The sequence below is a fragment of the Callionymus lyra genome, chromosome 4, assembly GCF_982586985.1.
Source record: "Callionymus lyra chromosome 4, fCalLyr1.hap1.1, whole genome shotgun sequence".
NCBI lineage: Eukaryota > Metazoa > Chordata > Actinopteri > Syngnathiformes > Callionymidae > Callionymus > Callionymus lyra.
Window position 1 is genome coordinate 25,478,543 of NC_141821.1, and position 273,479 is coordinate 25,752,021.

General features: G+C 39.0%; 15 protein-coding genes and 3 pseudogenes across 24 annotated transcripts; 9 read left to right on the top strand and 9 right to left on the bottom strand.

Moving 5' to 3' along the window:
- LOC148082274 (toll-like receptor 13) overlaps positions 1-954 on the top strand; it is a 2,704-nt pseudogene extending 1,750 nt beyond the window's left edge.
- An 8,361-nt stretch (positions 955-9,315) lies between these two features.
- LOC148082275 (uncharacterized) lies at positions 9,316-32,784 on the top strand. The gene is made up of 4 exons (XM_087789415.1): positions 9,316-9,403; positions 27,684-30,231; positions 31,371-31,488; positions 31,690-32,784. The coding sequence occupies exons 1-4, from the start codon at positions 9,359-9,361 to the stop codon at positions 31,937-31,939; spliced, it is 2,961 nt and encodes a 986-aa protein (XP_087645541.1). The 5' UTR covers positions 9,316-9,358; the 3' UTR covers positions 31,940-32,784.
- Positions 10,735-16,307, top strand: LOC148082276 (toll-like receptor 13). Its single transcript, XM_087788327.1, has 5 exons — positions 10,735-10,802; positions 11,189-11,269; positions 13,458-13,666; positions 14,837-14,954; positions 15,155-16,307. The coding sequence occupies exons 1-5, from the start codon at positions 10,735-10,737 to the stop codon at positions 15,402-15,404; spliced, it is 726 nt and encodes a 241-aa protein (XP_087644453.1). The 3' UTR covers positions 15,405-16,307.
- On the bottom strand, positions 17,464-18,509 carry LOC148082277 (C-C motif chemokine 20-like). Its single transcript, XM_087788152.1, has 4 exons — positions 18,425-18,509; positions 18,256-18,358; positions 17,756-17,830; positions 17,464-17,677 (listed from the first exon to the last, which is right to left on the bottom strand). The coding sequence occupies exons 1-4, from the start codon at positions 18,504-18,506 to the stop codon at positions 17,647-17,649; spliced, it is 291 nt and encodes a 96-aa protein (XP_087644278.1). The 5' UTR covers positions 18,507-18,509; the 3' UTR covers positions 17,464-17,646.
- Positions 18,629-21,349, top strand: LOC148082278 (toll-like receptor 13 pseudogene; annotated as a pseudogene).
- Positions 32,785-33,622: 838 nt separating the features above from the next.
- On the bottom strand, positions 33,623-34,696 carry LOC148082279 (C-C motif chemokine 20-like). The gene is made up of 4 exons (XM_087789416.1): positions 34,582-34,696; positions 34,413-34,515; positions 33,913-33,987; positions 33,623-33,834 (listed from the first exon to the last, which is right to left on the bottom strand). The coding sequence occupies exons 1-4, from the start codon at positions 34,661-34,663 to the stop codon at positions 33,804-33,806; spliced, it is 291 nt and encodes a 96-aa protein (XP_087645542.1). The 5' UTR covers positions 34,664-34,696; the 3' UTR covers positions 33,623-33,803.
- Positions 34,697-34,785: 89 nt separating this feature from the next.
- On the top strand, positions 34,786-37,488 carry LOC148082280 (toll-like receptor 13 pseudogene; annotated as a pseudogene).
- Positions 37,489-43,202: 5,714 nt separating this feature from the next.
- LOC148082281 (uncharacterized) lies at positions 43,203-52,009 on the top strand. 2 transcript variants are annotated; one of them, XM_087789418.1, is made up of 4 exons: positions 43,203-43,248; positions 44,045-46,592; positions 47,725-47,842; positions 51,190-52,009. In XM_087789418.1, the coding sequence occupies exons 2-4, from the start codon at positions 44,045-44,047 to the stop codon at positions 51,437-51,439; spliced, it is 2,916 nt and encodes a 971-aa protein (XP_087645544.1). In that variant the 5' UTR covers positions 43,203-43,248; the 3' UTR covers positions 51,440-52,009. The 2 variants fall into 2 exon arrangements, with proteins under 2 accessions (XP_087645544.1, XP_087645543.1); XM_087789417.1 differs by lacking the exon at positions 43,203-43,248 and adding an exon at positions 43,923-43,982.
- A 720-nt stretch (positions 52,010-52,729) lies between these two features.
- Positions 52,730-54,263, bottom strand: LOC148082282 (C-C motif chemokine 20-like). Its single transcript, XM_087789419.1, has 4 exons — positions 54,150-54,263; positions 53,981-54,083; positions 53,096-53,170; positions 52,730-53,017 (listed from the first exon to the last, which is right to left on the bottom strand). The coding sequence occupies exons 1-4, from the start codon at positions 54,229-54,231 to the stop codon at positions 52,987-52,989; spliced, it is 291 nt and encodes a 96-aa protein (XP_087645545.1). The 5' UTR covers positions 54,232-54,263; the 3' UTR covers positions 52,730-52,986.
- Positions 54,264-60,731: 6,468 nt separating this feature from the next.
- map3k15 (mitogen-activated protein kinase kinase kinase 15) lies at positions 60,732-79,775 on the bottom strand. The gene is made up of 29 exons (XM_087789420.1): positions 79,469-79,775; positions 77,301-77,440; positions 77,116-77,139; positions 75,607-75,800; positions 75,372-75,540; positions 74,019-74,125; positions 73,758-73,928; positions 73,582-73,694; positions 73,013-73,172; positions 72,805-72,955; positions 72,472-72,579; positions 72,347-72,396; positions 71,218-71,313; positions 71,016-71,103; positions 70,233-70,366; positions 69,788-69,915; positions 69,214-69,344; positions 69,015-69,120; positions 67,802-67,959; positions 67,221-67,404; positions 66,980-67,151; positions 65,709-65,883; positions 65,450-65,635; positions 64,904-65,009; positions 64,547-64,787; positions 63,736-63,848; positions 62,130-62,236; positions 61,990-62,066; positions 60,732-61,895 (listed from the first exon to the last, which is right to left on the bottom strand). The coding sequence occupies exons 1-29, from the start codon at positions 79,773-79,775 to the stop codon at positions 61,808-61,810; spliced, it is 3,984 nt and encodes a 1,327-aa protein (XP_087645546.1). The 3' UTR covers positions 60,732-61,807.
- Positions 79,776-88,947: 9,172 nt separating this feature from the next.
- Positions 88,948-119,493, bottom strand: sh3kbp1 (SH3-domain kinase binding protein 1). 2 transcript variants are annotated; one of them, XM_087789422.1, is made up of 19 exons: positions 119,278-119,493; positions 110,961-111,118; positions 103,604-103,718; positions 101,748-101,854; positions 101,526-101,670; positions 101,209-101,288; positions 99,920-100,009; positions 96,184-96,283; positions 95,424-95,518; positions 95,180-95,275; positions 94,952-95,003; positions 94,800-94,871; positions 93,460-93,607; positions 93,306-93,376; positions 93,087-93,193; positions 91,773-91,901; positions 91,156-91,370; positions 90,594-90,657; positions 88,948-90,524 (listed from the first exon to the last, which is right to left on the bottom strand). In XM_087789422.1, the coding sequence occupies exons 1-19, from the start codon at positions 119,279-119,281 to the stop codon at positions 90,486-90,488; spliced, it is 1,887 nt and encodes a 628-aa protein (XP_087645548.1). In that variant the 5' UTR covers positions 119,282-119,493; the 3' UTR covers positions 88,948-90,485. The 2 variants fall into 2 exon arrangements, with proteins under 2 accessions (XP_087645548.1, XP_087645549.1); XM_087789423.1 differs by lacking the exon at positions 94,800-94,871.
- Positions 119,494-120,807: 1,314 nt separating this feature from the next.
- On the top strand, positions 120,808-134,945 carry tfr1b (transferrin receptor 1b). Its single transcript, XM_087789424.1, has 19 exons — positions 120,808-120,891; positions 124,962-125,010; positions 125,074-125,260; positions 127,299-127,500; positions 127,590-127,727; positions 129,107-129,191; positions 129,255-129,377; positions 129,451-129,540; positions 129,623-129,762; positions 130,130-130,293; positions 130,371-130,490; positions 130,648-130,733; positions 130,970-131,033; positions 131,093-131,160; positions 131,231-131,298; positions 131,467-131,557; positions 132,235-132,462; positions 132,532-132,681; positions 133,330-134,945. Exons 2-19 carry the CDS (start codon positions 124,978-124,980, stop codon positions 133,540-133,542), a joined length of 2,250 nt encoding a protein of 749 aa, XP_087645550.1. The 5' UTR covers positions 120,808-120,891; positions 124,962-124,977; the 3' UTR covers positions 133,543-134,945.
- A 304-nt stretch (positions 134,946-135,249) lies between these two features.
- tnk2a (tyrosine kinase, non-receptor, 2a) lies at positions 135,250-160,755 on the top strand. 7 transcript variants are annotated; one of them, XM_087789436.1, is made up of 22 exons: positions 135,250-135,423; positions 136,940-137,006; positions 142,100-142,264; positions 143,091-143,253; positions 143,660-143,730; positions 143,808-144,014; positions 144,789-144,938; positions 145,001-145,096; positions 146,308-146,489; positions 146,867-146,993; positions 147,068-147,214; positions 147,319-147,413; positions 147,613-147,807; positions 148,981-149,072; positions 149,139-149,183; positions 149,256-149,491; positions 150,518-150,721; positions 150,783-151,450; positions 152,282-152,402; positions 154,909-155,004; positions 155,776-155,903; positions 159,378-160,755. In XM_087789436.1, the coding sequence occupies exons 3-22, from the start codon at positions 142,154-142,156 to the stop codon at positions 159,382-159,384; spliced, it is 3,141 nt and encodes a 1,046-aa protein (XP_087645562.1). In that variant the 5' UTR covers positions 135,250-135,423; positions 136,940-137,006; positions 142,100-142,153; the 3' UTR covers positions 159,385-160,755. The 7 variants fall into 7 exon arrangements, with proteins under 7 accessions (XP_087645562.1, XP_087645564.1, XP_087645561.1 ...); XM_087789438.1 differs by lacking the exon at positions 142,100-142,264 and having other exon boundaries at positions 135,251-135,423; XM_087789435.1 differs by lacking the exons at positions 135,250-135,423; positions 136,940-137,006 and having other exon boundaries at positions 140,983-142,264.
- Positions 160,756-187,033: 26,278 nt separating this feature from the next.
- tmtopsb (teleost multiple tissue opsin b) lies at positions 187,034-230,409 on the top strand. The gene is made up of 4 exons (XM_087789460.1): positions 187,034-187,563; positions 196,261-196,589; positions 222,399-222,632; positions 228,749-230,409. Exons 1-4 carry the CDS (start codon positions 187,200-187,202, stop codon positions 229,016-229,018), a joined length of 1,197 nt encoding a protein of 398 aa, XP_087645586.1. The 5' UTR covers positions 187,034-187,199; the 3' UTR covers positions 229,019-230,409.
- A 16,787-nt stretch (positions 230,410-247,196) lies between these two features.
- Positions 247,197-254,429, bottom strand: and1 (actinodin1). Of its 2 annotated transcripts, XM_087788153.1 has the most exons (7): positions 254,259-254,429; positions 254,066-254,155; positions 251,156-251,200; positions 249,831-249,976; positions 248,987-249,382; positions 248,653-248,907; positions 247,197-248,545 (listed from the first exon to the last, which is right to left on the bottom strand). In XM_087788153.1, exons 2-7 carry the CDS (start codon positions 254,136-254,138, stop codon positions 247,460-247,462), a joined length of 2,001 nt encoding a protein of 666 aa, XP_087644279.1. In that variant the 5' UTR covers positions 254,139-254,155; positions 254,259-254,429; the 3' UTR covers positions 247,197-247,459. The 2 variants fall into 2 exon arrangements, with proteins under 2 accessions (XP_087644279.1, XP_087644280.1); XM_087788154.1 differs by lacking the exon at positions 254,259-254,429 and having other exon boundaries at positions 254,066-254,171.
- A 3,848-nt stretch (positions 254,430-258,277) lies between these two features.
- Positions 258,278-263,689, bottom strand: cops9 (COP9 signalosome subunit 9). The gene is made up of 3 exons (XM_087789425.1): positions 263,545-263,689; positions 261,795-261,867; positions 258,278-258,462 (listed from the first exon to the last, which is right to left on the bottom strand). Exons 1-3 carry the CDS (start codon positions 263,605-263,607, stop codon positions 258,425-258,427), a joined length of 174 nt encoding a protein of 57 aa, XP_087645551.1. The 5' UTR covers positions 263,608-263,689; the 3' UTR covers positions 258,278-258,424.
- Positions 263,690-264,092: 403 nt separating this feature from the next.
- otos (otospiralin) lies at positions 264,093-265,319 on the bottom strand. Its single transcript, XM_087788155.1, has 4 exons — positions 265,235-265,319; positions 265,085-265,144; positions 264,722-264,748; positions 264,093-264,410 (listed from the first exon to the last, which is right to left on the bottom strand). Exons 2-4 carry the CDS (start codon positions 265,134-265,136, stop codon positions 264,223-264,225), a joined length of 267 nt encoding a protein of 88 aa, XP_087644281.1. The 5' UTR covers positions 265,137-265,144; positions 265,235-265,319; the 3' UTR covers positions 264,093-264,222.
- A 997-nt stretch (positions 265,320-266,316) lies between these two features.
- Positions 266,317-272,157, bottom strand: apodb (apolipoprotein Db). The gene is made up of 5 exons (XM_087789430.1): positions 272,006-272,157; positions 271,294-271,412; positions 267,726-267,847; positions 267,545-267,630; positions 266,317-266,737 (listed from the first exon to the last, which is right to left on the bottom strand). Exons 2-5 carry the CDS (start codon positions 271,405-271,407, stop codon positions 266,505-266,507), a joined length of 555 nt encoding a protein of 184 aa, XP_087645556.1. The 5' UTR covers positions 271,408-271,412; positions 272,006-272,157; the 3' UTR covers positions 266,317-266,504.
- Between the last annotated feature and the right edge of the window lie 1,322 nt (positions 272,158-273,479).

The window sequence follows — 273,479 nt, forward strand, 5'->3', positions numbered from 1 at the left end:
TCATGGGCAGTCTATGGCAGTAGAGGAGCTACAGTAGAATTAGAATAAAAACTCAAAAGAAAGAATTGAGGGGAGTGAAATGTTTGACTCTCTGGCACTGGCAAGTTACTGAATAACTTCTCTCATGAGTGTTTGGGAATTGCACACCGGCACCCGGACCTATAGTGCGAATCTGACCGTGACTGACAGTTGACACAATGACTTCAAGTACTTGTGCATGTGAGGAGGAAACTTAATTGTGGTTATCCTGTTGGTTTCTTACTGCTTGTCATCATAGTTCACATTCATCTGTAATAGATTGTTGTGGATTTTCCTTGCGCTACACTAGGGCGCCCTCTGGTGGACTCTACTTCAATGACTTAAACAAGAAAGATCTTTCCTTCTTGTGGATCCACAGGTCGTCAACTATCATTGACAATATCACAGACGCCATCTACGCGAGCCGGAAGACCATCTGTGTGATCAGCCGGAGATACCTGGAGAGTGAGTGGTGCTCCAGAGAGCTGCAGATTGCCAGGTAAGCCTGTTTTCTTGGGAAGAGACACATTACATTATGTGACTCTCAAGCTGAAGGAAAGAGAAAAGCTCAATTGTAATTATGACATAATAAAGAATCATCACAAATAACATATTGCAATTTATTCCACTTGAAATGTTTGTAAAGTAATTTGACTGTTAAACATTCAAATGTGTCCATATTTGTTTTCCTAGCTTCCGTCTGTTTGACGAGAGGAAGGACGTGCTGATCCTGGTGTTCCTCGAGGAGATCCCCTTCAATCAGCTGTCCCCCTACTATCCCATGAGGAAGCTGCTGAAGAAGAAGACGTACCTGTGCTGGCCAGAGAAGGAGCCGAACTCTTCTGGGAGAAACTTTTCCAGGCTCCCTCCAGGCCTACAGACAACCTCGCTGAGGAGCAGCCTCACAAACAGATCCTGAGCACACAAGACACATAACTATAAACAGTTCAACAGCTCCCTCAGGTGTCGCATCAAGAACCTGTCTTCCTCGCAAACATAAGATATAATAACATTTAAAATATGTCCTTAATAGTAAACTTATATCAATTAGATTTAATCAGATATAATGGTTGAACTTTGAGGTATGTAGTCAGAGCCTGAGGAACCTGGCAGAATAACCCACATTCTACAAGGTTTCCCCAACAAACTGTCACCGTTGTCCAGGAGTATTAGAAAAATGTAACACAACCTCTCCTCAACGCACATGTGCTCTCCCATCTCAAGGTAAAATACTGTTAGATTAAAATTATTATATACTATACATATACGCCATACTTAAATTAATGCTAAAAGATAATCAAAATATAAAGAATAAATTACTCGTTTGATCTAAGAGCAGAAACGTTTGACTACACATTCACAATCAACATTCCACTCAGACTGATTCACACTGGTTCGAGGCAAGCTTGGTTTAGAATTAGAGATACGACACCGGTAATTTAAACATCTGTTTATCTGCAAATCACACCTTAAATCGTAGATCAAAGTGAAGTATTAGACCCGGGACGGAAGTGACAGACCCTGTGTTTTGATCGTTTTATATGGTGCCGTGACCCGGATTCGTAGTGGAGAGTTTTGGACAAGGATCAGCGACTGATTTAAGTTTTCTCAGCCAAACGAACGGCCCAAATTACCTAAGCAGAAAACCTCTTCTATAAATTTCTGCATTTAGTTTCGTCTGGCTGAGTTAATCGATGTCTGGTGCTGTTTGAGTTGAATGGGTTGGGGATGGTTCCACTTCTAAGACAAAGAAAAATATAGCTAGTTTCGGTGTGGTGGGGTGTTCCATTACGACTCTCGGTCTATATAGTAACTAAAGATTGAATAAAATTGGCTTGGGGATTCTTCCGAGTTGCAAAATGTGCTCTTTTGGCAGGTTATAGAGGCATCTATTTCACCCCTTTAGAGATCGGTTGAACCCCGAGAGTACGGATGAAATGTTTTCTTTAAAAAAGCTTTTCTTGGTTAAATAATCAAGTTTTTTATAAGGTTACACTGCCTTATCAATACTTATATTATGATAAAAAACAAAAACAAACTTTCTTGATTAATGCAACGTGTGTTTTTCAAGTTTTGTGTGGAGAAATTTATAGATAACATTCTTGAATTTCTATTGGGTTAAAAAAGAGAGTTTTTTTCTTGTAAGTTTTGTGCTGCAAATTTTTTTTTTTAGAGAAAGGGTAAAAACAGCTTACTTGGTCTTTACCAAGTTATATGTAAAAGTAGTTTTACGGTTAACTACCGTAAACTTCTATTGGTTGAAAAAGGCGTTTTTTTCTTGTGAATTTCATATAACAAGTTTTTTTCATAAAGAATTTTGGTCAATGTAATATAAGTATTCAAGCGTGTTATTTTGTTATTTATATTTTTTGGGGGGAAAAAAGTATTTCTTGCGACTTTGGTGCGTCAAGTTTTCTGAAACAAGTTGAATTACTCTGGTCGTTTCTTATGTTTACGTTGGTTGCAAAGTGAGTACCTATATTGTGATTAAAAAAACAGGCTTCTTGACTAATGAGACGTTAATGCTAATGCGTGTTTTTTCAAGTTTCGTGTGAAGAAATTCTTAAATTTCTATTGGGTTAAGAAAGAGTTTTTTCTTGTAAGTTCTATAAGATTTTTTTTTAAACGGGTAATAACAGCTTTCTTAGTTAATTATTTTTAATCAAGTTATAGGTAAAAGTAGTTTCCTGAACAATTATCTTAGAAACTTCCATTGGGTTAAAAAGGAGTTTTTTGCTTTTGATTTTCAGTTTTCAAGTTTTTTAATAAATGTTGGGTAATATAATATAGGTATTCAAGCATGACAGGTCTCTGTTTCTAGAGAGGGAGACGAACAGTTGGTGTAAAAAATAAATAAAATATAAATAAATAAGGAAAAAAATAAAATATATAAAAAACAAGAAATGGATTTGTCTGAACTACGGGTAAAATCTTCTTGTGGAATAGGATCATGTGGTGCTGTATTGTTTCGCTCTGTAAGTTCATATGTGGAAAGAATGAGTCCGTTGGATTGGAAAAATGTTGTGGAAATGAATGGGCTAAAAAGCAGAGAAAGGTTGGAAATCTGTCTGATTGGGGCCTGCAGATGCCTGAAGAAGATATTCTTGGAGAAACTGTGAAAAACATTACTCTAAGAACTTGAAGTCATTATAAGAGGAGGAGAACAAGCATGTTGTTTAGTGATAAGACTAGCTTTTTTAGAAAAAACAAAAAACTGATAAAGACTGATTTTCTATGCTAATTAAAATGGTAAAACTGAAGTGATGCCGCCAGTGAAAGCTGCTAAAAAGGAAGTTGTTGATGAAAATAATGTAACTGAAAAGCAGATCTAGCACCACCTTACCTAGAAGGTGGAAACCAAAGACTAAATCTACAACTGTAATGTAGCAATAATAACACACAGGCAAGAAATGCTAACAAGAGATCTGGTTGACACTCATAAAAGACACTTAGCAGATCAGTTGAGATAGCAATAAGACAAGTACATTAAAAAAGAAAAAATACAGTGAGAAAGGAAGCGGCAGTGAGAATGAGGAACAAGAAAACATTGTAATTATAGACTTGACCCAGGCACACCACTAAAACCCTCTAAACATAAAGTTAAAACTAGAAAAGGTGAGAAAGGGACACTAAAAGGGAGATCAGATGGATTGGGAACAGGCCTTTATGGACAGTTTCATCTAGTGGTGAAGAGTGGAAGAAAGAGGGATTATACTGATTTCATCTCAGCAACTGTGATGGATGTGCATTACTAACTGAATGTGTTAAGTTGTGTTATTACAGGAAAGGAGATGTTTTAAATCCGACTTGCTGCAGTGCTGTAAGGAGGCTTGAGCAAGTTGTGTTGTGAGGACAGCATGGAACGGAGGACACAGACCCCCTGCTGACATTCCACAGGTTGTAAACAGTTCCACATGAGCCGTGGTGCAGTGGGGGAGATGATGTCAGGCTCATGGGGAGGAGTGACTCCTGTCTCCATCAGTTGTAAGTTGTAAGTAAGGGGAAGAATTTTGAGTAGAAGTGGATGTGTGAATCAGATTGCTGAAATGGTCAGTTAAAAAAGTTCTGTGGATAAGTAATGATAAAAATAATTGTTCAGAAGGAAAGATGTTTTTAAGGGCAATATGCACAGATAGTTCTAGTTGACTTTGAAAAATAGGTACATTGCATTACATAGCACATGAGATATATATACGTTTTTTTCATCAGGAATTGGTTAATTACAGAAGTTGAATTTATCAAAATAGAGTGAAAATGGTTACTCTTGTATCCTTTCTGTTCAATGCTTGAACAATCTCATTTAGAAGGCATGGTTCTGACAGAGAAGTCTAAGTAACATAAATAAATTGTGGCGACATTGATTTGAAAAAGAAACCTAAAAAGATTTAATATAAAATAGATGTAGTTTTTAATTGAATGGTAAAGGAATGATTTCCAAGGTTCAGCACAGGTGAGGTCAGACTGCATAACACCCCAGTTTCAATTCTGCTGAAATATAAGTTTTATGTTTTGCTTTTATTTAACGAATATGTGTAGTCCTCCTTTGCAGGATATTGTTGAAGGAGACAAAGGAAGCCTAAAGACTGACCTAACAAAGGTCATGGAGGATCCAGGTTTGAATTTGCATTCAGGTGGAGATACCTGGAATGGGACACAGCAGGTGGTGGCACTAACAACAGTGCAGAACAGTCACACCACCATAAGAAGAGAACCTGGTTAAATAACATCTTAAGACTCTCACAGGGTTCCACAAGGAGGACTACAGCGGAGACGATGTAGTTAAACAGGGGGAGTTGGATCAAGGTGATCTATGAGATGATCAGATAACAATAGCCCAAAGGACAGGTAACGTAAAAATATGTTATGTGTCCTGTAGGGGAGGTTGATGAATGAATGGAATGAGCAATGAATGAACAGTGGATTCCTGGTTCTATGTCCTAATGGGGGACACATGATAAGAAAAGCAAACAAAAACTAAGAATGAACCTAAAACGTAAACTACACTAACAATAAGAATGAACAACAAAACAAATGGGGTAAAAGAAGATGTATTGTGGTCAGGCTCATACTGCCACATAACAGGCAGAGGGCAGTGGATGTGTGTTTTACTCTCTCCAACCAGGGTCAAAATGTATGGAGGATATAAAAAATCAAGTCAAGGGAACGCAGGATTTTCTGACCTGGATGAGTATCATCAACAACATTCCCCTATCCGAAGAAACACGCGGATAAGTACATGGGGAAAATACCCAATTTTATTACATAAATAAAAAAAATTCATGGTCAGAGCTACTTCTGAATGAAGCTTATTTGTGTGTAGGTTGAAGAAGATGGATTCGGAGGAGATTGACGAAGACAGATTTCTGGGATCGATTTTTCCTCTGCACGCCTGGAATCGGGACATGGACGAAGAGGACCAGCTAGACTACGAGGAGGAACAGTCGGACCGACTGGTGACGAAGGAGAACAGTCATACCGACTATGGAAGAGGAAGAACAGTCAGACCGACTGAAGATGATGATGATGATAATGCTGGTGGACTGGACTACTGAGGAACATGATGGAAGAAATATGAAAGACCACTTCTGAATAGGGGCAGAGCCTTGTGTCACCGATAAAAAAATATTAATATTGCAGACAGATGGTTATACTTTCGGTTATACATATAGCGTGTGCAGGTACATGATGATGTTGTTGGGAAGATGATGAATATTAGATAATTTAGGGGTAATTGATAAAATGTTGCTGCGGAACAACCATTTATTTAGAAATTTGGACTTTTTGTTTTATGACCTATAAAGGCCTCGTCAACAGGGGGAGTTGTTAAATTAAAATGATTATTTACTATATGAATACGCCATACTAAAGTTAATGCTAAAAGATAATAAAAATATAAAGTATAAATTACTGATCTAAGAGCGGAACAGTTTGACTACACATTCACAATCAACATTCCACTCAGACTGATTCACACTGGTTCGAGGTAAATTGGATCAGATTCAGAGATACAACACCGGTAATTTAAAACATCTGTTTATCTGCAAATCACACCTTAAATTGCGATCGTAAAGCTTGTATATTTGTTTGACTTGAAGCGGCGAAAAAACATAACCCGTTACACACTCTGGATTGTTCATATTTCTCCAGCAAGTGCAGTATAAGACCCGGGACGGAAGTGACGTCGCGTTGGAGCGACGGAACGGACTCCGTGTTTTGATGTTTTAATACCTTCGATCTGCTGCAGTTTTTCATTTTTAGAAAGTTCACAGAATCATTATGAACATCAAGTTAATTGAAAGGTGACACTGAAGTCTGTTTGATTTTTTTTAACTTTGGGGAGTAAATTGTCCTGAGTAAACCCACGCAGGCATGGTAAAGCCACAGGTGCATCAATCTGGAAGCGAACCAGTTGATGTGTGGGAACAATGTCTTCAACATATTATATTCATATCAATAATCATTTATATTTATATCTAAATATTGAATGTGTATTCCTGTGTGACTTTTTAGTGTTTAGTGCGAGAGGGATACCGTGGACATGTCACCAGTCCACACAGGAAAACCACAACTATAACATCGTGGAGCACCAAAGACAGAAGATGACACGAAATCCTTTTAATTTACAAAAAAACAAATCATCATTAACATCATAAAAAGACATATACGTGCAGCAGGTCACTGCATGATCTTGTACTTAAGATACTAACTTGGCCTGTTTATGAAACAGAATACAGGATTATAATATACATTGAAATGACTAAAGTGTGTGGATGCAGTTCATCAGTGTGGACTCCAGGACCAAACAGTAACAGAAAACTTGGTTTTGGTCCTCACAAGAAGAAACAGAGTGGAGATTACTGAGTTTGAAACGTGTCTTTTTTTTTCTCTGCCTGCAATAAAACAAGCACAACATGAATTATTATTGCATCTCAACAACCAGACACTGAGTTGAAAAAGTAAATACTCACTCCAGACACCTCACCAGTCTTTGGGTCAACTTCAATAATGGGTCAGCGCACACAAACCTTCCAGGAATGTGGAAGCTAGAAGGAGAAAAAAACCACATTAGATGATCATACAAACTAATGTAAAAAAAACAAAAACAGCAAAAATGTTTAATTAATCAAGTTTTGTATTTGTTTTAACATTTATTTTTCCAATTTATAGTGTCACTGAAATACTTTGAGCAACTTATTAACATGCGGAAAACTTATAAAATAGTTTTACTACAGGTGGTAGAAGTAGTATTAGTTTTAGAAGAAGATACAGTTGAAGTAGTAGAAGTGGAAGAGAGTTTTCAGTAAGTGTTTTTGATTGATCAAAGAAGTTGAGGTAGTAACAGTAAAAGTAAAAATAGTAGTAGTGAAAATATTACGAATAGTAATAATGGATTATTATGGATTATTGGGCTATCTAAAAATATAGCCCATTATTAGGTCATATAGACTCTGCTCTCGTAACCTCTCGTTCGCCAAGATTTCAGAAGGGGTAGAACTTTATAAAATAATAACTTCAAAAACAGGTAATGAAGAGGGACTAAATGCATCTTGGAGAGTTGGTCTGAAGAGTTGGGTTTTCACATAAGTAAACAGCAAAGTAGATAAGATTTGAAAATGAGGAAAATACTTTATGTAACATTTCATCACTAATTGTCTACTGAAATAAAATAAACACAGTTTTCAATTTATATACTGTACAATATATGTTGTATAAATCAAAATTAAATAGAGAAATTATGAAAAAACTATGTATATTGTGATTTTCTTTTAGTAATACAGTTTCTAGTTAGCAGTAAGCTAATATAATAATAACTGCAGTAATACAGAAAAGAAACAGGAACCAATAATTCCGCTTGTGTCCAAAAAATCAGTGTTGGTCAACTTCGGTTCCTATAGTGGTATAAGAGACTTGTGTCATCAAATTTGGTTGTAACCAAGTGAAGATAAAGCAAGATTTGCAGATTCTTATGATAACTTTATGATAGTTTACAATAGATATTGACAATAACGGTTATGAGTAGGATCACTTTTTTCTAGGTCAATTACAATTTAACAATAATGTAACCAATGTCACCAAGAGATTTTTCACAACATGAAATCACCATATTTTCACTTTTACTATGATGCTTTTCAACCAGCAGGCTTAAAAGAGAGAGCTACTTTGCCATAACCGTGGACTTCAGATGCCGTTCCGACATCTATGACATGTCCGTAAGCACGTAGATGTAGATAAGCCGAGCCTGGTCAGGGAAGAGAGGGTTGCCACAGACTGCTATCCATGACAACGACCTGTGGTCGACACTTTCCACCCTCAACGGCTGCCATCTTAGTGACGTAGATGGCGCGAAAATGAAGCTATGTCGCTGACGATACGTCTTCACGGAGCAGATACCGGCGTAAATGTCTCGAGAAAACACTACTTTTACCACGAGAAGACACAGCAACAATAATAACACAATGAAACACAACTTAATAACTTGTTTCAATTGGAGAAATGTGCAGTCAAGTGTAATCAGCGTCAACAAGTAGTAGAAGAAGAAGCTGTCGAGTAAGTGTGTAGCGACAGTATTTGATTTTAAACAGTATTGCGCTGTCGAAATTTGAGCACTGCGCAAGTAAGTGCACTGTCTTACCGTATACTGTAAAGCAGTGAACTTAGATAAGTGCGCAACCTTAGACAAAGCATGCTTCAGATGACTGCTTTAAATCCAAAGGCCTCTGTCCTTGCCAAAGGTCAGCGAAGTGTCCGTGAACACGGTGATGTAGAGGATCTCACAGCAGATGTTTCAAAAATATATGTTGTGTAGATCATTCTTATACTGAGTTTGTGAGAAATGTTTTTTACCATCCATCAGCAATTATCTGACTTACTGGTTTGACTGGATGAGCAGGAGTCAAAAATAATCCGTGCCATGAAAGAGAAATTGTGTGCCAAGAACGAGAGCTGATGAGCAAGGCACTAGCCAGAAAGTACGGAACAAGAGAGTCTTTAAACCAGGACAGAGAAGAAATGAGGTGAGTTTTCTTCAAAAATAATTCTGAATTCAACTCCTCGTCAACAGAGACATGAGCTGTGATTGAAATGTTGAAAGGTTAAGTAGACATTTTATTTTAATACCGGCAGACATACAGTAAGTAACACCTCTCAAGTGTGGACTGATGCCTAATTCAGAAGTCTTCAAGCCTGCTGGTGATTCTGCTTGTGTTTTAGAGTGTGCATCATGCTGTGTTCTAATGTCGCTACGTTAATAAAGTTAAATATTAGTTTTGACGACACCCTTTCTCACTTCCTCGCAGATAAGAGGAAACATCACAAAGCAAAAACTTTCCATTGACTCGTCATGTCATTTCTTATGAAAGATAAAAGGAAAGACGTTGGTGAAGATGTGGGTAAATACAGTTGAAGTTTGCCTTTTACTTGATTTATAAGCTTCTTTTTTTTTCACAGATGGAATTATGGACTAAATCACCAACACAAGGCTATTGTCTAAAACCTAATGTGAGAGGAACTTGGACTTTGATCAGACTGAGTACCAAAAACCAAGTTTTTTGTTCCTGTTTGTTCCTGGAGTCCACACAGATGCACTGCATCCACACACTTTAGTCATTTAATTGTATCTTATAATCCTGTATTCTGTTTCATAAACAGGCCAAGTTACTATCTTAAGTACTGTCGCCAAATTTGGTTGAAACCAAGTGAATATAAAGCAAGATTTGCAGATTCTTATGATAACTTTATGATAGTTTACAATAGATATTGACAATAACGGTTATGAGTAGGGTCACTTTTTTCTAGGTCAATTAAGATTAAACAATAATGTAACCAATGTCACCAAGAGATTTTTCACAACATGAAATCACCATATTTTCACTTTTACTATAATGCTTTTCAACCAGCAGGCTTAAAAGAGAGAGCTACTTTGCCATAACCGTGGACTTGTCCTGGCCTCAGATGCCATTCCGACATCTAAGACATGTCCGTAAACACGTAGATGTAGATAAGCCGAGCCTGGTCAGGGAAGAGAGGGTTGCCACAGACTGCTATCCATGACAACGACCTGTGGTCGACACTTTCCACCCTCAACGGCTGCCATCTTAGTGACGTAGATGGCGCGAAAAGGAAGCTATGTCGCTGACGATACGTCTTCACGGAGCAGATACCGGCGTAAAAGTCTCGAGAAAACACTCCTTTTACCAAGAGAAGACACAACAACAATAATAACACAATGAAACACAACTTAATAACTTGTTTCAATTGGAGAAATGTGCAGTCAAGTGTAATCAGCGTTAACAAGTAGTAGAAGAAGAAGCTGTCGAGTAAGTGTGTAGCGACAGTATTTGATTTTAAACAGTATTGCGCTGTCGAAATTTGAGCACTGCGCAAGTAAGTGCACTGTCTTATCGTATACTGTAAAGCAGTGAACTTAGATAAGTGCGCAACCTTAGACAAAGCATGTTTCAGATGACTGCTTTAAATCCAAAGGCCTCTGTCCTTGCCAAAGGTCAGCGAAGTGTCCGTGAACACGGTGATGTAGAGGATCTCACAGCAGATGTTTTAAAAAATATACGTCGTGTAGATCATTCTTATACTGAGTTTGTGAGAAATGTTTTTTACCATCCATCAGCAATTATCTGACTTACTGGTTTGACTGGATGAGCAGGAGTCAAAAATAATCCGTGCCATGAAAGAGAAATTGTGTGCCAAGAACGAGAGCTGATGAGCAAGGCACTAGCCAGAAAGTACGGAACAAGAGAGTCTTTAAACCAGGACAGAGAAGAAATGAGGTGAGTTTTCTTCAAAAATAATTCTGAATTCAACTGCTCGTCAACAGAGACATGAGCTGTGATTGAAATGTTGAAAGGTTAAGTAGACATTTTATTTTAATACTGGCAGACATACAGTAAGTAACACCTCTCAAGTGTGGACTGATGCCTAATTCAGAAGTCTTCAAGCCTGCTGGTGATTCTGCTTGTGTTTTAGAGTGTGCATCATGCTGTGTTCTACGTTAATAAAGTTAAATATTAGTTTTGACGACACCCTTTCTCACTTCCTCGCAGATACGAGGAAACATCACATCATTACTTGATTTATAAGCTTCTTTTTTTTTTACAGATGGAATTATGGACTAAATCACCAACACAAGGCTCTTGTCTAAAACCTAATGTGAGAGGAACTTGGACTTTGATCAGACTGAGTTTCCTTCTGCTTCTTTTTACTCGTCCCGTCGTTGGATTTACCCTGAAAAGGTGTCGTATCAGTAGAAACGATGTTATTTGTAAAGCCTTAAGACTGACGGAGGTGCCACGAGACATCCCCCCCACCGTGACAGGTTATGACATTTCTTCAAACAAACTGTCAAAGATACAAGTCATGGACTTTAAAAATCTCACTGCGCTGATACAGTTAGACATGAATCGAAACTCAATATCACAGATAGAAAGTGGCTCGTTCGCTGACTTGACCTCGCTGGAGAAGTTGAACCTCAACAATAACAAGCTCAGACGGCTTGGAGACATATTTAATGGGCTACACAACCTTAAAGAGCTGCGACTCACTAGCAACAGCATCACAACCGTTTCAAATTTGTCATTCAAGCCGCTGACCAGCCTGACAATTTTAGACCTGTCGTATAACCAGCTACAGCAGGTCGACAAAGTTCATCTGATTATTCAGCACCTGCCACATCTGCAGAATCTGGTGATGAAGAAGAATAATCTAATCATTTTTACAACGGAGAAGCTGACAAACAGGTCTTTAAATATCCAGTATCTTGATTTGTCTCAGAATTCTTTGAAAGTCTTCAGAGTCGCCGCAGACGTGTTTCCAAATCTCAGCTGGTTAAATCTTGGCGGGCCTCCGAAGAAGCACAAAATGGAGTGGGACGTGCGGAATGAGACATTTCTTGGCCGCGTCACAACTCTCGACATCGGTGGGCTTTTCTTGTCGGTCAAAGATATGCAAGTAATGCTTGAGAGTTTTAAGTCGTCACTCGTTACCATCCGACTGAACGCGATGAAAGGCAACCTGACGGCGTTTATTAACATTTCCTGCTCGATCCCGACCTTGTCCAAACTGCAAATCCGACGTAACCAGCTGACCTATATATCGTCTAGTCTTTTCAAATCTTGTACGAACATCACAGAGTTAGATCTGGCGGAAAACAGAATTCGAAATATTCTTGAAAACTCGTTTGAGTCCATTAAGAACAGCCTCAGGATACTGACCCTCAGCCAGAACAGGATTCCATCCGTTCCACTGGCTGTACAGAACCTACCAAATCTTTCAGAATTGGATCTGAGCAATAACAACATTTCTTCACTTGGTTGCCATGAATTTGTTAATCTGACAAAACTCAGAATTCTCAGCATGTATCTGAATTCAGTCCCTGATTTATCAACCTGTGCCTTCAGAGGGTTAGACTCACTGCAGGTGTTGAAGCTGCAGTCGAACAAAATTGGAAGACTAAACGGAGCATTCCAAAAAAAATTCCCAAGATTAAGACAGTTGCGTTTGGATTCCAATAAGCTACTGTGCATTAAACCAAGAGCGTTTGTAGGATTGAGGACACTGCAAAATTTATCATTACATCAAAACCAGATAAAGGACATCAAAAATGGCTCATTTTTTGGACTCACTAATCTCACAGATATTCAACTCCAAGGTAACGTCATTGACCAAAACCATCTTAACAGTGGAGCCTTCAATGACCTGATCAATTTAAGAAGATTAGATCTGAGAGAAAACCATGTCAAGTACAAAAATGATTCTAGAATCAGCATTCCGCCGTTTTGGAGGCTTTCCCACCTTGAGACACTGGCCATCCCAGCACAAAACGGCCACGGGAGAGGAACCTTGCCCCGTAACTTTCTGGAAGGGTTAACAAACCTGTTGGCCTTGTACATAAAAAACAGTCTGATCAACTCTCTTCACCTTGACACATTCAAATACACACCAAGGCTGCAGTTGCTCGACATCAGTTCCAGCGAGCTCTACAACATCACGTCGAGACTCTTTTCCCCAATCAGCAATCTACAGAGTCTTTACATTACGAGAATAAAACTTTCCTCACTTGACTTTCTCACACAAGCCAACCTCACCAAGCTGGAATTTCTTCAAGGAAAGGATAACCAGTATTCTGTTGTTCCTCAAGAAGTGATTCAATCTCTGCCTTCTCTGGTATACCTGGATTTGCAAGGTAACAGCTTCATGTGTGTCTGCGACAATGCATGGTTTCTCCAATGGGTGAAAGAGAATCCTCAAACACAAGTCACTAACGCATACACTTTTCTTTGCAACTACCCGAAAAACCTAAAGGGCATGAAACTGTTAGACCTCGATGTGCAATCTTGCACCGTAGATATAGAATTTATCTACTATGCCATATCTACATCCATCGTCCTTTCATTTCTGCTGGTATCCTTCACCTACCACTTCCTGAGATGGCAACTGTCCTACACCTACCACATCTTCTTGGCGTTCCTCTATGACAAGAAGAACAAACAAAAGCAAAAAAAGGCACCAGAGGAGTATGATGCCTTCATCTCCTACAATGTCCATGATGAGGAGTGGGTTTTCCAGGAGGTGCTGCCCAATCTGGAGGGAGAACAAGGCTGGAAATTGTGTCTGCACCATCGAGACTTTCAGCCAGGTAGGAACTTTTTCATAAAGTCTGCAAGAAAGGTAAAGTTCGATAGTTGGTCTGGATAACAGTGATGGGTTGATGAAGCTTCATCATTTCTAGAGCCCACTTGATGCCACTCTTATAAAAACAACTATAATAATTAAAGCTTGAATCAGTTTGCTAGAAAACAACGTGAGGTAATTGAAAACAATGTAGAGCAGTATCAACCCATCACTACTGGAGAAGGTTAAGTAGTGATGACCTAATGGACCGTTTGTTACAAAGTCCACCAGATGACACTATGTTCTCAAAAACCATTGGGTTTAAACAGAAATGGTAATAAAACCTAACATAATATTTAAACACAGCACATGTTTATTCTTATTCACTCTGAAGGGTCAGCAGTCAAACAAATAACTTCAGAAACCACAACAATCTGATATGAAACTGCCAGCATATGTGATATTTGTCCTGTTTTGGTTTTCCTGGAACTATGTCTTTACACTTTGCAAGAACCTTTTGAGATACTTCCTCTGCCCTGTGATGACTGCGTCCAGCGACTGAACCATGTTTTAATCTCATGTATTTTGGATTAAGGATTAGTGTTTACTCACTAGTGATGGAGTCACTTTATATTTGAGCTCACTTTGAGACTTCATTACAACAATGAATATAATTATGACTGATTAAATTAAAACTATGAAAATTGATATGTTTTTTGGGTAAATTTGAGAGAAGATACGTTCATCCTTGGATCTTATGGAAGTTTACGGATAAAAACTTTCATCTCGACAGATTGTATTATCATTGAACTTGCATCCGTTGCTGGTCAAAATTAAATAAATACAATTTTCATCACACCGAACAAATTCACAAAAACAAAAATGTGTTTTTACTTTTTGTCCCCACATTTTATTGCAAGTAAATATGCAATAAAACACTCCAGTTCTGATAGAAGTTTTTCAAACTGTGCCGAAGCAGGTTGTTGGACTCACGTTGGACTCACACAGACGTGGGAGATAAGATGACACCTTAAGTCTTAAACCCTGGAATCTTATACTTACTACTTCATCATAGTTCACATTCATCTGAAATAGAGTGTTGTGGATTTTCCTTGCGCTACACTAGGGCGTCCTCTGGTGGACTCTACTTCAATGACTTAAACAAGAAAGATCTTTCCTTCTTGTGGATCCACAGGTCGACCTATCATTGACAACATCACAGACGCCATCTACGCGAGCCGGAAGACCATCTGTGTGATCAGCCAGAGATACCTGGAGAGTGAGTGGTGCTCCAGAGAGCTGCAGATTGCCAGGTAAGCCTGTTTTCTTGGGAAGGGACACATTACATTATGTGACTCTCAGCAGCCCTCAATCTGAAGGAAAGATAAAAGCTCAATTGTAATTATGACATAAAAAGAATAAAGCTAAAAGGCGTATGGCATATTGAAATTGATTCCACTTGAAATGTTTGTAAAGTAATTTGACATTCAAAGGTGTCCATATGTTTTCCTAGCTTCCGTCTGTTCGACGAGAGGAAGGACGTGCTGATCCTGGTGTTCCTCGAGGAGATCCCCTTCGCTCAGCTGTCCCCCTACTATCGCATGAGGAAGCTGCTGAAGAAGAAGACGTACCTGAGCTGGCCTTACGCCGGAGAAGGAGCCGAACTCTTCTGGGAGAAACTTCGTCAGGCTCTCTCCAGGCCTACAGACAACCTCACTGAGGAGCAGCTGCACCTCACTGTGAGGGAGTTGCCAACGGTGTGACTTGGGAGATCACTTGATGATGAAGATATATCCTCAGATTGATCCATATATATATGTACTCATAGCTGGGTTAAATTATATATCCTCATTTTATGTACTCAATTGTTTACATTGATAATGTTATCTTTTATTCAGAGTTCAAACATTCTTGTATTTGATCTTTTAACAACTTGTTTCTGATAGCATTGACAGAGACCTCTGTGCGACAATAGTTCCAAACTGTGAAAGATATATGTGTTGGAAGTAGGATGGCATCCTCTCCATGTTGAGATAGGAAGCATGAACGATCTTAAAATGTCATGACCCAGAATTGATGGTCTACAGACCTGGTTTGAGATAAGAAGTGTGAAGGAAGACTGAAGATTCATTGTTTAGGTCAGTGTTTAGGTCAAGGTATGAATACAACATCTGTTGTTCATAATGGAGTCAGATTTTGAAAAACATCCCGTACGTTGTAATTGTAAGTAAGTAAGTAAGTAATATTTATTTATATAGCGCTTTTCGAGACCAGGGTCACAAAGCGCTTAAACAATCAAAACAATACTCAAAAAAGTACATACTTTAAAGATCAAGATAATACTGAGAACAACACAGGAGTTCGAGAAATTCAAGGAAAAGCCTGAACAAATAGAAACGTCTTAAGATGTTTCTTAAAGGAGTCAGTAGACCTTTCAAGCGCAAAGAGAGAGGAAGATCGTTGTATACTCAACTTACTTCACGTGTCCTGAGGTCTTTAAAAGAAGGGACATACTAAGAGGTTTTCAGCCACTCTCTGGAAGGATCTGGTGTTCTGGTATTTCTGAATAATTTGCATTCTTTGTTAACTGTTGTATTTAAGGTCTTGTATGGCCTACTTTTGTAATCATTCTTTGTTATTAATAAATCCACTGTTTTAGTTCTAAATGTTACTCTTCCTTGGATCAAACGAATGTGCAGAACTGACAGGAAGGAGTTTTTGAGTTCTCTTTAATGAAAAACAGATCCTGAGCACACAAAACACAAAGCATCTGTGTTCTGTATGTCCTTAAATAATAAACTTATATCAATTGGATTTAATTGGATTTAACGCTTCAACTTTGAGGTATGTAGTCACAGCCTGAAGTACCTGGCAGAATAACCCACAGTCTACAAGGTTTCCCCAACGAACTGTCACCGTTGTCCAGGAGTATTATAAAAATGTAACACAACATCTGCTCAAAGCACATGTGCTCTCCCATCTCAAGGTAAAATACCTTCAATCTGCTGCAGTTTTTCACTTTTTGAAAGTTCACAGAATCATTATGAACATCAAGATAATTGAAAGGTGACACTCAGGTCTGTAAGGGAGAAGAGAAGTTGAACTTTGTTTGATTTTTTTTTAACTTTGTTGAGTAAATTATCCTGAGTAAACCCACGCAGTTATAGTGAGAAAAAATAACTCCACACAGAAAGGCCACAGGTGCATCAAGTTGGAAGCGAACCAGTTGATGTGTGGGAACAATGTATTCAACATATCATATTAATATCAATAATAGTTTATATTTATATCTTAATATTGAAAGTGTATTCCTGTGTTTTTAGTGTTTAGTGCGAGAGGGATACCGGGGACATGTCACCAGTAAGGTAAGGTAAAACTTTATTGATCCCTCAGGAGGTCTCCTTTGGGAAATTGTTTTTTACCAATAGCCAGCAATTTTTCATAAACAATAAAAAATAATACATAAAAAATAAAATAAGAAGAACATAAAGAGGAAGAACAAGATGACACAATCTAAGTCTAAAGACAAAGACAAAGGACATAGGTCAAGGAAAGAAAAACAACAAAGACAAAGATACAAAGACTAACATGGAACAGAACATCCAGATACTTTCACTCCACTCCTGCCCCCGAACTCAGAATTGTACAATTTAGTAGCCCGAGGGATGAATGACCACACAGTCCACACAGGAAAACCACGACTATAACATCGTGGAGCACCAAAGACAGAAGATGACACGAATGATAAAAGCTTTGAAATACTTTAATTTACAAAAAACAAATTGTCAATAACATTATAAAAAGACATATACATGCAGCAGGTCACTGCTTGATCTTGTACTTAAGATACTAACTTGGCCTGTTTATGAAACAGAATACAGGATTATAATATACATTAAAATGAGTAAAGTGTGTGGATGCAGTTCATCAGTGTGGACTCCAGGAACAAACAGTAACAGAAAACTTGGTATTGGTCCTCACAAGAAGAAACAGAGTGGAGATTACTCAGTTTGAAACGTGTCTTTTTTTTCTCTGCCTGCAATAAAACAAGCACAACATGAATTATTATTGCATCTCAACAACCAGACACTGAGTTGAAAAAGTAAATACTCACTCCAGACACCTCACCAGTCTTTGGGTCAACTTCAATAATGGGTCAGCGCACACAAACCTTCCAGGAATGTGGAAGCTAGAAGGAGAAAAAAAAACACATTAGATGATCGTACAGTATAGTTTTACTACAGGTGGTAGAAGTAGTATTAGTTTTAGAAGAAGATACAGTCAAAGTAGTAGAAGTGGAAGAGAGACATCAGTAAGTGTTTGTTGATTAATTAAAGAAGTTGAGGTAGTAACAGTAAAAGTAGTAATAGTAGTAGCAGTAGTATTACTAATAGTAATAATGGATTATTATGGATAATCGTGCTATCTAAAAATAAAACATTGAGTTTTATTGAAGTTATTATTAAGTTTTTATGTCTTATTGTATACTGTAGTATACAGTAGTAGTTGTAGTACCAGCAGTAATAGTAGAGGCAGTAGTAGTGATAGTAGTAAGAGCATCAGTAGTAGTTGTAGTAGCAGCAGTAATAGTATAGTTTTAAAGACAGAACTTACATGACAGCGTCGATGTCGCAGGACTTGTTGATGGTCTGGATAGAGTATCCTAGCAACCGATTGCAGGACCACAAGCGCCTCACGTAGCTCAAACAACAGCTGGCTGCAACATATTCAACAAATCATCATTGGATGAGATCTTCATAGTTGACGTAAAGGAGCAACAAACCTGCATCAGTGCTCTGGACGAGAGAGCTGAGGATGAGGAGGCAGCAGACGGCCGAGAAGACTCTCACTTTGTCACCGGCCATACTTCTCAGAGGAATGATGTTGCTGAGCTTCAGGTGTGTTGGAAGAGTGATGCGGACGACAGCGCGCAGGCTGTTTAAATAGGAAGGTGTGGGGAATTCCCTCAATGTGATTGTGAAATGACATGTGCAGGTGAGGCTGGGAGCAGTCATGAGGGAGAGTGTTCTGAAAAAGAACATGTAACTTCCCAACTTCACTGTCTCTCTCTCAACACAGGCGGACATGCTTTTAAAAATGAGCTCAAACGTGTTTTTGTTCCTGCTACAAGACAATGAGAAACACATAACATAAATATTAGGGAGAAGTCGGAGAATACTTCAGCTGCGATCACTCTATTAGAACTCTATTGATACATATTTGTGCTAATGCTAACTGTAGTTATTGAAGGTTTTATATATAACTACAAAAAGTACTGCAAGGATTGAGAAGAGGTAGAATTGGATATAGTAAATAAAAAATAGGAGTGGAACCTGGAAGAAAAGAAAAAGTTTTAGTAACTATTGATATTATTAGTACTTGGTAAGAGTAGTAGTAACAGCAACACAGTGACAGTAGTAGTTGTAACAGTTGCAGTAATATGTAAGTTGTCACGGTTTGTATGGAGCAAAACAAAAGTGCAAGTGAAGAAATCTCAAAGGTGCTGTACAATAGAAATACAATTTAATACAAACAAGTCTCACGCAATAACATTCAATGTCCACAATCTCATCATCTTGACAATGAACGAAGATGCCAATATCTCATGAATGTCTATATTTCCAAAAGCCAAATCTTTCGCCAACCAGGGAATGAAAGAGGAAAGAAGGGAAAAAAACAGGGAACCATACACATGAAATACTTTGATCTGGTACTCTGCTCTGGAAGTTGAGGGTAGATATACTGCAGTTGCTGATCAGCTTCTGTGCCTTTAGTCAGGTGCATATGGAGAGAAGATCAATTTCAGGAAAGAAACTATACAAAACTAATGAAAAGAAAACACGACAGTAGTAAGAATAAAAGTAGTAACATACAACAGTATTAGTTGCAGTACCATTAACAATAGTAGTGGTTCCAGTAACATTAGTAGTTAGTTAGTTACAGTTTAACGGTAGTAGAATCAAACAGTTGCAGTAGTAGTAATAATACAAGTAGAAACATTACAATAGTAACAGTAACAATAGTATTAGTATTAGCAGCAAACGTAACAGCAGTAACAATAAAAGTAGCAACAATAAAAATAGTAACAAAAGAAAATAGCCACAGTAACAGTATTAAAAACACTAGGAACAATATGTGTAGTAATAATAACAACTGTAATAAAAGTATCAGTTCTGACATTAACAATAGTAACAGCAGCAACAGTATCACTAGTAAAAGTCACAACATTAACAGTAGTAACACTTGCAATAGTAAAAATAGTTACAGTGTCAATGAAAACAATTGTAACAGTGACAGTAGAAACACTCACACTAGAGAGTGAGAGTAGCAACAGTAAAAGAAGTAACAATAAAACATTAACAGTAATAACAGTGACAATAGTAGCACAAACAGAAGTAACAGTAGTAACAGTAATTGTATCATTAAAAATGGTAACAATGTAAACGGTAACAAAAACAAAACATAAGTAGAAACAATAACAGAAAGAGGAACAATAGTAACAATAACTGTAGTAACACTGAGGTAATATTAGCAAAAGTAGCAAAAATAGAAAATAGTAACAGCAGTAACAGTGACAACAGTAACACTAATAGTAACAATAGTAATAATTGAAGTAGAAACAGTAAACATAGTAACAATAAGAGCAGTATCAGTAACAGAAGTAACAGAAGTAACAGAAGTAACAGAAGTAACAGAAAAGGCAGTTACTATAGCAACAGACATGTTAGTAACAGTAGTACTCATGGGCAGTCTATGGCAGTAGAGGAGCTACAGTAGAATTAGAATAAAAACTCAAAAGAAAGAATTGAGGGGAGTGAAATATTTGACTCTCTGGCACTGGCAAGTTACTGAATAACTTCTCTCATGAGTGTTTGGGAATTGCACACCGGCACCCGGACCTATAGTGCGAATCTGACCGTGACTGACAGTTGACACAATGACTTCAAGTACTTGTGCATGTGAGGAGGAAACTTAATTGTGGTTATCCTGTTGGTTACTTACTGCTTGTCATCATAGTTCACATTCATCTGTAATAGATTGTTGTGTATTTTCTTTGCGCTACACTAGGGCGCCCTCTGGTGGACTCTACTTCAATGACTTAAACAAGAAAGATCTTTCCTTCTTGTGGATACACAGGTCGTCAACTATCATTGACAACATCACAGACGCCATCTACGCGAGCCGGAAGACCATCTGTGTGATCAGCCGGAGATACCTGGAGAGTGAGTGGTGCTCCAGAGAGCTGCAGATTGCCAGGTAAGCCTGTTTTCTTGGGAAGATACACATTACATTATGTGACTCTCAAGCTGAAGGAAAGAGAAAAGCTCAATTGTAATTATGACATAATAAAGAATCATCACAAATAACATATTGCAATTTATTCCACTTGAAATGTTTGTAAAGTAATTTGACTGTTGTGACATTCAAATGTGTCCATATTTGTTTTCCTAGCTTCCGTCTGTTTGACGAGAGGAAGGTCGTGCTGATCCTGATCCTGGTGTTCCTCGAGGAGATCCCCTTCGCTCAGCTGTCCCCCTACTATCGCATGAGGAAGCTGCTGAAGAAGAAGACGTACCTGAGCTGGCCTTACGCCGGAGAAGGAGCCGAACTCTTCTGGGAGAAACTTCGTCAGGCTCTCTCCAGGCCTACAGACAACCTCGCTGAGGAGCAGCCTCACAAACAGATCCTGAGCACACAAGACACATAACTATAAACAGTTCAACAGCTCCCTCAGGTGTCGAATCAAGAACCTGTCTTCCTCGCAAACATAAGATATAATAACATAAAATATGTCCTTAATAGTAAACTTATATCAATTGGATTTAATCAGCTATAATGGTTGAACTTTGAGGTATGTAGTCAGAGCCTGAGGAACCTGGCAGAATAACCCACAGTCTACAAGGTTTCCCCAATGAACTGTCACCATTATCCAGGAGTATTAGAAAAATGTAACACAACATCTCCTCAACGCACATGTGCTATCCCATCTCAAGGTAAAATACTGTTAGATTAAAATTATTATATACTATACATATACGCCATACTTAAATTAATACTAAAAGATAATCAAAATATAAAGAATAAATTTCTCGTTTGATCTAAGAGCAGAAACGTTTGACTACACATTCACAATCAACATTCCACTCAGACTGATTCACACTGGTTCGAGGCAAGCTTGCTTTAGAATTAGAGATACGACACCGGTAATTTAAACATCTGTTTATCTGCAAATCACACCTTAAATCGTAGATCAAAGTGAAGTATAAGACCCGGGACGGAAGTGACGGACCCTGTGTTTTGATCGTTTTATATGGTGCCGTGACCCGGATTCGTAGTGGAGAGTTTTGGACAAGGATCAGCGACTGATTTAATTTTTCTCAGCCAAACAAACGGGCCCAAATTAACGTAAGCAGAAAACCTCTCCTATAAATTTCTGCATTTAGTTTCGTCTGGCTGAGTTAATCGATGTCTGGTGCTGTTTGAGTTGAATGGGTTGGGGATGGTTCCACTTCTAAGACAAAGAAAAAGATAGCTAGTTTCGGTGTGGTAGGGTGTTCCATTACGACTCTCGGTCTATATAGTAACTAAAGATTGAATAAAATTGGCTTGGGGATTCTTCCGAGTTGCAAAATGTGCTCTTTTGGCAGGTTATAGAGGCATCTATTTCACCCCTTTAGAGATCGGTTGAACCCCGAGAGTACGGATGAAATGTTTTCTTTAAAAAAGCTTTTCTTGGTTAAATAATCAAGTTTTTTATAAGGTTACACTGCCTTATCAATACTTATATTATGATAAAAAACAAAAACAAACGTTCTTGATTAATGCAACGTGTGTTTTTCAAGTTTTGTGTGGAGAAATTTATAGATAACATTCTTGAATTTCTATTGGGTTAAAAAAGAGAGTTTTTTTCTTGTAAGTTTTGTGCTGCAAATTTTTTTTTTTAAAGAAAGGGTAAAAACAGCTTACTTGGTCTTTACCAAGTTATATGTAAAAGTAGTTTTACGGTTAACTACCGTAAACTGCTATTGGTTGAAAAAGGCGTTTTTTCTTGTGAATTTCATATCACAAGTTTTTTTTATAGAATTTTGGTCATTGTAATATAAATATTCAAGCATGTTATTTTGTTATTTATATTTTTTTGGGGGAAAAAAGTGTTTCTTTCGACTTTGGTGCCTCAAGTTTTCTGAAACAAGTTGAAATACTCTGGTCGTTTCTTATGTTTACGTTGGTTGCATAGTGAGTACCTATATTGTGATTAAAAAAACAGGCTTCTTGACTAATGAGACGTTAATGCTAATGCGTGTTTTTTCAAGTTTCGTGTGAAGAAATTCTTAAATTTCTATTGGGTTAAGAAAGAGTTTTTTCTTGTAAGTTCTACAAGATTTTTTTAAAAAAGGGTAATAACAGCTTTCTTAGGTAATTATTTTTAATCAAGTTATAGGTAAAAGTAGTTTCCTGGACAATTATCTTAGAAACTTCCATTGGGTTAAAAAGGTGTTTTTTGCTTTTGATTTTCAGTTTTCAAGTTTTTTAATAAATGTTGGGTAATATACTCAAGCATGACAGGTCTCTGTTTCTAGAGAGGGAGACAAACAGTTGGTGTAAAAAATAAATAAAATAAAAATAAATAAGGAAAAAAATAAAATATATAAAAAACAAGAAATGGATTTGTCTGAACTAAGGGTAAAATGGCAGTCTTGTGGAATAGGATCATGTGGTGCTGTATTGTTTCGCTCTGTAAGTTCATATGTGGAAAGAATGAGTCCGTTGGATTGGAAAAATGTTGTGAAAATGAATGGGCTAAAAAGCAGAGAAAGGTTGGAAATCTGCCTGATTGGGGTCTGCAGATGCCTGAAGAAGATATTCTTGGAGAAACTGTGAAAACCATTACTCAAATCATTAGGAGAAGGAGAACAAGCATGTTGTTTAGTGATAAGACAAGCTTTTTTAGAAAAAACAAAAAACTGATAAAGACTGATTTTCTATGCTAATTAAAATGGTAAAACTGAAGTGATGCCGCCAGTGAAAGCTGCTAAAAAGGAAGTTGTTGATGAAAATAATGTAACTGAAATACAGATCTAGCTCCACCTTACCTAGAAGGTGGAAACCAAAGACTAAATCTACAACTGTAATGTAGCAATAATAACACACAGGCAAGAAATTCTAGTAGACACTCATAAAAGACACTTAGCAGATCAGTTGAGATAGCAATAAGACAAGTACATTAAAAAAGAAAAAATACAGTGAGAAAGGAAGCAGCAGTGAGAATGAGGAACAAGAAAAACATTGTTTTTTTTAAAAATACGAATACGCCATACTAAAGTTAATGCTAAAAGATAATAAAAATATAAAGTATAAATTACTCCCTTGATCTAAGAGCGGAACAGTTTGACTACACATTCACAATCAACATTCCACTCAGACTGATTCACACTGGTTCGAGGTAAATTGGATCAGATTCAGAGATACAACACCGGTAATTTAAAACATCTGTTTATCTGCAAATGGCACCTTAATTTGCAATCGTAAAGCTTTTATATATGTTTGACTTGAAGCGGCGAAAAAACATAACCCGTTACACACTCTGGATTGTTCATATTTCTCCAGCAAGTGCAGTATAAGACCCGGGACGGAAGTGACGTCGCGTTGGAGCGACGGAACGGACTCCGTGTTTTGATGTTTTAATACCTTCGATCTGCTGCAGTTTTTCACTTTTTGAAAGTTCACAGAATCATTATGAACATCAAGTTAATTGAAAGGTGACACTGAAGTCTGTTTGATTTTTTTTAACTTTGGGGAGTAAATTGTCCTGAGTAAACCCACGCAGGCATGGTAAAGCCACAGGTGCATCAATCTGGAAGCGAACCAGTTGATGTGTGGGAACAATGTCTTCAACATATTATATTCATATCAATAATCATTTATATATATATCTAAATATTGAACGTGTATTCCTGTGTGACTTTTTAGTGTTTAGTGCGAGAGGGATACCGTGGACATGTCACCAGTCCACACAGGAAAACCACAACTATAACATTGTGGAGCACCAAAGACAGAAGATGACACGAAATCCTTTTAATTTACAAAAAAACAAATCATCATTAACATCATAAAAAGACATATACGTGCAGCAGGTCACTGCATGATCTTGTACTTAAGATACTAACTTGGCCTGTTTATGAAACAGAATACAGGATTATAATATACATTAAAATGACTAAAGTGTGTGGATGCAGTTCATCAGTGTGGACTCCAGGACCAAACAGTAATAGAAAACTTGGTTTTGGTCCTCACAAGAAGAAACAGAGTGGAGATTACTGAGTTTGAAACGTGTTTTTTTTTTTCTCTGCCTGCAATAAAACAAGCACAACATGAATTATTATTGCATCTCAACAACCAGACACTGAGTTGAAAAAGTAAATACTCACTCCAGACACCTCACCAGTCTTTGGGTCAACTTCAATAATGGGTCAGCGCACACAAACCTGTCACTGAAATCATTTGAGCAATTTATTAACACGCGGAAAACTTATAAAATAGTTTTACTACAGGTGGTAGAAGTAGTATTAGTTTTAGAAGAAGATACAGTTGAAGTAGTAGAAGTGGAAGAGAGTTTTCAGTAAGTGTTTTTGATTGATCAAAGAAGTTGAGGTAGTAACAGTAAAAGTAAAAATAGTAGTAGTGGAAATATTACGAATAGTAATAATGGATTATTATGGATTATTGGGCTATCTAAAAATATAGCCCATTATTAGGTCATATAGACTCTGCTCTCGTAACCTCTCATTCGCCAAGATTTCAGAAGGGGTAGAACTTTATAAAATAATAACTTCAAAAACAGGTAATGAAGAGGGACTAAATGCATCTTGGAGAGTTGGTCTGAAGAGTTGGGTTTTCACATAAGTAAACAGCAAAGTAGATAAGATTTGAAAATGAGGAAAATACTTTATGTAACATTTCATCACTAATTGTCTACTGAAATAAAATAAACACAGTTTTCAATTTATATACTGTACAATATATGTTGTATAAATCAAAATTAAATAGAGAAATTATGAAAAAACTATGTATATTGTGATTTTCTTTTAGTAATACAGTTTCTAGTTAGCAGTAAGCTAATATAATAATAACTGCAGTAATACAGAAAAGAAACAGGAACCAATAATTCCGCTTGTGTACAAAAAATCAGTGTTGGTCAACTTCGGTTCCTATAGTGGTATAAGAGACTTGTGTCATCAAATTTGGTTGTAACCAAGTGAAGATAAAGCAAGATTTGCAGATTCTTATGATAACTTTATGATAGTTTACAATAGATATTGACAAAAACGGTTATGAGTAGGATCACTTTTTTCTAGGTCAATTACAATTTAACAATAATGTAACCAATGTCACCAAGAGATTTTTCACAACATGAAATCACCATATTTTCACTTTTACTATGATGCTTTTCAACCAGCAGGCTTAAAAGAGAGAGCTACTTTGCCATAACCGTGGACTTCAGATGCCGTTCCGACATCTATGAAATGTCCGTAAGCACGTAGATGTAGATAAGCCGAGCCTGGTCAGGGAAGAGAGGGTTGCCACAGACTGCTATCCATGACAACGACCTGTGGTACTTTCCACCCTCAACGGCTGCCATCTTAGTGACGTAGATGGCGCGAAAATGAAGCTATGTCGCTGACGATACGTCTTCACGGAGCAGATACTGGCGTAAATGTCTCGAGAAAACACTACTTTTACCACGAGAAGACACAGCAACAATAATAACACAATGAAACACAACTTAATAACTTGTTTCAATTGGAGAAATGTGCAGTCAAGTGTAATCAGCGTTAAAAAGTAGTAGAAGAAGAAGCTGTCGAGTAAGTGTGTAGCGACAGTATTTGATTTTAGACAGTATTGCGCGGTCGAAATTTGAGCACTGCGCAAGTAAGTGCACTGTCTTACCGTATACTTTAAAGCAGTGAACTTAGATAAGTGCGAAACCTTAGACAAAGCATGTTTCAGATGACTGCTTTAAATCCAAAGGCCTCTGTCCTTGCCAAAGGTCAGCGAAGTGTCCGTGAACACGGTGATGTAGAGGATCTCACAGCAGATGTTTCAAAAATATATGTCGTGTAGATCATTCTTATACTGAGTTTGTGAGAAATGTTTTTTACCATCCATCAGCAATTATCTGACTTACTGGTTTGACTGGATGAGCAGGAGTCAAAAAGAATCCGTGCCATGAAAGAGAAATTGTGTGCCAAGACCGAGAGCTGATGAGCAAGGCACTAGCCAGAAAGTACGGAACAAGAGAGTCTTTAAACCAGGACAGAGAAGAAATGAGGTGAGTTTTCTTCAAAAATAAATCTGAATTCAACTGCCCCTCAACAGAGACATGAGCTGTGATTGAAATGGGTTGCATTGTGTTGCAGTTGACTTTAAAGAATTGAAAGGAAATTACATCAAAGCTTCATATTACTTGTGCAATTGTGTGGACATAACAGTGGGTGGAATCATTCTAAAATGTGTCTTCACTTCTGATAAAGCAAGTTTTTTTTTCTGTGAATATCTGAAAGTATTTAACCATTTTTTTTGGTCTGATTGGTCACCGATGACAAGCGACATGAGGTTGAAATAGACATTTTATTTGAATTACTGGCAGACATACAGTAAGTAACACCTCTCTTAAGTGTGGACTGATGCCTAATTCAGACGTCTTCCAGCCTGCTGGTGATTCTGCTTGTGTTTTAGAGTGTGCATCATGCTGTTGTTCTACTGTTCTTTACTGTACTTTGAATTTTTAAAAGGTTTTGCGTTCTTTTATGCCAATGCCAAGAAGAGTATTGAGAGAGAAACAAGACTTACATTTGATAGTTATGACGAAACCCTTTCTCACTTCCTCGCAGATAAGAGGAAACATCACCAAAAAAAACTTTCCATTGGCTCGTCATGTCATTTCTTCTGAAAGATAAAAGAAAAGACGTTGGTGAAGATGTGGATAAATACAGTTGAAGTTTGCCTTTTAAATGATTTATAAGCTCCTTTTTTTTTCTCAGATGGAATTATGGACTAAACCACCAACACAATGCTCTTGTCGTAGGATGATCCCAGGACTAAAACTTAATGTGAGAGGAACTCGGACTTTGATCGGACTGAGTTTCCTTCTGCTTCTTTTTACTCGTCCCGTTGTTGGATTTACCCTGAAAAGGTGTCGTATCAGTAGAAACAATGTTATTTGTAAAGCCTTAAGACTGACGGAGGTGCCACGAGACATCCCCCCCACCGTGACAGGTTATGACATTTCTTTAAACAAACTGTCAAAGATACAAGTCATGGACTTTAAAAATCTCACTGCGCTGATACAGTTAGACATGAATCGAAACTCAATATCACAGATAGAAAGTGGCTCGTTCGCTGACTTGACCTCGCTGGAGAAGTTGAACCTGAACAATAACAAGCTCAGACGGCTTGGAGACATATTTAATGGGCTACACAACCTTAAAGAGCTGCGACTCACTAGCAACAGCATCACAACCGTTTCAAATTTGTCATTCAAGCCGCTGACCAGCCTGACAATTTTAGACCTGTCGTATAACCAGCTACAGCAGGTCGACAAAGTTCATCTGATTATTCAGCACCTGCCACATCTGCAGAATCTGGTGATGAAGAAGAATAATCTAATCATTTTTACCACGGAGAAGCTGACGAACAGGTCTTTAAATATCCAGTATCTTGATTTGTCTCAGAATTCTTTGAAAGTCTTCAGAGTCGCCGCAGACGTGTTTCCAAATCTCAGCTGGTTAAATCTTGGCGGGCCTCCGAAGAAGCACAAAATGGAGTGGGACGTGCGGAATGAGACATTTCTTGGCCGCGTCACAACTCTCGACATCGGTGGGCTTTTCTTGTCGGTCAAAGATATGCAAGTAATGCTTGAGAGTTTTAAGTCGTCACTCGTTACCATCCGACTGAACGCGATGAAAGGCAACGTGACGGCGTTTATTAACATTTCCTGCTCGATCCCGACCTTGTCCAAACTGCAAATCCGACGTAACCAGCTGACCTATATATCGTCTAGTCTTTTCAAATCTTGTACGAACATCACAGAGTTAGATCTGGCGGAAAACAGAATTCGAAATATTCTTGAAAACTCGTTTGAGTCCATCAAGAACAGCCTCAGGATACTGACGCTCAGCCAGAACAGGATTCCATCCGTTCCACTGGCTGTACAGAACCTACCAAATCTTTCAGAATTGGATCTGAGCAATAACAACATTTCTTCACTTGGTTGCCATGAATTTGTTAATCTGACAAAACTCAGAATTCTCAGCATGTATCTGAATTCAGTCCCTGATTTATCAACCTGTGCCTTCAAAGGGTTAGACTCACTGCAGGTGTTGAAGCTGCAGTCGAACAAAATTGGAAGACTAAACGGAGCATTCCAAAAAAAATTCCCAAGATTAAGACAGTTGCGTTTGGATTCCAATAAGCTACTGTGCATTAAACCAAGAGCGTTTGTAGGATTGAGGACACTGCAAAATTTATCATTACATCAAAACCAGATAAAGGACATCAAAAATGGCTCATTTTTTGGACTCACTAATCTCACAGATATTCAACTCCAAGGTAACGTCATTGACCAAAACCATCTTAACAGTGGAGCCTTCAATGACCTGATCAATTTAAGAAGATTAGATCTGAGAGAAAACCATGTCAAGTACAAAAATGATTCTAGAATCAGCATTCCGCCGTTTTGGAGGCTTTCCCACCTTGAGACACTGGCCATCCCAGCACAAAGCGGCCACGGGAGAGGAACCTTGCCCCGTAACTTTCTGGAAGGGTTAACAAACCTGTTGGCCTTGTACATAAAAGACAGTCTGATCAACTCTCTTCACCTTGACACATTCAAATACACACCAAGGCTGCAGTTGCTCGACATCAGTTCCAGCGAGCTCTACAACATCACGTCGAGACTCTTTTCCCCAATCAGCAATCTACAGAGTCTTTACATTACGAGAATAAAACTTTCCTCACTTGACTTTCTCACACAAGCCAACCTCACCAAGCTGGAATTTCTTCAAGGAAAGGATAACCAGTATTCTGTTGTTCCTCAAGAAGTGATTCAATCTCTGCCTTCTCTGGTATACCTGGATTTGCAAGGTAACAGCTTCATGTGTGTCTGCGACAATGCATGGTTTCTCCAATGGGTGAAAGAGAATCCTCAAACACAAGTCACTAACGCATACACTTTTCTGTGCAACTACCCGGACGACCTAAAGGGCAAGAAACTGTTAGACCTCGATGTGCAATCTTGCACTGTAGATATAGAATTTATCTACTATGCCATATCTACATCCATCGTCCTTTCATTTCTGCTGGTATCCTTCACCTACCACTTCCTGAGATGGCAACTGTCCTACACCTACCACATCTTCTTGGCGTTCCTCTATGACAAGAAGAACAAACAAAAAAAGGCACCAGAGGAGTATGATGCCTTCATCTCCTACAATGTCCATGATGAGGAGTGGGTTTTCCAGGAGGTGCTGCCCAAACTGGAGGGAGAACAAGGCTGGAAATTGTGTCTGCACCATCGAGACTTTCAGCCAGGTAGGAACTTTTTCATAAAGTCTGCAAGAAAGGTAAAGTTCGATAGTTGGTCTGGATAACAGTGATGGGTTGATGAAGCTTCATCATTTCTAGAGCCCACTTGATGCCACTCTTATAAAAACAACTATAATAATTAAAGCTTGAATCAGTTTGCTAGAAAACAACGTGAGGTAATTGAAAACAATGTAGAGCAGTATCAACCCATCACTACTGGAGAAGGTTAAGTAGTGATGACCTAATGGACCGTTTGTTACAAAGTCCACCAGATGACACTATGTTCTCAAAAACCATTGGGTTTAAACAGAAATGGTAATAAAACCTAACATAATATTTAAACACAGCACATGTTTATTCTTATTCACTCTGAAGGGTCAGCAGTCAAACAAATAACTTCAGAAACCACAACAATCTGATATGAAACTGCCAGCATATGTGATATTTGTCCTGTTTTGGTTTTCCTGGAACTATGTCTTTACACTTTTGAGATACTTCCTCTGCCCTGTGATGACTGCGTCCAGTGACTCAACCATGTTTTAATCTCATGTATTTTGGATTAAGGATTAGTGTTTACTCACTAGTGATGGAGTCACTTTATATTTGAGCTCACTTTGAGACTTCATTACAAATTACAAATTAAAACTATAAAAATTGATATGTTTTTTGGGTAAATTTGAGAGAAGATATGTTCATCCTTGGATCTTATGGAAGTTTACGGATAAAAACTTTCATCTCGACAGATTGTATTATGATTGAACTTGCATCCGTTGCTGGTCAAAATTAAATAAATACAATTTTCATCACACCGAACAAATTCACAAAAACAAAAATGTGTTTTTACTTTTTGTCCCCACATTTTATTGCAAGTAAATATGCAATAAAACACTCCAGTTCTGATAGAAGTTTTTCAAACTGTGCCGAAGCAGGTTGTTGGACTCAAGTTGGACTCACACAGATGTGGGAGATAAGATGACACCTTGAGTCTTAAACCCTGGAATCTTATACTTACTACTTCATCATAGTTCACATTCATCTGAAATAGAGTGTTGTGGATTTTCCTTGCGCTACACTAGGGCGTCCTCTGGTGGACTCTACTTCAATGACTTAAACAAGAAAGATCTTTCCTTCTTGTGGATCCACAGGTCGACCTATCATTGACAACATCACAGACGCCATCTACGCGAGCCGGAAGACCATCTGTGTGATCAGCCGGAGATACCTGGAGAGTGAGTGGTGCTCCAGAGAGCTGCAGATTGCCAGGTAAGCCTGTTTTCTTGGGAAGAGACACATTACATTATGTGACTCTCAGCAGCCCTCAATCTGAAGGAAAGATAAAAGCTCAATTGTAATTATGACATAATAAAGAATAAAGCTAAAAGGCGTATGGCATATTGAAATTGATTCCACTTGAAATGTTTGTAAAGTAATTTGACATTCAAAGGTGTCCATATGTTTTCCTAGCTTCCGTCTGTTCGACGAGAGGAAGGACGTGCTGATCCTGGTGTTCCTCGAGGAGATCCCCTTCGCTCAGCTGTCCCCCTACTATCGCATGAGGAAGCTGCTGAAGAAGAAGACGTACCTGAGCTGGCCTTACGCCGGAGAAGGAGCCGAACTCTTCTGGGAGAAACTTCGTCAGGCTCTCTCCAGGCCTACAGACAACCTCACTGAGGAGCAGCTGCACCTCACTGTGAGGGAGTTGCCAACGGTGTGACTTGGGAGATCACTTGATGATGAAGATATATCCTCAGATTGATCCATATATATATGTACTCATTGCTGGGTTAAATTATATATCCTCATTTTATGTACTCAATTGTTTACATTGATAATGTTATCTTTTATTCAGAGTTCAAACATTCTTGTATTTTATCTTTTAACAACTTGTTTCTGATAGCATTGACAGAGACCTCTGTGCGACAATAGTTCCAAACTGTGAAAGATATATGTGTTGTGTGTGAAGGAAGACTGAAGATTCATTGTTTAGGTCAGTGTTTAGGTCAAGGTATGAATACAACATCTGTTGTTCATAATGGAGTCAGATTTTGAAAAACATCCCGTACGTTGTAATTGTAAGTAAGTAAGTAAGTAATATTTATTTATATAGCGCTTTTCGAGACCAGGGTCACAAAGCGCTTAAACAATCAAAACAATACTCAAAAAAGTACATACTTTAAAGATCAAGATAATACTGAGAACAACACAGGAGTTCGAGAAATTCAAGGAAAAGCCTGAACAAATAGAAACGTCTTAAGATGTTTCTTAAAGGAGTCAGTAGACCTTTCAAGCGCAAAGAGAGAGGAAGATCGTTGTATACTCAACTTACTTCACGTGTCCTGAGGTCTTTAAAAGAAGGGACATACTAAGAGGTTTTCAGCCACTCTCTGGAAGGATCTGGTGGGTGAACCAGGATTTCGGACAGAGACTGGACCGAGCGCTCGAACTTCTGGTATTTCTGAATAATTTGCATTCTTTGTTAACCGTTGTATTTAAGGTCTTGTATGGCCTACTTTTGTAATCATTCTTTGTTATTAATAAATCCACTGTTTTAGTTCTAAATGTTACTCTTCCTTGGATCAAACGAATGTGCAGAACTGACAGGAAGGAGTTTTTGAGTTCTCTTTAATGAAAAACAGATCCTGAGCACACAAAACACAAAGCACCTGTGTTCTGTATGTCCTTAAATAATAAACTCATATCAATTGGATTTAATTGGATTTAACGCTTCAACTTTGAGGTATGTAGTCACAGCCTGAAGTACCTGGCAGAATAACCCACAGTCTACAAGGTTTCCCCAACGAACTGTCACCGTTGTCCAGGAGTATTATAAAAATGTAACACAACATCTGCTCAAAGCACATGTGCTCTCCCATCTCAAGGTAAAATACCTTCAATCTGCTGCAGTTTTTCACTTTTTGAAAGTTCACAGAATCATTATGAACATCAAGATAATTGAAAGGTGACACTCAGGTCTGTAAGGGAGAAGAGAAGTTGAACTTTGTTTGATTTTTTTTTAACTTTGTTGAGTAAATTATCCTGAGTAAACCCACGCAGTTATAGTGAGAAAAAATAACTCCACACAGAAAGGCCACAGGTGCATCAAGTTGGAAGCGAACCAGTTGATGTGTGGGAACAATGTATTCAACATATCATATTAATATCAATAATAGTTTATATTTATATCTTAATATTGAATGTGTATTCCTGTGTTTTTAGTGTTTAGTGCGAGAGGGATACCGGGGACATGTCACCAGTCCACACAGGAAAACCACGACTATAACATCGTGGAGCACCAAAGACAGAAGATGACACGAATGATAAAAGCTTTGAAATACTTTAATTTACAAAAAACAAATCGTCAATAACATTATAAAAAGACATATACATGCAGCAGGTCAGTGCTTGATCTTGTACTTAAGATACTAACTTGGCCTGTTTATGAAACAGAATACAGGATTATAATATACATTAAAATGAGTAAAGTGTGTGGATGCAGTTCATCAGTGTGGACTCCAGGAACAAACAGTAACAGAAAACTTGGTATTGGTCCTCACAAGAAGAAACAGAGTGGAGATTACTCAGTTTGAAACGTGTCTTTTTTTTCTCTGCCTGCAATAAAACAAGCACAACATGAATTATTATTGCATCTCAACAACCAGACACTGAGTTGAAAAAGTAAATACTCACTCCAGACACCTCACCAGTCTTTGGGTCAACTTCAATAATGGGTCAGCGCACACAAACCTTCCAGGAATGTGGAAGCTAGAAGGAGAAAAAAAAACACATTAGATGATCATACAGTATAGTTTTACTACAGGTGGTAGAAGTAGTATTAGTTTTAGAAGAAGATACAGTCAAAGTAGTAGAAGTGGAATAGAGACATCAGTAAGTGTTTGTTGATTAATTAAAGAAGTTGAGGTAGTAACAGTAAAAGTAGTAATAGTAGTAGCAGTAGTATTACTAATAGTAATAATGGATTATTATGGATAATCGTGCTATCTAAAAATAAAACATTGAGTTTTATTGAAGTTATTATTAAGTTTTTATGTCTTATTGTATACTGTAGTATACAGTAGTAGTTGTAGTACCAGCAGTAATAGTAGAGGCAGTAGTAGTGATAGTAGTAAGAGCATCAGTAGTAGTTGTAGTAGCAGCAGTAATAGTATAGTTTTAAAGACAGAACTTACATGACGGCGTCGATGTCGCAGGACTTGTTGATGGTCTGGATAGAGTATCCTAGCAACCGATTGCAGGACCACAAGCGCCTCACGTAGCTCAAACAACAGCTGGCTGCAACATATTCAACAAATCATCATTGGATGAGATCTTCATAGTTGACGTAAAGGAGCAACAAACCTGCATCAGTGCTCTGGACGAGAGAGCTGAGGATGAGGAGGCAGCAGACGGCCGAGAAGACTCTCACTTTGTCACCGGCCATACTTCTCAGAGGAGTGATGTTGCTGAGCTTCAGGTGTGTTGGAAGAGTGATGCGGACGACAGCGCGCAGGCTGATTAAATAGGAAGGTGTGGGGAATTCCCTCAATGTGATTGTGAAATGACATGTGCAGGTAAGGCTGGGAGCAGTCATGAGGGAGAGTGTTCTGAAAAAGAACATGTAACTTCCCAACTTCACTGTCACTCTCTCAACACAGGCGGACATGCTTTTAAAAATGAGCTCAAACATGTTTTTGTTCCTGCTACAAGACAATGAGAAACACATAACATAAATATTAGGGAGAAGTCGGAGAATACTTCAGCTGCGATCACTCTATTAGAACTCTATTGATACATATTTGTGCTAATGCTAACTGTAGTTATTGAAGGTTTTATATATAACTACAAAAAGTACTGCAAGGATTGAGAAGAGGTAGAATTGGATATAGTAAATAAAAAATAGGAGTGGAACCTGGAAGAAAAGAAAAAGTTTTAGTAACTATTGATATTATTAGTACTTGGTAAGAGTAGTAGTAACAGCAACACAGTGACAGTAGTAGTTGTAACAGTTGCAGTAATATGTAAGTTGTCACGGTTTGTATGGAGCAAAACAAAAGTGCAAGTGAAGAAATCTCAAAGGTGCTGTACAATAGAAATACAATTTAATACAAACAAGTCTCACGCAATAACATTCAATGCCCACAATCTCATCATCTTGACAATGAACGAAGATGCCAATATCTCATGAATGTCTATATTTCCAAAAGCCAAATCTTCCGCCAACCAGGGAATGAAAGAGGAAAGAAGGGAAAAAAACAGGGAACCATACACATGAAATACTTTGATCTGGTACTCTGCTCTGGAAGTTGAGGGTAGATATACTGCAGTTGCTGATCAGCTTCTGTGCCTTTAGTCAGGTGCATATGGAGAGAAGATCAATTTCAGGAAAGAAACTATACAAAACTAATGAAAAGAAAACACGACAGTAGTAAGAATAAAAGTAGTAACATACAACAGTATTAGTTGCAGTACCATTAACAATAGTAGTGGTTCCAGTAACATTAGTAGTTAGTTAGTTACAGTTTAACGGTAGTAGAATCAAACAGTAGCAGTAGTAGTAATAATACAAGTAGAAACATTACAATAGTAACAGTAACAATAGTATTAGTATTAGCAGCAAACGTAACAGCAGTAACAATAAAAGTAGCAACAATAAAAATAATAACAAAAGAAAATAGCCACAGTAACAGTATTAAAAACACTAGGAACAATATGTGTAGTAATAATAACAACTGTAATAAAAGTATCAGTTCTGACATTAACAATAGTAACAGCAGCAACAGTATCACTAGTAAAAGTCACAACATTAACAGTAGTAACACTTGCAATAGTAAAAATAGTTACAGTGTCAATGAAAACAATTGTAACAGTGACAGTAGAAACACTCACACTAGAGAGTGAGAGTAGCAACAGTAAAAGAAGTAACAATAACACATTAACAGTAATAACAGTGACAATAGTAGCACAAACAGAAGTAACAGTAGTAACAGTAATTGTATCATTAAAAATGGTAACAATGTAAACGGTAACAAAAACAAAACATAAGTAGAAACAATAACAGAAAGAGGAACAATAGTAACAATAACTGTAGTAACACTAGTAACAGCAGTAACAGTGACAACAGTAACACTAATAGTAACAATAGTAATAATTGAAGTAGAAACAGTAAACATAGTAACAACAAGAGCAGTATCAGTAACAGAAGTAACAGAAGTAACAGAAGTAACAGAAGTAACAGAAGTAACAGAAGCAACAGAAAAGGCAGTTACTATAGCAACAGACATGTTAGTAACAGTAGTACTCATGGGCAGTCTATGGCAGTAGAGGAGCTACAGTAGAATTAGAATAAAAACTCAAAAGAAAGAATTGAGGGGAGTGAAATATTTGACTCTCTGGCACTGGCAAGTTACTGAATAACTTCTCTCATGAGTGTTTGGGAATTGCACACCGGCACCCGGACCTATAGTGCGAATCTGACCGTGACTGACAGTTGACACAATGACTTCAAGTACTTGTGCATGTGAGGAGGAAACTTAATTGTGGTTATCCTGTTGGTTACTTACTGCTTGTCATCATAGTTCACATTCATCTGTAATAGATTGTTGTGGATTTTCCTTGCGCTACACTAGGGCGCCCTCTGGTGGACTCTACTTCAATGAATTAAACAAGAAAGATCTTTCCTTCTTGTGGATCCACAGGTCGTCAACTATCATTGACAACATCACAGACGCCATCTACGCGAGCCGGAAGACCATCTGTGTGATCAGCCGGAGATACCTGGAGAGTGAGTGGTGCTCCAGAGAGCTGCAGATTGCCAGGTAAGCCTGTTTTCTTGGGAAGATACACATTACATTATGTGACTCTCAAGCTGAAGGAAAGAGAAAAGCTCAATTGTAATTATGACATAATAAAGAATCATCACAAATAACATATTGCAATTTATTCCACTTGAAATGTTTGTAAAGTAATTTGACTGTTGTGACATTCAAATGTGTCCATATTTGTTTTCCTAGCTTCCGTCTGTTTGACGAGAGGAAGGACGTGCTGATCCTGATCCTGGTGTTCCTCTAGGAGATCCCCTTCGCTCAGCTGTCCCCCTACTATCGCATGAGGAAGCTGCTGAAGAAGAAGACGTACCTGAGCTGGCCTTACGCCGGAGAAGGAGCCGAACTCTTCTGGGAGAAACTTCGTCAGGCTCTCTCCAGGCCTACAGACAACCTCGCTGAGGAGCAGCCTCACAAACAGATCCTGAGCACACAAGACACATAACTATAAACAGTTCAACAGCTCCCTCAGGTGTCGCATCAAGAACCTGTCTTCCTCGCAAACATAAGATATAATAACATAAAATATGTCCTTAATAGTAAACTTATATCAATTGGATTTAATCAGCTATAATGGTTGAACTTTGAGGTATGTAGTCAGAGCCTGAGGAACCTGGCAGAATAACCCACAGTCTACAAGGTTTCCCCAATGAACTGTCACCATTATCCAGGAGTATTATAAAAATGTAACACAACCTCTCCTCAATGCACATGTGCTCTCCCATCTCAAGGTAAAATACTGTTAGATTAAAATTATTATATACTATACATATACGCCATACTTAAATTAATACTAAAAGATAATCAAAATATAAAGAATAAATTTCTCGTTTGATCTAAGAGCAGAAACGTTTGACTACACATTCACAATCAACATTCCACTCAGACTGATTCACACTGGTTCGAGGCAAGCTTGGTTTAGAATTAGAGATACGACACCGGTAATTTAAACATCTGTTTATCTGCAAATCACACCTTAAATCGTAGATCAAAGTGAAGTATAAGACCCGGGACGGAAGTGACGGACCCTGTGTTTTGATCGTTTTATATGGTGCCGTGACCCGGATTCGTAGTGGAGAGTTTTGGACAAGGATCAGCGACTGATTTAAGTTTTCTCAGCCAAACGAACGGGCCCAAATTAACGTAAGCAGAAAACCTCTTCTATAAATTTCTGCATTTAGTTTCGTCTGGCTGAGTTAATCGATGTCTGGTGCTGTTTGAGTTGAATGGGTTGGGGATGGTTCCACTTCTAAGACAAAGAAAAAGATAGCTAGTTTCGGTGTGGTGGGGTGTTCCATTACGACTCTCGGTCTATATAGTAACTAAAGATTGAATAAAATTGGCTTGGGGATTCTTCCGAGTTGCAAAATGTGCTCTTTTGGCAGGTTATAGAGGCATCTATTTCACCCCTTTAGAGATCGGTTGAACCCCGAGAGTACGGATGAAATGTTTTCTTTAAAAAAGCTTTTCTTGGTTAAATAATCAAGTTTTTTATAAGGTTACACTGCCTTATCAATACTTATATTATGATAAAAAACAAAAACAAACGTTCTTGATTAATGCAACGTGTGTTTTTCAAGTTTTGTGTGGAGAAATTTATAGATAACATTCTTGAATTTCTATTGGGTTAAAAAAGAGAGTTTTTTTCTTGTAAGTTTTGTGCTGCAAATTTTTTTTTTTAAAGAAAGGGTAAAAACAGCTTACTTGGTCTTTACCAAGTTATATGTAAAAGTAGTTTTACGGTTAACTACCGTAAACTTCTATTGGTTGAAAAAGGCGTTTTTTTCTTGTGAATTTCATATCACAAGTTTTTTTTATAGAATTTTGGTCATTGTAATATAAGTATTCAAGCGTGTTATTTTGTTATTTATATTTTTTTGGGGGAAAAAAGTGTTTCTTGCGACTTTGGTGCCTCAAGTTTTCTGAAACAAGTTGAAATACTCTGGTCGTTTCTTATGTTTACGTTGGTTGCATAGTGAGTACCTATATTGTGATTAAAAAAACAGGCTTCTTGACTAATGAGACGTTAATGCTAATGCGTGTTTTTCAAGTCTGTGTGAAGAAATTCTTAAATTTCTATTGGGTTAAGAAAGAGTTTTTTCTTGTAAGTTCTACAAGATTTTTAAAAAAAGGGTAATAACAGCTTTCTTAGGTAATTATTTTTAATCAAGTTATAGGTAAAAGTAGTTTCCTGGACAATTATCTTAGAAACTTCCATTGGGTTAAAAAGGTGTTTTTTGCTTTTGATTTTCAGTTTTCAAGTTTTTTAATAAATGTTGGGTAATATAATATAGGTATTCAAGCATGACAGGTCTCTGTTTCTAGAGAGGGAGACAAACAGTTGGTGTAAAAAATAAATAAAATAAAAATAAATAAGGAAAAAAATAAAATATATAAAAAACAAGAAATGGATTTGTCTGAACTAAGGGTAAAATGGCAGTCTTGTGGAATAGGATCATGTGGTGCTGTATTGTTTCGCTCTGTAAGTTCATATGTGGAAAGAATGAGTCCGTTGGATTGGAAAAATGTTGTGAAAATGAATGGGCTAAAAAGCAGAGAAAGGTTGGAAATCTGCCTGATTGGGGCCTGCAGATGCCTGAAGAAGATATTCTTGGAGAAACTGTGAAAACCATTACTTAAATCATTAGGAGAAGGAGAACAAGCATGTTGTTTAGTGATAAGACAAGCTTTTTTAGAAAAAACAAAAAACTGATAAAGACTGATTTTCTATGCTAATTAAAATGGTAAAACTGAAGTGATGCGGCCAGTGAAAGCTGCTAAAAAGGAAGTTGTTGATGAAAATAATGTAACTGAAATACAGATCTAGCACCACCTTACCTAGAAGGTGGAAACCAAAGACTAAATCTACAACTGTAATGTAGAAATAATAACACACAGGCAAGAAATTCTAGTAGACACTCATAAAAGACACTTAGCAGATCAGTTGAGATAGCAATAAGACAAGTACATTAAAAAAGAAAAAATACAGTGAGAAAGGAAGCAGCAGTGAGAATGAGGAACAAGAAAAACATTGTTTTTTTTTTAAATACGAATACGCCATACTAAAGTTAATGCTAAAAGATAATAAAAATATAAAGTATAAATTACTCCCTTGATCTAAGAGCGGAACAGTTTGACTACACATTCACAATCAACATTCCACTCAGACTGATTCACACTAGTTCGAGGTAAATTGGATCAGATTCAGAGATACAACACCGGTAATTTAAAACATCTGTTTATCTGCAAATCGCACCTTAATTTGCAATCGTAAAGCTTTTATATATGTTTGACTTGAAGCGGCGAAAAAACATAACCCGTTACACACTCTGGATTGTTCATATTTCTCCAGCAAGTGCAGTATAAGACCCGGGACGGAAGTGACGTCGCGTTGGAGCGACGGAACGGACTCCGTGTTTTGATGTTTTAATACCTTCGATCTGCTGCAGTTTTTCACTTTTTGAAAGTTCACAGAATCATTATGAACATCAAGTTAATTGAAAGGTGACACTGAAGTCTGTTTGATTTTTTTTAACTTTGGGGAGTAAATTGTCCTGAGTAAACCCACGCAGGCATGGTAAAGCCACAGGTGCATCAATCTGGAAGCGAACCAGTTGATGTGTGGGAACAATGTCTTCAACATATTATATTCATATCAATAATCATTTATATGTATATCTAAATATTGAACGTGTATTCCTGTGTGACTTTTTAGTGTTTAGTGCGAGAGGGATACATTGGACATGTCACCAGTCCATACAGGAAAACCACAACTATAACATTGTGGAGCACCAAAGACAGAAGATGACACGAAATCCTTTTAATTTACAAAAAAACAAATCATCATTAACATCATAAAAAGACATATACGTGCAGCAGGTCACTGCATGATCTTGTACTTAAGATACTAACTTGGCCTGTTTATGAAACAGAATACAGGATTATAATATACATTAAAATGACTAAAGTGTGTGGATGCAGTTCATCAGTGTGGACTCCAGGACCAAACAGTAACAGAAAACTTGGTTTTGGTCCTCACAAGAAGAAACAGAGTGGAGATTACTGAGTTTGAAACGTGTCTTTTTTTTTCTCTGCCTGCAATAAAACAAGCACAACATGAATTATTATTGCATCTCAACAACCAGACACTGAGTTGAAAAAGTAAATACTCACTCCAGACACCTCACCAGTCTTTGGGTCAACTTCAATAATGGGTCAGCGCACACAAACCTTCCAGGAATGTGGAAGCTAGAAGGAGAAAAAAACCACATTAGATGATCATACAAACTAATGTAAAAAAAACAAAAACAGCAAAAATGTTTAATTAATCAAGTTTTGTATTTGTTTTAACATTTATTTTTCCAATTTATAGTGTCACTGAAATCATTTGAGCAATTTATTAACATGCGGAAAAATTATAAAATAGTTTTACTACAGGTGGTAGAAGTAGTATTAGTACAAGTATAAGATACAGTTGAAGTAGTAGAAGTGGAAGAGAGTTTTCAGTAAGTGTTTTTGATTGATCAAAGAAGTTGAGGTAGTAAAAGTAAAAGTAAAAATAGTAGTAGTGGAAATATTACGAATAGTAATAATGGATTATTATGGATTATTGGGCTATCTAAAAATATAGTCCATTATTAGGTCATATAGACTCTGCTCTCGTAACCTCTCGTTCGCCAAGATTTCAGAAGGGGTAGAACTTTATAAAATAATAACTTCAAAAACAGGTAATGAAGAGGGACTAAATGCATCTTGGAGAGTTGGTCTGAAGAGTTGGGTTTTCACATAAGTAAACAGCAAAGTAGATACGATTTGAAAATGAGGAAAATACTTTATGTAACATTTCATCATTAATTGTCGACTGAAATAAAATAAACACAGTTTTCAATTTATATACTGTACAATATATGTTGTATAAATCAAAATTAAATAGAGAAATTATGAAAAAACTATGTATATTGTGATTTTCTTTTAGTAATACAGTTTCTAGTTAGCAGTAAGCTAATATAATAATAACTGCAGTAATACAGAAAAGAAACAGGAACCAATAATTCCGCTTGTGTACAAAAAATCAGTGTTGGTCAACTTCGGTTCCTATAGTGGTATAAGAGACTTGTGTCATCAAATTTGGTTGTAACCAAGTAAAGATAAAGCAAGATTTGCAGATTCTTATGATAACTTTATGATAGTTTACAATAGATATTGACAATAACGGTTATGAGTAGGATCACTTTTTTCTAGGTCAATTACAATTTAACAATAATGTAACCAATGTCACCAAGAGATTTTTCAGTAGGATCACTTTTTTCTAGGTCAATTACAATTTAACAATAATGTAACCAATGTCACCAAGAGATTTTTCACAACATGAAATCACCATATTTTCACTTTTACTATGATGCTTTTCAACCAGCAGGCTTAAAAGAGAGAGCTACTTTGCCATAACCGTGGACTTCAGATGCCGTTCCGACATCTATGAAATGTATGACACTTTCCACCCTCAACGGCTGCCATCTTAGTGACGTAGATGGCGCGAAAATGAAGCTATGTCGCTGACGATACGTCTTCACGGAGCAGATACCGGCGTAAATGTCTCGAGAAAACACTACTTTTACCACGAGAAGACACAGCAACAATAATAACACAATGAAACACAACTTAATAACTTGTTTCAATTGGAGAAATGTGCAGTCAAGTGTAATCAGCGTTAAAAAGTAGTAGAAGAAGAAGCTGTCGAGTAAGTGTGTAGCGACAGTATTTGATTTTAGACAGTATTGCACTGTCGAAATTTGAGCACTGCGCAAGTAAGTGCACTGTCTTACCGTATACTTTAAAGCAGTGAACTTAGATAAGTGCGAAAACCTTAGACAAAGCATGTTTCAGATGACTGCTTTAAATCCAAAGGCCTCTGTCCTAGCCAAAGGTCAGCGAAGTGTCCGTGAACACGGTGATGTAGAGGATCTCACAGCAGATGTTTCAAAAATATATGTCGTGTAGATCATTCTTATACTGAGTTTGTGAGAAATGTTTTTTACCATCCATCAGCAATTATCTGACTTACTGGTTTGACTGGATGAGCAGGAGTCAAAAAGAATCCGTGCCATGAAAGAGAAATTGTGTGCCAAGACCGAGAGCTGATGAGCAAGGCACTAGCCAGAAAGTACGGAACAAGAGAGTCTTTAAACCAACCCAGAGAAGAAATGAGGTGAGTTTTCTTCAAAAATAAATCTGAATTCAACTGCCCCTCAACAGAGACATGAGCTGTGATTGAAATGGGTTGCATTGTGATGCAGTTGACTTTAAAGAATTGAAAGGAAATTACATCAAAGCTTCATATTACTTGTGCAATTGTGTGGACATAACAGTGGGTGGAATCATTCTAAAATGTGTCTTCACTTCTGATAAAGCAAGTTTTTTTTTCTGTGAATATCTGAAAGTATTTAACCATTTTTTTTGGTCTGATTGGTCACCGATGACAAGCGACATGAGGTTGAAATAGACATTTTATTTTAATTACTGGCAGACATACAGTAAGTAACACCTCTCTTAAGTGTGGACTGATGCCTAATTCAGACGTCTTCCAGCCTGCTGGTGATTCTGCTTGTGTTTTAGAGTGTGCATCATGCTGTTGTTCTACTGTTGCTACGTTAATAAAGCCTCATCCTGTTGGTTATTTGTCAAGTTTGCATTTTTTGCTCATAATCGTCAAACAAAAGTTTTATATTTTGATATGTACTTTGAATTTTTAAAAGGTTTTGCGTTCTTTTATGCCAATGCCAAGAAGAGTATTGAGAGAGAAACAAGACTTACATTTGATAGTTATGACGAAACCCTTTCTCACTTCCTCGCAGATAAGAGGAAACATCACCAAAAAAAACTTTCCATTGACTCGTCATGTCATTTCTTCTGAAAGATAAAAGAAAAGACGTTGGTGAAGATGTGGGTAAATACAGTTGAAGTTTGCTTTTTAAATGATTTATAAGCTCCTTTTTTTTTCTCAGATGGAATTATGGACTAAACCACCAACACAATGCTCTTGTCGTAGGATGATCCCAGGACTAAAACCTAATGTGAGAGGAACTCGGACTTTGATCAGACTGAGTTTCCTTCTGCTTCTTTTTACTCGTCCCGTTGTTGGATTTACCCTGAAAAGGTGTCGTATCAGTAGAAACGATGTTATTTGTAAAGCCTTAAGACTGACGGAGGTGCCACGAGACATCCCCCCCACCGTGACAGGTTATGACATTTCTTTAAACAAACTGTCAAAGATACAAGTCATGGACTTTAAAAATCTCACTGCGCTGATACAGTTAGACATGAATCGAAACTCAATATCACAGATAGAAAGTGGCTCGTTCGCTGACTTGACCTCGCTGGAGAAGTTGAACCTGAACAATAACAAGCTCAGACGGCTTGGAGACATATTTAATGGGCTACACAACCTTAAAGAGCTGCGACTCACTAGCAACAGCATCACAACCGTTTCAAATTTGTCATTCAAGCCGCTGACCAACCTTAGAATTTTAGACCTGTCGTATAACCAGCTACAGCAGGTCGACAAAGTTCATCTGATTATTCAGCACCTGCCACATCTGCAGAATCTGGTGATGAAGAAGAATAATCTAATCATTTTTACCACGGAGAAGCTGACGAACAGGTCTTTAAATATCCAGTATCTTGATTTGTCTCAGAATCCTTTGAAAGTCTTCAGAGTCGCCGCAGACGTGTTTCCAAATCTCAGCTGGTTAAATCTTGGCGGGCCTCCGAAGAAGCACAAAATGGAGTGGGACGTGCGGAATGAGACATTTCTTGGCCGCGTCACAACTCTCGACATCGGTGGGCTTTTCTTGTCGGTCAAAGATATGCAAGTAATGCTTGAGAGTTTTAAGTCGTCACTCGTTACCATCCGACTGAACGCGATGAAAGGCAACGTGACGGCGTTTATTAACATTTCCTGCTCGATCCCGACCTTGTCCAAACTGCAAATCCGACGTAACCAGCTGACCTATATATCGTCTAGTCTTTTCAAATCTTGTACGAACATCACAGAGTTAGATCTGGCGGAAAACAGACTTCGAAATATTCTTGAAAACTCGTTTGAGTCCATCAAGAACAGCCTCAGGATACTGACCCTCAGCCAGAACAGGATTCCATCCGTTCCACTGGCTGTACAGAACCTACCAAATCTTTCAGAATTGGATCTGAGCAATAACAACATTTCTTCACTTGGTTGCCATGAATTTGTTAATCTGACAAAACTCAGAATTCTCAGCATGTATCTGAATTCAGTCCCTGATTTATCAACCTGTGCCTTCAGAGGGTTAGACTCACTGCAGGTGTTGAAGCTGCAGTCAAACAAAATTGGAAGACTAAACGGAGCATTCCAAAAAAAATTCCCAAGATTAAGACAGTTGCGTTTGGATTCCAATAAGCTACTGTGCATTAAACCAAGAGCGTTTGTAGGATTGAGGACACTGCAAAATTTATCATTACATCATAACCAGATAAAGGACATCAAAAATGCCTCATTTTTTGGACTCACTAATCTCACAGATATTCAACTCCAAGGTAACGTCATTGACCAAAACCATCTTAACAGTGGAGCCTTCAATGACCTGATCAATTTAAGAAGATTAGATCTGAGAGAAAACCATGTCAAGTACAAAAATGATTCTAGAATCAGCATTCCGCCGTTTTGGAGGCTTTCCCACCTTGAGACACTGGCCATCCCAGCACAAAACGGCCACGGGAGAGGAACCTTGCCCCGTAACTTTCTGGAAGGGTTAACAAACCTGTTGGCCTTGTACATAAAAAACAGTCTGATCAACTCTCTTCACCTTGACACATTCAAATACACACCAAGGCTGCAGTTGCTCGACATCAGTTCCAGCGAGCTCTACAACATCACGTCGAGACTCTTTTCCCCAATCAGCAATCTACAGAGTCTTTACATTACGAGAATAAAACTTTCCTCACTTGACTTTCTCACACAAGCAAACCTCACCAAGCTGGAATTTCTTCAAGGAAAGGATAACCAGTATTCTGTTGTTCCTCAAGAAGTGATTCAATCTCTGCCTTCTCTGGTATACCTGGATTTGCAAGGTAACAGCTTCATGTGTGTCTGCGACAATGCATGGTTTCTCCAATGGGTGAAAGAGAATCCTCAAACACAAGTCACTAACGCATACACTTTTCTGTGCAACTACCCGGACGACCTAAAGGGCATGAAACTGTTAGACCTCGATGTGCAATCTTGCACCGTAGATATAGAATTTATCTACTATGCCATCTCTACATCCATCGTCCTTTCATTTCTGCTGGTATCCTTCACCTACCACTTCCTGAGATGGCAACTGTCCTACACCTACCACATCTTCTTGGCGTTCCTCTATGACAAGAAGAACAAACAAAAAAAGGCACCAGAGGAGTATGATGCCTTCATCTCCTACAATGTCCATGATGAGGAGTGGGTTTTCCAGGAGGTGCTGCCCAAACTGGAGGGAGAACAAGGCTGGAAATTGTGTCTGCACCATCGAGACTTTCAGCCAGGTAGGAACTTTTTCATAAAATCTGCAAAAAAGGAAAAGTTTGATAGTTGTTCTGGAAAATAGTAATGCCACTCTTATAAAACAACTATAATAATAAAAGCTTGAATCAGTTTGCTAGAAAACAACGTGAGGTCAATGAAAACAATGTAGAGCAGTATCAACCCATCACTACTGGAGAAGGTTAAGTAGTGATGACCTAATGGACCGTTTGTTACAAAGTCCACTAGATTGCACTCTGTTCTCAAAAACCATTGGGTTTGAACAGAAATGGTAATAAAACCTAGCATAATATTTAAAACACAGCACATGTTTATTCTTATTCACTCTGAAGGGTCAGCAGTCGAACAAATAACTTCAGAGACCACTAAAATCTGATATGGAACTGCCAGCATATGTGATATTTGTCCTCTTTTGGTTTTCCTGGAACTATGTCTTTACACTTTGCAAGAACCTTTTGAGATACTTCCTCTGCCCTGTGATGACTGCGTCCAGTGACTCAACCATGTTTTGAATGCCATGTTTTTTGGGTAATAATGAATCATTATACAAGGATTAGTGTTTACTCACCAGTGATGGAGTCACTTTATATTTGAGCTCACTTTGAGACTTTATTACAACAATGAATATAATTATGACTGATTAAATTAAAACTATGAAAATTGATATTTTTTTCAGGTAAATTTGAAAGATGATATGTTCATCCTTGGAGCTTGAAGTTTACGGATGAAAAATTTCATCTCGACAGATTGTATTATCATTGAACTTGCATCCATTCCTGGTCAAAATTAAATAAATGCAATTTTCATCACACCGAACAAATTCACAAAAATAAAAATGTGTTTGTACTTTTCGTCCCCACATTTTATTGCAAGTAAATATGCAATATAACACTCCCGTTCTGATAGAAGTTTTTCAAACTGTGCCGAAGCAGGTTGTTGGACTCACGTTGGACTCAAGATGTGGGAGATAAGATGACACCTTGAGTCTTAAACCCTGGAATCTTATACTTACTACTTGTCATCATAGTTCACGTTCATCATTCTTCATTCCTTGCGCTACACTAGGGCGTCCTCTGGTGGACTCTACTTCAATGACTTAAACAAGAAATATCTTTACTTCTTGTGGATCCACAGGTCGACCTATCATAGACAACATCACAGACGCCATCTACGCGAGCCGGAAGACCATCTGTGTGATCAGCCGGAGATACCTGGAGAGTGAGTGGTGCTCCAGAGAACTGCAGATTGCCAGGTAAGCCTGTTTTCTTGGGAAGAGACACATTAGAGACACAAGAGACACGGAATTTATTCTGGCGCCGACACGAGTGGCAGCCTTTCTAGTAGCTCCGTGTGTTTCACCCTTAATTTTCCTTATTCTACCTGGAAGGAATTTTTTCTAGGTTTCTACTGAAACTATTATTAGTATATCCCATGGATACGGATTGTTTTACGCCGAGACTCGTGTATTCGAGCAACTTTTTGCACACTCTGAGCAAAGTCCAGCATCGGTGTGGCTCCGTGTTTACCTGTGGACGTGAGGAAGCCGTGCAGAGCCGGCGCTAAGCTTAAAGGTAAGCGGCTAGCTAAGAAGTGGAGATTCAAGCCTCCGGTACCTTCTATGATCATGGGGAATGTGAACTCACTACCAAACAAGATCGACGAACTGGCTGCGCTGACAAAGAACATCAAGATCTACAGGGAGTGCAGTTTACTGTGCATAACTGAAACGTGGCTAACGGATAGCATCCCAGATGCTAACGTGGAGCTACCTGAGTTCAGCATAGTCAGAGCGGGCAGAGACACAAGAGCCTGTGGAAAGCGCAAAGGAGGCGGACTCGCGCTTTTGGTAAACAGACAATGGTGTAACCCTGGACATGTGAGGATTAAAATCTCCACCTGCTGCAGAGACGTTGAACTCCTGGCGGTAAGTTTAAGACCGTATTACCTGCCCAGGGAGTTAAGCCACGCCATTGTTGTCATTGTTTACATTCCTCCGCGGGCTGACGCGGAGGCTCCGTGTGACGTCATCCACAGCGCTGTGGCTAAACTACAAACACAGCATCCAGAGGCTCTTGTGTTTATCTCTGGGGACTTTAATCATATCACTCTGCACAAAACACGGACTGCTTTTCACCAGTACATGGAATGTAACACCAGGGGGAATAGGACTTTAGATCTGATGTATGCAAACGTGAAGGATGCATACACAGCCACCCCCCTGCCTGCACTGGGAAAAGCTGATCACAATCTGGTCCTGTTAAAACCTCACTATATCCAAAGAGTGAGGAGGCTGCCTACAGTCACACGCTCATTCAGGAAGTGGTCTCCTGAGGCTGAACTGGCCCTACAGGACTGCTTTGAGACCACTGACTGGGATGCTTTGCATGGATCCCACGATGAGAATATTGAGGAGGTGGTTGACTGCACAACTGAGTATATCAACTTCTGTATGGACGTTGTTGTTTCAGTAAGAACTGTACGCTGCTTTACTAACAACGAGCCCTGGATTACAAGCAACATCAAGGGTCTTCTGAACCAGAAAAAGAGGGCCTTCAAGGATGGCGACACCCAGGAGCTCAAGCGGATACAGAAGGAACTCCGAGTCCAGCTCAGAGAGGCCAAGGAGCAGTATAGAAGGGAGATGGAACAGAAGATGCAGGAAAACAACATGAGGGAGGTGTGGGAGGGCATGAAGACAATCACTGGCTGCAGCTCCAAGAGGAAACCCCCCATGGAGAGCGATGTGGGAAGGGCAAACCAGTTAAACCAGTTCTTTAACAGGTTTGATCACCCCATCCCACTCATACCTCTGAATGCAGATGCCCTCACCCCTCACGTCACCCCCCAACTCACACAAGCCTACACAAACTCAGATGAGGACAACTCCCAACCCCCCACCACACCACCCACGATCACAGCAGCTCAGGTCCATGGAGAGCTGAGGAGGCTGCGCCCTAACAAAGCTGCAGGTCCAGATGCAGTGTCGCCTCGACTACTGAAGGCCTGCGCGCGGGAACTGGGTCATCCCCTTCAGCACATCTTCAACCTGAGCCTTGGACTGGGGAAGGTTCCCCAGCAGTGGAAGACATCGTGCATCATCCCAGTCCCAAAGAAACCCCATCCTGGAGAGATGAACGACTTCAGACCTGTGGCCCTGACGTCGCACGTGATGAAGACCATGGAACGACTTGTGCTGCATCACCTCAGGCCACAGACCTGCCACGCCCTTGACCCCCTACAGTTTGCTTACCGGGAAAAGGTGGGAGTGGAAGATGCCATCATCTTCCTGCAACACCGATCTCTCTCTCACCTGGACAGAGGCAACGGTGCTGTGAGAATTACATTTTTGGACTTCTCCAGCGCCTTCAACACCATCCAGCCTCTGCTCCTGAGGGACAAGCTGTTGGGGATGGGAGTGGATTCACACCTAGTTGCCTGGATAAGTGACTACCTGACCGGCCGACCCCAGTATGTGAGACTAGGGGAATGCAGGTCTGACACGGTGGTCTGCAACATGGGAGAGATTTGCGGACGACACAGCCGTTGTTGGCTGTATCAGGAGCGGAAAGGAGGACGAGTACAGGGAGCTCATCCAGGACTTTGTCAAATGGTGTGACAACAATCATCTGCTCCTAAACACCACCAAGACCAGGGAGATGGTTGTGGATTTCCGGAGATCCAGGGTGCACCCAGAACCAGTTCTCATCAAGGGGGACTGTGTGGAGGTAGTGCACACCTACAAATACCTGGGAGTACAGCTGGATGACAGGCTGGACTGGACCACCAACACAGATGCTCTGTGCAAGAAAGGACAGAGTCGTTTGTACTTCCTTAGAAGGCTGGCATCCTTCAACGTCTGCAGGAAGCTGCTACAGACCTTATACCAGTCTGTGGTAGCGCGTGCCCTCCTGTACTCAGTGGTGTGCTGGGGGGGCAGTCTAAAGAAGAAGGATGCTTCACGCCTGGACAAACTAATAAGGAAGGCAGGCTTTGTTGTAGGCACAGAACTTGACAGTCTGACATCCATAGCTGAGCGACGCACCCTCAACAGGCTCCTGTCCATCATAGACAATCCACACCATCCACTTCACAGCACAATACAAAACACAAAAAAACACACCTTCAGTGTCAATGTCATGCTCCACTGAAAGGCTGAGGAGATGATTCCTCCCCCATGCCATCAGTCTCTTCAACCTGCATCACACATGACGCAGACTCACCCCATTCTTTTTAACGTTTTTATATATATATATTATTTATTTATTTTTATTTTCTTATTTTATTTTATTTTCCTTTTTAGACATATGTTTCAGTATATTTTAAACTGTTCATAACTTGCATGCCTCTGTGTTCTATTTCTTTGTAACATATTCTGGAGCTGCTGAACCGTGAATTTCTCTAACGAGATGAATAAAGCATCCATTATACTGTATTATGTGACTCTCAGCAGCCCTCAAGCTGAAGGACAGCGCAAAGCTCAATTGTAATTAGGACATAATAAAGAATAAAGCTAAAAGGCTTATAACATATTGCAATTGATTCCACTTGAAATGTTTGTAAAGTAATTTGACATTCAAAGGTGTCCATATGTTTTCCTAGCTTCCGTCTGTTCGACGAGAGGAAGGACGTGCTGATCCTGGTGTTCCTCGAGGAGATCCCCTTCGCTCAGCTGTCCCCCTACTATCGCATGAGGAAGCTGCTGAAGAAGAAGACGTACCTGAGCTGGCCTTACGCCGGAGAAGGAGCCGAACTTTTCTGGGTGAAACTTCGTCAGGCTCTCTCCAGGCCTACAGACAACCTTGGTGAGGAGCAGCTGCGCCTCACTGTGAGGGAGTTGCCAACGGTGTGACTTGGGAGATCACTTGATGATGAAGATATGTATTTTATCTTTTAACAACTTGTTTCTGATACCATTGACAGAGACCTCTGTGCGACAATAGTTCCAAACTGTTAAAGATATATGTGTTGGAAGGAGGATGGCATCCTCTCCATGTTGAGATAGGAAGCATGAACGATCTTAAAATGTCATGACCCAGAATTGATGGTCTACAGACCTGGTTTGAGATAAGAAGTGTGAAGGAAGACTGAAGATTCATTGTTTAGGTCAGTGTTTAGGTCAAGGTATGAATACAACATCTGTTGTTCATAATGGAGTCAGATTTTGAAAAACATCCCGTACCCCGATTTTGTAATTGTATACTCAACTTACTTCACGTGTAGAGGGAGTGTCTCGAGGTCTTTAAAAGAAGGGACATACTAAGAGGTTTTCAGCCACTCTCTGGAAGGATCTGGTGGGTGAACCAGGATTTCGGAGACTGGACCGAGCGCTCGAACTTCTGGTATTTCTGAATAATTTGCATTCTTTGTTAACTGTTGTATTTAAGGTCTTGTATGGCCTACTTTTGTAATCATTCTTTATTGTTAATAAATCCACTGTTTTAATTCTAAATGTTACTCTTCCTTGGATCAAACGAATGCGCAGAACTCATTAGACAGGAAGGAGTTTTTGAGTTCTCTTTAATGAAAAACAGATCCTGAGCACTCAAAACACAAAGCATCTGTGTTCTGTATGTGCTTAAATAATAAACTTATATCAGTTGGATTTAATTGGATTTAATGGTTGAACTTTGAGGTATGTAGTCACAGCCTGAGCGTTGTCCAGGAGTATTTGAAAAATGTAAGACAACATCTCCTCAAAGCACATGTGCTCTCCCATCTCAAGGTAAAATACCTTCGATCTGCTGACAGAATCATTATAAACATCAAGATAATAGAAGGGTGACACTCAGGTCTATAAGGGACAAGAGAAGTTGAACTTTGTTTGAATTTTTTTTAACTTTGTTGAGTAAATTGTCCTGAGTAAACCCACGCAGGTATGGTGAGAAAAAATAACTCCACACAGAAAAGCCACAGGTGCATCAAGTTGGAAGCGAACCAGTTGATGTGTGGGAACAATGTATTCAACATATCATATTAATATCAATAATAGTTTATATTTATATCTTAATATTGAATGTGTATTCCTGTGTTTTTAGTGTTTAGTGCGAGAGGGATACCGGGGACATGTCACCAGTCCACACAGGAAAACCACGACTATAACATCGTGGAGCACCAAAGACAGAAGATGACACGAATGATAAAAGCTGTGAAATACTTTAATTTACAAAAAACAAATCGTCAATAACATTATAAAAAGACATATACATGCAGCAGGTCACTGCTTAATCTTGTACTTAAGATACTAACTTGGCCTGTTTATGAAACAGAATACAGGATTATAATATACAATAAAATGAGTAAAGTGTGTGGATGCAGTTCATCAGTGTGGACTCCAGGAACAAACAGTAACAGAAAACGTGGTTTTGTCCTCACAAGAAGAAACAGAGTGGAGATTACTCAGTTTGAAACGTGTCTTTTTTTTCTCTGCCTGCAATAAAACAAGCACAACATGAATTATTATTGCATCTCAACAACCAGACACTGAGTTGAAAAAGTAAATACTCACTCCAGACACCTCACCAGTCTTTGGGTCAACTTCAATAATGGGTCAGCGCACACAAACCTTCCAGGAATGTGGAAGCTAGAAGGAGAAAAAAAGCACATTAGATGATTATACAAACTAATGTAAAAAAAACAAAAACAGCAAAAATGTTTAATTAATCAAGTTTTGTATTTGTTTTAACATTTATTTTTCCAATTTATAGTGTCACTGAAATCCTTTGAGCAACTTATTAACATCTAAAAATAAAGCATTGAGTTTTATTGAAGTTATTATTACGTTTTTATGTCTTATTGTATACTGTAGTTGGTTGTAAAAATACAAAAATGTTCAAAAAAACCCAATACAATTAGGTAAACAATTCCCAACATAATACATTGAATTTAACTAAAGAGTAATAATAGTATCAGCAAACAATAGTTATATTAGCAAAAGTAGTAGTAATAGTAGTAAGAGCATCAGTAGTAGTTGTAGTAGCAGCAGTAATAGTAGAGGCAGTAGTAGTAATAGTAGTAAGAGCATCAGTAGTAGTTGTAGTAGCAGCAGTAATAGTAGAGGCAGTAGTAGTAATAGTAGTAAGAGCATCAGTAGTAGTTGTAGTAGCAGCAGTAATAGTAGAGGCAGTAGTAGTAATAGTAGTAAGAGCATCAGTAGTAGTTGTAGTAGTAGCAGTAATAGTAGAGGCAGTAGTAGTAATAGTAGTAAGAGCATCAGTAGTAGTTGTAGTAGCAGCAGTAATAGTAGAGGCAGTAGTAGTATTAGTCGTAAGAGCATCAGTAGTAGTTGTAGTAGTAGCAGTAATAGTAGAGGCAGTAGTAGTAATAGTAGTAAGAGCATCAGTAGTAGTTGTAGTAGCAGCAGTAATAGTATAGTTTTAAAGACAGAACTTACATGACAGCGTCGATGTCGCAGGACTTGTTGATGGTCTGGATAGAGTATCCTAGCAACCGATTGCAGGACCACAAGCGCCTCACGTAGCTCAAACAACAGCTGGCTGCAACATATTCAACAAATCATCATTGGATGAGATCTTCATAGTTGACGTCCAGGAGCAACAAACCTGCATCAGTGCTCTGGACGAGAGAGCTGAGGATGAGGAGGCAGCAGACGGCCGAGAAGACTCTCACTTTGTCACCGGCCATACTTCTCAGAGGAGTGATGTTGCTGAGCTTCAGGTGTGTTGGAAGAGTGATGCGGACGACAGCGCGCAGGCTGTTTAAATAGGAAGGTGTGGGGAATTCCCTCAATGTGATTGTGAAATGACATGTGCAGGTGAGGCTGGGAGCAGTCATGAGGGAGAGTGTTCTGAAAAAGAACATGTAACTTCCCAACTTCACTGTCACTCTCTCAACACAGGCGGACATGCTTTTAAAAATGAGCTCAAACATGTTTTTGTTCCTGCTACAAGACAATGAGAAATACATAACATAAATATTAGGGAGAAGTCGGAGAATACTTCAGCTGCGATCACTCTATTAGAACTCTATTGATACATATTTGTGCTAATGCTAACTGTAGTTATTGAAGGTTTTATATATAACTACAAAAAGTACTGCAAGGATTGAGAAGAGGTAGAATTGGATATAGTAAATAAAAAATAGGAGTGGAACCTGGAAGAAAAGAAAAAGTTTTAGTAACTATTGATATTATTAGTACTTGGTAAGAGTAGTAGTAACAGCAACACAGTGACAGTAGTAGTTGTAGCAGTTGCAGTAATATGTAAGTTGTCACGGTTTGTATGGAGCAAAACATAAGTGCAAGTGAAGAAATCTCAAAGGTGCTGTACAATAGAAATACAATTTAATACAAACAAGTCTCATGCAATAACAATAAATGTCCACAATCTCATTGACAATAAACAAGGAGTCCAATTTTTCATGAATGTCTATATTTCCAAAAGCCAAACCTGCGCCAACCAGGGAATGAAAGAGGAAAGAAGGGAAAAAAACAGGGAACCATACACATGAAATACTTTGATCTGGTACTCTGCTCTGGAAGCTGAGGGTAGATATACTGCAGTTGCTGATCAGCTTCTGTGCCTTTAGTCAGGTGCATATGGAGAGAAGATCAATTTCAGGAAAGAAACTATACAAAACTAATAAAAAGAAAACACGACAGTAGTGAGAATAACAGTAGTAACAGAAACAGCAGTATTAGCTGTGACAGTAGTAACAATAGTAGTGGTTGCAGTAAAATTAGTATTGTTAGTACTATTAGTTAAAATTTAACAGTAGTAGAATTAAACAGTAGCAGTAGTAGTAATAATACAAGTAGAAACATTACAATAATATTAGTATTAGCAGCATACGTAACAGCAGTGACAATAACATTAGCAACAACAGCAATAACAATAATAGTAGCAACAATAAACATAGTAACAAAAGAAAAAGTAGCCACAGTAACAGTATTAAAAACACTAGTAACAATATCTGTAGTAATAATAGCAACTGTAATAAAAGTATCAGTTCTGACATTAACAATGGTAACAGCAGCAACAATACCAATAGTAAAAGTCACAACATTAACAGTAGTAACACTTACAATAGTAAAAGTGTCAATGGAAACAATAGTAACAGTAACAGTAGAAACACTCACACTAGAGAGTGAGAGTAGCAACAGTAAAAGAAGTAACAATAAAACATTAACAGTAATAACAGTGACAATAGTAGAATAAACAGAAGTAACAGTAGTAACAGTAATTGTATCAATACAAATGGTAACAATGTAAATGGTAAAAAAAACATTAATAATAGTAGCTACAGTAAGTAGAAACAATAACAGAAAGAGGAACAATAGTAACAATCACTGTAACACTGAGGTAATAGTAGCAAAAGTATCAAAAATAGAAAATAGTAACAGCAGTAACAGTGACAGAAGTAACACTAATAGTAACAAAAGTAATAATTGAAGTAGAAACAGTAAACATAGTAACAATAAGAGCAGTATCAGTAACAGAAGTAATAGTAGTAACAGAAAAGGCAACAACAGTTACTGTAGCAACAGACAGGTTAGTAACAGTAGTACTCATGGGCAGTCTATGGCAGTAGGGGAGCTACAGTAGAATTAGAATAAAAACTCATAAGAAAGAGTTGAGGGGAGTGAAATATTTGACTCTCACACTCTGGCACTGGCACTTGAAGGTTACTGAATAACTTCTCTCACAAGTGTTTGGGCATCGCACACCGGCACCATGACCTATAGTGCGGATCTGACCATGACTGATAGTTGACACAATGACTTCAAGTACTTGTGCACGTGAGGAGGAAACTTAATTGTGGTTATCCTGTTGGTTTTATGGTCAAGGAGGCAAACACACTAGCAACAGCCAAATGTCACATGGACAGTCCACTGGAGTGGGTGTGTATTTGAAAGTTGTGGTATCAAGTTTTGAAGTAGCAAGAGTGTCTAGTCAATGAGTTGAGTCAAAGCCTACAGGAAGTAAAAGATCAAACTCTGTACCAGGACAATAGATGACATACATGGAGAAACTTTAGGCTTCAGAAAAAAAACAATCTTTAATGGGTTCTTGGAGAAGGTCACAAGTTTTATACCATAGCAACAGAGTCAAAAACAGTAGTATTAGTAGTAACAGTACCAGCAGTTGTAGCAGTGCCATAAACAATAGTGGTAGTTACAGTAGTAGTTGCAGTAACAGAAGTAGTATTAGTACAAACAGTAACAGTTTAATAGTAAAAGACGTAAAAATAAAGGAAGCAGTAGTTGTAGTAATAAAAGTAGTAAAGTAGTAACAATTACAGTAGTAACAGTATTAACAGCAGTGACAATAACATTAGTAACAACAGCAGTAACAATAATAGCAGCAACAATAAAAAAGTAACAATAGTAATAGTAGCCACAATACTACTGTTAACCACAAATGATTTTGTATTCTTCAACATTTGTTTCATCTTGAAAATAAATAAAGTTTTGTCGTTGACGCTTTAATTTAAATAAATTTAAATAAAATAAAGTATTTTTATATTACAGACGATATTTACACTAAAAGTATATTTTTATACATTTTTGTCCGTACCTGATACTTGAAAATTTGACTTTAAACTTTTGTTTGACATAAATCAGGCTTTTTAGATATTTTTTTTATCATTCAAATAGAGAACAACAGAGAGCTGAAACAAAGGTGGAGGACAGTGAGCTTCCATCATTTAACTCCCCCAAGATGAAACTGATATTTATAAAGATTTAACAGGAAGTCAAATGATATTCACTTTATTACCGAGTTTAGCATACGTATGTCTGAGGTTTGTGTCGCTGCATGTACATGCACACGTCTTCCTTGCACACAGACTCCAGCTGCACAGCAACTCCAGTGTTTGGAACAACTTGAGCTGAATTTGCTTCGATCTCTTTTGGGCCGCATACAATAAGCTGATGGGCAAGATGTGGCCCCCGAGCCTGGGGTTTCTGATATGTCATATATGTGACACCTCTGCATACAACATAACAGGTTGGACAAAAAAATGACTTCAACAGTTAGACCTCCGGCTATGAAAAAAGTGACCTGGGAAAGCACGAGCCGCCACTCCTGTCGTGCTTTTGTTACAACGAGGAAACAACTTTGTTCGGAGTGATGTCAGACCCAGAGAGGCGGGATGGTGACACACCTGATAAAAAAGTGCAGTGCCAAGCAATTCATAGAGAAGGTACCAAAAAAAAACTGTGGGTTTTTTAAGATCTTTGACCTGCTAAATCAACTATGCATGATTGTGTTTTCATTATGTTGTGTAAAATCCCAAGATTCCACAACGATAACACACATATAATTCATGAAACAATATTTAAAAAAAATAATCATCAAAGCTTAAACAAGTAATTTAAATAACTTCATATAAACACATATTTTATGTAATTTAAAAAAAAAACATTTTTTACAAAATAGCCTTAACAACTGTTCATTTCAATTGAAATCATAACTACATTAATGTAGAAGAATGAGTGTAGCTTTTTCAATTTGATGAATAAAAACAAGTTATTTGCCAGATATACTTTGAGCTAACCAGCTATAAAACACTGTTTACCGCTAACTGTAAAATCAGTTACTAAGACTATCACTTAAATACAATACAATTCAATGTTTCAAGATCATTTTTTATACTTTAAAGTGACAGATTTTATCATTTATTGCAAAAAAAAAAGAATTGCTTGGTATGGTTTTAATAAACTTGATAGATATAGAATAGAATGATATTAAATCATTCATTTTAAAAGCACAAACTCTTCTTCTTCATCTTTTCTTTTTTCCTTTTGCCACGTTCTCTAGACCATACAGCATCACCTCATCTGGCAGGCTGTCCATCACCATGCACAAAAAAAAATGACACAATATTTGGTGCTTAAGTTCATCATCTTTATGATTGTGACCTGATCAGATTATTGTTCTACAAATGACACATTTCCACACGACACTCCCATCTGGACATGTTTCCTCACTCTTCTTTCAGGCAGTTTATAATACCCTTTGTATTTCTGCACAAAGGAACTGGTGTGGCTGGTCTTCACTCCTCAGAGACACCAGAGTCTGAACCATATTAAGAGGAAGTCATCATCTTTCTGCTTCGTCATCTATCAGCCTGACATTATCCTCGAGTCAAATCGTCAATGCTAATGACATCACACTGTTTGCTTATCATTGAAGGAAATGTACATTCTAAAAGCTTTTTCACAACACATTTAAATTAACAAAAGATAAGACTGTAATGTATTATGATCCCTGGACTGTGCAATATTTATTTTAAAAAATCATTGTAATATCATTACTCACTTCTAAATAAGTGTTTGTTCAAGAAATAATACTCTAATAAAACAAATTCACTTCCTTTTTTCTTTTTCAAAGGATGGCTCACGCAATAATTACAAATCTGGAGAAAATAGTAAATACACAAGCAAATAAAACATTTTTTTCTCCCACTAGTCTGTCTCCTCAGGATCAATAGATGATTGTTCTTCATTTTCAAGACAACGTCTGTGACCAGAGTAACTGTGACGTGGATTCGACTTTGTTGGTTTTTTAATCAAAGGTCTAAATCAGAATTTTGACTTTTTTGAGATGTGTTGAATTAAAAGTACATTATAAATGCGATACTGAAGAGAGATGCACCACATATGCTGGGACTGTTCTGAGCGGGACTTAATCCAAAAAAAGAAAACAGAAAACCATCATATTTGATGGTAAAAATTGTTTTATAAATGTTTTTAAACAAGTTGGAATCATTAGCAAAAGGTGTATTTTAATTGTATATTATTTCCTTCTATAGAAATATCCATTTGAATTAGTTATTCTCCTTATAAAACATATCCTAGTGTTGCTATAAGCTGCTTGCTTGCTTGCTATAAACTACAGTCAAAGGTCTGCACGGTTTTAATGAAGAATCTGCCCAACCATCACGTCCATTCACACAACTTTATTGACACAAGCATTTTAACAAAATAGACTACGATGGGGCTTCACTGCTGGTGAGTCGCGGCTTCACTGTTGCTATTTATGCTTAATTTTTTTTAACCATAAGTGAGGATAGAACGAAGCAGATCCCGTTAAAAAGAGAGCAGAAGGTCAGACAACAGAGAAGGAAAGAAGAAATGAGCAGTTTACGTGGGAGAAAGATCACAAAATCAACTGAATACAACCTGTTTTTTTTCAGCTTTTCTATTGGATTGATTTTAATACAAAGGGTGTTGTTTACTGAGTGATTATGTTTAAGTCTGTGACAGATCAAAGTCCATTTAACAACCAAAGAATGAACTATCATTCAATATTCATTTTTGAAACGCAAATCAAAAAACGAATTTCGGGACATTTTTTTTATATTCATTTTTTAAACATAAATTCAAATTTAATGGCATCTTTTTTCAAAAAATCAATTCATTTTCGGAAAAGGCCTCGAATTTCTTTATTTTAATTTTTAATATTTAAATCTTCAGTGTCGGCCGATTTATTTGTGTAACAGGAAGTGCAATGCGCAAGTGAATAGTTTGCAGATTATAAAAAGTCTCCCGTTTTTTAATTTCGGATTTACACACATTTGATTGCTCAAATTTTTCTGTGAGTACAAAAATCCAAAATCCAAAATCAATGCAAAATCCAATTTTATTGATGTATTTTAATGAAAAACGCTTCATTCTTGGTTTTTCAAAACCTACTGCACATATTGAAAAAATAAAAATGCCCCGGTTTTCGTTTTCCAATTTTCGTTTCAAATATGAATATTGAATGAACCCTCGACAAGAATCTTAACAGCAACGCGATCAGGGTGATCGTTTAAAATGATTTTATCAGGTTAACATTCAAGCAGTTGCGTCACCATGTAGGCATAAACAAGATGGAAATAAACAAACGCTGAAGCAGACCTGCTCAACCAGACGGTCGCCACTGTCAGGTAACACCTCAGTTTCAATTCCTGCAGGTAGAAATTCCAACTGGTAATTAGTAATAAAAAGTATGACTGCACCTTCTTTGAGAGAAGACACATGAACGTTTCAGAGACAGAGAGAGAGAGAGAAAGTGGAAGTTCCTGGTTGTTTTTAATGACTTAATAGTCAATAGCTTAATTCATATGAAAGAACTTCCAACAAACTTTTGAATTTGTGTTGACGCTTGTGTTTATTGAAACCTGAGCTGGCTCAGTTAAAATGTTGCTGCCGAGAGTCTGTCGAAGCCGACATATTTCCTGACGACACACAAAGTACATTTTCATTCAGGAAAAAAGTGCAGAGGTGTGGCCTGAAGCCAAGCATTTCTGGGTCAGAGATCACGAGCTGAGCCACGCACACACACTCAAACACACACCTCTGCACAGAAATCACAGAGCAATTAGATGGATTCATGTTGAAGAACATAAAGAACAATAAAATAATGGCACAGAAACTTATTTTATTTATATATTGTGAGAAAATCTAACTTCACAAACAGACAAATCTGCAGTTTCTTTCTGAAGCTTAAAGTTAGAGTTAGAGTGTTATAGCTATTCTCTGGAGAACGTTTTAATGTATTGCTGTGAATCCCCTTCGAACCCTGATTTCTGTCAAATATTGAAATATAAATTGATTCTACATGTTGGTCATTCACAACCTTGTAGAGGGACTTTAAAGACTAAATAAAAAATCGGACATCAAGCACCTATTTTGAAATATTATCATTGTTATTATTATCGAAAATTCATATTTTATTCCTATAATTGATGGACTTTAGTAGAAATGTTTAAGAACAATTGTATCAAACACTATCGATCACTGACCAAACTAAACTAACATTCATGAAAAATAATTTGATGTAATTAATGAGTTAACTGGATGTTTTCAGACATGTAGAGAATGGTAGTAACTAGTGATGGGTTGATGAGGCCTCATGAGGCAGCTGACGCTGTATCATGATACAGTTTAAAGACCACTAGATGGCACCCTCAGTGAAAATGATGCCAGGTTTCATTGAATTAGTAGATCAGAGGCAAAGATTACGAAGCAGAGAGCGCCATCTAGAGGCCTTTTAAAATGAAGACACTCTATCATGAAACAACAGATGCAGTATCCCGAGGCCTCATCAACACATCACTAGTACTTACTGTAAGGACAGACTGTCACTGACGCTCACACACTTGAGGAAGGCACAGAAGTACATAGTGTTGTCGGCACTGAAGCCCTTTGGTCTGATAGTGAGAAGCTGGTGTCAGAGTGTGTGTGTGTGTGAGTGTGTGTGTGTGTGTCACATCAAGCATCGTCTTCAGAGCACTCGTCGACCCTCAGTCGCTCTCTGTGTCGCTGAATAGCTCGCCAGATCCGACAGAGAACTCCGCCCCTGGAAGAGTAGAAAAACCCCGGTGAGCGTGAAGACCCGGAGTCTGAAGGTTAAACGTGACCCAGAAGAACCGGTGGAGATGGAGAGTCCGTACCTGAGACGAAGGCAGCGAAGATCGTCTTTGGTAACATCATTAAGGACGTCCGTCAGCGTGAATTCCTCGAGAACGAACTAGAGAGAAGGCGGACGACCGTGAGGTTGATGGGCAGCATGTTTCGTGGTCCCTGGCAGTACCTTATCCACCGTGTCTGGGTCTGCTCCCTGATCCTTCAGCCAGTCCGTGAGCTGCTTGTCCGACTGATGATCCGCTGGAATGTGGAAGATGGATGGAGGAGGCATTTCTAGTGGGGAGAAGACAATGAACTTATAAACCCTGAATATAGACGTAGATGACGCTACACAGAAGCTACGTCACTGACGACGCGCCTTCAGATACGATACCGGCGTAAATGTCTCAATAAAACACTCAGTAATAACAAAATGAAACACAACTTAATAAATTGTATTAATTGGAGAAAAGTCGCTGTCAAGTGTTGGAGATAGCGTTCCAACGACTGGTTCCAATCAGTGTTAAAAAGTAGTAGAAGAAGAAGCTGTCGAGTGATTTCAGGCAAGTGTGTAGCGACGTATTCGCTGCTTTATGGTCGGGTTACTACAGTGTGTGTGTCAGAACCGGTGTGTTTATTGGTACTTTTACACGTCACAGACAATCAGAAAGTCAGATAAATATAATGAGACAATAAGGTCACGCCGGTCTTATCTGACCTCCCACACAAGACATGACATAATGTAATAAACGAGTAGCAGCGTAATTAAAAACGCTCTTTCTGTTCTCTTGTCTCACTTGTCTCGTGATAGTTCACAGAATTCTCCCGTCACACCTTATTTAGTTTAGTGGGTTAAAGCCTTTCTGATGAGTTTTTACGACGTCTGGCAAGTCCAGTAAATAAAAGCCTGAAACAGGGAGATATGAAGTTGAAGGGAGAAGAGTGTAAGGAAATGACAACTTTACTGTAATCAATCATCTAGATTTAACACACATTTCAAATAGTCACTTGATTAACTGATAATCTTTCATATTTAATTCATATTAAATAATCCTATTCTTGCATTGCATTCACTGACTGCAACACAAGGCCGAGGTCAGAAACCCTCACACACACAGAAAGATTAAACAATCACAGATTCCAGGAAGTCTGGACACCTGTTTGAGAATTCACACTGAAAGACACAACAGTCCAGCAATTCGCTGGGAACAAACTCTCTCAAGAAAACAACAACCTTCAGTAAGTTTCCACTACGATAACGTGCGACGGCCATCTTAGAATCAAGTTTTTACAGTTACTGACCAATCCTACATTCACATTTGACTAGAGGCGTTATCCTGAATATTCTACTATAAAGATCCACCATTTTGTCTGATCTTTGCGTTCTGGCATGCGAAGACGTCTGCGATAGATCTCAGCTTGCTAGCGCCCGTGTTCACGTAAGTTTGTCTCTGACTTTTGCATAATTCACTAAACGAGCATTTTTCTTAAACTCATCCATGTGTCTGTCCTTCATTCCACCACCACGTACGAGGCTGGGGAGGGGTCGGTTCATCGGAACACAAAACCCCTAACAAGAGGTTATCCTTTTTTTTTTTTTCTATATTTGATTTAATTTTCCTTGTGGTTTTCTCCGCATGTTAGTAAAAATGCTTCAATAGATCCACTTTTAATTTAGATTTAATTGGAGATGAAATAGGGGAGATTAAAAATGACATATAAACTGTGGCATTGAGAATATAGGAAAATAAAAATAGGAATATTACCACATGAGCCGGCACTATTGTGAATACCTTGTGGTTTGTTCCGGATGTGGACCAGCTCCAGGTCGTGTGTCCTCTGCTGCAGTGTGGCCTTCAGGACCTGCTGGTATTCTTTCTCTTTCTGCAGCAACTCTTCCAGCAGCCTGGTGTCAGCCAAGAAAACTGCTTGTTGTAAATAATCAACGCACAGTTATTTTTCAACAAAACATTTTCATCTTCAGTAGCTTGGGTCCGTCGGAGAGCGTCTCTTCACACACTTCACAGATGAAGGATTTCGTCCACCAAGAAGCTTATGTTTTTGAAACAAAGACTTTTAAAAATGATCTAAAGTGTCAAGTTAAGTGAGGTTGATTGAATAATGTGAGGAAAAATGACCTAAAAAGTACATTATTATTACAATGTCCTTAATGTTTAATATTCTAATATAGTAAAACTTCAAATGATGTTTCACATACCTTGAATATTACATATTTTGGCCATTACACATGTTTTCTTTCATCAGTGAAGTTTCAAGCGCCCAAAATGTGAATGACACATTTCTTTCAGTGTAATCTAGTTTGTATTATTGAAGTGCAGTCGGACTGATAAAGATAAAAGTCATTTGAGATGTGTTGTGACGCCGTTAATGAAGTGGCATCCCATAATTCAGTATTAAAGTGTCACTTCAAAAGCAAAGCTATTCACACAAAAAAAACGTGCTTTTACACTATCTGTGTTTTCCAACGCCGAGGCGTGTCGCCTGCACTTCCCTCACTCACTCACTCAACTTCCTCCTGTGTCACAATAACACACTTGACGCAACCTCGCTTGGGTGGAACTGTGAAAACAACACGTGCTTAACCTGCTGGTTTCCTGTTTGAGGCGTCCCAGCTGAGCCCCCAGATGGTGGTGGGGGCGCTGCTGGTCCTGCACGTGGGTTGAGGTCAACGTGCCCACGGTGGAGTGGGCGTGGTCAGGTGTGGTGCCAGGGTCGTCTGCTGCCGTGACCAGGACTGGGATGAACTCGGTTTCCTCTTCATCCACTTCGTCCTCTTTCTCAGCGCCCTCACACTCTGACGCCGGGCCGAAGTGCGTCTGCAGCTCTACACGGTCAGAGATCAGAACATTCTTGGATTGGGTGCTTTTTTAAAAATTCTGTTTATCAAAGTTGAGAGGCAGAGATCTGTCCGACAGCCACTAGAGGGCGGCAAAAGCTCACCAGGTATGAGGATGGTGATGGCGGCCTGCACTGCTCTCCTGATGATGTTATCCATTGCAAACATCCAGTGGGGTTTGATGTGATGATTCCGAAGAACCTTGTTTACCTGAACATACAAAAGCAGATTTCTTTGCCTCCTCTCATTTAAGTTTTTTTTCTATTATCTTGGTGTCACTGATATTTGGATATGTTCTTAACACATTTAAAGCAGACAAATCTCAATAATGTGAATCACAAAGACATGTAACTGCTAGAAACAGAGATTATAAACATTCACAATCAAACAAACAAACTGAAAGTGAAGTGAAAAAACAAAGTGTATATTCTGTTGAAGTAAAATGATGAAGGTAAACAGTGGAGATGCTTAAGATTAAAAATAATTATTAAGGTACTTTTTAACTTGTGATATAAGGTTTATTTGAGTAAGTTGGAACTCCTTTAAGAAACGTCATGTGAAATAAACAAAGCTTTCACACAACACAGTATCCGTGCACGTGTATTCGTGTGGATTCATTGCATTCCGAACTTGTGTCTACAGGATCTTACCGAGTCCTGAAATCCAAAAAGAACCAGCTGGATCTGGTTGATGGAGGTTGAGTCGAAGTCCAGGTCCAGCTTGAGCTTGGAGATGGTGGCCGCCATCACACGCCTCTCTGGGGAATGTATGAAGTCTCGCAGGATGCAAATGATCTGCTTGATGTGTTCCACTGACAGCAGGAGCTCCTCGCTGCCCTGCAGGGTCACAGACAAGGCAATACTTAAATAAATATGAGTGCACATATTAGCCTTGATGTCTCACACACACCTGGATGTAGTTCTCCTTTAGGTTCGACATGACTTTGTCCTGGTCATCGTTGAGGACTTTGAACAGAATAGCACGTCTCTCACTGTCCTTCTTCAACAGGAACAAACCGCCATCCCTGTCGTCAGGTGAGGGGGGTACGCTGCGGTCCTCCGACACGGACACCTCATCCGGAACACTGGAACACACATCAGTATTTACAACTGCATGTCTGGCGTGTTTACGGACACATGGTTCTCCTGGCTACTCTGTGTGTCCAGGCCAGGCCAGAGTCAGCGCGGCACAGGTCAGTGCAGTCATGCGTGACTGACGTGTGTGTGGACTCAGGATCGTAAAATGATCAGTGCTTATTAGATCAGTGTTTTTACAGGCGGTGGTCCAGACGCTGAGTGCAATAAGGCCACCTGTTGCTGAATGATTATATATCTGAAGCAAGCAGGAAAATCTTGATAGTTCATACTGTGAATCTCAGATTTATTGATCCTTGTGTGTCAGTAGAGACGGTGGCTGACTAACCATTTTGACATACAGGATCTCAAAATGTAAGTTTAAAAGTTAAGGGAGGTAAAAGCAGAAACACAAAACCTATATTTGATCACGCATGCACACCCGGTTCTGCCGCAACACGAGGCCATATTACTCAGCAAGTCTGTGTAGTATTACTACGCTTTAAAATATCTGAATTGGAAATAACGGGTACGGTTTTCCAATGGTATTGGACAAAGATAATTATAATTTTAAAAGCCTCTTTTAAGGTTTTTTTATGATGCTTTTTTAATCTGATGACAGAAAATAAATGCATGTGTGTTTTACAGCTTCTGTTGGTAAATTTAAATCAAACATGTTTTTATTGAAATGGTGACTTTATTAAGAAAAAAGTATAATTAATTTGTATCCTGTTTTAAACAACTAATATGTTACAGTTAAATGTTTATAGTCTCCCTAGCGTCTGAATAGTGTAACTCTATTGTCCTGGCTCTTTTTGATTTCTAATATATCTACTTTTTTCTTTTTTCATTTACAAAACAAGATAAAGTTTTTTGTTGTATCAGATTCTCGTTTTGTCTTCCGGGTGACTTCAAGAGGTCACAAACTACTACTTTAATATATACATTTATAGATTATTTGTTTCACTAAACAACATCTAGTTATTTGTATTATGCTATTGCTAATATTCACCTAATTCCAAACAAAATGTACCGGCAATCAATTTATTTCACAATTTTCTTTCCCTTTTAATGTTACTGAACGCGAAGGTTACAGAAACAACATACCTTAGATAGTTTGATGGTTTGAGCAGGTTTTCAGAGCCAGGACTCTTCCTTTTCTGGAAGAAAACATCGTGTTTAGAGTCGCAGTCGGGACTCACAGAGCCGTGGTCGCTGCTGCTGCTCCCGGTGGCCTCACACTGTAACTGCACTGGCAGGTTCAAACTGTGGATATAGTCTGAATGGCACCAAAAGAGAGGATTGGTTACTTTAACAAGACATATGCTTGCACACAAATGTTCGCAACCTGGAGGTTTGAAGGCGATCTTGCTCTTCTTTCCTTTAGTGACATATCTCACGAACAAGTCTCGCAGCAGGTCAGAGGCGATGGCACGTTTGTTGGGATCCGGCTCAAAACAACGCAGTATGAAGGACTTGGCCTCTAGTGACAAGGATTCTGGGATCTCTGGATGGATCTTAAACATTCCAACCTAGAAAAAAAACACATCCAATTACCAAGTTACCCACTATATATGTTTTTAAGTTCAATAGTTTTATCTGAAATATGTGAGAAAAAGACAAAATAAAACAACACAGACAAGCAAGTGTTTTATACAACATGTCAAAAGAAGACAGAAGATATTTTTTCTATTGTATTTTAACTAATTTGAAGGAGTGTATGTGTATTTCTGCACACATGGCTGCAGAGATTCCTCAGAAGGGCTGTAGTATATACGTTTGTCAGTGGAATTATATATGTAAACCAAACATTTATAACAGAAAGTTTTATACAAAGAAAAAGTGGCGGAATTTCAAGTGGAAATAAGAGATTCAAGAGACATCAGACAACAATTGTGTTAATGAACACATGACAAGACAGAGTCTGACCTTAAACATGGCTGCCTGTGGTTCTCCGAGCTCGTGGAACGGTGGTTTCCCAGTGGCCATTTCTATGATGGTGCATCCCAGAGACCAGATGTCAGCAGGAGCTCCGTAACCCCGAGGACCTTTGTCAATGATTTCAGGAGCCATGTACTGCAGTGTTCCTGTTCAAAGTAACAGAAATTATAAATGTACTATATTATTTAAACAAACTTAATCATTTTCAAGATAATTAAGAACTTAATTGATGCATTCATTTTTCATTGTCAAATTGTAATTTGTATTTAATAAAGATAAGAGCTGTGTTTCAAAATATTAATATATTCGTTTTCTACCGCTTGTTCCCACAACCAATGTAAAATTCTAAATAATAATGGAAGGAAGCAAAAAAATATTTCTGTCAATTTGATAACTGCATCATGATACAGCACCCGCTGCTTCATGAGGCCTTAACAACCCATCAGTACTATCAGGGGTGATATGAGAGGAGTGTTTGCAATCATTACATGAAGAGAAATGGTGCAATAATGTGGGGTTTAGCAAGTCAAAAAGCAGAGTATGAAGATTCACAGATGCAGATTCTAAGTTGTAGTTGTCTGGAGATAACGTTAGGGAGGTCAGATGTATTGGATACGCACAATGTAGACATTCTAGGTCTAAGAATAGTGCACAACCTTTACCCTGAAGGTAATGAAGGTGATTTCAGGATGTTTTCGCTGCTCAGGTGAAGCCAATAACTGTTTGGGTAACTTGGAGCAGATTTGGAATCCCTTGTTTGAATAGTAGAATTTACAGAGGAGGCAAGAGAGCATGAAGGAGATTAGAACACACAAACACACACACCCACACACACACACACGGACACACACACACACACAAACAAACACACACACACACACACACCTGCTAATGATAGACAAACACATCTCTGCCTCTGCTTGATTAGTAAATTGCACTCGTCCGTGAACAAGCAGAGGCCAGATGGCAGACAGAGTGAGAGTGTGTCTCAATTTCCAGTGTTTCCAGCCGAGCTAATCGTGGCTCTTGACATTTTATTGGACACTCGATAGTGTGACTCAGCAGCATTTAAGAAGCCAGTGTTTCTGTGGGAAACCACATGAGAAATATACTTGGAATATTAAAAGGTGTTGATTTTTTGGAATTGTCACTAAATATTGATGCTATTAATCGATACACATCACGCAAGAGGGTGGTTTACCAGTGAAGGTTTCCGTGCAGGGGTTGACTCCAGCCAGACGCTTCGAGGTGCCGAAGTCTGAAATCTTCAAGACGCCACTGTAGGTGTTGACCAACACGTTGTCGCCCTTGTGGAGAAACAAGCAGGTGAGAATGAAATACGATTGATTAGGTCAATGACATGTCAATCTCTCCTAATATCTGTAATATTGATCACATACCTTGATGTCCCTGTGGACTATCTGGTTCTCATGGAGATACCGAAGTCCCTCTAGAATCTGTCTTGTGTAGAAGATGATTGTCGCTTCTTTCAGTGGACCCCATTTAGAACGCAGGAGCGCCGACAAGCTTCCTGAGAAAGAATTGAAATCATTGAAGAAGCGCCAAGACAGAAGGCTCTAACATGATCTCTTTCTTGAGCAGCAAGTGTAAACAGTATTGAATATCTCTCTCCTTTTTAATTATAGAACTCCTGTTTATAACCCAGCTTCGTGGTTTGTCACACATCTTTCATTACATTTACTTCCATATGCATCAATATTTTAGTTGAAAGTTGAACATTTGGACATTTAGGAGTATGTAAACAATTTCCCAAAGGAGACCTCCTGAGGGATCAATAAAGTTTTACCTTACCTTACCTTACCTTACCTTATGTCTTATGTTTTACAAAGCTTCTGAGGTGAACAGTTTTTTTATGCAGTTCAAAGTTCAAAGTTCAAAAGTCATACTGTATCAAGTAACATTGAGCTCGGTGATCCCACTCGGACTGTAGTTGTGTCTCTGGTTCACACTCACCTCCAGGCACTTGTTCCATGAAGATCTTGATGTATCCGTTCTCAGAAACCGAACCCAAATACTGCACAATGTTCCGATGCTTTAGGTACTTGTGAAGAGCGATTTCTTCATGAAGGGGCTGCGAGTACCTAATTTACAAAAGAAGATTTATTGAGATATTTGGAACCGTTTTGAATTCCCAAATTTAAATTTTAACCTAGTACTAGTAGATAAAGATTAATTTATTTGACAAACGTATGTAATTATATCTTCAGAAACCATAATGTTTGAAGTGAATACATTTGATATAGATGTTGATTTGCGTTAAACATATCCCTTCAGTAGTGAAAAGGGTTCGTAGACAGTTTCTAGGACACTCTGTGAGTTAAATAAATATTATTTTTGTCGTTACTGTTTCTATTTACATCATCTGGTCAAAATCTTGACAGAAAAACCTGTTTGTTACCTGCTGTCTCTCTCGGGAATCTCTTTAATGGCAATGCGGACCTGGTTGCTGAGGTCTCTCCCTGCATACACCACTCCATAGGTGCCACGACCCAACACCACCCGGTCTCCGGTCTCGTTGGTGTCATACTCGTACTATGACACGCACACAATAATGCAACACGCTTTACTTGGAAGTAACAAACGATCCTAAAATGTGTTCTGAAACTTTCCCACTAGAATCGGGAATGACTTTGAGAACGACATGTTCGTTCAGATCCTGTCGCCGCTAACATGGATGAACATTTTAAAATGAGTGTCAAATAAGGTTTGTTCTATCCGGAAAACACCCTCCGAAACATATAACTGGGTGATTTCAGCAGCCAGAAATATGGCAGTGGAACCACCTGAAGACAGATGTACTTGTGTCAAGAGTTACAAAGGCTCTCTGTTATAATAACTGACTGATTACAAATAAAACTAAGCACAAAGTGATGCCATCGAGACCCTCTTTTTGAGTTTTGTTTTTTGGCTAGAAAAGTAATTGGGCAGTGTAGTTTCACATTTTGATGATGGTTCTCACTCCAACCATACATACAGACACATTAGTTAGTTGTAAGTTCAGTTCAGGAACTGTTTCAAGTCCTAACACACCAGATAATTGTCACATTATTATTTTTATTAACAGTCCCACGAGACCGACCAAGTGAGAATGATAATGACATTTTACGGAGTTATAACACATCAATTAAAGTCATTAGACATCTGAGGTTTATAAACATTTCTGTTTCAAAGACCCACTGACCTCCAGCGTGTCTCCATCGCCCTCCCCCTCCAGCTCCACAGCGTTGCCCGTCCCATCTGTGATCATTTCCTTGACCATGGAGCAGAATCTTGAAGGCATCACAACACGTAAAGTTTCACATACATAAGTGAGGTCATGACAGTGGCACATCGAAACACACACACACACCTAGACAGACACATCTAGACGGGTGTGTCCTCACCGACCACACTGTTCCTCAGTGGAGAAGTAGATCTGGAAGTCGTCCGAGTTGTCGTGCACGTAGAGGAAGCAGCAGCGCTCGTCGAACTTACTGATGCTGTCGGTGAAGAAACCATGGTGAACTTCAATAACAGTTAGAAAGAAAGACCTTTTCACTGTTTCTACCGATTTTAAGACTTTAAAATACCATTTAAAATATATTTAAGAGCAACACAGCGATCAACCAAAATTGATTGAACATCTTGTGTTATCTCAGGGTCAAGGTGACCCGAAGGCCCGAAAACATCTTGAACCCAAGATAACACAAGGGAAAATAAATTTAATTTAATATATACTATATATTGATGCAAGCATAATTCAGATATTAATTGCATGAAATACAGATTTCCAAAAAAAATCAATAATAGTGAAGTAGAAGTGCAATGTGCATCTGCTGTTAGTTCCACACAAACCAAAAAAATGGAAAATCCAACTTATTATTATAATGGGTTGATATCTTTGAGAATTTTAGAAAAATTACGTTTTTATGCCAATTAAAGCCTTATATTTGTATTGGTGAATTGAAGGCCTTTTAAGACTTTTTAAAGAGCAACTAATGTGTCGATTTAAGTGTGTCTTAAATTAATATTGGACCTTTATTGTATCATCAGTATGTTTCTATTTTTACAAAAAAAAATCATTTAAATTAACGCTCATTAACCATATACACACCTACTTTGTCTAATTAGTTAAGTCTCCACCTCCAGGGGACTCGTTGAATAAACAAAGCTGGGCATGTTTACAGCTGGCTGGAGGAGGAGTGAAGACCCTTATTACATCATAATGGACTCTGCTCTTGTAACCTCTTGTTTGGTGAGATTTCAGACGGGGGACTTTATAAAGTTTTAACTTGAAAACATGGTCCTGATGAGGTACTTCCTGCATCTTGGAGAGAAAGACTTCAACATTAAAAAGATATGAGTGAGTCAGGAGAGTTAGGTTTTATTGTTAGTTGCCCATAAGTATCTGGGGATCCCTGCTTGTAGTTGCTTGCCACTTTTAAGTCATACAGTTAAAAAATATATATATATTCTCCCTTTTAAAAATTCAAGATCTATTTCCACCTCCTCCTTCTCCAGGTACATCCTTACCTGATTCCTTTGATGGACATGGCGGTGAAGTTCCACTCGTGGATTCCTTTCTGTCAAACAGATAAAAGTCAGAAAGCTGTGTAATCTCAAACATCTGTGTGTTATGTGTCATAACATCATCTTACTGTTTCAGGGGGAGAAACATGCCAGATGGACACATTCTTCTCTTCAGCTTCATTGTTAATGGACACATAAGACGGTTGGTAGAGCTTCGTTGGCTCTAGGATCAGCACCTAGATGAGGAAGTAGAATCTGCTCATTGCATGAGTTATACATGTTGTTTTTTACCCATTTCTCTCCTAGCATACACTTAAAATGGGACAACATTATTTGCCGGTAAAATATACATCAACTTAAAACTTGTAGAAACAGAATCAGTTTAATAGTTTCACATTGTCCAGATAAAAACTCTCTGCACGTGTCTAACGTGATATTTATATTTTGACAAGAATACATACAGGGAAGCGTAGTCGATTGGTGGTTCCCTGGGTGGCCTCCACGATGATGTCCATCCAGAAGTTGAGTCTGTCCCGCTGAGGAGAATGCTCCACCGCCTGCTTCTTGAACCTCTGGATCAGCTGCAGGTTCTGAACCACGGACCTCAGATACCTGCAAAGTCATTTTAGCACTTTGTTCGGGGGGTCGCCTTCGAGAGAATAATTATACCAGAGAGGAGGTTTGAGTTTAAAGAGCTTCTCGGCAGCTTGAGTTCCTTTGGGAATGTCGTGGGCCAACATGCTAACTGTGAAGAACTGACCAACGTCCCAGTAGTTGTTCATCTTTTCAAGGGAACCTTTACGGCCCAAGAGACTGTTCAAACGCACACCTGCAAAAATATATAAGCAAGTATACAACATGTAAAAATGTGTATTTTCTGTAATGATTGGTCGAACAATCATGACTCTCTAGCTTTTATTTTAACCATGTTTTTCAATCCATATCTGTGAGTGTCATGTGACCACCAAAATAATTCACAGCAGTGGGTCAGACACAGAATTTTAAGTTAAGTGCTGAAAAACTTTAAGAGTTACCAGGAAGATACAACAACACAACATCATTTCTTAAACAAATCGTAAAATAAAAACATGTGTGTATGTAAAATCGAACATAAAATAATGATGTTGCAACATTAGACTACTTTAGAACTTATGTTCTCATTATTTTAATACCATAAATATAACATCATAGCATCTCATCGTACAGCATGTTTATATTATTATAAAATAATGTGTTACCAATCTTCCTCAATTCAATGGAGCTCTCAAACTGTTGACCAGCAACGATGAGGAGCACGGCCAGGTTGATCCCAGAGTAGAGGGTCGGCTGCAGCTCAAATCCTTTTCTGTACCTGTAGTGAGTGGATAAGCAGTGTTTATGCATCTTGTGTAGCAAAGGTCCAAACCGCTCTTACCACTGAATAGCATTGTCTCTGTTCTTGGTGTCTTTGCAGTCGGAGTCGAGGAATATATCTTTGTAGATCCGACCGCAGAGGCAGAACATGTCGGGAGCAGGATGTTCACAGGACTGCAACACTTGCAGCATCACACCGAGGGCCTGCTCCCGGTCCCCTGGACTGTTCCTCCTGGAGTCCACAGTTTTAATCCGGTCAGTTGAGGGATTTAGTTTGTCAACTTTTTTTTCTGGGAAGTCGGGTTCAAATGATTCATTGTACCTGTTGAGGGCGAAGGCGTAATGGAACTGGATCATGGGTTGGGTAGCCAGGTCACATGTTGGCAGCATCTCCAGAGTCTGGACCAGCTTCACCATCGCATCATAATCCTTAAAGGAACATTAGAACAATTACACACAAATGCAGACATATATTAGTAAGTAAGAAAGTAAGTAAGTCATTTTTGTTTGTATAGTGCTTTTCTAGACCAGGGTCACAAAGCGCTTAAACAATAAAAACAATATTCAATAAAATATATACTTTAAAGGGCAAGATAAAACTGATAACACAATAGGAGTTCCAGAAAATCCAAAGCTTAGGAGCAACAGCCTGGAAGGATTTCTCTCCTCTGATTCTGATCCACAGACCTCAGAGCCCGAGCTGGGGTGTAAGGCTGGATCAGATCACTGATGTAAGGAGGAGCCTGACCATGAATAGTTCTGAAAGGAAGAACCAGAATTTTAAAGTTGATCCTGAAAGAAACTGGAAGCCAGTGAAGAGTTTTAAGGACCGGAGAAATGTGAGTTCTTCTACTTGAGCGGGTTAGAATTCTCGCTGCAGAGTTCTGAATCAACTGCAGGCGAGACAGCTCCTTCTTGTTAAGACATGAAAACAAACTGTTACAATAGTCCAGGCGAGAAGAAACAAACGCATGGATTACAAGCTCCAGATCATGTTCCGACAACATTTTCAAGTTTAGAGATTTTTCTCAGTTGAAGGAAACAGTTTCTGGTCAGTTTTCTGCAGTGTTGAACTAGAGACATGTCTTTATCAAATACAACACCCAGGTTTCTCAGGCTCAGTTTGACAGACTGACCTAAGTCACCCAAGTACTGACTCAACCCTGGAACCTTATCATCAGGAGCAATCACCAGAGTTTCAGTTTTGTCCACATTTGGCTGCAGAGTGTTTTCACTCATATTAGGTGCACAAACATGTCACTGTTGTTTTAAACCTTTATTGACAACCATGTCACCAGGAGGGTTTACACGTGAATTTGACATGTAAACAACAAACAAAAGAAGTTTGAAGCAAGTTGAATTATGTTTGTTGAGTGATTCAGAAAAGTGATTTAACTGAGTGTGCACGTTAGGAAGTGTTCATGCTGCCTCGGTAGGCAAGGGTGCTGAAATCAGTCCCACCACACCAGGTAAACCTAAACATTGCACTCATCAACTGAAAGCTTGTATTTTTTCAACGTTTAAACTGTTATAAGACCAGTCAGGACTGTTGGATTACTGACAGATGTAACTTCAGGGAGAAAAGCGAACACTCACTGCACATGTTAACGTCGTTCTACAGACTGAAAATAAAAGAGAAATGTGTGTATAAATGTAGTCATAAATAAATAATCACCTGAATGTCTCTGTAAGAAAACAGCAGGTTCATGACGATGTCCTGCGTGAGCACTTCAGTGTTGTCGATGCGCAGCTTGATCCGAGAAAGCTCCTTGGCCAGCTCCTCGCCCTGGTACTTCTCCCTCGCCTTCCTGATGTCGTTCAGCAGAGTATCTTTAAAGGAGGCGCTGAGGAGAGCGAGAGGTGAACGACCGCACGACTGATCCGATCACATCCGTCGCTCGATGGCTCACCATGAGGTGACGTGGATGTCCTTCAGCAGGCTGGTGAAGCGGTCCATCAGCGGGACACACAGAGGTCCCAACAGGTTGTCCCAGCTGGGCTGCATGTACTCGCTGGCTCTTCGCTGGGCGTCGCTCTCGCAGCACATGTACTCGTGATTCGGGGTGACGATGTATGGGATGAAGTAGTAGTTGCCACTGGATGCCTAAAGATAGTTAAAAAAAAAATAACACTGTATGCCAGGTTGCCTTACGTTCATTCTGGATTCAAAACACACACACACAAGCTGGGGGTTAAAGGTCAGCATATGTGACGACAAACAGCAAAACACAAGATGCAACAAAATCTGTGTGACTTTAGCAAATATTTTGGCAACTTCTCAAGCAATTGAATCAAATGTTATTGACACATTTTTCCATTAGAAATCATGTCACACATGTATCCATATAAGCATGCATTAAAATAGACACTTCCATCGAAAATCCATTCAAACCAGTGATCAGTTGTTTTAAACTTGATCAGTGGAAAATTCAATCTTAAAACAGTCTCTTAGGTAGGGTAGGGTTGGGCAGTTATGTTTCTTAAGGGGCTACATTATATACAGTGGCTGTACAACTAAAACAAAGTGCATGGGGAAGTTGCCTGAATATGATGTTAAACTGAGTGACAAGTATTTTTTAAAGAAGGTATATTACAAGTATAATTATGTAATATAGAGATACAGATGTTATATACTTTTGTACTCTATAGTACTTGTATTGTGCATTCATTTTATTTAAATATGATTCAGATAAAAGGGTATTGGGGATGAACTTACAATTGTGACTATCTACTGTATATGTAGAGGACAGCGATATATGTATATATGTGTGTGTGTAAGATGTATCACCTTATTGAGACGATCTAAGTGTTTCATGTCACTTTGGTGTGAAAGAACCACCCTAGGTCTCAATTCACATTGATTCACTCTGGCAACTCCATTTTATGAGGCAGATTAAATTTAAAAACCCTTTTAAATTTCTGACTGTCACCAGACTGTTAAGAAACATCTTTTTGCAAGGTTTCCTGACTCTTATCTGCAAACGAATGATCATTTTGTTCTCAAGAATTGAGACGCACACCTTCACTGTAACACACAAACGTAAATAAGGGAGTGAAGGGGTCAACATAACCGACTCAACAATGGTCCATGCTAGCATATGTCCAACTCTTGTTAGCAACACACGAGCAGATGGGACATACTTTATTACGCAAACCAGAACCTCTGTATTCAGGAGGCAACTGAACCCAGGGGAACCTGACTGCTGGAGCACGGCCCGCCTACTCCACAGACACACACAGATAACTTACATTTAGATTTGTAGTGAACACCATTTGTTTCCTTTATTGTGCATATAAAAGGTGACAGCGTTCATCTCAGGTTTACAACGGCGCCCACTAAAAAAAGCCCTGTGTGTGTAAATAAATCTAACGGACATGAACGCACCCACACAGATAAGAACAAAACACTTTAGACTTACTGTGTTTTTCTGTGCAACCATGTCCTGCATGGGGATAGAAACACACAGGAATTATTAGCATTTGTGTTACATAGAACAATATGTTTATTTTCTGACTGAAAAGCTCGTGACCCGGACACGCTGCTCTTAAAATACCACTTTGTTCTGCCAGAGAATTTAGTAGCTCAGGTTTCACGAGTGCGCACCTTCAGTGACTGGGCAGTGTCAGGGTCGGTGTCGTGGTAGAGAATGACATTGTTGGCCATGTCGAAGCTCTCCCGGACTCCCAGGTGGTAAAACAAAGACGGCTGCCGAAACACATCACTCATGTCCACCACTGCGATGTCTGTAAGGAGACAACATCGACATGGATTCAGTTACAAAACAGAGTTTTAGCACATTAGCTTCCTTTTTGGACACGTTCCACTGGTTTGGAAAAAGGATTTTACGACAGTCAAGATCAACTTTCAATCACGAAGCATCAATTCTGTGACTTGTGGAGTGACAAGCTTTGATTAATGGCATCTGGCAGCACCTGTATCAAAATAAAATGTATTCAGAATGTAGCCATTAACACTAGTGTCAATACAGACAGGAAAACAATCTGTTATCTACTCTACAGATATTTTAGTTATGTGAGGAGAATTTGTGTTTTTTTAGTGATTTTACTGAATAAATTGCAAGACAAAATAGACAAAATATAATGGTCAATAGATTTTTAAAAATTCAATCAAACCATAATAATTATTAAATCCACAAATGTGATCATCAACGCTATAAATGGATTTCAGTTTAAAAAAACAACAAATGTTAATAATCAAACCAAGTAAAGATCATAAAATATTGGTGGCACCATCTGAAGGCTCAAATATTTTGAAGGATTTATCACTCTGTGTAGAGAGAACTGCAAAACTAATCAAGTTCCAGACCAACAGTCGCCTGCTGTCCAATTGAGCTAATAATGACCATACAGGTAAACTACTGTACAAGTGTCACTAGAAATACATGTTTTTTAATGTGTTGCATAAACTGCTTCAATATTGTGGCCACAAGTTATAGTCCTTTGCTAAGCGTGAATCACTTGAAGGTTAAAAGAACCTTCATTTCTCAAACGAATGTTGACATAAATATCATTAGCTCCACTTACAGTGAAAATCTTTAGCAGAGGTGTGGACATACTCATCCGGTGTTATAAATAGAAGTCATCTTTGAGAGGATGAGATCTGATTTCATATTGCTGCGAGTGTGAGAAAGTGTTTACAGAAATAACATTCTCGTAACACTTGCGAAGCTTATGATAAAATCTAGCATAACTCGTCAGAACAACTTGTTTTGCGACAGGAAAGTTAACAAGAAAAGATAAGAAGGTTCTAGCAATGATTTATATAACACTGCAACAGACATGAACATTTATTACTGAAAGAAAGTATTGTTCAGAGAAATGAGGAGATTAACCGACATTAACTACTTATCCATATGGATGAACATTGTTTAGAATCATATTTAAAAACTTGTACGAACAATTTGAAGTTTCTAGGAAATTTAAAGATACCTATAGATGCTGAAATTAAAGTATATTTTGATGTCTTTTCAATGTATTATTGTAATAAACTCGCCTTCCGTCTCAGGGGACCAAGTGCAGCTTTTTCTGTGTGCAACTGTAGGTTGGCCTCTACCTTTCAGTCATATCTATGATAGAAGTATATACTATACAAGAAGTGCGGTAGCTAATAACAATAATAGAATATAGAAAACAAAGTTTGTTAAAGGTAAACTAATGTGTTGATTTAAGTGTCTCTTAAATAGATCTTGGACTCTATTGTACTCATCACTATGTGTCTGTTTGTACAAAACTCTCTTTTAACCGAAATATTTACATTAGAAAATGTACTTATGCCCCGCCCACTAAATACACTTTATTTTTCTGGAAATCAAATCTTGTTTACCATACCCACACCCACTCTGCTGTGATAGGTCAAAACTTAAATGTTTTATCAACGCACGTCATCGATCCTGAAAGTCTCCACCTCCAAGGTACTCGTTTTTTAAACAAAGCGGGGCGCAATTACTCTTGTAACCTTTTTTTTTCACTGAGTTCCCTGAGAGGGAGCGAGACGAAAAGCAGGCGATTCGGAAAAACAAGTCTGGAGTTTAGCAAGTTGAAAGAGATCAATAAAGTCATTTTATTTCAGCTAGATTTTAGTTAGGCTGTGTCGTTTCACATTTGTACACATTAAATCCATTTAATTTAAGACGAATACATTCAGATAAAACATTTTTTCTTATCTTAACTTTGTGTTGGCTGCTTCTGCCTTTTTTGATGTTCGTTGTATAAAAGTTATTACATAAATGAATTGAATCAAGGACGACCCACCTGCGTCGTAAAAACTATCCAGCACCGACGTCTCCCCGAAGTCCAGGCGGCCGAAGGTGACGGTGGTGAGCAGCGCGCTCTCCGCGTCGCACGCCCGCTGCAGACACTGCAGGGCTCCGGACTCCGGGCTGCTCGCCATCACCGCCTTCAGCCCGTCGTTCAGCACGTAGACCACCCGCAGCGAGCGCTGCTTGGCGGGCGGACACGGGCTGGACACGTCGCCCCGGTCCCGGTCCGACACGCACACCCCGGCGGAGTGCTGCTCGCCCGTCATGTCCGTGACCTGCGCGCTCTGGCTGCTCTCCATGGTGCGTCTCGGTGTCGCCTCCTCCTCGATCCCTGGGTTCTGCTGACGTCCAGTCCTGGTCTCGGTCGCCGAACCTTGTCGTCCGTGGCGTGGAGCGCGTCTGAGTTTGTCTCCTCGCATCACCGCCTCATTACCTCCATCATCCCTGGTCTTCAGCATGACTGCGTCCTGTGGCTGCTCCCCTGTGTTGCCAGCGTCTGAAACGTTATCTCCATTTTCTTCTGGAGCTCTAAATTTAAACCTGTGCCCTTGTCCGCTTCACTGTTACTGCTCCCGGGTTATTCTGAGCAGCAAATAAAAGCGTTTTAGACACGTGTATTGTCCGGTTGTCAATCATTATGTGGATGAATTATGAAAAAGTTACACCTCATTTAAGGACATTCAAGAAATTATATAAGACACACTTTATTCAATTTTATTTAAAGTGTCTTATCGTAACAAAGTTATCTCAAGACACTTGACAGTTGAAGTAAGACTATTGTGGACAAAGTCAAAACAGATCCCAGCAATTCAACAATGAGTAAATCACATTGTGGTCTTTTGAGTTAGTGGTGCATTTAAGTCAAGCGTCTGTGAAACTGCCCACAAAGTTATCAATGTCAAGGTGACTATGGGTAGAGTTTCCTGACACACTGAGGCTAGACATTTTACTGAGCACTGAGGGAATTGAGTCCTTAAATTTGGTTATGGCACTTTCAGACAGACATATTTTGGGAGTGCTCCTGCTCTGTAGACTTGGGTCATTTAAAATAAAATAAAAGGTTATAAATTGATGGTCAGAAAGAACTGAATTCTGTCTTCTCGCCTGGACTACTGCAAGAGCTGTCTTGCCTGCAATTGATACAGAACTCTGCAGCGAGAATTCTGACCTGCTCTAGTAGAAGAACTCACATTTCTCCGATCCTTAAAACTCTTCACTGGCTTCCAGTTTCTTTCAGGATCAACTTTAAAATTCTGGTTCTTACTTTCAGAGCTATTCATGGTCAGGTTCCTCCTTACATCAGTGATCTGATCCAGCCTTACACCCCAGCTCGGGCTCTGAGGTCTGTGGATCGTGGATCAGAATCTAATGATGGTTCCTCGCACACGGTTCAGGACCAGAAGAGAGAAATCCTTCCAGACTGTTGCTCCTAAGCTTTGGAATGATCTTCCTCTCTCTCTGTGTTTGATGGATCTACTGACTCCTTCAAGAAACATCTTAAGACCTTTTTATTTGTTCAGGCTTTTCCTTTATTTTCTGTAACTCCTGTTGTGTTATCAGTTTTATCTTGACCTTTAAAGTATATACTTTATTGAATATTGTTTTGATTGTTTAAGTGCTTTGTGACCCTGGTCTGGAAAAGCGCTATACAAATAAAAATTACTTACTTACTTACTTACACTTTACAGTTAAAGTAAGACTATTGTGGACAAAGTCAAAACAGATTCCAGCAATTCAACAATGAGTAAATCACATAGTGGTTAACAGTCTTTTGAGTTAGTGGTGCATTTAAGTCAAGCATCTGTGAAACTGCCCACAAAGTTATCAATGTCAAGGTGACTATGGGTAGAGTTTCCTGACACACTGAGGCTAGACATTTTACTGAGCACTGAGGGAATTGAGTCCTTAAACTTGGTTATGGCACTTTCAGACAGACATATTTTGGGAGTGTTCCTGCTCTGTAGACTTGGGTCATTTAAAATCAAATCAAAGGTTATAAATTGATGGTCAGAAAGAACTGAATTCTGAAGAGAGATAATAACATTTTTAATTTCAAGTCCGTACGCTAGGACAAGATGTAATGTGTGCTTAAAACAGTGAGTTGGTTCATGTACATACTGAGAGAAACCAAATGACTCCAGGATAGAGTGAAACCTGTTAGCTAAGCTATCATGGACCATATCAACATGGATGTTAAAGTCACCAACAGGAACTCGGGGAACTCAGACAAGAATTCCAAATAAGGACCAGGGGGACGATAGAGTCCCAAAAAGAGAAGTGACTGACCTGATCTCAAGGTTGTATTAGATATGCTAAGTATAATACTTTCAAAAGACTTGAAATCACATTGTGGTCTAGTAAAGGTTGACAGACATGAGTTGATGATGGCTGCGACTCCACCTCCTCGACCAGAGCGTCGAGGGGCGTTAAAGTTAGTGTGGCTGGGTGGTGTTGATTCATTTAAGGATACGGAATCATCTATAGGCAGCCAGGTTTCGTTTAAGCAGAATAAGTCAATGGTTTTATCTGATATAAGTTCATTAATTAGTGCAGCTTTTGAGGACAGGGATCGGATATTCAACAATCCACACTTAATTCTCCTGTCCTCTACAATAGTAGTGCAAGTATTTATTTGATTTAGATTTATTTCAATTAGATTTTCTTTAACAACTCTTCTATTGCAGACATTTTTTCTTCGGTTTTATTAAGCGGGGCAGATTCACCCTCTCTATGTGGTTAAAGGCAGGTGGCTGTTGTAGGGGAAAGGCTGAAGAGTGTGTAAGACTGCAGTTCTGTGTCCTGGTCTGTGCTCTGAGTTGTCACCTTAGACCAGTGATTCTTAACCTTGTTGGAGGTACTGAACCCCACCAGTTTCATATGCGCATTCACCGAACCCCTCTTTAGTGAAAAATAAAATATGATTTTTTTTAAATTCAAGACATAGATATGTATATGATATGATTCTGTATTCCCCGTCTCCTTGCAGCTTCAAGAAGTGTTCCTTTAGTTTTGCCGGTGCGAGACAAGAGTTGCTCAACTTGGCGTTGCAAATCATGCAGATAGTACGCTCACTCCCATCACATTGCGTATACATGTGAATCCATGTTGTACATATTCGTCCACTTAGTTAGACTAAAGCTGTCAACACTGCTGGACAAGAGAAACTCTCTCTCTCATAATCAGAACATGTTTTCCCAGAAAGTCCTCCAGTTGTTAACAAAGCCAACACCATTTGCGGGGCGCCACGTTGACAGCAAGCGATTAAATGATGAATAGCCACTAAACATGCCATCATTGGCCATGTTGGGCAGGGGTCCAGAGAACACTACGGAGTCCAACATTGTTTGAGCGTATACGCACACTGACTGAACATTAATCTTGGTCACCTCTGACCGCCGTAATCGGATGTCATTGCTGAAATAATTATCTTATTAATATGAATGTAACCAGGTACAACTTTTCTTAAAAATAAAATAAGAAGAATACATTGCAGAAAGTTCCATTCAAAGACGACAACTACAACAGCTATATGATCTTTATCATATTTAACCCTTGTGTTATCTCAGGGTTAATGTCCTCGCCACTGCATACCACTCACCACACATTAAGTGTGACTAGCAGTTATTGAAACTTATTAAATATATATTGAACCTGAGCTGTTATACTTAAACTGATCATATAAATTCATTTTATGACTAGCTTACAGATTATATATGGGGATCGCCGTGTAAAACCACCTATAAACTTTGAGTCACTGCTGACTCAACACTTTCACTTCTTATTTCCCTCTCAGAATCCATGATGCATGATATATTTTGCTGAATGTTGAGGTGAAATGTGCCTTCAGTGTAGCAGCCTTATAAGGGGAGAGGAGAGTAATACAAACTCAGATGCTGCTTTCTCTGTTCGTCATGTGCCACGATTCTTATTTTAATCAACAGTATTCACAAATCACTTTCAAAGAGAAAAAGCGTATATATTTTGTACACAAACAAAAATAACATTTCGATTAACATAAATTCATGCAAAGACAAAGTTCACTTTTATCACGAAACATTCAAATTATAACATATGCAACTTCACCTAGAAACACAAATAAAAAGGATTATTTCACAGAAACCAAAAACTCTCCATCTGAAAATGAGCGACCAGTGGAACAAATGTCCATTCAACATATGGCTCATTTTACAAATATCATCACGTAACTGCATCAAAACCCACACAAATCCCAAATAAAAACATATATTATAATTATCTAACAATCTAAACAATTCGGGGAAAATTTCACTCATTCATTTTACCTTATAAGGGGAGAGTAGAGTAATAAAAACTCAGATGCAGCTGCTCGCTGTGTGCTTTGAATGAAGCATGCATCTGCGCTCATCACTCATGCACGCACGTACGTGTTGTCACATGACCTTAAACTTTATTTAAAATGAACAATGACACACAGTTACTATAAATCGCTAGTGTGACGTTGTCAGGTTGCAAGAGAATGCAAAAACGTTCTTAATGAGCCGCTTTGTTTATTAGCCACCTGGTCAGGAGAAGATAGTCGCTGGTCCACTAGCTGGATGTGGCGTCGGTTCCTCCTCTTAGTGTCGCCACACCGTAGTTGTCCAGGTTTTCTCTCCGTCGACCTTCAGTCTCACTTCAACGAGGATATTAAGAGGTGACAGAGGTCTGGTTGAGTGTCTGTTTCATATTTTTCTTCTCCTCTCGCATAATTTATTTTTACCGTTTTGAAGTCGGGTCACTCTGGAAACAGGCTTTCTTTCAAGTCATGGAGTGTTTCATGACCCATCAGCAGTGCAGCAGGGCTCATTTTTGTTGGTCCTGTGGCTGTAGATTGGTAAGACAATAAAGCCAGATGGGGGTCGTCCTGCTTCAAGATCCATTTAGCTCTTTTTAAAGCTCGTTCTGCCATGCCATTTGATTGTGGAAAATATGGACTTCAAATCAAATGGGTGCACACCACTCGGTTGGATCGGTTACTTTTTCATTAACTTACTACTACTACTACTTACTGTTGATTCCATTCTTTTCAGCTCTACTTCTACTTTAGCAAGTAGGTGAATGGGTACACTATATAGCTGTGCTCCCTCTTTTAATGTGATCTTCACAGGTTCACCTTTTAGCTACCAACAGTGAAAACTGTGTTGACTTGGTCAATACGCTTGATCAGACCCAGTTTGGTTGACACTGATTTGCCCAGAACGTTCTCGCCACCCGTCTTGACAACCACCACATGGAAACAACAGGTTCGAAGTTTACCAGCAACTGTAGCTTTAACCTTGGCGAGGAACTGCCCTAGTTTAGGCTTTTTCCTTAGAGTTTCATATGTTGCTTCTAAGATGACGGAAGAGTCTGCACCAGAGTCGATTTTAAATGAAAACTGCAGTGTTCTCTATAACAAAAGTTGTGCGCCATGGAGGTTCATCCTCGTTAAACACTACATCTTTTCTTTTATTCTCCACCGATCTTAAGAACACACAATCATCTTCGTCCTCTCCACCTCTGTTATCTCCCTTACAGCAGCTCTTGTGCAACATACAGCACACTTCAAACATGTCTTTCCTATTGCAGGGCAATTTTCACTGTCATGATTTCTACCACATGTTGTACACGTGAACTGTCGTGTTTTTGTCTGCACTTTTCTGTAGTTTCCACTCTTTTGTTGTTCTCTCTTTTTCATTGTTTTGATATAACCAACATTCTCTGAGCTGCCACTTCCTGTTCTGGGATTTCACTAATTCACTATGTCTTACCATATCAATTGCAGTGCGCAGCGTCAGCTCACTTTTCATTTGTAGTTTTTGTGACACTTGTTTGTCTCGAATACCTATGACAATTCTGTCCCGCATCTTCTCATCCATGCGTTCTCCAAAAATGCTTTTGAAAAGTCGTCCTGCTCCGGCGGATTAAACTTTGCCATGGCGATGCATACTTCTCTGTCACTTTCGTTCCACTAGTCGATCACTTGTAGGTTTTATTTATCCACCTGGTTAACATTACAGACCTGGCATCTGAGCGCAGTATTGTCCTTTAAAGTCCTTCACATGACAGCTAGAAAGACAATTTAAAGAAACCTTTTTTTTTTTTTTTTTGTATTAATTCTCACCATCACACAATCCCCTACAAAATTAGGTGTCGTCCCGACATCCTGTCATTTGACAAACACAAGCATCCAACAAACTCCAGCAAAACAACAAATTGATATACACTTAAATGTAATGAGACACACAAAATGTACATAAAAAGGAAAATTGAACTTTAAATTTTGTCAAAGAATGGAGCTGTTATATGTATAAATACACATTTTAACATTTATTTATATATTTATTTATACATTTTGTCATTTTATTGTCCATATGTAAATTTAGTGGGTTGTTCGAACATCAGTCTAAGGCAGTGATTGGTTAAACATGCGAAACAAACTAGAGCAATTGATATCGATCTCAAAACTATCGCTGCTGCAGAAACTGGTCTAAAGAGTCGACGCTGCACGAAGAGCGGAAGAATCTTTTCTGAAATCTTAGCAAACAAACTTTGCTGATCAGGCTGCTGTGAACAGTGAACACACACTCCCTCGTCTCGAACGACAACAAGTGTACGACATCTTCTTCTTCAAGAACAGAGACTTGCGATGCCTTCACGGACCTCCGTAAATTCTCAACTTAAAACTTAACACTTCAAACCACCGTTGCAATTGTTTATACTCTCACATAGTTGACACCTTGAGTATTATACGAGTTGTTAGACTTGAGATATTACATTGTGGTTTGCTCACCCAGCTGTGCAGGAAATTAATAACTCAGGTTCTCTGATCACAAGAACGATGCAGTTAACTGGACAAAAAACTTACACACATACGTAAACGCAGCACAACTTAACACATTACACACTGGACTGTGATCTTATCTGATTCACATCTTTATCAGATCATAAATTATTAGCAATAGCATGGACACGGTACATCTTTCCAGGATTATCCAAAGTTAACCGTGAAGCTAAGATGAACGTGAGATGAACGTGTGACGCTCTCAAGGCAGTGGTAGTTGATCCAAGGCTCTAACCAATCACTGCCTTAGTCTGATGCTCGACCCGCCCACCTAATTTAATAAATGTATAAATAAATGTCAACATGTATAATGACAAAATGTGTATTTATGTAAACAGCTCCATTCTTTGACAAAAATTAAATCAGAAGTCATTTATTTATTTTGACATAATGATATTTATCCAAACATCTATTCATACATTTTTTTACGTATTTATACATTTTTTTTTACATATCTATACATTTATTTATACATTTATACGTTTATAATATCAATTTTATTTACGCCTTTGCTAATGCCTTGCTCAATTTGAGGCCATAACCTCCGTAAGGGAAGGGGAGACGTCTCATAAGACCAGCAGAATGGCAAAGCACCTTCCCTTCTATCCTACAACGTGGTTTAGACTCAGAGATGCCCGTGGATTTGAAGAGGAAGCTCGTCTTTCCACAGGACGTGGCAGAAACCTCTGTGCGACCAGACATGGTCTTGCTGTCCAGGAGCACAAAAACTCCTGGCTGGGAAGAAAGAATAGACTTGGCTCATAAATCAAAGCAAACCATGTACCAAGACCAGATTGATGAAGCTGTCTTTAAACGCAACAAGCCTCCCCATTTAAGTCGGCTGCTGCGGTTTTCCTGAAAAATCAGTGTGTGTTTTTTCTCCACAGGATGGGGCTGGAGCACAAACAACTGAATAAGGCCCACCAGGGATATAGCCGTAGTAGCCGAATCCAGCTCAAGATGGCTGTGGATAAAGAGAGCTCACGGCTGGAACCCTTCTGCAGGCGAAGCCTAGTCTGTTCGCTGCCCCACTCAGACAAGGTGAACAGGTTAAAGGGTGAAACATCGGTGAACTGGAGATGCCCGCTTACGATGTGTAGGGGTTTAATATGTTTGAAGAAAAAAACCATACCAGAAGGACGACCTGCACAATTTTGTTCCGTGGTAACAGCTTGTGGCAAAGCAAGTAGCTCAATATTTTGAAACAAGCTCAATTAGAGCAGACCAACTTTTACCAGACACATCTGTTGACACAAACGTATATCAGTGCAGAAATCACATATTTCAGGCAGTTCAACTCTTTTCAATCGGTAAAGTGTGCCAATGACCTGAATCTCAGGTCCTCAAGCTCCAGCGACTCCATCACAGTGACCAGTGCAGGTGTGTTGTTCAACCTTGTAGAAGAGGTGTACATCGCTAGGGACCCCAAGTTGACTTAAGCTCGTTTTACAGTTCTTCTTCGTTTCTAGACGACACCCTCTCTGGCCCATCTACCAATTTTTTCTTAGAAGTATATTGTCAATGGCTTTATCGTGAAGTTGCTGCATCTTCAGTTTCTCCTCCTGATGTTTGGCCTCTAGAACCTTCACCTTCATCTCCATCTTTCTGGTCAGTTTTAGATGTGTGTCAGCGTCATCCACGTGGACATTCCTTTTCCCGAGTCAGTCTTGACATCAATCGAAAAGGAGACAGTGTTGTCTCGCAAATATGGGGGATTTTCAAACCCCAAATTCCTGCTGTTGACTCGTGCCCTCCATCATATGGTGTCACTGAGGGCTTTAAAGGACTGGAGGTTGTTGGTTGTGGTGGTGTCTTTGCACGCAGCATATTCCTGTAGGTTCTGCTTGAAGGGCATTGTGGACTCAGCAGGCCATGAGTCAAAGTGTTATTTTGGTCGCGCTAGAAACTCAGATTAAAAGAAACAAACATTTTAGACGAGAGTGCCATCTAGTGGACACTAAAGGTTATATCATTATTAGCTGACATCTCCTGTACTAGTTAAGAAAAACCTACATTGTTAAGTGGTTCTTAAAAAATAAAGGTGTTCAATCATTGTGTTTTGTTTGTTTCTTTGCCACAACAACATCCCACCATAGCAATGACATCACATCAAACTATGTGGGAGTCTGCTGGAGAGCAGGGCTTCTGGTTTGAGTGTTTTTTGAGTCTGTGCTCGAATAAAAAAATGTATTTGTTGTAGCCATAACATGTTGGCATTACGGTGCTGTATCTAAAAACTGAATGACGAGCGTAAACAGTCATTTTATATAAAGAAAAAAAAAATTATACTTATACTTACTCATTTATTTAAGCAAACATTTTTTTTCGCAATAAAAATAGTAAAAGTTAATTAAAAAAAATTGATGAAGGACAACATTTGTTGGGTGCATATCTGGGACTTTTTTGACATCTGGAAATTGTCCATGTTATTTGTAGAAATAAGTAGAATGAAGTCACATTTACAATGACCCTATTTTTTTTTTCCAATTTTGCATTAATTAGAAAAAAAAGGTTCTGGTTTGGGAGAATGACCCAATATTTTAAAGAGAAGTAAGAAAACAGTAATTGATTAATTTGAAAACTTGCAGTATATCAACATTATCAGAAAAATACAACACAAAAAGACATAGTACATAATAGCATCTTTATTACACTGAATCATAAAAGAATATATATTTTTTTTATCACTACTCTGGAGAGAAAGGATCAAGTCAAGTAAAACAAATTGTAGCCTCAGTTGTTTTCTTGTGTCTTCGGAACCGAAAGAGAAAGAGTCAAAAACAGGAAGGCCACAGTGATGGGTTGCAATAGATTCTGTGCACGTACTGTATAAGGGAGGAGGCAAACATGCAACCACACAAGTTTGTAATGGAGCTCTCAACACAGACTACACCCCCCCCCCCCCCCCTCTAATGTAGCTCCCATCAATAGCACCACAAACAGCCGGATAGTTTGTGACATGGAATTTTGACCTTCATTATCCGGAGGGGGACAAAAGTGCATAAGTAACAAAAATGGAGTTTCCCAAAAAAGGCAATTCTACACCTTACATATCTCTTTTTTTGAAATACAAAAGGACTTTTGTGCAACTTAAAGACATTTGGTGAGAAAGACGTGGAAGCTTTAAACCAAAAAGTGTATAAAGGGGAAGAAAAAAAAAGAATCGTTTCACTGAGCTATGATTCTTGTGCGTCGCTAACATGGTGCCTTCCATTCGTGATCCGTCGGACATGTGAAGCCAATTTGAGTGTGTACCATTTAGCTCAAGCCGTTTTTTTTCGAGGTGACCGATTGAACATCACTCAGGAATTGAGACGCCATGTTGCTGCCGTAAAAAATGAGCTAACTTCATGCACATGTTACAAAGCTGTGAAGATGTGAAGAACTGAGAGCGAAGGAAATATAAAATCACTTTTCAATCTTTATCCAACTCCCAAACTTTATGATAACCTATTTCATATCACCTGATGGTTGAGGTTAAAGGTCCCAATATACTGCTAGTTAAGCTATCTTTCAGTTAACTGACCAAACTTTTCTAAATTATTGAACAACCCTTTCATTGCAACCAAAATGAGTTTGCCATTTGTCACATAAAGGAGAATGGAATTTGCTCAGTTTTCAATAAAATGTTAAAATAAAACTGACCAAAGCGCTGGAATCTTAGTTTTCTTTTGAAGTAGTCACTCAGTTGTACCAAACACACTCGTCTATGCTTCATCCTGAGTGATGTACGATGTCGTCGATCACAGCTTTACACCCTCATAGCGGATCCGACACGCCGACGCCACCTCGCACGCACACATACGAAATGGAAGGTGAAGGCCACAGAGTGGACACAGAATGGCACAGAGTTTGTCAGATAGCGAGCCAAGTTTCCTTCAAAAAGTACCAGGTCGCCGCGACAGCTCTCTGTGGTCGCTCTATTGCCACGGCGACGCACGGGGAACAGGGCCGACATCAGCCGGTACCAGCGGCACCACCGCGGGCGGTAACGAAAGACAACGGTTTGAAACGTCAGAACTAAAGGAGGATAAGGCGACATCAGAGGGGTGGAGGAGGACGAGGGAGGCCCGGACCGTGATTTCCGTTCATCACCCGCAACATTTTGGCACAAACTTTTTTTTTTTTTTGGATTTTGGCTGAAGTGACTCAAAACACTGAGGTGCTTCTACTTTGACAGGTTCTTCTTGATGTGCTCCACTTCCATCTGAAGGAGAAACACACGTTTTAGATCGGATGAAAGCAAAAGTTTCTCGTCTAAATTTGAGGTTGTGACCTGTATGCTGAGGCGGATCCTCTTCTCCTCGTCGAGCTCGCTGGCCAGCTGCTTCATCTCCTGTCTATCACACACACAAACACACACACACACACACACACCGTCGGTTAAACCTCCATCGAACATCATGTGGACTCGAATCTACTCAACTATTCTACTGCCACTAAATTAATTAAGACTCAAGGGACTGAAACTATAACACACCGGTCGGGTTGTTGATTATTTATAAGTAAGTTGTGATTTCCACACATAAATGCGAAGGAAACTTTAAAGAGACATGACTGACACAGCCTCAGGAAACCACTCACTGTCAATTACTCGTAAAAAGGTAATTTTATTAAAAGCAAATGTGGATCATTTTCTCTTTTCTTCTCTTCGCGCAGCAGCTACAAGTTACAGTCTTTATTCTAAATGAAGTGGACTTTGCACACGCACTCTCGAGGCCTATTAACACTGACATTTGAAGTGTTTTATTAAATATGTGAATGTCTCTTTTACAGTTGGTTAATGACCATTCATCTGATTTCACAACCATATTTTTGTGTCTGAGTCTTACACACACCTGTGTTGGCTCTTGAGCAGGTCTACGGAGGTCTTCAGGTCGCGCAGCTGGTTCCTGAGCTCCTCCAGTGTGGGCGGAGTCACAGGGGAATGTCGAAGTTCTGGAGAGGGAGTGAGACCCGCGGAGGAAGACGGCGACGAGGGACGGTAGTTGGAATTGTTGGGCGGGGACAGGACGGAAGGTTTCAACGGGATCGGGGATTTACTCTCCACTCCCTGTGAAAGACAACTATTTCAATGATGGACACTTCAAATACTGAAACCTTTGTGGATCTCGTTTAATGTAAGCGTCGAACGACACCATTGTCATTAATATTTTAGTGGTTATTTTTGCACTTCATTTCAAACTATACTACACCTATTTTTAACGTGTGTTACAAAAATAAGAAGTGAATGTTTGATGAACACATTATGTATAATTATGTATATTATGACATAAAAAGCTGTATAAACATCTGACATTAACATTATAAAACATATATACCTGCCCACAGATAAGAGATCATCTTGATTTACTTATTGGAGTTTTGATTCTTTTGTGTATGAAAAGGCTGCGTGAACATTGAATGAAAGTATGTGGCGCCCTCTGCTGCCAGACTAAAACAAACGCATTCTCACGTGAAGTCCTTTTCTCAGCGCGACATCGAGAGGTTTGGTGCCTGAGGAGTCCTGCTCTTCCTTCCCTCTGTCCTTGTCCTTCCTGTCCTCCACTGTCACAGGGTTCAGGTCCAGGATGGACACTGTAGACTGCAAAACACCAGTAAAGTTAGTTTGAATGTATAGAAACAGACTCAACGGTTCCAGAATCAGTTATTTAAAGCTTTTTTCTGTTTTTAGGTCTAAAATTGAAACAAGTGTTAAAGGGTTGTAAATGTCACCTCAGTTCAAGGGTTGGGATTATCTCTAGAGTAATCTGTTCCTTTTTAGAGTTATAGACAAAAAATGTTTGTTCATTTTAATGCTCAGTGGTGTTTGTCTTTATCTTCGTCCAAAAAGACGAAGATGTTAAAAACATCCAAATACCTTGGTGGTGCCTGTGTGTGACGTCCATCTTGTTTTAAAGCTTCAACATTAGGAACTGCTCCAAAAAAAAAGTCTATACTGTATTTTAAGCTTAGTTTTTAGCAGAAGGTCTAGGCTTGCACATGTGAACTGACACTTTAAATGTGTTTTTAAATGCAGAAATACTTCAGGCAGCAGTTGAGAGACTGATAACTTCCGCTGCAAACAATCTTAAAATACAGACTTGTTTAATTTTTATCAGGAAGAACTTCTCATGTTGAGGCTTCAATACAAGATGGACATTACAGAAGAGGATGTTGGTTGTTTTAAGTGTCATTGAAGTGGATGAAGATGAATACGAAGACCACTAAGATCCACTTGCTTCATTTAAATGAACATACATTTTCGTCTATAACGCTAATAAAGAACAGATTACTAAGACATTAAACGACATGAGTGAAGTTTTAATTTTGGATGAACTATCACTTCAAGCCAGTGGGTATAACATGGAGTTAAAATGTCCTATAACCGTACATTAACGACAAATGAAAACAAAAATAAAAACATATATTTAAATATAAAAAAAGAGTAATACCAAATGTTTGTTGAGACCTGTTTGAGTAATTTCATTTTATTTCGGCTAAAGAAACAGTGTCTTTGTAATAAGACATGCAGGTTCAACAGGGTTTTCGGTAAATAGGAAAAAGTTAAAAAAAAAAAAGTCTTCCTTGTAGTGCATAATCAAGGCCATTTTTTTTTAATGAATTTTGAATTCATATGTAAGCTCCTAAAGCTGTGTGCGACTTTCCATAGAATACAACTGCAACATGCATTCTGTCCCTTAAATGTACAGTTTTGAACCTTTAAAAAATATTCTGATGCTTGATTTCTGTGACGTCATATTGTTCTGGCCGACCAGAGGATACGTACCGGTGTGAGTATCTGCGATCGTGGTCGGCGGTCCGTCACTCGAGGTCTCAACACCGTCGGATGGCTCAGCTTCTCAGTCGTGGGCACGACGGCGTCCAGGTCCAAGTCTGCGCACAGACCAAACCAGCTTTTACAAGTTCATCAGGTGGATTTTAAATCCGTTTTCTGCAGCACGGATCCCGTACGTCGCAGGCTGATGGCGGCGCAGTCTAAACTCACCAGTGTCATGTGACCTATCAGGGACAGAATCGGGTGTCGAAGCCCCGGCTTCTGACTTGGGGCTTTCACACCTGAGCAGGTGAACCATACGACAGAGTTATGGCAGGAATATGATGTTGAGTCAGTGTGTGTGTGTGTGTGTGTGTGTACTGACGCGAGAGTGGGCGGTCTCTCGGGACGACGTGGAGGCTGTGAAGCAGACAAGGAGGAAGAGGAGGAGCTTGTCTTTGAGGGGGTGGGTTTCTTAGGGAGGGTGGACGGGACGGAAGGCTTGGGGATGTCGTTGAGCTTCAGCTCTTCTCCTACACACACAAACAAACACACAACAGAGGTGATGAAGAGGATCCGAACACGAAGGGTGAAGGGTTCAGTTGATCCAGTTGTTGTCAAATGCTCTAGAGAAAATGTCTGTTTACAACGAAGCCTTTCAGCTTTAGTTTTGCAAACATGAAAAGTGAGTGAAAATCAACCCATTTAATGACGATTCTTAAGTCGTGTTATTTTTTGGACCTTAAAATTAGCATGTGTGTAGAATGTGAAAAAACATTTTCAGGATGTAGTAAGTTATAGTTATAGTCTCTAACACTAACCACATTTGAAATACATTAGATTAGGGATTAACACAGTTTTATTTTATCCAATTTATTTCAAGTTTGGTAAGTGTAAGAGGTTGACTTTAATTTCCTGTTTTAAAAAAGTAGAAAGGCAACACTGTACACAGACCAGAGAAATCATTAGTTTAGTCTTAGTTGTGGTTAAAAGGTTATAAGACAAATCAGAAGTAAAAACAAGACAATGTCAAAGGTTTTTCATTAGTTACTGTACATGCTGACACGAACAACCCAGTCGATCTCATCTCTTGAATGAAACAGTTCAAAATGTCTGTGGATCATGTTCAAAATAAACAGACATGGTCTTAAGTAAAAATAGTTGTACCTTACCTTACCTTACAATTCTAATTTAATGACATGACCAATCGTTTGATTTAGAAATTAATTTAAAGAAATAGCATAGACAAAAATATAAATTATTTAAAATTTCCATATATAGATAATTTCAAAAATAAATGTTTAGTTATTCAAATATGTATTATTTTAATAAGTAAATACATGTGAGTGACTTTGGAAATAAATATACATATTTCACAAAAATAACACATTAATAAAATAATAAAATAAATAAAATATTTTATTGGCAAGTGAAAAAAGATACTCCTTAAATAATAAATTAACATACTCTTAATATGTAAATAATCAAAATTGTTGTTGATTATTTCAATAAATTACTTTGTTTGTAGTTTTGCTTTATTGGCATTCATTGATGAATAATCTAAAAATAAAAATATAAACAGCTTCAGTGAAGGTCCATGTGTAGACAGAATAAATAAACTGAACGTGCAAACCTACAGAAAGCATATTTATAAACATAAACAGCAAGAGTGTTAGTTGCAGAGCATTGAGACTCTGAGGGAGCCTGAACCAGACCGGAGGGTACCTCGATCTTGTTCTCTCTGTGGCAGATGCTCAGGTCGCTCCGGGGGAACTTTCTTGACCTCAACCTTTTTCTCTATACAGGCCAAAGTTTCGTTTCAGCAGCACATTTCTCCTAAGATACTTGATTACACCAAAGCAGGAATAGGAGTTTACCTGGGGTGTGTTTGGCTGACGGTGCGGTGGGAGGAGGCGGTTTCTTTGGTCTCTGTGAGGAAGAAAAGTGGAGGAATCATCAGACGTGCATTACTGAAATATCCCCTGCAGCTGTGGCAGGATGACTATAAACAACATTTAGGCAGAGTTTCAAAAGCGTCACTCCTGAGTCAGTCTTCTGAGATCACTGGATCGTTTTTAGCACCTGGTAAAAGTGGAATTTCTTACCTCTTTTTCAGCTTCTAGCAGCTTGACAAAATTATCTGGGAAGACTCCATGCCTTCCACCGATCTCCCCCATCCACCAACCGGCATCAGGACACTCCTGAACACCACATGCACAAAACACACACACACGTCCTGTAATCTGATCTCCAGGAAACAAACAAATCAAATGTGACCACTTGATGCAAACATCAGACCCGCCTGCATCTGAGTGAAATTGAAACAAACAAACAGCAACACTCACACACCTTAGTTAGAATGGCGACGATCTCGCCCTCTTTGATAGAAAGCTCGTCTTCATTTTGGGCTTCGTATGGAAAAAGCACTTTACAGAGTTCCCGCCCTGAAACACAGAAATATTCTCCTGTTTTTAAATCTTTTGCAGTTGGATTTGTGAGCCATGTGGGGGGGATTCACTCATCTTTCAAGGGCTCTTTAGCAGCGGAAACAACTTTAATTTATTCAACTTTAATTAAACTATAGTTTAATGCGGCGTTCTGGCCTATAGGCGGGGACTTAATTTCTCCACCACAGCAGCAGATTGAACTCAACTTCTGCTCATTTTTAAATGAGCATTTAGTTTCTAACTCTAGATATGATGCACAGCATGTTCTATTGAGAGCCAGTTAATCCCAGATGTTTCAGATATACAGATATCTGCTTCGGCATGTTTGACTTATTCTCAGACGATTCACCACTTAAGATAGACATTAGTAAAATGGCAGAAAGAAAAAGTTAATCAAGAGGTTTTCCCTCAGTGAGGGCTTGACTTTATAACACATGTAATGATAATAATAATAAACCTTCAATCTTATTTTCCAGATACTACAATTATATATTGAGAATCCTAAAACGAAACAACATCACTGCTAGTACGTCAAATTTTAAAAATTGAACTAAACTAGAAAATGATCTTTATCTGGGAACTCATCAGCTCTGGTTGCTATGAAACATCATCACATTAGTCATCATTCCCTTGTCTTGCTGTATAGACAAAACTAAACAAACCTGAACTTTTGAAATGTGAAGATCCGACACCTCCTTTGGCTTTGCTGTCCGGATCCGTCTTCATTGTGTCTGTGGCACTGACTGCTTTCCCTTCAGGGAACTGAGACACGGGTAAAGAAAATGGATGATAAAAGCAAAAAAAACATGATGCTTTCTCAACAACTTAATCTCTATTTTAGTGTGTGTGTCTGTGTGTCTTGGGACGGTGAAAAGAAGCAGTTGTTTAGCAGCTGGAGTGGATCCAGGGACAGTGTTTGTGGAAGCAGGGTGGCTCTTCCACAGGAAAACACACACTCACAGTGCGGCTCTGTCCACGGACACACACACGCTGCTCTGTTTGGCCGACAGAAGACCACTCTTAGCCTTCCTATGCTCTGACCCCCCTCTCCCTCCATAATCTGACCCATGTGGTGCCACAAGTAGCGAGACATCGCTTCAGTTTCAACTGCTGGGTCACCTCTTGTAGCTGCTCTCTGAACGGCTGAGCTCCCACTGTTCTCTGACTTCAATTGTGTTCTCACCTGCTGGTTTTTACATCCATGTCTCCACAGGTTAAAGTACTTTTTTTTTTCTAGAAGCAGTTTATGCAGGATTCTAGATGAGAAAATATTTCTTAACAGTCTCGCTTAAATCTAAAGATTAACACCTATCCCCATGGCGATGAGCTGCCTGGAATGTCTAAATATTGGCCTGAAAAAACTGAATGAAATATACTCACTTTAAAGGTCAACTAACTAGGTGTTGATTTAAGTGTGTCTTAAACTGATCTTTGACCTCTATTGTACTCATCAGTGTGTGTCTGTTTGCACAAAACTCTCTTTTAATAAAGATATTTACATAAGAAAATAAGCTTAAGCCCCGCCCACTGAAAACACTATTTTGTCAAGCTCAAGTCCGGTTTCCCATAACCACACCCACTGTGCTGTGATTGGTCAAACATCAAGGTTTTTGTCAGCGCAGCATCATCAATCCAGGAAGTCCCCACGTTCTTGGCTACTGCAGGAGAAGCGAAGCCCATTTTTATCTAGAAATGGACTTTTCTCGTAATTTCTCGTTCTGCGAGAATTTACACATGCGAGAACTTTATAAAGTAATGACTTTAAAATGGAGCATCGTCATGATGAGGGACTTACTGTATCTTGGAGAAGAAGTCTTCTTCATGTCAAACATGTGAGTGAGTCAGGTTCTAACATTAGTTGCCCTTTAAAATTTATTATAAACTTAAATGCCTAAATCCTGGCGAATGAGAGGTTAAGAGAGCGCTGCCCATTGTAAGCACGCCCGCTACGTTTATACAAAGATTCCCTTGGAGGTGGAGACTTTTCGTATTGATGACACTTGGTGACAAACCTCAAAGTTTGACCAACCGCAGCAAAGTGGACGTGGTTAACAATATTCCATCTCCCAAAATAGTAACATTTTCTAATGTGAATATTTTGATGAAAAGATAGTTTTGTACAAACAAACACATACTGATGACACAATAGAGGTCAAAGACCTATTTAATACACACTTAAAGCAACACATTAGTTGCCATTTCAAGGTCTTAACGCGTCTTCAACCATCTTCATGTTTGACACGAGTCACATGATTCACTCGGACAAAATGACTATGAAATCCGTTTTTAACTCTCTGACTCACCGTGGTAAATGACTCATAAGTTGTGATGATCACTTTCCCTGATTTATTAATGAAAAAAATCCAACTTGTAATCTTGACTTTTCAATGAATCAAATCGACTGTGTTAAAGAGCAATGGATGGAGAGAGAAGTTTACGAGATTGGATAAAGAATACTTAAGAACCTACTCTCATGAAAGATACAAGGAAAGGTGCTGGACTTAAAGTATCTATGTTACGAATACAGTCGAGATGAAGAAGTGATTTCATGCACGATGGAGAAACGACAAGGGTAAAGGTCTGTAGGACTGTGTGGTTTAGAGGTTTAGAGGCAGTAGGTTTTTTAGATCTAGTAGAAAAAATCATGAATCATCAAGTCTTTTTTACGCTGGTAAACGACTAAAAAAAAAAGACACGACCACAACCTGCCACCTGGACAGCAGTGTTGCTATAAACGCTGAAACAGAAAACAATAGCAGGGAGGAGATGAATCAGCAACACTGGCTTTGCAGAATTTAAACAACAGTCATAGTTCACGTGTCTTGACTCAAGTCTGGAAGTAGGAGGAGCTTCTTCATCGAAAAGATTGAGAAGTTGCTTCAGGTGTTCGTGAATGATCAATATTCGCCAGATAAACTAGGAGAAGAACTAAATGCATGTAACACGAGTTAAATATTCCTCATAGCAAATCCAAAACTGCATTCAGCCACTCCTGCCTCATCATGACTCAGCAACCTGAGCCGACTCTCTGACTTCTGGAAGGTGACGCTTCTCCGCCACCTCCTCTAGAGCCTCATTAGAGAGACGAGACTGGCAGTAAAGCAAGATAACAGCCTGTGGCTCGGCAGGACAGCAACGATAAAAATCCTTCTGATCTGCCACAGCACTCTTGCAGCACTGCAGGAAACGGTATTGATCCAATGCTTCGTCAATACACTGATTACGGTAGATTCACGTCAAGGTTTTTTACTTTTGCTAACAAATGGGAATTATTTGTCTTTTCCTTTCCATTTATTTGAATATCAGCATGAGAGATGTGATAGCATGTGGCAAACTATACTTGTTGCATTAAGACTCATACTTAGATCCTGATAACAATCAAATTGTGGTTCAACATTCAAGTCTACCGTGGACTGATTTTCAACAAACGCATAGAAGACACAGTCGTACATACATACAAACTTGTTGAGAAACAGACACACACGTGGACTAATAAGAGCATGCATAGACACACAAACACATGTCCAGACACTCCTATTAACGGACATAGTAGACCAGACATGGCGACCTGTGGGGCCATGTGGCTCCATGACTGTATTTATTTGGCCAGAGTAGAAGTACCATCAGATTTTTTTCCATCTTTTTTTGTCCCAATTCCGAATATTTCTTGCCCCTCAAGATAGTTTGACTAAATATTGAGTTTATATTTATCGAAATAAGTTTTATTTCGTCCCTTACTCATAACTTCTCTGATAAATCACACTGAAACTCAAAACAATCCTATTTCTTTTAAGCTTCAAACTCAAGTTTCACATCCTCCTCTCGACATCTGTAACTTGGTTTCAAGAACTAGACGATCATGCACTTTTCTGTGAACTCTCCTCCTTTCAAGCAGACATTTCCACATGGATCAACAGCAAAAAAGAAAGCCTCTCGGATGTTACTAACCCTCATTATTAATATATCGAGAGCCAAAGAGACATGAACTCAACGTACCTTCTGTTACTCTGCTCCCAGACAGACTAGGTGTTGCTACATCAGCAGGAGCAGCAGGAGACTGTGTGTGTGTGTGTGCGTGCGTGTGTGTGTGTGTGTGTGTGTGTGTGTGTGTGTGTGTGTGTGTGTCAGTATGTCTTTCACCTCCCTCGTCTGCCTCCTCTCTACGCTCTGTGGAGCTCTCACTTCTGCTTTGCTTGTCAAAATCCAGAGGCAGAGTGTGCGTGGTGAGGATGTGTGTGCCTCTGTAGGAGTGTGTGTCACCATTAAACCACTTCCCGTGCTGTTAAACTAAAGCAGGGGGAAGAGGAGGAACTAAGGCAGGGCTTCCTTCCCTCCTTGAACAATGATTTAAGAACTAAGAAACGTCTGAAGGGGGCTCAAGTCTGGAGAGGGTCTCACCTTGTCCCCCTCTGCGTCCAGGTCTATGGACCGAGGTCTCAGTTTGATGGGCTTGTCTTTAAAGATGTCGCCAAAGCCAAAACCTCGAACCTGTGAGTGGAATACAATGAATTTTATATTTTACTTTATTTTTATTTCATCCAGAATCAACCATGATTTATTTCATTAAATTTAAATAATTATTTATGATGTTGTTCAGTTAATGAAATTAAAAGGAAATAAAGCTACTTCATAGCTAATTTTGATGACTCGGCTAATTTATGATACATTTCATAAAGTATATGTAAACATTAATGATATGTAAACAAATTACAAATGTTATATTAAGTAAATAAAGGTTATTTGTAAAGCGCCTTTCTAGACCAGGGTCACGAAGCCTTTTAACAAACAAAAACAATATACAGCTAAATTACATACTTTAAAATGCCATGACAACATAGAGAGAAAAAACAGTCCCAGAAATTCAAGGAAAAGCCTGCACAAATAATAATGTCTTAAGTTGAGTATATTGCTTATATTTTAGCTTTCCCTAAAAACATTAGCTTCCATGTTAAAGGTTCAAAAGCACTCAATATAGGAAATATTCTCACTTTTCAGTCATAAAATTTAAATAAAACATGAACACTCCAGATAATTGTAGCTACGAAAGTATTACATTGCAAAAACTGATGGTTATTTTAACAAACTTCTTTCGGAAAGTACAAATAAATGCTGCCGGGAAGTAGTTTCTAATGCATGATGGGAAACGGGTGCAAAAGTTATAAAAATGGAGACATTACATATAACTTTAAACGATGTTAAGAAGAGAGCCTCTCAACACTTAAACATAACTTATTGACTTGTATTCTAAGTAAACAATTTTTCATCTTGTTAAGTGAAAACATATTTAACGTATTATGACTTAAGTGTTGTTATAGAGCACTCCTTCCGCCTCAGGGTTTACTTCAAAAAGCACAACAGTCTCTAGGATAAATTAAATACTAAGAGAAACAGCGCCATCTTCCTGTGAGCTACAGTAGTGCGGTTTGTAAAACGCTGCATTTGAAATTGAAAAGCTTGACTGAACCCATTCCATTTGTCGGTCAATAAGGCCCTGTCAATCAAATATATAATGGCATTGTTAAAAGAGGGTTTTAAAAGAATGTTTAATGTCCTTTAAAAAAAATATATATATATAATCCCACCCCACTATAAAGAGCCAGCAACAAAAATAACAGGAAGATATGTCTCAACATATTCAAACTACATATCACTGACAGTACTTAAACTGACTTTAAATTAATAATCACCTTCTTGGGCTGGATTTCAGAAGAACCGCCATCTGACCGACTCTCTGCTCCATCACTTTCACTACCTGGACTGTCCTTGCCTGCACAAAAACACACACGTTAAACACAATAGCCAACATTTAATTTCCAACATTATTCTGAAAAAATGAAGCTGCGCTGCTCCTCTGGCGTGGGAGGACGTGGGCGACTCACAATGAGAAGCAGTGGTGGTGAATTTGATCTTCGACCCCACGAGAAACTCATTTGTAAGTATAAGGATTGTTCATCATTGTTTCAGTGTGGGAGGGAAGTATTATAAAGTTTCATAAACACTTTACTGCTGCGACCGCTGCAGGCCTCATCCTGTGAGGAGGGGGAGTCCGCCGAGGGGGGGTCCGAGTCCAGAATGATCTCCTTGGTGAAATTGGAGGGAAACATTCCGCTTTTGCCATTGAGTTGTCCTTCCCACCAGCCCTCCTCCACCTGACAAACAAATGTACAAGAACATACATAATATAAAATATTGAAACACTTCACAATCACATGGTCTTGAGACTCACCTCAGCTACAATCTCTATGATGTCTCCTATTTTCAGCTCCAGCTCGTCTTCATGCTGAGGCACATAGCTGAACGCTGCTTTACATCTCCTCTTACGAATCTGCTCCACTGAAACACACATTTTTCATTCATTATTTCCAGTTCAGAGCTTAATTACCTTCTTTTTCACCTCGCCCGCTTATCCTTCTGTATATTTGTATTATCAGGCAACAAATATTTACTTGAAGAAACACAAACATGAGGCAGTTGTCTCTCTTTTATGAGAACAAATTAAATCAACTTTTCTTAATTTTGACAGGAGATAGCAAAGGTCGATTCAGAACTTGTTGAGCTACAATAACCAAAATCCACATAACAGTATAGACCGGTATATCGTCTTACAGTCTTAATCATTTGTTTAAAACCCTAACTACTTAAAATAGTATGATCGTATTGAATTATATTTATATATTATAACCCAGAAAGTTTGTTAACAATTTTATAAACACAAAAAAAAAAACATTGTTAGTAACTTAGCATTAAAGTGTCTATCATTACCCATCTGTTCATTAATGGTAATCTTATGCAGCATCTCTATTTCCTTTCTCTAACAGCTAGAATCTGGCTTTAACAGAAAAGCTTTTACAAGCCACAGGTTTCAAAGCAAGTAGAAACAGTAGCATCTCATAGTTTGGAAAGTACAGTAATTGTATTTATCTTGATACAAAAACACTAATCAAACCACTTGTGAATAATCATAGTAATACAAGTGTTCTATCTTACATCATGGCATTATTACTGTATGTCAAGATAAAGTGATTGAAGTTGTGACGACTCACTGAATTCTGTTATACATTAATAAAACTAACACATAATCAACAACTCTGGCTCTGTGATCACAGGCACACGGAAAACTGGGTCAAACATGTCAGATGCAACAACACAAACATTGTGATGCATTAAGCCTGCACGATACACAATCTAGAACTTAATAACAGTGACATTGACCTTTTAAGTATATATTTTATTGGGTATTGTTTTGATTGTTTAAGCGCTTTGTGACCCTGGTCTGGAAAAGCGCTCTACAAATATAAATTACTTACTTACTTACATGTGTGGAGCACCCAGAACCGACATCCTGACCTTTCAACTCTGAGTTAGTGGATCTAAATGACCAGCTGCCCTCAAGGTATTTTTCATTCAGCTGATCATCACAATGACGCCATGGAATAAAATGGCAGTACTTAGTCATGCCTTGTCAATTATTAAACAACATAGATGTGTTAAAAACACAAGTTGAACTTCAGAAATATTGTCAGACTTAAAAGTGTAAACATAAAGAGTGCAACTCGCGCAGAGCTGGAAAAAGTCACTAAGGGTTACAGTCTCACAACTTCCCTGTCAGTACGTACAACTTCAATAATGATGCTGCAGACACAATACGTCCTTGAGTCAAACCTCCCTAAATAAAGTAAGCAGAAGATAAAGAGAAGGAAAATCATGAATCACAGTTACTGTGAGATCACTCAGTGAGAACTGCTGACAGCTGTGGATGGTGATACATGTTCATACATGCTCTTACACCTCACAACCATTTAGGTCAGGCTTGGACCAACCGTTGACTCAATTTATGTGTATGTATTTATTTTATGAAATACATTTAAAGTATATTTATGTACAGTATAATATTCATATTCAAATTGAAACAATTTCAATCAATAAAGTTCTACCTAACCTAACCTATATCAACTGATAGACACCAGCACTGGTCAATGTGTATTCATCAAGAGAACTTCCCAAAGTGACCAGGTGGTGGCGGTAATTCTCGTCACAAGACCCCAAAAATTGAACCCAAAGTTGCTTGAAGTCAGAACATACCCTTCTTGCAGGGCCGCACACCCGAATCCGACACAGGACTGGCCCGACCGTTGGCGAGGTCTGACTTGATCATGTTCGTCTGTCCTCCGTCTCTCTTGGGTTCCTTCTTGATCTCCTGTCAAGAAAATGACAAATGTATTTGTTACTACAACAACAAAAATCTATTTTGTAATCGACAATTAAAATGTCAAAATATTATATTTAGCAGCAGCTTGAGTCACAAGATAGTTACGTCAGCAGTTTATTTATATGGTTTCAGGGAATTGTTCAGAGAACAAGACAGTTTTTGATGCTGTTTTTTCTTCAATCTAACAATGTTTACATTCATGTCCTGGAGTTTCTCAAATCCCTGGACTGCACGGGCAAAACATGAGGTGGAAAAAATGAAGATCCTACATCTGCTTCGACAGATGACACAATGAATTATATATGAATCAAGTTATTTTTACACAGAAGTGGCAAACAGGGTTTAAATTCAGGTGAAGTTTCAAAGAAAATGTGTTTCCCTGATTCTACTCAAACCAGTGGTGGGTGTAAAAAGTTTTGTTTGTGTCTCGCGCCATCAAACTTTCATTATAAGAAAGTGGATCTATTTTTCAATTTAATCCAATGCTTCACCATAGTCTTATTTCACCAGCAACCAAAATGATAATGACATTTTTTTCATCAACAAGACTTCATTACATGAGAAAAATTTGACAAAAATAATAATGAAAATGGTGATGGAAAATCATTGATGAGACGAGATATTGTTTAAAAACATCACAAATAGGCACCGAAAAATGTCAGTAGAAATTGCTGTGGTGCGGTGGTTCAAGGCGAGTGGGAAAAATGAAAGACAAATGTATACTCAATTCAAATCTACGTAATAAGTAAGTGTTGTCGATCTTTAGATTTGGGCTCCGGTCATCGGAACACAGTTCATAATTTGGTCATTAGTTCACACAAGCAAGAATATGGACGCGATTACAGGAAGTGACATCATCATCACAGGCTCATAGGCGACAGTGTAAGCAAACTAGCAAACACATACATTTAATCATTTAAAAAAATTAAAAATAGCTAGACAAAAATGACTATATTATTTCGTTCCTCCTGAAACAACAAACGTAATAAATAATCTTCACAACATAACATTTTTACAGCTAAAACACTTACTGGCCTCAATAGAAACAACAACATAAGATAGTGTTGTAGCTTCTGCCACAGCTGACTATTCCGTGCAACATTCACCCACTTCGGTAAATAATGCGAGTGGACGGTGCTTCTATTCCAGTTCACTTCGAGGGCGCACCACTGTACGGAACATGGCTGTTATTTTCATTTCATTTGCATCTGTGAGGTGGCATTGAAAATAACCTTGTGTGCACCAACAGAACAAACGTCTCTCTGACGCTTCAGAAGCATCCCTTCGCCAGATCCCTCCTCACCCACAGACAAATCAGCTCTCAAACACCGCGGAGGAAGAAAGTCGGACACGTCACAGAGGCGGCTCGAAAACCAGGATCTGCAGACGTTTACATGCAGAGAATCGCAGGGTAACGTTCATCATGGCAGCGTTTCGTAAGCGCTGGCCCGTGGCGAGCGGCGCTCACTCAAGCAGACAGATCCACTGACTCACTGCATCTGAAGCTCAACACAGTCGACTTGTGAGTCCTGGTGCGGCGAGAACGTCTTAACGAGCATCCCAGCTCCAAAAATACACCAGACGTTTCCTAGACAACAACTGCAGCTGATTGAGAGTCAGAGACGTTATGGAGGCGGAAACCTGGAGTTACAGTAATGATGGGATGGTTATAGCGGCTGCCACTCAACCGGCAACTATGTTTGGACGTCAAGTTCTGAAGAAGACGTCGATCCCTTTCTTATCCTCTGTATCCTTTTCGATTGAATCATTTCAATGTTTGTTACCGACTCGTTTCTTTCAAATATGTTTTCGTTACTTTATTCATCATCTAAAATGAAACAACACTGAAAAAATTAAAAACTATTCATTCCTATCTATAACAATAGCTTCTGATATGCATTTCTTAGTGAACAAAAACTATTGACTTGACCCAAAAAAAAATGTTTGTATACGTCAGACATTTTTACGTTGTTAATATTTGCAAATTTACTTATCATCTTCATTAAAACAAATTTCTGTTGAATATGTTGCTTTGATTGACAACCACAATTAAACAAACATTCATGCAATAATCTAATCCAAAATTAACATAAATCAAAAACATGGATTAACTCAGTCACCAAAAGTATGATTTATTCATGAGCTGAAGCTAAACAATTAACTGAACAACTTATTCATTATTTTATCACCTACGATGAAAACAATAATAGCACGATATATTTATTTCATCAGTCAACAAACAACAGCTATCGACCGTATTATTTTATTTTCTAACTGAACATCCATAACAATAGCTTATTATTTACTCAATGACATAACAGAAAAAAAAAAAAAAAATCATCATCTAAAGCAAAAACATTGATGTTGATAAGCACAATTATTCATCGTGAACAATTTAAGAAGGTGAGTTCCGCCGTGAAACTAGAATAATTAGTATCTTGATCAATTGATCAAACCAAGGTAACAGCAACAACAGCTTTAACCGTGTCTCTACCACAGAAGATATTTATTTAATTTTTTATTCAACATTTCACAAGGAATGTATCAAAAGGTGTGTTTATCCATAACCCATCTCCAGCAATAAAACGTATTTTTTCAGATTCATCAACTGCCAAAAACAATAGCAAAAACATATGCAAGACTCTTTGTTCAAGCATCTGTTACAATATTAATAATCAGAACAATTCCTTCAACAACAGGAAAGACTTATCATTCATTTGTCATTTACAACATGAACTCTAAAAATAAATTGATATGATTTTTTCTTCCGAAAGTTGGGTAATTTAAGGCTATTGATCACATTCATGACAGTGACAGTAATCATTGCTGGAGTCACAGCATCCTCCTCCGACCCTGGACTTACTTATAATCCAAAATAAACCACGAGCAAACCAGAGAACATCGAACAGCCTTGAATTATTATTCTGCGACTGTGCAAACTCCACAGAGAATAGTCAGAGTTGGACTAAACTATGTTCAAGCTCATCATTACTTCAACAATTGTAGTTACATTGATTAATTTAAGGACGATAATCATGGTTACGCACCATAAAAAAGGGCAGCAATTTTCATTTTATTCATTTGTATAGTCAACAAGTGCTTGTTGAGTTTGTTTTTATTCTCCATTACTGGATGAGTATATTAAAGGGTCAAAGTTCAAATTAGTAATTAAGAAAATAACTGTTTATCGTAAAGCTTTGCTAAATCTTTGCCGTCAGCTCATCTTCAGTGACAAACAAAGCAGCTCAGTGAAAATTATGCAGATGTTTCCTGTGCAGATATGATGAATCATGTTGTCTTCCTCCCTTTTTCTGCGTTTCCTCTTCGTCCATGAACCCACTATGGTATGGATGGACGGATTCCTGTGAGACCATTAGAAATAAGACGTCAATACCATTTGAAAGCTCGATTGTTGACTCATTAGTCGCGGCTTCATCCATTTCCTCTATTCATTGATACCATTAGAAAGACAGAGTGCTCTTACACACACACACACACACTTCATCCACACAATCTCTGAACTTGAGGTGCATCAAGGGACACTTCCCACACCATCTTGTGGTGACATCAAGTCATTACAACGGTATCTGCCCAAACACAATGGTAGGGATAAGCACCTTTGAAAGCTCAGGGTCACTAAAGAGATATTAAGGAGTGTTATCGGACGACTTCTGCAGTAGTTACTAACATTTGATCCAAATGTTTATACATATTTCCAAATGACGGCAATTCAATTATTCCATAACGTTCCTCTCTGCCTTCAGCATCAGAAAAACAGAAGCAAAGGTTCTGGAGAAGTACGTTTCATTTCCTTCTTCTTCTTTTTGTCCAGATTTACTGATCCGTGCAAAAATGCCCATTATACACTTCAAAAAAAGAACGTAGAATTCTGTAACCTTAAATGGTATGTCTGGGTGTTTGATTCTGATTTTCTATTTTTTATTTTGTGTGTTGTCTTATTTAATTTTTACTATCGCACTATCACCACAAAAGAAACCCTGTTGTGTTAACAACAGTTAGCAATAATGTGTGTATTGAGTACATATTCAGAATATAGCAGCTATTGGACTGTATATATTTATTTTTCCTACACAAACAACTGATTATGATAATTATAAATAGCAATAGATTTTATTTAAAGCATGAAGTCTCCATATAGTGATGTCAAATAAACAATGAAAGCAATTCATATCCCAAAAAAAAACTAAAAAATCACATGATAATGTGGATCAATGATAGTTATTCATCATCAAGCCTAATATTATGAATCTAGCTTTGTTATTTGGATTATACTACCAGATATAACTACACACCACACAGCCTATTAAATTAAAAGTTTCTTATTTCTTTGTGAACGTTAGCTGACTATGGTTACGTTTTTTGATGATGAACATAGCAGTGTGAGGAGCTGCTTAATGTTTCACAACAACTGATGTCGTGCTGCGAGTCATTTTGGTCGAATCAATGTTGTTTTCACGGCTGCTGCATTAACACTGCATTAACCTGCTTTATATCACCAGCTGAGCTGACCTCAGAGAGCTCAGAAATACTGGTTGATGCTGCAGATGTTTCCCCCAGAAATGAAGTTTCATTAAAAACTCATTCTGATTTAATGATTTTCCAAATCGGATTATCAAAATAGATTATTAAACCTGCAAAACCCATTTGCATTAACACAGGCCACACAAAACAAGGTCCTCAAGGTGTTTAATGAGGTATTGGTTTGATTCCTCTTGAAGCCCAGCCCTTTATATATTTGTTTAAACAATGTTGAATGAATAATATAATACTTAGTCACTAGTGTTATGTGACAGTAGATGCAAGTTTGGATTCTTTTCTTTTTCTGAACATGCCCAGGTCTGAGCAGCAGCGTTGAGAAGCCAAACGGGTCAAAGTGAATCAAGAAACCATTAACCCTTGTGTTATCTCAAGGGTCAGGTTGACCCGATGGCCCGAAAACAAATGTCATTATTTTATCCATTGTGTTGTCTCTGGGTCAAGGTGAACGACCTCCACCATTACACTTGTATTTCTGGAAGCCAGCGAGGACCTTTGTTTTCGGGCCTCCAGTTCACCCTTGACCCTGGAATAACACGAGGGTTAAAAACGTTGAACTCAGACTGAAACAATACAGTTCGTGAAAATGTTCTCGTCACTGAAATAGTTCCTACAGTGTGAGGGCAACCTACACCAGCCCGTTGAGGGCACACTCTTGGGTCATCTTTATATACATAGATACACTGAGCTTTGGTCAATGTATGCAGAACGTGCGTCACAAAGATTTTGATGCAATAAAGGACTTCCCTCAAGAGAGAGAGGAAAACAAACCTGACACTGTCCAAAGACTGTAACTGGTAAACCTTCTTGATTCAATCATCTCTTGTCCACTATAAGGAAAACAATAGCAGTCTTTATCTGGTTGTAAATCCTGTCCCTGTGGTCAGCTGAATTCACGCATGAGTGCTGCATGCCATCACTTCCTGTAGTCTTTCTCGGCGTGTCTGTCAGCACACAACCCCCACTTCCTAAACAAACACATATTCAACAGCCAGCTTAATGTCACCGATTCCTGTAACTGCAGTCTTGTGACAGACCGCTCGGGTATTACTGCTCACTGACTCACTGACTCCCCGCACACACACCAATACATGCATGGTGAATCACCTGATGACAGCGAGACCTTCATAACCACATTATCAAGCTGCTTCTGAGAATTAGCAGCTCCTAAGCACTCATAACAAGACTCCCTGCGTGCAAGACGTCAGGATTCCTCTTCCATGGAATATATGGCCATAATTCTCAACGACATGACTTGTCAAGTGATGGATAACGAAACACAATAATCTCATAATATGAACTTAAAATATGTATACAATTTGTTCAGCTCACGATACAGTTTGATATGATATAATCAGCTCTAGATACGGTTCAATATATTTCAACAGACTTGTATGGTTTCAAAATAACACATTTAAAAAACATGCCCAAAAATCAGCTTTGAAAGCATCTCTCGTCCTCAGTCAATGCGGGGATCTTGCAGGATTTCATCGCTTCTTTAGCTGCTGAGAACTAATGACTGCTGCCATCTAGTGGCCAGAAGCTAATTTGCAACACAAAAATTAACAAATGTCGTAAAATATGATTTGAAAGCAAAAAAACAACAACATGAAAACAAGATATAAATGAAAAATAAATAAATAAATATAAATTATTATTACATTGGTAGAAAGGAGTGAAAAGATTTAAAGTTGTTCAGTCAAACAATTTTCTCAAAGTAAATTCAATGGTTAAACAACACATTAAGGAAGGATCACAGTTTGCTTTGCCCTTTGAGGTCAACAAGTGTGTGCTATTTGAAATGATCTCTTATTCAACAACACACTTCCCTGTTCTCACCATCGCTATCAGTCTTACCACACACAAAAAAAACCCAACCTTTACGCCAATAGTTCCCATTTCTACTACACTTCATGACAGGGCGTTTTTAACACAATGATGGAATGAAAACTGAACCACTTTGACTAATTATCATATCCGTAGAAAGGTTCTGTGTACACATATTGAAAAAAGTAAAAGTTCGGAGGTTTCTTTTCATCAGCTTGTGTAACAAACTGATGATAATAATAATTTTGTATTGCATACAGAACATGACACCAACAAGTACATTATTAGAGTAACCTCGACAACATTGGTGCATACAATAATCTTAATAAGATATATTCAACTTATTTTGAAATGTTAATAGAATTTTTATAATAGAGGATATATTAAGTAACAGTTTGTTGTGATGACTATAAGTGTAACTGTATTCTAAACTTGCTAGCTTAGCTAGTGGCTAACAGTGCTAGCTAGCTGTTTCATTCTGAGGTAGAATATACTACCAACATAATATTTTGTATCTCTCTTTACTAGGTTGAAACTACCCATGTTCTGTGAAAAAAATCTGGGAATAATACTGAGGGGGTTTTGGTGTTTGACATAATGTGAATGCTTTTAAAAAGTGGAATTTTCCCCATGGTTTCCTCGGGTAAGACTCATTGGTGTGAATGGCTGTCAAAGCGCTTTGTGACCCTGGTCTAGAAAGGCGCTATATAAATAGACATTATTATTATTATTATTATCATTATTGTTTAACTTCTACTCAGGTTACATTACATCAAAGGTTGCGATCGGTCAAGTTCATCCACCCGTAACTCGGAATGAAAGAGTCTATATAGACTTCATACTCACCCTGACAAAGTTGTCGGGGAACAGCCCCCGCCGCCCGCCCAGCTCGCCCTCCCACCACCCGCCGTCATCTCGTCGAATGTTCACGATGATGTCGCCCACCGTCAGGCTCAACTCGTCGTCCTGCTGAGCCTCATAGTCGAACTCCACCACGGCCTCCACTGCACGAAAGAAAAGAAATCCAATTCATTTACATAAAAGGACTACATCTGCGCCACATGGTCCCACATTTACTTTAATTTGATTGAATTATATTCATTGGAAGGACACGAGAAACCACAAAACACACAAAGATAATTCTGCAGGAATGTACTCAGCTGCTCTCCAGAATCTGTTTGACGCACTCACTTGCCAAGACTTAAACACTGATCTCTTTCAAGTTCAGAAAACACACCAAGTGTAGAATGAATTACGGCTCCAATGTATGATTTGTGAATATAGCGGTTAGGATGATGGGAAACCAGGAAGCATATGATGTACAATATGCTGTTTTGAAAACTCAATTAGATTATAATCAGATAAACATTAATGCAAATAAACAAATATCTTAGTGTAACCAAGCTGATTCAGCACTTAAATGGTAGTTTTGTGTCATAGGTCATGCCATTGTATTTTAACTTTTTTCTAAACGTTGGTCAGTGAATATAATCCTGTCATTAACCGGTCAGCGGTACATAAAAAAGTTTCAAAATCCATGATCATACAAAAGAAGGTTTTGTATTTAGCGATAATAAATAAAAACATTTTGACTGGAATTCCTTAAATCTCAATGAGTGGCAGTACGGTATATAAACAGGGTGTCCATGTCTACATGTTCACGTTGGACACAAGGTATTTTATTCTATTTAATTTTCATGAAAACATGTTTGTGTTGATTCAATTTTAACAACATGTTTTTCCGTAGTTATTCAATACACAGAACCCTCTGTTTCAGCTTGTTTATTCCTGAAAGCAGAACACTAAAATGATTAAACCTATTTGGTCAAAAAAAGCAAAGGAATCTCAAATATCCTGCAGTCTGCACTTGTAGGTCACAGGATTATACTGACACGCAAAGATGGATACAAAGTATAGATACTAATATTTGCTATTATTTGTTAATATTTTGATGAGTATCTGATCAACATTTCAGTTCCAGTTTACTTTCCACAAACGGTCCCTTGGCAGCATTTCTGACATGCAATTTATATTCCAATCCCCATTCTAAAATATTACCAATTTGTTTTTGTGAATTGATGAAAATTAAAAAAGAAATGTGTATATATAGATTTATACACAGCCAAGTCGCACGACTATTTCATTTATTTCAAATATTTTTGGGAGAAAAATGAATAATGCTATAAGAAATAAGTATAAGTTGCAATGTAACAATTTAACTTCTGATACTTAATTTACAAAGTTATATTTAAAAATAGCATGGCTGTTTTTAGTATTTAACATATTAAAAAAAAACGTTATTAAATACAGGATACTAAAATCCAATCCAAGTAAAATCTAACTTGAAAAAGTAAAAACCTAAACTAAAACTAAAATCGTTACTGACAGGAAACAAAAGTATATGTTCTTACCACCCATCACAGTGGTGGTCTGTGGTCTAAACTGTGTGGGCAGTCTAAAGGGGACGACCGAGGAAGTTCTGGGGGAAGGGGGGGGGGGTTACCATGGAAACAAACCAGCTAATCGGACTCAGATGCATCAGTACTTAACCCTGTATTGGGGATCCATGAGATGCTTCTGCAACTAAGAGGTCGCCTTTCAAAGATTTCTTAGAGACATGTGTCCACGGGACATCAATAATCTGAAAGTCAAAGACGTGGTTCAACTCTGCCTGGTGCTCAGATGGAGAGGATGTGATCCTGGCTTCAGATAAGTCACAAGATTAGCTGCAGTCCAGACAGCGACGTGGCACAGATTCCATGGTCTCTAATGTGACATTGGTTTGGGAGGCAGCAGCTTCTTCAGAGCCTGGTCAATGTGTACAAAGAGATGGCGGGTCGCCGACAACAACGAAGAGTAGATGTGAGTGTCGGTGTAGGACCGAGCCGAAGTCCGCCCACTCCTGTCAGATAAATACCAGCACGGCAGAGGAGAGGACGACAGCTTGCAGCTCAGAGTGCAGTGAACACACATCACTGGTTGTTAAGTAGTAAACGTGAAGTTCAGACAAGAACCGAGTGGTGTGACTGACACAGGAAGGACATCGAATGAACCCTGTGCACACCTCGAATTAAACATTTCCGATGGAAACATCACAAGCTCTGTGAGCACAGTGTGAACACAAGTGTTATCTTCTAGTGACAAAGGTCGGGGGCTAGATATATATGGTCGACTGGAACTTGGAAATTTAAAGCACAAATGTAACTTTCCCATCTTTTATAAAGGTTATTATTAAATATATAATAACAATACTTAATTTCAATTCATCATTTTAATTTCTAAACATTTCTTTCAATATATTGTGATACGACTCAATTCCGTGCCTCAAGTTCCACATTCAGACTCTTTTATAAAAGTTTAAAAAAGTCTAAAGGAACATTTTATGAGCTAAAAAAAGCTGACATAATCAGTTGTGCTACTTTGAATTCTTCTCCAAATAAAAACAAATATTGCTTTCTTTGGATTTCAGACAACCTGTGTCCATCATGTCAGTTAATTTCCCCAAATAATGCCACAAACATTTTTTGATTCAATTTCAAAAGGCAACTAATGTGTTGATTTAAGTTTCTCTTAAATAGATCTTGGACCTCTATTATACTCATCCGTATGTTTGTTTGTACAAAACAACTATCACTCTCTTTTTATTTAAATTTTTAAATTAGAAAATGTGCTTAAGCTGAAACATTGCATCTTCCTGGAGATTTTTTTTTTTTTAGCATAACCACACCCCCTCTGCTGTGATTGGTCAAGCAATGAGGATCGTCACTGCGGGTCTTCAATCCGGGAAGTTTCCACAACCAAGAGACTCGATGTATAAACCAATTTGAGGCATGATTACAGCTGGCTGGAGAAGGAGTGAAGGCTTTATAATAAAATAATGAATGGGCTCTGCTCTCGTAACCTTTCTTTCGCCAAGATTTTAGACAGGAAAGAACTTTATAAAGTAGCAACTTTATAACATGGTCATGAGAGACTCACTCTATCTTGGGGAGGAAGACATTTGAAACATGTGACTTAGTGACAGAAGTTTTTACATTAGTGGCACTTAATGAATTAAACATATGTGACGTAAAGGTTTTTATGGATTGCCGTTTAATTATTATTTTTGAAAATAGAGGCAACATATAGAAAAATAACTATATTTACGTTTATTAGGCAACATTGTATGAGACTCTTAAAGGATCTATTAAGGCGTGTTTTCATAATATCTTATTAATGTTGGCACTTAACAACAAACATCAATGTTGGCATATTTTGGCTGGTAACATAACCTAGATGTTAAGCCAGCCTGACAATCTTCACTGGGAGGACTTGCGTCTCTGAAAAGGCCTTGAGAAAAAAAAAGATTGCAGGTTGCAGTCGAAACAAAATTCCAGCCAGATATGTCAAACTCTCATGTGGATGTAAATATGTACAGTAGTGGCTGCTGGGCCGCTCACAGCTGCAGACCGTTTAGAAAAAGAGGAAACAGGGACAAAGCAATGATGACATTTCACAGGTTTATGGGCAGACTTGTGTTTGGCTACAGTAATTATTCAGCTTCGGCGCTGATGATGTTGCGAGCAGCTGTGTTTCTGTCTGAGAAACATTCACACTGGAGCTCAGCCCGCTGGGAGTCCAACCCACCCACGTTCACCCTCAGATCACAGTCTTCAGCAGATTCCCTCACATTAAAGCGATCTTACCGCCATTGTCTGCTCATCATCTCTGCATCATCTGGGGATTTGGACCTTCTCCATCTGCATATTAATCTGCCTATTTCCATTTCGTCAAATCCCTTTTGACAGCCCCAAACTTTTTTCATTTGGCTCTTGGTAGTGTAGGTGGCTCCAGAGGCAGCAGGAGGAGAGGAAAAGTTTCTCTTGGCAAAAGTTTTAATTCCCCTTCTCCGGAAATATATAGCCTGCTGCATTTGGGGATTTTCGGAATAACTACATTTCCACGTATCGGCTTAGAGGTAGAAGGTAATGCTCACAGATCAGGGTCCTGGACTTTCACTACTTCCAATTAGAGAAACTTCCTACCAGACGTGAAAAACCACACCTGCAATTATTTTTTCTTTCACAGTTGGACATGACTTGAACTCCAACAACACATTGAGTCAAAAAATGGCAACACTGAATATGTTATTCTTCCCACACTACATCTGCTACAGCTCTTACATTGATGTTGTCAGACCTGCTAACATAACACAAGTGGCTTACTGAGCAGCTTAAACATTAAAAGCTCCCCGTGATAATAGATAATCTTTCGCGTCTGTGATTAGTCTGGCGGATTTAAAGACATCTTCAGCTAAGCTATAGATAGCATTGTGTTTTTGTTAAAGGAAATGGGAAACACTGATAGTTATTGTTATTATGTTCAGAAGAAATATTAACCATTTGTCCTTGTTCGAATAGCCACATCTCCTTAAAGTGTCCTTGAAACAAGTGTATACATTTGAAATGTACACTACTTAAATTTAAATTGGAAGATCTAAACAAACTTTCTTAAATTGGAAGACTACGCTTATTTGGACAGATGCACCACAATCTAAACCTTATTGATTTTGCGAGTCACTAACTCGCAAAATCAATAAGGTTTTTTTTAATTGAAAACACATTTTAAAACTATCAAAATGAACCAAAGTGCCTCAGAATCAAGCTCTAGCTTTGGTGTCAGCTTCCCACTGTAGTCAGTAGACTTCAAATGTGCATATTTATCTAAGATACCGCTTTTCTTATCTATAATACAATGTATTCTTCGAACAAAAAAAAAAGAAGAAGTGACATGTAAATAAGCAGTCTTGAGTGGAAAGAGACTCTCGATGACGGTGATCTGCAGTAAGAGCACAGAGAGGTTTGTTGGGTTTGTAGTGGAATGGAGAGCGAGAGAGGGCACGTGTGGGGGCGAGATATTTGGTGTTAGCTGGCATCGTAATGTAGAAATTCGGATTAGTGATTCCAGACTAGGGTGAGTGGGTGAACGGACAGCGAAAAAGAGTAAAATTATCGACAAGTTCCTGCAGATTGAAAAGGACTGAAGACAGCCACAACTGTTACACTTCCATTAAACTGTTGAGTCAACAACAACCCAAATCAAGAAACAATCCATCCAATACCTGTTACTAATGTAAGACGACTTTTGTCTAACATACTCTGAACCATTCGTCTGTGGTTTCACATCCAAGTGTGTTCTGTCGACTCTGACCTGATCAGAATATTGATTGAAATCATCACCAGCTTCTCTCTGCTTCATGAGAATGAATCATTTTTAGCAGTTATTTATATAACTTCAGTATAAACACTGCAGTAACACATTAGAGGAAGATAATGGTCGTACATTTTTTCAACTGAACTTGATAAACGATTTTAATAAGTTTGTTGTGTTGTGGCCTCTTTTGCAACGTGCAGTTGTACAACTTGAGACTCTACCATTAACTCGACCAGCCTTTGGATAAACGTCAAAAGTAGCGTAGATGGAAAACATGGCGTATAAAGTCGCGTGTCCGGGTCACAATGAGAAAACTTTGAATACATGTGGGCAGACGAAGAGACCAAATAATTCTTAGCATCGTATTTGAGAGAGATATTACTTCCACTTTCAGGACAAAGCCACGTCCAGTGTCCATCAGAGGTGACGAGGTGGAGATAGTTGACAACTATAAGTACCTTGGGTATAAGTGCAGGACACTAACCTGGTCCTGCAACACAGACCATGTATATAAGAAGGTTCAGAGTAGACTGCACTTTCTGAGGAGGCTGCGATCATTTAACATCTGCAGGAAGCTTCTCTGCATGTTCTACCAGTCTGTGGTGGCCAGTGTTTTATGCTGTGGTGTGTTGGGGTGGGAATGTGTCCAAGAGGAGTGTCAACAGGTTGGACAGATTGATCAGGGGGGCTGGCTGGTGACAGTTGCTGAGAGATGTTCACTGGAGAAACTACTGTCCATCATGGATGATGACAGTCATCCTCTGAGCACTGTCATCAGTGAGCAGAGAAGCAGATGGAGTGAATGAATGCTCCTTCCATGATGCAACACTAATAGACTCAGGGACTCATTCATTCCTCGTGTTATTAGATTGTTTAATTCCGAGTTTTGGGGCAGGAGTGGAGTGAAAATATGATGTTATTCCATGTTAATCTTTGTATCCCTTTTCTTTGTTATTTGTCTTTGATCTAGGTTGTTTATCTTTAGATTTAAATTGTGTCATCTTGCACTTTCTTTTTATTGCTCTTTGTTCTTGTTCTTGTTTCATGAATCCATCGTCTGTGTTGCCGTGTTGCTAGAAAAACAATTTCCCCAAAGGAGAACTCCGGAGGGATCAATAAAGTTCATCTATTCTATTCTACTTCCATACCAGACCGTATGAAACATGGTTTGAAACATCCATCTTCCTGTAGTCGTTTCATACATATATCACATAACAATAGTCATAAGACTTCTGCCCAGAACAACTTCCCTCTGCTTAATTTTGAGCTTGAACAGAAAGTTACAAAGCACTTTAGTTAAAACTGCAAACCAAGCTGATTATCTCCAGAGGATTATTGCGGTTGAGTAAGTGGACACTTCAGTGTTTATTTCACTAACCACTCTTTCGTTTAGTTTAATGGCTCCGTTGTAACAATCATGAGGACATTGAGCTGCTTTCTTTGTGCGAGTTCCCCTGCAGTGGAGTCATGTAGTAAGAGGTAGTTACAGCTTCACCGGTGACCAACTTCCCCCTTTTGTAACCAAAATGTGGGTTGTAAAAGAGGGAAAAACGCTACTATGACACGACTGAAAAAGCGATAGTCTAGAAGCTCATAGGCAGCCTTAGCAAACTGATACAGCTCAGACCACTGCGATAAGTATCAGACAATATTCTTATTGAGCAATAGAGGAAAAGCGATGCAATGCTCTTCTGTTAACTAGTAAGCAACTTTGAAGCCTTTTAAACATCTTGAGCTGGTCTATTTGGATATTTTACCACCAGGGTTTACCACATATTCATTTAATTTATTTGCTTCCTCTTTATGTCCTACATTGCCATAAATGTAATTTCACCACTGTGGGATGAATAGAGAATCTCGATTTCAAGTTATCATTGATCTGTTAGCTACATTAAACACCTAAATAACTCCTTCTTCCTTTTTTTGTCCTTTTCTTGAGCAACTATTTTCATGCGTTTTGTAAACAAGTACGTCTGATATAGACATGAAAAAGCAGGAAGAATGTAAAGTACGCTCTTGAAAAGGGAAATTTGTTAGTTGGTAATTAAGGAGTTTTTAAATGTCACTTTATTCATTAGATATACATCTTTGTCTATGAATCTAAAAGGAACGTATTACTCTGAAAATAATCCCAACCCTCGGTCAACGCGAGTGCGAGTAGAATGGAGTGAAGTTATAAATTTTGGGTGACCTATCGCTTCAATAAGAAACAGACCGGCATCCTCTCCAGGGTGTCCCCTGCCTCTCGATATCTGGGATAGGCTCCAGTCTCCCCCGCGACTCTGACCCCCGGGATAAAACGGATGTCAATGAATGAATGTCACGAAAAATCAGTTACTATTCTGATTTAAAACAAAAAAAAAACTTTCTTCTTACACTACAGTTGTTTGCAGTGTGATTAAATAAAGTATAATCTTCCATCTCCCATTATTTTCGTTAGTTATTTAACGCCAAGGCACAGTTGGAACGACATAGACCAGAGACCTCTACTATGGTTTAAACCTCCATGAGGATTAGTTTAGGTAGACATTCTCCTGCACTGCTTCACTGAAGTGGGACTACATGGAGGTTGGATTTGCTTGTTTTTAGCTGTTTTTTTTGTTTTTTTTTCAAAAATTGCTAGATGACCCACCAACTGCTAGATCCTTGTAGCAAACCCTCCTGGAGCCACACTCGGGCCTGTCTTTCATTGAGAACAACACACAGCCATTGCAAACGTGTCAACATCTGCAACTCATCACGGTGACCCCACTGCCTCCTTAGAACCCCCCGGGCGTCCCTTTCCCTGGCGAGGCTACGGTCGGGGTTAGCTACAAAACCAAATGCATGGGTGAGATGAGGAGAGGGGGAGGAAAGGGGAGAGGCTGAACCCTGAGCGCATCTGGGAGTCGATGCCGCTCCAGATGCGCAGTCACAAGAGCCTATTTTTAGGAGAGCCGACGAATAATTCACAAGGAGAGCAAGGTCTTACCCATTTATATGGCCCGGTGCGTTCAGGGTGGCTGGTGACTGAGAAGGTGGGTAGTATTTCAAAAAAAGTGTTGAAACGGAATCGGGACCGAAGTGTGTTCCCTCGTCCTAGAAGAGCCGCTAGAGCCGCGCTGGAGCGGGAGGAGCGTCAGATGAAACCATATTCCTTCCTCTTTTCTCTCTCCAGCGAGAAGCAGGAGGCGACGGTGAGCGACTCCCTCTCCTGGTGCGTTCACGGACGGCACGGAAAATCTGAATTCAGAACGAATGCACTCAACACTTCGATTTTATGTCATTACAATCTTCTTTTTTTTCTCCCTAAATGTAATTGAACGTGTTGGGAAGTACAACGTCATCGTAAATATGAATTTACTTTTTCGTAACCAAGAAAAGGGACTATTTAAGTTATAGAAGTAGTAGTTTTTTTTAACCATCATTTAATTAATTATATTTAAAAATATATATTCTTTATACTCTAATGTAGTCGTTTCTTTGTATTATTAAATAAATAAATACATTTTTTTTTAATAAATAAACTCTTTCGTACCACCACGTGACACATACTTGTGTTCGCTCGTACAACGTCACCACTTCGTAAATATGAATATACTTTTTGGTAACTAAGAAAAGGAACTATTTATTTATATGGAAAATAAGTTAGTAATAGAAGTAGCACCTCAAATTTGTTTTTTAACCATAATGTAATTAATTATATTTTAAAAACGATCCTCTTTATAATATAATATAGTCGTTTCTTTGTTGGTTTTTAAGTATCATTAAAGAAAAATGATATTAATAAATAACCACGTGACACATATTTGTTCTTGCTCGTACAAAGACGCCACTTCTCTTGAATGACATTAAACCATTGCAGGGGCCAATGTGTCAAGCAAGTAGGTAAGATCCCACACAATTTGATATTCTTATGATATTAATATGACAACCTTACCATTAACATACGGTAGTTTATTATTTCGATTTTTTTCAGCTGTATTGCAATTGAACACATGGTATGACTGGCCCCTTGGGGCCCAAGTAGATGAATCATCAAGGAGTAGCCTGGTCCTGATCAAAAATATATCTTACTTACAATTACCATCTTGGAATATATTTTCTAATCCATAACTAAATAAATTCAGTAAATATAGATAGGAACAGAACCGACTCATACTTTCCTTGACGGTATCCTATAATACATTTTTTATTCCCATTTCTATAATTTGAGGAAGCAACAGTTTGATCGTTATATTGGCACAAGTCTGACATCACCTGGTATAATGTTGCTATTACACACTGATAGATAAACTCTAGATAACGTGCACAATGTGACCCTCTCTCTCTCTCTCTCTCTCTCTCTCTCTCTCTCTCTCTCTCTCTCTTATTAAAGTATATAAAGAATGATTTAAATCAATATATAAATTCATAAAGTAGAAAGGGGGTTCGACGCCCGCGACGTTTGTCGATTCGTCCGCTCCTGCTGATCGACGTAAGCGTACGTGACGACGTGAAATGAAGTGACATTGTGACGTAGCAGGAAGCGCTCTCTTCACAGTGACCGGTGTAAGTAGGACACACGTTCTTTGACAGGGCGACACAAAAGATTAGCAGCGGAAAGGTTTGTTATTTCCCCTTCAATTATTTATTTTAATAATGTTGTAATAAACTGCATTGTCGTGTTTACCGCTGGAGAAAAAGACGAACGTAAACGTCACACTAGTTAGTGGTACATGCATGTCATTTAATTTACTGTCTATTTGCCAATTTTATATTTTATCATGACACGTTTTATAACAATATTATTGTTACTGTGAAGATGAGTATCGCTAACTAGAATCTGATGTATATTTTAATTTGCTTCTAGGAGAAAAGAAAAACGTGTTTTCTTTAAGTAACTTCATTAAAATGGATTCCCTTTGCCCACAAGAAACATATTAATGGTGTTTATGCAATTATTAAAGAAATGATACAAGTATAGGATAAAATATGATGGACTATAAAACACGTTATATTTGGAGAACAAGCAGCAGGAAGTGAGGTTCAGGTGCAAAGAACAATCAATCTCTTTGAACATGACATGATTCACATGATCGTGTTTATAGTATTTGCTTTAAAATTGTTTTTTGATAGAAATAATCTTAACCTTTTAAAATAGTATTAATAAACTGCTAGTTGATTCAAATTATTATACAAAATCATGAACTTGCATGATGCTACAGTGGAGTTGTGTAACTAAAAGAATATTTCTGTAAGTTTTCTTTCTTTGATGAAATGTTTTATTTGGTTTGACACAAAGTGAGAGTCCTTTCTCCCGTTAATTTGATCGTATCTACTTTTATTGAAAGCCTCAGCTCATGTTGCATCATCCGAACACTTGAAAGTGGCACTACTTCCTGAACAGAAGCATGTGCACCTGACACGCTTCGAACAAGGAACCTGCATGTTTAGGAAACAAAAGCGACCATCAAGATTGTCAGGAGCCGTCAGGCTGTCGTGTATATAAGCTAAACATAGTGTGTCAACTTGAGGTGTGACATAACCTTCTTTGACTTTCCGTTGACTTTTTTCAGGGAAAATACCGGTTAATCAAGATTTGATTGTTGTCTCTAGAGCTCAAGTTGTTTTCTTAGTATCTGAATATGGTAACCAATGATATAATCTGTTCCGAAATAATTCACTTGATTTTCTGGAACTCCTGTTGTGTTATCAGTTTTATCTTGCCCTTTAAAGTACATACTTTATTGAATATTGTTTTGATTGTTTAAGCGCTTTGTGACCCTGGTCTGGAAAAGCGCTATACAAATAAAAAATACTTACTTACTTACTATAGATAGATAGATAGATAGATAGATATAACTTTATTGATCCCTCTGGAGGTATCCTTCGGGAAATTGTGCACACAGCAACACTGACGATAGATTCGTAAAAATCAAAATAAGAACAAGAACAACATTTCTATGAAAAGAAAGTGCAAGATAACATCAATCTAAGTCTAAAGGTAAAGAATATAGATCAAAGACAAAGGATGCAAAGATTAAAATAGAAGAGTCATACTTTCACTCCACTCCAAACTCGGAACTAATAGCACGAGGAATGAATGAGTCCTTGAGTCTATTAGTGTTGCATCTGGGAAGGAGCATTTGTTCACTCCATCTGCTTCTCTGTTCACTGATGAAAGTGTTCAGAGGATGACTGTCATCCTCCATGATGGACAGTAGCTTCTCCAGTGATCTCCTCTCAGCAAATGTCACCAGTGAGTCCAGCTTCATGCCAACCACAGAGCCAGTCCTTCTGTCAATCTCAAGATATCTCAAGTGCAACTCTTTGTAAAGATGATGATAAAGTTAATATGCATGTATGTACTGTATATATATATATATATATATATATATTCCTTTCCCCAAAATTCGTAAGTTCATATTTATCTGGATAACATTCGGATTGACAAACAAATTTATTCTTTAAAGCTTATTATTATACTTTCCATTTCCCAATTGACATTACATCAACATGTATCAAAAGGCGACTTTCAGATATGCATCAAAGTATGTTGTCTTTTTGTATCGACTGATAACTTGAAGATGTTGTTGATTAGATTTAGCTGAGTTATTTGTGTTTCCTGTGGCTTTGACATTTAAAGCTTCACTGCTTCAGGAAGAGAACGAAATGATATCTCACCTTCATACGTAGAAGTCAATCGTATTCAAAGCCTTCACTCCCCTTTTAATTTGTTCCGACGGGTACATGAAACAACATCTGTGTACTTTGCGCAACTTTGAATGGATATTCTTGTTCCAGCACGTTGTAACAATGGTGTATTGCACCAAAGGGCTTTCTTAGCATACTTAAAATGGCTTAAATTAATAAATACAAAAAATAAATCAAATTCTAAGTGACAAAGTGGGATTCCGAAGTAGACCTCTAGAGGGATTAATAAAGTGTATCTATTCATTTTTGGGATTTCACACGAAATTCCATTTCCTCCTGAAATTGTTGGTTTTCTTATATTGGCTTGTTGCTTAATACATTCGAATGAAAATACATTTAACATGTGAAGGACTTCACTATCATAGTTCGGGGGCAGGAGTGGAATAAAAGTATCATGATGTTCTATTCTATGTTAGTCTTTGTATCCTTTGTCTTTGTTATTTTTCTTTGATCTATGTTCTTTATCTTTAGACTTAGATTGTATCATCTTTTCTTTATTTCTCTTTGTTTTTGTTCTTATTTTATTTTGATTTATATTTTTTATGAGAAATTGCTGTATTTTCTGTGGCTATATTTCCCAAAGGAGACCTTCTGAGGGATCAATAAAGTTTTACCTTACCTTACCTTATATTGTCAACTATAGTTTGGCCATTGCCTCCGTTGAAGATACCAGGATTATATTTGTGATTATATTCTGCCTTGCATTAAAATGGGCTTTCGCCTAACTTTGTGTTGTGCAGGCATTTGTTCTGTCTGTCACCACAAACCCACACCAGTTCTGCTCTGATGATGACTTCCTTTTATTCTGACTTTTTCTATGCAGCAGGCAGTAGCTGTTGTCATTGGGTGTGCATCTCTATAAAGGGGGGGAAGGGGAAATCTATTGCTCTTTATGACAAGGAGTAAAAACTTAATAAAGAAAAATTCTTATTTCCCTCATCATGATGATGTTCTGAATTTGTCACTTTATAAAGTTCTCCCCTGCCTGAAATCTTGGCGAACAAGAGCTTATGAGATTAATTCATTATATTATGTTGTAATAATAGTCTTCACTCTGCTTCCACCCAGCTGTGATTATGCCCCACTTTGTTTATACAATCATAGTGGGTGTGGTTGGGATAAAAAAGATTTCATCTCCAAATAAACTAAATGTTTTAAGTGGGCGGGGCTTCAGCACATTTTGTGATGTAAATATGAAAAGAGAGTTTTGTACAAACACACACACTGATGAGTACAATAGAGGTCGAAGATCATTTTAGTCTCTTGGTTGAAACCATTAGTTGCCCTTGAAATGATTTATTTTTTATTTTTGAGTATAGATATTTCTTGTAATCTATACTGTATATCCATTCTGTTTGCTTTGTGATAGATAGATAGATAGATAGATAGATAGATAGATAGATAGATGAACTTAATTGATCACTCTGGAGGTCTCCTTTGGGAAATTGTTTTTCCAGCCAGCACACAGCAACACAGATGATAGATTCATAAAACAAGAAAGAAGTACAATAAAAAGAAGGTGCGAGATGACACAATCTAAATGGAAAGATAAAGAACACTGCTCAAAGAAAAATAAGTTTTTTCAACAACTCTAAAGCAGCGTTAAAAGCCCCTTTCAGTTATCCATGGTACAAATAAACTGCTTTTATTTTGTTCTAACTATATTTAAACTATTACATAAGGGTCATGGGTCTCATAGCCAGACCATGCTGTAACCCCAGTTCTACAAGATTGGGGAACATTACTGTAACAAGACCATTTTCCATTCAGAAAGCAGGGTTACTACTCAAATGCTACTTTGTATAAATCGTGTAAAAAAAAAAACCTCTCTAGATGACTCTCACACCTACATGTTTGTGAGCACACTGTGGTCCCGTTCAGTCTGAGGTACTGAATAGTAGCTCTGTTTGAAAATATGACGCCCTTACAATCACTCCTCAATCCTTCTAGTCATTCACTTTCTTCTCCGCTGTCCCACAGGTTCATAGCACCGCAGATGGATCGCATCAGGACTCGGTTTGACGACATGGTGAGTCGGTCTCATTGTTGCCTTTCATCAAGTGCTTCGATAAACTTGTGTCTTTCTTTCAAGATGAAAGCTCGTCAATACATGAGGTTCTTTCGTAAGCCCGAGGAGGAGGAGAATGGAGACCGACACGTTGAAGTCAAACTGGAGGAATCTGAGGATATTGATAACTCCCCCATCCACCAGCCACAACCTCAGAACCGACGGTCCATTCTCTATTTCGGTTTGGCCATGATGACCATCTTTTTTCTTGGTAGGTCATCTTTTTTTACAAGAACAATACAACTATAGCACGGCTCCAGAGTGCACCCGGATCAGGTGGACATGCGCCCAGAACAGTTTACCTTTCATTTAACAAAACCTTTCCTGTATTATAGTATTTTGCTATAGTATTTTACTTTAGTTTGTTAAAAAATGTAATTTCAAATGTATGCAGACCTATGATAATAATGGTGATGGTGATGCAATTATTATGTCTATTAATGTATATAGCCTTTCAGAGTCACATAGTGCTTTACATAAAAAAGAGTTCAAAACAAACATGAGTCGGTTCATCAGGACAAACTGTAGTACATCTATATACAAAACATTTTTATGATAATTATCTATGCTTAAAGTTACATTTCACTTAAGATTCAAACTTCACTCATTTTCTACTCACCCTTATGTCGACTAAGGGTTGAAATTGTTTTCAGAGTAATCTGTTCTTTTTGGAGACAAACATGTCGGTTCATTTTAATGTAGCGACTGGAGCTCAGTTGTCTTGGCCTTCATCTTCGTCCAAAAAGACACTTAAAAACATCCATATACCTCCATACTGCTCGTATGTAATGTCTATTAAAGCCTCGACACGAGAGCTTTAGGCTGCGGGCCTGGTCATCCACTAACAACATAGATTTATTTAATTTTCTTGGAAACAATTCCTCATATTTGGAGGTTTTTAAGTGTTTTATTGGAGGGAAATGGATTACTCCAAATAATCTCAACTCACATGAGGGTGAGTAGGTTTGGGTGAAATATCACTAACTAACATTTTATTTTAATTTATAGTTTATTTAAGATATAGCACAAAGGCAAACAAATAAAGTGAACATTATATGGAGTATTATTTATATTTAAAATCAAAAGAGGTTTTGGGGTTCCCAGTGTTTTCTTTCCTGTGGGAAACGGGTCCAAATAGATCTTTGAGTTGTAAAAGTTGCTGACCCCCTTTTTGACCTAGGGCAGTGCTCCTAGGTCAAAAAGTTAGTCTGGAGACCTGTATAGCTCCACATAGGGCTGGGTAAATGTTCAGAAATGGAATATGACCTCCTAAAAATATAAAATAATTTGATTATTTTACCGTATGTCTTTCTCCACCAAGACTATTTCTTCATTGAGAACACTTTCACCACGTCACATTAGCACACCCTTGAGGGTGGTGCATTCAAATCACACTTTCCTTTCCCCAGAAATATCCTCCAGCTCTTCTCGGTGAACACAGTAGAGCAATTGTGAGCAATTCCAATGCTTATGAAATTACTTAAAATATGGTAGGATGGTCATTTATATTCCTGGAAATGATTTTTCAACAGTTACCAATAGGGCAACAAGAAAGGAAGCACAAAATTAAAGATATAAAGATGGTTATTGTATGAACAGGCTCATGAGCTCCATGTTGGTGACACCTGTATTAGAGAGACCACTTGATCTTGGATCTGCTAAAAAGCCCTATTGTACATGTGAGGAACATCCTCAGAAAGTGGCGCCCAGTCTAAGGGAGAGTCCAGACACCCTTTGAATCTTGTTCATTAACCAAAGTTCGGACCCATAGACTAGAGTCCGAACATGGTGAAGAAAAGCTAAAGGACAAAGGTCTAGAATAACCAGTCGATCCATGACGGATCGATGCAGAGATCTCATGACAGAGCAGAACCAATCGTTAGAACCCGACCTCATGGAGTTGAATTACCGTAACAAAAATAGACATTTAACTGAAAAACCTGACTTGCATCAGTTCTTGTTGAGTCAAACTATATCTAAAATGGTAATTGTTAAATAACCACTTCTGAGGATGTACGTCTAGTTTTAGTGACACTAATAACGACTACAATAAAAACGGTTCTTGTAATTCACTCTTACGCTGGATTTAATGAAGAGTAAAATAATTACATTATAGTTATTTATTTTTTCTATGTCTTTCTTTTTCTTGTTTATGAAGTATGCTGTTTATGTAATGTTCAATAAAAATATAATTTTGAATAATCGTGACGTCTTTCTTAATCTTGCACTTTGTTAACTCCGTCTTCCAGGATACCTGATGGCCTACCTCATCCACAGGAAACCAAAAATCTCACTGGTCCCCTGCGACTCAGTGCCCGAGCTGATGAAGGCCACAGACATTCCAGAGTCTCCAAAACCCGCACTTCCTGAACCATTCCAGCTGAGCTGGTCCAACATCGCTGATCTTTTTACCAAGAAACTCAAAGACGAGAACTTTGACAAAACCTTGAAGTAAATCATTATTTCATGTTTTATCTGTTAATAATTGGGTGTCTGTCATCAAATCAATTACTATAAAACCAAATGTTTTTATTTTGCAGGGACTACGATGTTCCCAGGCGAGTCGCCGGCACCAATGATGACAAGGTTCTGGCCCAACGCATCTTTGAAGAGTTCAAGAGACTGGACATGAAACCGTGGACAGACCTTCACAATGTTCAGCTGCAGGAACCAGACAGGTACATGTGCTGTTACCTTCAGATCTTCTTAGACGTGATAGTAATGTCATCCTATTTTACACAAATATTCTATGTCAGTATATTACAGTGAGTAGTTTATGTTCTTTTTAAAAATTATCCAATTTTAGTTAATAGTCTAGTTGGGCTTAAATTGAAATTGTATTCAATGGTTTTAATTTAACCCGCCTTGATCTGTAGGAATAAGGCTTGCTTCCTCTACTGGTAGTTAATCTCACCACATAAAAACACTTTTGTTACAAATTGTTTCTCCTAAATCCAATACATTCATCAAGAGTGAATCATGAATTCTATTCTTTTGTTGAATGTTTAACTGACTGAATGTCAAGCACAAAAAGACTCAGACTTTCTAGGTCCAAGGTCAAATTTCTTGTCCCTTTCATTTTAAGTTGGCATATTGTTATAAAGTTGAAAAAAAAAAAAGTTTACGTTACACAGTCAAAATGTGTAATGTGGGAAATGACTAGATTTAAAAAATGTGGCAAAAATATGAGTCAGACATTTTAACAATCTACAGCCACAATATCAACCATTTGTTTAGTACAAAAGTGTTATTCTGCTTAAGAAAAGACTTGAATATTTAACGTTAGTATAGATATTTATATACTTTCTCTGAACTTAAGTCATAATAACCCATATATTTTAAGAGATAACGAGTGTAAAAAAACAAAAAAAACTTTAGTAATTTGTTGACTTTCAAGTCCTATCTTGTCGAATGAGGGTGAAGCAGGAGTCTTCTCTTAGGTGCACTTTAGAGCCCCCTGATGGACACAAACTGAACGCGTATACTCTTTAAGATAAAATGACAGATTTAATGAGTGGAGCCTAAATGTACATCTATATATATTAAAAGAATACATTTAATGCCGTCATTACAATGATTTAATAGAATCATTTGAGCCAATGAAATTCTTTGGGCTGATATACAAACAAGAGAATGATTCTTAACTGAGAAAAACGGTCAATAAAACTAAATTGACAAAACTAAGAATGCTGTGATGTTTGGTCCTTTCTTCTCATAGTTCATTGAGTAAGTCATGTGTTTTTGGTGTGGCAGTCTAAACAGTGCAAGGCATTATCAGGTTTTCCTTGAGAAAATAGAAGATTAAAAGTTTTCAAATGGCATTTAGAAAACATTAACATTATTTTTATATAAAACTCTTTAAATTGTCGGCATTATTTTTAAATTTTTCATGAAACGGTTGGCAGGAGTGTTGCAATGCTAATGTTTCTTTATCGTTTTATATTCACCTGGTTAAAGATGCTCATTGATCATTTATAATTTTTCAAAATCTTCAATCAGGCCAGTTTTAACTTGAAGTCGGTCTAAAGTGAGTTTAATGAAACTTTTTTTTCTCCAGAAATCGTCCCAATTTGATCACTTTTGGTGAAGAAGTGTTCAAACCAAATGGTTATTTTGCCTACAGTGCCACCGGAAAAGTCGAGGTGAGTAAATTGACATTTAAAACGATAAAATAAATGGACCTAATGACACCTACCATTGTTCAGGGGAGGCTGGTGTACGGCAGCTATGGTTTTCAAGAGGACCTGGATGTTCTCATGAAGAGCAATGTGGAGCTGAAGGATGCCGTCCTGCTGCTGAGAGCTGGAAAAATCACGTTTGCTGAGCAAGTGAGTTTCACTGATGTTCTCCCATGTCTCCTTCTATTGATGTTTAATTCCAACTGTTTCCTTCGGCATTCAGGTGAAGAACGCTGAATCCAGAGGAGTCGCCGCCGTTCTGATCTTTCCAGACCCTCAGGAGTTCACAACTGACACAGAACTTTTCGGACATGTAACGTCACACTCTGCTGTTATTGGCGTATCTCCTTTTTTTCAGCAGACCTCTGATCTCTTCGTGATCTCTACCTTTTTAGGTCCACCTGGGCTCTGGTGATCCCTTCACTCCTGGCTTCCCGTCCTTCAACAACACTCAATTCCTGCCAATTAACTCTTCTGGGCTTCCGAAGATCCCAGCTCAGACTGTGACGGCAGTAATCGCTAAAACTTTGCTTCAGTAAGTCGGTAAAGTCCTCAATCGATGATGAGTGGAAAACCCTGTAAGATTTGGGATGCGATGGGGAAACCTTCAGGCAGTTTGCTTCCACACATTTCACTTCATAGATCCCAGTAATGCTCGCAAACCTATAATTAATCCAATGATTAATCCACATATTTGGAACAAATTCAAATAACCTTTTACAAAACCTTGAGATCAGATGACTGCAAAAAATAATGGCGCTAACCTGGATAAAGGTTCTTCACAGCCATGTCTGAGATGTCTGAACTCAATTTGAAAAAGACGATGCACAAAGCTTGTATTCCAGTAAAAAAAAAAAAAAACTGTAGTTGTCCATCTAATTCAAATCTTTCTTCTGCCTCAGGAAAATCGGTGGTCCTGCTTCTACCTCTAACTTCAAAGGTGGCATCGGAGACGTGAGCTACAGTCTGGGCGGCACAAAGAACATCACGGTCGAGGTCAACAACGTGTTGATCAATCGAGGCGTTAACAACGTGTTCGGGGTCATCGAGGGGAGCGTCGATCCTGGTCAGACTCTTCTCGCACGCCTGGAATTTTTGTTTTGCCATCCTGGAAATAACTTGTTCTGTACACATGACCTGCAGATCGGTACATTGTTCTGGGAGCACAAAGAGATGCATGGGGGTGCGGTTACGCCCAGGCCACGGTGGGAACGTCGGTGCTGCTGGAGCTGGCCAGGGCTTTGCAGGAGATGGTGACGAAGGGTAACTACCACTTCTTCGAAAAACTTGTGTTTCCCAGAATTTTATTTTGGTTCAGTTTCAAATGTTACTGCAGTAATTTAGATTGACTCAAAATGTGGAATGTATGAGATGGGGGGGAACCTCCTTAACTTTGTTTTCTTGTCTATTGCTTCATCAGACGGAGTCAAACTCAGGCGTAGTCTGGTGTTTGCGAGCTGGAGCGCTGGAGAATACGGAAGCGTTGGTGCCACTGAATGGTTGGAGGTGAGTCGGCAATTGCCTATTTCAGTTGTAATTGGAAATCGCTGCTTAAATCTTTCAACTACTGTCCTTGAGTAAATGACCTCTACTGAACCTCTCATCGTTAGGCCTGGGTAACAAAAAACTTCATATAGTGTTGTATTTCCTTTTTTTTATACGCACTTCAATGCCTGAACATTTTGCAAGAGTACATTAGATTATTTTCAATGTGCTCACTTGAATATTGCGCATGTGTTCAGGCCTACATGTCCTCTCTGGACAAAAGAGTGGTCAGCTACATCAGCCTGGACGGTGTGGTCATGGGTACGTACATCACTGATGTTCCTCTCATCAGAAGGGTGATGATATTCTATCCCTTAAAGGTCGTGGGAGTTTCATCGCCTCTGCCAGTCCACTGCTTCACAGTCTCATGGAGAAGACCATGATGAAGGTAATGTCCATCCTGCTGACTCATCAACTTTTCAGATTGTGTTTAATTTTTCTACTGCCTGAACCCACAGGTGGACAGTCCCACTGGCTCTGGAACTCTGTACAAGCTGATGGGAGAAACTGACTGGGAGTCCAAAGTGTAAGTAAAAAGATGAGTTGCAGAGAGAGGTCACATGTCTTAAAATTCACAATAGTTAATTCACTATTTAACAATAGTATGATTAATCTGTTATGTTTAAATACAGAAAAGTGAATGTTGCATTATGTTGTCTCTCTTTGTAGTAATGACTCTCTCTCCATGAAACAGAATCCGACCAATGTCACTGGACGACCCCTCCTACCCATTTGTGGCTTTCTCTGGCATTCCATCCATCTCTTTCCACTTCATCTCTCCCAATGTGAGTCATGACATCCAATTCTTGATTTTAATATATATCCAAGTATCACTCTTGATTACCTTTTCTAATCATGTTTCTATCTTAACGATATGTGGAATTAATTGTATCATAAAAATGTGTCACTTTGAGCTGCAGTTTTTTAAATGTTGTAAATTCTATTATAGTTATTTACACAAAGAGATGGTACAAAGAAACATTATTTAATTTTTAATTAAATGTATGCATGTTTCAAACTGCTTGTAACAGGGCAGGAAATTAGCTAGATTAAAGAATCAGCCAGCCTACAGAACAAGAACAGACATAGCCAAGTTATTTATTTATTGCTAGAGCGCCACCTAGGTTTAAAGCATGTGCAAAAGAGTGTGTTTACTCTCATTTATAGCCAGATTTAATGAACATAACTATCTTTAATGTTATTCTAGAATTTTTGATCATTTAAGAGACCTAATGACCAGAGCAACAATTTCGATTTTTCTTTTTCTTAATTATCAATCTTATTGTTAACACTTTCTTTCTGCCACTTTTTTTCACTTAATTCTAGCCTTAAGCCTTAATAGCAGTACTTATAATCACCTTAAAAAAATAAAAATAAATGTTTGTATATATATATATATACACATCTTAAACCGTTGAGAAGCAAAAGTGTCTTCACAAAAGCACTTTTATAATCCTTGTAGACTGAGGTGTATTCGTATTATGGAACCAACCTGGACAACAAAGATCACCTCAACTATCAGACCAACCAGCGCACCAGCCAGCTGTCCATCCTGGCGGCCCAGTTTGCCGGACGGATTGCTCTTCGTCTGGCCCATGACCATGTGATCGATCTAAACGTGACCAAATACGGCAGGATTTTGGGCAAAGCAGTGTTCGACGTTTACAAACGTGTCAACGAGCTCTCAAGGGTTTGTACATTCACTTTCAAGTGTGGTATTTCAGCTCTTGACTCTTGTATCTTCCTCTATGTTCTCCAGTCAGGAGAGCTGAAGAGTGTGAATTCCAAATGGCTGACTTCCGCACGAGGATCTTTCATGCGAGCTGCCTCCGACCTCAACCTTGCCATCCTCAACACTGACGTCAACGAAGCAGAGGCTTGTCGCATCCTCAACGACAGGCTCATGCGTGTAAGTTGGTGTTGAAGACTCGGTCGGATCTGTTCTGCCGGAGCTAGAAGCCTAGATCTGGATTCTTGTATGGCTTTTGAACACAAGAAAAACACACAGACACAAGAAAAACTTTTCAATTTCAAATCAATTGTTTTAAAACTAATGTTTCACTTAAAATAAAAATAAAAAAAGGAAAATATTGCTTTTTAGATATATAACTTAAAATAAATCAACCAATGATATGTGGATGAGTTATACTAGAAGAAACATGATGTCAGTAAACCTTATCTGCACAGCTTCTTACACGCAAATGATGCATTCAGTGACATGGTGCGTGTTTAAGAGCATAGGATTATTTCTATAACTAAACACAAGACACTTTTTAACAATTGCAATAGTGAACAATCATGCCCTTATCTCAGTCTTGAGTAAGGTTTATATTATGGGTTTGATTAGTACACTGTTGTCTGTACTTATTTTATTATATTTCACACTTGTTTTTTATTGTTTATTTGTGGTTGTAATGTATTTTATACCTGTGTTCCTACTATGTTTAAATTGAAACCATCTTTTGCCTCCATACATATTAGTGATTTATATTGAAGATATTTTATATAAAGTATAACAATGTGTAAACTGATTTTTGTCTCATGTCCTTTCATATAGGTTGAACATGGCCTGCTGTCTCCCTATGTGTCCCCAATAACCACACCATTCCGCCACATCCTGCAGGGTCGTGGCTCTCACACTTTGTCTTCCATCACTACAACCAACGACGTGGAAGAGCTCCGTGTCCAGCTCGCTCTCGCCACCTGGACTCTGCAAGGCTGCGCCAACGCCATGGTGGGAGACATCTGGGACATCAACAGTGCAGCCTAGGCTTCAAGCTCTGGCTCTGTGTGTGTGTGTGTGTGTGTGTGTGCGGGCATGTGTGTGTTAGTTCAATAGATGTAGATGTGAAGGAGCTTCAATGTCAGCACTTGATCTGCAGAGGGAACTACTGATGCTAATGTTCACTATGAAAAACCTGAGCCATGACCCACCCACCCTTGTTTCCCCTTTTGTGTCTGTCAGCGGCCTCAGCTACTTTTGATTTTGTCTTTTCCTTTTTTTTATTATCGGAAGCAGTGTCTTCCATAATTATGACGGTTATACTGTCTGATCCTTCGGCAGCATCTGCTACACAAATGACTCCCTCAACTGTTACTTACTGATGGAGACCTGGTTATTTGAAATTTCCTGCATTACGCGACTCCTCGTACAAAGCGACAGAAATGAATCGAGTTCGATCCCAGGAAGCATTGTCAGTCAAGTGTGCACTAGAGTTGATGATTTGCATTATCGGGAGCAGTGTCTTCCATAACTAATACATTATCGAGAACAGTGTTTCTCATAATGATGAATAATGAAGGTAGTTTTTATCTACCGAGTGCGTGTGTGTGTGTGTGTGTGCTTGGATCTGCCTCTGACCACTTTCATGTGTTGCACGACCGGTGTGTCGAGGCCTTTGTTTCAGGATTCATGTCTGCTTAGGTGTGTAAAACTGGGTGAGAGTGTATTTGTGGAAGTGATTACCAACCAAAGTGGATTCTTTCCTTTTATACACTCAAGCACGTGTGTTTTGTTTGTTGTTGTGGTGTGCTATCTCTTTTTGAGAGTTTTTTTTTTACATGTGTATTTATCGGGAGCAGTGTCTCTCATATTTCACTTGGAAGAGTGGAACAACTTATCGGGGACAGTGTTTCCCAGAGTTTTATACTTGAAATATTTATTTGTTACACTTGCTCTCTACCCAAGTGGGTCCGGTTTAGTCGTTACACTGCATCTTTAGCCGTTTCCTCCTGCATCGCTCTTTAAATTAGGGATTGTGTGAAGCTGTACTTGTGACGGAATACTTTTCTTTGTCAAGGTTCCCATAGAAACCATGTGTTTTGTGTAAATGACCAACAAATATGGTGCAAAAATGATAAAATTCTATCAACAATGCGTTTGCGTGGTACAGACCACCAAAAAGAATTCACGGTTGCTAACTTTCAAAGTGCTCACATCTGTTACCAGATAGAGCTCAACCGGCTTATCAAGATGGTGAAAAACAAATTTTGGTGTGTATATTTGAGAATCAAAGTTACAAATGTCTCAAAATCTATGATTGTTTTTGGAAGTATGTTGGAGTCTTAAAACTGTAATCTCTGAATTATTGACTCGTGGTTGTTGAGTTTGTTGGTTCTAAACGCAATAGTCTTCTCGTCATAACCACAAAATAAAAACATTTCTGCACTTGTCTTGGTGAACTGTTTTTATTTATTTACTTATACCATTTTTATTGCCACAGCTTTACAGAATGGCTGTTGAAGGTTGAGTAATTACATTTTAAGAGTAAGCCAACGGGTGATTTGATGTAATATTGACTAGCGATTGTAAATATTCTGTAAAAAAAAATAAGAAATGGTCACGTTGAAGAAAGAGCTTTTATTTTGAAACGTGCTTTAATTTACGCGGTCGCGTTCCACCGTCTCGAGTCGACGCTCTGTGACGTCATTAATTGCCGTCAGGCGCACGGAGGACAGTCCCGGAATCAGCGGCGAAGAAGAAGAAGCGTCTGAACGGATGACGGATCCGCTACATTCTTCTGAGCCGATGAAGGATCCGCTACATTCCGTCAAGTCTCCCGCGACGTAGCTGCACCGGAGCCGGACTGCTGCAGCCCAGAGAGCCGGGAGGAGAGCGTCTCTCCCCGGGGACCGCTGCTGCTGCTCTCAGGTCAGTGATGGTCTTCGTGTTCGGCTCGTGAATCCACTTCGTGTTGCGCGTATTTATTACTAGTTTATTACTCGTTTATTACCAACAAGCATCGGTCTTAGTCTGCGAGTTAAAGTTATTTATACTTATTATCAGTCTTCATAATTGGCTCTCCGTGAATGTATTAATCTCAGGAGGGATAGTTTATAAATGAGCTAACGGTACAATGTTGCTATTGTAAACATTCATCGTTGACTTCTCATCCTGGTGTCTGTCCCATCTAGCCGGGGAGACAGGGAGCGAGTGAACAGTGCATCACATGTCTTCACTCAAGAGACATGATGTTGTTCATAAATGTTGAAACGTGACTTCCACTATAATACTCCTGCACTCAAGGAATTATTATTATAAGATTCTGACATGTTTTTATTTACCTAAATGTATTTATTATTATTTGTGAAGTTTGGTTGATTTTTTTATTTTAAGCATTTGAAATGTTTGTATCAATGACGTCAGTAGAACTGCAGGTGGCAGCAGAGTTCTATAAATGACACACTACATTATGCTGTTTATTTCTCCCATCAAAGAGTGATGAATCCTTCACAGCACCACCAGTTAGATTACATTGTTGTCCCATTGTCAACAGTTCCCTGAAAATCTATTATATATCTTTTTATTTTTATTTTTTTAGTAATTATGTAATAGGCAAGACGGATCAAATCACCAACGCATCACCTATCTGACGCTATTCATAAACACTTTATACTCTTTGCGATGCTAACAAGCTAGCTACTTTATATTTGAAGCTAGGTCTTAAATCCATAAATCAATCCATATTATTGCGTCAAATCAAGAGTTATCTCTAGACTGGTTGCAGTTTAAATTAAACTATATGAGAGAAACATTGTTGCAGCTGTTGACAATAAGTGACAGTGGAGGGTAAAACGTTTAGTTTTTTTAACAGGCAGAAACCTCAAGCAGAACCAGACCCAGTGTGAACAGTTTTCCGCCGGGAAGAGAGACAGGGGGATGAAGAGAGAATTAGAGTTATGAGAAGAGACAGAGAGAGCCAATTGTTTGATTATTATCTGTCATCATTTAAAACCTTCAAAAGAAGCAGTTGATCTATGTGAGTATTATCTATGTGATCATAAAAGGCTTGAGTCTATTCCGCCTACTTGAGTTCACCCTAGACAGGTCGCCAGTGTGAAGGTCGCCAGGTCAAACAAGGCATCCACGGTCACAGGACAATTTAGATCAAGCCCTGGATATTTCTCTTCCGTGGGAGTAAACCGGAGTTCCCAGTAGGAACCCACATTCAAAAATCATATCGCTCAGAAGAAAAAATGCAGTTTGCTTGCTTTGTTATTAACAATTTTATACTTATAATATGCAATAGTAATATATAAAGTCATACCATTAAATCGGAAAATAAAAATGTATTAAAACTTATTCAAATCTTTTTACATTGTAACATATATTACGTTGCTCCATTAAATGTATCTTCTGTGACTGAGTCAGTAAATCTTTCTTCCAGATGTCGTCATCCAGACTCAGGTGATCCCCGTGACCTCAGCTCTGACCCCTCTGGACACTCAAGCAGGGTGAGTCGCTATTTAAAGAAAAATGGCTCCTTATTTGCTGGGTTTGAACCCGTTTAATGCCTCAATTACTTGCATCTGTTTAGTGGAATTCCGCAATTCTTCAAGCTAAAATGGTTATTTCAAAAACTTTTATTTTAAAACCGCAAATAACCGCTTAAACATTTGAGAGACATTGTCACGCCAAACTTGACATTTATCACACTTATATTTACCCATTTAACACTCTTTATTATTATTTTTTTTAATGATAATAAATATTGATCCTTTTTGTGTATATCCGGCCAATCATGGAAGTCAGCACACAATATCAACCAATCAGAAGCGACGTAAGGCGGGTCTGTCTTTTATTCAGTGACGTGCGGTGAGGGTCATGGTTGGTGAAGCACTGACTCCTTTAGTGTCATATTTACAAGTAAATAAACACGAAAGAGTAGCTTATTCAATTGACTTCTGGTTATTTAATTTCTCTACAGCATTCTTCAAACACATATGAAGTTTGAAAAATATACGATTTAATTAATAAGTTGTTGAGGAATTTACCGTAAAGTTTAGCGAGAACTCTCCAGATTTAAAGTTTGGCTCAAGAGTGAAGAATCCTGCCTCGACGGCGTTAGACAAGTGTTGCTATAATTACAGATAGAACCGCCTTTTGTTGCTTATGATTGGTTAATATGGCATCAGGCCTTCCGTGATTGGCTAGATTTACGCAAACCGGAACAAATTTTTTATATGGTGAAAATATAAATATTTAGTATTAAATAGGTCAATATAACCGTGACAAAAATAAATAATGTTTTATTTAAGGCCAAAATATAGTTTTTAAATATTCAATTGTATTTTTCTTATCTCTTTTTTAATAAGAGATTAAAACCGTTTCTGGTCTTAATTGTATCTGTAGTTAAACCACATGCGCCTTTCCTTCGTCACACAATCCTTCTTTACTTTGTTGTTAAAGTCCACGTTATTTCCCTTAGTTTTAAAAGTCTCTCCGCCTCAATGGAGATGTGACGTAGTTTGATGAGGCACAGTAATGTGTGCCTCCAATTTTGTCTTTCCACTGAGGTTGTATTTCCGATCAGCGAAACAAAATAAGACCCTTACAAACTTTAAACTTTAATGGTTAAAGACATCAGCCAGACTGTGGAAAATCAAGGCAAATAAATGTAACTGCATCATTATATTGACGACATTCAGAGATACGGCAACCGGCGCGCGTCATTTGCATGTATCAACTCGGTTTGTGATGGAGTTCGCATTGAGAGGTGAGGCACTGCCTTCCCTGACCACACGTCCCTGCTTTTATTAAAGCAGCACTACTCGTACGGAGTCAACAACGCGTGATCGAGTTTAATTTTGGAAAGTTATCGATAATCCTTACGGTTAATACTCAAAATGACGTTCAGAAGGAAGAAATAAACTTCTGGCTTGCAAATTAAAGGCGTGGAATCAGTAAAACGTTCCATTTGTCTTGTAATTCTTTGTTATCTCAGTCATACTCTTTAATGTTTAAAATCCATATTTTAATCTTTTTTACCTTTAAAATTATTTATTACATCATTTCCCATATCTATTGGTTGTTTAAAACAAATTAAGTTTCAGTTTGTCACCCAAAAAAACAGAATTTCAGGTTTAAGATTTTAAATAATACAATTTCACAACATTTGAATGAATACATTAAATTTACAGTCCATAATTCAGCTATGACTCATACCTATCATTTTCAAAGATTTGATGTTGGTTTATGATGCTATAAATCAATAATTATCCCAAGTTACGATCAACAACACTCATCGATCTCATCCAAAGATGTTGATTATTAACCCAAAAATATCATAACATGCATCAAGTATTTTCAAATGTGAGTCCAAGTACCATGTGTACGATATTTTACCTAGTTGTCAATGACAAAGGTATTATTACTTCCACTGTGTAAGCAACACTTAGCTGATAAAATGAATGTGTTCAGGCCAAATTTGTCCGCTAACAACTCCTCTAATTGAATATTACCTACTAACTGAGAACTGAAAGCACTCAGGTGAGAAGTCAGAAATAACGTGAACAGAAGATGCAGTTAACTCCGTCTGCTTCCAAACAAGCTTAAAGGATTACCCTACAGTGGAGACGAGGCGTCGCTTGTGATTGGTCAGCAGGTTTACTCACAGGTCAGGAGGGATTTTTGACCACTCCTCGTCACAGAATCCCAAATCTCTGAGGTTTATTGTCTGAAGTCCATCAACAGGTCTTCTATTGAGTTCATGCCAGGGGAGGAACTCCTGCAAGTGTTGGTCCCGTTAGTCAAGTAATGATTCAGGACGATTTCTATAGATCAATTAATGTAATTCATAAGGTCTAGCTCCTCCTTTTTAATGCCATCCTTAAAAGTAATATTCTAAATATTTATTTATTTACTTTATATTGAACTTTTCTTCCGCTGATCTACACGCTTGGCCCTCTGTTGTGATCGCCTTCTCTGGTTAAAAGAGATTCCTACTGTTATTTTTGTTGCAACATAAATGTTACAAAGGTATATATCTATAGATTTTTTTTAAACACCAACTGGAAATAATCCCTCCATCATCATGTATGCATTAACTACTGCAACATGTAATTCTTTTTTAAGAATTCATTCCTTTATATCCAAAAATAATTATAAATTCCATACAATAGCTTGTAGTTCATTCATACATTGATGTTTATTTTACACTGCAACACACAAGAATTTATGCACAAAAACAACAGCAAAAAAGACAACAGTAGGATTTCTAAGTTTAAAAAGTTTTCTGAAGGTAACGACAAAACGTGGAAGCTATGAGACGAGAGTTACAGTGAACAAGCCGGTTAAAAAAGGTGTGTTTTAGCTGAGTATTGGCAAGAGTCTGGCGATACTTAACACGATACATGTGTGACGATACGATATATTGCGATTTAATGCGATAATTTTGAAACCACAATATATTCTTTCTTTTTAAGGAACAACACTTTTTCTGGCCTATACAACCAAAAAAAACAAACACATACCTTTTCTGATCAAACGTGAAAGCGTTTGTAGGAAAGTGTTTGTCAAAATATAAACATAAATGTAAACTTATTTTAACAATAAACAATGAAGTGCATTAACAGTCTCAAACAACCTTGTGCAACATGCAATATCCAATATCTGTCAGTGTTTAATTCTTTTAACTTTTAACTTTGTTTTAAAGCCAAAATGAGTTCAAACATCAGCTTTAAAATCTGCTGGACTCTGGTGTATCATTTCTTTTTCACTCATTGCTGCCATTTTGCCAGTTTTTGTTACTTTAGCACGCAAGAAATTATGAACATTGCCAGCTAGTGGCCAGAGGTTTAATTGCACCACACAAATAATGAAACGCCGTGAATATTCAAGTGTTAATTGTAAAATAAAACATTGAATTATTGTCGTTTTTACACACACTATTTAAATATAAACCATAAACAACCTTTGAATTTAAATAAAATGTTATTTCAATGGTAAAGTTTCTTACATCCCTAGAATATATATACACGTGTGTAAGTGAATGAATTTGCGTGTCTCTGGTATAGACAAATTATTGCGATAAAGAAAATACATTTTTTTCTCTATGTTTGAGGTTGAGGGCAGATTCGGCGCCATGTGGTGCAGCCTACTCCCATCAGTATGTGTGAATGGCTGTCAAAGCGCTTTGTGACCCTGGTCTAGAAAGGTGCTATATAAATAGAGATTATTATTACTATTATTATTATTATTATTTTAAGACCATTCCGAGGGTAAAATGGCTGAAGCATCAGATCGGGAGATGAAAGACACATGGAGGTGATCAGATGCTTAGATGCATCACCAGAGAGAGGCTGTTATTGAGTCTTCATCTCAGAGCGAGCGTATGAGCAAGGAAACACAACACGCCTCCAGATGTGAGCTAAATTTATCGCTCCTGTATAGGAAGTGTGGCGCTCTCAATCTTACATATGCTCATGTAGGTCACACATATTCACCACACTGTAGCAATAATGTCCAAACCATTGTACATAGTTAAAGTGTCATTTACACCCAAGTTGTAATATCATTTTTTCAACATTTAATCCAGTTTGAAGCATTTTAATTATGGTTGGCTGTCAGCATAATAGACAGTAGGTTGCAGTACACTACAGTTGGCCAAAGAGTTGATTATTTATAAAACTTGGTTGCAGAAATATAATTTCCTGAAACAGCTTTTTTTTAATTATATATTTGTAATCATTATCTGCTTAGTATAATACGTTTCCCTCTTTGTGCCTTTTGTTCTCCTGAGAAGTTTCTATTTTTTTTAATTCAATTCAGAAAGAACCAAAAACGTTTTCCCAAAATGGATTAAAATTCAGTGGTGATACTTTTTTTCCAGACGTTATGTATTGTATTTAAAACACCAGATCCCCTGTTGATGTCAAACAAGTGAGAATGGAGTAAGTGCTCAGCAATTATTTAAAAATGAAGTTGGTCGGTCAAAAGATTGCGGCTGGAACGTCTCCATTTGTTGTGGTTTAAATCTCTCAGTGGCTTCTTCGCTCAACCGGGCTCTAGTTTCACTGACAGTGCAGTAAAGCTGGTGCGAAACATGGCATCCATTGGACAGTAAACGATGAGAGTGATATTCTGACTCACATTCAGACAAAATCACTTTGATCACCTTAATGAAGATGTCACCGTCAGATGCATGCTGGGAGCTGGCGTGGTGTCCCTGGTTTCTCCTCCATCTGCTAGCCTATTTGTCTCCACATTTTCCTCCTGGTAGATCCCCCCCCCTCCCTTTCATCCTCCCTTTTCCCAGCCAGCCAAGAGCTCCTGCATTATTTAACATCAGCCGACGAGCTCTGTGACGCTGCCAGAGGGGGGAGGTAAAGAAACGGAGGAGGGATGCGGAGAAGAGGTGAGGGATGTGCCGTGAGTCAGCAGAAGGAATGTTGAGGACCCGAAACAAAAGCTCACTGACAGCTGGAAGAGGAGAAGAAAGAGCAAGCAGATCGGTGGTGATTGGCCGTGGAGCTGGAGAGATTAGCGGAGAGAGGATCGCAAGCCAGGATACCATGACGGCAGCGCTAACGCCTCCTCTAAATAGCAGCTAGACAGAAGGAGCCAAAAAAAAAAGAAGAGGACGAGAGGAGCGGCTGCAAGGATGAGCGAGAGCTACATGTACCAGAGACTGTCCTTCGTGAGGGGAGAGGATGATGAGGAGGCGGGAGATGAAGATGGAAGGAAGATGAGTGCAAGTGTCGGGGGGCAAATGGTAAAGTCTGCCTTTTCTTTTGTGGGGTTTTTTCACACGGTAGTTTTTATGAATGATTCATCTAAATCAGAGCTGAAGATGTTGTGGCTCAGATGTTTGGGCCCCTATGAGTGTCCAAGCTTCAGCTAATGTCCAAGCTGATCCAAAAAAAGACCAGCTTTCATTTTGTTGCAACATAATCATTTCTTAATCTAGTATTTTTTTATTAAAATGTTACAACAACATAACATTTGACAAGAGTTATTAAATAATATTCTCTGTTATGATTTTTACAATTTGAACCATTATTAATCATGTAGTACAACTCTCTAAGCTATTATTTTTCAAGATGTTTTTCGCTACATTACGCTTTTTCTGGATGCTCACCTGGGAAGTCCATGAGTGTCATGTGACCACCAAACTGATAAACATTAGTGAGTCAAAGACGGTGTTTTTCTATGAAGTACCGACAGACTTTTAAAAAGATAATTGCAAAAACTGATGCAACAAATACTTTCTAATCTTCTTTATGTTAACAATTATAATTGTTTCTCTCCAAATTATTCCTTTTTTTATCACAATTAATAGTGTATATATTGAAAAAAAGTGTTTCTAAATACTTTTGTAATCAGCGTGTACCTAAATATAACCATTCTAAAGTGTCACAATATTGTCTTTTCAGACAACTTTTATTATATTATTTGTCAATACATTTGTCATTTTTGCATCATTGTTATGTTTCTCCTTCTCTGGAGAAACATTGTCGAGGTGTATTGAGGCGTACGTTTAGAGACGTGGACCCAATGTATTGTTGCTTTAAAAAAAACTATTATTATGTGTGTTTCAGATGCAGAGCGAGGAGGGGACCGAGTGGCTGCTGGAGCTGCTGACGGACGTCCAGCTGCAGCAGTACTTCCTGCGAATACGAGACGAACTCAATGTCACTCGACTTTCCCACTTTGACTATGTGAAGAATGAAGACCTGGAGAAGATCGGCATGGGGCGCCCAGGTGTGAACAATCCAGCCGACAGATTCAAACTAAACACTGCCTGAAACTGTTTCTTTTTACTCTAATGTATTTTAAATGATTTACACTTTATTGGGTCAATAATCTCATGTTACTTTATTAATCCTTTTATTTGACCTTATTTTTATTTATTTGCACATCAAAATTGAATTGAAAGATTAACTTTTTTATATTTTTGATAATCATATCATTTATTTCCCCAATAAACCACATTAGGAACAAACTGAAAAAGTGAAATAAGTATTTATATTTCATCATATTTTTGCAGATCAAAGGTTATCTATAGGCTTAACCTTATTAAAACATGTTCTGGGACATAGTAAGCATGACATTTATGATGTCATTACATTTCAAAAGTATAATCCTGGTGAATTATTTGTGTGTTCAGGCCAGAGGAGGCTGTGGGAAGCAGTGAAAAGGCGACGAGCGCTTTACAAACGCAAGTCCTGGATGAGCAAGGTGAAGCTACCCAACATTAACTTTTAACTGTCTGTCGAATGTCCGCTTGACTATTCTGGACCTCTCTGTGGCTGTAGGTGTTCCCCGTCAAGCGCCCCGACTCCGACCCTCAGCAGCCCCTCCCTCCGGGGGGTCCAGCCGGCGCAGAAGCACAGAGCGCCGAGTCCAGCCCCTCCCTCACGTGCCTGATCCGAGAGACGGAGCTGCAGCTGTTTGAGCGTCTTGGCGACGGAACGTTTGGAGTGGTTCGGAGGGGAGAGTGGACCGGGCCAAATGGCAGAGTGGTGAGAGCGAGTGCAGAGTGCAGAAACGTTACCTGCTTCCTTTGCTATGTTAGCTGTTCAAATAAATTGTAAAGTTGTGTTGAAAAGAAACCATTTTCGGACATTTGCAAATTCAAATTATTTAAATTAAAGGACAATTAATGTGTTTATTTTAGTGTCTCTTAAATTGATCTTGGACCTCTATTGTACTCTTCAGTATGTTTCTGTTAGTACAAAACTCTCTTTTGATATTAAGATATTAACAAATGTGCTTAAGCCCCGCCCACTGAAAACATCTGGTTTATTTGGAGATGAAATCTTATTTAACAATACCACACCGACTCTGCTGTAATTTTGTTAAACATCGAGGTTCATCTTGGCACGTTTTCAATCCAGGAAGTCGCCACTTCCAAGGGACTCGTTGTATGACGTAGGTATTTTCCTTCGTCTGAAATCCTGGCGAACGAGAGGTTACGAGAGCGGAGTCCCTAAATGGTCTTTGACTCATTTCATTAGCACTCTTGTCGAACGAGAGGTTACGAGAGTGAAGCTGAATGTGACATAATAATGGTCTTCACTCCTCCTCCAGCCAGCTCTAATCACGCCCCGCTTTGTTTATACAACGTGTCACTTGGAGGTGGAGACTTCAGGGATTGATGACGCTATGTGACAAACCTTGATGCATGACTAATATAAGACATTAGTTGCCCTTTAACAATTTTCCAGCCATTGAATCAAAATGAAACCTGGTTTTCAAAAGGAAAGTTCAACGATTTATTTTTGTCTGAACTCCAGTTGTCGGTGGCCGTGAAGTGCCTGAAGGCCGGCGTGCTGGACTCGGAGGGCCTGGACGACTTCATCAGGGAGGTGAACGCCATGCACTCGCTCAGCCACCAGAACCTGATCCGACTCTACGGCATCGTTCTGACGCAGCCCATGAAGATGGTGAGCGGCTCCACCGTGTGATCGTCGCAAACACCAGCTCACGCGCCGTCGTGTCCTTCCAGGTGACCGAGCTCGCCCCTCTGGGGTCTCTGCTGGACCGTCTGAGGAAGAGACAGGGTCACATCCTCATCTTCTCGCTCTGCAACTACGCCGTTCAGGTCAGAGTCGCCAAAGTCATGGAGCAAATCACAACAAACAGCTATACACAATAACATCAAATCACAACAGGGAAGTTAACAACAACACATGAGCACAGCGTCAAACACAAGAAATAAAGAAACTAATAAGAAATTGATCAATAAATAAATGAATGAAAAAAATGTATCATTGCACAGAAAAGCTCTTAAAGTGTGTTTTTATTTTCGGAGGGATCACTTTTCAGCTTAGTTCTTTGACTTGCATAGTAGATAAATACTGAGAAATAAGATCTGATGAAGTGTTTATTTTTTACTTGTATAGGTTAAGGATGACGAACCGGTGAATATTAGAGTGATTTGCATCGTTGCTGTTATGACCCTTATATAGATAATAATCTTGCAGAGAATCTGACTGACTCTGAAGCAGCAATGTCTGACTTCGTCTTCAATACTACTATTGTAACGTCGTACATGGTGGTTAAGGAACACTTGCATACACTCAAAAGGCAAGACTATATTTACATCTGTTTCAGTCAAGTTGAATAGTATTTTCAAGTGCCGCGCAGAATTTTTATTTGCTCTGACTCTCATTATTTTTATACTCTATTATTATGATCTATGCTGAAAACTAATGAATGATATTCTCTGTAAAAAAAATGTTTAATGAATTGAGAGGGAACCGGATCTCTGCAGTACACTTTAGGTACTGTTTAAAGACACATTAAATATGAAATTAAAAAGAAATATAAAAAGTCATGATCAGATTTTCGTCTCATTAGAGTTAATGAACACACATCTGTTACGTAATCAAATCAAATACATAATATAACAGCCAATAAATAGACAAAATAAACATCTGCTCCACTGAAAACCAATCAGAAACACCTATATATATATATATGTATATATATATATATATATATATAAAACTAATGAAAACTTAGTGAACAGAGAAGGATTCTCTGAACTTCAGGTGATTATCAAAGCTGAGATTATTATTGTATAATTGTGTAAACAAGCAGTATAAGACCAAGGTGTCTGCTCACCCTGTATTCTTAGTTTTTTCTTAATCTGTCTCATCATGTTTGCCCTCATCAAAGAGATTACTTTAGATTGATGAATTTGATGTTTTAACACTGAATAAGGCAATACGACCTTCAAAAATGTAAAAAAAAAACCTCGGCTGCATTTTTTGTTTCATTCAAAAGCGTTTCCTGTGTATGTGTGAGCAGGTGGCGTGCGGCATGGCCTACCTGGAGCAGCGGCGCTTCCTCCACAGAGACCTGGCTGCCCGGAATGTTCTGCTGTCCACCAATGAGACTGTGAAGATCGGAGACTTTGGCCTGATGAGGGCGCTGCCGACACACACCGATCAGTACATTATGGAGGAAGGACACAAGATCCCCTTTCCTTGGTGAGTGAAAGATGACGTGAAGTGTTTATTAAAGATTTTAACTTACACATTTTTTAATGGGTCTTTGGGTTTTTGCAGTTGTAATCACGCCACGCTTTGTTTATACAATAAGTCCCTTAGAGGTGTTGACTTGACTTTTGAGATTGATGATCTTTAAGATAATAATCTAGTTTCAGACAATCTTGTCTATGACAGGAAAACAAGTTGAGGAATAAATAACCTTTTATGGCGGTGAAAGTAAATTGATCCACTTTTTTAAAAATGTAATCTGATGTGAGTAAGTGTGTATTTTGTGTAGATGTCTTTCAATCCTGGAGGATTTAAAAAAAAAAAAAACGGTCCAGTTTGAAGCTTCTGTGTCCCTCTTCCCCCTGCAGGTGTGCGCCCGAGTCCCTCAAGTCCAGAAGCTTCTCTCACGCCTCAGACACCTGGATGTTCGGGGTCACCCTGTGGGAGATGTTCACCCACGGACAGGAGCCATGGCCGGGCATGAACGGCAGCCAGGTGACCCCGAAAACTCCTGTTTGTTTGACCGTACTTGCAGCGATGAGCAATTGTGTGTTTGATGGACATTTCAGATCCTCCACAAGGTGGACGTGGAGGCCGAGAGGCTGGTCAAACCTGACGACTGTCCTCAGGACATCTACAATGTAATGCTGCAGTGCTGGAGCCCCAAACCTGACGACCGACCCACTTTTGTGGCCCTCAGGGACTTTCTGCTGGAGGTAGAGAACCGGTTACAACTTGATAACAAAGCAAAGAGACAAGAAAATGAGAAAAACACAGTTTAAAAAACCAAGAATTCCAATACAAAACAAATGTGTTGCAGATGATGCCGACAGACATGAGAGCTCTGCAGGACTTCGAAGACGAGGACAAACTTCCAATCCAGATGAACGATGTCATCACTATTATTGATGGAAGGTCAGTTTTCACTTCTTCTTTCAGTTCTGCTTATTTACTTGAGGGAGTTATACGCTTGATCATGAACATTTAACCTGCATTTTGGTCCAAATGATGTCAATATAAGGTATATTGTAGAATATATCTTATATTTAAATAATAATAATGTAGAATAAATAATATATTTTAATATTGTCTCTCTTGTCGTGTGCCTCCTCAGGGCGGAGCACTACTGGTGGCGAGGCCAAAACAGACGGACGCTTCGAGTCGGTCAGTTTCCTCGACATGTGGTCACGTCCGTCGCAGGTCTGTCCGCGCAAGACATCAGCCGGCCGCTCAAGCACTCGTTCATACACACCGGACACGGCGACACGGATCCCCATCAGAGCTGGGGACACGCCGATCGCATCGACAGGTGTGTTTGAAGTTGCACTCCCAAGCTGTTCCCATTTCAGTCCAGTAGAGGGCAGCAGACAGCTGGTGTAAGGTAAGGTAAGGTAAGGTAAAACTTTATTGATCTAACTAAATTGTTTTTTTCCAATAGTCACAGAAAATACAGCAATTTTTCATGAAAAATAAAAAAATAAATCAAAATAAAATAAGAACAAGAACATAAAGAGAAAGAACAAGATGATACAATCTAAGTCTAAAGATAAAGAACATAGATGAAAGAAAAATAACAAAGACAAAGGATACAAAGACTAACATAGAACAGAACATCCTGATACTTTCACTCCACTCCTGTCCCCGAACTCAGAATTGTCTGCCATGTTTAATCGTTGGGAAGATGAATAAATAGTATTTCTGCCAAAATACTCTCCGTTTACTGGAAGCCAAGTTGAGACCGGTCGCCTACTAAAAAATAAACACTAAAGTTGCGTGAAATCTTCATGCAACTTTCTGAGAAGAGCTCAATTATAAACTCGTCTATAAATATAAATTACTTCAAGGACTCATTCATTCCTCGGGCTATTAAATTGTACAATTCTGAGTTCGGGGGCAGGAGTGGAGTGAAGGTATCATGATGTTCTGTTCTATGTTAGTCTTTGTATCCTTTGTCTTTGTTATTTTTCTTTGATCTATGTTATTTATCTTTATCTTTAGACTTAGATTGTATCATCTTCTCTTTATTTCTCTTTGTTCTTGTTCTTATTTTATTTTGATTTATTTTTTATGAAAAATTGCTGTATTTGCTGTTGCTATTGGAAAGACACAATTTCCCCAAGGAGACCTTCTGAGGGATCAATAAAGTTTTACCTAACCTTACCTTACCTTACTTACTTACTTACTTACTTAAAAGGCCATTTATATTTTCTCAAAGATGAACAAATAACTGGTTTTCGATCTATATAACTTGTCTGTACACTTTATATGTAGTGTTACTACTGTTTCCCCTGTCTTCTTTGATTTGAATAGTATTATCGCGTTGAGGACATTCTTTTTTTCACCACAATGCTCTTCTATATTTGTCAGTTCCGCCACTCTCCACATGAGGGCAGCAGTAAACCACAGTCGCTTCCTGCAAAGTCAAAAAAAAACTGCCTTCTGTAAAAACATCATTCAATATTTATTTGTTCTCACACTTCAGTCTGTATTTGGGGAATCCCATGGATCCACCAGACCTTCTTGGATCGACTCCTTACACGGCGAGGCCGAGCAAACTTCCCAATCGTGCCAAAAGTGAGTGTCTCACATGCAGTGAAGTTTCTTTGGTGGGATGACTTATCAGCACGCTTCACCCCTCAGAGCAACCTCCTCCTCGACCGCCACAGCCTGCTGTCCTCCTTAAGAGTGAGTCCTTCCTCCATCTTGAATCTAGACCTTGAGATATGCAACTTATTGCTTCATCTCTCTTTACGCCAGAGCCCTTTTACGACTCTGTGATGACCGACTACGACGACGAGGACGACAGTGGAGCTTCGTCGGGCAGGAAGAGACTCGGAGTGAACCTGGGCCTGAAGCTGCGACCGTGGGAGGGCTCCAGTGTGCGGCCGGCCAGAAGTGAAGTGTCGCTCATCGACTTCACAGACGACAGCTTCAGCTCCACCACACCGTCACCTCTGACCGAGACCAAGCAGTCGGACGAGGACACGCTGAAGGTGAGTTTACAAAGTTACTCAACTATGTAGGCAACTGCATTTTCTCTAGTCAATCTATCTTCAGCTGCTCATCCAAGGCTTTACTCTGCCAAGAAACCTCCAGCTTTTTTTCTGTTGTGTTCCCACAAAACAGTCCTGGGTCTGCCCCGGGGCCTCCTCACAGGTGGAATGCTTGCAGTTCTTCATAATGTGGAGCAGCAGCAGCTCAACTGTGAAAATAAATGAACAAGCTCCTTGTTTTATCTGCGGCGTCATCAACCTTCATTTTAATGGGTTGTAAAGGTCATTATTCGTCTCACCAGGCACAAAACGAATTTTTTAGACAGAAGAAGAAGAAGAAGAAAATCTCATTAAAATGGAATGATTGCATATTTTGACATCGAGCACACAAACCTAACAACCTTCACAAGATTAGATAACCATTTGTTCATTATGTGTTCCTTATCTGTGTTATTGACAGGTGTACAGAAATATGTTTTTAATTGCAGTTTTCCCGTGGAAGGTGCATATATGGTTGCCTAAGCAACTGTTGTTCAGGGTTTTCGAGGGCCTGTGGAAAGGCGGCCTTTTCAGGACGTCACATGTCGGTCCACGTGACAAATGCCGTGCACAGATATTGTTAAGCTTCTTGAACCAAATGCAAATAGTTTTTTAAAAGTCCCAATTGCTATTTTAATTTGAAAATCCATCCAATTACTTCCACCATTAAATTATGTTTCAGTTTTCTTGTCTTCAATTGTGTTGATAACAATGACTGTATATTGAGCTGTTGTTGAGTCAAAACTGTAGGAAACCGTCAACACACTTCTGAAACAGGCATCTCTGCAATGAGCAAGAATCCTTTGTGAAACAGTTCAATATACCTGGGATATAAAAATAAAATACACAATACAGCTCTGATTTCATTCTCTTTACCGAACATGTGTGTTTTGCTATCAGGCGGATACATTCTGGGAATTGATTTCTTGAACTTCTGAGATGCCTTTCAATTATTTTAAATAACTTCTTTCATCCTCTTCCCTACAGGACACGCCTTCCATCCTGGACTGGCCTCTTCCACAACCGTCCTACGATGCAGTTGCCGCCGAGCACGAGGACCAGTCCGAGGACCAGGAGGTGCGATCCATCAACAAGGCTGTAAATGAGGAGCCGCTGGTCACGACTGCAGCCCCTCTGTCTGGAAGAAGCGAGTCACAGTCTGCCGATCTCTTCCAGGAGCTACAGCGGGAGGTGAGATGAGTCACAGACGCCACCGCATGGAACTCTTGTGGTGATTGTGTTGTTTACGCAGGTGATGGTGAAGCTGCAGGTTCCGATGGCGACGGGACGCTCGCTCCCCTCCTCGCCGCTCCCTCTGTCCCTGGCTCCGGTGGCTCCTCACCGGCAGATCTATTTGCCTCCGCCCTCGCCGTCCACCTCCTCCATCTCCTTCAGCTCGCTGTTCGACGACCGACCCGTCCTCCCCCCTCGCAGTCCCGTTCCGCCGATGAGACCCTCGAAGTTCGCCCTGACCTCCCGACCCCCACAACCGACCGGGCGTAAGAGCTCCATCTCCCTCGACCTCGAGGACACGCCTCCTCAGATCCCGCCGAGAGACCACGCTCTCTCCCAGCCGGGCTCCAGGTCCTCCTCGCCCCTTCCTCTGGTCCCGCCGCTGTCCTCCTCGCCCGCCGCCTTGCCTCCCCCCCCAATCTCCGTGTCTCCACGGCGAGCCTCGGGGCTGCTGGGACCTCTACTGTCCACCGCCTCCTCACATTCCACCTCCTCGCTCAAGGTCACGTCTTACCCTTCCAATCTCACAGCTCCCGGCTCCTCATACTCCTCCGGTGCCAATTACTCCTCCGCTTCATTACTGGGACCCCTTCCTTACCGGGAGGGGTGTGGACTGTCATCGATGATTGACAGCCCTCAGAGCTCAGCGCCGACGCCGCTGCCAGAGAGACCAGCTTTTCTTGAAAGGTGTGAGTGTTAAAAATTGTCTGAGGGAAAATGTATGTTTTGCTTTGATTTAATGGGTTGAAAATGTTACTTTAACTAAATCTCTCCATGGCCACGTTCCATTCCATTGCTTCTGTGAGTGGCGGGAACCCAGAAAAAGAGAGCAACCTTATTATCATTGACAAGAATAACTAAAATATTATTCATAAAAATAAGACATTATTTAAAAGATCCAGTATAATTATACCATGGCTTTATATCAATTATTACTTATTGAATAGCATCTCATTTTATATATACTTTTTCAATAAATGTTTTCTAATAAACTGTTAAGGAAGTGGAGAATTTACATTTTCCTGCACTAAAAAGTAACATATAAATCTCTCCCCAGCATGACCAAATGCTCAAAACATACACAGTATATTGGTTTACAGATTGAGGAAAAGGAAACCAAAACATAGAAAAACTATTCAGTTGAGTAACCACCCAATTGTTTTATCTATCTAATGTGTACTCACATTTGTAGTAAACTTTCAGGTAGATAAAGTCCCGTAGACGGGGATTCATCGGAACTGTCTGCAGCGAAATGATAAATGTACGGTTGAGAATAGTCCTTGTTCTCACATCCAGCTGTCACATGACGTGCAGGAATTCCTTCATTGTTCTGAAAGCTGGATCATAGTTTAAAGTCGCTTTTTGTTAAGATCAAAATCTCAATATAGGTGCGAGTCTTTATGGTAGCCATTAACTCAACGAAGAAACAGTGTAACGCTAACTGGTTTATGGAGTCAATCTGCTTTTATCATGATCTCAATGATTGTAAATCATGTTTTTGTTGACATCCTCCCGCAGATATGGGACAGCCAACATGGCGACGGTCAAGCCCATGATTCACAAACCAAACTCCTCCAGCAACAACAACAACAGTCGAGGGGCGTCTTACAGTATGCAACAGGAGCAGAGCGTCACACAGGTACGACAAATGGTTACAATTATTGATGGATTTATTTATAACTTCAACTGGAAAATGGTACTTTTACCTCAATATCAGTTTACTCTTTGAATGTCCTGAATGATTAATGTGTGAAGCAGCGTGATACTGTAGGACTGAGTCCATATTTGGTAAATTCCCATTATCTCAATTCCCAACATTCTTATTCCAATATCGCTATGGTGAGAACCATCACTCCTTCGAGGCTGTTGCTCCTAAGCTTTGTATTTATCTTCCTCTCTCTTTGCGCCTGATGGAGTCTACTGGCTCCAAAACATCTTAAGACTTTTTTATTTGTTCAGGCTTTTCCTTGATTTTCTGAGACTCCTGTGTTGTTTCTTGATGTTATCTTGACCTTTTAAGTAAATATTTTATTGAGTATTGTTTTAATTGTTTAAGCGCTTTGTGACCCTGGTCTGGAAAAGCAATATATAAATACAAATGACTTACTTACTTACTCACCATGAAGCACATCAACATGACATAACGCTCCGATCAAAGGTGGATGTTCCTGAGAACGTAGTTGGAAAGCTGCATTTTGAGTTCAGTCGTTCAAAACCCCTCTGCTCAGAAGGTTCCCTGAACTATCCAGTGATTTTGATCGTGCAACTTGAAATAATAGGCCAGCGTTTTAGCAGTAGTCTACTTTCCGCTGGTGAATAAAATGTTTCTTTTTTGTTTAACTGCATTGAATCATAAGTTGAACTTGAGGCGTGGCGGAGATTTTAAGTGATACATTAAGTGTTGGCACTGCCATTAATCACAGAGGACATGTCTAATGAAACCTTTTTAATATTCAATCCTGTGACTTCTCTATACCCAGGGAGACATGAAATATTAAATGTATCACATGACGCTAAATCATTGATAATGTCACTGTCCATGAGGTTCAAACTGAGTACATGTGAATGTTTCATGACAATCTTTCAATGACCATTTCTAGACATATTCTAGAACTGATCTGATTATTGCATTAACTTGATTTTATTTAGCATTGTTTTACATTAATAAGTATGTTGGACCGATAATGAAATAGTAAGTAAACCCCCTTTCTAACCAGGGTCACAAAGCGCTTTAACAATCAAAAACAATACACAGTTAAAAATGCCAACAAATTTCTCCATCAAACACAGAGAGAGAGGAAGATCGTTCCAAAGCTTAGGAGCAACAGTCTGGAAGGATTTCTCTCCTCTGGTCCTGAACCGTGTGCGAGGAACCATCAGAAGATTCTGATCCACAGACCTCAGAGCCCGAACTGGGGTGAAAGGCTGGATCACTGATTTTAACCATGAATACATGGTCAGCTTCCTGATGGTTAAAATCAGCCAATGCAGAGTTTTAAGGATCGGGGAAATGTGACTACTAGAGCGACTCAGAATACTAGCTGCAGAGTTTTGTATTAACTTCAGACGAGACAGCTCCTTCTTGTTTAGACACCAAAATAAACTGTTACAATAGTCTAAACGAGAAGACAGGAACGCATGGATTATAAGCTCCAGATCATATTGTGACAGCATTTTCCTAAATTTAGAGATTTTTCTCAGTTGAAAGAAACAGTTTCTGGTCAGTTTTCTGCAGTGTTGAACTAGAGACATGTCTTTATTAAATACAACACCCAGGTTTCTCAGGCTCAGTTTAACAAACAGACTTAAGTCACCAGGAGCAATCACCAGAGTTTCAGTTTTGTCCACATTTAGCTGCAAAGTGTTTTCACTCAGCCATTGTTTGATTTCTAGCAAACAATTGACTAAGCTGTTCAGCCTCTGGGGCTCAGTTGGATCAAAAGAGCAGTAGAGCTGGATGTCATCAGCAAAAATGTGGTAAGAAACATCACAACACCTTGAGGGAGCAGACACAACAGATCAGCTGATTCAGACCTTATTTGATTGGCAGATACACTGAAACTGCGCCAAGAAAGTTATTGGGAGAACCACTGTCACACAGACCCAGACAGTCCCTAGAAAGATGTGTGTATGTCCTTCAGCCTTGTGTTAGCTCTGGGTCAATGTGACCCGAAGTTCACCTGGACCCAGAAAAAACACAAGGGATGCCTCAAACACATTTGTTTTGGGGCCTTTGTGTCACCTTGACCCTGAGATAACACAAGGGTTACGTTAACTTGAAAGGATTGATTTCAGGGAATATTCGGAACAAAGCATTGTGGACTTTTGAATTAAAATACCTGCTCATGTGTGGAAGGAGGGAGGTGGACTAGTAGGCAAATGTCTAAACAGGTATTAGGACAAAATATTGGTTGAAGCATATTTTTAAGGTGTGTGGCCAGATTTGTGGGGAATGTTTTTAGAAGGGGCAAAGGATATTGAAAGGTCAGAATACTTTTGAGGTCTTGTTATCTGCACACCTCGGATCATGTTGATGGATTTGTTCTTCACAGACGAGATTATCTTGTGTCCTTTATCTAGTCACTCATTTAGTTTATTTTCAGTAACACAACGATGAATGTATCCTTAGAAAATCTTGCTAACAGGTCCAGGGAGCTGTGCAAGGGGTCACACTGGAGGAGTGTCGAGCTGCTCTGCAGAATCACAACTGGAGCGTCACTCCGGCCATTAATCATTTAAAGGTAGAGACATCTTTAGTCATATCACAGAATAGTGTCTGACAGTGGGACAGGTACCTGCTGGGGGTTTCTTTTGCAACAAAAAGTTTGTGTAGGACACCAACATCATTCCCAATATACCATCTTTACAACAGACATCAACTAAATCATCCCCATCCTCTGAGTCCAGAGGCAGAGCTCTGGTTCTTAGAAGATATCAAGCCAGACATGTTAGCTGCTCACCACTGGCTTAAGGTTTTGTACCCAAGTACAATTTATACAACAATTTAAAACTCCTCAGCACCGCCGTGTTTACAGCTTTCTAACCTGCCAGCAAAATATAGACAATGAGTCGGAACATTTTTTTCAGACTCTGCGTAGTTTGAAGCCTGAAATAAGTGTCTAAAACACTCGAGATAAGATAGATTTTCTCTGGAGGTGAAACATCTCTGCTCTGTGTCTCTGGAAGATCATTCAACAGTGAATTGTCTGTTTTAATCATCAAATCCTGAACCCAAAAGCCACGAAATGCTGGCCTTAAATACAAAGAACCTGTGTTCTCAGCGAACAACCGTCAGGTCGACTAAAGCTTAAACTCCAGGTGACCACCTGCTGTTTACTTATGTTGTCTTGCTCACATCTTCCCAGAAAAGTAGCTTTCCAAATTGTAATCACATTCCCGACTTAAGTGATTTCATCTGACTCGTTACAGTCGAGATAGAGAGAGTTCCTTCCCATCCGGCTTTGACTCCAAGATTTAACTGGCGATATCTCCCTCGACCTCCTGTGCCGCAGGTGGAGCAGTTGTTCCGTCTGGGTCTACGATCCAGGTCAGAGTGCGAGGAGATTCTTCAACGCTGCAGAGGGAACCTGGAGCAGGCGAGCGCGCTAATGCTGGACACCTACGGGCCGCACTGCAACAGGTGAGTTCAGCTGTGAAGAGGACGCAGCTGCTCCGCGAGTTCAAAACATATCCGTTTCCAGTTGAGGCTTCTACTCATGTTGTTCCAGATGAGGTGACACAAAAAAAGTTTTGAAACTGAGAAAAGAGGAATCTCTGTTGGTTTTGGGGATTTGACTTACTGATATATCATTTAAATTTTTCATCCTATCTAGACATTTTTAAGCAGAGAAAGTTGCCCTCATATAACTGCCATTACGGTACCATTGTGCGGTTAAAATAAAACTTTATTTACAGCAGTGAAATCTAGTTACTGTTGTTATTCTTTGTCTCATTTTAGCTAACATTGTTTTAGGAAGAAGAAAAATCCAGTTGTTTTTTTTTAAAAGCTTTTTTCTTTTTCAATGAACCTATTTTCACAATTTATAAAAAAAGTTAGAGTTTTGTTAATCATATTAACTTTTTGAATTAGTAGTTGATTGTTTATACGTTCAGTTAGCTCCTTCGTCAAATTAACTGATTTATTTATTTTGAGGGACGTATCTATTTTCTTTTTACGTGAAATGTGTCGGATTAAAGACAAAAAACTTATCATAATTATTTGGGGAACATTTAAGCAGACCTTCCCTAAATATCATAATCAGAATATTGGCCGTTTGGTAGACAACAGATGATAAAACAGAATAAAATAATTAAACAGGGTAACACACAAAATAAGCAACAGAAAAAACAGAATCAAGCACCAAAGCTGCCTATATTGTTTTGATTTGTATAAATAAAACACTTTTTGTATAGTAGATTTTAAGAGAAAAACACGTGTTTCTGATAAGTAACCTAAGCTGTGTTACCCTCCATTTATCCTTCAATCAAAGTTTGATGCTCTGAGATTATAATTCTAAATGGCTCTCAAAGGTTGGCGACCTCTGGTCTAGAGCATTGGTGTCAATAGTGTCAATAGTGTCAATAGTGTCAATAGTGATGGGTTGATGAGGCCTCATGATACTGCATCAGCTGATACAGTGTCTTAGTTTTAAAAGTTTGTAAGATGTCACCATCTACTTTATAATCTTTGGCTCTGATCTACTAATTTAACGAAAACCTAGCATCATTTTCACTGAGGGTAAACTGTATCATGATCAAACACCAGCTGCCTCATCAACCATCACTACATGTCAACCTGCAACCTTTGCTTGACGTAAAAATGTGATGTTATTGTGGCTTTTCTTTCATGGCACGAAGCCACGTCTGCCCATATGTGCTCCAACTTCAGCCAATGCAAATGATCAATCCAAGACACGTTTGGTGTCAAGTAAGCTCAGCTGGAGAAATGTCTTGAGGAGGGTATGGTGAATGAAGAACCTTGGAGACTTCTTCGCTCTAACACATTTGTAAACTCAAGTTTGCTAAACAGATTTTCGGATTCATCTGAACCAAGGCTTTTTTCATAGGTTCATATTTATTCACGTGTGTTTGTGGCCACGGATAACTTGGACTCCGAGTTCTCCACCTCCACAGACGTCTGACTTTTTCAAAATGGGAATCAATCAGAGAAGAGCTTGAAACTAGAAGATTGCAATCAATTTAATCACAGACATTGAAAAGCCCCTGTATGAATCATGAAAGGATGACTCAGCTTTTTAGAGAAGTATGTGGGGACAAAACCGATGATTTCACTTATAGTAAGTAAGTAAGTAAGTAATATTTATTTACCGTAAATTCCGGACTACAAGCCGCTACTTTTTTCCTACACTTTAAACACTGCGGTTTATACTACGGTGCGGCTTATTCATTTTTTTTTCGTGGTGGGAAAAACATTTTGCTCAGCAACAGTAGACCAATAGAATGAATGAGTAACTTTGTGTCAGCAGCTCCCTCCCGACTACGAGGAGAAACTTACTTCATTCCGCACATTCACTCAAACAAAGATAGCGGAGAATTCCATCGGGCCAGATGAAATCATAAATATAGATGAAGTACCTCTGACGTTTTGTAACGGACCTTCTCACATAACTCCTCGAGAGATCGTCACACACACATTCTTCATGGGGCGGAGCTCTGGTGCGGACTTGGTGACGCTCCAGAGTGACAGCATTAATTATAACAACTCTGACCACACATGAAGCCGTTATAGAAGTTAATCAAAATATATTTACTTAATAACATTTAACAAAAAGCGCTCCTTAAAGGAGGATCAATCAAACATGAACAAAACAACGAACACCCACGACACCCCACAGTCAAATCCCCGCGATCAGTGTCCAATGTTGAAGTCCATTATTGTCCAGAAAAAAGGCTGCGTTAAGTGAGGACGCAGAGACGCAGGACGGCCCGCCGTGAAGTCGCGTTTATCCACGCAATCACTGCGTTATCAGGTGGAAAAAAGCAAACTACTCATCCGTGTTGCCGGCGTGATGAAGAAATAATTTGTCCACCTGCCTCGTGCTTTTGTCGCTGGTTCCTCTGACTGTAAATATCTGAACAATGCTTAAGAAGAATAACACAGTGCTTTATTTATTTAAGTGTAAGAAATGGACGTGAATTACCGGTAGTTCATTTTTTTGGCTGTTTAAACCTGCGGCTTAAAATCCGGTGCGGCTTGTATAATTACAAAATTGATTTTCTTTCTAAAATTTGAGCATGCGGCTTTTAATCGGGTGCGCTCTGTAGTCCGGAATTTACGGTATATAGCGCTTTTCCAGACCAGGTTCACAAAGCGCTTTAACAATCAAAACAATACTCAAAAAAGTATATACTTTAAAGATCAAGATAATACTGAAAACAGCACAGGAGTTCCAGAAAATCAAGGAAAAGCCTGAACAAATAGAAACGTCTTAAGATGTTTCTTAAAGCAGCGGGTGGTGGTTGTCAAAGAGTGGGAGGTGGTGAGGGACGTGGTGAACACAGTTGGAGAGGAAGTAGATGGTCTTCGTGAGACATGAGGGATCATCAGAAGTGAGTCAGGGTCTTCCAATGGTGTCTGGCCTTTTGATTTTCTCTGGAAAAACATGATCAAAGCTCAGACAAAAGGAAACTCCAGCTGAGAGCCAAGTACACACAGAAGTGACGTAACAGTGTTTTGATAAGTGTGTCGGCTGGGGATGAGTTGTTGTCTGGGAAATGGGAATAATGAGCTCAGGGTAGGTTGTGGGTTCCTAGAGAAAATAAGTCATTTTAAAGCAGTTACTTGATTAAGAGCTGCATGTGGCGGAGAGTAATGGAGCCAACAGATAATAAAGCTCATAATATTGCTCATGTGGAGACCAAGTTAGGGAGATTTTGACACATTGAGTTAGCCAAGAATGACAACAATGAGGTTCTTAGATGCATAAGAACATGTGTCAGTATTCCAAATACTTGATAAATATGAGCTTGATTAGATTACTTTTTCTTTAATATTTTAAAGTAGCTTAATGTGCGAAGATGCTTCGAAAAATATAATCAATTATATGCAAATGGTATATATTAATATATATATATAATTTGTTTTTTGTTGCAGGAACTGAGTATGTTGAGATGCTGGCGAGCTGATGAAGTCTAACATCAATTCACCGAGTGAGTCATCGCAGAACATAGGAGACGACACAAGAGCCACTGAATCCATTTCTGTTATTATCCTACGGTCCACTGGCTGATCCTCCAATGATTGGAAAGATTATCTTCGTCATTAACCTTGTTCCCCAGAGCAGTTCTTGCACTCTTCTTTTGTCCGTGAAGTTGAAAAGCTAAATACAAACGGAATCTTTCATGTTTAATCTAAATTCAGTTGATCTGATAACTGAAGAGAGCACGGTGTCACACGGAACCAGTAGAACTAGACTCTTTGCTGTCATTGAACAGCCTTAGTGGATTAAATCTGCTTTAGTTTCATTTTTTTACTGATTGACTACAAAGATAATTAAGTAATATAAATATGTGTGTTTGCTTTAAGTTTAAGAACCTAATCAAAATACATTTTAAATAAAAAAAAACGATTATTTGGGCTCCCTGGCTCAGGGGTGACAAAACCACATTATCTCTTTGCTCTAGAAACAGAGAGTGTTTCTACTCCTGGGTCAGCAGTAGATGTGTTCAGAGTCTGGTGCACTTTATTTGTTTATTATGATTAACTGTATATTTAAGGCTCTGGCGGACAACATGAAGTGGCGCCTAAAGGCTCAGTACAGTCTGGTTCAACACTTGAAACATGTTCGTACCTACATGTCACATCTGCAGATGTGCTGCTGCTGAACATAAGTAATTGGCTCGGATTAAAACAAAGAAGGATTTGTTTTGTTCCTCGGTGTTACTGAGATGTTTTTCATGTTATTTATTCATCAGGGATGAGTTTTTTTATATTTGTGTTGTGTTTTACATGCACGCTGCTGGTCAGATGCTCACGTGCGCGTGTGCAGTAAACTCAAGCACTAAATGTTGTGTAAACTGTGAATGCTCTTCGCTGCTCAGCTAACTTGACAAGACCCCACAGTGTTTTTTTAAAACCCTTATTTTGCTTTTAACGTTTGACTATTTAAATGTATTACAAAGTATTAGCAAACAGCAAACGCCTACTTATTGCAGCACATGTGTTAATATTTTCAATCGATGACGTCCTTTTGTAGATCTTGCGCTCAATGTAACGTAAAAGGCAATTTTAGCATCGCTAGTTGAAGCGCTACAACGCTGCTGTAGCTAAAGCTATACGACACTGGAGACGATACAGCTTGAAAAGAGAACCATCAACCTCCAAACCTGACAGATCCAAAGCAGAGTCCAACCTTGAAGACGTAAATGTATTCGCTCTGCAGGTGCATAGTTATTATGCTAGTGTTGCTGAGCAAGTCGATTATTTCTAATGAAAGCTTTTTCATGTTTCGCCTGCTGTTTTGTAATAAAAGTCGTCACACGCCGTCTTTTACTCTTTATCTCATTTTTGATCCACACACAATACATGACTGTGGTGTTTGTTGTATGTTAAAGTTAATTACATTTACTTATCAATGGATTCATTGTTGCTGCTTATTCCTGTGTGACAATACACATAATAATAATAAATGAACAAAAAAAAAGATTCTTACCTTATTGTCTTGTAATAACAAACTAATATTGGTATTGTATAAATAACCCACATTGATATCTGAGAATATAGTTTTAGTGTTTTCTTAAAGAGATTTAAATTCTCATTTTCAAACAATACAAAGTGTTACAAAGTACTCAATATCACATAAATATTTTCTCCTGCAGAGGTGTCTATGATATGGTCAGAACATGCCTCAAAGAAAAGTATGTCAAACTGGACATAAATCATCATCTATATATATGAGTGGGTAGGAACCGGAGGCTACTATCTAGCGTTTCACTCAAAAATGAGTTAAGTGCATGGAGTAATTTATATCTGAAATGCCAAAGGCTGCTGTAATATAGAACCGCCAGACGCTAACAGATGGCAGCACTTCACCTTCGTTTCCATGGAAAACTCAACAGTTGTAGAGTCAGCCTCCAGTGACCGTGTTGATCATCTTATAGGAACAACAACGAAGCTTCGGGAGGTTGTCAACCTGCTTGATGAAGAATCTGAAGCTAACATAAGGTAAGGATAATTAGATGGGGGGGTTAAAGGAGCCTCTTTCTAAGCCTATCGCACCTGTTATCTACAGCAACCTATTTTGGAAGTTAATGTGTTTTTTAGTCTGATAAAAGACAGATTAAACTTTTTTTTTAGTTTTTTTTTTAAGATTACATTAATTGTTGTTTTGTTATTACCTTATGCAGTTTTCATTTAATTAAGAAAAAAACACATTCTTCTGGAAAATATTTTGGCTTTTTTTCAGGTTTAGGTTTAGGTTTAGGCATAACTTTATTGATCCCTCCGGAGTTCTCCTTCGGGAAATTATTTTTTTCCAATAGCCACAGCAAATACAGCAATTTTTCATAAAAAATAAATCAAAATAAAATAAGAACAAGAACAAAGAGAAATAAAGAGAACTAACAGGATGATACAATCTAAGTCTAAAGATAAAGAACAAAGACAAAGGATACAAAGACTAACATAACAGAACATCATGATACTTTTACTCCACTCTTGCCCCCGAACTCAGAATTGTACAATTTAATAGCCCGAGGAATGAATGAGTCCTTGAGTCTATTCGTGCACTCATTCTGCTTATTATTTTGTATTATTATTATTATTATTATTATCATATTATAGTATTATTTTATTATGGATAAATAATATGAGATATCAAGAAATATATCTAAAAATCAGACAATGCTTTAAATTTAAAACTGTAGACTTTGAAAGTGAATTTTTTGTTTTAGCAGGTTCTGGTTCTGGCACACTCATATATTGTACATCACATTTATACAATATAACATTTGGAATATTTGGAATCTTCAAAAATACATGAACTTGGCTGGAGACATAAACCACCTCTTGTGTACAATGAATGACCTAGTTGTGGTGATGTAGCGTCATGCATCCTATACAGCTCAGTAGGTGGCGCCCTCAGATGACTCACTAGAATAACTGTTCAAAGCAGTAGATTATAGAGCAGAGAGTGACATGGATTGGAAACTGAAAATAAGCTTCATCAGCCCATCAATGCGGTGAGGGACTCCCCCGGTCGCATAGAGGCTGACAACTCCTCAACCGACACCTGCAGATGACTCAGAGTCGTCAGTTGAACTGTTACCAGGAAGCAAGTTTAGACACAGTGGACCTGATTGAGAAACACTTTGTGGACTCAAAAGAGGAATATTGAACCATCGTCGGGTCATCAGACGGCGGTCTAAAAGGTTAAAACAGTGGCAGCAGTGCAGCTAATGGATGTCCTGCCTCCACTTCCCCTGGGATCAAACCCGTGACCTTTCAATGATGGGCCCGCCAACCCGAACCCTCTCTTCACTTCCAGCTAAATTGATGGCGGGGGGGAAACGTGGCGGGATCCCTGAACGCTCAGGCGGCACAACAGCAGTAAGCACTCTGTCACTTGTCAGTGTGAGTCGTTTAGAAGGAGGGCGCCGTGACCACCGGCCGTCGCCCGTGTTCTTAACCACCGGCATGTGACAGGTACACCGGTGTTGTTGACGACGAGCATCGCGACGAGCGGCTCCATGTCGGGGCCCCGAATGGTTTAATGCCCACATCGTGATGAGTCGCACGAGGACGCTCGGGTCACTGTGTGATGAGGCAAAATAACATTTGGATTAAAACCAATCACACAATCAAAGAGGGTTTGTGATCTGTTTGTTTTTCCTGCGCGCTCATGGGGTTTGAATTAAGCGCTGGGAAAGCGGAGCCGATCAAGAGGTGACCTGGGAAGAGAAACTGGATCAGAAATGTTATTTTTTCATTAATGTTACATATTACAGCCTCTAGAGAGCTACAATTACAACCTCTTACGCTTCTGGGAAATTTTCTATGAAATACAAGCAGAGCCATCATTTGTCTGAGAAAAAATAAGGAAAAAGAAAAAGTTAATGTATGTTAATTGAAATAAACAGTGTATACGTATTTAATTTTTAGTGTATATATGCGGAATCAATCAAAAGAAGAAGAAAAACACGTTTTTTGTTTCAATATTTTCCACAATTTAAAGCCTGTTCTTGTTCTTGTTTCAGCTGTTCATGTACCAACCTAGAATTTGGAGAATAGTTTCAACAAAGTTGTAAACACTTCATCAGACATCGAGTCATGAGGATCAAAACTTTGTTGCTTTGGTCAGTTCTCACTCTGTGTGATTCAGTTACAAGGCATGCTTACAGAAAATGGAATCACATATCTGAGCTTTTTCCATGAACGCGCGCTCATAGAGTCGACAACAACGCTTCCATACCGCCGCATCTCTCTCTTTCCTAGAATCTATTGAGTGAATATTTATTAGTGATGTGTTGATGAGGCCTCATGATACTGCATCAGTTGCATAATTATGATTGTTGCATAATGATGATCATGAAGACCACTCAATGTCACTCGCTCCGATCTACTAATTAAATAAAACCTGGCATCATTTTCACTGAGGGTGCCATCTAGTGGTCTTTAAAACTGTATCATGATACAGCATCAGCTGATTCATGGGACGTCATCAACCCATCACTACTGTTTGTTGTGAATGTACCTTTTGAAAGAAAATGTACATATTATATTTTTTTTGTGGTTTTGGTTTTGATTTAGATCAGGTTTATGCTATATTTTCATTCAACTACTATCAGCCTGTTGCCTGTCGGCAATGTTGAAACGGTGAATTTGTGCATCTTACCATTGAAATGGGTTTGAGATTATCTCATTTTTGGTGATTTTTTAATAATTATTTAATGGAATTTAAGTAAGTAAGTAATTTATATTTACAGAGTGTTTTTCCAGACCAGGGTCACAAAGTGCTTAATCAATCAAAACAGTACAAGTCAAAATATCTACTTAAAAGGTCAAGATAACACCAAGACAAACACAGGAGTTCCAGAAAATCAAGGAAAAGCCTGCACAAATAAAAATGTCTTGAGATAGTGGAATCCAGTGAAGAGTTTTAAGGATCGGAGAAATGTGAGTTCTTCTACTAGAGCGACTCAGAATTCTCGCTGCAGAGTTCTGTATCAACTGCAGGCGAGACAGCTCCTTCTTGTTAAGACATGAAAATCAGACTGTTTAACAGAAGTTTAGAGATGTTTCTGGTCAGTTTTCTGCAGTGTTGAACTAGAGACATGTCTTTGTCAAATACAATACCCAGGTTTCTCAGGCTCAGTTTGACAGACTGACCTAAGTCACCCAAGTATTGAATCAACCCTGGAACCGTATCATCAGGAGCAATAACCAGAGTTTCAGTTTCATCCACATTTAGCTTCAAAGTGTTTTCACTCATTCATTGTTTGATTTCTAGCAAACAATTGACTAAGCTGTTCAGCCTCTGGGGCTCAGTTGGATCAAAAGAGCAGTAGAGCTGGATGTCATCAGCAAAATGTGTTAAGAAACATCAGGAAATCTCTGAATGATTTTATCCAGGTACTGGTTGCTCAAGTACAGCAAAAACAATAAAGGACCTAGAACAGAACATTGAGGGACTCCACACAACAGATCCGCTGATTCAGACCTCATTTGATTGGCAGATACACTGAAACTGTGCTCAGAAAGGTATGACGAGAACCACTGTAACACAGACCCAGACAGTCCCACTTCATCCCTCAGTCTTCTCAGCAGGATCTGGTGATCAACTGTGTCAAAGGCTGAGGACAGATCCTAGAGAACCAGAACAGTGATTTTTTACAAGAGTCAGCTGACATCATGATGTCACTGGACACTTTCAGCAATTTCACTTTCATGATTTAATTACATGCTAAAGGATTAAAAGGGCCAGATGTAGCTCCTGGGCCTCGAGCACCTATTTCGCAATAAAAGACAAAACTGCAACAACATGTGATAAAACACGTTGCTGGTTCTCCACAGATCCTCCCGAAAACATAACAGGCCGCCTCTGTAGTTTTGCTGACTATAATGTTCAAATGATTGTAGGACCTCAGTCGAGGTTGAACATGTTGTTAAAACGCTCCATGATTTACGTTGCCCTGCAGCTTGTGAAGCTTCTGCCTCCAATTGTGGTGGACCGTGCAGTGAATCTGGTGATTCTGATCAGACAAAGTGACTTGTTTGAAGCGATGAGGTAGAGCCGGTGAACCACAGACAGACTGAACCTCCAACAAACACCTTTGATCAAAGACGAGTCCTGTGACTGTCATCAGTTTAAAGAAAACATGAACCAACTGTCTCTGTGGGACAACTATGGTCATCTCACTGGCCGTAGTTGTTGATAATTAAACTTGATCTTTGATGTACGTATTGAAATATTAAACTTCTCTTGTGATTTTTTTTTCTTTTTCATTTGGGATCAAAGGCTTATTTATTGTTTGGGTTCAGATTCATAACTGATTCATGTAAACATTTTTTTTTTTTAAGGAATACATTCTTTAAAACTCAATTATTTTACTCAAGATAACAAAACATTTTTTGTTATTTTAAATTATTTGAGATTTCAATAATGTTTTTGATGGCATTTAAAATATATATATATATATATACTGTATATATATATGTTTCTCCCCTTCAGATTCAGTGCTAAAAGTTTGACAAGAATGGTATAATTGCCATCTGTGATCCCGGCTCAATTGTCACCTCCATGTGAAGGAGTTTCCTCTAAATCCACTCAACATGTACCCTGTGGTCACTTTCTTCAAAAATGATTTTGACTTTGGTTTGGCTGCTGCCCCCATGAACGGACCTCATATCCCCGCTTCACCCTGTTGTGGCCTCCAGGGACGATTGTGCGTCACCAAATCCATTTCGATGAAAATCAAATGATTGTTTCTGAATATAGGTCAATTCTTGTCCTCCCTTCTTCACCATTCCCTTTTTTTTTTTTTGGCGGCTGACATTCCTCCCTCTGTTGACTGCACATTCATCACAGTTAGAGAGAGAGAGACAAACAGAGCCTGGCGGATATTGTTCTGGATTCTAAGGCTTCACTGACACGGCTCTGAACTCTCGTCGTTGTTCTCTTATAGCTTTTTGGCTCTTTATCATCAAGGCTGTCAATTGTGATTTCCAGGCCAGACTTTTTGTCGTCCTGTCAGCGGCGACCCGCCGGAGCCTGGCAGACACGCCCTGGCAGAGCGCTAACGAGACGCTGGCGAGCAGAAAATAAACAAATGAAGGGATATTCTCGGACGGGGGACTTGTTGTCGCCTCCGTTGCTCTACTTTATGACAGAGATTAAAATCCAGCCACTTTTATGTCCTGTTTGTTTGGTCTTTCTTGTGTGGGCTTACTCTGGTTTCCTCCCACCGTCAAAGAACACACAAAGTTAATTATTTTTTCTGTATCACCTGTTTAATTATTTGAACTCAAAAGTCCTTTCTGGGACTTTTTCACTGGTCATAATGACGGCAGGACAACATCAGCTGTTGATGAATTAAGATTAAAATGTGATTCTCCCAGAGAAGAGGAGGACGACTGGGATTTTGCTGGGATTTCCATTTCCAGACCATCAGCTGGTTAAGCGAAGAATATTCGTATAAATGTGGACAATTATGCAGCTTTGAGCTTCAGAATCTTTGCGACGAGAGATGCACTACTTGGACTTCATATTGTTTCTTCAATCTCTCTCATATTTTTTATTCTTTTAATGAACACAGCTATCCATCTGCCATAGTCAAAGGTTTGGAGCAGGTATATATGGAGCAAACTCAAACGTCAGTGATGTTTTCCTGTTGGAGATGTTCAAAAATAAGAGTGCATACGAATGTGATCTGCTGCTGCGGTGTAGAAATCAAGCTACTTTCGGAGAAAAAGTGAGCGAGTAAGTGAGTGTCATTTGTAATCCGCCTTTCTAGACCGGGGTCACAAAGCGCTTTAACGATCAAAAACATTACACAGTTAAAATATATACTGTAAAAGGCCAAGACACATAAGACAAACACAGGAGTCCCAGAAAATCAGGGAAAAGCCTGTACAAATAAAAATGTCTTAAGATGTTTCTTGAAGGAGTCAGTAGATCCATCAAACACAGAGGGAGAGGAAGATCGTTCCAAACTTACAGTGTTGTAATTATGATGATTATGATTATGATGTAATTTATCCATAAAGTTTATTTATTTCCTCTCTTGGGAAGCTACACGGGCCATTTGTATGATCCTCATCATAGGAGGAAGGCGAAGAGACGCTGAAATGCTCGGTGTCACATATAATTGCAACCTCGGCAGAATAATGACACCAAAGTGGACCGTGGTGTTTCATCAGAAGAGAGTAATTTGTTCGTCTGTCGTAGCCGTGAGCTAAGAAAAGAAGAATTGAAATGAGGGCCAGAGAGACGTAGACCCTCAGAGTGACTGTGATCAAGGTACCATTAGAGGTCAAGAGGCGCTGATGGGAAAAAATCATACGGATGATGAGTCAAACTGTTGGACACTCTCATTGTGGTTCTCACCTACCCTTCAATACGAACTTAGTGCTGAGATCTCAATGTGGCCCCTGCTGGTCCATAGGTTTGACATGGGTGATGAGGTTTTAACCTGTGTGTGTTTATTAGGCAACAAAGGTTGGTCTCAGACAATGTGTCGCCTTCCACTGCTGTAAACTGAAATGTTTTCTGAGACAAAACCTATAAACCTTAATTCAAGCTTTATTTAAGTTGAAAAAAAAGAATGCAAAAATCCCGAGTAGTACCTTTAATTAAGACTTTGACCTCAGTATTCAGTTTCTGCAGCAGCAGAATCAATAGATTCATAACCGGAACAAGTAGTGAATATTGAACATTTGTTTACCTCTACGACGTACAGAGGAAATCGATTGTGTATGTCTTAATATTAATACAAGTTATTATTGATACACGAGAACGAATGTGCGCTTTTCATTTGGCTTTGCGTATCAATATTATACTAGTATGAGATAAGATAGTGCAGACATTATGTATCGAGCCAAGAGATAATGATTCAACATGTTCAATGATAAGCAAAGTCGGGTGAATTTTTGTAAACAACATTTTAAATAAATATATATCCTTTTCATCTAAGTAAAAATAACTTGTTTTTTTTTGTTCCATTAAAAGTCAGGATCAACACTTAACTGTGAATAAATTCAGACGTGGTTCAAACTGAATTTCGGTGAGTGACACATCATTCTGTGTTGCTGAAATGTTTGTGTTGATAATACGAGTTGTTGCGCAGTAGTGTCGTTTTGGCAATTCATGTGTAAATTAAATCCTCCAGGATCGGCTCAGAGGCGGCTGCCTTCCTTCACATTCCTACAACTTGATCTTTGCCATGTGCCTGTTGTGATAACGTCTTCGTCGTTTCTGACAATTCCCTGACCTTCTGTTCCTTATCAGAACATATTCCTTTATCGCACTTCCTGTTTCCACATCAAACATAAATAAATATGTTAGCTAGCATCTGGTTCTCCCGCACACATAGACCTTATCTCTGTTCCGCCACATTCAAAACTTCAACTTTTGGAGCTAAAGTTATTTTCAGGCCTGATTTATAATGTACAACTTTTAGTTTGACTTTTTGCTCTTCTGCTGCCGCAATGTTTCGATTCCTCCAACTTTCATATCTCTGCGCTCCACACGAAACCAATTAGTCAGTGTGTTGAGGGTGAAGGTAAAACTGTTTATGACACCTTTACTCAACAGAGTCCTTGAGATGAGTCGTGGTCCAAATATATGAGCTCCCAGTGTGTTGGTCTTCAACGTAAACAGGAGGATCATTAAGATGGTTAAACCTGGTGAGTAGACTGAGCAACTGTCATCCATGTAAATATAAAACTGCAGAAAACGTGGCTTCTCCTCCTGATCGGTGCTTTATCTATTCTCCATCCCTTCATCCTGAGCTTCTCTTGCTCCCAACAAAACTTGTGGACAAACTATTCTATCAATCTATCTATCTATCTATCTATCTATCTATCTATCTATCTATCTATCTATCTATCTATCTATCTATCTATCTATCTATCTATCTATCTATCTATCTATCTATCTATCTATCTATCTATCTATCTATCTATCTATCTATCTATCTATCTATCTATCTATCTATCTATCTATCTATCTATCTATCTATCTATCTATCTATCTATCTATCTATCTATCTATCTATCTATCTATCTATCTATCTATCTGTCCGTCCGTCCGTCCGTCCGTCCGTCCGTCCGTCCGTCCGTCCGTCCGTCCGTCCGTCCGTCCGTCCTTCCGTCTGTCTGTATTATATGTAGAGATTAACACTTTAATCTAATCACTTTAAACTACTTATGAATAATAATGTTTGTCCTGTTTTAGATACAAATGAAAAGACATTTAAAAAACACAACAACCTATCCTCTGCACCAGGACACCAGAGATGCGATCGACCAAATTATCACAAACACACACAAATATACTGCACAATAATTTAAAAAAAAAGTTTGGTTTAAAAACCTCAAGCAACATTTTAAACGACGCTTCTCTGCTGCCTTTGCACTGGTATCAGCTACAGAAACGTGACGTCACTGACGTGCTCTTCATTCTTCCACTCTCAGATGGACCGGATATGATGAATGACGACACAAACCAAGATTATAATCAGAACGTTAATCAATGAAAACATAGTTTATCTATGTGGCTTCTGAAACATACACAACTCAATATTGAAGATTATTTTTAAAATAAAAAAGACTAATAAATAATAATAAATAAAATGAAGAAAGATAAATCAATAAAAAAAAAACGCCAAATTGGTTGGAGGGCAGCACCCCAGCGCCCTCTGTGGGCCTGCCGCCACTGTGGTGCAGCACTAGAGAACCTAGAAGCAGAAACAGTTGCAAAGACGAGCATCCACAAGTCTTTAATAAATCAATTGCCGTAAAGGTAAATCCAAAACGGGCTCCAACTAGTACTCAAATAAAAACAGAATCCAAGAGAACACAGGAGGCTGGAATGGAACTCAGACCAGGAAACTAGGAAAACACAAGAAAACTTACTTAAACAGAAAACAAGGTCAGGAACAGTCTCAGGAATATCCAACAGTCAAGTTCTCAGTGCGAACAGTATAGAGCCAAACCTGGTCAGGAGATGCAATAAACTGTTCATCTCTTCCTGCTTTGGAGCTACTTTAGTAGAGAAGAGACCACCACGAGTCAGCTCAGGAGTGCAAACCCCTTCCTGGGAACAAGGTAGGACAAAAAAAACAACAGAAAAGGACGAAAACCAAGACATTTAGACAAAATGAACAAGGATAATGTTGTCACAAATCGAAATCAGTGCTAGTTATAGAATCTAATTTTAAAACCTGCTTCTCTCCATCCTGCAGCACTATTCCCAATCACGCTCACTGAAGCCTTACTTAAACTGTATCCCTCCGTTCCATGATGAGCTGTGAGTTTGATTGACAGGCCAACATGTTGCTTGCTTGAGTGGCTGCGAGCTATAATGATTTTTCTATATGCAGCGGTGAAGTGTTTCCTCCCTGAGTCGATGTTAAAGAACATTCTTAGGAGCGAGCTGCTCCTGTCACAATCCTCTAAAGATTAAGTGTTGTCGTAACATCTTGGTCCAGACCACCGTCTACCAAAGCTCCCCCGGCTCGTCAATGGGAATACAGACCCGTCACTTACCAACCCATAAACATTGTTACCCCAGAGGGTTCGGGTCTTCCCCAAAGTTGGACGTATCGGGAATCAATGAATCAATGACACAGTGGTGTCACAGTTTATTAGACCCAGTTTATCTTGACTTTCATGATACACATTATGTAACGTCCTGCTACGTACAAATCGTCTCGGGTTTCTCGGGCTCAACTCATTGTTACAGAATGTTCTTTTGTTATCCTCCCATGCCATCTCAACGTCACGTCGGATTAGCTTCTTTATCAGCCATCAAGTATCATTCTCTGCCGGTCAATAGTTGATTTTTTTTACTTTTTCTTGAAGACATTAAGTGTTGCTGAATTTTTGACATCCTTTTCTAGCACATTCCATTGTTTAACACCTGTGACCGATATGGAAGAGGATTTTAAAATAGTCTGTATCCTCTTTTGTCTGAAATTAATATTTACTCTAGAATTCTGTTTATTTTCTTCGTCATGAAAGATCTTTGGCACGTTACGAGGCTTTTGTTTGTGGCCTTGTACATCATTAGTACAGTGCGATAATTCATGTAGTTTAAGGATGTTGGATATATAATTGATTTGTGTGTAGCTGGCGTAATGTTTCTCAAAGCTCTTTTTTGAAGTATTAGCAAGGAGTTTATGGAACACTTGAATGTATTACCTCAGATCTCAGTATTGAAGATGTGGAGAGATTAGTGCAAAGTACAAAATATGGAGTGCTTTTTGATTTACTATTTTCTGTGCCTTTCATAATATAGAGATGCCTCTGGCCAACTTACTTTTTAAATGTCTGATGTGTGGCTTCCAACTTATTATTCATCAATAATAACTGCCAGTACTTTATTCTCACTGACCCTTTCAATATTCAATCCATATAAAGTGTCAACATTCAATTATTGAATGTTGACACTTTATATGGATACTTTTGTTGCATCCCTTTTTCCCGTATATAGCATGTATTTATTTTTTTGTACGATTTTGTGATAATTTTTTTTATATTAAAACACACATGAAGCTTAGCCATTTCTTGATTTACGGTTTCCACAAGTTGTTTCAAGGTACTCCCAGAACAGAAAATATTTGTATCATCCGCAAATAGTATTAATTTCAGAATATTTGAGACTTTGCATATATCATTTATGTATAGTATAAACAGTTTTGGCCCCAGAACAGAACCCTGGGGGACACCACAGACTATGTCCAAGCAGGTTGATTCCTACAGTATTTTAACAATTTGGGATCTCTTGTGTAAGTAGCACTTGACCCAATCAAGTACTAGTCCTCTAAAGCCATATCTGTATAGTCTAGCTATTAAAATATCATGGTTAATGGTGTCAAATGCTTTTTTCAAGTCTCTGAAAATTCCTGTTGAATGAGTTTTTGGCCGATAGGCAGTCGAGTGATTCCTTCCAAATCAATACTTCTCTAGTATTCCTGACAGTTGTGGCAGTATTGAGATTGGTCTGTAGTTGGTAAACTGAAGTGTATCCCCATTCTTGAACAGTGGAATAACTTTGTCCACTTTCATTTTAGTGTGAAATGTCCCAGTTTGGAATGAGAGATTGAAAATGCAAGTTAGTGCCACAGTGATTCCAGGTAAGACATTTTTAATCAATTTCATATCTAGGTCATTAACATCAGTGGATGTTTTTGCTACACATTTGTTGACAAGGTGTCTACTCTCTGTGTCCTTCACTGGACTGAGAAACATAGAGCTTGGATTCATGTCTGTGTTCTTATCAAAGTGGTCCCAGTATAAGAGTTGTCCTTGGCTAGCTCACGCCTGATTCATTGATTCTGTTGGTTATGATTTCTGGGTTCTCTTCCTGCTTTACAATATCCCATCATTTTTTAGTATGATTAGTAGATTATGATTTGTTTCTGTAACTTTTGTATCTAATCTCTGACTGGATCATCCTAGATTTTATGAACTGTCTGTATGTGTGTTTTTTTCCCTGCAGGCATTTATCAATGTTTTTGTAAGCCATGGTTTCAGGTCCTTTTTCTGATTTTTTTTTTTTTTTTTCACAGGACAGTGTATGTCATACAGTTTTTTAAAAGTTTGCGAAAAAGAATCATATGCATCGTTCACATCCGTTTCATTGTAGACATTGTTCCAGTTCTGCCTCGGTAGTTAATTATTGAGTGAATTCAACCCTCCTTCAGTCCTGATCCTTATGTATGTGTTTTTGTTCTGAGCCTGTCTCACCAACACGTCCTCGCACTGCATTTCCAGTCATAGATAGCAAGGATTAGTAGGTGGTCACTTATATCATTTATAAGGAGACCTCTTGCTGTGTCATTAACATTGGTAAAATTGTTATATATTAAAAAAGCACTCTGTATCGTGACCCTTCTAGGGCGTGTGATGATAGGTTGTAAGCCCATTGTAAACATTATATTGATGATCTCATCGCTTCTTGTTAATGATTGAACAGGTCAATATTTACATCACAGATAAAAACTCTCTGTTAGTTTACTTCAGAGAATATTTCATCCATCTATTCATTAAAATCTTTTATTTTTAAGTTAGGTGCTCTGTAAACACAGCTTAGAATTATATTTTTACCTTTCGGCAAACAGATTTCTATCGTTTCACGTTCTAATAGGTTATCAACAGCTTTGGAAAGTCTCATACTTGATGGTATTGTAGATGAATAGAGCCACTCCTCCTCCACCTTGGTTTTTTCCTGTTAACACATACAAGATAATATCTATGCTGGTAAAAATCTTTCCCTTTGTCTTCTTTAATCCATGTTTGTGACACCACAATTATACTGAAGGGTCTTTTGAAGTTATTTAGGTAATTCTTGATGTGGTCAAAGTTGGTGTATAGAATGCTGCAATTAAAGTGAATTAAAGACAGTTTTCCATCCAAGGCAAGGCTGGCGTTGAATTGTTCTTCAGTTTATTTGTGGCGTTTCTCAGACTTGTTATAATAGAAGTGATTATCCGGGTCAATTCCTTCATTCGTGTCAGAACATTTTGATTTATAATAAGCCCCACACTATTCTGCTCAGCAATCCTTTCAGATAGACCCATCATATTTTCAGTTTTAAAACTATTGTACTTTGCTTTGCTGTAGTTCTTGAGGTTTCGTATGCCATAGCTTAGTCGTTGTATTTGTCCAATTCTTCCTCATCCTGATCTGGACTATTTTGACTTCTTCTGCTGATGCTCCATTTGTTTTGATGTAGATCCTGCAGTTTGCCATCCAGGTGGGTTGAATCTTGCCTCTTTTCTTCAGTTGGCAAGCTTTTTCTGGCGATGTCTGCGTTTTCGTTGGTCAGGTTCTCATAGATATAAACATCAGATCCTTTGAGCTTTCTGCCCTGTTTAACGGGTGGAGACTTGTATTTTCTGTCTGTGAATCAAAGCACAACAGCTCAGGTACCCGAATCTCTCTTTCTGGGTAAGAGGAAACATACTTGTCATACTAATTCAAGATCGATGCCTCTGCCATTCAGGAACTCGGACACCTGCATCTCCACAGATTTGATCTAAGAGTCATCAGGCTCTGTGGCTGCGGCTTCGGCTGCAGCTCTCGCGTAACATGGAGGCCGGATTTTTAGTCCAGTCACAATGACTTTGTTGAGTTTTCCCTGCTGGTCCAACTCGTCGACTCTGTTCCCCAAAGTTTTTATAAGCAGATGTTTCTTTGAGTTGTCCTCACGGAGCTGTTTGCCATCGCCTTTTGATTATGCTCTTTCAGTTCCTTGACTTGGTTTTTCTTTGCCTTCATCTCTCCTTTCATCCCCATCAGGGTTTCGTTCAATAATTCCCATTTTCACTCACTGTCGGAGCTCTCTTGTTTTTGGTTGGATTTTGGTTTAACCTTTTTTTCTCACACGCTATCACTCTTGTCTCAGATTAGCTGCAGCAGAGAGCAGGCAGCGACCTTCACAGACGAGCTCCACACCCTTGACACGACTGTCGTGTCTCCTGTCATTGGTGTCTTAGAAACATGAACCTGAACCACCTCGACTCTCGAGTCTAACCATCCACAGGTGGTTTCAGAGACCATGTGATCGTTGAACGTGTCAGATGTTTGATCCATGTGAAGGTGCTGTTACTGTTGCGCTTCAATATGGGAGTGAGAGATCTGACACGTTCAAGGCATTGTCTGTGGTCAAAAATCAGAGGGATGTAGACATTTCTTGATTAAAAAAGGTTTTGGACATCAAGTTTAAGTTTAAAAGAAATACATTTTTATTGTATCTTGATTTGATTCATTTGTTTAAGCAACTTTTGAGGTAATTTTCTTATTTGACTTATTCACTCATCTCTAAATCAAGATCACAATAATATTGACAAACCAATACAATATAAACAGTTTTAACGACAACAATATCGATTCTATCCAATAAGCATTCCGTCACCAGCAGCATATTCCAGCAACAGACAGTACAATTCAGTGGCAGGAGACACAATTCCAGAAAATAATTGCGATGTAGTCGTTAATGTATGGAAAGCTGGACCTGGTGGGCATTATTATGGGGTACGGGTTCTTGGCAGTGAGAACCCTGGGGTCCTTTTTCCATGTCTGACCTTGTCGAAACCCAAACTCAGATTTAATTGGCTTCAGGCAGCTTGTCTTGATGGACAAAAGACGTGGTTACCTGCATGGAATGACGAATGGCTGAATCAATGGTGCTCTGACATCCTGAGGCCATTGCCTTTGCGTGTCTGTGTTTTCAGAGCTTTTGTGTGAACATGCATGTTTGTGTGCTTGATATGGGCATGTTTGTATTCATGTTTTTGTTTGAGGATTTGTGCATACATGCATGCTTGTTCGCATGTGTGTTTGTGTGTGTGTGTATGTCTGTGTTTATGTGTTGTGAGTGTGTTTGTGACACACTGAGTGGGATGTGTGTGGGGGCGGGGGGAGGTGGGGGGGCTTGTTGTGTGAGCGCCTAATACCAAACTTTGTATTAGTGTTTCCAGTCCCTGCCCTTTCTCTCTCTCTCTTGACAGTTCCCAGGGCTGCGCTCCGCTAGATCCACAGCTGCTGACAATCAACCACAAGGGATAAAGCCCACCTTTCATGCCCACCTGAGCATCTTATGATCAACAGCCGACTATCAGACAAGCTGAAGAATCTGTGAGACACATTCGACAAATGACTCAATGAGATACTTCTATCTTTGAAGTATTAGACTCACACAATTAAGCCCCAAAATCAAGCTGACAGAAGAAAACACGGACACATAAAAGTATCATTTTGGCACCGGTGTTGACAAAATCCAATCCAAACACCCGGACAACATGCATAAGATTGTTCCTCCTAGAGGTCCACATGTGTCGGCTTCTACATGGTGAAGCCATAAAGGTGTGCAGTCATGCATAGCTCAGATGGTAGAGCGGTTGCCTGCAGTCCAAAAGGTTGCAGGTTCAATCCCAGCTCCAGACAAGCTTGTGTCATTGTGTCCCTGAGCAAGACACTTTACCCTGATTGCTCCTGATGGTGAACTTGGCGCAAGTGTGCAGCCTACTCCTGTCAGTATGTGTGAATGGCTGAATTTCGCCTCCCGGGACTAATAAGGGATTCTAAAAAAAAAAAAAAAAGATCCCGTCATGGTACTTTTACTCTTAGCATGCGTGAAGTCGAGAGCAGACAATGATGGAACCAATTAGTGTGTCTGTCAATTCCCTCCTCACTGATGAAAGGCACGTTTCGGCCTCCAGCCACAAGTTTGTTCACAGCTACTTGTCACTCAACGTGACGTTCCCCGCATGACAGCCTGCCAGGGGCCGGACCATCACCGTGATGATGAAGAGCAGCCGTGAAGATGAAGCTGGGAGGAGGAGGAGGAGATGCCGGATCAAACATGCACATGTGAAATGGAGAGTTTGACAGAACCTGCTTCGTACTGAAGTCCTCTGAATTTGACGCATTTGTGCCTGAGAGTCGATCAAAGACTTCTCCATGTCGGACCTCAGAAAAACAACCGTTAGTATTTATATTAAATTTATAGCGACGGTTGCATTGTCATAAATTGTGTTGCACTGCAAACACACCAGTGCTGTGTCTCAAATCGCATACTAATCTTAGTATGCTAGAAGTTAGTATGCATCAGTTTAGTATGCATACTAACTAGTACGCAAATTCTCCGCAGATAGTATGTCTCAAATCAAACCCTGAAGCTACACACTAACCGGCAATCACATGACAGCTTCTTCTTCTACTTCTATTTAACGATGTTTCAAGCAGCTGTTTGAACGCTATCGCCGACACCTGCTGGCAGCACGTATTGCAACTTTGGAAAAAGAAATAAAGAAAAAATATGAGAATCTAAATAATCGCGAGATATTTAAGCTGGTATCAGCAGCGAATGATGCTGTTTGATGTGTTTATCCTCCTACTGCTGCTGAAAATACACATTTAAGTATATGCATATATATGCATTTATATATGACGTAACTTCCGTTTAAAACGTCACTAAAATGGCGGCTGTTTAGTATGGTTAGTGTCCATCGAACCATGCTAGTTTTGTGGGCGTGTTAGTATGCCAATTTAGTATGCATGGCGCACTAAATTTCGCATACTAAGAATTGAGACACACTAACGTACTAAAAATACTAACTTTTAGTACGCTAGTATGCGATTTGAGACACAGCACTGGACATTGTCCTGCCAGAAATCTATCATTCAGTAATGACTTGGTTAGTGCTCTGTCATCAATGACCGCCTTCAATAATTCTCTATACTCTTCACTTACTAAAGTATTTTAAGAAGACTATTTTTGTCAAAGTAGGAAAAAAGATTCGGCAAGGTTTCAAGCAATTACCACGTATGATTGATTTGTTCTTTTGTATACTAACAACAGATTTTCATCAACCTTTGCAACAAATGAAGTTAACACCATTTGTCCTTCAACTTTATACTTAAAATGTAGCTTTATTTCCTATATTTTTTCCTATATTGGTTCTTTTATTAATTTTAAAATCTCAATTCATAACCTTCTACTGTTCAGTCCTTTATTTATTATTATTTTTATTATGATTTTATCCAGGACCACAGTAAAAAAACACCTTTAAACAGGCACAGAAAGAAGGGAGAAACAGGAGTGCAGAGAATGGATGGAGGGACAGAACAGCGTAGAGCAGTATAGAACAGGGAGGGTCATGGAAAAAAATAAGTATCTGTTGAAATGTCATAACAAGGTGAAGGAGATCCTGGACCCAGCAACAAGCTCCGCAGGTGTGGAGCTCTGAGGCGGGGGAGATGCAGAGGAAGAGGGTGAGTTAGAAATGAACAGCTGTGCTTCCCAAATCGTGAACCTACACTTAATTTTACACAAGTGTGTCAACATTAAGCAGTGTGCAAAAATGCGGACCTAATTGGCACACTCAAATGGCTATGGATATTTTAAGTGTGGACACTTTCCTCCCTCAATGAGGAAACCGTCTTCAGACGCATTGGTCTTCCTGAGCTCCCTCCACACCTGGTCTGATGTTATGATGAGGGTGGAGGAGGGACCAGGGGTTGGCTCCTGATGGATGTAGGAGAGGAGGGGGGAGACTTGGAGACTTGAGGGTGGTGCAGATGTTTGAGTAACAGGTGGATGGTGAGGTGGGGCACAGCAGGACATCCGTTGAAGAGGAGGGATGGAAGGGGAGGAGGAGGATAGAGATGTGTCACCATTGAATCTGTTGAAGAACTGGTTCAGCTTGTTTGCCATGATAAGGTCACCAGATTGCTGCTCCTCCAGCTTCCTCTTGTAGCAGTCTTTGCCTCTCCTGATCCCCCTTTTTTTTAGCTACTTCTGCACTCTCCTCAAATCTTCTTTGTCCCCAGATTTAATGACCCTCCTTTTCTCCTTGAGCAGGAACTTCAGATCTGGGGTCGCCCAGGGTTTGATATTGGAGAAACATCGTACCTTCCTAGAAGGTACGACGTTCTCCACGCAGAAATGTAGTCCGTGATGCAGGTTGTCAGGCTGTCAATGTCCGCCCTGTGTGGTTCACACAACACATGATGTCAAAACAGTCCCTCAATGTTGTACTGGTCTCCTCAGACCAGCACTTCACATATTTAATGGTTGGTGGATGTTTTTTCACCATAGGAGTATATGCAGTGGACAGATAGACCAGGTTGTGATCCAGTGGGGGGAGAGGTGAGGAGCTGTATGCATCTTTAGCGTTCATGTGCATCAGGTCTAATGTTTTATTGTCTCTGGTGTGACATTTCACGTACTTAGTGAAGGCGGAGAGAGTGGAAGACAAGGAAGCATGATTGAAATCATCATCATCATCATTCTGCTATAATGCCAGCACTTTGGAAAATAATCCGCTCCAAAGTGATGTTTTGTTTTTGTGAATGCTGAAGAAAGAATCTGGAACCTGCTGTGAAAAAGATCTCCCCTCAGTTTCAGAATATCAGGTTTTAAGTACACGGTAGTTTCACTGAATACAAAGAGACTCAGCCGAGGAGAATAAACACTGAGCTTCCTCATTGTCACACAATGTTTTTAAAAGTTACCAGGATCAAGAGAGTGGAGCGACGGGTCAGAAACCAGCTTGATATAAAAAGCCTCAAACGCCAACAACATCATTGAACAGAACTTATGTACATGTTAAACAATCTTACACAACATTTATTAAAGGTTAAATCGTAGAAATTCTATTGTAATCAAACCAGTTTCTGCTTATAGATTCTCAGATATTTACTAAGATTAAAAAAGAGGAGAGAAGAAGAGTTTTTATTATGCCACAAATACATAATTTGTATTTCACTAAACCAAATATTTACTTAATACTTAATTCATGTTATTTTGAATTTATCCATCAATGTTGCAATCAATGCTTCACAAGTCAATTCAGCAACATAACAGCATAAACAAGTAAGAGAGGAGACAGAATCAATACTTTTGGACAGTGTTGGCCAAAAAACTAAAAAATGTATTTCTATGTAGGATTAGGAAATAATTTGTACTATTTTTATCTTGGAAGAAATATGTTTTTGAGAGGTAGCTGTTCATGTTTTTCTCATATGCTCCAGATTATGAATTTTTAAAAAGTAGAAAGGGTCATAAGAGTTTTACAGGCAGTATTTGTTGAACAAAGATATTTTAAAAGTGGCTGAATCTTGGGAAATATATTTCAAACATAATACTTCTTCCTTCCATTGTTGTTCCGTGAAGATATCATTAGTTCATTTTTACTATTTGATTTGCTCTGTTGTATCTTTGTACTTCTCCTCGATACATAATCCCTCCCTTGACGAGAGAGAGAGAGAGAGAGAGAGAGAGAGAGAGAGAGAGAGAGAGAGAGAGAGAGAGATTTATTTCGGGGATGTCAGTTTAAATCATCAACATCACATTTGATCATAGTTCACATATTACATGCATATCCCGAAAAGGGAATGCGGCAGAAGCCAAAGTTTATCTAGTCCTAGTCCCGCCCTCATTACCCTCAAAATAGTAGTAGTAGTAGTAGTTGTAGTAAAGAAAGGAAATCATAGATATATTCATATACTATATCAGCGCTTGTTTCACTTTGGCTTAACAGATTATTGCTATGTATGATAAATTTCGACATATCATGTCACAACAGTGGATCACAATTGGTTCGGTCGACAGAAAGTTAATTGTCCAGTCCATTTTGTATATATTGGATGGAGTGAGATCCATTTTGTATTTATTGGTCTCTTTCTTCTGCAATGTTCTCAGTGCTGATTTATGTCAAATCCTCACGAATTTAGGCTACGCCAGCTCGCAACCATGCCACGATCTCGCAAAGTTTGGAGATGCCAGAGCACATCCCGACCACAGCACTCTCTAACTTTGTACGGCCGCGATCTTTCTTTGTTTTCAGAAACAGGTTGAAGATCCCAAATCCCAGGACGATCATTGCAATTGTCATGAATGAGAATATGGCATCCAGTGTCCGGTTAAGTAACTCGTTCGGCAGTAGATTGTCGTGTGGATTTACAGGCCTTTGAGACTCTCACTTCTAACACAGTGGTGTCACAGTCTAATAAAGCCCAGTTTATCACGACTCTCATGAAACAAATTATGCCACATCCTGATTAGTACAACTGTCACGAGTTTTCTCGTGCTCAGCTCATTGTTTAGTTACATAGTGTTCTTGTGTTCTAATCTCACGTCGTGACAATAACATGTCCGACCTACGTTCATGAAGCTTCTGGAATATTTCTCAACCTTTCAATGGTTACATTTATAAACTTTTTCTTGGAGACCTTTAGTGTAGCTGAGTGAGTCTAGTGCATTCCATTGTTTAACACCTGTAAACAAAATAGAAAAGCATTAAAGTAGTCCATATCACTTTTTGTCTGAAATTCATGTTTATTCTAAGATTGTGTTTATATTCTTTGTCATGAAATATCTTTTGCACGTTACGAGGGAGGCTTTTGTTTGTGGCCTTGTACATCATTAGTACAATTGATCAAGTCATGTAGTTTAAGGATTATTTATAATTGATTTGTGTGTGCCCTGTATCTGGCATAATGTAAGATTCTCAAAGTTGTTTTTTGAAGTAATGTATGTATTCCCTTAGATCTCAGCGCAGTAAAAAAATATGGAGTACTTTTTGATTTACCATTTTCTGAGCCTTCCATAATATTGAGATACTTCTGGCCAACTTACTTTTTAATTGTCTGATGTGTGACTTCCAATTTATCATGTCATCCATTAAAACTCCTATTACTTTGTTGTCTTGACCTTTTAAGCATATATTTTATTGGGTATTGTTTTGATTGTTTAAGCACTTACTTACTTGCTTTATTTTCACTGACTCTTTTAATGTTTACTCGTTTAACTTGAATGTTGAAAATTTCGTTGCATCCTTTTTTCCCGTATAGCATATATTAAGTTTTCGCTAGATTTAGTTATAATTTATTTATATTTAACCAAATGTGAAGGTTAGCCATTTCCAGATAACTGTTTCCTCTAGTTGGTTCAAGTTACTCCAAGAACAGAAAATATTTGTATCATCCGCAAATAGTATTCATTTCAGAATATTTGAGTCTTTGAAAATATATATTATGTAGTAAATAGTATAAAGTATAAATAGTTTTGGTCCCAGAACAGAACCCTGTGGGACCCCACAGACTATGTCCAAGCAGGTTGATGTGTTGTAACCTACAGTATTTTAACATATCGGGATCTCTTGTGTAAGTAGCACTTGACCAATCCAGTACTATTCCTCTAATGCCATATCTGTATAATTTAGCTATTAAAATATCATGATTAATGGTATCAAATGCTTTTTTCAAGTCTATGAAAATTCCTATTGAGTGAAGTTTTTGGTTGATTAGATTAATTATAATTTCCACAGATTCAGTTAGAGCTCAGGCAGTCGAGTGATTCATTCTGAATCCATAATTTAATAAAGTAATTTGTATTCATTGATTAAATCATCTACCTATTGTCAAATAGCTTCTCCAGTTTTTTTGACGTTTGTGGCAGTATTGAGATTGGTCTGTAATTTGTAAATTCATGTACATCTTAATTTCTGAACAGTGGAATTACTTTGGCCACTTTTATTTTGGTGGGGAATGTCCCAGTTTGGAATGAAAGATTGAAAATGTAAATGATAGCAGGTAAGACCTTTTTAATATTATATCCAGGTCATTAACATCAGTGGAGGTTTTAGTGTGATTCATGTTTTTGTTTGTTTTTGTACCTTTGTATCTAATCTCTGACTGGAACGTCCTAGATTTAATGAACTGTCTGTACAGAGTGTTTTTTTTCCTACAGGCATTTATTGATGTTATTGTAAGCCATGGTTTCAGTTCCTTTTTTCTGATTTGTGTGTTTTATTTACATGGGGCAGTGTTTGTCATACAGTGTTGTAAAAGTTTGCAGAAAATAATCATATGCATCGTTCAAATCCGTATCATTGTAGATATTATTCCCGTTCTGCCTCAGCAGTTCATTATTCAGTGAATTCAATCCATCTTCTAACTCTAACGTAATTATTTTTATAGTGAGCCTTTCACACAGTGCATTTCCAGTCATAGATAGCAAAGCTTGGTAGGTAGTCACTTATATCATTTATAAGGAGACCTCTTGTTGCGTCAATAACATTAGTAAAGATATTATTTATTAAGGTAGCACTGTGTGCCGGGACCCTGATGTGATAACAGGGTTGTAGGCCCATTATAAACATCATATCGATGAACTCGTTTCCATTTTTACCTCAATCGAGATCATTCTTTGCCAGATTTTTGATAAATTATCTCTTATATTAGATCACGTTTCCTATCGTGATTATGCTCGACCCGTGAGGAATAGCTAGAGATAAACCATCTTCTGGAATTTGGTTCCTGACATACTTGGCAAGCGACCGTTTGGCCACGAGAACTCCACAGAGACGCTTCACCATGTGCTGCTGCAGGAAAAATAGCTTCGCACCAAGTGCAAGATAAGAAGAGAAGCTGGGAACCAGGTGGTGCCATTGATCGTGATGCCGTTGCTAGTTAATTCTGCTCCCTGAACACCGGTGTCAAGCTAGGAGCTAATCATTGACCCACTCTGTCCATCTTCATCATCGCGCTTGGAACCAATGATCACAAAATGAAACGCTTATTTGGATTTTAAAGAAAGAGCAGAATGACTCGAATCGATTTTATAATCTCATGTCTTGTCTGGAATCTTTCTGCAGGGCTGATCATGACATTTCACGTCTATAAACCTCACAACAGGCTATGTTTTGTCATGTTGTTTATCTCTTCTTACACTTTCAGATCCCCATTCTAGCACGTTAGCATTACTAGCTTCTGGCTAAGGACTCGTTTCAGGAGAAATTATTAATCCACACGACACAACAGTTGTGGAAGAAAATTTCTAGAAAAATCTGGACGAAAGAAGTGAAGAAAGTTTACACATTACTTTTTTAATGAAATGTTTGAATACCACGCATCAAATATTTCTCTTTTTTGCAAAACAAAATGTTTCAGTGACATTTTCAAAAAGAAAGAGATTCACCTTCGTAATGTTGAATAATCTACTTAATGTTATTTGATTTGAGAAACAAGGTTGAACATGAGTAACTGTTTAAATGAGTGATGATTATATTATATTAGTTTTCACAGTTTCTACTTGGTTCATACAGATACTCAAATTTAAAGGTAGAAGAATTGTGGCACCATTTAACCTCTCACAAACCCAACCAAAAACTCGTCGATCAATCTCATGCTTCATCCTCCCCTCACTTATGAACAAGATCCACAGATACCCCCTCATCTGTCCATCTCTCCTGGACATGGTCAGAAAACCATTTTCATCTGGATTGAAAGTAAAAATATATTCAGGTTTTCCTCATTCACTTGTATGGCTTCTAGCTGCTGCTGCGTACACATGACTTCTGTGTCACTCAATGAATATTTAAATGTGACTCATTCATTTTGAAAACTCTGAAAATAAAACTAATTAAATAGTAAATTGTGTCTCACTCAAAGCGCATGACATAAAGTCACTCATTCACACACACATTCACACACTGATGGGAGTAGGCTGTGATGCAGCGAGCCGGCTCACCATCAGGGTGGCTCTGGGTTTTATTTAGGGGCACGATCGAATCCTGAACTGGAATTGGACCGGCAAGTTTTTAGTTTTTAGTTTATCAACCACCACTACAGCTGAGTGTTGACTTCAAGGACTCACTATTTCTAAGTTTTAAGAAGATAGTGAGCAAAACATCTTGATGTTGACCAAATATTTAAATGTCGGAAAAAGGATAAAATACAAAAAGATGCATCTCTAAAAACAGAGAAATGGAAAGAAAGATGTCTGTCTACTGTTTGGCGTCGAACAAACTATTAAATATGTCATTACTGGAAAAAAATGGTCATTGCGTCATTCTGTTGATGATCAGAATATATTTGCTATTACTTAGTATGTGAAAGGCGCTTTACAACTGCTTTGCTGTCTTACTTACTTAGTTAACCACATTTTTATCTGAAGAAGTAACAGATGAACATATTTGGACACATTTAGATCTTGAATTCTGCAATTTATCATCGTGTGACCTGGTTTTGTATATCAAATAATCTATTAAAGAGCAGATATTAACTATAATTCACAACTATTTGAGTTAAAATATATTTTGTCTTCAATAATGTCTACTTTGTCATTTTGACTGAGATTCTACACAAATTAAGATAACTTGGCTTTTAAATAGCACAATTATTTTTAATTATAATCTTTATAAGTAGTAATCATTGTTGACTTCAAAAGTGTGAAGTGTTAAAAATATAGCGCATTTATAATATATTTAAAAAGAAGTTGTAAAGTTGAATTAGTTTCTAACTGTAGTAGTTGCAGTTCAAGGTCATATTTATTACATTCTTACTTACTTTCTTACTTACTTACTTACGTACTTAATTACCTACTTACATTCTTAATTACTTTCTTACTTAATTACTTACTTACATTCTTACTTACTTACATTCTTACTTACTTTCTTACTTACTTACTTACCTACTTACATTCTTAATTACTTTCTTACTTACTTACTTACTTACATTCTTACTTACTTACTTACATTCTTACTTACTTACTTTCTTACTTACTTACTTACTTACATTCTTACTTACTTACATTCTTACTTACTTACATTCTTACTTACTTACATTCTTACTTACTTACTTACTTACATTCTTACTTACTTACTACCTTACATTCTTACTTACTTACTTTCTTATTTACTTACTTACTTACATTCTTACTTACTTACTTTCTTACTTACTTACTTACTTACATTCTTTCTTACTTACTTTCTTACTTACTTACTTACTTACATTCTTACTTACATTCTTACTTACTTACATTCTTACTTACTTACATTCTTACTTACTTACTTTCTTACTTACTTACTTACTTACATTCTTACTTACTTACATTCTTACTTACTTACATTCTTACTTACTTACATTCTTACTTACTTACTTTCTTACTTACTTACTTACTTACATTCTTACTTACTTACATTCTTACTTACTTACATTCTTACTTACTTACTTTCTTACTTACTTACTTACTTACATTCTTACTTACTTACATTCTTACTTACTTACTTTCTTACTTACTTACTTACTTACATTCTTACTTACTTACATTCTTACTTACTTACATTCTTACTTACTTACATTCTTACTTACTTACTTTCTTACTTACTTACTTACTTACATTCTTACTTACTTACATTCTTACTTACTTACATTCTTACTTACTTACTTTCTTACTTACTTACTTACTTACATTCTTACTTACTTACTTTCTTACTTACCTACTTACATTCTTAATTACTTTCTTACTTAATTACTTACTTACATTCTTACTTACTTACATTCTTACTTACTTTCTTACTTACTTACTTACCTACTTACATTCTTAATTACTTTCTTACTTACTTACTTACTTACATTCTTACTTACTTACTTACATTCTTACTTACTTACTTTCTTACTTACTTACTTACTTACATTCTTACTTACTTACATTCTTACTTACTTACATTCTTACTTACTTACATTCTTACTTACTTACTTGCGAAAAACTAACATTTTATTAACTTTATTGAACATTATGAGGGATTTTGCTGAAGCTTGGAAATGTTTTTTGCAGGTCAGATGTAAACGTTACTAAACCATACAAATAATACGTTTTTATTTGTTCAGGCTTTTCCTTGATTTTTCTGGAACTCCTGTTGTGTTATGAGTTTTATCTTGACCTTTAAAGTATATACTTTATTGAATATTGTTTTGATTGTTTAAGCGCCTTGTGACCCTGGTCTGGAAAAGCACTATATAAATAAAAATGACTTACTTACTTACTTACTAATGTTTTATATAGATTTTCTTTGGCTCTCACTTGGTGGGACGGGGGTGAGGGTGACGACAGAGAGCGGGGGTCCCGGGTCAGCCAACAGGTCAGGGTGGGCTCTCTGGAGGATCATCTTCACGTCTGTTACGCAAGCGCGGCTGGAGAGAGAGGATGCGCGCACCGGGAGCCGCTGCTCCTCCGGGGGCTGCTGGCTGGAGCTGCGGGTGATAAAAGCTCAGACCCAACATGCGTGTGAAGAGTTCACCTCTCCGGACCTGAGCGCAGGAGGGGCGGATCCACGAGTCCGAGGAGTCCACGCTCGGAGGCGAGTCTTCCTCCATCCATCCCCGGGCGGAGGCGCTGGAAAGCCGGATGGTTCCGTCCCGCGGTGCAAACTTCGGGCTGGTCCAAACTTCCCGGCTCGACCCGGAATGATCGTTCCGACCTTCAACCTCAGCTGCGGGTTCTGTACGGAGGCAGACGGCGGCGGAGTTTCGGGTTCCGAACCTCCTCCTCCACCGCCGACGCTGAGCCCGACCGGGCACCTGGTGGTCTCCGTGTGTCTGGGCTTCATCGGAACCATTGGGCTACTCAGTAATTTCCTGGTGGTCACTCTTTTCTGCCGGTACCGGGCTCTGAGGACTCCCATGAACCTGCTCCTGGTCAGTATTTCGGCCAGCGACCTCCTGGTCAGCGTGTGTGGAACCCCCTTCAGCTTCGCGGCCAGTACGCAGGGACGATGGCTGTTTGGACGGACCGGGTGTGTGTGGTACGGTTTCATCAACGCCTTCTTGGGTCAGTACTTTGCTCTGGAACTCTTCTTTTTTTTTTGTGATGAAAGACGCAGACAAAAAAAAGAAAGTCAAGAAAGACAAGACACATTTGAAACCAGTAAAAGATAAATCATGGGAATTGAATGAAGTTGTCAAACACCTTCTCGGGATTTAAAGTCGTTAACAATTTTCCTTCTAGACATTAAATGAACCAATTATTCAAACATAACATTGTTATGTTGTAATGATGCAAACTTTTATTATAGAGAGTTATCCACAATGTTTTAATATTGTTATGATACCTTATATACCAGTAGTTTATTTACATTTATGTTATTTATATTTAAAACTCTGTACATTAGGTTCGTTATACTTTCATATAAATTGGTCTTTATTATGTATATCCTTTATCATCCTTCTTAAAAACGGAGTAAGCTGCATTTTGAATTCAAAAGTCAACTAATCTCTGTTCAGAATGTTCCCTGAAAGCCACCAGTCATGATAAGATGATGTGTATTCATTGCTCCACAGGTGACTATAAATGTTCAGAAAACGAATTGAATCGACTGGAATCAACATGTCAGGAGAATTTTCTGCAATCTAGTAAAAAGTAGGTATAGGGTTTTTTTTCCTCCTTCAAATTAAATAAAAAGTTTCTCACAAAAACAAACAAACAAAAAGGTACTTGTGAAAATGTTAACTTATTTGTATTGAGTTAATTCACAGCTGCAATAATAATTTAGTGATTTAATAATTCACAAAAGTCTGAAATAAACGTGAAACTACATCGCCTGAAAGTCAACGGTTCGTCCTCAACTTTCGTGACCCAAATGCAACACAAAAGGATAGAACAGTTACATTTGTTTTCGAGCCTTTGGGTCACCTTGACCCTGAGATAAAACAAGGGTTAAGACTCACCAGCTCTCTTCTATTATAATGTCAGTTTTCCTCTGCTGAAATGTTTCAGTGCGCCTGCTCTACCTGCTGATCTTATGACAATGATAGCAGCCCATAGGTTAATTTTCTAACGAGAAGATGGATGGTTTAATCAAAACAGGAACTGTATTAAACATACATTTAAGTTTTTAATATACTTTTGTTAACCGATATTAAAATAAATTAAATACCAGAGTCAAAGCAAACATGGTGAAAAATACCAGCAACATCTTGTTTATATCCTTCCTGTGTGAGGTCATTGGGAATCACTAAAGAGGTTTTACTGTTAAAGAAAAACTCAGAGTTACAGGATTGTTCATGTTCAGTGCCCAAAATGATACTCAAAAGAATTTAATTTGGACAAAAAAGGTTCATTTTATTAATTACAAGAGAAAGCAAACTTCACGTCACACCAAAATAGACACATTGTAGGTAAAAATGATGTCAATTTGTTTGCGTGGGTTTATCCAGGCGAATCACTGATATTCACCATTTTAAATACATGTTGAAAGTCTGTATTCTTCAGAATCTCAAATACAGTTTAATGAAATAAAAATGTAATCCTAATTAAGTGTCTTAATCTGTATCGCTTTTTGGTTCATGCATCATTGCATTTTAGTTTTGTAACAAAATGAAAAGAAAAAGCTCGACAGAGTGTCTTGAAGATGTAGACTACTCACCTCATAATTATTAATTATTAATAATTAATGAATGCAAATTGTCCAATTTAATTTAGATCATATCTCCAATGAGTGTATTGGGTGAGGCTCTCTTTGAAGTGTTCAGTCCAGCGATCTTCCTGGGTGTCAGTCCTGACAGTTTCTTTTCAACTTGAATTTGATGTCAGCTGTTACAAGCTGGTTGTCGCTGGAGACATCCGATCTTGACATCTCTCAATGAGCTTCTCCTTTTACTATAGATCATTACGTGCCTCCAATAATGTTTCTAATAAACATGGTCACAAAATTGACTTTCATTGTTTTTCATTACTCCATATCCACATTTTCCCGCAGCTCTCTCATGAGCAGATCCTTGGAAAGTTGACCTCAGATTCGAGTCTGTTATTGAAGAGGTATTTTACTTCATTTAGCATTATTGGTAGGATACAAGCATCGGATGACTGAAAGCTTGTTGTGCTCTCCTTGGAATCTGATGGGTTTCCATTCAATATAGGATAGTAAGGTCATTGCATCTCATTTCATTGTTGATTTGTGCAAACCTCCCATCTACAAATCCAGAAGCCAAACTTTAGTTTTGGTGTTTAGTGCCCTCGTCTTCAGGCCACCAACTTCCCTAGGGCTTTCATTGGAGGTGGTTATACAATTTTGATAGAGTTTGATTTAATGCTGTTTCTGTTGCACATCTAGGTTTTTAAGAACTAGGGTTGCTATCCATGTGTCCAACCATTATTGTCTATTTGAGAAGGGTGGAGTTGACTTTTTAGCCCTCTCCCTCAAACCAATTGTCTTCCAGGTTGCAGATTAAAGACAGGTTTAAAGTCGTCTGGCACGTAAAACCCAATCCATCCCTTTACCATGAAGTTAATGCAGCTAATTAACTGTGGGTTATCTGAAGCTTTCTTTAAACTTAATTAGTGTCCACAGCTCTAGTTTTGAACTTTGAAGTACTTCAAAAGTAACTTGGAAGTACTCTTTGGTTGATAATATCAAGAATTACTATGCTGTGACCGAGACATAGAAATCAAAGAATCACGATTAATCAAGTCATAATATATATAACAAATTTGTGTTTAATTTCAGAGGTTTTTATCATCAGGTTTTTGTTTTTCCAAATTTAAAGTATCATTTAAGCAGGACCCACCCCATCACACCCTTCTTGGTACATTTGTAAGAACCTACGTTGTTACTAGGGCTGTGTATAGGCAAGAATCTGGCGATACGATATGTATCACAATACATGTGTGACGCTACAATATATTGCGTTATAAAGCGATACTGTAGAAACAACTATATATTGTTTCTTTTAAAGAATTTAATTTTACAAAAACTATGATAGCATAGAACGTCAGCCATATTAGATACACATGAGTCGCAGTCAGATGTAAAGAAAAATCATTAATTCGAGATTTCTGTGGAGGACGACAAGCTGGTCCACTATGAAGGACGATAAATAACTTATGTATAAATAAATGTATAAATACATATCAAAATGTATAAATATGTAACAAAATGTATTAATGTATAAATAAATGTGTGGATAAATATCAAAATGTCAAAATAAATAAATGATTCTGATTTAATTTTTCTCAAAGAATGGAGCTGTTTTAAATGAATACACATTTTGTCATTTATACATGTTGACATTTATTTATACATCTATTAAATTAGGTCGGCGGGTCTAGCATCAGTCTAAGGCCACTGTGGGGCCACTCTCTCTCTCTCTGCGAAAGCTACACAATGTCTAAATAAAAAAGAGAGTTAGCCTTGTATTTGCCTATTAATTGTTAAATTATTACTCATAACAATGTCTCTAATTATTGCTCATTTCGATATAAATAAATATCTGCATCACGTTAAGCCACATTAACTGGTACTATCACTGTGAGATTCATGGACTCAATATATATCAGGGTCTTGGTTGTTGAAAAAAAAAAAACAGTCTCATGCACATGAACAACACCAGTTGCTGCAAGAGTAAGTAAGTAATTTATATTTATAGAGCACTTTTCCAGACCAGGGTCACAAAGCGATAGTTTTGAGATCGATATCAATTGCTTTCGTTTGTTCCGCATGTTTAATCAATCACTGCCTTAGACTGATGACCTGCCACTTAATTTACATACGGACAACAAAATGTCAAAATGTATAAATAAATGTCAAAATGTATAAATGACAAAATGTGTATTTATACGTAAAACAGCTTCATTCGTTGACAAAAATTAAATCAGAAGTCATTTATTTATTTTGACATTTTGATATTAATCCACACATTTATTTATACATTTATACATTTATTTATACATTTTGACATGTATTTAGAGCTGATGGAGCCTGGTGTATCCTTTCTTTATTGGTCATCGCTGCCATTTTACTGGTTTTGTTAAATGTTGCCAACTAGTGGTGAGAGGTTTAATTGCAACACACAGATGAATAAACGCTGTAAATATAGTTTGTGTTAATTGTAAATTTAAAAAATCGAATGATTAACTCTTATACACAAACTTAATTAAATTTAAACCATGCAATAACTATGAATTAAAATTTCAAAGGAAAAAAATCCAATTGTCTTTTTTTATATCAATACAGTGCTATTGAATATAAATATTATTATATTAAAAAAAAAATATTATTATTATTTATTATTATTTAAAAAAAATATAGATATTATTGTTTCACACAATCCTAACTGGGCCGTCGTGTGTCTACACACTTTTTTACACATTTTTTTAGTACCACATCTTGTGTTGTTGTGTATGGTAATTTCCCTGGAAATCAGTCTAGACAGCTGGTTTACAAACACAAGGAAGATATCTTTTGGACACTGTAGTTAATCTCGCTGAAAACCATACTTTTTTTTCCCAGTAAACTTTACTTCAAATCACACAGCCAAGGATTGTCTAGTGTAGGCAAAGCGACTCTCCTTCATCATGTGACTCGACTTCCCCCATCAACCCCTGTGGTAGGAAGTAGATTTCCATAGAGAGCTTTGAAGAAATCTTTAAAATCTGCAAACAAGGAAAATGCATTTGCGATGACATAACAAACCGGTTGTTGTTTGAAGGTTCCTCAGGGGCAGGAGTGGGAGGGAGGCGGGTTCGGGTTGGGAGGAACGACTAATAACCACTTTTCTACTGAGCCGACCTTATCTTTTAAAGAATCCGTTTATTATTGAAGACATTCTTTTTTTCAAAACCTGACAAGTCTAATTGAACCTCTTTTAGTTCTTTAATGTTGCGGGTGACAGATGTACCTGCAACTCCTTGACGTTCACAATACATCTAGACTGACTTCACAGCGCCACCAGATCCAGGATCCTCTCCTTGACCCTGTCTGGACTTTAACTGCTCTACACTCTTGTGTATCTTGTCCCCTCATTTCCTTCTCCGTCCTCTCCCCACCAGGCCCTTCACAACGAGTCTGGTTCTGCTCAAGGTTTCTGCCTGTTAAAAGTACACAACACAATGAAATTTATACAGACATGTTAAGACAAGCACACAATATGCATTGGCACTGTATCTGTTTATCATCGTTTTTCTTTTCATGTGTACTGATTGAAATGTTCACACATTTATAGGAAGCAGATGAAAAAAGAGCAGATTTCGTTGGAGTCCCTAAGTGCTAATGGAGGACTCTCAGCATTGATTGAAGTGGAGGAGACTGACCTGCTGCTGCAGGACAAAGTCAGCAATTAGTCTTTATCCACTTGTAGAACACTCTCCAGTTATGGACCGATTCAAACCGCTTTGAATCTAAAGCCCTAGTTGTGGTCATGACAGGTTGAGTTAATTTGACGAGACAACAGAAACAGAGAAAGCCCTCGAGAGACTCCGGCAATTGGTCTCACTGCAGTGTTCTGTGCGTAACAGTTGTGTAAGATACAAAACAGTGATAGGAGCGTGAAATCCACACTAGCCTCACTAATGGGACTCAGTTCACGCTGCGGAGAACAGAACTGCTGTAGTTTGAGATGCGGTAATCGAGGACACTTTCTCATGAATGAGCTCTTTTTTGCTGAAGTCACTAAGGAGAATTCCATTTCCCCCGCCATTGCTTCCACTCAGTGAAGCTTCCCTCTGAGGGTTTGAGGATAAAACCTAAGAGAACCCAGCAGAGAGGCCGTTTGATGTGCCTGCCTGATATTTAGATCAGGAGGATTAGCTGACATAAGGCCAGGATATATACATCTGTTCAGCATAGCAATTTGAAAAAATCGTCACAGAAATGTCCCTTTACAGTTCCAGGGTTATGAGACATGTTTGCTCCAGGCTGTTATCGTAGGATGGAGAACATGAAGATGGTCTTTGTGATCATCTGTGGATGTATTAGAAACCATTACTGGCCTTAACTGGTGAGAATCAAGTCACCATTTTGTCACAAAAGACACTTTGTTTGCACCTCAAGTGCCACTAATGGACACGTTGAAGTCTCCTAGAGAACATTCAACATGACCTACATTTATGAAGTCAATTTAAAAATTAATAATAATTAATATTCACTCCTCACACCGAGAAGACTGTAGGTTTGAATCCAGCCTTAGGATCATAATTCATAATTGTCGAGGTGCTCTGTTGAAGCAACTCCGCCCGGGCGTTCCCTCTAAGGTATGTTCACCAGATATTCCCGCCAATACACCCGAAGCACTACATGATGAACGACGTGGTCGCCGAGGCGTTTTATTAACTCCTGACACGAACACAGGCTGGTGAGTTTTTGCCTTCACAGATGCCTTCATTTCATTTTAATCCCGTATTGAATGCAGAGCCCTCTGGACCTCCTCAGGCATCCTCTGGCTTCCCCGAAAAGGTGTCTCCAGCACCTGAGCCCCTTTAAGAGATTCCATTCAAATAGCACCAGAGTGTGATTGAGCGAGGACCCTTTAATGAAAACCAGGCAATACTCCTTTTTCAAAAGAAAATTATTTTCTCAGGAAGTGGACAACAAGTTGCTCCCTGAGGGTTTTCCTTTTGTGATCACGTCAATGGATTATTGGATAAGCAGCTGGTTCGAGGCATCTGTGCGGCGCTGGCAGGAGGTCAAGCCGGTCGTTCTGAGGAAATGAAGCGATCCTTATCAGACTCGTGGACGTGCCGGACGACTTATAGGATTGATGTTGTAATGTTGAGGCCCCTTAACACACCTCAGACGGCGGTCGCTCGCTGATGGAGAGGGAGGTGAAGGTGTTCAGCATGTCCAGTCGACCTCCTTCAATCTCCTCCAGTTGTACGGGAACACAAAGTACAAGTTTGAAAAAAGAAAAAACGTACAACTTTACAACAGGCGGAACTCTTGAATATGAATTTCTCTTCTCATTTTCATAACTGAGCTGACAGCAGAAAACATGGTTTGTTTTTGTTTCCCGCCGATCAACTTGTGTTTCAGACTAATTAAAAAAGGAGTCGACGACATACCTCAGCTCACAGCATCTGTATTAAACAAACAGACTAATTAAGTCTGTCGGTTTTCCCTCAGGCGTCAATATCTTCTACTAGAACGCCATTATTAATATCTGAATTGATCCAATTAAATTTTCAAGATTTTTTTTCTATTACTTGAAGGATGGAACGACGGTAAATATGTTATTAAATCAAAACAAATATTTCGTTTCCATTAAACACTGTGTAAATAAAAAGTCTATACAGTTGATCAATGCATCAATTCATTTTATTCAGCTTAATCCCCAATGGCGTGGCAGGATTAATTCATTATTTATTCTTGGTTTAATTGAGGAACAGCTCACTAAAGGCTGTATATTAAATAATATGTACTTTGATAAATAATAGAAAAGAATGTTACCAAGAAAAGAGATTGAAAAAATCTGCTACATACAAAGGCTTAAATGTTTCATTTAAATTTGACATTTAAAAAAAAACAAAAAAACTTTTAATTACTAAGCATTTAAAACAATCAGTGTTCCACACAGCAGACCATCATCAGTGTCTACTGTAATCAACGTGATGTCCATCTGAGTCACCGCCATTTAAATAACACATCTATGATTGCCTTCTAAATGTCGGTAGAAATTAAGGTTTTACGCAGGATCTCAGCGCCGCTGTTATGCAACAGAATGATTGGACGAGAGAGGTCGGGTCACTCTGACCTTTTGTCTTTATCAACCTATAATCTTAAATCTCGACGGGGTGTGAAGCAGAGAAGAAGACTTTAAGTCAAAACCCATTTTAGTGCAGAAACGTCTAAAGAAAAGGGAGACTCTGTGGCGGAAGTTGAAATTCTGCAGGGTCAGGAGCCAGAGACAGCCACTGATTGCCACTGATGGCCACATACTGCCACGACCAAGGACATGATCACAACATGATCTGGAGCTTATAATCCACGCGTTTGTGTCTTCTCGTCTGGACTATTGTAACAGTTTGTTTTCGTGTCTAAACAAGAAGGAGCTGTCTCACCTGCAGTTAATACAGAACTCTGCAGCAAGAATTCTGACCCGCTCTAGTAAATTAACTCACATTTCTCCGATCCTTTAAACTCTCACTGGCTTCCAGTTTCTTTCAGGATCAACTTTAAAATTCTGGTCCTTACTTTCAGATCTATTCATAGTCAGGCTCCTCCTTACATCACTGATCTGATCCAGCCTTACACCCCAGCTCGGGCTCTGAGGTCTGTGGATCAGAATCTACTGATGGTTCCTCACACACGGTTCAGGACCAGAGGAGAGAAATCCTTCCTGGCTGTTGCTCCTAAGCTTTGGAACAATCTTCCTCTCCCTCTGTGTTTGATGGATCTACTGACTCCTTCAAGAAACATCTTAAGACCTTTTTATTTGTGCAAGCTTTTTCTTAATTTTATGAGACTCCTGCGTTGGTCTTGGTGTTATCTTGATCTTTTAAGTATATATTTTATTGAGTTTTGTTTTGATTGTTTAAGCGCTTCGTGACCCTGGTCTGGAAAAGCGCTCTACAAATATAATTTACTTACTTAATTACCTACACTGCCTTCCAGGGGGCTTAAGCATCCCTCAAAAGATCTGTGGGTCCAGATGTTAATCAGTAACAATAAGAAATTTCCTATTCGTTTTGAAATGTATTTTATGATCAGACAATCGGCTCCTTATCAGAGGTAATAATGAAACATGTTTTGTTCCTCAGGAATCGTCTCGCTTATCTCCCTGGCTGTCTTGTCCTATGAACGCTACTGCACCATGATGGTGCCCACTCTGGCCGACAACAGAAACTTTCGTCCGGCTCTTGGAGGGATCTGTTTCGCCTGGCTCTACTCTATCGTCTGGACGGTTCCGCCTCTGCTGGGATGGAGCAAATACGGGCCAGAGGGTCCGGGGACCACCTGCTCTGTGGACTGGAGCACGCAGACGCCCAACAACATCTCTTACATCGTTTGCTTGTTCGTCTTCTGCCTCGTGCTGCCCTTCATCGTCATCCTCATCTCCTACGGGAGGCTGCTGCTCGCCATCAGACAGGTCAGACAACGGTTCAGATGCCTCACAAGAAAAACTTTTCCTAAATACACTTGTTGAAAGTTTGTAAGATAAACTATTTTTGACACTCGACGTGGAGAGCTTTAGAGAAGTCGTGGAGGACAGATGTTTGGACGGAGTTGGAGATGGAAGAGGAAGATACAGCGCCTATAATAAGTACTCAACGCGTCACCATTTCTCTTTGTCTGAGATTTTTGAGATTATGTTTTGCAACAATAAAGTTGCGAAGTTCTTGTGAGAGCCTTCTTGTGTAACACCTTGGTATTGAGACACCTTTTATAGGCCCTCAATTGTGACTGAATCAGCTGAGATAAGTGGCAGGTTTGCTTTATAACTGCAAATAGATTTCAGCTTGTTTCCTTCCCATTTAGAAACTCTTTTTTTGTCACATGTTCAATACTTTTCTTTTCTACATTATTTCAGATTATTACAAAAACCATATTTAATGGGCATTTTTTTTATTGATTCCTTTGCTTTAATGGGTTGCATGGGTTGTTACCGACAATGTCATGTCTGTAGCACCTTTAATATTATTTTAGTGAGAAAAATGGTGATGCTTTCTATACCTATTATAGGCGCTGTAACTGATGTGGTTCAAGGATATGTTAAAGGAGAACTTGAAAATGGGACCGACAAGGTACAGTGAACTTATTCATCAGATGATTCTATCATAAACCTTTCATAGGATATGGTCCTGAGAGTTTCATTTAATAAAAGACGGTTCAGGCCATTCCGCTCTTTTCTTGGCATAGAGAGCCGAACACCTTCTTCAAAAGATTTGAGAAACACACACGTTTACGATTAGCGGACAGATTGCTGATGTCAGCATTGCTGATTAGACCAGACGTCTCATAAGGGTGATCTATCACACCTGCCAACACTGTGCTCTAAACTCATGTTGTCGGGAAAACACAGGCTGTTCTGTCTCTTTAAAAGCCTGGCCTTTGAGGAAGAAAAAGTCTCAGCTTGTGTGCGTTTGTCACGCTCCGTTGACCCTCAGATTGTTTTGTGACAAGCTTTTTCATCCGGAGCTCTCACGTTCTCCCAGAAGGGAACTCTGACGCAAAACAGCTTTTGCAAAGGTTAAACGAAAGTGAAGGAATCAAGGGAAGAGTTTTAAGAAGAATAATAAGACTTATTGAGTTGTGGTGTTTCATGTAGATCAAGCAGCGCTCACGGTGATCCGTGCTGACGGGAAACATGCGAGTGCCAGACTGCCAGAAGGAAGCCTGATGAAAGTCTTTTGCTTCTAGTCGGCCGTAAATAACATAGTAGGGTTGACACGATACCAACATTTCAGTAGTCGATTCTAATACCAGTACATTTTTTCGATAGTTCGAAACTTTTCAAATCAAACAATGGTTAAGTTAACACACTTTGCATCTACATTTTGACAAAACTGAAACTTTGGTTATTGCTCCTGATGATAAGGTCCCAGGGTTGAGTCAATACTTGGGTGACTGAGGTCAGTCTGTTAAACTGAGCCTGAGAAACCTGGGTGTTGTATTGGACAAAGACATGTCTCTAGTTCAACACAGCAAAACACTGACAAGAAACTGTTTCCTTCAACTGAGGTAAAAACACTCAACTTAGGAAAATGGTGTCACAACATGATCTGGAGCTTATGATCCATGCGTTTATGTCTTCTCGTTTAGACTATTGTTTATTTTCGTGTCTAAACAAGAAGGAGCTGTTTCGCCTGCAGTTAATACACAATTCTGCAGCGAGAATTCTGAGTCGCTCGATCGAATCCAAATTTTCGTGGACTCCTGTTTTTGTCATATGTGTCTTGGCCTTACAGAGTTTTAAGCTTTTATGTATTTTTAACTGAGTAATGCTTTTGATTGTTCAAGTGCTTTGTGACACTGGTCTAGAAAGTCACTTTACAAATAACTGTTACCTACTTAACAATACTTTTTGGATAACATTGTTTTAAAAAAAGAAGCCTATCACATAACAAACAACAAGTTTTCACATTTATTTTTGTCTTTCAAAGACTTCTGTGACTCTCTTACTGCTGGTCAGTGTCATTCGACTCACACTGTGAAGAAAAAGGTTATCGTTACATTAATTTAATGTCAAGTATTCTAAACGTGGACGTGAGTGTAGCTGTAGTGAAGTGTCTCTCACTTAAATAATAGACCATGTGTTCGTCGTTACTTTAACGTGAGATAATATATCGTGAACTGAAACATGGTACACTCACCTTGATTTATTTTAATGGGATGTTTATCAAGCGTTTGTTGGAAGTGTTTTCCTCCTTTAGTTTCCAAACTTCCAAAACACATTTATAGGTTTTATCGCTTTATAATTAATCTAAATTTTCTTCTTCGGCAGTAACTTGTACTCTTGTGACAACCCTATAACATGAAAATTCCGATGTGCCCATTCACTTCCTTGAACAAGAGAAAAAGTACATGTTTTTGATTTTAGTTGAGGAGTGTTATCTTGCATCTTTCGTGTTTGAGACTCACTCAGAATCTTCATCAAGCATTTTATTAGTTTCAGTCCTGTCACACCACATAGAAAACACTGCATTGTTTCCTTTTATAGCAATCGGCTTTTCTAACACAATAACAATAGAAAAGTCCAACTACTAAAATAATATATTGGTATTATATTATAACAAGCTACTGTCCATCATGGATGATGACAGTCATCTTCTGAACACTGCCATCAGTGAGCAGAGAAGCATATGAAGTGCACGAATGCTCCTTTCCAGATGCAACACTAATAGGCTCAGGGACTCCTTCATTCCTCGTGCTATTAGATTGTTTGATTCTAAATTTGGGATAGAAGTGGGGTGAAAAGATGATGTTCCATTTTAATCTTTGTATCCTTTTTGTTTCTTATTTTTCTTTGATCTATGTTTTTCTTTTTCTTCTTCATCTTAAGATTGTGTCATTTTGCACTTTATGGCACTTTGTTTTTGAGTTTGTTTTACGAATCTATCGTCTGTGTTGCTGTGTGCTGGAAAAACAATTTCCCGAAGGAGACCTCCAGAGGGATCAATAAAGTTTATCTAATCTAATCTAATTTGGGGAGTTTGAGTGCAATATTCTCAATCAGTTAAGAATAAAACTGGGGGAATCACAAAATCAAGAGTCAGGGAAAAAAAAACACTAATGTAACACACAAAAATACAAAAGGGAAGAATGAGGATCAAACTAGAGGCCACACTTTCGGATTAAAAACAAAATTCTTGGCCAAAAAATCAGGGGATAAAGTCAGCACTTCAGGCACATTTAGAGAAATTGGGTGCAGGTAACCCAGGCTGACAGGAAACAGGAAGTTGCACAACAACAAAATGAAGCTAAAAAAGAGCAGAGCAGGACAGCCCAACCTTTACAGAGCGGCTGAACCATCTGGTAAAGAACACTCACCATAAGGAGCATCAGGACTCAACCTCCACAACATCTTCATGATGAATTGAGTCAGAAGGACCATCTGTCAAACTCATAACCCCCAAATCAGGATTTCTACTTTGTGCCCACAGCCATAAAACTCTTGGTAACCTTCATGATGATGATAAAAATCGCAGAGCATGAAGCTCCAAAGTGGTCGACATCAGGGTTCTGGCGGCACTCTCTCTACAGTGGGACAGAACATTTCCTAAAAAACACTTCATATGCCTTGAATGAATGTTAGAAACAGATTATGTTGTTTTCCTTTACTCGCGACAATTTCTGCTGTATATTTTTTAATGAGGATTAGTACTTAAAGCTTCTGGACGCTTTATCAAGACAGTTTCCCTCCCAACTGTGATCAGCAGCCAGTGCTTCATCAAACCACCACAAAACAACTGCAGTACATCACACAAATTACACACTGCTCACACATTACACACTGCTGCCTCAGCACTGGATACATTTGTGAACAGACCAAGAATCCATTTTCATATCAACAGTGTGCGTTTTAATAACACAATCAGGGATTACTCTGATTTAATGAATAATTTATTGGAATGTTTCAGGGGTGGCGAAGAAAGAAAAGTTGAGTTTACACAATGACACATCTTTTCGTAGCAATTTCCCTTGCAAAAATATGGAAAGTGTGTCACCCAGTTTCTCACCAAATTGTGCCCATGGATATGTTCTCACAGATACTGGTTCCCTGAGATCTCGCTCAAGTATTTATGAAGGCCCCCAATTCAACAGAGGGTTTATCAATTGTTTACATTGCTCCAGGATATGGCAGCCATGTTTGATTTGAAAAGCGTATTTTGAGCTCTGCTCTTTTATGACTACAGCTAATCTTAAATTGAAGAATAATCTTTCCGTCAGCTCTCGATGTCCTTGTCAGATACACAAAAGACATTTACCAGAGTCAGACTGCTCCCGGGTGTTTGAACTCTGCAATTTTCTTGAAAATGGCATTTTATGTGACCTACAAGAGGTTGAGTGGCATTTGTTCAAGGCCTTGGCTGCACTCTTAGTCCTGTTTGCACGTATTTTTTGTTGAATTACTGCGAATAAATGAGAGTACTCACACTGAGTCAGTGTAGAGCGATATAGAAATACATTTTACACTCTTGTATTCTTTATAAAATGGCTATGAATCAAGGAGCATAAAGCAGGGGTTCCCAATCTTTTTTGCACTGTGGACCGACCATCATAAAATAAAACATTTTTCCACTAGTTCAAAGGTTAAATAATTTAATAATATTTCTTTATGTAAAATAGAATGAAACAAGTGTGTAAAGAGTCTCAGGCAAATGATACTTCAGAGAAAATATATATATATTTTTTAATCCAAACACCATTGGGACAGTAATAATCAATAGAACAGATGTAACAAATTCTAACGGACCATTATCGGTCCCCAGCCCAGGTAATGTCCTAGTTATTGATGAAGTTAGTAATGTCTCAATGACTGCTCTCCATAGATAACTCTGTGATAAATGATACGGTTTGAAAGACCAGTAGATGGCACTATCAGTGAAACTAATGCCAGGTTTTATTGAATTAATAGCTCAGAGCCAAGGATTAAAGAGAGTGACATCTAAATGCATTTTACAAACAAGACACTGTATCATTAAACAATCACGGAGTATCATGAGACCTCATACACTTTTTAGTTGTCACCATAATGAAGAGCTTCAATATTAGAGTCTCCATTTTTGTAATGTATTTGAAATTCTTGTTATATTGTTCTTTTTTTCACTAGAGTTTCCCTCATCTCTCTGTGAGTCTGAGTTCCTGTGGCTCTTTGAGCAAAGATTAAAACAAAATCAATCACCAGTGAAAAAAACAGGCAACAAAGGAAGAGATTTATTAGAGATTGAAGGACAAAATAAAATAATAAAGCTGTGTTTTTCACGTTGTGTCTATAGGAAATGAGACAATTTTCATGTTTTGTAACAGAACAGAGTAAAGAAGAGTCGATCAGATGTTCACGGACGACAGACTAAATCAACAACAATTAATCAAAGCCGGGACAAATCCTTGTGTGCCAGATCCTGATGGTAATCTGGAACACAACTGTCCTATTGACACAAAACCATAAAATGATATTCCGCAGGGGAAATGATTACCATCCATGTTTCTTTAAACCCTGCATCTCTCTAGTAACTTATAACTTCAATGTTTTCTTCTTGTTGTTATTTTTCTTAGTATGTTAATTGTTTTGATGCAGTTGGACTCCGACTGATTCAAAAGAAGTAAACAAGTGAAGCTTCCAGCTCTCCTGTTGCGTCCCTGGCTGTTTTTCTACAGCAATTATTGCACACAATTTTAATTTATTTATCCTTTATTTATCCAGGTTAGTCTCATTGAGACAAAAATCTCTTTTACAAGAGAGACCTGGCCAGGATGGACAGAAAAACACAGTTACACATAAAGAACAATTTCATACAGTATTAAGTGCGTTGGTACAATATAAGAAAAAGATAAAAGATTACCAACTAAAAACATTCACACTTGCCGATAGAGTCCTGCGTCAAATTCCTGACAACACCCTAAAATTTGTTATAAGTCACTAGATTCTCAAACTTGTCAAGCACTGTATCCTTAGACCTTAACCCATGAGGGACACAATTTTGAGACAAATATATTGACAGATAACACAGGAGTTTATCTATAATCGCCTTATAGATAAAAACATGCCAATAACTAAGTCGTCGCATAGAGAGTGAAGGCCAGTATGATGAACCTCAAGGCTTGATGGTATACAGTGTCCAACATCTTTAGACAGTGAGCTGATGAATTTATGTTCAACACATCTCCATAGCCTCCAGCGAAAACCGGATTGGTTCCTAAAATAAAAACCTAACTTTAGTTTCAGTTTATTTACAAGGTTTTTTATGTGAATTATAAAAGAAATGTGGTCATCAATCATAAAAAACAAGTATTTCTAAAAAGACAGCACCTCAAATGCATGACGTTGGGAAGTTAAAATATTGTGATTTATCTTAATCTTTTTGTTATTTGAAAATACCATAAGTTTGGTCTTATCGGCATTGAGAACAAGCTTCAGTTGACAAAGATGAGCCTGCACTTGATCCGAAGCACTTTGCATGTACTCAAAAGTCTTATTAAGTGAGGACATACAACAATAAATTACGATGTCATCCGCATAAAAATGGAAAGATGCATTCTGGACATTTTGTCCAAGGCTATTAATGTACAGGGTAAATAACAGTGGTCCTAAAACTGAACCTTGGGGAACCTCCTTACTCACTGTTTGTATTTCGGAAGTAGATCCATCAAAATGAGTAGCCTGTGTTCTATCAGTGAGGTAGTTGGCAAACCAGCCCATAGTGTGATCAGCGAAATTCCTAAGTTGTTGTATTAAAAGGTGATGGTGCACAGTATCAAATGCTTTTTATAAATCAATGTAGAGAGATACACAAATCCGTTTGCTATCAAGAGCTTCTATTATGTCATTTAAAACCTTCATATCAGCAGTGGTAGTACTTTGATTTTTTCAGAACCCTGATTGATAGTAATTGATGAGTATGGACATCATCTTTAACTTGCTCACTAACCAGGGATTCTAGGACTTTTGCTAACACTGATAAGTTTGAGAGTGGTCTTTAATTATTTAAAATGGTTGGATATGTTGACAGGTTTGTGAAGTCATGTTATGGTTGAGAATGGGTATATAGAGTATTACAAAATATGTTGAGCTTCCTTCAAAGTCTCTTTGGTTAAATGAGCAAACGTAAATGAGCACTGTTCGCCGAATGCGTCACACACACGAAAGGGCCCCATAATGTGTTTGCAGCCATTAAACTGGTTGTGTTTCTATAAACCAACAGCAGGGACATTGTTTGTACAAGAGCATCATTTTCCAGTTGATTTGTTTCATTCGGCATCTCTGTGCGTGTCTGAGCAGGGTTCCTCTTCTCTTGTTGGCCGTGTGTCACAGCAGCTTTTGGTTGTACAGTAAGTGACGCAAGTGACAGTTCACTTGTGTGTTTAAGAAGAGAGGCGGGGACAAGAAGAGACGCTATTCAAGAAGTTTGAAGGTTCAGATTCTTTTTGAAGATATTACTGTGGCTTTGCATAAAACCACCTTTGCAGTCCCTCAGGGACCAAGCCTTGAAATTCTCAGTTAAATGTTATGTTTTACTTCAATAAAAGGTTATTGAAAGCATCAAATCAATCAGCAAATGGGACGAGTAAACATTTAATTTTTAGGACTCAAAGAGAACCACATTCTCTGAGGACAGCCTTCAATTGAGTCTTAGCATAACTATAGGCTTTATCAAAGACTCTTAAACATAGAGAGTGTGTCTGCCCACGGGACTGAAGCCATTAGTGCCACACCAGAGGAGCTTGATAACTGAAGGCTCAGTGTCTTCATTTAGAGATTTGTGGTATAACTAGTAGATTTGCATTGAAGGACCTTAACATTAGTGATGGGTGGATGAGGCCTCTAGGGGAGCTGACGTGTATCTCTCGATCAGCAGGTCATTGCTAACTTTGACCAGCGCTGTGGTGTTTCCTGTAACCATTCTGGAAGGTTTAATAAACTGCAATCATGGAGATACTCACAAAGCCAACGAGCAACAACTTTCTCCAGAATCTTTGAAATCAATCCAAGATCAGAGATAGACCTAAAGTTTGCTGAATCCCCTGAATCGAAAGTGGGCTACTTTCATCCTTTTAACACACACAACTCCATTTGGTGTGTGTCAGTCCGTGCTAAAATGTGGATATTACCGACACACAACTCGTTCTAAACAACAGGAGGCAGAGGTGTCCCCAGAGAACAGGCATACTCGATCAAACAGTATAGAGAGATAGACTTGACACTTTTTAGACTTTAGACTTTATTTTATTGTCATTGAACAGAAATCACAGCAGTGAAACTGGCAACGAAATTTCGTTGCTTGACAACCGTTAAAAAACACAGCAAAGAGATGTATATAAAAAGTATAAATATAAATATTAATAAGTGAAAAAATAGTGCAATATAATATAAACAGAATATATATATATGTTATAATAAATAACATAAATATTGCGTATAATAATTAATGTAATTAATATAAAGTATAAATACAAATAAGTTAAACATAGTGCTAATATGTTATAAATAGAATAAATACATATATTTTAAATACATAATATTTTAAATAGCTCAAGTAATATACTGTCAAGATAGACTCTGCTGGCCGGATTTAAATGGAAAGAATCCCATTAAGAATTGAAATCTCTGATCAAGCAAAGAAGCAATTCTACAAGCCGTGGTAGCAAACATATATTTTATAGGAGATAATGTTCTATAAATGTCATCCATAAACAGTAGACCTGGTCACAGTGACCCTTTGCCTGTATGTGTGAGGCCCTCATACAGCCAGTACCTCGACCATCTGGTCGGCGTACAGTTCTTTCATGAGCAGTAGGGTCCAAGCCCGGCCCTCGGCCCTCCTACAGTGCAGAGGAAGAGAGCCTGAATCCATACTCTTGTTGATAAAGTCCATCAAGTCGAGAGCACTTATATCCCAGAATGCTCCACTCCACTCTGAGGCCGCCAATTCTCGGCGTCTTTCCGCCTGGAATGTGCTGCTGAAAATGTAATTAAAAAGTACATTTTGCCCCAGGTTAAAACTTTTATAAAGTTCTTTACTAAAGTCCCCAGCTCTCTCTCGCTGATCTGCCAGGTTCAGTCAGTTCACTTCCAGAGTACAGGGAGTGGATGACTTTAATTTGTCCCCTTTTTTCTTCGCCAGATCCTGCCTTATACCTTTGAAAGTATAAATCCATATACCCTTGATTTGCTGTGGCCTGAGATTAAGTCAGGGCGGCCGCGACGCAAACCTCTGACCAGTTGTTCCTCCTTCACCACAACCAAAACACTCCATGGTTGCGGAGGAAGAGAAGAAAACATATTAGATTTGTTGACTTTGACGCAGACCTGGTGTTCAGCTACTCGGCCTTGTTATTTCGAAATCATGAATAGTTTTCACCTGTGCGACGCAACATGTTTAAAAAGTGGAGACTTAGAACCAGATGAGATCTTTTCCCATCCTGCTTTCCCATGTCTGGAAAGATTTTTATTTAGAAACTCTATATATATATATATATTCCTCTATATTTAGACTGCGGCCCAAATTATTACGCAAATTATATTTTTCTCAGATTTTCCTAAATAGTCGATCCATGACTGTCAGCATAATTTTCAAGTCATCGATGCTATTTAATGAATTTTAATGTTATTGAACAAACATCCAAAAGATAACTGCTTTCTTTTAAGAATATAAAACTTAAAATGCACTGTTCCAAATTATTACGCACGACAGAGATTTATAACATTTTATATGATGAAAATAACTGAAAATGCTCATTTTTTTTAATTTTCAGGTCATAGTTACTGAAATCAAAAGCTATTTCAATCAAAAGCATCTTAACAGGTCAAGTTACATTTGAACATAGGACCATTATGTGAAAGCAGCTTCATGATTCCTGCATCCATTGACCTTGTGAGTTTTAGGACAGTGTCTGCTTGAATTACTTGGCAAGATGTCAGAATAGCCTCCCAGAGCTGCTGTTTGGATGTTAACTGCCTCCTGCCCTCGTAGATCTTTCGATTGAAGATGCTCCAAAGGTTCTCAATAGGGTTGAGGTCAGGGGAGGATGGGGGCCACCCCATGAGGTTCTCTCTTTTTATGCACATAGCAGCCAATGATGCAGAGGTACTCCATGCAGCATTCAGATGGTGCATCGTCATGCATGAAGATGATTCTGGAAAGCACGGTTCTTCCTTTTGTACCATGGAAGAAAGTGGTCGGTCAGAAACTCCGACCAGCTCTCTCCCCAAGATTCTGCCAAGAAACATGACTCCTCCACCTACTTGCTGACGTTGTCCTTGTTGTGACATGGTGGTCGTCCACCAACCATCCAATACTCCATCCATCTGGACTATCCATGGTGTCATCAGTGAACAAGACTTTTTGAAATGAGTCTTTATGTATTTCTGGGACCACTGGAGAAGTTTCTGCTTGTGAGGACTGTTTATGGTTGGCTGAATAGAAGGTTTACACACAACGGTAAACCTCTGGAAGATCCTACACCTTGATGTTTGTGGGACTCGAGAGGCACCAGCAGCTTCAAATATCTGTTTGATACTTTGTAATGGCATTTTAGCTGCTGATCTCTTAATCCAATGTTTTTTTCTGGAAGAAACCTTCCTCGTTGTGCCTTTATCTACACTAACCCGTGTCTGCTCTGAATTAGCCACAAAACAAAAGTTTTCATGAAATATCTAAGGTTTCTATATCTTTGCCCAAGGCACTATTTCATGCTTTTCGGCAGCAGAGAGATCTTTTCTTTCCCATATTGCTTGGAAATGGTCATCTGCTTAATAATGTGGAACACCCTTCATAAGTGGTTTTTGCTTCATTGGGATCAACCGGAAAACTAATTGGTCACATCCAAAGAGATCCTGGGACACAATACCGTCCATGAGTTTAATTGAAAAACAAAACATGTTATCTTTATAACACTTAAATACAATTTGCGTAATCATTTGGAACACGGTGTATATATATTTGCACAGATATAAATGTTCTGATATCCTTATTTAGATCATTTTATTTTACGTGATTTACTTAGTTATTTAGGCTTATTCTTATCCCTTTTTATTGACATTCCCAGGATGTCAATTTAATTGCCAAATCAGATTACATCGACCCATCTAGAGTCAATTTAAATCTCTCTGTATTGTAATCGATGCGTAATGCATAAGCTCATTACGGCTGAAAATCAAGAGTTTCATTATTATTTTTTTTAACCAACAAAAGAAGTGTTAAAATGAACTGCAGTTAACTTCGTGACCACCGTCTTGATGGATCAGAGCGACTGAGCGACATCATGTCAGGAAGGGAAGGTCGCGGATGAAGGAGTGACGCTCACCGAGAGAAAGCAGCCCTCCCTCACCCAGCAGTGAACTCCACCCGACCCTCCGAGGTGTTGTGGAATCTTGTGCCGAAATGTGAGCTGCAGATTTGATCAGAGAGTCTGGAGTCCTGAGTCATGTTATCATCAGTGTGTGACTGTATGTTCTGAACGTTGATTCAAAAGGAATATAGGAATGTTTTAGTTTTCTCATGGTGAAAAGATGGGTCGGTAGATCTTCTCCACTCATGACCTGTGTGGGTCTGTCGTGGTGAGCTGAGCTGAAAGACCACCAGTGTCTTGCTAGGATTATGTTGAAATTGTGTCTCTCAATCGATCTACAAACACTTCAATTGATCACTATTTTAATTTATAGTGATGAAGAAAATGTGTCTTATTTTGTGGTTCTCGCTCTCAAAAGTTATTCTGTTACTTAAACCACACATTATAAATCAAACTGCAAATGCTGACACTGCCTAAAAGCGAATTACACTCATTGCAAGCTTTATATTTTGCCAAAAAAACATTAAAATTAAGACATTCCAAATGATTTATTGAGATTACAAACTGAATGTAAAATGTATTTTAATTATTTAAAATGCTTTTCAAGATTCACATGTGTTGATCTAATATTTGTAATCAGCGTGTGATTCACTTCTGACGGTAAGATCTGCCTTTATTCTTTTCATTCTTCACACACTTAGTCAATCAATACGAGTTTCATAGTGTCCTGTCTGGCACCAGTTTACACACATATGAAGTAATCCTCACTTTACAAAACATGTTTTTCTCTGACTGCATTTGCACTCGCAGACAGTCAGCAGCAGGTCAAGACAGTGATAGCATCTTGTATGGCTGAGGTTGTAACACAAACACACACACACACACAAAACGATAAGTAGATCGTTTTTGTTAACTGTTTTAAATTCAAGTAAATAGAATTAATCGGTTTCCAGATCAAGTTGTTTGCCTCAATTCAATTGTATTCACAGTAGCCAATAAAAACAAAGTTATCTACATTTTTTTTTCTATTGAAATAAATAACAGATAAACACACTCCACTAACTAATAGGATCAGTTTTTCTTTTAATTGTTGGTATTGAATAACCACATGGTTTTTCTAAAGCCCATTTATTAAATTTGCTGTATAACTGAATCTGATATAAAGTTGTAAATCAAATGTTTATGTTTACCAAAATGACATTGTTAAATTGGTTATAAAGAAATAATTTAATGTAAATAAAAGAAAACTGAATATTTATATTTTCTTTTTAAGTAGGAAATATCTAGGACATTGACTAAAGATTTTCATTAAAACAAGTCCTGAACAGAAAAATAAATACCCAATAATGAACGGCTGTAGAGAATAGAATATAGTTTTGGATTTCTAAAAAGGTGTGCACGTAATGAAAAAAATGAAAAAGTTCTTAAGTCTTCTCAACAAATGTTCTTTAGAGAACTTTAATATCAAGCTCACGTCACACAAACATACAACTAAACTACCAGTGATGTTAGCGTGCAACACTCAGAGTCAGCTGGAAGTTGATTTATTTAGGAATGTATTTCAATTCTTTATTTTAGTGAGAAGCCAATAAATGAATAATCCTACACAACCTTCTATTCTTTTTTTTGTATTATTTTATTTTTGATTTTTCAGAGAACGAGACAAAACATACAAACAACAAAAAAAAACAAAAAAAAAACAAACAAACAAAACAGAAACCCAATCACCCCACCCCCCTCAAACAAAAAAAAAAAAAAAAAAAAAAAAAAAAAAAAAAAAGGAAACAGCACCTACAAAACAATATTTGGCAATCCAGTCAAACACTTACACATTGTACACAAAAGAAAAATAGAACATTTCAGGAGTCCATTCTTTGTGCCGAGATATAGTCCAAGAAAGGCTTCCATATCCGTCGAAACTTGTCCGCTTTTCCTGTCCGTTCATAGCGGATTGCCTCCATACAAAGAGTCTTTGTAAGTTCCATGAGCCACATATGAAAATTAGGAGGCACTTCTTTGTTCCAACACTGAAGAACTAATTTTTTTGCTAAAACCATTCCAAACAAAATTGCCTTTGTCTCAGAATCTTTTAAACGCTCCAGTTGCTGTGAGCAACCCAAAATGGCAGTCCCGGAGTCGGGAGCCAAGTTTCTCCCCAAAACTGCAGAATAAATATGAAATATTTCTTCCCAAAACTTTGCTAGTCTACAACAGGAGAAAACCATGTGAGCCAAAGTTCCCACTGATTGTTTGCATTTGACGCATATTGGTGATGTGGATGGATAAAAGGAGTGTAGTTTTTCTCTGGAGTAATGAAGTCTGTGTATGACCTTGAATTGTATCAATTGGTGCCTGGAATTTATTGAACAAGTGTTGATTTTATTAAGAGATTTGGACCACATTTCTTCAGTCAATTCTGTTCCCAAGTCATTTTCCCACAAGACCCTCTGACGGTCAGTAGGTGGAGCCATGTAAGTATCAAAAAACTTCACAAACAGAGAAACTAATCGCTTGCTTCCAGGTTTAGTTGATACGAGTGATTCAAGCTGATCAAGGGAGGAGTAAACCTCATAATTTGGGATGTTAATTTTAACAAAGTTCCTTACTTGTAGATAGCGAAAGAAATGTGACGTAGGAAGAGAAAATTTCTGCTGTAGTTGGGCAAATGATGCAAAAACATTGTCAATATATAAGTCTGCAACAGAAATAAGTCCCTTTTTCATCCAGGCTATGAAAACCGAATCGAGTTTTGAGGGGGTGAATAAATGATTATAACAAATTGGGGCCAAACTAGAAGTTTCTGGTACATTAAATACTTTTTTTATTTGTTTCCAGATCTTCACAGAGTTTTTTACTATAAAACTAAGATTTCTCTCAATTTTCGGTTTGCCTTCTTTAGTGTGTAGTAGTGCTGGGAGAGAGGTACCATTAATATCCTGTTCGATGGCAACCCAAGATGGTGTTGTGTCCTTAGGTTCCCCAGGGAATGCATTATTCCAATAGATGAGAGCGTGAGCGTTAGCTGCCCAGTAGTAATGTTGAAACCAAGGGAGAGCCAAACCTCCTAATTCTTTTGACTTACAAATATGTTTCTTACTAATCCGATGTGCTTTATAACCCCAAATAAAAGGCATTATGATTGAATCTAAAGTTTTGAAAAAGGTCTTTGTCAGAAATATTGGAATATTTTGAAAAATATATAAAAATCTGGGCAGTGTAATCATCTTAATGGCATTTACTCTACCGACCATTGACATTGGAAGTGTTCGCCAATACTCAATATTTCTTTGGAGTTGATGGATTAATTTAAGGTAATTTAAATTATACAAAGAATCTGGTTGTTTATCAACTATGGTTCCCATATATTTTATTTGATCAGTTATCTTTACGGGGAGATGACTCAAAAACAGCGGATCTATCCCATTTCCCAAAGGCATTAATTCACTTTTTTGCCAGTTTACAGTGTATCCGGACAAATTACCAGCTCTTTCAATTATATTAAGTAAGACAGGGATAGAGTCTTCACTTTGCTCCAGAAATAAGATAATGTCGTCCGCATACAGAGCGATGTGGTGGTCAACTTTACCGAGGTGTATAGGAATAATATTTTGGCTGTTTCTGATGGCAATCGCAAGCGGCTCTATACACAAAGCAAAGAGTAGAGGGCTAAGTGGGCATCCCTGGCGAACCCCACGCTGAAGGTTGAAAGAAGAAGATCGGTCAGAGTTAGTAATAATTGTAGCAGTTGGTGACAAATAAAGCATCTCCACCCAGGAAACAAAACTATTACCAAGGCCAAATTTTTTCAGGGTTAATAGCATGTATTTCCATTCTACTTGGTCAAAAGCTTTTTGTGCATCAAGTGCAAGAATGGCAGCCTTGGAATCTTTGCTCCATTTATTATATACAATATTTAACAATCTGCGCACGTTAAAAAAAGAATGTCTTCGGGGAATAAAACCAGTCTGATCAGGGTGTATTATCATTGATATGTGTTCATTTAATCTAGTAGCTAAAACTTTTGTCAATATTTTAAGGTCACAGTTTAAAAGAGCTATAGGTCTATATGATGATGGGTCAGTTTCTGGTTTCTCTTTTTTTAACAACAATGAAATATTTGCATCATATAATGAACCTGGCAGTCTTTTATTCCTGATGGACTCTCTAAACATTCTAAGCAATAAAGGAGCCACCTGATCAGCATATGCTTTATAAAACTCTATGCAGTATCCATCTGGTCCACTTGACTTCCCATTTGGGAATTCTTTGATGGCATTCAAGACCTCTTGTAGTGATATATCAGCATTTAGTTTTTCTTGGGCTTTGTCATCTAATTGCGGAAATGGAATTGAACTGAGAAAGCCATTAATTTCGGTCTCAGTTGTTTCAGTATGAGACGTGTACAATTCTGAGTAAAAATTTTTGAAACAATCATTTATTTTTTGATGATCGGTCAAAATCTCTCCTTCTGGAGACAGAATTTGATGTATGGCTCTGCTGGCTTGGATTCCTCTCAGTTGTCGAGCAAGTAACGATGTAGGTTTATCCCCGAGTTCAAAGTGTTTATGTTTTATCTTGAGAAGAAGTCTGTTAACTTGGTTGGTAATAATTGTATTATATTCATGCCTCAACCTAACAATATTTTTAAGTGTAGTTTCAGATAGATTTTCCCTATACTGTGTTTCAGCTTCAGAAATCTCTTTGTCAATTTCAACTAGTCTGACAGTTCTTTTCTTTTTCTGCATAGATTCATAAGATATCACTGTACCTCGGATTACTACCTTAAAAGTTTCCCATAATATCGAATCAGAAACGTCTCCCCTATCGTTCAATTTAATAAATTCCTTGATCTCTTCAGAACATCTATTTGAGAATTCTTCATTATTAAGTAAGCTTGGATTCAGTCGCCAATTATAATACCCTCTCTTCCTTCCAAAATCAATGTTTATAATGACTGGGCTGTGGTCAGAAATTAAAATGTTGCAATATTTTGATGAGGAGATCGCAGATGTTAATTTGCCGTCAATGAGAAAATAGTCAATCCGTGTGTAGGTTTTGTGAACTGGAGAAAAAAAAGAATACTCTCTCCGAGTCGGATGTTGGATCCTCCAAATATCAATTAGATTCAAAGACTTCATCAAATTATTTAAAACAGTTGTGGAGTCAAGTGGATTTGTTAGACGCAATGAAGATCTATCCATTATTGTATCTAAGACACAGTTGAAATCACCCCCTGCAATTAAAGTAGTTGTGGACAGGTCAGGAATACAGTTGAAAATACCACGGAAGAAGCTCGGGTTATCAAAATTTGGCGCGTAGATATTCAAAAAAGTGACATGTAGCGTCAACATCATACCAGTCACAATTATAAAGCGACCATTCGGATCAATCTGGGTGGATATGTGCTTGAAGGGCACATTTTTTCGAATCAATATTGCCACACCACGTGCTTTACTAGAAAATGTTGACTGATAAGTTTGTGCTATCCATCCACACCGCAACTTCAAAGTATCTGAATGTTTAATATGCGTCTCCTGCAGGAATATAACGTCACTGTGCAAACTTTTCAGATGGGAAAACACTTTTGCTCTCTTAACCGGGTTATTCAAACCTCTTACATTCCAAGAGCATATATTGACGTTATTTTCAATGTTAGTTCCCCCTATCATTGCATGTAATGTTTAAAATGTTGGATCTTGATGTACACAAATTTGAGTAAGTGCTGAAAAACAAAACTAAAACAAGAAAAACAAAAAAAAAGTGAACAACCCTTGTATCCCTCTACCCCTACAAAAAGGAGAAGAAAAGAAAAACCCATGATAACGGGACTGTGTGTCCTAAGGCTATTCAACAGAATAGAGCAAATACAACATAAACATGGCAACCCCCACCCTCTTTTTTCAACTTTACTTTAAAATTAACTTGAAAAAAAAAAAAATCAATAACCCAGTTTTTAACATTGGAAATTAAACAGAACAACTAATGAATATATTAACACTATATTCTTGTTAATAACAAATAACGATTTAGTCAGTTAACTATGACAAACAAAGCAAAAAAATATATAACAGGAAGATTATTTTAAGGAACAGCAATTTAAACAAGTCTTTAAGATGTTCATCTTTACCAAGTTTAGTCTGCAGCAGCTGCAGCAGCTTTCATGTGATCGTCAACATACTTGTCAGCATCCTTTGGCGAGTTGAAAACTTTTGTGACACCTCCGAGAGTAAAGATGAGACGAGCAGGGAAGAGAAATCCACTCCGGGCGTTAGCTTCACGTAACTTTTGCCTGACGTTGTCAAATTCTTTCCGTTCCTTAATGACGTCAGCAGCGAGGTCCTGGAAGATGCTGATCCGATTTCCCTCGTAGTTAAGTGGACCCTTCGTCCGCGCCGTGTGGATGATCCTCTCCTTCACAGGGTCGTGGTGTATTTTGGCGATCATCGTGCGTGGTTTGTTGGATGATGCGCCGGATGGCGCGCCGATGCGGTGAGCCCGGTCCACCTTAACGCCGCCCGGAAAGTTGTCAGCTCCCAGTAGTTTCGCCAACATATCGGCGACAAATGAAGTGGGGTTGCCCTTCTCGATGTTTTCCGGAAGCCCCACAATCTTGATGTTCTGTCGCCGTGAACGACCCTCCAAGTCACAAAGTTTAGCGCTCAACACCCGGTTCTGTTTCAGCAGCGCAGTACACGTTCTCTCCAGCTCCGACAAGCGTCCTCCATTTTCCTCCTGCGCTGCTTCGAGACTAACAATGCGAGAAGTGTTAGCAGCTACCTCCGACTTAACACTTTTAAGCGAAGTCTCCAAACTATCAAACCTTGCGTTCATAGAATGTTCCATTTGTTTAATAGCGTCCATTAAGAGCGAGTAGGAGCCCGGAGCCTCAGTCTTTTCAGGTGTTTCTCCTCGGCTCAGTGAGCTAGGTGAGCTAGCGTCCGTTAGCTCCGGAGGTTGGCACTCGTCTTCGCTACCAGAGCGAATTTCCTGGACTTTTTGACTCTTCTTCTTGCTTTTAGGCATAGTCCCAATCTTTGTCGACTGTTTCGTAGAATATAAGTGCGGATAAAAGTTAATTTAAGTAGTTTAAATAACGTAGGGTGGGGAGCCAAAGAAAACGCGACCTACTCCATGCCTAAGCCAACCACGCCCCCCCAACCTTCTATTCTTAATCACAACATTTACACATGTTTAGGTTATTCTTCTAACAGACAGACACAAACATAACCTTGCTGGTAAAGGGTTAAAAAAATGTTTTTCAATCCCCCTCAAGGCTCTACTTGTGTCTCTTCATCTGCCCGACGTCAAGGCTGGATCTTTAGACCACACAGAAAACAGTGTGTTTAGAAATGAGTCAAATTCTTTGGCTTCGGTCACGGAACTAAGTGTATCTCACTAATAAGTGTCACACGCTGCTGCTCTTAATCTTTCTACAAACATAGGAAAGTGATCATCAGGACAATCTGTTTCGTGCGAATGGACAATCTCAACAATCCAGGATTCAATCCGCACCATGAGGTCTCCTTAGTGTTTACCTCAAAGTGTCAGTTCACCTTGATTGTCTTCATCTTTGTCCATAAAGACAACATCCAAATACCTCCATGGTGCTCGTCCGTAATGTACATCCTGTATTGAATTCTGTAACATAAGCAGTCCATCAGCGTAAATGACACTCACTGTTGTGCAATATGTTTGAATGAGGAAAGACTTTCAGCTGAGAGAATGAAAACTTCCGCTACATACCGACTTAAAATATAAAATATAGACTTATTTTTGTTTTTCTATTAACAATTCCTCATGTCGAGGCTTGAACACAACAGGGTTGTTACAGACGAGCACCATGGAGGTATTTGGATTTTTTTAAGCGTCTTTTTGGAGAAAGATAAAGACAACTGAGTTTTATTTTCTCCATTCAAGTGATTTCCATTTTTGTGTATAACTCTAAAAATGAACAGATTACTATTAAAATAATCCCAACACATGGTAGACATGTGAGTAGGAAATGAGTGAAGTTTGAATTTTTGGGTGAACTATCACTTTAACATAACAATTAACTTTTGTAGAACATTTTCTATAGGATCTTCTCCTCTACATGTTGTATTCATCTTCGCTGGCAAACACATATAGAATCAGATTTCAAGTACTCACTCTGGATCTTTCAATTATGTATGATGTTTATTACATCCGATCATTTCATGTATAGAGCTGCCTTGCCGTGTTCCAGATTCATATTTCATCAAAATGTCTTACTCTGTTTCTACGTTTTACCGACAGCTCTCGAACCTGACAAACATCACGTCAGAAGACTCTGATTTTAAGGCGGAACGTCAGATCAGAGCGCTCTAGTTTGAAAAGTTTCGTCTGACTTCTCCATTTGCTGTCTTGACTCAGAGTGTAACTTTTAAAGCAGTAAAAAAGCCTTTCAACTTCATGCAGACTTGGAGAAACAAGGATGAGAAGAACAGACTTAAATCTTAAATCAGACTTGGTAAACTGGGGTATTCTTTGAAAGTATTACTTTGCTTGATAAGTCGTTTGAATGGAAAACCTCTTTTCTCTGATCGCCAACATGTTGATGATCTAGCTGTGAAATATCAGAATAATCATGTGAGAAGGAGAAAAAAAGACATATTTTCAATCTGCATGAAGAAAGAAAATATATTTGAATGACTTATGTGAGTGTGTTGATTCACAGAAGATCAATCAGGCCAAATCATACGAATCAAATCCAAATCATAATTATTATTATAATTATAATTATTAATTATAATATTGTTTAAGAGTTGACCTTGTCAGTCTGATGCATCGCTCTGGACAGCAGCCGATGGGTTTTATTATTCTTGATTGTGTTGCAGAGAGAGATCATTAACTTCCCTTCAAACTTTCTTTAGATAGAAAATAACATCTGTCTGAGAAATGTCGATTTGCCTTTACAGAATATATTTAACAGTTACTGACCAGTCTTTCAAAATGCAAAAATACAAAATATTAGCGCATGGAAATACATCTGACCTTAGCGCTGAATCAGCAAGAGCAGCAAGATGTTTGTGTACTTGCATCTATGTACTGTATATTTGATTGTATGCCGATGATTATGTTCTGTACGTGTGTGTGTCCAAACTTTTAGAGACTCTGTGCCAATGTGTAAGCTTGTGTTTTACTATTATTTATATGGAACGAGGATTCTGAAACAAAAGTTTTCTTTCGTTTATTTTACTTATTTTCACTCGTCACTCACTGATGTTATTTCAAACAAAATGTGTTTTCCATTTCTAAATGAAACGCTTTTTAAAGCCAGTCCACGGTCGTTCCTTCTTGGAATTGCAGTTGAGCCAGACTCAGGTCAAAAGGCTGTGGGCTGAACTACGATTGCGTGATAGGACCATGCATATTTAGTTTGAACCCGAAGCTACAGCAACTAATACACGCTCACTAGAGATGCAGCGAAGTAGCAGTTTGCATCGATGCACTTACAAAATTGCACAAAGCAGCTGAATCTGGATTTTTATGGCAGGTCAACTCGGGATGCATCAGGTCGAGTCCTTTTTGCATCGTCAAATACAATGGTTACTTTGATTCCTGAGTTTTTCCAAGGAAACCTAATTGAACCACCCCAGGGACGGACGCGAGCAGAAGTTCTACAAAACAGAGAAGGAGGAAAACACGGAGCTGTTGAATGTCACAAAAAAGACAATTCAATGTTGTGGCAGTATTTCATTTTTCTCAGGCTTGAAGTTAGACCTAACAAGACTCACTCAATCTGCCAACCAATGTCGGACCTAGGTGAGAAGATCCCTTCGTCCCCACCCACATGAGATAGTTAGTTGATGTTTTTGATATTATTGGCAGAAGTTATCATTTTCCTTCTTTGTAAGATGAAATTAAAGCCGGTATCAGGTCAGTAACTCCATGAATAATCAGTCCAGAACATCAGTCTGGCATGTTCTGCATATCATTTGCACATCGTAATAACGGTAATAACTAAAATCTAATAGATTTAACATAATTATAAATACAGAGACTATAATTTAATTAAATACAGTTGAATGCTCTGTCTGAACATATTGAATTATGAATGCTTTTCATTTATTTGTTTTCCTCCACTGAAAAGATAAGAAAGATGACTGAACTCATTCATTCTAAAAATACAACCAACGATATAAAATGATCACTTGAAAAGCAATCCTCTTATAATTACGTATCATGAGCAAATCATTTTGAATCACATTGTGAAAAGGAGTGATTTCTATGGCAGCCTTTTGACCGACAGTTTCCATGTGTCGCGATCATATCGTATCAGTGTATCGAGATTGAAACAACCTCAGTGTTGCGGATACTTTCTTCACGGTTCAAGTCAACCAGAGCTCTTATTATACAAATTTATGTACAACACTGTTCGTGCTGACAGGACCCAAGACCTTTTTGAGGAAGGCCGGAAGTTTATTGGTTTTGTTCTGCTCCATAAATTCATGTATTCTTAAATAAATAGATGTAGTCATCTAAAGCTCAGTGGCATCTTGAAAACCAACCAGCACCGACGGCTCACACCCGAAACTAAACTGTGACCCGGCACGTCTCGTTCTGGATTTATGTCAAAGGTAGGATTTGCATTCTATCCACAACAACAAGCACGGGGCGGATTAGTTTCTGGGTCACCGCTTTAGAAAAGGGCACAACACTGATACGGCCTCAGGTGAGTTGGCATCCTCCACAACCCTCCTATACTTGTGCATCATTTAGTTCATGTACCGCTTAAAAGACGTCTGCTGTAGGTGTTTTTATTACAGTTTTATTACAGTTCATCTTATTTACTTTGGCACAGATGTGTCAGAATTGGAGGACTACCAGAGTTGTTTACCAGTTACTGTTAAATACTTTTTATTTGGATCCTGTTTTGCAAGAGAGTTGAAGTAAAGGTCACATTAACGCCTGAAGGTTGGAGAGTTTGAAGGCAGCTAGCTGTCTAACAAACCTACTTACAATCGCCAACCCACTTTAAACCTTAGTAATGCCGTCAAAAACAGCTTCACACTCGTCCTGCTTTTATGATTGTGTTATTTTATATTTCTAGAGTACAAAAAAAAGGGACTTAAATCTCTTCTCAGGGCATTCGTTCACCATCCAGGTGGATAAATGAATCACTATTCACTGTATACATGTTTTCCTCCATTCAAGGATCGTTCTTACATCAACATCATTTTAACCCCCGTGTTATCTCAGGGTCAAGGTAACCCAGAGACAACACAAGGTATACCACAAACATTTGTTTTCGGGCCTACGGGTCACCTTGACCCTGAGATAAAGCAAAGGTTAATCAGTGTTCCTTTAATTGCTGCACCATGCTTGACACGCAAGTCAAGCATGGTCTTTGCACTTCACCCCCTCAGTGAGTCACACAGATCACCGCCTCTATTCAAGTGTATCACATCTGTCGCCATCACAACTCCTCCACTCGTTCATCTTCTAATCTGTGCATCCTCTTTTCATGGATCTAACCAGTTTTATTTATATGTTCTTCATTTACCCATCCGTCCATTCGTTTATTCAACCAATTGCCTGCTTCTCCCTCCTTCTAATCCAGTGTCTTCCTTCCATACAACTCTCTCCCTCCATTCATCCATCATTTTTTTTATATGTTTATCCATCTTCCATCCTCCATCCAGCAACCTAAATCTCTTCTTCTCTCCACTCAGTTCACCACATGTTCCTCAGTGATTTATTGATCCTCTGTCACTCTCTCAATCATTTGTTCTTCTTTCCTTTACCGCCGTCAGAAACAAGAAGCAATGACGTTGATGTTATCCCGGGTGACTCAACAGTGAGTTAAGTGTCTATTAATCTACAAATCAAAATTGAGCCGGTTCCATCTCCGGGCCTTGAAATAGTCCTGCTGTGTCTGTCCACAAAAACATTGTGTGTCTGCTTCAGATCATAATTTTGATAGAGTTCGGTCACGGCTTTTGTGGGGGAAAGAGGTTAAAGACTTCAGATGCTGAAGATACATTTGATTTGACTCTACAATGATTGATTAGTGTCAGGCCTGTGACAGCCGGACGTGAGGCGGCTCATTCCTCAAAAACCCTCATTCCCTTTCGGAAAACAATAAAGCGATTCATTTCAGAATTGACCAGAGGAAATGGGCGTTAAACGGCATTAAAAGGGTTAATAAAACATTTTATAAGTTGTTTGACAATATCATAAAGCTCAGTTGTGTGTGTGAGACAACTGACTCCACGGCCATCGATGATGAATAAGTCTAGTCTATTCATCTCGACTTTATACACGACATGCATGACACACGTTCAGTTTAGGTCGTAACAATATTAAACGCTTTACTAAATGAATCTTGTGGATCATGGATCAGATGATGATCCAGGTTTAAGGACCGCAACACGAAAAATCATTAGCCTTTCTCTAATAAATCCTGCACGGCTCAGTCTCAGTCACCACTTATGTAACGACATTACATGTAATAAAAATGTGTTTAAAACCACGATTATGAACGAAAGTCATCCAGACTTCTGCCGTATGATTATATCTTTTTTTAATCTGTAATTTACATTTATTTACAAAGCCTTTTTATTTTATTTTGAAGCAGAGAAGACTGTAAGTGTGCTTTTCTTTGAATTGTTTACAAAAAGTACGCTATTCTTAACACCCGCATTTTGGGTTTTTCTTCTCATTAAAACAATAATGTACTTTTTGAAAACCTTAAGCTGCAAATAATTATAACTGTGATCATTTTGGTCACAAGCCATATGAAATCTTTCTAGCCATTTCTTTGTTCTACCAAAATATATTTTTTTATTTTGTTCTGAAATGTGTTCATTTGATGAGCTTGACATCTGCAGGGTTGTTTTCAATATTTTCCTCAAAATATTTGTCAAGTGTATATATTGATGTTACAGTAATTCGTCTCGATCAGGCGTGTTCCTCTTTTTGCATGTTATGGATTAAACTTTTATTTTTTTAATTTAATAAGGTAAGGTAAAACTTTATTGATCCTCATGAGGTCTCCTTCGGGAAATGTTTTTTTTCCAGTAGCCAATACATACAGCATTTTTTTATAAAAAATAAAAAAATAAATCAAAATAAAATAAGAACAAGAGAAATAAAGAGAAATAATTACACAATCTAAGTCTTAAGATAAAGACAAAGAACATAGATCAAAGAAAAACAACAAAGACAAAGATACAAAGACTAACATGGAACAGAACATCCAGATACTCTCACTCCACTCCTGCCCCCAAACTCAGAATTGTACAATTTAATAGCCCAAGGAATGAATGAGTCCCTGAGTCTATTTGTTTTGCACCTGGGTAGGAGCATTGGTGCTCCATCTGCTTCTCTGCTCACTGATGACAGTCTTCAGAGGATGACTGTCATCATCCATGATGGACAGTAGTTTGTTCAGTGATCTCCTCTCAGCAACTGTCACCAGTGAGTCCAGCTTCAAACCAACCACAGAGCCAGCCCTCCTGATCAACCTGTCCAACCTGTTGACACTCCTCTTGGACACATTTCCACCCCAACACACAACAGCATAGAACAGGACACTGGCCACCACAGACTGGTAGAACATGCAGAGAAGCTTCTTGCAGATATTAAATGATTGAAGCCTCCTCAGAAAGTACAGTCTACTCTGAACCTTCTTATATACATGGTCTGTGTTGCAATAAATACCAACTTTGGAGTTGCATATGTAGTCAATGTTGCTTTTTATTCAAAGAATGACCAGTGTTACCTCTCTGTAGACCTTGTAAGTTAATATTCTAACACTGGAATCAGAATCATTAACATTGAATCGGTGCATCCCTAGTCTAAACAAAAACATTTTAAGTTTGGAAAGCTACTTTCACCAGAAATTCAATACAGTTTCATAATTTTTTTAAACAAATAACTTCCATGTTAGGTCTGCTTTTTGAAATGACCAGATTCTTTAATAATACTTTCATCCCTGTATGTCATTGGATCTAGTTTTTGGTGCAGTTTAAGCAGAAGTTTGATTTTAGTTATTGGCCTTTAAGCTTAATAAAATGACTCCTAGGTCTCAAGTTTGACAAACGTACTATTGAGTTGAATATAATTTTTTTGTCACTATACAAATGTATAATTGTCAGAAATATAACTGTCAATGAAAACAATCCATGTATCCATGTATTTACACTCTTATATCAGGATGGAGTGAAAAGAATAACATCATCTCTCCTAATGTCCTGAAGGGGAAACTGAATGTAAAGTTCAGTTATGTGTTCGGTGTCCCTGTGTTTGGTCCTGAATAATTACTTTCACGCTGCATTAGTACGATACAACTGGACAGGCTTCTCTCCCGCCTGTGGGATGTACTCGCCAGTGTCCGGTCGGGCAGGTCACTTGTCGCCTCAGGGGCTCTCAAAATCCCTCTTGCTCATTAGCCTCCCTAAAACAAGTCTTTACTGTCTTCCAGGTTCGCAGCGTGAGCACGGTGGTGACCCGGCGGCGAGAACAGCGGGTTCTGCTGATGGTGATGACGATGGTGTTGTGCTATCTGATCTGCTGGCTGCCGTACGGGGTCGTGGCTCTGCTGTCCACCTTCGGACCCAGAGACCTTCTGACTCCAGAGGCGATGATCACACCGTCGCTCCTTGCCAAGTTTTCTACCGTCATCAACCCTTTCATCTACGTCTTCATGAATAAACAGGTGACCTGACCACACTTGAAAGCCAGAGTGCACATCGCCATCACATGCAGAGTGACTATCATGTGACTGATGCTCGAACCTCAAAACCATAACTCAGCAATGTTTCTCAATCAATATTTAATCATGAAAGATGAATGAGAGACTGAAAGGACTGACGAAGACTGGATGGATGGATGAACACATGACTGATGAATGGATGTTTTGAGGAAAGGATGGACTGATGAAGGGATGAATCGATGGACTAGATGAAGCGATGTTAGAATGTACTCATAAGCGACAGATGGATGAATGGCTGGATTGATCAATAGAAGGGATTAAAGGGTATCAATCATCAATCCATTCACTTGGACTGGTAGTAAATAGGCCTTGTGTTGGCAGCTATATAACTGTATTATAACAAAGTACAATACAATTATAGTGTAATACAAATCATAAGAAAAAAAAAACGACAATAAAGCAAGAATACTTGGTAACACTGGAAGGACATAACAACATAGTACATAAAATAGTGATAAATGACTTGACTACAGATGGTTGAAAGTTTATAGATGGCTAATTAGTGGAATGGTTGATAGGAGATTAATTGTGAGACAGATGTCTTGTTTAATTTATGGTTTTATTCATGAATGGATTAGTGAATCGTAGATCGACAAAGTTGCAACTATAAAATTGTTAAGAAATTCCCTCAAAATCATTCCCTTCTTAATTAAACATTTTATTTTAAGACCAGTTTGTAATCTACAATGTGTGCCAGAAAACTGAAAGACTGTCCAATGGCAACGCTAGGGTGTCATCTTTGTGAATCACAAAAACAGAATTGAATTTTAAATTATCCATCTATTACTACACAGCAGGCAACATTCAGTTGTGTTCGATTGATGCTCGAATGAGGATTAGAAGCGGTGTGAATGGATGGATGGATGGATGGATGGATGGATGGATGGATGGATGGATGGACGGACGGACGGACGGACGGACGGACGGATGGATGGATGGATGGATGGATGGATGGATGGATGGATGGATGGATGGATGGATGGATGGATGGATGGATGGATGGATGGATGGATGGATGGATGGATGGATGGATGCAAGGCAGGATAATGGATGGATGCAGTAAGGGATAATGGATGAATGCAGTGAGGGATAATGGATGGATGCAGGGAGGGATATTGAATGGATGCAGGGAGGGATAATGGATGGATGCAGGGAGGGATAATGAATGGATGCAGGGAGGGATAATGAATGGATGCAGGGAGGGATAATGGATGGATGCAGGGAGGGATAATGAATGGATGCAGGGAGGGATAATGGATGGATGCAGGGAGGGATAATGGATGGATTGAGGGAGGGATAATTGATGGATGCAGGGAGGGATAATGGATGGATGCAGGGAGGGATAATGGATGGATTGAGGGAGGGATAATTGATGGATTGAGGGAGGGATAATGGATGGATGGATGGATGGATGGATGGATGGATGGATGGATGGATGGATGGATGGATGGATGGATGGATGGATGGATGGATGGATGGATGGATGGATGGATGGATGGATGGATGGATGGATGGATGGATGGATGGATGGATGGATGGATGGATAAAAGAAGGGATACTTGTTGAATAGATGCATGAAAGGATAATGGATGGATGCAGGGAGGGATAATGAATAGATTTAAGGAGGGATAATAGATGAATAGAGGTAGGAACAAGGAATGGATGCAGGGAAGGATGTTGAATGGATGCAAGAAGGGATAATGGATGGATGCAGGGAGGGATAATGGATGGATGCAAGGAGGGATAATGAATGGATGCAGGGAGGAATAATGGATGGATGCAGGGAGGGATAATGGATAGATGCAAGGAGGGATAATGGATGGATTGAGGGAGGGATAATGAATGGATGCAGGGAGGGATAATGGATGGATTGAGGGAGGGATAATGAATGGATGCAGGGAGGGATAATGGATGGATTGAGGGAGGGATAATGGATGGATGCAGAAATATATAATGGATGGATGCAGGGAGGGATAATGGATGGATGCAGTTAGGAATTATGGATGGATGCAGGGAGGGATAATGGATGGATGCAGGGAGGGATAATGGATGGATGCAGTGAGGAATTATGAATGGATGCAGGGAGGGATAATGGATGGATGCAGGGAGGGATAATGGATGGATGCAGGGAGGGATAATGGATGGATGCAGGGAGGGATAATGGATGGATTGAGGGAGGGATAATGAATGGATGCAGGGAGGGATAATGGATGGATTGAGGGAGGAATTATGAATGGATGCAGGGAGGGATAATGGATGGATGCAGGGAGGGATAATGGATGGATGCAGGGAGGGATAATGGATGGATGCAGGGAGGGATAATGGATGGATTGAGGGAGGGATAATGAATGGATGCAGGGAGGGATAATGGATGGATTGAGGGAGGGATAATGAATGGATGCAGGGAGGGATAATGGATGGATTGAGGGAGGGATAATGGATGGATGCAGAAATATATAATGGATGGATGCAGGGAGGGATAATGGATGGATGCAGGGAGGGATAATGGATGGATGCAGGGAGGGATAATGGATGGATGCAGTGAGGAATTATGAATGGATGCAGGGAGGGATAATGAATGGATGCAGGGAGGGATAATGGATGGATGCAGTGAGGAATTATGAATGGATGCAGGGAGGGATAATGGATGGATGCAGGGAGGGATAATGGATGGATGCAGGGAGGAATTATGGATGAATGGAAGGATAACTTTGATGCAAAATACGTAATAACGGGGAAGGGGTTCAGAGTATAGCGCCCTCTATATCTACACTGATGCTTCAAGAGAAGAACCGCCGTCACTGTGTGTCGCTGTCAGTCTTCAGTTCCTCCCAGCCCATGAGTTGCTGAGCAGTGTGTTGAGGCGAGTTGAAGACTTCAAGCGCCGCACGGACCCTCGACTCAACGGCCCGAGACCTTTCCTTGCCTCGTCTCCGAGTGTAACCCACTCCTCGAAAGTGTTTACACATGAAACATGCATGTGAGAAGAAGCTCCGGTGGGACCTGTCGCTCCGAAAAACAGATTTGTCGATCCGTAAATTATTCATGTTAAATTAAACTTACATGATTCTTGTGATGGTGTTCATTGAGGCTCATTTCACCAGATGAAGAAGTTGTTTCTGTCGCTGAGATAAACATTGGATTATTAGGGATTGTAGGGATGCACCAGAATAAAACTTCTGGTAACCAGAAGTTTTACTCCAGTGACAACCACGAATCTAAAGGCTCTTTAAAGCCTTCAGATTCATGGTTGTCACTGAAATGAAGGTGAATATTAATGGATCAAAGACCTGACCTGCTGAAAAATATAACCGTATTTTGTCGACAAGATAATACACAGTCTATGTTTTCTCAAGTGTGATCCTTTATTCAAATAATGATCTTTATCATGCAGATGTGCAGACGAGCAGCACCTTCTGAATAGACCTCAGTGACACGTGTGTCCACAGACCATTGTCTCGTCGTCTCCTCATCTTCGCTCAGAAGATGGTTCGCACAATTACAGGAATAACGTTGTACCAGATGTATCAAAGGATCTCTTTCTCGTCTGCTCAAAGGAGACAAAACTAGAGAAAAAAAACATTTCTATCAAAACCTTTTGTGAAGTGAAATGTTCCGTTACGCAGCCACGACTCGCTTTTGTGCAGCGAGGGTTTTCGGTAATTACGTTTCCGCCACTTACTCGGGTCAGCAATAATCTCTAGCGTTTCGCAGGAAATATTGGACCATTTCCAAACTGCAGACACGTTGTGTTTCTGAAACCATAATGCATGTGTGTGTGTGTGTGTGTGTGTGTATAAAACACCAAAAACACGTTAACATCAAACTGGACATAACATCAGTTTAAAAATCTCATATTTTACACTAGTTTTCATGTTTTAACAAGAATGAGGAGTCTGGCCCGCAGTTAATACAAAACTCTGCAGCGAGAATTCTGACCCGCTCTAGTAGAAGAACTCACATTTCTCCGATCCTCAAAACTCCTCACTGGCTTCCAGTTTCTTTCAAGATCAACTTTAAAATTCTGGTTCTTACTTTCAGATCTATTCATGGTCAGACTCCTCCTTACATCAGTGATCTGATCCAGCCTTATACCCCAGCTCGGGCTCTGAGGTCTGTGGATCAGAATCTAATGATGGTTCAATTCAATTCAATTTTATTTAAAGTGTTTATCATAACAAAGTTATCTCAAAACATTTTAAAGTTTAAGTAAGACTATAGTGGAGAAGGAAAAACAGATCAGGGAAGTTGTTCACCTTGACCCAGAGACAACACAAGGGATACCACAAACACATTTGTTTTTTAGGTCACCTTGACCCTGAGATAATAACCTGAGACATAAAAGCGGTCAACGTAAATGCATTTCGAAGACAGAAAACCTGCCCTGCTGAGGTGAAAAGTAACAAGAAAGTAGACAAACACAACTAGCTGATACATACAAAATAGGACACACACATACAGACACACAAAAATATATAATAAAAACACACACTTGAGTCAAACTCAATCGCACAAGGGGCCAAAATGTTATAGCCATCTAAACACAACAAAGGGTGTATTTATTTTTTATTCTTGGAGGATCACAAAATAAATACTACATTAAAAAGATTGCAAACTGACTGCAAGAACACTTTCACACAATTCTGACATAAACAGTCAAAATATGTGACCACACATTACAAAAATTGCTGGAAGTCTGACTCACAACTGTTGGGTGTCGCGCTGCTTCAGTGACTTCGCGCTCGAGAGAGGGGCTTCAGGATTTCAATATGTGGTGTGATCACAGCCACAGAGGGCCCTGGTGACAGCCATTCATCCTCCTCTCACCTCAGGATTCACACCTCATGACCACTTCACACCCTCTCCCAGGCTTTTTAACCGGCAACTCTTCTTTTTATAAACCGTCCGTCATGAATGATGTGAAACGAGAATCGTGACCATCCGCCGTCCCGGGGAAATGTAGTTGACTTAACGTATACGTGAGGAAATGGAGAGTATACTAAGTACACTACGTTTATCCAGGCGCGTGCAAGTCACTTACTACTTTATAATACATCCATTGTGGTTTCAAACAGATGATTCAAACTTAGCAGTTTCAAACCTTTTGCCGCCATCTAGTGGTTATGATGTAGAATGACGTGAGTTGATTTAAGCACAAGTGTTGGCTTAAATAGTGTTTAGTAACTGTCAAACTATGACATTTCAAATACATATAAAAAAGGATTCATGTCAATTAGAATAGTGTTCTTTATATGGATTTATAGTGATTTAGCATTTTATTATAATACAACAAAACGACAATTAAAAATGTAGTATAAATATATTTAAATAAGTACCCTTCGTCAAATCATCACTTCATAATACCAACTTTTAATTTAAAATATGCAATGTGTGTAATGATTTTATACATCAGCAATGAGTTTTACTTTTAGTTTTGAAGAAACCGGATAAAATCTTCATTTGCTTACTGTAGAAAAACACATTTTGTCATAAGAATATATCAAATACCATAACGTCTGAACCTTTAACCTCAAAATGTAAAAAGAAGCTGAAAATGAAAAACAGTGAATCAAAACAAAACAATAAAAACAGGACAATATATCAGTGTATAAATATAATGTGACAATTGAAAATATTCACTACTATGATCTCGTCATAAATTAAAAAAATGTAAAAAGGTTAGGTTAAGAATTATTAACATTTATATAAACTTTAATTTACACTGAATATAAACTGTACATGTATTGTATGTCTTAGTGATGGGTTGATGAGGCCTCATGATACTGCATAGGTTGTATCATGATACAGTGTCTTAGTTTTAAAAGGCCACTAGATGTCACTCTCTCCTTTATAATCTTTGGCTCTGATCTACTAATTCAATAAAACCTGGCATCATTTTCACTGACGGTGCCATCTAGTGGTCTTTAAACTGTATCATGATACAGCATCAGCTGCTTCATGAGGCTTCATCAACCCATCACTATTAATACTTAATGTAAATGTATCCTAACATGTGCGTTTGTGTGTATTTGAATGTGTGTGTGTGTCTGTGTGTGTAGTTCTACAGGTGTTTCAGGGCCTTCTTCAGCTGCTCCAAGCTGGCGTTAGGCGGCAGCTCAAAGACAGTCTCCCGTCTCACCAAAACTCTTCGCACCCTCCGGCAGGAGAAGGAGCGCAACATGTCCGCGGCGCTCCCGTCCTCAGCGTGTCCGACGCCCGAGTCCTTGCTGGGACAGAATGACATGAACTCACATCCGGGAACACCTGTCCCCCGCGACCAGGACAGCGTCAAACCCAAACTGACTTTGGTGGCTCACTACAGGGAATGAAAAGGGCAGAGGAGCAAACATCGGGGGTGTTTCTGAACACTCGCTCATCCACTTACGGCAGGAACCATGAGGCTCACAGCGGAGCGCGGCAGGGGTCCGGATAACAAGATGGGACTTTTTTTTATTCCCTCAACAGGTTATGCTCCGCAGCTGGAGAACAGGGATTAACAGCACTGTTGTCCTTCTTACCACGAGTGAGAGCAGCGGGCGTCGCCCACACCAAGAGCACAAGACCTCGGGACGCATCCACACTTCTTCAACACTTTTAATGGCAAGATTTGAACGCATTGACCCAATAGAATTCAAGCGGCCACCATATGAAGGGTGGGTTTGTTCAGAATCTTCTGTTAAGGGTGGGACTGGAGGTTATCAAGATGCATTGACATGGAGTGTATCTTGGTGATTTCACAGTGCTGGACGTTCCACAAGTGACTGACAGCATTTCAATGTCTGGGCTGCTATTGAGATATGAGGACGTGACGTTTTTTTTTGTTTTTTTTTAAACCTGTGAAATGAGCAGCACACCTTTGGACCCGGAGAACAACAGTTCTGAACAGAGGACGTGGGTTTTATTACTGGAGAATCACCGATTGGTCAAAGAACTGAAAGAGAAAAGTGAAAAATGAAGAATATTCGGAACTTAGAAGCTATATAACATGAGAAGAAAGTTAATAATGTTAATATTGTGAAGAATTTCCACAAAAAACCCTAAGAAACCTTAATTATACATTGATTAATTACTATTTAAAGTAATTATATGACATGAATGTGCAGGAATTATTTATAAAATGATGCTAAATCCTGGTGTGGATGCAGTCAAGGTTGATGATGATTGATGAAGGTCAAACTCTGGGGCTAACAGAAAACACTTTCTAAACCCTTTATTTATCTATCCAGATTGTATTTTTGTCAAGCGTGTCGTGTGTTTCAGCGACGAGCCGAGACCGAGCAAAGCCCCGTCGGACCACTACACTCCACTAGCACGTTAGCGTCGACCTGGAAAAAAACGAGCACTACTGCACAGAAAGTGGGCGAAGACCATCTCGTGTTGACGGCACCTCATTAATTCAACTAGCCAAACTAATCCGTGTAAATAGGTCAGGAAACGACGAGTCGTCGGGAGGAAGGCGAGGAGCAATGAGGGGGTGAAAATATTTCAGAAACGATTATGCGCGGGTGACTTATGAATCGTTCTGGAAAATTTTCTCGTAGCAAAGTTCCGTTTTGAGTTGAAATTAATTTCATTTCTCAGACAAGTCGATCCTCTCATCTATTCCGAAATGTAAAGGGACTTTTTTTTTCGGGGGGCCGTCTTCATCGATTTAAGTTGATGCGTTCTTGTGTTTTGTGTGGTCCAGTACTGTGTGTTTCTTTGCAACATAAAGAGATTCATGTCACCAAACAGTGTCTTTAATTTTCTGATAATCTCCAGTGATTTCTCCGGCAATTAAGGCATGAATTATTTATAGGAAGAGAATCAGATTAACTCTCTCAATTAAGTCTGTGGCAGCGAGAAACAAGTGCAGTTTGCGCAGAATATTCACTGACTGCCATGAATGAATAATGAGTTGAGGGAGACAAACACGCTGGTGGGTAAAAAGTCAATAATGACTCTCTGTGCACATCTTGGCAAATACTCAAAGTAAACTTTTAATCTGAAGCTGATGCTCTTCCTAAATCTTGCGAGGAGTCGCCTCTGGAGCGATGACAATCGCATGCAAAAGAATAAAGTGGCGTTCAAATACAACCCAATGCGCTTAACAAGATGATGGAGACGGGAAAGAACACCATCTGAGAAGCACTCTGTGGACTCGGAGGGGGGTCCTGTTGTCTCCGGGGCGGAGGTGGTTAAAAAGGCTCCTCTGAGAGCTTGACTTTCTTGACACACTTGATCAACATCACGCGGCACCATGGCAGCAGCTTCAGTAGAACTCATAGTGTTGGTCCACCTGTGTGAGTTGTGTACCATTCCTGAGGCTTCCCCAGATGGACGGACCTCCTGACCAGAACCACTGATTCAACCCTGGTTTGGCTGTCGTCCAGGTAAAGACAGGTAATACAATTGCCTAGGGATCGTTTTCGACGCTGATTTTCTACTATTCCAATGTCGGGGTGATTCAGTTCCTACTGTATGTAAGAATAGTAGACCTGCTCTTCATCCACACCAGGACAGAAGGACTTCAAGGCATATTACTTACTTACTTACTTACAAAACTTGACTATGAAGGTGAAGTAAAAGCCTGACGGTGAGGTTTTCAAATAGACCTTTGGCCTCCTTCTCATAATAATGAGCTGCAAACACATTACTGAGACTTACAAACACAAGTTTGGTACTTAGATAAATGTTTAATAGTCTCTACAAATAAAATAAGTAAGTAAGTCAAGGTTGTTTGTAAAGTGACTTTCTAGACCAGCCTCACAAAGCCCTTGAGCAATCAAAAACAATATACAGTTGTTTTTTTTCGTTTGTTTTTTTTGTTTTAGAATCCCTTATTAGTCCCGCGAGGGGAAATTCGGTAGTGCTTTTTACAGCCATTCACACATACTGATGGGAGTATAAAATACATACAAATTTAAAAACTATAAAAGGCCAAGACAACATAAGACAAACACAGTCCTAGAAAATTAGGAAAACTGCCTGCACAAATAAAAAAAATACTCATTTATACAAATGACTGTCTTGTTGTTATCAATGGAACTTATAGTGTTCACTAGTTTAATGAGGCCTCGTAATAAAGTATCATGATACAGTTTAAAGACCACTAGATGGCACCCTCAGTAAAAAATGATGACAGGTTTCATTGAATTAGTTGATCAGAGCCAAAGATTATAAAGTAGAGAGTGACATCTAGTGGCCTTTTAAAATGAAGACATGGTATCATTTAACAATCAATGCAGTATCATGAGGCCTCATCAACACGTTACTAATGTTCTCTCTCATCCAGATCTACTCAAAAACATTACTGTCCCTCTCATATCTATTCCTGTGTATTGTCAACATCATCCTACCAACGCCTTTGATGTAGTTTTCATTAATCCAGTTTGTCACACAGAGCAGGTGGTTTGGAAAAAATACATTCAAAAGTGAAAATTTCATTTTTCCATGAGTTGAAAAGGTGACCAAATATACTGATACTGATACCTTGGATACTGAAGTCATGGAAGTGACGAGAGAGGAAATGAAATTTAGACGGACCTGTGTAGAAGTTTGGAGATAAAGTGATGGTCAGGTGACACGTCTCGCTCAGAAGGAAGTGAGCTGGACTTCTTTTCAAACCTTCAATCCATCAAACATCTCTCTGAGGGACTTCAAAACAGCAACAAACACCAGGCAGACTGTCAGCAGTGAGAGGAAGCTGTTTTAAGGGGGTCACTGTTTTATTCTCATGTGGGTTTTTAGGGGGTTCAGTCCCAGGTTTTCGATGGAATTTCTATTTAATTCCTTCTATAGTTCCTGAATCTCTGGTCAATAGTTCAGGCTGTTATTTTGTTGTATTTATTTGTGAATTATGATGTATGTTTGTTTTGTTTTTGTTGTTTTTCCTGAAGTTTTTTCATGATTGTTGTTATTTTTGTATCTGTGTTTTCAACTGGAAAAAATAATCCGGAGGATGTGGTCGGCCCACACGAGGACCCAGTCAAAAACATCCGATGTACAGAATTTCTTAAAAATTCAGGAGGTTAAAGTCGATACGCTCTGTTCACAACTCCGCGAATAGTAGTAGCGCGAAGGTAGTTCTGGAGACAAAAAAAAAAGTAAGAAAATAAAACTATGGCTGTGGTTTGATTTAAAATGTTTCCATTGTATAACAATAAAATTGAGAAAAAAAAACAGCTCAAGGCAAATCCTGGAATTGTATCTTTTTTTTTCTTTATGTCGGGTTCTTCCTTTCAGTGGTTATTTTTATTTCCTGACCTTGTGCTTGTTCATTTGTTTATATGCAAGCCTCATTTTTAATGAGTTTACCTTAACGGTCCTTGGTTAGCAGGTCATCGATCCACGACCTACAACCAGGTGTGCACTTTTGTCGTAACCTACCATTTTGTAGCAAAGCTAGTTTGTGTTGTTCACATGACACATGACAAATAGAAGTCAGTAGACGTCATCATCTGTCCAACTTACATCAGTCATAATTGAGTCAGAGCGCTAAAAGATTTCATTGGCTTGGCCAGCTGTCAATCAAAACAGCTGATGTTGAGATCACTGGACCAAAATGATTCTTTAAGTGCAAGTGTACTCGAGTAGACTCGGGTACTAAAAAAAAAAGTACATAGTTAATTGTGTTGTGTTTAGCAATATGTTATGGCTCATGTGGTTATGCGAGGTACATAAGCATACATTGTATTTTGTATTATGGAATTCAAGATGGCGCCGCGGTGGTTGGTTCCATTTTTCCATCACTTATTTCCTGTTCCAACCGCTCTTGTCCGGCAAGAGATTGAGATCAATATAGACCAGATCATCACGAATAATCTATTTCTACTCGCCTGCTGTCAGGATCATAAACATTGTTTAATTAACTTGAATGTATTTTATTTCCTTTTTTTCATATAATTTACATTATTTATATGTAAATAAATCATTTCCAGATTTTTGTTTACAATAGTGGAAAAAAAAATGGTAAAATTCTGATTCTGATCTCCACTGATAAAGACAGTCCACGGAGCAAATGCGCGCAGAAAAGAAATCAATAAATAAAAATAGGATTCTTTTTTTGTTAAATATGTATTTGTTTGGATCACTCTACAAAAACCTTTAGCTGCAAAACATTGTTCTATTATTTTGCCTTCAACCTTTGGCAAGCACTCGAGCAGATCATCAAAATTCATAGAAAATATGTTGCACTTTCAAACAGCTCAAGTTTGACGAAGTGAGTTAAGTCCATGAAACTTTAAAAAAAAAGTTTAAAATAAAAAGATCTTTGCCAACATTTCCAGTCCAGTCGGAAACACTGACCAGTAGTAATACTAAGTAAGTTGCATTCTTGGAAGGAAGCAGGAACTGAGAAAGGCAGCAGAGACACCTAAGAAAAAAAAAATCAATGTCTTCTATAATATTACTGAGCCGTTTTATATCTCCGAGGCTCAACATATACACCTTCTTCCATTTGTGAAATGAAGCTTGAAATAATAATCCAGAAGTGGAGGCAAAAGGAAGAGATGATCACAATGAAAAGAAGAGTGGAAATAAGAATGACTTACGAGGCTTAAGACTTGCTCTGAAGATATAGAACTCTGGTCTAAATGAAATGTGGACCACACTACTTCCTTCATGATTCCCCGGCAGTGTTTGTTGTTGCCTCATCCACATGCTGACACACTACGAACAAGTACAACACAGACAAAATATTTCAATTCTGTGTTGACAGACTGGAATGTTTTAAAAGAGGCTGCTATATGAGATGTGGACCTGGAGGTCAATGCCTGTCCTTGGCTGCATCTTCAAGTGATGATGTCTCCACCATCAAGACTGTGACCTTCTACCCTCACCAAAATGTTTAATGTTTTAAACATGAGTTTTAAACCTACCAACAGTATTCCATGCTTATATAAGCTCTCTGCTGGACTAGTGGGAGTTAGCCAGTCATTGTTGTCTCTCGTGCAGCTGGACCAAAATACTGCAAAATAACTGGCTTGAACAAAATGCTTTCTTAGAAAAACATTAAAGGTAATAGCTTTTAAACAACTACGTCCCTCCCTGGTCCCACAGGTCAGCTGACCAGCTTCTTCTAAACATCGCTGGGACCAAAAGAAGGATGAGCGGGGACAGGACTTTCTCTGTTTGTGGTCCTCACTGGAAGACGTCCCTTAAAAAAACTCCAAATATCTTCATACTACATGTCAGTTATTTTATTGATTTTATGTTGTATTGTTTGGGTTGTATGTTTTGTACAGAACTTAGTGACCCGACCACTCAAGGGGTCATAAGAAGCTTTTTTGAACGGGTCTAGGATCCTTCCACCTCTGACAGGCATCGGTCTTGCAACAGTCGGAGAGGCCCTGAAGGTGGAGCTTGATTTACTGGCGAAGATCACCTGGTAGATGATTGTATTTTAATAATAAAATAATAACATTTGTTTGGATTTTTGCTTTACAGAACTTGAACATACATCAAAATGACCACTGTTTCTAATGGACGTCCGCTTGTTCTTGCACATCATGTATCCTGATTGTCAGACATCATTTGATGAGTGAAGTGTGCGTCTCTTCCTTGACCCTTGTTTGTTCTCACAACTATTCTTCGACAACTATCCACTGAAGTTCCTTTTCTTTTTCCGTCTCTGCTCTCACCTCACACGACCCGAGCGTTCGCTGTTTATCTCTCCTCCCCAATGTGGGATCATTAGAACATCTCACGCTCCAGCTCCTCCACTGATGCCCTTTTGTCCCGGATCTCTTGCTGATAGCATCGCCTCCCTCCTGCCGTCGACTCTCTCCTCTCCCCGCAGGTGAGGGGATTTCAAACTGTTGATCAAAAAGTCTTTGTAGGTTAGTAACTCTTGTTTCTTCATGAAATGTTTGTTCCAAAGTGTCAGTCTCCCTCACTACCCACAACACCATCTGTTTTTCTGCTCGACCGTCTCTGTCTATTTATTTGTCCACCTGTCTATCTAGTCATTAAAAAAAATGTTAACACCTTTCAATACCATATTCAGGACATGTTGATAACCAGGAAAAAAAATGGATGGAAGATGGAATTAAATCTGGTTTTAGGTTGTTTTGAAGGACTTCGGAGAACGATTACACATTGTTCCGATCAATGCAAAAACCTTGTAGATCAAAGTAGATTCTCAGCAGAATGACTCCTTGAGAAGCATATACTTTAAAGATCAAGATAAAACTGATAACATAACAAGAGTTGCAGAAAATCAAGGAAAAGCCTGAACAAATAGAAAAAGATGTTTCTTAAAGGAGTCAGTAGACTCCATAAAGCGCAAAGAGAGAGGAAGATTGTTCCAAAGCTTAGGAGCAACAGCCTGAAAAGATTTCTCTCCTCTGGTCCTGAACCGTGTGGGTGGAACCATCAGTAGATTCTGATCCACAGACCTCAGAGCCCGAGCTGGGGTGTAAGGCTGGATCAGATCAGTGATGTAAGGAGGAGCCTGACCATGAATAACTCTGAAAGTAAGAACCAGAATTTTAAAGTTGATCCTGAAAGAAACTGGAAGCCAGTGAAGAGTTTTAAGGATCGGAGAAATGTGAGTTCTTCTACTTGAGCGGGTTAGAATTCTCCAGATCATGTTCCGACAACATTTTCCTAAGTTTAGAATTTTTTCTCAGTTGAGGGAAACATTTTCTGGTCAGTTTTCTGCAGTGTTGAACGAGAGACATGTCTTTATCAAATACAACACCCAGGTTTCTCAGGCTCAGTTTGACAGACTGACCTAAGTCACCCAAGTACTGACTCAACCCTGGAACCTTATCATCATGAGCAATCACCAGAGTTTCAGTTTTGTCCACATTTAGCTGTAGAGTGTTTTCACTCAGCCATTGTTTGATTTCTAGCAAACAATTGACTAAGCTGTTCAGCCTCTGGGGCTCAGTTGGATCAAAAGAGCAGTAGAGCTGGATGTCATCAGCAAACATGTGATAAGAAACATCAGGAAATCTCTGGATGATTTTACCGAGGGGAATCAAGTACAGCAAAAACAACAAAGGACCCAGAACAGAACCTTGAGGGACTCCACACAACAGATCTTCCGATTCAGACCTCATTTGATCGGCAGATACACTAAAACTACGCCCGGAAAGGTAAGATGAGAACCATTCTAACACAGACCCAGACAGTCCCACTTCATCCTTTAGTCTACTTAGCAGGATCTGGTGATCAACTGTGTCAAAGGCTGAGGACAGATTCAAGAGAACCAGAACAGTGAATTTACCCGAGTCAGCCGACATCATGATGTCACTGGACACTTTCAATAAAGCTGTCTCCGTAGAGTGATGTTTACGGAAGTCAGACTGAAACTTCTCATGGATGTCGCTCTGATCCAGGAACAAAGACAGCTGCTCAGACACCACCTTCTCCAAGATCTTGGACAAGAAAGGGAGCTTAGAAATAGGCCTGAAATTACTGCGGTCAGTTGGGTCCACGCCTGTTTTTTTGAGCAGAGGCTCCACAATGGCATTTTTAAATGCATTGGGAAAAACTCCTGTGGAAAGGGAGAGGTTCAGCATATCGGTAACCCAGGGGCCAATTACATCAAATACTTTGATAAAAAGCCTACAAGGAAGGACGTCATCTGAGCAAGAGGAGGGTTTCATCTTGTTCACTAGTGCTGAAATATCACCCAAAGATATAGCAGTGAAGGAGGACCAAGAGGAGGAGAGGGGCTCAGAGACAGTAGGGGTTCCAAACAAAGGGGGAGATTTTCTCTTTGATCAATTTAACTTTGTCAATGAAAAATCTCAACAATGCATTGCTGTCAGCTTCACAGAAGACAGGCGTGATTTGAGGAGCAGGAGACGTGAATTAATTGTGTCAAACAAAACTTTGGGGTTTTTCTTATTAGCTGCTACCAGTTTTCTGATGTGATCAGATCTAGCAGTTTCTACCATCTCATTGTAAGAAGACATCAGATCCCTGAGGTGAAGTCTGTGCACCTCAAGTTAAGTGGACTTCCAGAGACGCTCAGTCTTTCGACAAAGTCTCTTCAGACTCAGGAGATCTTCATTTGTCCAAGGGCACCGTTTTTTCTGAATTTTCAAGTACGATTTAACAGGTGCCACTTGATCCAGTATTTCAACACAATGAGTAGTGAAACAGTGAATCAAACTGTCCATGTCTGGGCAGTCGTCAAAGGAAAGAGCGTCAAACATAGCAGAAAAACTGTCTGCAGTATCAGCTGAGATGACACGTCTCTGAGACCTAACTTTCAAAGGCTTAGGTTCAGGGATGAAGTCCAGGTTAAACAAGACAAGAGAATGATCACCCAGATGGAAATCATGTACAGATACATTAGAAATGTCCAGGCAAAGAGTAAAAACTAAGTCTAAAATGTGGCCTTTTTGATGAGTGGGTTCAGAAAGTTGTTGCTCAAAATTAAAGGCTTCTGTTAAAGTTAAAAGTTCTTTAGCAGAACAAGATGTGACGTCATCATCATGAAGATTAAAGTCTCCAAGAATAAGAACAGATTCCATTTGAATAATGGAACATAGGAAGTCACTAAAGTCTTTCAAGAAACAGAGCGGAGATAAAGGCAGAAATGCATGACCGTTTAACAGTCGCCTCGTCCTCCTCGTCCAAAAAGACACTTACAAACATCCAAAGAGCTAAGCGAAAGTTCAATCAGAGATCTTTATTTTCCTTTTCGTCTCACTCCTCTCTCAGTGGGTGTTCCAGCTTTCACGTCACTTTATTAATTTTATCCATCCATATTTCCTGCTTCTCAACAGTGATCAAAATGCACGCCGTCCTCTAATCCAACCACCTCTGTGGATCCAATCATCACTCACCACCAAGTTCAAATCCGTTTCACCGGCTGTAAGTTCGTTCTTGCAGGAGCACATCTCATCCTTCTCTTCCTCCACCCCAGGCATCTCCAGCCTTCTAGTTTCAAGCTACTGATCCAACTTTGCAGTCATCCTCAAACCGCTCGACAGTGCTCCTGAATCGAGGTTCTTTCTCCAAACTGCCTCCTAATTCTCCCAGCTTGTTCTCGTCTCCCTTCTCCTCTACGAACTTCTCTCCTCACGTTTGTCTTCTTCACAGAGTCGGGTTATGTTCAAGGTACTGCCTCAAAGGCAGTTTTTCCTTGCCATCGTCGCCTCGTGATTCTGCTGGGCTCTATTTTCCTCGACTTCCATCAAAAGGCGAGGAACCCTGTTCTGAAAAATAACCACATAAGTCTATGTTTCAAGCTTGTTTGTTGCAGAAGATCTCACACTGAAAATAAGTTTGAATTTTCGCTTTAAATGTTTGCCTCAAAACAGCCGAGAAATCTGAGAACAATGTATTTATTTCAAATTGAAAGAATTTCATTATCTAATAATAGAGGTGAACATTTGTTAGTCCCTCCAAGAATTTTTTTGTAAGATTTAAATCACACACATTGTAATAATAAACAACTCACATTGACTCATAAAATAGAAGTTCTTATTTTCTCTGTTGATCTTAATTCTGTCTCCCTTGTGTCTCTTCCACATGTTATTGCAGTCATGTAAGTGTGTAAACATGATCCATGTGATGCATGTTTTTTTTGACACTTCATCCATCACGCAGCTCTTCGTCTCTCCACCTCTTGGATTCGCAGAGATGGTCACAACAATAGGACTTTCAGCCGCCACAAAAAAAAAGTGTTACCCAAGCAACGTCTTTAATGACTTTCATATTCTTTTATGCAAGGTTGCTCTTATTCAGTATTCATCTTGTCCTCGCGGCAGCTAGCAGAGCATTTTTGTGAATATATATATATTTTTTCAATAATACATTTTTTTTTCAATAATAGCATTGTTATGTAACATTGCATAAGGAGCCATGAAATGTTCTTAAAAAGATCCTTGCTGAGAAGAACATGAGTGAAGTTTGAGTTTTAGAAGAAGTAACCCTTTAAACTTGGAATTAGCATCTTCAGAGCTAGAAAAACTGATAGAAATGTCCACACCATTCTTATCTGCACATGTTTTGCATCTTTCTTCCACATGAATCTAGCATTGAAACTGCAAACCTTTGAAATCACTTTTTATCTTCCTGAAGAAAGGAACATAAACCGACAGTGTTTCTTATTCAGCAACATCTGTGGATCTAATTGGAAGCTCCACTGTCATCATAATCAGCAGCAAACGCCAATCTGAAGACAGTTTTATATTTCTATACTATGGCCAACAGAGAATCACACTTTCTCATATGCTACAGGCAGGTAAATTAAATGACCTGCAACATGGAAAACTACCTTCCTGAACCTTCTGAACCTCTTACATGAACATCCTCCGAACATCCTGCACGCTCGTTCGTTCACGAGTGTTGCCACACGCATATGAGATGTTTCATTAAAACAAACACTCCAGCTTTCCTCCATTATTCATCACGTTTACGTGGAGCATCAGATGTGCGGAGCCTCGGGAGCAGAGCGAGGATCATCTGTTGCTTCTGCTTCAGACGTGCTCGGATCAACCTCGGGCGCAGCAGATGGCACCGAGCTGCCGACGCATATGGAACGGAGCTTGACAAACTCTGATTGACTTTAACGAGATGATGAAGGACAGGACAGCACTACTTAAATAGAATGTACATAATATATATAAGTAGCATAAAAGATGAGGAAGTAAACTAATCTCACCGGAATATTATTTAAACATGAAGGATTCAAAGAATTTTATGTTATTTTCTATTTATATATTCACTAGAAATGGCGCTAAATATTTGCTTCACGTCCAGTGAAGACAGTTATAAGATAATAATGATAATTACAACAATATTATTAATAATAACAATATTCGGGAAAATCCCAGAAACTGTTTCCTTCAACTGAGAAAAATCTCTAAATTTAGGATAATGTTGTCGGAACATGATCTGGAGTTTATAATCCATGCGTTTGTTTCTTCTCGTCTGGACTATTGCAACAGTTTGTTTTCCTGTCTTAACAAGAAGGAGCTGTCTCGCCTGCAGTTGATTCAGAACTCTGCAGCGAGAATTCTGACCCGCTCTAGTAGAAGAACTCACATTTCTCCGATCCTTACTTTTCACTGGCTTCCAGTTTCTTTCAGAATCAACTTTAAAATTCTGGTTCTTACTTTCAGAGTTATTCATGGTCAGGCTCCTCCTTACATTACTGATCTGATCCAGCCTTACATCCCAGCTCGGGCTCTGAGGTCTGTGGATCAGAATCTACTGATGGTTCCTCGCACACGGTTCAGGACCAGAGGAGAGAAATCCTTCCAGGCTGTTGCTCCTGAGCTTTGGAACAATCTTCCTCTCCCTCTGTGTTTGATGATCTACTGACTCCTTTAAGAAACATCTTAAGACATTTTTATTTGTTCAGGTTTTTCCTTGATTTTCTGGAACTACTGTTGTGTTATCAGTTTTATCTTGACCTTTAAAGTATATACTTTATTGAATATTGTTTTGATTGTTTAAGCGCTTTGTGACCCTGGTCTAGAAAAGCGCTATACAAATAAAAATTACTTACTTACTTACTTACTATTAATAAAGTAAAAATCCTCTTTATTGGTGTTAAGGAAAAAGTTCAGACAAGAATCATGATGTTGTTTTTTTCCACCAGCGATAAACCCAACTGGGCTCCAAACCAAAGACATGACAGGTTTTTAAAACCCTTGCGGGAAGTTTTATAACCAATATATGTTATCACGTGTCTCAAACATACGTTTGAATTAATGAATGAAGTTTGTTTTTCTTAATTCTGGCTCCAGAACAAGTTGAGAACCACTGATCTGTGGCATTTAGTCTCAAGTAAGATCATACAAATTAAGAATCAAATGTGATTCAATTAAACCATTAAAGCCATTTAAAGCCATGTTACTCCCAGAAATAAAAGACACTTGACAATTTTATTTGGCCAAAGACATGCGCATCTAATAAAAACAGTGAGCAAAACAATGACAAATACGTGATTCTATTCTGGACTGCATACCCCTTCAAAAATAAATAAAATCATTATTTTTAAATCGCCACATACTGTATGTGCCATACACTTTTATATGGTGTATCCCAGCTACCTGGGGCAATAGGCAGGGGACACCACAAGTGTCACCAGCCATTCATAGGACACGTGAGTAAAAAAGAAACTCTTACACATCGTGGAAAATTGATAAAGTTTTGTTTAAAATATTTCAAAACTTTGTTGGTACACTTGGCGAAAAATGCACACACACACATGACACACACTCATACATACGCAAACAGGATTAATATTTAATCAGACACAGTCTGGGAGGGATGATGAACAAGCTCTCACAGCCAGGACGTCACGTCGACGAGGGGAGCATCGATCAGGCCAAGGTTACCGCGACAACCCGTGACAACCAGCAACCATGGAAGGATGCGTTGCTGCACAAGCAACAAAGCACCACGTCCACAATGTAAGCGCATGTTTTCCAGAAAAAAGAGAGAACTTTTTTTCTTCCTCCAAGAGATCCACTCAAGCTGCAGCGCTGGCCGCACACACTGTACCGACTAAATCGCATTAACTGGAGAACGTGTCGGCTGAGATTGTTTCTCCAATTAATCTTCATTCTCGTGTAAATTTAGAGTGAATTGACTTCACGTGTTTGCTCTGTGGTGGACCTGCTTCGCTGAGATAAGACGGGCTACTTTGTTTCTTCTTCTGTCGTTCATCATTCTTGTGGAGGAGTTTATCAAATGAACAAACATTGTTTTTTTTTATGCAGTTATATAAGTGAATGCATGTTGTTTTTTTTCTAACTGACCAAACTCATCTCAGCAGTCGTTCATATACTGAAGCTCAGGTCTAAGCAGAGCACAGCCCAGGGGCCACATTTTCAATTTTCAAGGGATTTATTGTCTGTACGGCTGCATGGAGCAATATTAGTTTGTGCAGCCGGGGTATTAAAGCAACACAACTGCACATCAAACAATACAAACAGGAATCATGGAGCAGGATAGAAGAAGAATCAGTCTGAACAGAAGAGATGGAACCATTGATCATCTGGATGACCGAGTCCAGCATGTTGTTGTTAAACCAGGTTTCTTGTGGAGTGCACACATGTTTGAGGGACTTCTAGGATTTAGATTCCCTGGAAAGTCAGCCCTCTCGCTTTTTTTTCCTTAATCCTTGTGGGATGTTTCATTTCGCCTTTGAAGCGTCTTTTATATTGTCACCTATTTTCATGCTGAACTGAACAGGGCTGATGTCCTCTGGAGATTCAGCCTGACAAGTTTAGGTTAGCGATGTGGAGTCATGTGTCCAAACTGATCAGTTCAGTTTAGCTGGCATTAATATTCGTATTATCCATAATCATCTTTGAATTATGAATAATGGTCGAAATATTTTGTTCTTTGCTGCTGTGCTTTGATCAAAGTCATTAATTGTAGTATAAATGTTACTCTCAGGATTTAAAAAAAATGATGAATGACTAATTAAATCCTCAATCTGATGTGTTTAAACGGTTTTAAATATAATTAAATCACAATGAGCGACCAGGACGTCCTTTTAACAGGTAGAAACCTTGAGCAGAAAGGGACTCGGTGTCAACATTCTCCTGCTGTGACTGGCTGGTAGGAGAGGAGAGGAGAAGTGGAGCCAGGAAAGACAGGGAGAGAAGAGAGTGTAGAGCAGCAGAGAGTCCAGAGAGGCGTATGAAGACCATCAGGATATGTTGACACTGTCATGACAAAATGAAGGAGATCATGGATCCAGCAACATGCTCCGGAGGTGTGTGTGAAGGTAAGTAAGTAATATTAGTAAGTAATATTTATTTATATAGCGCTTTTCGAGACCAGGGTCACAAAGCGCTTAAACAATCAAGGGAAGTGGAGCTCTGAGGCTCGAGGGAGCTGGAGAGGAAGAGGGTGAGTTAGAAGAGAAAAACATTGAGCTCTCTTGTACCTCACAATAATTATGTTATTATTATAGATTATTTTGTAATATATTATATTAATTTTTAATGAAATTAAATAAAAGTGCTGATTTTATTTGTGATAGCATTGTGTAAGTATACACCTGTTGATCTAGTTACTTACCTTTTCCATTTATTTTTTTTTCATTCTGTTTTCCCCTTTAAATATCAGACCTTTATTCCTTGTGTCCTCTCAGGTTAAGTCACAACTTTTCAAAGTGGGAACAACAAAAACAATGTCAGCTAATGCAGTCTTCAGTGACACCCTCGACCCTGGGCCTCCACCCTGGACCAGTTTAGTGGTCCTGAAAGTCCACAAAAACTGTTTACAGGACACCCCAGCTATATGGATGTATGGATATGTAGAAGAAAGTGAATTCAAAACAAAGTAAAGTTAAAAAAAAATAATAATAATTATAACAAATTTAAAAAAATAGTATTCTGAGTTTTTTATTAACACAAACTTTTATAAAGTTCACCGAATATCAGGGGACACAACAAATCTGACCCAGAGCATCAACAATTCTAAAGACTACAATCAGCACTTGGCCAGTACTTGCATCATAACATGAGTGAGGAGAGGAGGCCCGACAGGGGGATTTATTTTTATAAATAATAATAAACTTTAGACTCGTTTTGTGTATGTGTTTACTCACTTTGTAGCCTACGGCTCAGGCTAGCATTATATATGATGTAAGCTGGGGTGAAAATAAAAATAATAATAAATAAAAGAGTAAAATACTTTTTTTGTAAGTATATGTACATTCCTACATTTTTTTGCTCCCTAAGGTTTGGTTTAAAAGATATCAAAATTTCAGGGCCTAAAATGTTGAACCCAGAGACGGGTTTTTGTTTATTATTTCTATCTTAAATAGCCTATTTCATTGTTTTTTTTCCTGTGAAGAACCCAGAAAGGGTTGTTTGGTTATATGTGACTTTCTGGAAAACAATACATTTTTACGTTAAGGCAACGCCTGCGATCATCACACGTTTTCTGCTACAAACTGACCCCTCATCAGAAAAGGGAAAAGTTATGTTTCCCTCAGAGGAAAGTTTGGGGAGCCCTAATGTAAAGGACTCACGTGTAGCAAAAACCATAAGATGTGAGCTTCACATTGTGAAAGCATTTCCTAACATCATGGTTTTTTATTTAAAAAAATAATGTCATTTTTCACTCATTTTACTGTATCTGAACTTTCGTAAGGTTAAATGTACGAGCTGCTCGCGACAAACTCTTGTGAGCGTACGACTTTGAGAAAGTATGAGTTCCAAAAAGTCGACAAAAGACGTATTGAAAAGCTTGAAAGCTGAAAGTCAGGACTTGAGTTTAATCCTGTGGATATATACACCTGATGTAAATCTGCCACTGGAAACTGCTGACTCTGGGTTCCTCTGACCCTTTCTGTTTCTTTGATGCTTGCACTTATATATTCATGCTACAGAGCCTTGAGCAAGAGCAGAAGAACTCCATTCTGTTGGTGCGTGATAAGAGCTTCCACAGGTGGCAGATGGTCCTTGAAAAGAAGATGAATAGAACAACGGTGCGTTCCACTCCTAAGCATTCGAGCTGAGATCTTCTCAAGGAACAGTCCCATGATCACTCCAGGTCTGCTTGTGAATATGTTCCTCTCATTCCACCGATACGATTAATCTTCTTATGTACTCAGTCATGGATTTGACGGCTTTGGTCTTTGTTGAAATGCTTCATACACGTCCTGTGCAGATTATGGCAAAGTTAAGAGTTTCTAAAGCACATGAAAGTGAAAATACTTTATTATAAAAACACAGTTTTTCATGTACACAATAACTTTGTGTATATACACGTGTCAGTCAAACCCATAGCAAAGGAACTGAGATCTTAGGAGTAATAATGACATGATCTTACAATTTGCATTTTGGTGTCAGAAAAGTCACTTTGTCATGTGTTCAATGTTAAATACATTTCATGGACATACAGAAATAAATATGAATCTCATCTTCAAATAAACACTGTGTGATCTGTTATGATAAAATAATGCATTTATGTCTCAGAGATACATATGTAACAACTTGCTAAGCCTATAGCTTGACCTCAATGACGTCAATAAATAATAAAGTAACGTCCAAAGGTTCTAGCATTAGGAATGTTTCTGGCCCTCATAGATCCAGCATAAAAAGTCGGACAGCTGTTGTGGACCAGGTTTAACATCTCTATTTATGCATGTATTTATGTTGTAAGGATGTTTGTTCTGATGGATGTATTCATTGCTGCTGGACAAAATCATTTCTCCTCCAGGGTGAATCTATGTATCTATCTGTTTATAGCATGTGAGACTTCACTTGCATCAGGTTTGGAAAATGGCGTTCCATTTGCCAAACCATGAAAGCAAAACAGATTTGATTTGAGGTTCATCTTCCCAGATAAATACCTCGCTTCATTCTGAACCGCAGGTGAAAACAATGAGGTGGAACCATTGTCTAGAGTTGCGTGGGTCGAAGAAGGAATTGTTCAATGCACATCTGGGCAGATACAATTTAGGTGAAAGACAAACAAAAACATGTGCTACTTCACCAGTTGCCGCTTGAACAAACCGATATATTTGCGACATGGTTGACCACTCTGGTACCTGTAACATACGCTGTCTTGCACACACAAAATAATACTGACTGAATTTCACAGCCCAGTTGTAAATGCTTGATTTTTTTCCACCTAAAAATGTATTTCAGCCACCAAACGTTTTTATACCACAAGTTTGGCATCAGTTTAAGTAAAATAAAAACCTACATTGTTCACATCCCTGATTAGGTTAGATTATGTGTGTCGCTCTTCAAGCAAAAAGCAACTGGAACCAGAAACTACTTAAATTGAATCTTGAATCAAAAAGTTTTGGTTCTTTAATCCAAATCAAAATTTCCTCAGTGGTCATAATGGAGGTCATACTTACGAGGCAGTTTAATCCCCCTGGAAATATCAATGCGAACACAGCAACCTATTTAACATCCGGCGGGAAGTTTCCTTCTCCACCGTCATGTGAGTCTTTGTCAGCGTTAGCCTTGTTGAGTTCCTGCCTCGCCCGGAGGATGTGAATCACCTTCTCTCACACGTGCGACTTTAATAAATGACTACGGATCAGTGTTTATTCACCTTGTTCTTGTCTGCTCAGCATGTGAGTCACGTTAGCTGTCAATCATCGATATGTAATGTAACCTCTTTGTCCAAACACACATCGATGGTTTCATTGTGTTGTTTCTTTGAGCGTGTCAAATACAAAGCTGCACTCAAATATTCCCTCGAACAAAGAACACAGTGACTCACAAATAACTCTATTCATCCGTTAACAAGTCGGCGTCTTCGGTTTTGTTCAACTTCAAAGTCTCTTGTTGTATCCATGCAACGGCTGCTATTGAGAATTCAAAGGACTGTCGAGTTCCACAAAGTCTCTCACATAGAGTTGTTCAGTCAATGGAAGGTGGAAAGTATCAATTGATGAAATATTTATCTCCATCGACCTGTCTAAGAGATGGCGTTTCTTCAACAATGTTCTTATAACGGTGCGATTCAGGAATGTGAAAGAAGAAGGAAGAGATAATTTTGTGAAAACAACACAAGATTAGAAAAGAAAGCTTTCAATAGCTTTTTATTAACATCCAAAATAGGGGGAAAGAAACTTTACATAATTCATATTGACAAAAGAAAACACTGGCTAGGAGTAACATCTGTGAAATGGGCTGAAGGTGAAGCAGTGGGGGGGAGCACAAAGTCCGTGAATATGGGAATGAGAAAAGCGATGGGGGGGTAAACGTTTGCGTTTGTTCGAAGACATTCTCTGTGACTCGTCCATTGGGTCCATTAACTAGCCACTTGTTCTGTGTGTTTGTGATGAGAAAAATCATGTCCCATGCATGCGTTTCTGAGCGATTACATCTTTACTTCTTACGGTAGTCGTCTGCATAAGCTCTGTGATCGTCCTGATCCGGGAACTGGTCACCATAGCTTCGTAGAATGTCCTGCAGACTTGGCATTCCCTGTGCGAGAGGCTGGTAAGACAGATGAGCCTCCTCCTGACCGCTCTGGTACGGCTCGTACTGGTCCTGCTCCTGTTGCTCCATCTGGTGGTTGCTCTCTGCCGCCCCCTGGCTGTGGTCCTCCTCAGCGTGATGCTCAGACTGAGCCTCGGTGTGCTCCGACTCGTACCGTCTCAGACGGCAGTCGGCGTCGTACTCGGGGTCGCAGTCTGGGTTGGAGGGCTCCAACACACCGTTCCGCGTCCCGTCAGCGTTGAGGTGCGGCTCGTAGGCCTCAGCCGGGTACGGCATGTGGCGGTGGATCCCGGATCTTGGCTCGGCCGGCTTGACTGGGAAACATTCGCGATCGTAGCCGATGTAGCAATCGTAGCCTTCTTTGGTTTTGCCCGGGGGGCCCAGAGGGTTGCGATCCTCCTGAGGGGGCTCCTCAAAGGTGGGATCGGAGAATGGGTACTGTTGTCTGGGAGCTGGGGAACCATTTCGTTGCATGGCCGCAGCAGCCTCTCTTATCGCAGCGTAGGGGTCGTTAGGCTCTGGAGCGGTCTCCCTCTGAGCAGCGTAGGGGTCGCTTCCTTGGACCTGGGCCATGTACTGACGCAGCATAGCGTAAGGGTCGGCAGCAGCAGAGGGCGTGTTTGGCTGTCGGAACATGGCGTAAGGGTCAGCAGCAGGGGCCGCTGGGATATTTTGCTGGCGGTACATGGCATAAGGGTCGGCAGCAGGAGCCACGGGATTGTTTGGCTGGCGATACATCGCGTAAGGGTCAGCAACCCTGTTGGCGTAATGATCCCGGAACATGGCGTAGGGGTCGACTTCGCGCTCTGGAGCGGCCGGGGCCACGCGAATGGCAGCCGCCTCCTCGGTCTCCTCGTGCCCCTTCGAGGAAGTGATGAATTTGGTTGCAGTGAGAGGGTTGCAGCCTTCCTCAAACAAAGGGTTACAGGAACCAGGAGGAGCAGGACCAGGGGATTTAGGGGCTCGCTGGGCCTACAGGAACAGAAGCAAAATGATTGACAGGCAAGAAGAGCGATTTTCAATTTTGCATTAGGTAAAGTAGGTTCTTCTAATAAGTGCCTTGGCAGGATCTCACTTACCACCAAAGAGGCAGAGTACGCGCACATGGGGTCACGGAGTGGGTCACAGTTGGGGTACTGCAGGTATAGACCAGACGGGGCCTTCTGGACCAGCTTGGGTTTGCAGCCGGGGTCTTTCTTTGGGTCACAGCCAAGATGGGCGTAAGAGGGCAATGGTCCGGCGGAGGGCTTGTAGCCGTAGGCGGCTTTCAGGTGGTACTGCAGACACTCGACATCTTCTGCCGAGCAGATACGCAACAGCTCCGCCTTCTGCTCCTGGAACACATGATAGTTGAGGTGTTAGCACAGCAACAGCATGAGGTCACGATGCAATCTAAGATCTTAATTGAAGTACCTTGGTGAGGAAGGACTCTGCTACAGGTGAGTAGTAGTGGTAGCCAGACGGGGGGTTCTTTGATGGAGCAGAGCGGACATAGAGGGGTGCCGGGGCTTTGGCTGGAGCAGGGGCCGCAGGGAGAACCAGGGGCACGTACGGACTCTTACCCTGGAGCAGAGCAGCGTACAAGCAGTGAGCATCTTTCGTGGGGTCGCAAGTTTTGACTGGTGCCGGCTTCGGGGGCTCCGGTTTGGGCCTGCTGGTGTAGGAGGCCACGCAGTTGGGATCCTCGGAATCGGCACAGGACTTGTAGACATCACCCAGGTGACGCAGGTAAGCCTTGTAGGAGCGGCGGCCCTCGGCGCGGTTCTTGTTCTGCAGGTAGGCCAGGTAGATGCGGTCCATCTCCTGAACCTGGAAGTGGTGAATTAGGATTAATAGTTTTAATTTAGTTTTATCTTGTTTTTATTGTTTAAGCGCTTTGTGACCCTGGTCTGGAAAAGCGCTACACAAATAAAAATTACTTACTTACTATAGTAAGATGAAGTAATTGATCAAAAAAAAAAGTATTCCAGCTAGTAGAAACTAGTCACACTCACAACTAGTGATGGGTTGATAATGTTTCATGAAGCAGCTGATGCTGTATCATGATACAGTTTAAAGACCACTAGATGGCACCCTCAGTGAAAGTCATGCTTTAATAGGTTTAATTGTATCAGTAGATCAGAGCCAAAGATTATAAAGTAGAGAGTGACATCTAGTGGCCTTTAAAAATGAAGACACTGTATCATGATACAACTGATGCATGATGAAAAATAGGAAACCTGGGCTTGTGAAAACAATAACACATTTGAACACTCACAGCCTCCTGGTTGCCGTTGTCGCTGAAGAACTTGTATCTGGCCCAGAAGTCAGAGTGCTGCTTGTACCAGCTGATGTTCCTGCGGTTCCGGATCAACCTGCGTTGGTCCTCCGCCGCTGTCGCCTTTTCCCGAATGCTTTCTCCCGCTGAGGACACCATTCAAGGACTTACAAACACTTTTAGACTGCGACACATTCATCACAAACTTTGTCAGCGACAGTGGAGCGGACACTGGTCAACTCGCTGATGGACGTTAAGGATCTATCAGAGCGTGAAGTGGCGTCGCTGCATTGAAGTGAGGTCAAGCACCGTGAAGAGCAGCTTTCAGTTTGTTCTGAAGATTAACTTTCTGCACAACACTGTTAAGAACACTACGACATAAGCTTAAACTCTCATATTATAAGAATTAAATGACCCAAGCACCTTCACTTAAATACGTAAAATTTAAACTGTACATAAAACAGAGATCATTACTGCTTTAACATAAGTTGAATTTACAAGATAACTATTATGATTATAAACACACAAATCATTATTAAATGTAATTTAATAGGGTATAAAAATTGTTACAGTATAATTAAGTCAACTGATTTAAATTAAAATGAAAGATTTTTAGATGCTGATAATCGGACTTTGAATATTTTGTATGTGATATGGAAAACCGTCTGGATCCAGGAATCTTTTAAAGGATTTGTCACTCTCTGTTGAGATAGTAGCAGCACACAAACTTTTTCTGAAACACAACTGCCCTCTGCTGTCACCTGAGCTCCTTTGAATATGACCTTGAATGGGGTCCAGGGTTTGTTTTTACTGAGAAGTTTCTCTGACCTTGACCCAGAGAACAACACTAGGGTCAAAAATTATTTTTTCTTCCTTTGTTTGCTCAATTTCTTCAAGGCAAACTCATCGGTGTGAATATACAGCTAGTGTTTAATATTGTTGTAGTTATTGTTTATTTTACTTTGATGCCAAACAAATAAAAAGATTATTTTGTACGATACAACCATCTTTACAAATCTTACAATCAGATTAAATCAGATAAAATCTGAACAATAATAATTAGGAGTCAAGTCAAAATGCATTCTCATCGAGGCTGCATTTATTGTCCGATCATCAATGGTTGATGATATCAGTTCATATAGTTAAAATAGATTTAGATATGGATTCATATTGGTTCAAACACATCAAGTAATTTGTTAGCTGTCAAAAACATGTCTACATCAACCTTTAAAGTTTTCCTCCGACCTTTCTAAGGCCGCATAAATGAAGTCCAAAAAGGCCACAAATCCCCAGGTCTATACTGTGTGTTGGTGTGTGTGACGTACCATCTCCTTTGGCCCGGTGTGCGACGGGACCAGCAGACAGGAAGGCTGCGAGAAAAGGAGCAGAAAAGCGAAGGCAGATGTGAAAGCTGCTGAAGCAGTCGGTATAAATGGAAATTGCTTACTTTCGGAACTGCAACATGTGTGATTCGCGATAATTCATGACATTAAACCTCAAACACTCCGGGCAGATATGAATGCTTATAAGGAGCGAGGTAATTGGCTGTGCCTGCGGGGCCGGGGTCTGCAGCGCTTTGTAGATTTTATAGGTGAGCCTGTTACATCCAGCCTCATGCTGCGTCAATGGGCTGAATGAGCAGTGTGTGTGTGTGTGTGTGTGTGTGTGTGTGTGTGTGTGTGTGTGTGTGTGTGTGTGTGTGTGTGTGTGTGTGTGTGTGTGTGTGTGTGTGTGTGTGTGTGTGTGTGTGTGTGTGTGTGTGTGTGTGTGTGTGTGTGTGTGTGTGTGTAAACACCCGTGCAACAGTAGATTCAGATGAGCTTCTTTCATCTCTGTGAGCAAAGGTGCTGCGATAAAAGAGAGGAAGGGGTTCAGAGGAGAAACGTGGGGGGGTTGACGAAGGGACAACAAACATCGATCATCCCATCAGAATTAAATTCACTTCTGAGCAGGACCGGCAGCGAGGAAGGTCGCGGGACGAAGCTGAATGGAGAAATGTAAAAGAGATAAAAGGAGGCGGAGGAAGGCGAAGGTGACCTAAAGTGATGGAGGGTGGCCCCGAGGATGCTGCCTCAGTGCATCCGCCTGCTTTTATGAGCCTGTTAAAGAGCTGCCTGGCACATCTGGAACCAGCAGCAGATTTTTTAAAAAAGGGCATAGCAGGGGGAGGAGGTGCTGCTGACAGGTACTCATTTTTTACAACAGAAGGGATGATGAAAGAAACTTCCTCCCTCTTAGCGTTTCTTAAAAAGCCTTTTAAAGGAGGGCCAAAGTGGAGATCAGAACCAGGTGCCGCAGCAGCTACCTGTCACCGGGGAGTGATGTGCGATCATCACATGACACGTAAGAAAGTGTTTCCTTCGTGAACTGGGAGCATTTTGATTCCTGACCTCCACGAAAAGGGCGTTGAATGATGACAAGAGATGTTTTATTTATCTGCTGACCTAGTGGAGGATGTGAGGAGGCACATGACTCCTGGTCTGAAGAACTAAAGTTCCATCAAAACTTCTCGCAAGAGTTTATGTTATAAAAACTGAATTGGCTTCAACTTTATCACATTTACTGTTCGCTAAATGTACAATATAAAAGAAACAAATATTTTTATTTTGTCCATCCAGACTTCGAACTAAAATAAAATCATTTTCAAAGTGTTTTTCACAACCTCTTTGACCTTTCCTCCAAATACGCACAAGGCTTGCTTTAGTGGAATTTCCCATCATCGCAGGAGAATCTTGTCTTCTGTTTTAGAAGAATTAGAGACGAATCAATGCTTCGGCTGTGATGCAACAGAGGAGTCGGGGCAACTTCTGATGCATTGACCTGGTCAATGTTTGGGCTGGAGCTTCCGTAGTAACAATTCAGTTTCAGGCAAAGTTACAGTCGTTATGAAAAACATGTGTCACATTGTATTTGGGGCGACTAGATCATAAATGATGGGTTCTTAGGGTGAGGACGGCTGGTGTTTCTACCCAGCTGGTCGGAAGAGAATTACTTTGTTTAAATGCGAGAAAGAAAACTACAGTGACGCACACAGAAAAGTCTCAAAGACAAGGGTTGCTTGCAGCAGGAATCAACCTTAACGCTTTTAATATTGCCAGTCAGATACTATTGTGTAGTTGATGGAGCCTCTACGTCAACAATCAGATAGTGGCGCATTTTCGTCAACAATATTTGACATTATTTTCAAAAAACTTCATTTAAGTTTGAATACATTATGGTTTGTTTTTTAATGAAGCCATTAGCGCTGATGCCCCCGATGCAACTGTTGCTAAATGGAAGAACCAGACTAACATCTTGTTTTCTGACACAAGCAGAGCTTTGTATGACACACGTTGTGACGGGAAGAGCCCCGGCACAGTTAATGTCGGATGCATAAGTCATGTCACAGTTCCCACCCTTTACAAGACAAGGTTGCCGGTTAAAATCCCACTTAAATGAGAAATTTTTGCTAAAAGTCGGTTCCTCCATTTTCTTAAAACATCCAATCTAGAGTTTGTTTAGACTTCTTTTTGGTAAAAGTCACAAGCCTTCTCCCACTTCTGACTGGAGGATAGAAGTCAGGTGGAGGTAAGTTTCCGATACGTTTAAAAACTGAGGCTCACAACGAGTCATTAATAAACCCTTGAATGTTTTTGGACTATGAGAAGAAATTGGAGAGCCTGTACTGTCACCACACTAGGGGCAAAATATTGAGCATCATATGTCATGGGCCAAAATAAAGGTCTATTTATTGAACGTGCAAAAAACAGTAGAATGAACCGAATGTGTCGTTCTTCCCGTTAGTTATTAGACACTGACTTCAGCATAAGAATAACGTCTGTAACCTTAAAAGAAATCGGCCTGTTGAGCTGAAAAACTTGAATGCTGTAATCTTCATAGATCACGATATTGTCAAGCTTCTTTACTATGCCTTAAAAAGCAAATGCAGTTACATAACATTTTATTGTATGGTGAACACTCTAAAGGTCTTGCAGCCACATTAAATGACTCATTAAACGACAGGAAATGGCCTGATTTACACGCGTTTTACACTTCTGTACCTTTGCTTCCTCATTTATCTCCTTTGTGGAGTTTTAAATCATCATCTGCAACGTAAAGACACTACATCTCCGCTTACTTCTTCTCTTGAGTTGTACTCTCACTGACAAACAAACACATTCACATTATATCTACAGAAAATAAGGATGTTTGACCAGTGGACTGTATCAAAGTCGGTGAATGAAGTGGTCACTCACCGGGCAGCAGGATGACGGCCAGCAGGGCAGCTGCAGCCACAGCCGAGAATCTGGTCCTCCCTCGTCCAGCCATGACTTCACCTCCTTCTTCTGTAGGCAAATACATCACTTTAGCACAGCTAGAACTTTTTTTGAACAGGGTCTGACCTCCGCTTCAGTGGTCAACACTTGACCTTGCGTGCATCAAACTCACCTGATCTTCTATGTGTCGTTCAGTCTGCAGGTCCTCAGCTAAAGACAGAAGACTTGGTCCACCTGCTGTCGTCCTCACGTACCTGCAACCCTCCTGTGACAGACTGACCTGACCCAGGGATCCGGCGGGGTTTTAAACGCGGCCCATCATGTCTGACGTAAACACAAACACACACTTTTACACACACACACACACACACACACACACACACAACAAGCATTCATTAACACGTACAAAACACACACACACACACACATGGACCACCTGAGGGTGGGGTAAGGAGGGGGGGCATTGGGCCACACCAACCCTGATAGGCTGGGACTTTCCAACCGAATCGGGCCAATAGGAAGGTTTGTAATTAAACCCTGGACGCGAGAGAAGTCAGTGGCAAACTTTGAAAAAAACTCCTGATTGTGGCTTCATTCACATGTTTTATCATGTTGTGGTTTGTTTGGCGGTGGAGAGTAAGAGTGCAGCGGAGGAGAGGACGGCTAATGAGCGGCTGCTGAGGTGCCACATAAGCACTTCTGAGAAGCCGCAACCAGAACCAAACCACAGCTTCTGTCTCACTCACAGCTGGTCCACACATGAGGAATTTGATAATCTACAGTTTCCTACACAGGCTCTTGTGTCCGGGCACGTCGGCCCGCTGACACCGACACACACACAGAGGTGTCACAGAGCTAGGATGTTACTCGCAACTAGCTCCAGTAGCACGTGTTAAACTACCAGAAATATAAAGGATTAAACAATCATTGTCTGTTAGTGAGTTTGTCCTGAAATATACCTGAGTAATTTAAAGATCAACTCACAACTTCACGATCATTGTCGCATGTCAAATTTCTACTGGTTTACAAAGAAAGGAGAAATAAAAACTGTAAGGATGTGCATTCATTAGAATTAAGAATAAGATTAAATAAATAATGCTAGAGGGGTACTTGATACTGCATGAACAGTGCAAATGTAAGTGGCTCTTCTTCGGGTGCACAAGTGATAGCATCGATAGCTTCTCCCTTGCAAATGTATTTGATCTTTTTCTAGTCAAGGCCTAACTACTATTATTATAGTATTTGCTAAGCATCCTTGTTCGGATCCCATGAAAATCAGCACTGAGTTCTGCTAATTTAGGGGGAGGAGGATAAAAGAAGTTTTGCCTCATCAACATTTTCATCTTTAAGTATTTACTAAGAATATATCTAAGTCATTTTTAATTTGCTACTTAAGCTATCAATTACATGTTAGGTAGAACTTTATTGATCCCTCAGGAGGTCTCCTTCGGGAAATGATGCTGCGCTTTTTCATATTCTTCTACTTCAGGAGCTTTAGATATATTTATCAATTTAAAAATCTGTAAATCCCTTCATTCTTCACGCATCTCAAACTATTGAACAGGCTATCTTAACAGAATCTACAGCTTTCATTCCACAGATTCAACATCTGGTTCTAAATCCACACTTTCTGAGAAGCTCAAGGGGAGGATCCTAGATTAAATTCCTCAGAATTTATTTACGAGGTGTTTTACAGTCAAAAACTTGGCTTCGGTTCAATGCAGGGGCAACGTAATTACATTATACAGCCAGTACCACACCGTCATTATGAGAGTTTAATTTAATATTAGACCACTTACACTTGCAGTGAAGATAGTTAAAGGTGGGCACAAGGTTACGAGATAAATGTATCAAAAAAATTCTGTTCAATTTAGGTTGGCCAACGTCTTGGCTGTCCATTTCACTCACATGAGAGAACCAGTATTTAACAAGTTGTTAAATACAATTCAAGATAGTGAAGAAATACGCCACCGCAAAATCAAGTTTGACAAACTTTTGGCAGTACCCTGACTAGCCAACAATTTCTAGCGTCCTGGTTGCCCCATAGGGCTTAAATCTAGGAAACCTTTAGTGGATAGAGACATGTAGTACAATCCTGTTGAAGTCGCTTTATTCGCCATCGACTCGTACTAGGCTATAAGTTTGGCACATTTGCTTTAAGGCAATTTGGAGATGTAAGATTTTACTACTGTGACTGAGGAAGTTACACAAAGATTCAGCACGTCTGTTTTTGTTGGAATAGTCATCTAATATTCCCTGCATCAAGCTAGGAGGTCTCATGAAACAGTCTCCTTATTTTCAGTGCTCAGTAGATGGCGCTCTTGAATTATAAAGTGGGGAAACTGTAATCTGACAAAAAACCTTAGAGTTTAGTGCAATTTTGACACTATACGAAGTGAAGCGTCCTGGCTTTGTAAGTGTGAGTGAAAGACACACTTGTCGAATTGGCAGCTCCCTTGACACAGCAAGAGGAAAACTGCAGTGTAAAAAGGGCTTTTTTCACTCAAAGAAGAAACTCTCTGTGGACCTTTTAGCAGCTCAACTCTCAGAGATGGTTGAGTGAAAATCCCTGTAGATGTTTCACCAACACCCAAAAAGATATTTGATCTTCACACTGGACGTCTTCACCAAGGTCGGACAAATTTGTATCAAAAAAGTTTGAAGATTATCTGATCAAGTCGTGAGCGAGGCTGGGTCAGCACAAGGAAAGGAAGGAATGTATACAGTAAAGCGGTTTCCTCTTAAGAAGAAAGCATTACGCGTCTCTGTTCATTCACTTGAACAACACAAGGTTACCCAGCAGAACAACACACTTCTGCCAAAAGTTGCCTTGTAAAGTGCATCTCTATTCCCAAGGTACATCCAATTTTCTTGTTATGGAAAGATGACGCATCCAACTGGGACCACCTTTACTGATGTTTACATGTACTGAAGTACCTTGTTTTGTTCAGCCAGGACATATTTCTGATGGTTAGAAAGACCTGCCTGACAGATAAAACAGACTTTAATGAATTCTGTAAACTGTAGTTCTTTCTGGAAGTAGCATTCTTGACATAACAAACATCCTGTTTACGAGGAAGTGGAGATTAATCTAATCTTTAACTGTGTTGTTTTGCTACATTTCCTGTTTTCTCTTCAGCTATTTCCCTCTAGGGGGGTTTCCACAGCAGGTCACCTACAAAGTCTTGCCTGAGTTTTCCCTCATTTTGAAAAAAGTTTATCTTAAAATTTACTGAACAGTTATTATTTAAGATATTATAAGATTACCTTAGATTAGGTTTTGTATCAAGCTTTAGGATTAACAGCTTTTGAAATGATGACTTGGCAACGAGGGTCAACCATACCTCCTCACTAAGGTAGGAGTTTCTGTCCATTCCTGGTCAGAGTAATCCGAGTGTTCTTGAATCACTCCTAAACCAAGTCTCCTTGCGAGGTTTGCAAAATGAGCAACTTGTGTTAACACTGTCATGCATTTTAAAGTGGCACATTGTGCTTTTGTCGTCATCTGCAGAGCACAAATTCCTCTCTTGAAGAAATAAAAATATACAACAACACATGATTTTATTACCATAAGAGTTGACCTTCCTTTTTAATACATAAAGAATTTCATTATCCAGTCATATATTGGGTATGTGTGCCTTTTGATACATTTTACCGTTTATTATTTACATTTAATTCATGTTAAAGGTAATTAATGTATTGTTAATTTCTGCCATTAAGTTAATGGATATTGTAACTTTATAATTCTTATTAGTCAAAAACGAATTCCACTCCATTTTCTGGTGAATAGAAAGACAATAATTCCATGAATCCTAGAATGAGGAGGCAGACTTTTATTGACAAAGTAGTTACATTTTAAACATTTACTAAAGTGTTTCTTTCATTTGAAAATAATCCTTCTCTGAGGAATTGTTGTAAAGACAATATTTGTCGCTTCTGTTTGTAGCTCTTCTTTACACTTCCACATTTTTGGCAGCTCCGTCTCCTGTCCTGTCCCGTCTCAGCGTTTAGCGCTCATGTTAACATCGTATCTCATGTATAATTACGTTTCCCCAACAGGTGTTTCGCGAAGACCGCAAACCTGCAATCCAGCCGCGCAGCAGATTCGAACACGAAAGCCAACCAAAACATACTCATAATTTTCTCTGCGGCTGGAATGTCACTGATTGTAAAGAATCCACAGACACCTGGTTCAGTGAGGAGTTTTCCCCTCTTCCTCAAACAAAAAGTCTTTATTTCAACATGTTGAGTGACAGTAAAAGTGGGGGGCTTCAATCAAGGGTAAGCGTTTGTTTTAATTTATGTACATACATTCCCAAAAACACGCAGACTTTCCGGTCACTGAAGGTCGTCGTCGTCAAAAAGATCCTCAAAGTCTGCAGATGTGGGGGAAATGGAAGAAGGGAAGGAAGGAGAAAAACACATTTGTACCATTAGCACAGTCTGGATGTGATGATTGAAAATACGACCCATCTAGAGAAAGGAGCTGCTGCCACATCCTGATGTCAGATACGCAGTGATAAAGGATGGAAGAATGATTTTCTTCAAAACGACTGAAGATGAAGCGATTCAAAGAATTCACATTCAGATCCTGTCGCATTGTTGTGTAAGGTTCAGCTAAATATGTTTTTTTAATCAACTACCATAACAAATGAAGTCAACACAGAAGGATTTTTGATCTGTGAACATAAAAGGTCGAGAAAGACCTTGAGCAAGTTTCATGGTAAGATAACGGAAAAAAAGATACAATGGCAAATCAATTTCGATTTAATAAAGTTGTGAATATAACTTATTAAACTAAAAGAAACTTCCAATAACACAGTAAGTTTGCTTGGCACTTTATCCAGAAACCAATTTAACTTTTAATTTAACCATTAACCAAGAGTTGCAGTTCATTGAATTCTTATGATAAGCTGAACCCCGAGGGGTCGTTAAGAGTCAGCTTCCTAGCCGACACCTTTATAAAGAACTAAACCATGTAGTTAACCGTGGTGATAAAACGATAAGTGATGCGTTGAATCCCTTCATCAACATGTGTGCGGTCATGAGGGCAAAAGTGTGTTTGGAACATCAGCCTGTCAGGGCTGCCACATGGATGCTCAGAGGTAGCATCGATGTGGCAGCCCTGCTCCAGCAGTGCAGACGAGTGTGTGTTAAAAGCAGCTGACTGGCGAGGCGCCCTGCTGTGTTTCCGTCTGACAGCTTCTATAAACTGAATTTACCGTTCTCTTCATCACCACCCCCCCCCCCCCCCCTTTAACAATCAGCCTGCTTCATTGTAGGTCATGTGCTGCTGAGCCAAAATTGTTTTGCCTGCAGCCGATGCTGCAAGACGGAAAACACATTAGCTTAAGTGTCTTTGTGCATCCTCAGTAGATGTGTTTAAGTGTGGGTAAGTGAGCGCCGGCGTGCACGTAAATCTTTGTTTATGGAGGAACAGGAGCGTCGTGCAGTCCTTCATGGGTTCCCTTCGACTCGTTAAAGACGAGGACATGTGTCAGTTGGGGAACACTTTAAAAGGAACAGCATGAGTAGAACTTTAAACATCATGTAAATATTTAACTTCTCACACGAGGTTCAGTAAAACAAACGTCATCGCTGCGAGTGAGATGAGGCATGTGTGCGGGACTTTATTTACACATGATGGATGCTTCAGACTCACAGAGTCATGTACCCATCTAAATAAGGATGAAACAGAAGTCTCTGCTGGGGCTTCGTTCGTGTTTGCGATCCGCAAGTCCTCCGAGGATGTGGTGTCACTCACTCAATCATGTCGTGTCTGATGTTTAAGCACGACGCTGTCGCACAGAACAGCTGCTCTCACAACATGGGTCCTGCCAAAACTTGCCAGGCATCCGGACGCTGTACAACTGACCTTCACCTGAGGGAATCACGCCTGTAATTTGCTTCCTTCACCAAATCACTCCACGCAGTAAAGGAAAAGTTCAAGAAAGTCTTTTCTGTGTGTGTCAGTTAACGGGAAAGTCAAAGCCGATGTTGTAAATAATCAAAGCTAATCGTTTTTGGCTGAACTTGTTCCTCTACTGTTACTGTTTAATATATATTAACAACATATCTGCCTGCCATCTTTAAATAAGCTCAAATACAGCCTGATTATAACATGTGTTACTATTCAGAGTAATTTACCTGTAAACTGCTTTACTTGCTGAATAAACTGAACTAAAAAAAAGCATGAGATGGGTGTAAGCAAGAATAACCATCATCAGACCACAGTTATTATGGGTCTAGTCGTCACTTGTAGGGCTGAAGGATAAATTGCATTTACAATGTATTGACATGTCCTTCTGTGTGTGTGCGCTGCTCTCGTCTCTGCCTGTGTGTGTGTGTGCGCACCACCGGCATGTTTGTGTGTGCGCATCAAATTGTGTAAATGATAATATATTATTGTGTACGACAGGAAATGCACCTAAACACACGAGAACCTGTGCAAAAATATGCAGTAAGAAAAAGAAGAATGACTGAATAGTGTTTTTAGCTTTCTTTACTCTGAAGTTTGTATGATTTATTAATGACTCATAAATATAAATGTTTACGTCACACTTTTAACACGTTTTTACAGTAGCTTTTAGTATTTGCAGTGAATATGTTATGTTTACAAGTTTATTAGAGTAACTAAATAACCCTTCTTCCTTAATGTTAGGGTTTGCTTTATTTGCCTGTATCATAAAAAAAACAACTTAACTTTATCTTGAGAAAAAAATGCATAAAAAAGAGCACATTGAAAAAATAATCGCATAAATAATGGCAATCGCAATATTTCGGAAAAAAAACCCAATTATATTTTTTTCCAATAATCGTTCAGCCCTCGTTCAATAGTGAGTAATGCTTGTTCAGGGACAACATTCGTATTGGCAGCTCTATCCATATAACACAATTAGTCCAGGAGTGTAATATGATGGCTATTGATTTTCTTTCATTTATGCAACGTGTGTACTGTTGTCATCAATATTCCAAACACAACCGTGTGTCTCGTTGAGTGTCCTGCTCTTGATTTTCAAGTGAGAGCTCAATTTTTTTTGCTAATCCGCTATCAAACAACAACAACCTCTGGAATAGTTTGTTTCTTTTGTAAAGCATATATTCAATACTCACATTTGTCTGTGCAAACAATAGTGGAGAAGCACTCCAGTGACGCATGCGGGAGCTTTTCCGCACTCGCATCACACTGACAGATGTGAACTTCATGAAGAGCTCACAGAGGAATTTGTGGCGTGAACATGACAGGGTGACTCTAATGTTGGGGTATAACTTAAAACATTGTCTGTTTTTATTATCAAGTTTAACATACAAAGACTGAAAACAGAAACAGCTTTATAAGACAAATGAATAACACAATATACACTATAGTGTTCCATAAAAGGGTTGCAGTTTTTCTTTTTTTCAACCAATCAAGAGGACACATTTTCACCAATCAGGTGTCTTAGGAGTGGCTCTGACTGTCAGTCTGGTGTTTTTTGATTCAGCTGAAACCAAATTGGTTGAACTGTACATGCTTGATCGGTTAAAACCTGTAGCACCCTGGCTGGTCCTTCGAGGACCCGTTTGTAGACCTATGATATACACAGATTTTTTTCTTTGGCTGTTAGTGATTTCACAGGAGAATCCCAACAATATTAAAGACAGACATCAAGTCAGTCAGCCATGCACTCAAATGTATGGATACATCCAAGAAGAAATGATGCCTCACCATTAAAGAAGTCAGAGTGTACCGCCTTTTCATTTGCTGCCAGGTCCATCAGTAGCCCGCTGCTGCCTCCTGCCTGTTGAAAACAAGCATCACATCTCGCTCAAAACCACGTTCGCACTAGGGCTAAAAAGTGATGCAAAGAAAATGTAAAACTTAACTGTACATATTTTGAGAACACATTGCAATATATGAAACTATATAAATGTATTGCTTGGCAAAGGGGATTTGTGGATATATATCTATTACCATGTACAGCCACAAAAAACATACAATATAATATACAATCACCACCTTATTAGGTACACCTTTCTAGTACAGGGTTGGACCCCCTTTTGCTTTCAAAACTGCCTTAATTCTTAATGGCATAGATTCAACAAGGTACTTGAGAGTTTGTTCCATATTGACATGATAGCATCACGCAGTTGATGATGAGAATCTCTTGCTCCACCACATCCTATAGGTGCTCTATTGTACGAGATCTGGTGACTGTGCAGGCCCTTTGAGAACAGTGAACTCATTGTCATGTTCAAGAAACCAGTCTGAGATGATTCCAGCTTTATGACATGGTGCGTTAACTTGCTGGAAGCAGCCATCAGTAAGTTGTGGTCATAATGGGATTGACATGGTCAGCAACAACACTCAGGTAGCCTGTGGCTACGATGATCAATTGCTACTAAGGGGCACATAGTATTTCAGCTATGACTCTTATGTCAATGTCAATGATGACGGTTAATGAAGCTATTAATCAATATTTATTTACAATCTAATAATGCCAAAGGTCTGGAGGATGTAGAACATGGGTCTCAAAACTGGTCCTCAAAGGGCTGATCGTCTGTCTGGTATTGCTTGTTTCAGCTGAAACCTCATTGGTTAAACTGTACATGCTGGATCTGTTGCTTTGAGGACACGGTTTGGAGACCCCTGATGTAGACTAATATCCCACAAAATATCACAGCAATTCAATATCGACTTTTTGAGAAATTATTAATCAAATTCTTTTTTTTCTTTTTTAAACCATCTTACTCATATGAAATTGTCAAAAATGATAGATTTATGCTGTAACTGATATGGAGACCAGGACATCATGCTAATAAAATTATACAAATCCTCTTTTAAAAATGTCACCAAAGACCATGCATGTGCATGTGTGTGTGCATGTCAGTGTGAAGAATGCTGTTGAGATATGAAATAACCAGTAGCAAATTAAATATTTTTTCCTTTTGGGTTCATATACTCGTAAAAATGACACTAAAGGAGTTAGTGCTTCACCAACCATGAACCTCATTGATATCTATATATAATTGGAAGCAGAAGTGGAACTTGAATACTTGTAAATACATGTACTTGAGGTTGTATTTTGAGGTATTCTAGGAAGAACAAGATCTGAAATGACGTATTAAGAGGGTCACATGTGAGGTCTGGAGTTAAGTTAAGGAGGACATTCGTTGGACTCGTACAGAAGAAAGAAAGACACTGTTGGACCAAAAATGTTGGAGATGAAGAGGATGACAACCAATGAGGACATTGAGAGCTGAGAAGTGACTTAGGAGGCTCAGGAGTGAGCGATATTCCTGACACATTAAAGTCTGCATTTGTGAAAGCGACAAAGACAACACGAGTTATATGATAATAACAATAAGCAGTCCCTTAAATATCTCTTTTTCGACTCGGTTCCATTAGCTGGTTACACTCGCTAGCTAGTTCGCATTGGTCGAAGATGAGTTATTCCACGGTAAGTATTCAAACACACCTCGTCCAGGTCCACATAAGGACCAGCTCCCTCCGGGAACATCTCGTCCACGGCGGGTTTCATTTTTTCCACAACTCAGTGAAACAGAATCAAGTTCGACGATGTATTCCGGGAGCTAACTGTGCTGCGTCTATTAGCAAAACAAAGCCGTTGCCACTTCGAAATGTGCTCGGGTGCTCCAGGGAACATTAGTTCCGCAGCAAAATCGTTTTGGTAAAACACGAATACAAGGTTATTAAGGGACGTTATTTACTTGTAAATGAAACGCCTTATTGCATAGTAATTGTTAAAAGAGGAGATGGAAACAAATAATGTTGGACATCGCATAGGTTCTATATAATATATCGATTAATCTAGTAATAAAATAAAACACATATTAGATGTGTTATTTCTGTCATATCAAAATAAAACATCATAACGGATGTAAGCTTTCCTTGAAGAGAAAGGTAATGAAAGAATTTTAAAATGCAGTATTTTATTAGTGTTTCAAACATAGCAAAGCAAACAATTAATGAAGAATTCTAAAGTATTACTATTTCTATGCTTTTCTAACATTACTAACACTGTCTTTGTTTTCCTGAGGTCCGCTCATCATCATCATCGTCCTCATCATCATCATCATCATCATCATCATCATCATCATCATCATCATCATCATCATCATCATCATCAACAGTCTCAGTGTTCATGTCCGGCGTTGGTCTCATATCCCAGAGTGTCCCCGAGGTGCTGGTGAGCATAGAACGCCCGAGCCATCTCGTTGATGTGGTTGTAGGCTCCGATGGATTTGAAGTACTCCACGTAGTTCCAGAAGTCCGAGGTGGAGTACGGCCAGTAAGGGACGGCTGGAGGTTGGTCGTAGGGCACTGATGGAGCAGAGGCACAGTCACTACTGTGTAACCTTCCCAATTCTCAATTCACTGTGAGGACGGTCTGGAGATCTGATGTGAACTTTTCCCCGACAGACTAAAATATGTAGCACGACTGCTCCATCTTAGTTTAGAACTGGACATATGTTGAAGCATCAGTGTGTGTGTGTGTGTGTGGATGCTGGCAGTGTGTTGTGTATCTTTCCAATTAAACTTTTCAAAAATCCTTTAAAAATGAGACATTATACATGAATGACGAGGTAAACGTGTGAGTGTGTATCTGTGAATGTTCGCGGCAGATACTGCACCTCCTTCAGGAACGATGACTCTCGCCTCTGTGTCCAGGGAAGAGAAAACACAAAATTAACTTTATAAACATTCCACACGTTCCTGCTCACAAAGAGGTGATTGAGCTCTGGTGGACGGAAAAACTGGACGCTCTCCCTCTGGACCCTCAGGATACTGTCCACCATGAACACACACACACCAACACACACACACACAGATCGCACAGAGTCGTCTTTATTCACTAGATAGTCCAAAACTGCCATATCACTCGCGCAAGAATCCAACATATTTTGATAACCTGCATGAATCAAACCTGATGGAATCATCACCCTGAACACATGTGTGACGCACCGAAGATCTAAGACATCAAAAAACCAACTGACCGTTGAGGCTGCAGGCAAAGATGCAGAGCAGGAGCCACGCCAAGCACTTCATCTTGATGTCTGGAGAGCAGAACATAAACACATCTGACACTATCAACGCAACAGTAGAAACAATGTTTCCACCTTCATCAGATCAATCTGGGTTTTTACCTGTAAGAAGTTCAGGTCCTCAAGTCACTGCTGATCTTCTGCTGCTCCGCTGTGGTCTGTGGTGAGAGACGAGGACGGACCTCTGACACACACGGCTGTGAGGCCAAACCTTTCCCAGAGTAGACACACACACACACACACACACACACACACACACTTGTAAACCTGCAACGAACTGAGTTGCTTTTTTAAGCTTCATTTTATCTGTTACATTGACATGTCATTATATATGGCTCTGTCCCAGCAAGCTAGGGTCATAGGTTTTCCGACTGACATCTCAAAACTTCATTTTATGTGTTAGTGATTACACACACAGTTGTGTTATTGATGTGTATAATTTGATCTGTGCTTATCTCATGTGTGCATGCGTTTGCTATTTTAACATTTCTTAGTATTTTTTCTTGTGCCCTTATTTGTGTCTATTTTGGGTGTGTAGTCATTTAGCTTATGCAGGGGTTTTGTGTGTATATTGGATTTCGCAAAGTTGTTTATTATGTCAGCATCATTGTCACGGTGTGTTTCTCATTTTGGTATGAGGTTCTAGCGTTTGGTAAATGTTGTGCAATCTGCATTTTGGTGTTGCAAAAAGTGTGTGTGCATGTAAATGTGTATTTTATTTCAAGGCATGTATTGTGTGTTTGTTTGAGTGTCTTACGGTGAACAATGACATAATCAGATTATTGAAATGTTGCTTATTCATTCAATTTCTACCACTTATTCACTAATGAGGGTCACAGAGGGGACAGAAGTCTATCCCAGTTACTTCGGCGAAAGGGAAGGGGACACCCTGGAAAGGACACCAGTCTTTCGCAGGGCAGACAAAGACACAAAAATTCACTGGCAAACTCGTACCTATGGACAATTTCCCAAAGTTTTCAATCAACCTCTGTATGACTTTGGGAGGAAACGGGAGTTCCCGGAGTAAACCCACACAACGAGGGGAGAACATACAAACTCCAAATCGGAAAGGTCACAAGTTTCCTCCCTCCAGACCTGGAAGTGAAAACAAAATAACCTTCTTGCTGTGAGGCCATCACACTATGTTGTGAAAAAAAAATCAATTAAAAAAACAGACTCAGAAGAACAAGTTGCTGTAAGATTTATTTCTATAAGAACAATTGATCATAAACCGTCAGTAGCAGGTCTGTGGGCTTTCAACATGAACCTTCTAGTCATCTGCTCAGTGCAGGTCCTGAGGTCACTTTGGAGCTAATAGTCAGAAGTTAAATGAAGGCTCCTTTAACCCGATAGTAAATCAAGGTCGCAGGATCTAGTCGTCCTTGCAGCCCGTCTGGTCGGTGAAGGTCATGGGTCCCAGGTCGATGCCCTCGCTGGTCAGCAGTTCCTCGGCGAATCGCATGGTCTTGGGATCCATGAAGCGGGAGCGTCCCAGGATCCAGGCGAACTCCACGTGAAACAAGCGAAGGACGTCGGTGCACGAGTAGACCACGGACAGCTCCGCGTAGTCGGTGGTCAGAATCCAGTAGGGTCCGTACGGGGAGACTGGGGTCAAAGGTCAGAGAGGTGATGATTAGGGTTTGCTCGAGAGAAACAGCTAGTGAACAGGATGAAAGTGTAAACGTTCAACATAAAATCAAGGATTCAAAATGCAACAAATGTTTAAACTAAGAAAGTTATTAAAATGTTATTAAAACTAATAATAATAACAAACTCTGATATTTTTTTGTAAGCAGTTAAAAATGTAACATTCAAAAGTTGTTTGTAAAATTTACAAAATATTTGCAGGAATTAATTGAAAAAAAGAAAATATTGTGAAAGAAAAAAGATTCATTTAAATCGTAGGAATAAATAATGAAATAAATCAAAATATACATTGATAAAGTTATAGCACAGACAAATACAGCCTTAATGAATGAAATGACATTTCAGTAAACAAATGAAACTATGTATTTAACAATGTATACATTTTTGAAAACATTAACTTAACAAACTTAACCATTTCTCTCCTGGATAAAAGAAGTATTAAATTCCTCACACAATTGAAAAATGTTATATGCAATCATTTATAAATACTTAAGTAAATATCAATATATAAAACTCAATAAATGCGTTGTTAAAAAAAAAACCTGTGTAAATATTAAATTAAAAATATTAGTAATATTAGTAATATTGGTCAAACATGCATTCACTAGAACTACAGGATCCTCACTGACACAAATCTGCTGAGTCATGACTCAGGACGTGAGTATGTGAGGAAGTCTCGTCCTCGGACTCTCTCCATGAAGGAGATCCTCAGAGATCAACGATCAAAGGGAATATTTCGGAGGAGAGTCAGAGATAAAAACTCACAGTAGGAGAAACTGACTCCCAGCTTGGACATCTCGTGACGGTCTTGGACCACGGCCGTCCCCTCCGCTGTCCTCATCTTGTCTTTGCTGGGACACCGAGGTGGATTGAGTTGTTATCAGATCATGATGGTGCAAGGAAGCTCCGGTCTGAGGTCCGGCGTCCTCATGATCCTGATACTCACTAGAACTGCCTGTTGAGGACCTGGATGGTCGAGTCCTTCCTCACATCGTAATTCGCCTCGATGCACTTTCCTCGCTCGAAGTTAGCAGGAAGTTTGGCGATCTCGTACCACCTGCCCAAATACTGAGCACACCCACCATCAGACATGTTGAGTTCAGCGTCTTTAAGTGTGTTTGTCCTTACATCAGTGTCTTAACTTTCTTCTGACGTGTCCAACGATGTCTTTAAATGTCTGTCCTTACATCAGTGTCTTAACATTCATCTGACGTGTCCAACATTGTCTTTAAATTTCTTTGTCCTTACATCAGTGTCTTAACATTTATCTGACGTGTCCAACGATGTCTTTAAATGTCTGTGTCCTTATATCAGTGTCTTAACATTCATCTGCTATGTCCAACAATGTCTTTGAATGTCTGTGTCCTTACATCAGTGTCTTCACATTCATCTGAGGTGTCCAACAATGTCTTTGAATGTCTGGGTCCTTACTTCAGTGTCCTTACATTCATCTGACATGTCCAACACTGTCTTTTAATGTCTGTGCTTGCATCAGTGTCTTCACATTCATCTGACGTGTCCAACAATGTCTTTAAATGTTTGTGTCATTACATCAGTGTCTTAACATTCATCTGATGTGTCCAACAATGTCTTTAAATGTCTGTGTCCTTACATCAATGTCTTAACATTCATCTGACGTGTCTTAACATTCATCTGACGTGTCCAACAATGTCTTTAAATGTCTGTGTCCTTACATCAGTGTCTTAACATTCATCTGACGTGTCCAACAATGTCTTTAAATGTCTGTCCTTACATCAGTGTCTTAACATTCATCTGACGTGTCCAAAAATCTTTTTAAATGTCTGTGTCCTTACATTAGTGTCTTGACCTTCATCTGACGTGTCCAACAATGTCTTTAAATGTCTGTCCTTACATCAGTGTCTTAATATTCATTTGACGTTTTCAACAATGTCTTTAAATGTCTGTCCTTACATCAGTGTCTTAACATTCATCTGACGTGTCCAACAATATCTTTAAATGTCTGTGTCCTTACATCAGTGTCTTAACATTCATCTGACGTGTCCAACAATGTCTTTAAATGTCTGTCCTTACATCAGTGTCTTAACATTCATCTGACGTGTCCAACAATGTCTTTAAATGTACTGTGTCCTTACATTAGTGTCTTAACATTCATCTGACGTGTCCAACAATGTCTTTAAATGTCTGTCCTTACATCAGTGTCTTAACATTCATCTGACGTGTCCAACAATGTCTTTAAATGTCTGTGTCCTTACATTAGTGTCTTGACCTTCATCTGACGTGTCCAACAATGTCTTTAAATGTCTGTCCTTACATCAGTGTCTTAACATTCATCTGATGTGTCCAACAATGTCTTTAAATGTCTGTGTCCTTACATCAGTGTCTTAACATTCATCTGACGTGTCCAACAATGTCTTTAAATGTCTGTCCTTACATCAGTGTCTTAACATTCATCTGACGTGTCCAACAATGTCTTTAAATGTCTGTGTCCTTACATTAGTGTCTTGACCTTCATCTGACGTGTCCAACAATGTCTTTAAATGTCTGTCCTTACATCAGTGTCTTAACATTCATCTGACGTGTCCAACAATGTCTTTAAATGTACTGTGTCCTTACATCAGTGTCTTCACATTCATCTGACGTGTCCAACAATGTCTTTAAATGTCTGTGTCCTTACATCAGTGTCTTAACATTCATCTGACGTGTCCAACAATGTCTTTAAATGTCTGTGTCCTTACATCAGTGTCTAAACATTCATCTGACGTGTCCAACAATGTCTTTAAATGTCTGTGTCATTACATCAGTGTCTTAACATTCATCTGACGTGTCCAACAATGTCTTTAAATGTCTGTGTCCTTACATCAGTGTCTTCACATTCATCTGACGTGTCCAAAAATGTCTTTAAATGTCTGTGTCCTTACATCAGTGTCTTCACATTCATCTGACGTGTCCAACAATGTCTTTAAATGTCTGTGTCATTACATCAGTGTCTTAACATTCATCTGATGTGTCAAACAATGTCTTTAAATGTCTGTGTCCTTACATCAGTGTCTTAACATTCATCTGACGTGTCCAACAATGTCTTTAAATGTCTGTCCTTACATCAGTGTCTTAACATTCATCTGACGTGTCCAAAAATCTCTTTAAATGTCTGTGTCCTTACATTAGTGTCTTAACATTCATCTGACGTGTCCAACAATGTCTTTAAATGTCTGTCCTTACATCAGTGTTTTGACCTTCATCTGACGTGTCCAACAATGTTTTTAAATGTTTGTGTGCTTACATCAGTGTCTTAATATTCATTTGACGTTTTCAACAATGTCTTTAAATGTCTGTCCTTACATCAGTGTCTTAACATTCATCTGACGTGTCCAACAATGTTTTTAAATGTTTGTGTGCTTACATCAGTGTCTTAACATTCATTTGACGTTTTCAACAATGTCTTTAAATGTCTGTGTCCTTACATCAGTGTCTTCACATTCATCTGACGTGTCCAACAATGTCTTTAAATGTACTGTGTCCTTACATCAGTGTCTTGACCTTCATCTGATGTGTCCAACAATGTCTTTAAATGTCTGTGTCCTTACATCAGTGTCTTCACATTCATCTGACGTGTCCAACAATGTCTTTAAATGTCCGTGTCCTTACATCAGTGTCTTAACATTCATCTGACGTGTCAACAATGTTTTTTAATGTCTGTCCTTACATCAGTGTCTTAACATTCATCTGACGTGTCCAACAATGTCTTTAAATGTCTGTGTCCTTACATCAGTGTCTTAACATTCATCTGTGGTGTCCAACATTGTCTTTAAATCTCTTTGTCCTTACATCAGTGTCTTAACATTCATCTGACGTGTCCAACAATGTTTTTAAATGTTTGTGTGCTTACATCAGTGTCTTAACATTCATTTGACGTTTTCAACAATGTCTTTAAATGTCTGTGTCCTTACATCAGTGTCTTCACATTCATCTGACGTGTCCAACAATGTCTTTAAATGTACTGTGTCCTTACATCAGTGTCTTGACCTTCATCTGATGTGTCCAACAATGTCTTTAAATGTATGTGTCCTTACATCAGTGTCTTCACATTCATCTGACGTGTCCAACAATGTCTTTAAATGTCCGTGTCCTTACATCAGTGTCTTAAGATTCATCTGACGTGTCAACAATGTTTTTTAATGTCTGTCCTTACATCAGTGTCTTAACATTCATCTGACGTGTCCAACAATGTCTTTAAATGTCTGTGTCCTTACATCAGTGTCTTAACATTCATCTGTGGTGTCCAACATTGTCTTTAAATCTCTTTGTCCTTACATCAGTGTCTTAACATTCATCTGACGTGTCCAACAATGTCGTGTCACTGTATTTAAGTGTTTGTTATAACATCTGTCTGTCCCGCCTTGATTCATGATTCTTTCCATGTCTCTCAAAGCGAGATTCGTCTCCACCTGTGTGTGTTGCTGCTCATTCCTGAGATCAAGTTCAAGAAGTCTGTTTTTATGTCTGTCGTTCGGATGAACTTAAGCGGTTCTTACACTCTGCAGTTGGAAATTGGGCTGAACTTTGGGCGATGGACAAGGACCCCAGCGGTACGTCTGGGCGGCGACGGCGGGCAGCAGCAGCAGCAGCAGGAGACCGGCAGCAGACATGGTGCCTGGAGGTCAACAGGGACAGACATTTGTATAATCATTTTTTGTTACAAACATCTGATCGTCCCTGAGAGGCATTTGAATGTTATTAATGAACCTACTAAACTTTTATTGACAAAGAAAGATTAAAAAATAAAAATAAAAACAAACAAAAACATAAGGTATTTAAGCTTCTGTGTGAGATTTAAAAGTGTGCGTGACAGGCTGACCCTTCACCCAGAATTCCTTTTGTGCACCACAATAGTTTGGGTGTGAAAAACGATATCTTTCACATGTCAGAATTGTCGCTGCACTGGTCTGACAACTCTGTGGTCGTTTGAACCACGTGAGAAGAAACTGTTTCCTAACAATACACGGGGGAGAAATTACACAAGATGTTAAGTAACTTTGTTATTGTGAGGCAGAATTATAAATTAATCATTTCTAACATCATTTAATGACATTATATGTGAGGGAGACACACAGCTGGTGTTGAAACCTAATTGAAAAGTCAAGAGAATAAAACAAATGAGTGGAAAAAGACGACAGACAGAGACTCTAAACAAGAAAACAACTTTACAGATACAAGTGAATGTGTGCGCTTGAGTGAGTCACTTACCGGAGTATGTATATGTGCAGGTGTCCTGGCTTCAGTCTGGATTGACTGCAGTCTCTGGCTGAGTGTGACGGAGCTGAGAGTCTAGCATTCGTCACTTCCACAACACAAGGTTGCTCATTATCTCAATTGTCATCATGTGCACATTAGCTCTCTCTCTCTCACACACACACACACACACACACACACACGACAATTCATGACAATGAGGTCTGTTCAGTTGTGCCTGAATAGAGGACGTGTAGTTTTCAGACGTATTCAATGTCTCAGTCAGTAATTTTATTACCTTAAAGGGCAACAATTGTGTTGATTTAAGCGACTCTTAAATTAATTTTAATTGAAATATTTATATAAGAAAATGTGCTTAAGCCCCGCCCACTGAGAACGCTTAGTTTTTCTGGAGATACAACCTTGTTTCCCATAACCACACCCACTCTGCTGTGATTGGTCAAACGTCAAGGTTTGTTACCACGTGTCATCAATCCCAGAAGTCTCAACCTCCAAGTGACTCATTGTATAAACCAAGCGGGGCGTGATTACAGCTGACTGGAGGAGAAGTGAAGACTATTATTAAATCATAATGGACTCCACTCTCGTAAACTCTTATTCGCAGAGATTTCAGACAGTGGAGAACTTTATAAAGTAATAAGTTCAAAACATGGTCATGATGAAGGACTTACTGCATCTTAGAGAGGAAGATATTTGAAACATGTGAGTCAGGAGAGTTTTTTTTTTTTTACATTACTTGACCTTTAAACAGGGTTGTGATGCTTACATTTGTTTAGTCCTTTCAATATCGCTTGTGTTACGAGTCAGATGGAAGCAATTACTGTATTTTGACACAAATATAGATGCATATAGAAATGTGTAAGTGTTTGTTCAAAATAAAAACAAATCAACAAATAAACAATTACATATTGCGGCTTTAAAGAATAATACAAATATAAATTACTTGCTTACTTATTGAGTATTGTTTGATTGTTTAAGCGCGTTGTGACCCTGGTCTTGAAAGGCGCTCTATAAATACTCATTACTTACTCTAATGTAAATACGATCTTTTAAAAAGATAATATTGTTAAACTTTGAATGGACATTAGATACAATTACACAAACTGTCCGTCAAGTAATTGAAAGACTCACGTTTTACTTCTGTCTACTTTTGTGGTTGAAGAGCGTATCACTGCTGCAATTACGCTATTATTACGGAAGAGGGCGCCAGAACTGATATGTTCAATCATTCATAGTTAATCACAGCGACAGCGAATTGTGTAATTACTAACAAGGCCATAGAAAAAACATTATTAATACATATATTAGGCTAAATATTCAGGAATAAATGTGGAAATACAGAAATGAACCCATTTTCTGCTTACATGAGGCTAGAGAGTTGTCGATTATAAAGATATGATTAAAATAAAGTGCTTTTACGTCATATTTGCATTGATATCTCAAGATTTATAAAATGAAGAAATATTGC

Bases quoted from the DNA above. Each gene is read 5' to 3' on its own strand.
- LOC148082275 (XM_087789415.1), top strand. From the start codon at position 9,359: ATGTCATTTCTTATGAAAGATAAAAGGAAAGACGTTGGTGAAGAT. The intron at 30,232-31,370 runs GTAGGAACTTTT...GTGGATCCACAG, and splicing joins CCATCGAGACTTTCAGCCAG to GTCGACCTATCATTGACAAC. The intron at 31,489-31,689 runs GTAAGCCTGTTT...ATGTTTTCCTAG, and splicing joins AGAGAGCTGCAGATTGCCAG to CTTCCGTCTGTTCGACGAGA.
- LOC148082276 (XM_087788327.1), top strand. From the start codon at position 10,735: ATGAGCAAGGCACTAGCCAGAAAGTACGGAACAAGAGAGTCTTTAAAC. The intron at 13,667-14,836 runs GTAGGAACTTTT...GTGGATCCACAG, and splicing joins CCATCGAGACTTTCAGCCAG to GTCGACCTATCATTGACAAC. The intron at 14,955-15,154 runs GTAAGCCTGTTT...ATGTTTTCCTAG, and splicing joins AGAGAGCTGCAGATTGCCAG to CTTCCGTCTGTTCGACGAGA.
- LOC148082277 (XM_087788152.1), bottom strand. From the start codon at position 18,506: ATGGCCGGTGACAAAGTGAGAGTCTTCTCGGCCGTCTGCTGCCTCCTC. The intron at 17,831-18,255 runs GTAAGTTCTGTC...TTCTCCTTCTAG, and splicing joins TGCGACATCGACGCTGTCAT to CTTCCACATTCCTGGAAGGT. The intron at 17,678-17,755 runs GTGAGTATTTAC...GTTTTATTGCAG, and splicing joins AGACTGGTGAGGTGTCTGGA to GCAGAGAAAAAAAAGACACG.
- LOC148082279 (XM_087789416.1), bottom strand. From the start codon at position 34,663: ATGGCCGGTGACAAAGTGAGAGTCTTCTCGGCCGTCTGCTGCCTCCTC. The intron at 34,516-34,581 runs GTTTGTTGCTCC...AATATGTTGCAG, and splicing joins CGTCCAGAGCACTGATGCAG to CCAGCTGTTGTTTGAGCTAC. The intron at 33,835-33,912 runs GTGAGTATTTAC...GTTTTATTGCAG, and splicing joins AGACTGGTGAGGTGTCTGGA to GCAGAGAAAAAAAAGACACG.
- LOC148082281 (XM_087789417.1), top strand. From the start codon at position 43,938: ATGTCATTTCTTCTGAAAGATAAAAGAAAAGACGTTGGTGAAGAT. The intron at 43,983-44,044 runs GTGGGTAAATAC...TTTTTTTCTCAG, and splicing joins GAAAAGACGTTGGTGAAGAT to ATGGAATTATGGACTAAACC. The intron at 47,843-51,189 runs GTAAGCCTGTTT...ATGTTTTCCTAG, and splicing joins AGAGAACTGCAGATTGCCAG to CTTCCGTCTGTTCGACGAGA.
- LOC148082282 (XM_087789419.1), bottom strand. From the start codon at position 54,231: ATGGCCGGTGACAAAGTGAGAGTCTTCTCGGCCGTCTGCTGCCTCCTC. The intron at 54,084-54,149 runs GTTTGTTGCTCC...AATATGTTGCAG, and splicing joins CGTCCAGAGCACTGATGCAG to CCAGCTGTTGTTTGAGCTAC. The intron at 53,018-53,095 runs GTGAGTATTTAC...GTTTTATTGCAG, and splicing joins AGACTGGTGAGGTGTCTGGA to GCAGAGAAAAAAAAGACACG.
- map3k15 (XM_087789420.1), bottom strand. From the start codon at position 79,775: ATGGAGAGCAGCCAGAGCGCGCAGGTCACGGACATGACGGGCGAGCAG. The intron at 77,441-79,468 runs GTGGGTCGTCCT...GTCTCCTTACAG, and splicing joins GGATAGTTTTTACGACGCAG to ACATCGCAGTGGTGGACATG. The intron at 65,010-65,449 runs GTAAGATCCTGT...TTGTATGTTCAG, and splicing joins TTTTTGGATTTCAGGACTCG to GTAAACAAGGTTCTTCGGAA.
- sh3kbp1 (XM_087789422.1), bottom strand. The intron at 96,284-99,919 runs GTGAGACCCTCT...CCCGTGTCTCAG, and splicing joins TGGACGCAGAGGGGGACAAG to TTCCCTGAAGGGAAAGCAGT. The intron at 94,872-94,951 runs GTAAACTCCTAT...TGGCCTGTATAG, and splicing joins GTCAGCCAAACACACCCCAG to AGAAAAAGGTTGAGGTCAAG.
- tfr1b (XM_087789424.1), top strand. From the start codon at position 124,978: ATGGATCGCATCAGGACTCGGTTTGACGACATG. The intron at 127,728-129,106 runs GTACATGTGCTG...TTTTTTCTCCAG, and splicing joins CAGCTGCAGGAACCAGACAG to AAATCGTCCCAATTTGATCA. The intron at 130,734-130,969 runs GTGAGTCGGCAA...GCATGTGTTCAG, and splicing joins GTGCCACTGAATGGTTGGAG to GCCTACATGTCCTCTCTGGA.
- tnk2a (XM_087789436.1), top strand. From the start codon at position 142,154: ATGAGCGAGAGCTACATGTACCAGAGACTGTCCTTCGTGAGGGGAGAG. The intron at 146,994-147,067 runs GTGACCCCGAAA...TGGACATTTCAG, and splicing joins CGGGCATGAACGGCAGCCAG to ATCCTCCACAAGGTGGACGT. The intron at 150,722-150,782 runs GTGAGATGAGTC...TTGTTTACGCAG, and splicing joins TCCAGGAGCTACAGCGGGAG to GTGATGGTGAAGCTGCAGGT.
- tmtopsb (XM_087789460.1), top strand. From the start codon at position 187,200: ATGATCGTTCCGACCTTCAACCTCAGCTGCGGGTTCTGTACGGAGGCA. The intron at 187,564-196,260 runs GTCAGTACTTTG...TTTGTTCCTCAG, and splicing joins TTTCATCAACGCCTTCTTGG to GAATCGTCTCGCTTATCTCC. The intron at 222,633-228,748 runs GTGACCTGACCA...CTGTGTGTGTAG, and splicing joins ACGTCTTCATGAATAAACAG to TTCTACAGGTGTTTCAGGGC.
- and1 (XM_087788154.1), bottom strand. From the start codon at position 254,171: ATGTATTTGCCTACAGAAGAAGGAGGTGAAGTCATGGCTGGACGAGGG. The intron at 249,977-251,155 runs GTACGTCACACA...TGGTGTCCTCAG, and splicing joins ACACCGGGCCAAAGGAGATG to CGGGAGAAAGCATTCGGGAA. The intron at 248,908-248,986 runs GTACTTCAATTA...CATGTGTTCCAG, and splicing joins CAGAGTCCTTCCTCACCAAG to GAGCAGAAGGCGGAGCTGTT.
- cops9 (XM_087789425.1), bottom strand. From the start codon at position 263,607: ATGAAACCCGCCGTGGACGAGATGTTCCCGGAGGGAGCTGGTCCTTAT. The intron at 261,868-263,544 runs GTGTGTTTGAAT...TGTTTTCAACAG, and splicing joins CTTATGTGGACCTGGACGAG to GCAGGAGGCAGCAGCGGGCT. The intron at 258,463-261,794 runs GTGAGGCATCAT...CCACATCTGCAG, and splicing joins ACACTCTGACTTCTTTAATG to ACTTTGAGGATCTTTTTGAC.
- otos (XM_087788155.1), bottom strand. From the start codon at position 265,136: ATGAAGTGCTTGGCGTGGCTCCTGCTCTGCATCTTTGCCTGCAGCCTC. The intron at 264,749-265,084 runs GTCAGTTGGTTT...CCCTGGACACAG, and splicing joins CTTTGCCTGCAGCCTCAACG to AGGCGAGAGTCATCGTTCCT. The intron at 264,411-264,721 runs GTGCAGTATCTG...CTGCTCCATCAG, and splicing joins AGTCATCGTTCCTGAAGGAG to TGCCCTACGACCAACCTCCA.
- apodb (XM_087789430.1), bottom strand. From the start codon at position 271,407: ATGTCTGCTGCCGGTCTCCTGCTGCTGCTGCTGCTGCCCGCCGTCGCC. The intron at 267,631-267,725 runs GTGAGTATCAGG...TCGGTGTCCCAG, and splicing joins GTCCTCAACAGGCAGTTCTA to CAAAGACAAGATGAGGACAG. The intron at 266,738-267,544 runs GTGAGTTTTTAT...CTTTGACCCCAG, and splicing joins GGGAGTCAGTTTCTCCTACT to TCTCCCCGTACGGACCCTAC.